Genomic DNA, 249,287 nt, shown 5'->3' with positions numbered 1-249,287 from the left:
TCTTTCAATATTAACAGTTGTGTCATTTAACTTCATTCCCTCGCAGTTGCCCTCAATTCCTGTGTCGATCGACTCCATCATTCCCCAGGAGCTCATTTGTAGCTTTTATCACTGGAAATGGCTCTGCTTCCATTATTCAGGGCTGCCGTATTTGAGCACAGCCACCTCTCTCTCACCTCTCCCACGTCCTCACCTTTCTAGCCTCAAGTCCCTGGACCCCTTTTGGTCTTATCTGACTCCTTCCCCAGCCTAGACTACTCAATTCTGTCCCCTTGCCTGCCTACCTGCTGCTCAGTTTCCAAACCAGAGTCGTTGATCCCTGCCCACCTCCCCACCCCACCCCCACCTTCTTTTTTTCACGCCTGGGCCCAGGAGTATTACTGAAAAAAAAAAAAAAAAATTCACCGGAACCTGCTGACTGAACCCCAGATTCCCTGACTGACCTCATTGCCGGGCAATCAGTGCAGCCCAGTGATGCTTTGTCTTTTATTGGCTCCCTGTGACATCCCTCAAGGTAACTCTTCAAACTTTTCCACACTCATCATGCCATTCCACCTGTTCCCATCTCCTCCATCTCTGCAGAATGCCCTTCCCTTCTATTTTTATGAGATTGAGGCCATGCATGTGAACCTCTTAATCTTTCCTCTCTGTCATCACACTGGATTCATCTCTCAAAAATTTCTCTCACTTTTACTCCTTCCTTTTGGACTCAAAGGAATAAGTATCACTCTTCCTTTACAAGGTCAACCCTTTGGCAGCTGATTGCCTCGCCTTTCCAGTTTCCTCCAGGACTTCTCTGTGTATCATATTCCCTCTTTCCCTTTCCCCTGGCTCCTCTCGTCTACAAACATGCTGACGTCATCCCTACTTGAAAATATGTAGTTTCCTTGACTCTACCACCCTCTCAATTTCCTGTCTGATCTCTAACATCTCCCCCACCAAAGTCCATCCTTTACTGTGTACAGTTCCTGGTCCACAGAAGTGCCCAACAAATATTTGTTGAATGAATGAATGAATGAACCATTCAATAGATTATGTTCTCTTGGGACTTCCCTGGTGGTCCAGTGGTTGGGACTTCGCCTTCCAGTGCAGGGGGTGCGGGTTCGATCCCTGGTTGGGGAGCTAAGATCTGACATGCCTCGTGGCCAAAAAACGAAAACATAAAACAGAAGCAGTATTGTGACAAATTCAATAAACTTTAAAAATGGTACACATCAAAAAAAAAAAAAATGTTCTCTCAAAGCGTACCATCTCCTTTGCTTCCATGGCACTGCTTTATCCTTGTTCTGCTATCTCTTTGATCTTTCCCTTTGTCTTCTTTTGTCCTCATTGTTTACATGTGGGTGTTTCCTAAAGGACCTTAGCCTTCTTCAGTACACTTTTTCTCCGGGAACTCTCATCCCTTTCATGGCTTCACATGGCATTTCTGTGCAGGGGACTCCTAACCCTATATTTCTAGCTCCAACCCTTTTCTACCACTAGCAGCAGCACCACCACTCCCATTTCTAACTCTCTACGGTACATAACAGCTTGTTCCATTGTTATTCATATTATACACCATTTTCTTCAGGCCAGCTTCTCCTTCTAATGGCACCCAGGTTCAAAGCCAGAGTCAGCTCTAACCGCTCCTCTACTTCACCTTCATATCCAAATCCTTCCCCTATTTTTAATAACCTTTCCTAATTTTTATTTTTTTAATTGCTTTTTTTTTCTGCTCACTTCTTTTTTGTTTAATTAATTTATTTATATTTTATTTTTGGCTGCGTTGGGTCTTTGTTGCCACGCATGGGCTTTCTCTAGTTGTGGCGACTGGGGGCTACTCTTTGTTGCGGTGCACGGGCTTCTCATTGAGGTGGCTTCTCTTGTTGCGGAGCACGGCCTCTAGGCACGTGGGCTTCAGTAGTTGTAGCACGCGGGCTCTAGAGCGCAGGCTCAGTAGTTGTGGCGCACGGGCTTAGCTGCTCCACGGCATGTGGGATCTTCCCCGACCGGGGCTCGAACCCGTGTCCCCCACATTGGCAGGAGTATTCTTAACCACTGCGCCACCAGGGAAGTTCCCTACTTTTTAATTATTTTCCATTTCCCCATTCACCACTCCTTTGGTCTATGCCCTTGTTCTCTCAAACCTGGATTATTGCAATAATTTTCTAATTCACCTCCCTTTCGATTCTCTCCCATAGGGGAATGTGCTCCATCTAAGGCCTAGTCAGGTGCCAACTCCACAGTCACCCTCCAGTGATCTCACCTCCTGTGATTGCACCTTAGCTCAATGGGCCCCTCCTTCCTTTGCACTCAGAAAACATTTGGCTTGCATCCCTTGCATGACTCTCATCACACACTCCACTGTTTTTGTTTATTTGTGTACATGTCGGCTCCCCTACTAGATGAAAGCCATTGAAAGCAGAAACCAAGCCTTATCTAACTTATCTTCCCAACACAACATGCAATATACAGTGTCTTACACCAACATGCCTTTGATGTATATTAGTAAAACGCATGAAGGCAAATATGGGTCCAAAAGAGCATAGATATATCCTTGGAGAAGACAGATGCATTCATGGAAATAGAGCAAAGATTTCTCTCTGGTGAAAACTCTAAATGTCCTAGGGAATAGGTATGTCTCTAGAGAGACAGATGTGTCCTGAGAGGAGAAGTGTGTCTCAGAGAATAAACAGATATGTTCTAGAAGCATATAGGTATATATCTGTGGAATAGACAGGCATGTCCCAGGAAGTAGATATGCATGTACTCAGGGAGGCTTACATTTCAACAAGGAGAGTTCCTAACGAGGTGCCAGGTGCCACAAGGAATAAACAGGTGTCTTTTTGAAGAACCAAGTTATTCTCTAGACGTTTCTGATGACGTGGCAGGTTTGTCCCAGGGAGAACTGGAGGTGGAGTTTCCATGGGGAGAACTGGGCCTCACCATCCAGGGAACATATAGGAGTGTCCATATACAGAAATGGTGGGTCGCTTAGGTATGTCCCTAAGAAGTGGGAAAGGGAGCATAAGTATGGCTCAAGAAGCTAACAGAAGCATCCAGTGAAGAACTAGTGGTTGCTATGGGAATGACAGGTCTCTGACCACAGGGTTCAGTTTTGAGCTTCTTCCAGGCCACGTCCATCTTCTGGTTGTTAGCTTTAGTGGACACCAGGGGGCAGTGTGTGGCCAGGCTGTAGGCCACACCCACCCAGGGTCCAGGACAATGTAGGATGAGGGCCAAGGACCTGGAGGGGAAGTCCTGTGGCGAGTCTAGTAGAGGAAGCCCCCACTGCCTTTGCCCTCAATCCTCAGGTCCTTAAGGATGGACTCCTGTTGGTCAGATCAGAGCTCCTATTCCCAGGCCCTGGGAGGAAACTGAGGCATGAGGAAAGGGAAAATTAAGGGCTCCTGGGTGGCACCCCCTTCCTTCTTGCAGGAGCCACAGCAAAGAGTCCTCCCTCATCCCACCCCCCTCACCTCCCCAGCTGCTCTCCAGACCGGAAGGGAGTCTCTTCCTGCACGTTTCCTGGAGCTGGGTTTGGATAGACGCAGGAAAGGCCTGGCCTTGGGAGGAGGAAGTATAGGGGTGTGGCCTTCGGGTGGGGGAAGGGGTGGTGGGGGGCAGGTAAGTGAACAAAACAGTGGGCCTATCCAGATTCTTCCAGCTCTGCTGCTCAGAACGGAGGGCCTGTGGGAATAGCAGAGACTCTGGGAAGGACACAGACCCCACTGGGATGGGGAGGGGAACAGTGTACAAAAAAACAGTTTTATTTTGAAGATTACAGAACTTGAGCCTTGACCCCACCCAGCTTCCATTTCCACCGATCTAAGGATCTGCAGTTGGGGTAGGAGTGAGAGAAGGAAGTAGGGAGGGGAGAGACCTGCAGAAGAAAGGAGTAAGATGGCGGCTGAAGAGCTCACACCACCCTAGGTCTGGGCTTCACTGTCTTTACTCCTCCACACCACAAGGGTGACGAGGAAGGGGATGAGGCAGATGGGGGCTATGATCATGGCCAAGAGCACATCCTCTGGGGGGTCTGAGAAGGGGGGCTGCCCCAGGGAGCAGTTGGCAAAGTGGATCTGGTGAGTCTCAAAGATGATCTGTTCCGCCCAGGGATTGGGGAAGCCCAGGCCAAACTCTTCTGCATTCCTTTCCAAGCAGTCTCGAAGGATGCTGTAAGGCCTGCGGACAGGAGAGGACTAGAGTGAGGGAAGGGTTGGGCCCAAAAAGAGGACTGTCCCACACTCACTCAAGGCCCACAAGGAGCAAGCCCCAGCCCTGGCCCAAGCCGCCCTCCAGCACTGCCCCTACCTGCTAATGAGGGCCCAGTCACACCAATCCTTTTCGATAGAGTCCATTTGAACTTTATAATCATCCCAGCAACGTAGGACATTTGTCTCATACTTCTCCTCCACTGTTTTTCCTGTGGGCAGAGATGCTGCACATTGACCACACCCCTACGCCACCTTCCAAGCCCTCTGGTCCAGGTACTTCCATTGAGGAACCATTGTTCCTGTCTTCAAATATGGGAACTACCCGGACAGCCTCAGAAACCTTCCCAAGAAAGAGAGTCCTGGCTGAGGAGAGAGTCTCAGCTCAGGAAAAATTTAATGTCTTCCATGTGCCCAGCACTACCCAGCCTGGCAAGAACTTCCACATACACTTTTTCTGGGATCTTCTAATCCACCTGTGAGGTGGCCCAGCTCAGAGTTGGCTGGAGGCTTTATGGGATGAGAGGTAGATCACAAGGAACCTCAAGAGAGAACAGAGCAGAACTTAGGGGCACCATTTGGGTTTGGGGTCTGGCTTGTGAGAAAGGGACACTCCCCACTGACCTCTCTTCTCCTTGCCCTGGGCCACCCTCCCACAGCTGCTGGGTACTCACCTTCTGACTTGAAGCCGTCTGGGGTGGGAAGAAGTTGAGCCAGGGACTCCTGGGGCTTCAGGACAGCTGTGGGCAGAAAAGGGGCAGGGAGATGGGATGATGGGGATCTGGAGCCTGGAGGAAGGGGTGTGTGGGTTGGGGGCTGAGACCCTTGGAAGTCAGGGCTACTCTCAGAAGAAAAAGAGAAGCAATCCAGGCCCCCACGGGATGCCTCAGCGCCCGGAAGAGAGGGGCTGCACCAATTCATTCCCACTCACATCCAAACCCCTCCCTCCTCGCCAGCTCCAGACCTCCCAAGACCTCTCTGTGGGACCCGGGAACGCCAGCTTTTCCCCAGTGGGAAGCAGCTCGCGCTGCGCCCTCACCGTGGTGGGGCCAGGGACCGTCCAAAGAGCAGCGCTGTCCGCACCCGCACCCCGGGGCCCGTTCCGGTCTTGGCCGTCCAGCCCCTCTCCCCTCCAGGGCCTCCCGCGCCTCCCGCCCGGGCCTCGGAGCGCTGCGCTTACCGCCCAGCAGCAGGAGGAGGCGGAGCGCTGCCGGTCGCCCGGCGCCGGTCGCGGGGAGCCGCGGGCCGCCGGCAGCGCGCTCCGCCCGGAGCGAGGCCATCGCGCGGCGAACAGGCGAGGAGGAGCGGCGGCGCTGAGCCGGGCCCGGGCGGGGGCGCCTATATCCCCGTCCCAAGCCGCAGGAAGCCGCGCCGCTTCCTCGCAGGGGCTGGGACGGCTGCGGCCACGTGGGGGGCGGGGGCGACGCCCGGGGCCGGCGGGCTGAAGGGGGAGTCGCTGCCCCACCCGGCCCTGGCGCCCGCCGCTCCCTCCGCCTGGCCGACGTTGGCTCACCCTTTCTGCTAGCTCACCCTGCGGGGCTGGACAGCTCCCCTCGTAACCCCAGAACCGGGATCCATTTCCTGGGCTCGGCTGCGTGGCGCCCAGGACTCGTCGGGATCTCTGAGCCTCCGCTCCCCGGACTCTAGCAGCCCCTTCTCTTCCTTCGCGAGGGGGCGGGGGCGTGGGGGGGCGGGTAGCGAAAAGGGGGAGGGGTTTGGGAGCTCAGAGGGCCTCTGAACGCTGCCGTATCTAAGGCTGGGGGTTGGGGCTGTCCGGGGCCGTGGGGGAAGGGGCCCGTGGAGCTGGGCTCAGAGTTCCCTTTCCTTGGGAACACCCACTGATGTCAGCCCGCCTGCCAAAATCGAGGAGGAGGAGGAGAAGAGGGAGCCAGACCTTCGGAGTCTGGAGAAGGCCTGAGGATAGAGGTAGAGGGGAAAGCAAAGTCCGAATACCCTGCCTTCGGGGCACCCTCTGGGGCCTAGACCCACAAACCAGATTGAGTGCAGAGGCAAAAGTAAGACTGCTCCGTTCCCAAGAAGAAGGTGGCCACAACTCCTCAGGGCCAAGATTGTGAAAAGGGAAGGTTTAGAACCTACAATGTGTGACTTCATTCATGAGGTGGGTACATTATTTACAGAGAAAGAAGCTAAAGCTCAGGGGAAAAAGCCCAGGACTTGAGCTCAGAAGCTCTGAGTCCTAATTCTGCCTTACCATTTTCCAGCTATATAGCCTGGAATGACCTCAGTTACCTTCATGAATTCTCAGATTCCTCCCATGTGAAAGAGGGACGTTACTCTCCTCACTAATCTGTAGTGAGAGTGACACTTGTGAAAGGGCACTGCACTCACTAGGCAGATGCTGGTTTCCTTTCCTCCTTTCCTAAGGACTTGCCTAAAGCCACACAGCTGAGAAACAGCAAGGCTGAGCCTGGGGCCCCAGCGGCCCTGACTTCTGCCACACCACAGCTGTCTCTGTGTCCTGAGCCAAAGCTTCGTAGGCCTGAAGCAGCCGAGGATCCCAGGAGCTGATTTGGCCATGACGTTCAACTCCAGACACAGCTGTCAGCACCGAACTTTCCTAAATTACTCCCAGACACTGACCCTTGGACTCAGCTGCTGCTGTTGTCCCAGTTTACTGATTCCTTCCCACCACAAATTATCTTGTACCATCTCTCTTCAAATCTTCATCTCGAGGTCTTAGGCTCTTAAATCATGGCCACTGATAACCTGTTGTTCCTCCATAGCTAGGATCAAGAGGTTGCTTTAGCAAGGCATCCAGAGGGAGAAGGGAATTGGCCCACTTGGCATGAACCCCAAAGCCCTCCTGGTGAGGGTCATCTTCTGCAATGGGCAGAAAAGAGCCAGGCTGCCTTGGAGTCACTTCAGGCCAGGGACAAACTCCGTTCCTTCCCTCCCACCTGTGATCGCCCTTTTCAAGAAGGAAACATGGTCAAGAGGGAGATTTCTAGGTGATAAGATGGGAGGAGGAAGCAAGGAGGGGCAGAAAGCAAAATAGCCATTTCCACTGGCCAGAGGCACCTGAGCCCACTGTGGGTAAAGACTAGGGTTGGGGGTTTCCCTGGTGGCGCAGTGGTTGAGAATCTGCCTGCCAATGCAGGGGACACGGGTTCGAGCCCTGGTCTGGGAAGATCCCACATGCTGCGGAGCAACTAGGCCCGTGAGCCACAACTACTGAGCTTGTGCGTCTGGAGCCTGTGCTCTGCAACAAAAGAGGCCACGATAGTGAGAGGCCGGCGCACCACGATGAAGAGTGGCCCCCGCTTGCCGCAACTGGAGAAAGCCCTCGCACAGAAACGAAGACCCAACACGGCCAAAAATAATAAAAAATAAATTAATTAATAAACGCTTGACATATTAAAAAAAAAAAAAAGACTAGGGTTGGGATCAAGATTAAAGTTGACAAAAACAAATGTTGGGTTTTAAATAAGGCAGGATTCTGAAGGCAGGTTTTTTTTTTTTTAATTAATTAATTAATTTATTTTTGGCTGTGTTGGGTCTTCGTTTCTGCGCGAGGGCTTTCTCCAGTTGCGGCGAGTGGGGGCCACTCTTCATCGTGGTGCGTGGGCCTCTCACTATCGCAGCCTCTCTTGTTGCGGAGCACAGGCTCCAGACGCACAGGCTCAGTAGTTGTGGCTCACGGGCCTAGTTGCTCCGCGGCATGTGGGATCTTCCCAGACCAGGGCTCGAACCCGTGTCCCCTGCATTGGCAGGCAGATTCTCAACCACTGCGCCACCAGGGAAGCCCCCTGAAGGCAGGTTTTGCCTCTGTCTTGCTGTGTAACCTTAGGTAGGCCATTTCACATCTTTGGAGCTCAACATTTTCATATATAAAATGACCTTAGTAGCAAAAGGGAACATACGAGTGACTTGGTAGAAAGTGGTATTTTAGCCTAGAGTTGGAGTTAAGCTTGCATCATGATGTGGAGACCTCCAAAGGAGAACTTGTTGTAGTCCTCCCTGAACTTGGGAGTTCAAACCTGTTGGAGAATCTGGAAATTTCCTCTCCTCCTGATTTTCCTCTTCTCATTTTTCCTACCCAGTTGGATGTTTGGCTGTCTTCATTTGACCCCTGGGGGCATCCTGGTAACTGGGGGTCTGCTGCTATGGGGGTCCTTTGGGACTGAATGGGGACTAGAGACCTCACCTTTTCTAAGTTGTCATAGGAAATAGTCCCATGATCTGCAGCAAGGGGCCAGAGAAGGGCTTCATTAGGGACAGAGGCTGGCTTTTCCATGGGAAGTCGTATTTTCCACCCCTGGGGGCCCTTACCTTTCCTTTCTAAGCCCATTTCTGCTTTAAAATATATACTTTTTGCTATAAAGACATACTTTTTAATTGCAAGTAATACATAAGTATATACTCATTGCAGAATACTTAAACACAGAAAACGTTATAACCCCATTCCTTTCTCACCTCCCCCAGGTATTTTGGACCTAAAAAAAGCATAAATGGGAATTAACATCCTTGTTGTTCAGCGACTTTTTAAAAATTAGTAATATGTCTTGGGTCATCTTTCCATGATACCATATACAGATGTGCCTCTTTCCTTTTAACTGCAGTGTATTATTGTCTTCAGTCTTTTTTCCTTATATCTAATAGAGTCTAGGCTTTGAGTTCCCTACACAATCCCTTATTCCTCTGTCCCTACCGCACTCCCACCCCCAGTGCTTGGGAAGAGAGGGATCTGGTTCTGATCCAGCTGGACATTGACCTGAGATTTCTGGCCTCAACCTATATTGACTTCTCCTGGGCAGGGATCTTACTGCCATGTAAGTTTCCCTTCTTATTAGGGGCCAAGGGTCATCCTGCCTGGAGCAGGGGGAGAGGTAACTTGATCCTAAGAAGGAGTGCCATTTCTAAACCTCAGCCTTACCCCTACGCACACAGACAAGTCCAGAACAACATAGGGGGAGTCAAAAGCACTGGGGGCCTCCTACACAATGAAATTACATGCAGAACATCCAGGAATTAGCTTTTCTACTGCATAGAGACAATCATACATGCTGGCCTCTTCCCCAGCTGTCTGCAAAATAAAGAGCAGAGCACAGGAGAAGGTGTGGGGGAGAGCCAGGGTCAGGGAAGCCCGAAGTTCTGGCTGGGGGGAGCTAATCTTTCCAAGCTGGAGAGAGGAGACAGGCTTCTTCAGAGGGCAGGGAGGCAGCAGGGAGAACCAGAAGAGCTACAGCCAGGGAGCCAGCTGGCTAAGGGAGGGAAGACAAAGGGGTAGGGACACAACTACTCCGTCTCTCCCCCGCCTCCTCATCTCCGGGGTGCTGGCGTGAGGAGCATGACCACCTCTCACAGGGAAGAATGGTTATTGGAGAAAACGCTGGCTCTCTTATAATATCTATAAGTTATACGTAAAAAGCAGAGAAAATTGTCAAGCCACATTCCTCATCAACTGCTGGGGACTTAATAGTAGCTACATTTATTGAACAATTACTATGTGCTGCAGAGTGTGTCCCTGACACATATGCTGAGTGATTTCCAAGCATTTCTTAAAACTTCACCACCATAACATCAGAATTATCTTGTCCGTGGGTGAAATGGGGAAAACAGGAGTGATTTGCTCAGGGTCCCAGAGGAAGTAATTGGCAAAGCCAGGATATGCACCCAGGACCGTTTGATGCTAAGCTTCATGTCTTAACCATTAGATTTATCATCTCCCTCTCACTCCAGATCAGAATATTGATTCTTTACTGAGTCTTGAGGGGAGGGGAGAAGGGTAGAGAGTTTCTTCCAGGACCAGATGGTCCCCTCCAGAAATAAGAAGATCCTGTTTCACCCAACTGTGCACGCACAACCTCCTCCCTGCTTCCTTCCCTGACCAAGGCTGGACCATGACATCACATGGTGGAGGCTGTTTTTCTGAAAAAAACCCAGGCCAGATTTATAAGAACGACGTTCAGACAGTGTGACTGAAGAGGACCATGGCCAAGAGACCACGGCACACACCCAGCAGTGCTGAGAACACTGCTGGTCCCTCGGCACCTGGGGCTGACTCATGGTTGCTGTCAGGACCCAATGCCAGATGCCAGGATTGCTTTCACCCTTCTTCCATTCCTTAGGACTGTCCTCTGAAACCATCCCCAGGAATCCTTCTACCCCTTCCCAGCACCCCAGAAGTCTAGGTGTTGTATAACATGGGGATGCCCTGAGGGAGCCAAGCAGTGTGCTCAGTGCTTCATACAAATTGTTTCACTTAAAAATCACAACTCAGGGAATTCCCTGGTGGTCCAGTGGTTAAGGCTACGCGTTTCCACCGCAGGGGGCACGGGTTCGATCCCTGGTTGGGGAGCTAAGATCTCCCATGCCTCGTGGCGTGGCCAAAACAAACAAACAAATAACAACAAAAACCACCACCACCACCATCAAAAAAACCCCTCACAACTCCATTATAGTAGGTACCCTAGCAACCCACTTTACAAAGGAGGAAACTGAGGCTAAGAAAGGTTAACACCTGATGGAAGTCAACCTGTTATCCAAACTGTAGACAGAAGGTCACTTATGTGACCTTGTGCAAGTTACTTAACTCCTTTGAGCTTGCTTGTTTTCTTATCTGCAGAAATGGGGTTACTAGCATGTATCTCACTGAGCAGTAGCAATGAAGCGTGTTAAAGCATTTGGCCCAATGCCCGGCACTAGTAAGCATGCAATAAATGGTAGTTACTATCATAATGTGTACCACATATAGTTATGAAACTCTATTTCCAAGATATTCTGGGATCCTTCCCATTTCATAATTTTGGTTGTTTTCATGACACAACACTCTTTATTGAAAAGAATACAGGCTTTGGAGTCAGATAGTCCTAGCCTGGGTTTGAATTCCAGCCCTCCTACTTACCAGTCATGTGGCCATGGCCAATGTTGTCAGTCTCCCTGAGCCTCAATATTCTTCTCTGTAAAACAGGGATAAAAGTACCTACCCCCAGGCATCTTGCAAGGATTGTACGAGATGATGTAAGTTCACATACAATCCAATAGCTAGTGAATATGTGAATGCTAAAAGCAATTTGTTAAATGTATAAAGAAATGTGATTTATTTTTGGTTCTTTCCATACAGTGTCATGCATGGAATCTGTAGATTATGTATTATACTTTTCTTTCTTCAAAAGAGTTTCCATAGCCTTGTATCTCATACTAGCTGCAGTGGGGTGCAAAGGGCCGTAGTATCAGCAGCATAGGACCCTGCGGATAAGCCAGGGAAGAAAGAAGGGGGAGTCACAGAACAAAGGGGAACTCCCCTTTCCTGTCTGGCTAGGATTTGTTTGTCTTTCACACAGGCTGTGCCCTGCTGATATGGGGGTCTGTCCAGTGTCCAGCTTTGATTGGCATCTCTAGTACAGAGGAAGTAAGGAGCCCCTTGTCTATTAGGAACTGTTTTCCTCTGAACTTGCAGAGGAGAGTCCCAAACACATTTCTCTTCCTGGCGCCACCAGTGAAAGGAAAAAGCCATGGAGAAAATCCAGACTGGTGATTCAGAGCTAGAAGACCTCAGAGAAAAGAGGAGGTAGAGTGGAATGGTTTAGAGGGTAGGTTTGGAGTCAGAATGATGAGGCCCAAATCCTGGCCCCGCCATTTACCAGCTGGCTGACCCTGGCCAAGTTCCAGAATCTCTTTAAGCCCTGGTTTCCTCAGTTGTAAAATGAGTGTAAGAATATTGCTGACTTCATATGGAACAAGATGACCTACTGTAAAGCACTTAGCACAATGCCAGGCACATACTGAGTGGTCAGTATTTGAAGGCTATTATTGTCTTTCTACTTCTGCAGTTTTATAGCTGAGGACCCTGATGGCCAGGAAGGAAGCACAGCTCATTAGCTGTCCACTTGATCAGAGCTACTTTCCAGGCAGCGCCGTGCCAAAAGCGTGTCCCGTGGGATCAAGGCCCTGCATTAACTGTGCCAAGAGAGTGAGAATGGGTAGCACCACCCTAGCTGTGGGGTTGGAGCTTTCTCCGAGTATGTGCAAAGCAAGGCCTGAATCCCCCCAAATAATCCCCCAAAGTAATTCTCCTTCCTGCTGGAATTATTTATTTTGTAATTAACAAAAGCTAAGGAGGCCCTTTCTAATATTTTGGCTTGGAGGTTCAGAGTTTAAACTTCTAAGAGCCATGGACAAGGGTTTATTGTGGGCCTGTTCTTACTTGCTGAATTGAATGCATTATTATGATCCCTAAGCAACTAGGGGTCAGGAGATAAGTACCTGAGGTGGAAAGCTGGGTTTTTGAGATTAGAGGACAAAATGTCCAGGAGTAGAGAGGTTTCAAAAATCGAGCCATGTTTCCAGGCTCAGTAATGTCCAGACCTCAACTTGCTTTGGAGCTGCCTTTGCTCTAAGTGTTCAGGGAGGGGTCTGGCACTTCAGCTGGCCCCATCAAGGCCTGGGCAGCAGCTTGTTTCTGGTGACCTTCATGCAGGCTTTTAGGCTGTGCTTTGTTTTGTTTGCTTGTTTGTTTCTCCACAGCAGGGTGGCCTTTCCCTGCTTCTGGGTGGGAAATGGGAGAGGAGGGAGGATGGGTTGCTCCCATCTCCACAGCTGTGTTTACATTTCCCTGTCAGGGACTGTCTGGGGCCCAACCGTTCCTCAATCCTCTGTGTCCCCTCAGAGAAACGCTATTTGATATCCCTGTGGGCTTTACAAGGGAGGGGCAGAATGAGCAGAGGGGTTACCGTGGAAGGGAGGAAAGTTGGAAGGGAGGAAGGAATAGTGCAGAAAGTCCTGTTTGAATTCTGGGAAGCATCAGCTCCCTCCCTTTCTACTAGTGGCCTGAAGACCAGCAGGGGACAAAAGTACACTTAGAACTTGCGTGCCCCAGAAGAAACAGAACACGTGACATGTCATTTCTAATCACTGGGTGGAACAAAATCTTGCTTGTGATGGGGTTGTGAGTGCACAGAGCAGAACAGTCTTCCCTGAGGCTTCTTTGGGGCTAGTGGTCAGAGATACAGCATGTTAAAGCCAATAAGATCATGCTAAAGTACATGCAAATTAAAAAGGATTTAAGAAAATGGTCAAGTAAATAATGCTCTTCTTCTCCAGGGAGCAAGTTGAGCTGGTATTAATCAGTATATTAGTGTTGCTGGACTCTCGGCCAAGCCCAGGAGAATGGCTGCCAAGGCAAATCAGGCATCAGGTTTCAGAAATTAAACACATTATTTTATTTTTCCACAATAGGGAACTTTCAGGGAAAAAAAAGCCCTATTAGGCTACTCAGCACACTTTGTCCAGTTTCTTTCAGCCCCAGAGGCCTCCGATTTAAGAGCAAGATGAGCAACTGGAAGCCAGGAGTGACACAGTTATTCCTTTCTCCTATTAACTGCCTGGGGGTGGGGCTGGGAGGAGTGGGGCAGGGGTGATGGTACTGTTTTTCAAAGGTCCAGTAGCTGACCACTTGCCAACAGTTTTTCTACGAATTTATAGGGCAAAGACCTAAAGCATTGGAAAAGAAAAAGAGGAAGAGCTGGCCAAAGATTGGCTGATAGCGTCTCATGGACCATGGTCAGCTAAGAAGGAGCCTGGTCTCAGGAAAATCTCTCTCCCTTCAGAGAGGGAGAGAAGAACCAGTTGGCAGACAAATTTTCCCCAAGAACCCCACACTTACTGGTGATGTGGAAAGTTGTTTTTATAATCCTCTAGTGAACCAGGATTACTAAACCCTGGGTTTAGTCCTATGCCAAACGTTGTGATGGATATGAGAGAGGTAGACAGCCTGGTAGCGAGTGTAAAGTGGTAATGGAGTTGAAGCTGGGGGAGATCCTGGGGGGCTGGCAGGTTTAATGAGGAGGTGGAGCTTGAGCTGCGTTACTCTGATATGTACAGATATATCCCCTCTCCTTCCTTCCTTTCCACCTCAAAATATTTTTGTAACCATATTTTCTCTGTTATCACAAAATGTCTTTGTATCTCTCCACTTGTCATTTGGCATACTTCCTGAAAACCAAGTGGTCCACTTCCATGGTGTTAGTTAACAACAATAAGCTGATGGTTCTCAAACTGCTCTCCAGTCTCAGTCCTGACATTCAGATCTTCTGAACATCTCTCCCTAGATAGCCCAGATTCTTTTTTTTTTAACCTGCTGCCTGTCCCCTTCCCCCCCTTTTAAACCCATATTCTTTATTTCAACAATTATTTATGTAGTGTAATGGTTCTCAAACTTGGTTACATAGTGGAGTCACCTGGGATGCTCTGAGAATTCTTGAAATCCAAGCCAAACCCCAGACCAATGTATCAGGCTCTCTGAAGGTGGGAGGAAGAAATCAGTAGTTATTAAAACTCCCCAGGTGATTTCAATGTGAACCAAATTTGAGAACCACTGGTCTAGAAAGCATTTGGAATGGAAAGGAACATCATTGCAAATTGCCAAGTATTAAGGAATATTTGCCTTGATTTGCTTGTGAATTGGATATAAGCAAGAGGAAAACAGCGAAGTCAAAGCTTCTGATATAAGGAAAAGAACACTAAATCTGCAATCCAGAGACCCGAGTTTAAGATCTGACAAAGCAGTTTTTCATCTGTGTGAGGCAAGTCTTTTAACTCCTTTACACCAGAAGAGCCTCGTGTGTAAAACTGAAATCCTTCCTACCTACTTCATAGAGTTGTTATGAAGATTATTTGAAAAAAAAAAAAGATTATAGGCTTTTAAATTATGTCTGTGGAGACAAATTTAAGGTAATGTTATTTTGTATTTTAAGTTTTAATTTGTAACTTTATATTTTGAAATAATTTCAGTTTTACAAAAGAGTTACAAGTGGTAGAGAGTTCCTCTATGCCCTGGAGCCAACTTCCTCAAAAGCTGAAAAAGTGTGATTGCCGAAACCAATAATTAAGATGGACAAAATACTATTAACTAATCTACAGACCTTATTCTAATGTCATCAGTTATCCCACTGGTGTGCTTTTTCTGGACGAGGATCCAAGCCAGGATCACACATTACATTTAGTTGTCATGTCTGCTCAGTCTCCTCTAATCTGGACAGTTCCTCACCCTTTGTCTTTTTTAACCTTGGCATTTTTGAAGATACTGGCTAGTTATTGTGTAAACTGCCCCTTATTTTGGATTTGTCTGATGCTTCCTCATGATTAATTCAGCTTATGCATTTTTTTCAAGACAACTATGTAAGTGATTTTGTGCCCTTCTCATTGCATCATATTGAGAGGTACCTAGTAAGAATATCTCTCAGCACTAGTGACGTTAACTTTGATCACTTGGTTAAGGTGACGTCTGCCAGATTTCTCTCCTGTGAAGTTACTCTTTTTCCCTTGGTAACTTATAGGTATCTTGTGAGAAGATACTTTGACTCAAGGCAACTGATTTGAATCTAAGTGACTGAGAAAACTATTGACGGAAATAGGGAAGTCCGGTGTAAATAAAGCAAGAATGATAACTTAGAGCCCACAGACGGGTGTTTGGGGGTATTTGTAGATGTGAAGGATCCGTATGAAGGGGTTCCAGGTTGGTTTCAAATTATGAAGTGAGACATGGCACTAGCGTGTGGGGATGATGCAACTACTGGATAAAGTCTTAAAGAAGATATTAGTGGCTCCGGGAGGTTTCCCAAGAGCCCTTCCTGTCCCCTGACAGCGCCGCCTTGGAAACCGTCGGGCTCGGGTTGCACCACCTCGGACTCCCGAGTTTCGGATACTGGCGCCAAACCGCAGAAGTGCGAAGAAGGAAGCCCAGGCAGCCTGACCAGCGGGGCGCGGGCGACGCAGTGCGCACGCGCCGGGAGGAGGCGCGGGGCGGGGCCGCGGCGTGGGGGCGGGGCCGCAGCGCGCAGGCGCCCTAGCGGCAGGTCCCTGCGGCTCAGGATGGAGGATGAGTGAGTAAACAATCCTGGGCCCGGCGGTGGGGCCGGGCCTTCGCACCTTGCTACCCGGGGCCTGAGGGAAGGGGAGTCGAAGGGGTCAGAGAACTGGAAGGAAGCGGAGGAGCACACTATCTGCCTGGCGGGGGGTAGCGGGGCGCCCACTCCCCGTTCCGAAGGCTGGGGGAAAGGGGGTAGCGGGGCAAGAGAGCCCCCGGCGAGGACCGCGTCTGCGGCGGGGAGGGCGGTGTGTCGGGGAGGAGGAGCGGCGGGGGCGGGCCCGGGGACGGGGAATCCCGTTGGAGGGCGGGGTGGGGTGGGCGGGAGCCCCAGCGCCGGGAGGGCGTGGGTGGGCGGTGGCACCTGCGGGGGCCCTTAGCGAGGTGGACTCCCGGGGACCCTAGGGCAGTGCACGGGGAGGACCAGACAAGGGGGCGCAGCTTGCGATGACTTTGGGGGTGTTGAGGAAGCGGTGGCAATAAAAACAGGGTGAGGCGAGTGAGGCTTCTAAGGAGCAAAATGGAAAGGGGTGCTCACTGTTGGGGTCGAGCCGGTGCCGCGTGCCTCCTTCGGGTTTGCGCGCTAGGCGCCCAGCTAGCCTCCCCCTAGTCCCAGCCCTGAGTAAGAGGCTTCTCTCCAAATTTGGTCTCGCGCCAATCCCTGCCCACCCCAGAATTCTCTTGGGGATCAAATAATGTAAGTGAAAGAGCTTTGAAGCAAAGGCAAGGTGGTGTATTTGGGACATGCCTGTTAGGAAATGTGGGACAAACTTATTTCGGTAAAAAGCGACTACTGAGAAATTGTTTCGGGGGCGGGGAGGGGAAGGGAGGTGGAAGGATGTTCGTGCCGCCGATGGAAATATTGAGAGTGGGCTTTTCATAGGTGAAGTATGGGATTGTTAATAGAGTCGCCTAGGTATGGAGTCTAGGGCTAGAGGGGTGAGGATGGGGGCTAAGAGCCGAGGTAGCCGGACCACTGGGTGCGTGCGAAGATGGCCTTGAAAGTGTGGGTCTTTTCTTCCGCGTTTGCTGCCATGACGCCTTTGAAGAGAAAAATCCCCCACCCGGTGCTTTTAAGTTTAGGCAACTTGAAAGACGTTTCCAGCCGGAGAAGGTGCTAACTCCATCAGAGGTTTCTGTGAGAGCTTGTCTATTTTAAGCCTTGGAAACCCCAGGGCTGGGATGTGTGGCATTGATAAAGGAGATTACTTAATTGCGTAGAAGAAATTATTAGGAGATAAAGTACTTAAAAACACACACACACATTTATAATAGAGGAAAGGATCATCTGTAAAGATGTAATAATACTGTTATTGTCAGGGTGTATGCTGAGTGTGTACAGACAGCGTGAATTAATTCTCCCAGGGCAGAGATGTTGGTTTGTTTTATTCACTGATGCACTTTAAGCACTAAAACACTGCGAGGCACACAGTAGGTGCTCAGTACATGTTTGTGGAATAAATAAGTAGTGGGACGATCTCTGGGACTGGGAGTTGGGAGATCTGGATCCTAGTTCTTCCACTAACTGGCAGAGTACTTATAGGCCAATCACGGAGCTCGATGCCAAGGCACAGCTTTAAAACTTACTGAGGTGGAAATGACTTTTTCATTATGTTGTTACTTTATTTATTATTATTTTTTAAATAAATTTATTTATTTATTATTTATTTTTGGCTGCGTTGGGTCTTCGTTTCTGTGTGCCGGCTTTCTCTAGTTGCGGCGAGCGGGGGCTACTCTTTGTTGCGGTGCTCGGGCTTCTCATTGCAGTGGCTTCTCTTGTTGCAGAACACCAGCTCTAGGCACGCAGGCTTCAGTAGTTGTGGCACGTGGGCTCAGTAGTTGTGGCTCGCGGGCTCTAGAGCGCAGGCTCAGTAGTTGTGACACCTGGGCTTAGTTGCTCCGTGGCATGTGGGATCTTCCCGGACCAGGGCTCGAACCCGTGTCCCATGCTTTAGCAGGAGGATTCTTTTTTCTTTAATTTTTAAAAAATTAATTTATTTTATTTTTGGCTGCCTTGGGTCTTCATTGCTGCGCGCAGGCTTTCTCTAGTTGTGGTGAGCGGGGGCTACTCTTCATTGTGGTGCGCAGGCTTCTCATTGCGGTGGCTTCTCTTGTTGCGAATCACAGGCTCTAGGTGCACAGGCTTCAGTAGTTGTGGCTCACGGGTTCTAGAGAGCAGGCTCAGAAGTTGTGGTGCACGGGCTTAGTTGCTCCGCGGCATGTGAGATCTTCCCGGACCAGGGCTCAAACCCGTGTCCCCTGCATTGGCAGGTGGATTCTTAACCACTGCACCACCAGAGAAGTCCGGTGTTACTTTAATTCTCTTTGAAACAGCACTAGAATAAGGAGCCTAGGATTAAAAATGAAATTTTATTCCCAAGAAGACTTTCGTGAGAAGGGAGAAGGGGAGAAAATGTAGTTGGACTTGTTTCTCTTATACTTGCCTTTGAATTAGCATGCCTTTTAAAACTATTTAAAATATTATTTATGTCTCTTTAATTCTTGAGATCTGAAACCTGGCTTCCTTAGTTCTCTAGGTAACAATTCCTGCCCTTGATTTGTGCCTAATGTGAAAATTGTAACAATTTATTTTGCTAAGTATATCTTTTTCCTGTCTTGTAGTAAGTTTAAAAGTTTCTACTTTGTTGACTAGCTACTTCCCAAAGAAGGTTTGAGGCAGCAATACTAAAAACACATTATATTTCTACAAAGGATAGTTAACTACAGAGAAAAGAGAAAAAAACAGGACAGAGGAGCTGAATAGGCATTTTTCCAATGGAGACATACTGATGGCCAACAGGCACGTGAAAAGATGCTCGTCATCACTAATCATCAGGGAAGTGCAAGTCAAAACCACAGTGAGATATCACCTCACACCTGTTAGAATGACTATTACCAAAAAAGACAAGAGATAACAAATGCTGGTGAGAATGTGGAGAAAAGGGAACCTTGGTGCATTGTTGGTGGGAATGTACATTGGTACAGTCACTATGGAAAACAGTATGGAGGTTCCTCAAAAAATTAAAAATAAAACTGCCATACAATCCATCAATTCCGCTTCTGGGTATTTATCCGAAGAAAATGAAAACACTAATTCAAGAAGATATTTGCCTCCAATGTTCAAAGCAGCATTATTTACAATAGCCAAGATATAGGAACAACCTAAGTGTCCATCAACAGATGAATGGATAACATATGAGATATACACACACTCACACACACATACACAGAAGAATATTACTCAGCCATAAAATTTTTGCCATTTGGGGACTTCCCTGGTGGTCCAGTGGTTAAGAATTCACCTTCCAGGGGCTTCCCTGGTGGTGCAGTGCTTAAGAATCCGCCTGCCAGTGCAGGGGACACGGGTTCGAGCCCTGGCCCGGGAAGATCCCACATGCCGTGGAGCAACTAAACCTGTGCGCCACAACTACTGAGCCTGCGCCTAGAGCCCCTGCTCTGCAACAAGACAAGAAACCACAGTGAGAAGCCCGCGCACCACAACGAAGAGTAGCTCCCGCTTGCCGCAACTAGAGAAAGCCCGCTCACAGCAACGAAGACCCAACACAGGCAAAAATAAAAACAAATAAGTAACTTAAAAAAAAAAAAAGAATCCTCATTCCAATGCAGGGGACGTAGGTTCGATCCCTGGTCAGGGAACTAAGATCCCACATGCTGAGGAGCAGCTAAGTACACACGCCGCAGCTACTGAGCCCTCATGCCACAACTAGAGAGAAGCCCATGCACTGCAATAAAAGATCCCACGTTCTGCAACTAAGACCTGACACAGCCATAAATAAATAAATAAATAAATATTTAAAAAAAAATTTTTTTTTTTGCCATTTGCAACAACATGGATGGACCTGGAGGACATTATGCTTCTTGAAGTCAGACAGAAAAAGACAAATACTATATGTTTTCTTTTATATGTGAAATCTAAAAGATAAAAGAACAAAATTTTTAAAAATAAAAATATGTTGAGAAAAGTGAAGAGAATTATATCAGATTAAGATTGAGGGAGAGGGTTTTAGAGGAAAAACTGCTTTTAGAGAACACCTCCATTCCAGAAAGTCCCTAGTTTTGTTTGTTTGTTTTTAATTTGTCCAAACTGTGTATTGGGCTCTTTCCTGGCCTCTTTAGTCTAACAGACTATCAGTGGGGACTTCAGTGCTCCACAACTTAAAGCCATGAGTTCCTTAATGGGTAGAGTTTAGTGCCTTTGATGTGTTGTGTTCTCTGACACACTTGCCCTAATATTTTGATTCAAAATGGAATAACTAAAAAGTCTTGTTTTACTGAATGATAATGAGCAGTCTCTCTCTCCCTCTCTCTCTCCCTCTCTCTCTCTCTCTCTCTCTCTCTCTCTCTCTCTCTCTCTCTATATATATATATATAAATATATATATATACACATATGTATATGTATATATATATATATTTTGTTGTTGCTGTTTTGGCCAAGCCATGCGGCTTACGGGATTTTAGTTCCCCAACCAGGGATCGAACCCGGGCCCTCGGCAGTGAGAGCATGGAGTCCTAACCACTGGAATTCCCAGCAGTCAGTAAATATTAAGCTTTATGCTAGTGTAATGCAGAACCAGCCAAGGTAGGACTCTAGCCTATTAGGAAGTTCCTTTAACTCTTCTGAATCAGTGTTGTACATCCTAAGAGCCAACATTTGGGTCTCATAAAAACTAATCCTGCTTTGATTTTTATCACCATTGTCTCGAGTGCACGTGACCTGATTCTTTTAATAAAGCAACACTGGAAAATATTAATGCTATAATTTTATTTTAAATAAGAATTCAGTGTCACAACTTCTTGTTAGTAAGGTTCTTTCTACGTGTATAGTGCCCAGAAACTCAGTGAGTTTTCATAAAAGTACATAATCATACAACCTTCACCACAACCAAGGTATAGAACATTTTCATCATCTCAAAAATCTCCTTTATGCTTCTTTCCATTTAATCCCTTTCTAGAAACATTCTAGTAGAATGTCATATAAGTGGAATCATGAAGTATGAAGTTTTTTGTGTCTGAATTCTTTCACTTAGCATAATGCTTTTGCGATATGTTTTGCGTATACAGGAACTATTTGCTCCTTTTTATTGCTGAGTAGTATTCCATTGTATGTATACACTGCACTTTGTATACATTCACCAATCCATAGATATTTGTGTTATTTCCACTTTTTGGCTATTATGAATAAAGAAGCTCTGAACATTTGTGTACAGGTCTTTATGTACATATGTTTTCATTTCCCTTGGATAAATAATTAGAAATTGTGTGCCAGGTTTTACGGTAAGTATATATTTAACTTTATTAAAAAAAAAACAACTGGCGGGACTTCCCTGGTGGTCCAGTGGTTAAGAATCCACCTTCCGGGGCTTCCCTGGTGGCGCAGTGGTTGAGAATCTGCCTGCCAATGCAGGGGACACGGGTTCGAGCCCTGGTCTGGGAAGATCCCACATGCCGCGGAGCAACTGGGCCCGTGAGCCACAATTACTGAGCCTGCGCGTCTGGAGCCTGTGCTCCGCAACAAGAGAGGCCGCGATAGTGAGAGGCCTGCGCACCGCGATGAAGAGTGGCCCCCACTTGCCGCAACTAGAGAAAGCCCTCGAACAGAAACGAAGACCCAACACAGCCATAAATAAATAAATAAAATTAAAAGTATGTGTCACATTAAAAAAAAAAAAAAATCCACCTTCCAACGCAGGGGATGCGGGTTCAATCCCTGGTCAGGGAACTAAGATCCCACATGCCACAGGGCAACTAAGCCCACATGCTGCAACTACTGAGCCCGCGCAACAATAATACTAGAGAGGCCATGCACTCTGGAGCCTGCGCACCACAACTAGAGAGAAACTGGAGAGAAGCCCGCATGCTGCAACAAAAGATCCCGCATGCCGCAACTAAGACCCGACGCAGCCAAAAAAATTAAAAATAATAATAATAAAAAAAAAAACTGGCAAACTTTTCCAAAGAGGCTGTGCCAGGGAATTCCCCAGTACAGCCAAGTCCAGTCGTTAAGACTCTTGTGCTTTCATTGCTGAGGATGCGGGTTTGATCCGTGGTCTGGGAACTAAGATCCCACAAGCCACGCAGTACGGCCAAAAAAATCATAATAATAAAAATAAAGTAAAAAAAATAATGTTGCAAAGTGGCTGTACCACTTTGCATTCCCACCAGCAATGTATGAGGATTCCAGTTGTTCCACATCCTTACCAGCAATTGGTATTATAACTCTTTTTAATATTAGCCATTCTTGTTGTTGTATAATAGTTATGTCAGTGTGGTTTTAATTTGCATTTCCCTAATGACTAATGATATTGAGCATCTTTTTGTGTGCTTATCTGCCATTTCTGTATCTTTTTTGGTGAAGTATCTGTTCAAATTTTAATTTTTTATTATTTTTTAAATTTATGGCTGTGTTGGGTCTTCGTTGCTGTGCGCAAGCTTTCTCTAGTTGGCGCGAGTGGGGGCTACTCTTCATTGCGGCGCACGGGCTTCTCATTGTGGTGGCTTCTCTTGTTGCGGAGCACCGGCTCTAGGCGCATGGGCTTCAGTAGTTGTGGCTCGTGGGCTTTAGAGCGCAGGCTCAGTAGTTGTGGCACACGGGCTTAGTTGCTCCACGGCATGTGGGATCTTCCCAGACCAGGGCTCGAACCTGTGTCCCCTGCATTGGCAGGCAGATTCTTAACCACTGCGCCACCAGGGAAGCCCTCTGTTCAAATTTTTTGCCCACTTTTTATTGGGTTCTTTATTTTATTGAGTTGCAGAAGTTATTTAGATAAAGACTTATTTTTAAACTTCTTGACCATAATAGCATATTTTGGAGTTTATTCTCAATGTATAAGTGAATGTAATGAAAAGCTCTTAGCTTAGTACTTAACTGGACTATAAATAGTGTTTTGTGTATATAAGTAACTAAATAACAGATCTAGTAAAATTTAAAGTATTTTTTGTGTGCCACTTCCTTTGCCTGAGATGAATGGACCCACTTCTCCAAATCTGTTCTAGTGAATGCTGAGTTTTTTGTTTGTTTGCTTTTTTTTTAATATGTAATCTTTTTTTAAAAAATTTATTTATTTTATTTATGGCTGTGTTGGGTCTTCATTTCTGTGCGAGGGCCTTCTCTAGTTGTGGTGAGCGGGGGCCACTCTTCATCGCGGTGCGCGGGCCTCTCACTATCCCGGCCTCTCTTGTTGCGGAGCACAGGCTCCAGACATGCAGGCTCAGTAATTGTGGCTCACGGGCCCAGCTGCTCCGCAGCATGTGGGATCCTCCCAGACCAGGGCTCGAACCCGTGTCCCCTGCATTGGCAGGCAGATTCTCAACCACTGCGCCACCAGGGAAGCCCGTATATGTAATCTTTGAAGTGATAGTTGTTGTTAATGTCCAGATGCTATGAAAACCCATCTTATGGCTGTGTTTCAGGTGTTTATTTTAATCAAACCTATGTGTTCCAAACAGTATGTTTCATCTTCCTCATTCACTTTGTGGGGATTGGCCAACTGCCAAATAAACTTTTTGAGACACGTAAAACCCATTAAAAAGCCAAGCAAAATAAATATTGGCTCATGGTCACATGAGATTCAAATATCACTTTAATTGTAAAAGGAGGAAGCATGGCTTATTATACATTATGATTGGTTAAAACTCAGTGACATTTTCATGTACATGTGTGTACTGCTCTGGCCAAGTAAAGCACTTGAGTAAAATTAGAAATAGTGGGGCTTCCCTGGTGGCGCAGTGGTTAAGAATCCACCTGCTAATGCAGGGACACGAGTTCAAGTCCTGGTCCGGGAAGATCCCACATGCCACGGAGCAACTAAGCCCGTGTGCCACAACTACTGAGCCTGCGCTCTGGAGCCCGCAAGCCACAACTACTGAGCCCACGTGCCACAACTACTGAAGCCCACGTGCCTAGAGCCCGTGCTCCGCACCAAGAAGCCACCGCAATGAGAAGCCCGCGCACCGCAACGAAGAGTAGCCCCCGCTCGACGCAACTAAAGAAAGCCTGCGTGCAGCAACGAAGACCCAGTGCAGCCAAATAAATAAATAAATAAACAAAGAAATAAATAAATAGAAATAGTGCCATTAATTATTAGACTGTTGTGGTGTGCTTACAGTCATCTCTTTTGGCAGACTGTAGGAGATCACATTTCAGCTCTAACTCCTTTTTTAATAAAAATAGTGATGTTTTTCTGTGGCCATCTCCTCTAAGAAATCTACACACACACACACACACCCACACCCACCCACCCACCCACCCTAGCAGCTGTGGATTCTTTTCTTTTCCATTACTTGGCCTCCATTTTTACCTCTTTTCTTTCTTTTTCTTTTTTTTTGTTTCTGAAAAGTTTTATTTAAATAAGGGTTTAAATACATTACATAACATTAAAACTGAAGAAAAAAAAAACAGTTTGTTACTTCACATGGCATTGGGCAGCTGTTTCTAGTAAGTTGCGAGCTCTGCAGCTACATGACTGATATATCGGTTTGAAATTTGTTCCCTTGTCAAAAGTTTAACTCTGATAGAAGGTTGGCCTCACATTCTAGTTTGGACATCGATCAGCTAGGATATGTCTGGGCAAAAAGACGTTGGTGGCAAGCCAGCTGTCCTGTCACCTCAGTAGAAGGAAGGTGGCTGCTCTAAGCTCTGCCCACCTGGTCATGTTGGAGATACCAGGGGATCTTTCCCCTGATGATCAAAGACTCCCTCTAGCAGTACAGCTGCCGTTGCTGCCTCACCCCATCCTCCACTCTCAGCTTCACCGAGGGCTGTTCAGGTGGCGACATTCTCTTAGGGCAGGGAACTCTGTAGAGGGATTGCTGAGGAGCTTTGGGCCAGACATAGCCGTCTGTGATCTTGGGCTCTGGACTTGGCTGAAACATCACTGTTACTGCTTTGTTTTGGGCCGGACACTGCCAGGTGCCTACTGCTTGACCTCTGTTTAAATGAAGGACTTCAAGACTAGACAGCATGGCTCTTTTCAGTTATTACATGAAGGAGTTACACTAGTCCAAGTTAAAAGCAGACCCCAAATGGTTACATTACACAAGCTGTGACATTTTTAAACTTGTGACAAGGGACAGAAGGAAAATTCTACTCATTGCAAGGAAATCCTCACTTAAGCTTCAGTGAGCCAGGAGCACTAAAACCCATGAACCTTCAGCTGATCGTCCTTAGCCAGTCTAATCTCTACGAGGAACTGGCATATGTTCTTGCGCTCGTCACCCTGTAGCTGAATTACTTCTCCATATTCTGGACGCTCAATTACAGTTCCATTGCAGGCAAATTTCTTCAGAAATGCCTTCACTAGTTTCTTTTTATCGTAATCATCAGCCATCCCTGGACAGTAGTAAGGGTCTTCCTGCCGTTTCTCTGTTGAATTCTTAGATGGCTGTAATCCTCAGCGACAGCAGGAAGCAGATCATCACCCGTACTGGCATCAGCAAAGGGATCGAAAGAGTGGAGGTTCTGGATAGTGGACGTACCATACGATTCCTTTTCCTTGGTGGAAACGGCCTGCGCCTGCGGAAGACGGAAGACGGCGGGTGGGGGGGACCGGAAGATGGCGGGTTGGGGGGACAGAGCGTCAGGAAGCGAGGGTTCGAGGGGGAGGCTGCTGAGTCCTCGGCTGCGGCTCAGTGACTGGGGCCCTTCCTTCCTTCCTTCCTTTCTTTCTTTTTCTCTCTTTCTCTCTCTCTCCCTCTCTCTCTCTCTCTTTCCTTTTCTTTTCTTTTTTTTGGCTGTGCTGCATGGCTTGCGGGATCTTAGTTCCCCGACCAGGGATTGAACCCCAGGCCCTTGGCAGTGAAAATGCAGAGTCCTAACCACTGACCACCTGGGAATTCCTGGTCTCCAGTTTTAAATGGATGGAGCAACCTACCTTAAGCTTACTGTTTCAAAAAGGGAAATGAGTGGGACTTCCCTGGTGGTCCAGCGGTTAAGACTCCACGCACCCAGTGCAGGGGACCTGGGTTTGATCTCTGGTTAGGGAACTAGATCCCGCATGCCTCAGCTAAGGCCCGGCACAGCCAAACAAACAAATAAATAAATATTTTTTTTTTAAAAAAGGGGAAAATGAGTTCCAAAAGGAATGGGAGAGGGATTGCAGTTCAAAACCAATTTTTTGGGTCATTTGGGTCTCGATAAGGGTAACCTAAGGTTTCTTAGGGAGGCAGTTTTGTCCTAGATTTGAATCATTTTTTCATTTCCTAAAGCAGATTATTATTAAGCTTGTTCTGGGCAGAAATTATGTGAGCAACTACTTAATATTACATGTGAGCAGGGTGTTCTTAAATGGTTTTTTCATTCTAAAAAAGAGCCCCTCTTTTGGCCTCCATTCCATAGAGGAGTGAGAAGTACTTAAAAGATGTAGGAAAAAAAAGAAAAAAAAAAAGATGTAGGAAGAAGAGAGATGCTGTAATTTATAGGACAGAAATTCAGAGCTGCTTAATTTTTGTTATAACCCAGCACCGTAGTACCTTAGCTTCTGGGATTCAAATTCTTAGGTTATGGTATTGTCGTTTCATTCCCTTCCCCCAGAGAGATAATATTTAACTCACAGAGAATTCTGTTTTTAAGAGCTTGAATCACTTGATTGCTTTAGCAGTAAACACAGTGAGTCTGTCTGCTTCTTTGCTATTCTGTCCTTACTTTATTTATCCTTTAAGCTTAACATAGCATTACACCAATCTGTTTGGTTCTTCAAATGAAACATTCAGATATAGTCCTCTTAAAGCCCAGTAGCATGAGATATTATAACTATGATCTGATCGTGGCATATGTGTGACAGTGGGTTAAATTTTGCTGTTTTCTTGTCTGTGCTGTCATTTCTTATGGGTGAAAACAGGTAATTTAAAAATGCTTCTAGGGGACTTCCCTGGCGGTCCAGTGGTTAAACCTCTGCACTTCCACTGCAAGGGACACAAGTTCGATCCCTGGTCGGGGAACTAACATCCCACATGCAGCACGATGCGGCCAAATAAATAAATAAATAAAATGCTTCTAAACTTTAATTTCTCTTTCAAATTTTGGCTCTTCATAGCTCCTTGTAATGTTTTTAGAAATGTAGAAGGTTAGGTGAAATAAATAGACTTAGTTCTCCAGGAAACCTAAGTAGTTGATATAGAATAAAAAGATAACCTTGCAGATTTTATTGAATTTTTATATGCACTTAATATTTGTTCTTTCTCTAAAATATTAATTGATGGGCCTGCTGGCTGAGCCTAGAAACTGGTGCAGAAAAGCAGAAAGTGCACTTGGTAATTGTGAGAATATATTTGTATGTATGACTGGAAGGACAGAATTCAATAAAATAAAGCACGCTTCTCAAATGGCATCAAGTATTATTAGGACCTGACTTATATGCAGATATAGTGGTAGCAGAGACCTCAAAGTCTTCGTAGTTCTTAGGGAGCATCCTACTGAGGGAATCAGGGTCTAAATATGCTCCACTGACTTGAAACCACTGTCTATTCTCTTTTGAAAAGCTGAACATTTGTTTGGCCTTTGTGTCTTGCCATTCCTCTGAAGAACAGAAGACACCTGTAAAACTATACCCTTTGCCTTGCATTCTACGAGGTAGGTAGAGTGTGGTACAATAAGTACTTCTTTAAAACTGTGAACCTTAATTCAGACACCACCCCCCCCAAAAAAAAAGTGATTTGCAATGTTATATAGTTCCATGTGTCTTGATTTGGAGATAAGATTATGCTGTTGTCCTATCCGACCTCTATTGCTAGGCATGTGGTAGATTTAGGCAGTTTGGCAGGTGTAGTTTTATCCTGTGGGTGGATCTTTCCACGAAGCTCTTTGATATTAACTTAGTTCTTGCTAAACATTTCTCTTAATAAGGTAGTGGGTAGGCTTCCAAATTTCCAAGTAATCCAATTTCCTAAATATCTGTGAAAGAACTTCTTGAGAGCTAAATTAAAAACCAGGTACCACAGGAGGACAGAGGCTAAGCTTGTGGATAATCAGACCAGAAATTGCTGGTATGAAATCTTTTCTTAATTGGAACTTTCTGTTGAACTCATAGATTTGGGTTCTTTAAGCTTATGTTTTCATGAACAAATGTAATGGGAATGAAAGCATAACTGACCATGTTTATTTGAATTTGAGGAATGCTTCATTTCCAGGCAGTTGAATGCTATTTGTCGTCTCTGCCTCTCTTTGATTACAGCAAAATGGATATACCAAACCCCCCAACTTCCAAATGTATCACTTACTGGAAGAGGAAAGTTAAATCTGAATACATGCGACTTCGGCAACTTAAACGGCTTCAGGCGAATATGGGTGCAAAGGTAAAAAATACTTCCCAAGTGAAAGGTTATGTATTTTAACATATTGATCCAATATGGAGGGGTTGGATTTCTTTTTTCTTACTCTTCTCTTGAAATCCTAACGGTTTTTTATTCGGCTCTGCTAGGCTCTGTATGTAGCAAATTTTGCAAAAGTTCAAGAAAAAACCCAGATCCTCAATGAAGAATGGAAGAAGCTTCGTGTCCAGCCTGTTCAGCTGATGAAGCCTGTGAGTGGGCATCCTTTTCTCAAAAAGGTACTTCCAGTGTCTAAGCTCAGCCTTCCTCTCTTCCTTGAACTTAAGGGTTTTTTTCTGTATTTGTGATATTAGAAAATAAGGATAATGGATACAGCTACTGTAGTCATCTTTGAATAACTAGGATGGTAATTGTTCTCCTCAGTTAATGAGTATAATCATGAGTTTTTCATAGAAAAATAAGACATTTACTGTCTACCTTCCTGGGCTCTGTATACAAGCTTCAAAGCAACCTTTTTTGTGCCTTGTTTGGCACCTCCGCTACTTTGAAATTGGGAAAGGAATGCCATGGATAATGGATAGGAGTATATTGATCAAAGGGACATCCCTTTCTGTAAACTAAAAAATCATCCTAGTTTCTTATAGAGATAATATTTTTAAAATATAAAAAGCAGATAGTTTATTGAGAGTAACTTTCTTTCCCAAAGCAGAATGTGACTGTAATCTCTATACTACTTTGCTTCCCCCTGTACTGTCCCCATCAGCTATGCAGCTAAGTTGATGTCCACTGTCTTAAAGATTAGGTCTTCAGGAAAACTTCCTTGTCTTCCTCCTTATCTCCTAGAACTCTCAGAGGCCCTTTGCTGTTGGGTTCAGCCTAAGGAGACCAGCAGTTTTAGATTGAGATAAACATCAGTTGAGTGTGGGAGGCACTGTGCTGGACTCTGTAGAGGATGCACAGGTGAATAAGAGACAGTTCCTGCTTTCCACAGGTTTACACTTGAGTGGTTCCTTTTAGGAGCTGATTGTTACAAAACCCTCAGCTTATTAATTTGTAAGAATTAGAAGGCTACTGGGATCATTTTGGAAGGAAACTCCAATTCTCTCTTGGGTTGTGTGCTTGCCCTTCCCTTTCCATGTCGTTGCTTATATTTCAGTGTACCATAGAGAGCATTTTCCCGGGATTTGCAAGCCAGCATATGTTAATGAGGTCTCTGAACACGGTTGCGTTGGTTCCCATCATGTATTCCTGGTCCCCTCTCCAGCAGAACTTTATGGTACGTATTGAAAGCACCGTGGTGATTGTTTAAACTTAATGATTTTTTTTTTTTTTAAATGTTGATATGCTGGCACTTCTCTCAGGGTAAAGATTGTCAGAATATACTTAACAAGGCTTGGCCCTGCAGAGCAGAACGTTTTTGTAATTTATTGACTCCGAAAAACACATATTGCAAGTTGTTCTAACTTGTTAGATTTTGTGCTCTCTGAAGTGTACCTCAGAATTGATGCTCGTTCTTTTTTGAATGAAAGAGACTGGGCAAGAGTCCAATTTTCCTTTACTACCTTGGCCCAATTTTATAACATTATGTGCAGTTAAATGCAGTATAAATCAGACACTTCATTCAGCAGGTTGACAACTCCCTGCTGATGGAGCAAATCCTTTCTTTTTTTTTTTTTTTTTTTTTTTTAAATTATTTTTGGCTGTGTTGGATCTTCGTTTCTGTGCGAGGGCTTTCTCTAGTTGCGGCAAGCGGGGGCCACTCTTCATCGTGGTGCGCGGGCCTTTCACTATCGCCGCCTCTCTTGTTGCGGGGCACAGGCTCCAGACGCGCAGTCTCAGTAGTTGTGGCTCACGGACCTAGTTGCTCCGCGGCATGTGGGATCTTCCCAGACCAGGGCTCGAACCCGTGTCCCCTGCATTAGCAGGCAGATTCTTAACCACTGCGCCACCAGGGAAGCCCCGGAGCAATCCTTTCTTAATCCCCTAAAGGCAAGATGCTATGAAAGCAACTAAGATAACAGAGGTTCACATGGATCTACAATCCTTTAATCTGGGTCTTTATGCTGACTCCTACTAGGATTATTTGTGGTTCTGATAATCAGTCCTCTCTAAATATGATGGCAATCGCTTATCATGCCTGGTGACAGATAGCAGTTCTGCTGACTGGAATAGTGTATAGGTTTACAGAAGGAAATAATCTCTTAGAAGAAAACTTCAGAGTAATTTTACTTGATAGTTGGAGAACTAAGAATGACCGTTCTCTGCTGAACCAAAAAATAAAATAAGATGAAATAAAATAAAGTAGAATAAAATAAAAATGATCCATTAGTATTCTTTATTGCCAGAAAATATACATAGCTTGTACTGCAATTGACTTTAGATTCCCACTGAGTGTGAGTAATATGAATTGTAATCATAATTTTTTACTATGTTTATCCGAGGTTGGTCTTAGTCTATATAATAGAATATACAAATACTTTATGGTTGCCAGTTTCTGTTATAAACATTCCAGTTATACTGCAGATTATACTCTTGGAAGCCTTCCTTTCATCTGCTTCTCTACTTATGAGAAGAATTAGAATTGAAGACCTTTTAGACTTTTGTTTATGTGATATTTGTACCTATTTCACAGTGATGTTTAGTGGATAAAATGAAGTAATAGATGGAATCACTGTGAAAAAGAAATGTGCTGTCAAATTCTAGGTGTTGGTGGAAATATCATTGTTAATATCCAGCTTAACATTTGGTAGTTAATATTCTCAAAGAGTAAAACTGACTTCTTTTTTTCTTCCAAGAGTAGCATTACCCCCTTCCATTTGAGGTTTTGTTGGCAAAACAAAATGGCCAGTCTTTAAAATGTAGTTAACTTTGTAACCAAAGGCATTTTCAGGGGCTTTAAAGCAGCAAAAAACGTTTGGCAAAGGTTCCTTTAAACAGGAAAGAGGAGCTTCACAGTGGATTCATGGAATGAATCACATCTGGTTTGATTTCAGGTAGAAGATGAGACGGTTTTGTGCAATATTCCCTACATGGGAGATGAGGTGAAAGAAGAAGATGAGACTTTCATTGAGGAGCTGATCAATAACTACGATGGCAAAGTCCACGGTGAAGAAGGTAGTGGTACTGGGCTCCTGGACTTTGTTAGGATGGTGCCTCTTATTTGGTGCATCATTGTCTTGCTTTTATCTGCTGCCTCATGGTGTATACACTGAAGATATTTCAATGTCACCACATGGCTGGGAGTAAACATTTTATACTACAAACACCCCTGTTAAATTTTAAAAGGAGTTGGGGGAATTCCCTGATGGTCCAGTGGTTAGGACTCCGAGCTCTCACTGCCAGGGGCCCGGGTTCAATCCCTGGTTGGAGAACTAAGATCCCGCAAGACACGTGGCACGGCCAAAAAAAAAAAAAAAAAAAGGAGTTGGGACATAAAAGGATTATATAGTAATCAGTGGCTAGAGAGAAAGTTTAGCGAACAAATAAGTTTGATCTTAGGAGTTTTCCATAAATCCATCCAAGGCTATGTTGTTCTTTGTTTCCCTTTCTGTGAGACTGGCAATGAGTATAACCTCTCTTCTTAGATCCAGATACCCCCTGGATCTCCCAGAAGTTGGTTATAGTATTCTGACTTTCCTAAAAGTGTTACCAAACCAAACTTGGGCCTGCTCGCCCACGTGTAGTAAAGCCAATCTTCTGACACCAGGTTGGGGTGAAGGAAAGTACAGCATTTATTGTAGGGTGCCAAGCAAGGAGAAAAGACAGGTCATGCTCAAAGGACTGGAACTCCCTGATGGCTTTCACGGAAGGGGTTTTAAAGGCAGTGTGAGGAAGGGGGCCATGGGGTGCGTGATCAGCTTGTGCCCAATTCTTGGATTGGTTGGCATCAGGGTGAAATTTCAGGCATCATCAACTTTCTGGTTTCAACCAGTCTAGGGTCCGCATACTTGTGGTCAGCAGTTTTCCTCTGGTGGGGGTCTGCTTCTTGTAAGACAACTTAGGAACATGTGTCAGGCCTGTATCTGTATCTTTCAGGGAACTGGGAGTATGGTGATTCTCCTACGTTGTAGGTTTATAGTCTAAACTGTTACCAGTTTCCCGGCCCAACAGCTATTCTTTGTTTCTACATCTTCACATTTCCTAATCGTTACCTCTTGAGCCAGCAGCCTTTTGGTGACTCAGGGAAGACCTGGGAGACTAAAGCAAAAGCCTTTTACTTCAAAGGACAGGGACACAGTGGCTTGTATACGATTTCAAAAGCAAGTCATTTGTATTTAGTTGTAGTTCTAGAAAAGGCTGTTAGTGTGTAAGAAGGGGAGATAGGGAGAGACTCTCCATGGATTTGCAAACCAATAGCCTCACCTGCTCTTTTGACAGTTGTGGGTGCTGCTGTGATGCTGTTGAAATGCATTATTTATACACAGTGCCCCCTAGTGTTCAGAGGCTTTATCCTAAGTTGTAGTATAACGCCGTATATTGATAGTATGATTTTAAAAAAAAATATGCTGTCTTCTGATTCAAAGAAGTCGCTACTGACCCATCAGCAGCAAAACCAAGTACCTTTTCATTTTATCATTCTTTCTCTGTCCCATTTGTATTGTTGGAACACTTTTGTGATATTTTGGACCATAAATACAGGTTGATATTACTGAGGAAGTGAAGACCCCAGTAAGAAGAAAGCCCATAACTGGAGTTCCCACTCTAGCTAGCTGAACTGTTGCAGTTGTATGAGCTAATCCAATTATTGTAATTCCCTGGTCGTCCACATAAAAATGTACATATATTATCCATCTGGGCCTCAGGAGTGAACACAGGAAAATCTTCCTAGGAGGACTAATGGAGTATAAAATGACCACTGCTCATCCATCTAAATCTTATATTTCAGAGATGATTCCCGGGTCTGTCCTGATTAGTGATGCTGTTTTCTTGGAGTTGGTAGATGCTCTGAATCAATACTCAGATGAGGAGGAAGAAGGGCACAATGACACCTCAGATGGAAAGCAAGATGACAGCAAAGAGGATCTGCCAGTAACAAGAAAGAGAAAACGACATGCTATTGAAGGTGAATAGCACGACTTCCTGATTCCACTGTGAAAGTGACAGTGAGAGGGAGGAAGGCAAAAACAGAAGTTTATTGCTTATTAAAGGCTGTTGGTGCTTCTCATTGGTCCACTTAAAAGGAAAATGTGTTCACTGACTAATGGTTTAAGATAGCTGTGATCTAGCTGAAGAAGAAAGTAGGAGAACTTAGACAGTAATCATTGTTCATTTTTAATTACAAAAATAGTGTGTTTGGAAAATACGGAAAATTATAAAGAAGAAAATAAAATTACCCTGTTATACTGCTACCTAGAAATAACCAGTATTAATATTTCCTTCTAGACTTAAAAAATGTATTTATATAAATATACATATGTACACCTAAAATGGGTACTGTATTATATCAATTATACCTCAATTTTTTTAAAGTACATATGTAAATTAACATACATATATGGTATGTGAAATTGGTGTCACGCCACATGTGTGTATACACATACATAATTTTATACCCCTTATTTAATCTTGTACATCATGAGCATTTCCCCATGTTATTCAATATTTAATTATTTAATTAATTTCACATTTAATTATACTTTATGTTATCTAATTATACTGTATGTCTAGACACGTAGTGTCTCTCTCTTGTTATAACGAAGTTATAGTATCCATCTTGTTCTTCAGCATCAATATTATGGTAGGGTCCTTCTGTACTCAGGTCTCTCCACAAACACTTCTATTTTCACCTCCAGATTCTGTCTGGGACTGTGGATTTTTATTTTTTTTTGGCCACACCACACAGCTTGTGGGTTATTAGTTCCCCGACCAGGCCCTCGGCAGTGAAAGCTCAGAGTCCTAACCACTAGAGCGCCAGGGAATTCCCCTGGACTGTGGATTTTGTTGTTAACATGTAGGTGAATCTGATTTCCTTATTTACTGGTGGCCTATTAGATAGGTCCAGGTAACATTTACCTTCTTTATGTATTCCTAAACCATCAATGGTTAGGTTAACAGAGCAGCTCTAATCAAAATGCTGTGACAAAAGGAAAAACGATTGAATAGCTTTGTTTGCATATTCTGATTATGGCACTCAGGAACTTTTTGTCATTTCTAATTCAGGCAACAAAAAGAGTTCCAAGAAACAGTTCCCAAATGACATGATCTTCAGTGCGATTGCCTCAATGTTCCCTGAGAATGGTGTCCCAGATGACATGAAGGAGAGGTAGGGAAAGCTGCCCCTTGCAGGCCATGTAGAGCACTCGGGAAAAACTTTCATACAGGCTTGTTTTTGGTTAATAAAAAGCCCCATTTCTGGTAAGTGCATTATGATTTGCCTACACTTCTGAGTACCTCTGAATGCCCATTCCCATATTAAGGGACATCGTTTGCTGGCTTTTAAGTAAGTCTGGGCAGAGAAGTTTAAAGATCTTGCCACTTTTCTGGAGAGTTACTCCAGCACCATATTTATCAAATCTTTCCCTCCCCTTACTTTCAGACACACGCCGAGCCCAGCATAATTACAGTGGTGAACCCACTTGGTTATACATCAAGACCTATAAAAAAACGCCCGTTCTCCCTTGGCAGACCATTCGCGGATGACTGTCAGTACTCAGTCTGCATTTTCTCAGTGCAAACATTCCCTTGGAAGGAACTCTCACCTCTCTTTTCTTAACTAGGTATCGCGAGCTCACAGAGATGTCAGACCCCAATGCGCTCCCCCCTCAGTGCACACCCAACATCGATGGCCCCAATGCTAAGTCTGTGCAGCGGGAGCAGTCCCTGCACTCCTTCCACACGCTCTTCTGCCGGCGCTGCTTTAAATACGACTGCTTCCTTCACCGTGAGTGGGGTGACCCTGAAATGCTCTCCTGTTTTCCATCCCCAGCCCCCATTTATTTCAGTTTATCCGATAGAGTTCCTGGCTTCTGATCTGATGATGGTTTTACAAAGGGCCAATTCTCTTTTCTCTTCTTCAGTTATAGTGCAGTGCGCTTTGCATGGTCAGGACAGAACAACCAGCAACACAGTTGTCCCCAAGTAGCCCCTAGCTTTGGAAGAAGTGTGTTGATGTCAGAAATGATTTGGTTTTGTGCACCTTGCTGATAGCTGTTTATATCTAAATTCTCCTGCAGTAGCTCCCTAATTCAATTTTGTTCCTCCCCCTCCTGTCAAGTGGACGAACCATTGGCAACAGGACAGTTTTGTGTTTTCCAGCTTTTCATGCCACCCCTAATGTATATAAACGCAAGAACAAAGAAATCAAGATTGAGCCAGAACCATGTGGCACAGACTGCTTCCTTTTGCTGGTACGTTTTAAAGCTGTTCTGCCATTGTTAAACTTTGTTGAAAACTGAGCAGGAAATGGTCCTTGGGCTTTCCATCCCAGGAAACACAAACCAAGTGAGCTGGTACATAGCACCCTGGGGGTCACACAGTACAGATGAAACATGGCTTCTGCTCTTAAGGAGCTCCCAGTTACTGCAGCAGTAGGACTGTGAAGTTAGTCTTATGGAGTGAGGTTTGAAGAACATTGAAGGCTTTCTTGCTCTAAATATCAGCTACTCAGATTTCAGAGTCTGAAACTGTGTTGTTTGAATTGGAGCTGTATGTGTGTGTGAGACACCATTTTCTTTGCTGTCTCCCTTTAAATGCATATAAATGTAGGAGGAATAAGACGTGAAGGTGCTGATGTCTTATGTGAGTTAATCAACCAGATGGACCCTTCCCCGATGGACAGACCTCATGCAGCGGCATAAAGTCTCCTGCATTCATGTGGGGAGGCAGTACACTGAGAGCTCGAAGGGAATAGGTTCAGTTGGACTTGCCAAAGACACAGTTCTGCTTTCTACACAACAGGGTGAGCTTAGGTAAAGAATAAAATACCTTGATAAAATTTCTGCTACCAATTAAAATGAGGTTATACAGCCAAGTGCCTCTGGGACCATCTTTAGTGGGATAATAGAAGGAAAGATGGTAGAGAGTGCCACTGGATAAAAATCTGGAAAATGTGCCATATGGTAATAGCAAAAGAATAAATAGACTTTATCTGATTTATTTTTTCCATAATATGTATTAATGCTTTCCTATGTGTCAAGCAGTATGCTGGCCCTTAACATATATTATCTTATTGTCATGCTTATAACAACATCTTGAGGTGGAGAAACTATAGGTTATAAAAGTTACATATTTTGCCTAAAGAGTGTTACTATGTCAGGGGTGTGGCAGTGAGGAAATTCAAGCTCTGGTCTAACTCCACAGTCCATGCTTTTTTTTTTAACACCATGTCAACATACCAGCATTTATATAACTCAGAAGGACATTGCCCTCTCCACAGTAGTTTTCCTGGAATCCTGTGTATGTCACATTGTAGCATAGGCCCATAATATCAGATTCAATTAAATTCAAAACTTCTCTCTTGGAATTTCTTTTAGGGCCTTCTGAATATCCTTAGTAATGGTAAACCTGTATCCTTTACTTGTAGATTTAGTTTTCAGAAACAGCTAGAAATCTTTGGAAACCAAGTCTGGTGAGAAGATAGATGATCAAACTGAATGATGTTATTTGGTCTTTAAATAAAACAAAAAAACCAAAATAAACGTAGCTATAAAGTAATGAAACAGTATTCTTCCAAAAGTTTAAAATACTGACTTGGAGGGAAGTTCCAAAATTAAGTAGTAATATTATACAAATTCAGGGATTATACATTTTCTTATTAAAACAGAGACAGTGTGGTAAAATGTAAAGAACAGTGAGGCCTGGAGACCAAGAGCCCTGATTCTTGTACCTACTCTGGGATAATTAACTACATGCTCTCAGCAGGTCCCTTCCCCTCTCTGAACCTCATTTTCTTTCTTTCTTTCTTTTTTTTTGGTTGCTTTGGGTCTTTGTTGCTGCACGCGGGCTTTTCTCTAGTTGTGGCGAGCGGGGGCTACTCTTCTTTGTTGCAGTGCCCGGGCTTCTCATTGCGGTGGCTTCCCTTGTTGCAGAGCATGGGCTCTAGGCACGTGCTTCAGTAGTTGCAGCATGGGGGCTCAGTAGTTGTGGCATGCGGGCCCTAAAGAGCGCGGGTTTCAGTATCTGCGGCGCGTGGGCTCAGCAGTTGTGGTGCACGGGCTTAGTTGCTCCGTGGCATGTGAGATCTTCCCGGACCAGGGATCGAACCCATATCCCCTGCATTGGCAGGCGGATTCTCAACCACTGCGCCACCAGGGAAGTCCCTGAACCTCATTTTCTCATCTACAGGAGAATGTGTTCTCAAATTCCAGACAGCTAGCATGCAAATGAACGTAAGATACAACTCACTGGACAGTTGAAGATGCATAGATGCATCGATTATATCTTTATAAAGATTATTTTATAGGGCAGCTCTTTTGTGAAGAGGTATAAGTTTGTAAGCTTTGGAATGTTTGTTAAGAACCTATCATGTGTTCATACTTATATGGTACAGAGAAAAGAAGGAAAAAGAAAAAGCATTGTTGCAAGTAAGCCCAGATATTGAAGATGGTTTGTGATGACGGGACCAATGTGGTGGCTCTGGGCCTGGTCCTGTTTCCTAACTGTGACATGGCCATTTCAGGAAGGAGCAAAGGAGTATGCCATGCTCCACAACCCTCGCTCCAAGTGCTCCGGGCGTCGCCGGCGAAGGCACCACGTGGTCAGTGCTTCCTGTTCCAACACTTCAGCCTCTGCTGTGGCTGAGACCAAAGAAGGGGACAGTGACAGGGACACTGGCAATGACTGGGCCTCCAGTTCTTCAGGTACAGTGAACAGAAAATGATCTCTTCTCTCCACACAAGGTAAACCCAGGATCATTGCCTAACACCTAACATCACTACCTTTCTAAATTGTTCATTCTTTCCACACGTTCACCTGGAAGCAGTAAGGACAGGCAACATTTTTGTTCGTAACAATTCTGCCTTTAGAATGAAGTACTGAGTTTGTGGCACACCACCGATGACAGCTGCACTCCACCTTCTTCTGTTTCTCTTATTTCTTCCTTTCTTAGAGGCTAACTCTCGCTGTCAGACCCCCACGAAACAGAAGGCTAGTCCGGCCCCACCTCAGCTCTGTGTAGTGGAAGCACCCTCGGAGCCTGTGGAGTGGACCGGGGCTGAAGAATCTCTTTTTCGAGTCTTTCATGGCACCTACTTCAACAACTTCTGTTCAATAGCCAGGCTTCTGGGGACTAAGACGTGCAAGCAGGTACTGTCTGAAAGGAACAAGAACAAGCCACTACTCTGGTGGCCCTTTTGCCTTTTTTTTTTTTTTTTTTTGGCTGCCTTGGGTCTTCGTTGCTGTGTGCGGGCTTTCTCTGGTTGTGGTGCGCGGGCTTCTCATTGCGGTAGCTTCTCTTGTTGCGGAGCGTGGGCTCTAGGCGTGCGGGCTTCAGTAGCTGTGGCGTGTGGGCTCAGTAGTTTGTGGCTCGTGGGCTCTAGAGCGCAGGCTCAGTAGTTGTGGTGCACGGTGTTAGTTGCTCTGCGGCATGTGGGATCTTCCTGGACCAGGGATCGAACCTGTGTCCCCTGCATTGGCAAGTGGATTCTTAACCACTGCGACACCAGGGAAGTCCCCTTTTTGCCATTTTGTAAGACTGCCTGTCTGGACAAAAGCTGTCTAAGGCTCAGTCCTTCATGAGCCTGTGCTTCTGGGCCATGAGGTGGGTTTCCCAAACATGGGGCCTCCTGCAAATGCCAGGCCTAGCAAGGTTTGGGGACTGCTCTCCTTGCTGAATTCTTATTTCTGTCTCTAGCCACTCTCTACCTCTTCTGGATGTTTCTACCCTCTTCAGCTTTTTTTTTTTGGTTCTTGCCTTTCTTTCTAAATGTGGACCCATTTCCTAGAAGGGACTCCTGGGTCTTTCTGGGGATCTTATCTTGCACTTCCGCTCCTGCTCCTGCTTCTGTAGCTGCAGCTGCCATTGCCCCCACCCCACCCCCCATCAGTCTTCTCAGTTGCTTTATTCTTCAAATCTTGAATCATCAGATTTTCTAATTATGACCCCTAATAGCTGGGCCTGGAACTTGTCCATCTCACTCACATCATCACTAGAATCACAGTTTGATAGCAGCTACTGATACTCTGGAGGCAGGAAAAGCCTGCAGTGAGAAGACAGACTGAAGCACCGGGATAGGGAGTCAGGTGTTAGGGCCGAACTATCCAAAAAGAGAGGAACACCAGAGCTTGAGCCCTGCTCGCTTAGCTAGCTCCCTACCATCTGAAAGTGTCTCTGTGACGTGTTCTTCATGCTCCCTCTACTTAGAACAAATAGAATCATGAGCTGAAGTGCCGTTTGCTTTCATTTTGGAGCTCATATCTATTTCCCCAAGGCACAGGTTTTCTTGACCTAAAAATCTGCAGAAATGTGTGCAACACAATTTTAATGTGTATTTTCCGGAGAAGAAGATTCATAGTTTTCATGGAATCTCAAGAGGGCCTATAACCAAAAAGGAGAAGAAAAAGCTGAAAACAGAATGCTCTAAGGGAAGCAGCACATTGAAAGGGAACCAGCCTTCCTGAAATGCTGTCCTACTGAAATAGTCAAGGCTCTGACATCTTTACGCCAACAGAGGGAGCTAGTGCTTAGCCGGGTGGTACCTCTGGTCACGTCAGACTCAGTCACACAAGGTACACAGTGCTGCCCTTCCTAAGAAGAGGCAGATACTGTTGGTAAGCATCGGCCCACTCAGGGCTTGGTAGGCAGAGCAGTAGATGAAAGCTACTGACCAGGAAAGCTGTACCTGTACTCAGTATTTCTCCTTCTCGAATCAGGATAAACACTTAAGAATTAACTTCAGAGCCAGTAACCCAATGTCCCAGGGCCACTCTATCTCTCCCTACTGAAGACGCTCAGTCATCTGCCTGTGAGCTCTCCAGAACTCTGCCAAGCCCAGCACCTGGCTGGATCACTTATCTGACCACTCAGGTCAAGGAGAAGTGACAGGTCCTGTTGGATTTCTCTTCCAGGTCTTCCAGTTCGCCGTCAAAGAATCACTTATCCTGAAGCTGCCAACAGATGAGCTCATGAACCCGTCACAGAAGAAGAAGAGAAAGCACAGGCAAGGGTCGGACCGGGGGCTTTCTGTGGCCGGGCTGTCCCTGTGCTCTGACCTCCCCTGGGACTTCCCTGCTGCCTCCCTCTTCAGCCACTGCCCATCAGTTCAGCGTCACCCAGCGGGGGGCCAGCCTTCTCAGTGCTCCCTGTGGGTCTGTGCCTTGGACCAGCCCTTTCCTTGTCCCTCGATGCTGTGGACCATGAAATAACTGGTTTTCCATCTAAGCTCCCGGCCAGTAGGACGTGAGCTGGGCTCGTGGCTGAGGCCATTTCTTCTCACCGGGCTGTTAGTTACCACTGTGCCCACTTCTCAGCTCTGACCAGTTTTTTTTGGTTTTTTTGTTTTTGGCATTTGTGTTGTTTTTCTAAGTTGCATAACAGCACTGTCTTCTAGCTAGTCTTTGCTTGGGGTTGGAAGGTTTTTTTTGTCTTTTGTTTTTTTGTGTGTGTGTCCGGCACTCTGCCTGGCTTTATTCCCCGAGGAACTGACACCAGTTCTAGATGTAGAAGGAAATCCCTGTGGCTTCTCCCTTTCAACCTCCCCATCCAGAAATGCCCCCACATCTCCACCTCCCCAAAGAGAGGGAGGGCAGGGGAGAGGAGACAGGGAGAAACAATAGCATTTTAATAGACATAGAGGGTTGGGTTTTGTTTTGCATCTGGTTTTTGTTCTTTTACGTATGTTTGTTTATTGAGAGGGGTGTTGTTCGTGTCTAAATCTTGAGACATAGGCCAGCTGCAGGTAGGATGCACCCCAGCTTCCATGGACCAACGTCCAGGCCTCTTGTGAAGGGATTTGGGGAGGATCCCCAGTCATCAGACCGCAGTCCCTCAGAGCAGGTCATGTTATCACTTACCCGAATCTGCAGAGTTCCCCAGGGCCATGACCCTGAGCCATACCATCTCTTGCAGGCTGTGGGCTGCGCACTGCAGGAAAATTCAGCTGAAGAAAGGTAAGTTCCACCAGGGCGATCCGCTCAGGTCGCAGCCTGTGGCCGCCCCTCCCGCTGCCCCACCCATGGCTGCACTTGTTTACCCGGCACGGCCTCCGCGCACATTGCAGGTCCCCCTGCAGCAGCTGAGAGCAGCTCAGCTCCTCACTGCAGCCGAGAAGACCGCTTAGGAGGTAGAGTCACAGGCCTGTGGTCTCTGACTTTCATCGTGGGCCATTTGCCAGGTTCTAGGCTTCGTTTAGTGTTTCAAATAGCTGCCCTGTGATTGGACCATTTCCACACTCCCCACAAGGCAGATCACCCCATTGTAGCTTATGAACCATCACCTGTGATTGCTTCTCACTTCAGGTGCTAAATGTGTGTCCAAGGTTATGGTCAGAACAAGCCTCCTTTGAATGGGGGCAACTGGACCCTTGGGAGGGAGGGCAGCTCGGGAGTACAGGCACAGCAGTGTGCTGTCTGTTCTTTTCTCTCCTAGATAACTCCTCCACCCAAGTGTACAACTACCAGCCCTGTGACCACCCAGACCGCCCCTGTGACAGCACCTGCCCCTGCATCATGACTCAGAATTTCTGTGAGAAGTTCTGCCAGTGCAACCCTGACTGTAAGAGTTCTCTGTTTGCTGCAATAGTCGGCCTCAGCATCCGAGGTTTCCCTCCCCTCTGGCCCCCACCCCCCAGGCCCTTTGCTGCTTACGGGCCTTCTTATATTCTCCTTGCTGTGTTTGAAGCATTCTCCAGGGGAAACAAGATACTTAAGATCTGGAAAAAACATTTTTTAAAAACCCTGATGTGTATGATTTTAAAAGCAACAATTACACAGAAATCAGCTGCTTTTCCAACTTCACCTTTCAGGGCAGCATTAAGAAACATGGGAATCTTTTCCCTTAAAGTGCAAAAACACAGCCTCCCTTTCCAAGATCTTGTTTTACAGCGTATACAGGTTACAATTCCATGTGTGTCTGTTTTAGTCTCATATCTGGAGTTTTAGCATCAGGTCAGTCTGGATGTCAGCAGAGCGTGGAACAGAGGCTCAGAGTGCTTCTCTCTCACGTCTTATCCCCGCGTGCCCTCCTCCACTCAAGGCTGAGCAGTATGACGGCAGCCCGCAGAGCTTGCAGACCTTGGTGCCCAGGCAGTTGTGCTGGAAGCACCTCCTAACCCAGAGCAGATATCAGTCTTAACCACAGTGGAGGGGTGGGTGTTCATGCTGGGAGGGCAGTGGGTGGAGGAGGATGATATAGAACGGATGCATTCTGAAATGATTCTTGTTTTGTTAGTGAGGATTTACCAGTGAAAAGCACTGATTTCTTCTTCTCTGGGGCACTCTCCACCTCCCTTCCAAATTCTACTAACAAAGCAGGGGAGAGCATTGTTAGGGAATCTCTAGGAAACACGTCTCCAGAGTCAAAGCTGCTTTTCTGACTTTCAGGCATGAATGTTGGTAGGCACTCAATTTTCTCTGAAAAACACTTGAGTATGTGATTATTGGGAAGGCAGCTTCTCTCCTCTGTTGCCACATACCCTTGAACCCATAACATGGACTTCCCCGCTGTCCCTTGAGTCAAACCCGAGCCCCAGCGCTAGCCTGCTTCTCTCTCTACCCTTCCCTGCACCCCGCACAGGTCAGAATCGCTTTCCCGGCTGTCGCTGTAAGACCCAGTGCAACACCAAGCAGTGCCCGTGCTACCTGGCGGTGCGAGAGTGCGACCCTGACCTGTGTCTCACCTGTGGGGCCTCGGAGCACTGGGACTGCAAGGTGGTCTCCTGTAAGAACTGCAGCATCCAGCGTGGCCTCAAGAAGGTGAGAGCTTTTCCCAGGACTCGGGGCCAGATGGAGTGGGAAGGACTGACGATCTGAGTGACCCCTTTCTACTGGTTCCTTAGGCAGTTTTTATACCAGTGTCGGTAAATCCTAACAGACACACACTTTCTGAGTTAACCAAGCGTTTGGTCCCCTTGAAGGATTAGAAAAATGATCCCCTGACCTGGCCAGGCTGAGAGGAGCAGAGAGGAGGGCCATGTCGTTGACATTGTCTGTTTTTACTGGACACCCACCGTGGGTTCCACAGGCTCAGGCCCAGGAGGTCCCCAGGGCTAGAGGAAGGGGTGTCACATCTCCTTTCACCACCTCCCACCAGAACACAATGGCTTAGACCCTTTTCTGTTTTCAGATCCTCTTACAGTTACTAGCTCTTTCCACCCTGCTCCCCGCAGCACACGTGCACGTCCAGCACACATCCCCCACTGGCTCGCACACGCCCCGTAGTCTGAGGTTTGACTCCCTCTTCCCCAGCACCTGCTGCTGGCCCCCTCAGATGTGGCCGGATGGGGTACCTTCATTAAGGAGTCTGTGCAGAAGAACGAATTCATTTCTGAATACTGTGGTGAGGTGAGTGCTATCGGTTTGGCCCACATTCTTATCTGGGGAGATACTGATGAGAAACCCTGATTTTCTGTGGGCCAGACTTCTGTGAATTAATCTCTAAATAACTCAGCTGAGTTCTCATGTGGCCTCTCGGGGGATGCCACAGAACGGTTTGCAGTCCTGAAACAAACCACTGTTTCTTGGACTTTTTGGCAAGTCAGGCTACACAAGGGGTACGGGCAGGAGACGCTGGTCAGCCTTAGTGCTGGTCAGCCTGGGCGGGTGGGGATTGGGAGGAAAGAAGCCGAGCTGTCCGTCCGACGATTCTCATCGTGGTCCTCAGTAAGCCCCCTCCCAGCCCTTTCTAGAGGCGGGGTGCGGTGCCCTGAGCAGACAGCCACTTCCCCTGTTTGTTCCTTGTCTGTCTCTGCAGCTCATCTCTCAGGATGAGGCTGATCGACGAGGGAAGGTCTATGACAAGTACATGTCCAGCTTCCTCTTCAACCTCAACAACGGTAGGGAGGCTCTCTCTCGTCCCCAGGTGGTCTCGGGCAGGTCTTCCTACCAGATTCCCCTGGTCGTAGTACAGGTTCAGGTCAGCTCTGAGTCTTCCAGCAGATGCTCAGAGCACAGTGGTGAGACTGAACTCAGAGACTCCATGAGCCACAGTTCACTTGCTTTGGGAGAACCTCCGTTTTCCGGGTTGTGTTTGTATTCAGAGCACCGACACTTACACCTCAGAAATCTCCCTCCCCGGTAGATGGGAGGGGAGGTATGTGCTTCCAGCAAGAAGAGGGGCACCCATGGGGAGTGCTTCCACACGAGGCTGGTTTCTAGCTCCTGTGGGTGTGCTGGCTTCAGAGGCCCCCCTGCATTGTATTGTTTCTGTTACAGTTTGGTTGATTTCAGATTCAGGCTCAGGAAGCTGTAGAGTTGCCTGGTGAGCTCATGGTCTTCCTTGGTTTTACTTTATACAGATTTTGTAGTTGATGCTACCCGGAAAGGAAACAAAATTCGATTTGCAAACCATTCAGTGAACCCCAACTGTTACGCCAAAGGTGAGTTCCCAGTAACCTGGGAGGTGGGGTGGGAGTTGGATGCTTCATTTACTATGATTTCTATCCATTATTCAGTTTTTTTGATAGCTGAGTTATTTCTTTGTCCAAAGATAATCATGATTAATGTCTGGTATCATTTTGAGCCTCTCTCTCTCAGTTTTTTAATATTTTTTCACTGAATACATTATAAACATTTTCCCCAAAACATGAGTCTTTTAAAGATAATTCTTTCCCCCTGTCACTAGCCAGAATAACAGATCTAAAAGCATGGAGACAGCTACCTTCATTGAGTACTTTCTAATTCCACTTCATTTATGTTTTCACTGGGAATTTGGAGAAAATCAGCCCAGACTCACTACTGAGTGTTGACTTGGAGTTAAGTAGGAATCTAGCCTTGGGTTTATCCTGTTTCAGTGGTCATGGTGAATGGGGATCATCGGATTGGGATCTTCGCCAAGAGGGCAATTCAAGCTGGCGAAGAGCTCTTCTTTGATTACAGGTGAGGCAGCCAGGAATAGTCCTAGGGAAGTGACCCTAGAGGTATAAGGGGTGGCTGTTGAAATTGATTTGGGGGCTTAAGGTGAGTGATATGGATGAAGGAGATCTCATGGTGGGCAAGGCTTTTTCTTTGTTCTGATCTCTGATGCCTTGCCTCAGAAGTGGGAGCCTTGTAAACTGCTGGTAGGGAGTGGGAGGGGAAGTGAAACGGGAGGGGACTCCATATTTTCAATCACAAGAGCCTTGGTAGTAACCTGGTTCCTCCTCCTGCTTTGGGACAGGTACAGCCAAGCTGATGCCCTCAAGTACGTGGGGATCGAGAGGGAGACCGATGTCCTTTAGGCCTCCTGGGCCCCTCGCCAGCACTTATGGTAGCGGCACTGTCCTGCTTTCATGCACACACCACTGCTGCCCCAGTTTCCTGCACTATGTGTCTCCCACACCGAGAAACCCCTACCCGCTCCCTCTGTAGTGAGGCCTCAGCTGTGTCCAGCGGGCACAAAACTGTCTCAGTGAGAGGGGAGACAGAGGCAGCTAGGGCTTGAGCTCCCAGGAGAGAGTTGCACAAGTGGGAGACTGATCTCAGGCCTCGGAGGAAGAGAGCACAGGCTGGGGGCGGGTGACTTACGCTTGAGTTCTTATCAGCTACCCAGGCTGTGGGCCTCGGGAGTCAACTTGGATGGTTCCTAACAAGCATTAGCCTAACTTTCCAAATCAAGGGTCCTTCTGTAGTTGGGTTGCCAGCATATCTCTCTGTGGTCCTAAGACCTGGAGAGGACAGGCTAAGTGAAGTTTGGTACCTGGAGTTTATGAGTGGTCAGGGTTAAAGGTGAGCCTGGCGGGCAGCACAGACCGAACTCAGAGGGGAGATGGGTCACCTTACTACCTCTTTCCTCCTGACAGGCTTCAAACTGAAAGAGTGTGGGTTCTAAGTAAAGATATTCAATGCTGGGAGAAGGAAAGCTGAGTGCCATCCTTCCACAGGCAGAGAGTGAGAACCAGCCTGACGACAGTAATTAAACTGCTAAGCTTGGGGCCGAGCAGGCTTTGAGAAACCTTCTGTGTATACTCTGGAGATGGATAGACACGTTTTCAGATTCCCGGGAGCAGGTACCAGTGCCCTGTCAGCCTCTTCCAAAGTTCTGGCTTAGCGACTGCAGGCAGGCATTACGCCACCACTGAAGAACTGGAGGGGGTCATGCAGCCTGGGTGTGATGCTCTGGTTCCCTGCAGATGTAGTTGTTTTCAGGCCTTTCATTCCCCTTAGAGGCTGGGCCCACAGGCCCACTCTTGCTCCTCTCTTCCGGGTACAGGGGTGCAGGCCTGGACTAGAGAGGGGGGAGGTTACTGGTTGATTACTTTCCTGTCTGTAGCCCCTGCTGTTGGAAAGGATGAGTCGACAGTATGTGTTTGGAGGTGGGCAAGGAGCTCCCAAATTGCACGTGTTTGGGATGGCATCACGCATGCGGTGCAGACTGGCAGAGGGTATTTGAAGTGTCGAGAAGCAGGCCGGCCACCTGTGCCAGTTCGTGGTGCCATTCTTTCTGGGATTCATGCAAAGCACTTTATTTCCTTTAGATGGTCTATAGATTGAGGTGGAGTTTGAGCTAAGGTCTCTGGGGTCCCTGCCCAAATCTCGTTCCTGAGGGAGGAGGGGGAAGGAGACAGTGGAAGACTCTCCTTCAGTTCCATCTCATGTCGTGGTGGAGGCAGGAGGAGCTGCCTTGAAACAGAAGAACTGAGTGAGAATGGCACCAGCTCTAAGAGCCGCCCCTGTGTCTACAGCTGGTGCTGAGCTGCAGGGAATAAGGAGCATTGTGCTGGGGAAAAAAGACATGGGCAGGTACAGACTGGCCTAGGGAGTGTTAGGTAAGGGAGCGGGCTTCTCCCTTCTCTCTGGGGAATTAGAGCCTCTCTTCCCCAGTCTGTGCTGACCACCCCCTTCCTCTAACCCCACTGGCTGTCCCGTGAAGCAAGGAGTAGGGTTCCCTCTGGCCAAACTGTCACCTAGGGATTTTTGTGGGACGTGCATGCGCGCACGCGCGTGCACACACACACACACACACTCACATCCTCTCACTCACCACACTTGTGGGCACACATGCACTCAGCACTGAGCACACACCTAGCTAGTTCCTGACAGAAGCCTCTTCCCACCAGACTGGGCCAGCCCCCACTATGATTCTGAAATCTACATCTGCTGTGGTTTGTATGCATTGTGTATAGGGGACACCCTGTAGCTGGACTGTGGGCTCCAAATTACTCATAAATTATAGGGAAAAACCAGAGACAGATGAAGGAGGAAGAGTTAGGGCTGTCTGAAATGCCAGGGGCTGGCTATAAGGAGCAGATGGGGGAAAAATTACATCCAGCCTTTGAGAGGCTAGGTTGACCCCACCCTTCCCTCGGTGTACAGAATCACTGTGGTTGATCCCCTCCTTCCCCAGTGTCAGACCACTACTACTGCTGTTCCTCCAGCATTCCCATCCTTATCCCCTGCTATCCCCCACCTTTGAATGACGGGTCTTAACCCCTCCCCCTCAGACATGTAATGATGGATGGAGCAAGGTGGTGGGGACCGGCAGGGGAGGCTGGTATATGTGCGGCTCTATTGCCAGTGAATTTCACGCACTTTAAAGTCCTGTGGCTTGTGACCTCTTATCTGAATAAAGTGGTAGAATCCATTTTGGCAAGTTGTGTACTGTGTGCTTCGGGGTCCAGGGATGGACCCTGGAGGGATCCAGCGATGGTGGTACAGGGGCAGCTCGGGCTGAAGCTGTAGCATTCTGACCTCCACTTGTCCACGGAGATCTGGGGTTGGGGGAGATCTGGGGTAGGGGGTTGGCAAGAGCCAAGCAGGCTTCCAGTAGGTGATGCAAGGATTTTGAGTGCTCCCCATAGAGTTTCTGGAGCCGTCAGATTAGCTCCCTTAACATCATCCCACTGTGCCCTAACCACGACGCCAGCTACCACACACAGACTTAGGCTCTGTCACTCTGCTTTATTAGAACAGCTCCGAGTCTGAGAGCACAGCTTCAGAGTGGAGGCCGGATCAGGCTTGGGTGAATGACCAGCAGACCTCATGAGACTTCCAGCACAGGAGAAGCACACTACAGACCGTGGGCACAGCACAGGACAGGACAGTCGATTGATTTTTTCTTTTATATATAAACTGATAATTTAAAAAATTAGAGTAATATATAGAGTTTCTCTAGAGAGAGACTTTGCAACAAAAAATATATATAAAGAACATGACCTCCTGGGCAAACGAAGCAGCATCTCTGAGCGGAGGAAAGAGGGCTCCTCATGCATTGGAGAGGGGGGGCCAAGCCTTTGGACAGGCACCAAGGCTACTGCATATCTTGGAAGAGGGAGGAAGAAGAGTAGAGGGCTGGCTAGTCAGTGTGTCTGCGTTATTCTCTCTACATTGCAAGTTTCTTATGGCTTTGGCTAAAGCATGTAAAGCAGTGGAGGTACTAAGGTGCTAAACTGAGGCCTCTCGGTCTCTGTAGAAAACAAAAAACGGGGGGTGGGAGACATCAGTGAAGCCCTCCCTAATCCCCAGTTGAGTGGAAGCAGATGGAAGATGTTCTGCAGGGGAGGGGGGAGGCTGGGGGGTATGATTTAGCAGCCTCCTCCCCCCATACCCCGTGCATCCCTGCAATCCCACACATCTGTCCCTGCTGAGATTGAATATTTGAAGGGAGGCAGTTAATCTCCCCTGCACTCTGTTGTTAATCCCTGGCAGCAGCTGGGACAGGGATGGCAGGAAGGGCCTGTCTCAACCCCATGAGGCTTCTTTGGGGCAGGCAAACAACCAGGAGCCTGGGGAGATGGGGATGGGCAGGGCATTGGTTTAGGCAGTGAGGCTCAGCCACTCCCTTTGGTCCCATCTGTAGCTCTGCCCACCAAACTTGGCAGGAGGGAAATCCTCTGGATGAGCAGAGCCAGCTAAGAGGAGCCAAATGTCCCTGACAGGGTGGGGTAGAGGCAGGAATTGGGGAATTTGGAGGAGATGGACTTGGTCCCTGAAGCCCTTCTCCTGATTCATTCAGACCTGGACTCCTCCAGGATCTGGGGTAGGTTTTGGTCCCGGGGGCCAGGGGCTGGGGCTGGAACTTGGGTAGAAGCTGGTGTTGGGGCCGGGGCTGGGGCTTGGGTTGGGCCTGAAGTAGGTAGGGGAGGTTTGCTGCCAGGGTGGTAATCGTGAGTGGCCTTGGGCTCATTGGTGTGGTAGGAGCCCTTGTAGCGATGATTTTGCAGATAGAAGAGCACCAACATTCCCACCAACCCCAGCAGCAAGAAGGCCACCAAAACTGAAAGAGAAAAAAAGGAACAATTCAGGGCAGATCTTTGGGGTTTCACCTATATACATACACATGTGTATGCTTTTGGCCTAAAGCATACGTGGACAAGAGCATCAGCTGTATGGCCACATCAAGCCATTCTTAAGTATCTGGTAGGTCTAAATTCCTGGCTTATCCCCTGCCATCTTCTGTTTCTAACATTCTCTTTCCACATCCCTGGTACTTACCCCAATTTCTCATCTCTCTCGATGTTACTGCACCCCCATTTCCTCATCCCTTAGCTTTAGCCTCATTTTATTTTTTCATTTTCTTATAACAGTTTTATTGAGATACAGTTTACGTACCATAAAATTTACCTTTTTATAGTGCAGTAAAGCTCCTTTTAATAAACAGTTCCTGCCTAATTCTGGGACCTTTTAGATATTGAACACCTGACTTTGGTGGAACATAATGACCATGATCCAACAGATAAGCATGTGACTTAAGCTGCTCATCAGGAAGTGGAAATTATCTGACCCACAAAGTCATAAAGTCAAATGTGACCAGCAATGGACTACCACTGAGAAGTATATGGGATCAGGCATTGATGGGCACATCACTGTAAAAGCTTGAGCCCCATTTTGATATTTCATTTCAATTAAAAGTCTATAGCATCCTCAAACATTTAAAAATCTCCAACCTGATTATCAGCTACCTTCAGCATAGCCTGTCTCATCCTTCTGGGCACCACCATGCACCTAGTGCCTTCACCACCCCTCAGCCCTGAGGATACGGGGCAGGGAGGCAACGCTGACAGCCAGAGGGTAGAATGAGGAGGTCAGGGTAGTGACTGTGCTACTCACAGCCCAAAAGTATGGCAACCCATCCGTCATCGTGGTAGTATGGGAAGTCTGAAAAAGAGAAAGCACCAGTTAAGAGAAGCCACCTCCAGGTTAAGAGTCATTTCCTTTCCCTGTTGTCCCTCTCTTCCCTTCCTTTACTGTGTCCCAGGGATGTACCTGGGGGCAGATACCAGGGGTCCAGCTCAGGTGGCACCTCTGAGACGAGACGTGGCATGGCTCCGCAGTTAGACTCAGACAGTTCTCCCTGAACGCGAAGGGCCTCAGCCAGCTCCGAGGTCATGGGTCGAGGTGTTCGGAAGTGGCTCTTGAGGGGAGCCACATTGTTGAATCGGACACCAGACAGGCAGCCTGAGAAACCTGGTGTGTTGTAGCGCTGGATCTCCGGGTCAATCACTCCCGTCTCTGAGGGAGAGGCAGCCCAGAAAGAAATGGGCTTGGACCACCAATAGCCCTGCCCCCTCTCACCATCGCTAGGTTCCCACTCCTCTTTATCAGCACCTTCAGTGCCACTCCCCATCCTTCACTCCCCTCTGGGCTCCAGGGACTTCACCCACAGCTCCTTACCCCAAACGCCCTCTGAGCCCCAGCTTACCCATAACGCGCCCCAGATACAAGGCCTTGGGTGAGTCCAGCTGGCTGTCCACCAGCAGTGAGAACTTCTGTTCTGTCAGGGGGAAGTAGTCCACCTGAGTGGGGAGGGGAAAGGAGATGAGGGAGGGCGAACCGGGGGCAGACGTAGCCCAGACCAGGCTGGAACTCTCCTCTCCCAGTTGGTGGTGAGTCCTAGCTCAGTCCCGGGTGGGCAACCGCTGGACCCAGACATAGGATTTGGTATTAAAAACCCAACAACCTGGTTTTGAGCCCTGTCTTCGCAGCTTAACGGTGGTTTGACTTTGGGAACACCACTTTACTGTCTGAGCCCCTTTAGTGATTTGTCAAACAAAGATAAGAAGAAGAGCTGCCTACCTGAACTCCCTCACAGAGCGGTTGTGAGGTCCCATGAGATAACACACATGAACATCCTCTGTAAGTTGGAACGTGCTCTACAAATGCTAAACGTTTGGCATTTCCCACTGCCGCAACCTAGATGGCGAGGTTACGGTCTGAACCGGCCCGCCTCCCTTGTCCCCCTCCCCCTGCACGCACCTGGATGAAGAGGTTGCGGTAGACCCGGGTGAGGTTGACGCTGTGGGGCTGGCCGTCAGTTACGGGGCGCGTGGTTAGTTGGTAGACGTAGGGGCTGGTGCCCAGCTGATAGCGCAGCTGCAGGGTCCCTGTAGGGTGGGGAGGAGGAAGAGGGGGTCTCCTCTCAGCTCCCGAAGCCCCCATCTTGAGAGAGCGCTTGAGCCCTTGTATTGGTCAATCGATGGTTACGAGAATGGAGGGCACCCAGAGGCAGCTGGAATTGAGCGCGAGAGCCTCGGGGGGCTTACCATCTTCCTTGATGAGCACAGCCATGTAGTCACGCACAAAGGAGCTGACGTAGAGCAGGACGGCGGGGGCGGAGTGGGTGCTGAAGCTGAAGGACACCTCCTCTCCAGTGACATTATAGACTGGTCCACGGTAGCCCGGCACCGGCCGGCCAGGCCGCGGGTAGTCCGGCAGGCGGTAGCCAGGGCCGTGGTAGCCGGGCGCGTAGCCGGGAGTGTCGTAGCCGGGGATGTAGCCGGGCTCGTAGCCCGGCACTGGCCGGCTCAGCATGTGGGAGAACTCGCGGGCTGCGGAGCGCAGCGCTGACTGGAGGTTATAGCGCATCCAGGTGCCCGGCTCAAAGAAACCGCCAATGTCTGAAGGCAGAGGTAGTGAGGTCAGGGCCCCCGTTCCCACAGTCAGACACTGTATATGTCATCCACACACACCCTCTGGCGCGTGTTTCCAGTTTCAGCCACCACCACAACCCATCTCCATTCACTTTTAGGTCCTCTGGCACCCCTGTGTCACGGAATGGAATCTTAAAATCATGGGAAATGTAAAAGGTCATCTAATCCAACCCCTGCGTTTTACAGCTGGGGAAAGTGAGGCTCAGAAGTGGGTAGCTACTTGCCTAGGGATACACAGTAAGTGGACAGTCAAGATTAGAATCGAGACAACATACGCCCATCAGGCCACTACTCACACTTCCGAACCAAAACCAAAGGTCTTCTGTCAGTCCCTTAGTCCCTGTATCTCCCTACCTTACCAGACTTCTCCCACCCAGTGACCTCCCTGCTCACGCATCCTCCTAGACCAGCCTTAGGGAGGCTGCAGTCTGGGTGTATGTGCAGAATCTTGCTATGGTGAATGTCAAGGCTTGCCTTAACCAAGAACCAGGTTGTAGACATGTTTTAGGAGTGCAGCGATTGTCAAATAGGAAATGGCATAGGAGGGCATCGTGCAGCCTGAGGGGGATATTCTTGCAAGGGGGGTGACCTGTGTTCCCTTGGTGACAGTGGGAAGATGGGGAAGTTATTTGCTTGTTGCTTTTGATCTTTTTAGTGCCAGCTAGCTGTACCATCCCTTCCTTGCCCCACTTTATGCCTTTGGAGTCACCCAACATCTTCAACTGCCTGACTGCCCCAGCTCAGAGCTCAGGAGCCCAGGACGACCACAGTTTTCCCTGATGCTGTCTTTGTGTCCTCCTTCCTTTCCTGCCCTCTCTACATCCCATTATGCCCCATGGCTCCCTGTCCTCCCATAACCAGCAGCACTAACCGTGGTTGCAGTATGGCCCATCAAAAGCCGTGAGGTCACAGTCACAGGTGTAGTAGCTGTAGCGCTCCACGCAGCGGCCTCCATGGAAACAGGGGAACCGGGGGTGGGCGCAGTGGCCCGTGCAGTTGGGTGAGGTACCCTCAGAGGCATTGGCACGGCCCTCCAGGTTCAGAGTCACTCCATTCAGACGCATAGCCCTCAAGCAACCCACGAAGGGCCGCCTCTTAAGCTCTGCAGATCCTGGGGAAGGTGGGCAGGTCAAGAAATGGGTGTAGAGCCAGAGACAGGGATAAGCATTGGGGTTCAGAAGGGAGCCAAGGGGGCTAGAAGAACGGAATAGATGCCAGGGACTGGAGAGGAAAGGTGAGCCTTTGGCTCAGTCTGAGGTCGAGGCGATCGGGACCTAAGACACAGGGTTCCTGGAAACAAGGAGAGTGGCCTTGAGAGGAGGGGAAGGTGTCAGAGGCTTCAGCCCTGCCTCTGGGCTGCTGCTCACCAACATAGAGGGGCTGGTCGTACTCCAGCCAGAGGTAGGTCTGCAGGGGCATCGGCCGCAGCACCCAAGGCCGGTGATCCACGCGGAGCCGGGCCTGCTTTACATTGATTTCAGCCCGGACCAGGTGCCACTCGTCATCGTTGAACTCGAAGTCATCTGAGTGCACTGTCAGGTTCTCATCCCCATTCCCCACGTCGAAGGCGAAGACCACATCCCGGGATGCTGGACAACGTTGGGGGTGAGGGGGAGAGGACTCAGACCTCCAAGATCCCTCACAGGTTCACCTGATACAACCCCTCTTCTTCACCCTTTGGAGCTCCTTGAATGTCCCTCCAATCTGTCTACAGCCTGGGACAAGACCCATAAACTGCTTAAAACCTCATACCCCGGACTTCCTTGGTGATGCAGTGGTTAAGAATCTGCCTGCCAACGCAGGGCAGACGGGTTCAAGCCCTGGTCCGGGAAGATCCCACATGCCGCGGAGCAACTAAGCCCGTGCGCCACAACTACTGAGCCTGCGCTCTAGAGCCCGTGAGCCACAACTACTGAGCCCACGTGCCACAACTACTGAAGCCCGTGTGCCTAGAGCCCGTGCTCCACAACAAAGAGAAGCCCCCGCAATGAGAAGCCCGCGCACCGCAACGATGAACAGCCCCCGCTCACCGCAACTAGAGAAAGCCCGCGCGAAGCAACGAAGACCCAACACAGCCAAAAATAAATAAATGTATAAAAAAAGAAAAAATCCTCATATCCCTGGTCTCTCCCAAATCTCAGATCCCTGGAGCCAGCTTCCCAGCCCCACTTCTCAGGTTAGAAGCATAGCTCATCAGGTAGAAGGCCCCACCCGCCGAGGAGTCCAGCTTCCCTACAAGTCAGGGACCTAAGGCCCAGAGAGGCTAAGTGGGCGCTCAGGGTCACGAAGCCAGCTATCAACACAGAGCTGGGTGTAGAAGCCAGCGCCCTCTGAAGCCCTTTCCATGCTGCCTCGCAGAGGGGCGTCTTACCCCTTATCGCTTGCCCCAGCCTCCACCCACCCCACACCTCCCCAGGGATCGTCATCCCCCGGCAACGTCTGCCTGCTCACTGTTGAGTTCCACCCGCACGTAAGGTCGGCGCCACTGGCAGTAAGGGCCCCCTGTATTCTCTAGGAAGACTCCCGAGGGAGCCGAGGTCCTGAAGTAGAAGGAGACATCAAGGCTGTGGTTGGCCTGGATTGGGGGAAAGCGCAGTGCAGCCCCAGTGTGGAAGGCGATGGTGTTCCAGGAATTTCCTACAAAACCAGATGGAGGACGGCCTTGTCAGCGAGGTAGGAGGGGAGAGGAGTAAGGCAGCCTCAGGTCGGGGGGAGACAGGGCAAAAGGGGACAGCTAGGGGTCCCCAGGGAAACTTAAGGCGCGTAATGAAAGAGAGGAAGGTGCCGGGGAAGGTGCCAAGGAACAACACAGGTGTGGGCATATCACACCAGGAGCTGGGGTGTCTGGCAGTGTGTCCTAGAGACTCCCAGTGGATCAGGTAGCCTAGATTTTGGAAACTGGAGAGCTGACCCTGGGAGGGTACACAAAAAGGGTCTGTCACTCACGATCACCATAGCAGCGCAGAGGCCTCAGGAAGAACTGGGCCTCAGAACTGGAACGGTTCGTGTCCCCCACCACCACCTGAGTGACAGGCAAATGGTCCACAAAAGTCAGCAGGCCCTTGTCGGTTCTCCTGTGGGGACAGGATGCGGTGGCTCAGCCTCTGCCGCTCAGCTGTCCCTGGCGTCCTGAAAGCCCTGTCCCTCTGCCCCCCTTACCACTGGGGCTGGTCGGCATCACAGTTACAGTGTAGAGCAGGGTCCACACAGCTCCGGTCCAGACCACAGGCACAGCGCTGGATGCCGGGCTGCGAGCCACCCCAGTAGAAGTGCTGCTCCTCGTTTCGGCCAATCCAGAAGCTATAGGGGTAGCCTCCTGGGGAAGAGGTGCAGGCAGTTTCCAGGCCCTGCCCTCCATTAGCCTCCGGGCTCCTCTCTCACCCTTCCAACCAGCCCAGACCCTTTCTTGAATCCTGTAGCCCAGGGCTCCCTTCAACCCTCTAATCCTCTTCTCCCAGACCCCACTGGTCTCTCCTCCAGCTCTCCCCCTTGCCCTCCCCACCCCCGCCCTAACCTGCAGTGTTGAGCAGCCGGGAATTGTAGCAGGAGAACTCAATCCACTGTTCACAGTGCTGGGAAGCATTGGCCAGGGCACTGACTTCCTCCCAGGATGCATTCCAATACTGGACGGCCCCGAGGAATGGCCGCTCCATGCTAGAACCTGTCACCCGAGTTGTCCACAGCCTGTCATGCCTCACAACTGTCCAGGCCCGGTTCTCTGGGGGAGGGGATGAGGCAGAGCTGTGGCTGGAGACGGGCATTCCCTACCCATCTCCCTACCCATCTCCCTGCCCCCCCGCAGCACCACTACTGCAATCCAGAGCCAATAAACGTGGCCAGCAGCTCCATTCCAGCCCAGCTCTAGGCCCCCAACGTCACAGGCCGGAGATGAGACAGCTGGAATGGATCAGGAAGCTGGAATCTACCTGCAAGGCTAGATTACAAATCCCTGAGTGTCCCCTACCCCCTTCTGTCCTCCTTTACCCCCACCACCGTTTAATCTTACTGGCCCCTGTCCTCCCTTCCATCCTTCCATTTCCCCCACACTCCCACATTGCCTTGTCAGCTGCCCCTCCGCCACCCATCAGAGCCACTTACCTCGGATATCACAGTACACTACAAATGGCTTCAGGGGGCCACTCCCATCAGGATCAATGGTGAAGTTGCCAGAAGTTTTCCCACTGAGCCGATAAGCCTCACAGGATTCCTTATACAAAGCTGGTCGGTGGTGAGGTGGGGAAAAGGCAATTATAGGGTCAGGAGGCTAGGAGGGCCAGCCCCACCATCTCTGGCAGCCTCATGATTGCCAGAAACCTCCTGACCTCCCCTGTCTCTGACTCTCCCCCACACCCCAGCTGGCTTACGTTGGTGGCAGGTCTCCCCCTTGTAGCCTGTCAGTTCACAATAGCAGATGAAGTCATCCCAAGACTGGTAGCAGCGTCCGTCATGCTCACACATATTAGGGCTGCACCTAGGTGAGGGGGTCAGCACCGAGGGAAGGAGCCTTATGGGGAGCTTGAGAGTAGGGTCTGATCCTTACAAGCTTCACTCCCAGCTCCTGGGAGCACCAAAACCCAGTGAGACATACTCCATCTAACAAGCTTAAATGCTGGGGCATTAGGCAGGCCTCAGGGCTCAAGTACGACTGTTTCCCCTTCCGCAAAGGAATAAATAATGCCTTACTTCCCCCACCCCCCAAATAAAACCCTCTAGGACCAAAAACAGATGCTTCATTTCCATTCTGAGCATGTGTCACTTTAAGGGAAGAAATAGGAGGTGAGAGGTCAAGGAGGAATCATCCCCAGGTGGGACTTAGCAGCTGGGACCAGGAGAAGGGAGATCATTGAGAAAGGCCATTCTCATCACTGGGAAACCATGGAAGAGGGCTTTGGAGGGGTCACCTCTTGTAGGGAGAGGGGCTTCTGGATACCTATCAGTGATGCCACATGTGTCAAAGAGGACCTCAGCATAGTATCCAAGCCGCCGGCCCTCCACCAGAGTCAGGTTGACCAGTTGACCATCCACCTTGAGCAGCTCCATGCAGCCATGGAACGCCGTCTGGTTGGAGTGGCAGCCCGATCGACTGGCTGGCTTGGGACAACCTGGAGCAACCACCCCTGTGAGGCCCTCCCCAGGGGAGACTCCAGCAACCCTCCCCCAGGGAGATGCCAAGGGAGAGCCAGACATGAAGGAAGGAAGGGGGCTAGTAGACAATGACAGTGACCTTCCAGTCCCCAAGGCCCCAGAGGGACAAGAGGGATTTACTGCTACAAAAAACTCTCCATGTAGCCCTGTCTGGGTGGACTTAGATGGGGCCTTCCCACCCAGAGACAGGGGTCTAGCCAGGTCGGCCTCCACTTACCTCCAAAGAAGTATGAGGTTCCTGTCCGGATCAGCAGTGGGTATGAGACCCTGACCTCTGCCCCCTCCACATCATCAATGCTGATGACTGCATGGTTTTCCTGTGCCACAAAATTCACCTCGTGCCAAAAGCCATCATTCAGGCGGAACCCTGGACAGGACAGGAGGATGGTGTGGTGGGGGGGGGGGGAGGGGGGCACCACGTTCTAGAAGAGAACCTAGAGCGGGGAGGCAGCGACCCCACTCTGTGTCCTAACAGTAGCCTATGTGCCTCCCATTTTTACACTCATCAACCTGAGTGGTGACATCTCTGAATGTCTCTCTTCACTGTGTGGAACCCCAGTGGCTGACACAAAAGTCATAACTGAATGACACCTCCAGAGACCCTCCGGAACTGGAGAGTACCAGGATTCTCAGCCTTCCTGCTTCTCCTGGCACCCTTAGCTCCTCAGATCTGCCCCGCCCTCCCAACTCCCAGCAGCCTCCATCCGCTCCCACCTTTTCCCAGGGCCCTGGGACCTCCTGCCCTGCTCCCTCCCTTCACTCCCTCACCCCTCTCCAGTGTGCAAAGGCCTCAGTCCAGGCCTACAGACTCCTCTGCTCTTTGCCCTTCTCTGGCCTCCCTGTGCCTCCCCCTTCCCTCCACCCCTCACCAGCAGCAAACTGAAGTTTCTTTCGGCCAGTCTGCACGATGGACACATTGACCTGCCCTTCACTGAGCATCAGCTCCACATGGCCCAGCCCATCCCCCAGGCGGGAGAAAAGTAGCAGCCCGGTGAGATCCCAGGTACGGAAGCGAAAAGAGACTGCGAGGCGGCCTCGGCGAGGGAAGCCAGGCACTTGCACGAAGTTGTGAGGACCTCCAAAGTTGATGGGGTGAGGAACCGGGTCCAGGCAACGGAATGCCACCTTACCCTAGGGAGGAAAGTGAGGATCCCTCAGCACCCGAGCCGATGCCCCGCCCCACCTCTGTGAGGAGTGAGGTTCCCTGGGTGCACCTCCCCAACTCCCCCAGAAATATGTCCAGCTGTGGAGGAGGTCTCCAGCCACCAAGTCGGCCTTCAGGATTCTATCCTGATCTACATCGTCTCCAGGGGCGACCGCTCCTTCCCTTCCTTCCAGCGTGGAGAGGCAATTTCCCGCCCGCTTCCTGGCAGCAGTGCCTGATTACGCTCCTGAGTTGGGGTGGGGGGAGCACCCACACCCACACACCGAAACAGCCCTGGGTTCAAGTCCCTCCTCAGCCCCTGCGCAGCTGCGTGACCCCTGGCGGAGCCACTCAGGGTCGCTACACCTTATTTTCCTCAGTTATAATTGAGGAGATGCTTAGACCGGACCACAGCTTTTAACTGGGGGGTTGGGAGCTGGCCTTTTGCACCTCCTGTGAGTCAGTGATGACACCATCACCCCCACTTGAGCATCTGGCTGGGGAGACGGGTCCTCGGCTTTTACATGATTCGCAATATCTCTTCCCACTCCACCTCTTGGCTCCAAGCGGCTTTGACGCCCCGTCCTCCCAGATCCCCCTGCCCACTGGCCTCGAAGGTGATCCGCGAATGGCGCCGCACGGCCAGGTCCGCGATGTTGACTCGGTTGAAGATTACGTTTTCCATGCAGCCGCGGAAATTATGCCGATAGGCAAGGTTCTTCTGCGCAGCGCCCACCAGACCCCCGATGAACATCTGCGGGCGGAGTGAGGAGTGAGTACGCTACAAATGGCTTCAGGGGGCCACTCCCATCAGGATCAATAGTGAAGTTTCCAGAAGTTTTTCCACTGAGTCGATAAGCATGGCAGCGCGCGCGCCTTTCTCGCGCTCCCCCGCCGTACACTTTCCCACGCTCCAGGCAGATTGAGTTTTATAAGACTTGAGACACACATTGCCCCAGTATCGGTATTGAAGCTGGAAGCTCGCTGGGCCTCCCCAGGCTTGGGTTCTAGCCCTGACTCCACCACAAATTGGCTGCATGCCCTTAGGTAAGTCAATGAACCTGTCTGAGATTCTTTATCTGTAGATCAGGGCCTGAAGGGGCCAATTTTCTCATCTTGCCCGATCCCCCAAATCCAGATTTCCAGACTCCATCTCAGTAGTTCTGGGGTGGAGCCCGGGAATCTGCGTGCTAATAGCAGCAGCAACAACAAAAACCCAGGCCTTTCTGGGAGTTTCCCAAGAGCTGCTAGCATATTCAGAAACCCGAAAGCAGAGTCTTACCTCTGGTAGAGAAAAGTGCTGTCCCCCACCGGCCCACCCAGCACCCCACTTAACCAAATGGCTCCTCCCCTCTCCGCTCACCTCGGTGTCCAGGTTCAGTCTCTCAAAGTCGCCATTGAGCACGAAGCGCTGCTCGTAGCCGTCCAGGGTGAGATTTGCTTCGCGGCCAAATCGGTCCACACGTACGTAATGCCAGTGCTGGTCATTGAGGACGCCACCAGCGCTCACGGTTGTGTGACCGGGCCTTGGCTGGATGGGGCTGCTGCCTGAGGGTGGGGAGGGGCGGGGTCAGACCTGGAACCTGGAGAACCCACGCGAGCCCTACTGCCCAGCTAGCCCCCAGGCAGAGCAGCAGCCGGCAGCACAGAGGAGGGACTGCCCAGGGCCCAGGGCAGCCAGGGAAGGTGGGCATATAGAGACTGGACCACCCTCAGCCTGGGATGGAGCAGTGGCCATTGGCAAGTATGGACTTAGAGTAAGCCATTTAACCTGTCTGAGCCTCTGTTTTCCTATCAGTAAAACTTGAGACACGATAGTTGCTTCTACCTCACCATGTGGATATTATGAAAAGCGATTGAGATACAAAACAATAACGCTTTAGGCGTGTGTGTATACGTATATACAATGTTTTTACAATGAGGAAACAGACTGGGGAAGTGCTTGTCCCGCTGGTAGGTGGTAGAGCTGAGACTGGAATTCGCTTCTCCTGATCCCGAGTCCAGTGTTTTGCTAGCACCAAATTTTACACGAAAAAGGCGGGTTGGTCCAAACACTAAGGAAGGGAAGGATAAGGAGTGGTGTGCGGCTTCGCGGAGGAGGTGCAACAAGAGACGTGGGAGGAGAGCCTCAGGCTTTACTCCGGGATCTCTGAGCTCACCCAGGCTCATGTGCAGCAGCAAGTGCGCCCCCTGCAGCTCGAGTGTCACGTAGTCGCCCTGGGCGCCCTCGGCGTGCAACAGGAGCCCGTCCTTCTCTTCGGTCTTGAAGCTGAAGGCGAACACGTCCCACAGACTCCGGCTGACCCCTCGCGGGAAGCGGTACGAGATGGCATCATCGCCATCGAAATAGAGCACGTCGGACTCTGCGCGAGGGGCAGTAGGTGGGTTGGGGACCGGAAAGACTCTTTGTCTCCCGGGCACCACCCCACCCCCCCGCCCGCCCGCCCCTTACTGTAAGGGCAGCCGTAGAGGCCGAGCCTCAGGCCGATCTTGCCGCGCGGGTTCCAAGCCAAGGGCACGATGCGGATGTAGCGCGCCGTGAAGTGGTAGTGCAGGTCGTGGCGAACCACCGCCGACTCGTTCACGTTACCGAAGAAGGTCTGAGGGGCAAGGGAAGAGGAGTGACCACGTCCCCACTCTCTACTTGTTTCTCCACAGCCTCCCAGCCCACAGTTGTCGCATCTAGCCAATCTCGACTTCTGGAAGGCAAACACTCCTTATCTCCCCTGCCTTCATGGCTTTACACAGTTTCCCTAGCCTAGAGCGTCCCATTATATCCTCAAAGGTCAACTCAGATGTCACCACCTTCATGAAGCTCTCCCAGATTTTACCTTGAAGTATGTTAAACCCTGTCACTGGGAATATCTTGCACACATGGCGAGCCGACAGTCCCTCTGGACTGAGTCCTTGGGGAGGAAGTCACTGCTCCTCGTCTGTGCCCTCACCACCGCCTCCTGCCCTTCCCCCAAGATTGTGCCCAGCCCAGCCCAGGTCACAGAGCTGAAAAGGTTCCCCAGGTGTGTGCACAGGGAGCCTGGAGTACCGCGTTGTGCCCTCGCTGATAGAACGGTGTCCAGCTGTCCACTCGGTCGCCATAGAGCAGCATGTAATGTGTGACCCAGTCCCAAGAGTTAAAGGAGCCCTGCGTGGCCACAGCCCGGATCCGGTGCTTCTTCATTAGGTCGATCTGGAGCCAGGGATTTGGGTCCCCAATCCGGGGAGACCATCCGCTTATGCCTATAGAAGGGGCAAGGGCTTTCACCACTGGCTCCCCATTTACCTCCAGCCCTCCAGAGTCCCCCACCCCACCATGGGGCACCACCATGCTCACCGTGCAGCCGGGCAAAACGGGGCGCAGTGAAGAGCCCATAGTAGGAGGAGGCGCCCAGGGAGCGTGCATACAGGGGCCCAACCAGCTCCTCGTCACAGCCGTCTGGGTTGGGGGAACAGACATGTTGATCAGGGTGGCCCCTCCCAGTCTTCCCAAAGGCCCAGCACGCTGAGCAACCGGAGCTCTTTCTTCTCTCTCCCCCATTGCAGACCCAGCCCTAACTTAAACCATCTCCTCAACCTGGGCTGCAGCAACAGCTGCACACTTCGGGGAGGCTGCCTTCTTCTTCTGGAAGAACCCGTAGGCCAGACCCTGCCTAGTACCAGTTGCGGTTCAGTACACCCGCAAACACAATCCGAAACCTCAGCATCTTTTAGAACCTGAGTCACCCCAAGACACCAATCCAGCCCCAGCCTTAGCCTCAATCCCAGTCAGCAGCACCCACAGACCTGCACCAACTCCAAATCCAGGCCTTGGTCCCAACCCCCGCCAGTCCAAGCACCATCACCAGTTCCACGTCCAACCTTAGCATCATAAAGGGTCACCAAATACTGCATGGATCCCAACCCCAAAATCCGGCCCCAGCCTCAGCCCCAAACCCTGGTCCCTGGGCCAGCTCCAAGCCCAGCCCCAGCCCCTGGCAAAACCTTAACCCTAGCGCGGTCACTGGCACCACCCTTATTCCCAACCCTCAAACCCAGGCACTAGCTCCCGCTTGGATCCCAGTCCCAAATCCCCGCCCGGGCCGACTCTATCTTCAGCTCTGAGCCCAGCCCCAGCGCCGGGCGCGCGCGCCAGCCTCGGAGCTGCATTGCGGAGCGCGGGGGAGAGGCAGGAAAGGATGAAAGCGCACGAGCGCGCGCCAGCCGGGAAGGGAGCCGCGACCACCCAGCCGCAATGCGGTGAGGGACCCGCCCTGCAGACCTTAGACTCCCAGGCCCAACCCCGCCTGCCTGCGAGCCCCGCACTCACAGTAGCCCCAGCCCCGGGCTCCCGAGACCGCGGCGAGCAGGATGCAGAAGAGCCGGAGACGCATCATGCAGGGCTGACGGATCCCGGCGGCCGCCTCCCAGTGCCCGTCTCCGGCTAGGGCTCCAGTTCCAGCTCGGGCTTTCCTCCTGGGGTTCGCAGCGGATGGCTCTCTCCCCCTTACCCACCCCTCCCTCTTCCCTCTCTCCCCCTAACCCTTCTCCCTTGTCTCTCTCTGTGCTGTTCCTGGTTCTCCGCTGTTCTCGCCTCTCCTTCAACCCTCTCTCTTCTCACCTCTCCCCTCCCCCAGCCTCCCTCTCCTGGCACGCGCCGCTTTCCCGGACCCCGCGCAAGCGCGCGCCTGAGCCCTGCTGCGAATGGGCGGGGGTAGAGAGCCTCCCGTCGCCGGGAAATACCCTGAATAACCCGAGGCCGACAGGGACTGTGGCCTCAGGGATAGGGGAAGAGAGGCTAGGGCCGGTTAGGGGGTCCTGAAAAATCCAAGAAAAGGGAGATGGAAGGGGAGGGTGCTTGGAGATGGAGAGAAGAGTAAGTAAAAGAATCTAACATTTTCTGACAGCAAATTATGCTCCAGGCACCCGTGCTAGGCACCCTCAGCACCCTGTGAATTCTGCATTTTTACCTCACTCCACTTTGCAGATGAAAAACCTGAGGCTCAGAGAGGTCAGAAAACCTACTTAAGATCACACAGGTGGCTAGCAAACGATGATATTCCAAAACCCATTCTTTTTCTACTGGCACGGTAAAGAGAAATTATTTTTTAGGACGTAGAATAGGAAAGTTAGGTAAAGAGGGCCCACGGACCCTAATCCCCACCGCCCTCTTGGCCCTTCTCCCCGCCCCTTCCTTCCTGTCCCACTAGTTTAACTTCTGTCCCCAGTGGCTTTACCTCAGAAACCCGAGTAGCCAGAGATGGGGACTGAGCCCGCAGAGCAGGTGGGAGTGGGGGAAGGGGGGGAACGGTTACAGAGAGGGAGGGTAAGGTGAAGGTATGGGATTCCCTACCTGGCACCAGGCCTCTGCCATGCTATGACCTACCTAGGATGCCTGGAGCCCTCTGGGACCAGGGGCCCTCCAGATAGACAGGGCTGGTAATGAGACGCTGCGGTTGGGGGACGGGACTGGGGTTGAGAGGGAGGATGAGCTGAACCTAGAGATCTAAGGTCCCAACTGAGCCCAGAAAACCTGAGCTCCAACCCTTACGACCCCCTTGTCATGAGTAGTTCAGTGCACCTGTACTGGAGGCTTAGAGGTGGGGGTGAGAAGGGGAGAAGGGAAAGGAGACACAGAAAACCTCTCCAGACCAAGCACGGAGTCCAGGGACCAGGTCTCAGGCAAAGTCTGCATGTGGGTGTTCTTCCAGGAGAGGGCGCTGCAGAGGAACTGAAGCGCTAAGATTTACTAATAATACAGACACCTGGCCTATGGAGAGCACAGATGCTTCACATTCATTATCTTCCTTATTTCAAACAACCCTGCCGGGTGGGCTGGTCAGGATTTCTAATCTCGACATTATGTATTAGGCAACTGGAGAACCAGAAAGAGCAAGTGATTCACTCAAGGCCACCGAGGAAGCTGGATGTAGAGGCAGCAGGGGTGCAAGGGAAGCCAAGGCCTGTCTGAGGGTGTGCTAAGAAGAGTGTGGAGAAGAGTTTATGTCTTCTCCCCGGGTACTGTACTATTGTACCTGGTCACACAGGAGCCCCCAGCTTGGAATGCATGTGTGGGAGGGGGAGGTGTGTGGTGGAGGCATGTCTCATAAGATCTCTCTTCTCATTTTGGCCTCCCCAGGTCTCCTGGGGCCCCTACTCCGGGGACGATGAGGAGGCATACTCGGCTGAGCCGCTGCCAGAACTCTGCTACAAGGCCGATGTCCAGGCCTTCAGTCGGGCCTTCCAACCCAGTGTCTCCCTGACTGTGGCTGCGCTGGGTCTGGCCGGCAATGGCCTGGTCCTGGCCACGCACCTGGCGGCCCGACGCGCTGCCCGCTCGCCCACCTCCGCGCACCTGCTCCAGCTGGCCCTGGCCGACCTTCTGCTGGCTCTGACCCTGCCCTTTGCCGCAGCCGGGGCTCTGCAGGGCTGGAGTCTGGGAAGTGTCACCTGCCGCGCCATCTCGGGCCTCTATTCGGCCTCCTTCCACGCCGGCTTCCTCTTCCTGGCCTGTATCAGCGCCGACCGCTACGTAGCCATCGCGCGGGCCCTCCCAACTGGACCGAGGCCCCCGGTGCCGGGCCGCGCACACTTGGTCTCAGTCATCGTGTGGTTGTTGTCGCTGCTCCTGGCGCTGCCTGCTCTCCTTTTCAGCCAGGACGGGCAGCGAGAAGGCCAGCGGCGCTGCCGTCTCATCTTCCCCGAGGGCCTCACGCAGACGGTGAAGGGGGTGAGCGCCGTGGCGCAGGTGGTCCTGGGCTTCGCGCTGCCGCTGGGCGTCATGGCGGCCTGCTACGCGCTCCTGGGCCGCACGCTGCTGGCCACCAGGGGGCCCGAGCGCCGGCGCGCGCTGCGCGTCGTGGTGGCCCTGGTGGCGGCCTTCGTGGTGCTGCAGCTGCCCTACAGTCTCGCCCTGCTATTGGATACTGCCGACCTCCTGGCGGCCCGCGAGCGGAGCTGCCCCGCCAGCAAGCGCAAGGATCTGGCACTGCTGGTGACCGGGGGCTTGGCCCTCGCCCGCTGCGGCCTCAACCCCGTGCTCTACGCCTTTCTGGGCCTGCGCTTCCGCCAGGACCTGCGGAGGCTGCTACGGGGTCAGGGCTGCAGTCCAGGGCCTCACCACCGCGGCCGCTGCCCCCGCCGGCCCCGCCTTTCTTCCTGCTCGGCTCCCACGGAGACCAACAGTATCTCCTTCTGGGACTACTAGGGCTGCGAATCAAGAGGAGGGGGGCGGACTAAGGAAATGATTCCAGGGAGGGTAGTGGGAAGGGGGAGTAGGTGGGGGACACTGAGAAAGAGGTAGGGACCTCAGGAATTGCTTCTGTACTTTGGCACATTAAACTGACAACATGGAAATGAGGGGCAACCCAACAACTGTTACTATTTTTGAGTCACCGGCTTGGAAGTGATTTGTAGCAGGGCAGAGCTGGTGGGTCCCCCCCCGGCCCCGCCCCTTCGCACTCCGCCGCGCTTGGCTCTAAGTGGAAGGCGCTGAGAGCCTGGGTGGGGGTGAGGGGCTGCTAAGCCTGCTAAAGCTCTAGGCACTGACACCCCCTCCACCTTCACCCGGTCTCTGCCAACAGAGGTGAGGTGGGGAAGCTGCCAGGCGCCGAGGGGCGAGCGTTCCTCCTGAAATAGTGTAAGAAAGAGCTTTCTAACAACCAGAGTGCAATCCAGTAATGGCTGCCTTAGCAAGTACCGAGTTCCCGGCCTCTGGAATGTTCCGGCTGAGGCTGTCGGGGACTGTGTGTGTGCCTATGCCTGGTGTGGGGGTAGGAACGGGGCCAGGAGATTCCCGTTTTGGGTTGGATTCGATTACCACTCTACAGTCCCGTCTAAGGTTCGCTGGTGGAGAGAAAAAAGTTATTTGAAAAGTTGAGTCGCAGTTTTTCACCTTGGAGAAAATCCAAGGAGAGAATTCCAATTTGCAAATTTCCAAAGAGTGGTTATCACGGGCGGGGTGGGGGTGAGGTGACAGCCATTCTCCATCTTCCTTGGGGACGGGGTCAGAGGGAATGTACTGAGCCTGCCGGAGAGAGAGAGGTTAGACAACGGAAAGAACTTCCCTGCAGGCAAGGGCCTGGGATCCAGAGAGGGAAGAGAGTATATGGTGTGGTGTTTCCATCCCTAGGAAGTCTCAGCGCAGGCCACTCTCATCTGGGGCGAGGGCAAGGCTGGGATGGCCTCTAAAGACATTGATTCCTGGTCTTTGTTTTACACAGTCCCGACAGGCAGGATGGTGTCCACGTGCGACAACTCTCGCAGTTTAATATCCGGTCAGCCAAGCTGCCCCGACCACTCCAGCCTGGAGTCTGGGGACCCAGGGCAAGAGGGGCGGAGCGTGGCGGGGATGTCTCCAGGGAGGCGCTGGCCTGCCGTCCCCGCCCTGTCCCGCCGCGCCCAGCTCGGGCTAGCCTTCCTTCTCGGAGTCTCCGGCGGCTGAGACCAAGAACCACGGGCTCCAGGGGTCAGGATCCAGGGAAGTCCCGGACATAGCGCCGATCTTCAAAGGGTCCCACACGCCAGTCACTGGGGGCCAACCTGGAACCCTCCACCAGTGATCTCAGGAATCGCCGCTGAGTCAGCAACGCACGCGCGCGCCCGCGGTCGCCCTGGCCCCGCCCCTCCTCTGGCCCCGCCCCGTCCTCTTAGAGCCTTGGTTAACCTCTTCCTACACAGAACCGCAGGATAGTCACCCTGAGAAGCCTCCACTCCATTCGAAGACCACGGAATTCCCTAGAATCCGAAGTCACTCTCCCAACTGGAGTTCAGTGAGCTGTGCGCTCTACATTAGATTTTATTTCCGGCCTTGGTCTGCACTCTCCCAGAGTCTCTGCCTCAGCTTCTTCACCTCAAAAGGAGGTGACTCAGATCGCGGAACTGGACTCCTTCATCCAGGGGCGGAGGGCTACCTCTAGGGCTGTGCTTGGCGCAGGTAGCTAAGGCTCTTTCCTTTCTCTGGAACCCTGAGACGAGACAGGGGTGCAGAGGGCAGCAGTCGGAGCCTTCCTCTATGCGCTATGGGCACTTTGTTCTCCAAAGCTCCTGCTCGAGTGCTTTTAATTTGTTGGTTGGTGAGCCAAGAGTTAAAACAAGAGCCTGAAGGCGGGCTTCCGTGACGTCCCTAGCAGTCCGTGTCCGACCTCCGAAGCGGGGGCGTGGCTAACATCGCATTGCCCCCTCCCTCCTTATTCCCCTGCCCCTCCCCGCTGTCACCAAGCCAGGGACACATGATGCAACCCGCCGCGGTTTCAGTAGCTTGATTGGTGGCCGCGCCCGGCGCCAGGCACAGGGATTGGACAAAGGAGGCTGTGACGAAAACTGGACACAGCCCTGTAAAGAAGGGAGGAGAGAAAGAAGGGGGGGGCCGAAGGGGAGGGGGTTGGGGAGGCGGGGTCCCGGCACTGTGCTCGCGCCCCTAGCGCGCCAGTCCCGGGGCTGCAGGGAGCGCAGCGCGCTCGGCCCGGGCCCCGGCCACCGGACGCCCTACCGGACACGACCCTCCCTGGAGCTTGGACAACTGCCCACCTCGGACACTGCACCGGACACTGCCCCCCACAGGGCTGGACACTACAACGGACACTACTTCCCAGCTCCGGACATTGCTCCCTCCTCCCCCACCCCCGCTTCCCCCCTCCCCCTCCGGGGGCCCAGACTCTGAGCCCCCCGCAGGCTCTAGCTAGCGACCCCTTGCACCCCAGAGCCAGACACCGCCTCCTCCCAGTCCCCCTCTGCCTTTCCCTCCTCCCTCCTCATCTTTCCCCCCGCCCGGGTCGGAACTCCGCCAGTTTCTCCGACCCCCTGCAGCTCGGCCCCGGCTGCCCGCACCCCCATCCCCCGGCTGCTCGCCCGGATGCCTCTCCCCGGGGGATTGTGGTGGCTCCTCTGCTGCCGTCGAGGCTTTACTCTTCTGCACCGGGACTACGGGGACGGCGAGCTTAGCGGGGACGGGGACGAAGACGAGGACGAGGAGACCTTTGAGCTACGGACCCCGAGTCCAGCGGGCGGCGGGAGGGTAAGTCCCGGGGGGTTTGAAGCCTTGTCTCAATCCCTCTCACTACAACCGGCCGTCACGCCTGATCCTGCTCCAGACTCCAGCCAAACGCCGTGCTCTTGTGGACTGGGGGCACGGGAGACGTTTTTGCCTGGGGGCCAGAAGCCCCCGAGAGCTCAAGCAGCAGCCCGCCTCGGGATGTGCCTGTGGGCCTCGCGCAGCACGCTGGGCGCTGTCCACCTGCTGGGGGCCCTGAGGCAGGGGAGGCGTCACGCCTGGCCCGACCTGGCCCAGCCTCTCCCTTCCCCGCTGGGCCCGCGTCCCATCCCGTCTCCTTCCGCCTCCGCCAGCGCCGAGGAATGTGGCGAGGCCGGCTGGGCGGCTCGGACACCTGGGTCCGCTCCGCTTCCAATTCTGGAGCGCTGAGCGCTGGGGCCAGATGCGGGAGTTCCCGCCGCAGGGACCTGGGCAAGGGGAAGCAGGCATCCTCAGACTGGGGTCCGTGGCGGGGACCCCATGGAGAGGGAGCTGGGGGCCACAACTCTCCGAGGGCCCCTCATCATTACCCTGACACTCAGGGCCTCCCTGGTGAGGCTCCTGGGGAATCCCTGAGGGAATGGTGAGGGACACTCGGCTCCCGGGTTTTGTCGAACCTCCCCGTGGCGAAACTGAGGCTCTATTGGTGTGGGAGACCATCATCCCCTGACGTCCCCTCTCTGATGCCCCTGCACGCCAGCAAGCAAACTCCGGGCAACCAGACTCGCGTGTGCTGTGGCCTGGGTCAGGCTCCCTTCCCCCGCTCAGGGGTCCCCAGCAGGCCCGGTGGCTCAGTGCCCGGGTGGGGCGGGCTGCGCCGCTGGGGCCGGCGCCAGCACCTGGCGGAGGCGGAGGGCGGATAAATATAGAGGGGGGGCGGGGAGGGAGGGAATCAGGGGACTGCGATTAGGGGAGTTGGTCTAAGAGAGGGGTCAGCACCTGCCCTTATGGTGGTGTGGCCGAGAGCCCCTCTCAGACCCTCCAGAAGATAAGAGGATCTGCGCCTCCCGAAGGCACAGGACCCAGGCGTCCCCAAGGTTCCAGCCTGAGCAGGGTCAGCTTTGTGAACCACTGCCATTGCCTCCCTCAAGCTCCACCTCCACCACCACCCCCCTCCTCGGAGCTTGGGGACAGGTGTCCCTGGCCCCCTTCCCCCACCTCCCCCTCCTGACTTTAGCTGCCTGGATGCAATGGGACTATGGCACAGTTCCCGCCTGACCTGGCTCCCGGTTGGGTTTTAGGCCTTTCTTAGACCCCAGTCTACAGTAGAAGTTCCAGGGCACAGGGGGTGGTAGAGGGAGGGCAAAATCCTGGACTGTACCTCCCATGGAGAGTATTCTTCAGCCTGGCCTGAGCCCCAGCAAAAGGACAGGGTCTTTACTTCCTACTGAGTTTCAGAGGTCCCTGTGGGAGGGTATAAGAAGCTCTTGGAGAAAGCCCTATACCGAAAGGGTCCCTCTTCCCTTCGTTCACCTCCGTGCCTACCGCCTGCCTGCCAGCCTGCCAGCCTGAACGCCCGCCAGCCAATGAAGGGAAAATGAGGAGGAGGGGGTGACTTCGACTGCCAGAGCAAGAAAGGACTTCATCCACCTCTCCCTCTTCACAGATTGGAAACCTAAGGCCCAAAGACTCGAAGGGGCTTGCCAGGGTTCCTCAGCAAGTTTGTAGATCCGAGTTAGCGGTTGAGCTGGTATTAGAACCCAGGTCTCCTGACTCTCTGCCCAGTGCTTTTTCTACTCTACCCCAACACTTGATTGCCTCTTTAAAGAATCACAGAGACCAGGCGAGAGTCTTGGTTTCTTAGCTTGGGCTGTTCTGTAGAGACTGGTGGAAGGGGCGAGCCCAGTGGCTTCAGCTCGCTCGGTCGCAGTCACAGTCACCATCCCACTCCTTGATTCCCCAATCCCCTGAGCAGCGCTGTCCTGGGCCAGAAGCCACTGGCATCCTGGGAGGAGGGTTCTTAGCCTGAGGGCCACCCTGCCTGTTTCCCCAGGGCCCCCTGGATGTGACGCTGACTCAGCCTGTGAGGAGCGGGCCAGTCTCAGACAGGTGAACTCAGCCCCTACGTCGCATGGTCTGGGACCCCCATCTTCACCGTCTTCCCTCCCGCGGTTGTGCAATAAGGGAAAGGCCTTAACGCCGGACGCTGTGGTTTGGCCGGGGTCCCGGGGGGCGGTCCGGCTGGGGGCGCGGGGAGGAAGGGGGGGGGTCCGGGCTATTTCTGGTGCGAGGTCAGAACGGCCCAGCGGTTCCCACAGCCTGGGGGAGGGGTGCCCAGCCCGGGGAGTAGGCACCCCTCGCGGTCTGGGGAGCCCTTAGAGAGGAGCCTCCTGGAGGCGGGGTGCAGGACCGGCAGGCTTGCCCAACCCTCGCTCCCCTCTTGCCCAGGCTGCAAAGCTGGGAGGAGACACGGAGCCTCATCCCGGAGAAGGGGCTGTCAGAAGACGACCCAGACGTCGTCGTGAAAGGTGGGGATCCACCTCATGCGCTCTAGAGGCCCCAATCCCAACCCTCCACGGGATAATGTCTTCTCCTGCTGATCCCCTTTCCCTCCTTCTCCCCGCAGGTTGGCTGTACCGCGAGCCCCGCGGAGGAGGGGCGCGGCCCTGGTTGCCCCCGCGCCGAGCCTGGTTCGTGCTCACCCGGGACTCCTTGGACCAGTTCAGCAGCAGCGGGAAGGGGGCGCGGCGCCTGGGGAGCCTCGTGCTCACCAGCCTGTGCTCGGTGACCGGCCCTGAGCGCAGGCCCAAGGAGACCGGTGAGACCTCATGGGGATTCTCCTACCTCCCTAGGTAGCTGCCCCAGCCAGCCCTGATTGATTGACCTCCGCGGCCTCTCTTTCCCCCAGGTCTGTGGTCAGTGACCGTGTCTGGCCGGAAGCATAGCGTCCGGCTCTGCTCGCCCCGCCAGGCTGAGGCAGAGCGCTGGGGGGTGGCGCTGCGCGAAGTGATAGCCTCCAAGGCGCCGCTGGAGACCCCCACCCAGCTGCTGCTCAGGGACATTCAGGTGCGAGGGAGGGAACTCCATGGAGAAAGAGGAGGGTGGTGGCCCCATAAACTTTCTGGGTTCATGGTGAGCCCCCTTCTCCATCACTTTGATCATTTCCATGGCCTCTAGGAGAGTTGTGGGGACCCGGAAGCTGTGGCCCTTATTTACAGACGGAACCCAATTCTGAGGCACACTAGTGGGGCCCTGTATGCCCCACTTCTGCCCCTGCCCTACGGAGTCAGTGCCCCAGGTGAGTGGTGCCATGGCCCAAGACCCTTGGATGGGGAATCTGAATGCCTCACCTGATAGGGATCTAGGAGTCCTCAGGGGGCCTACCCAGCCCCTCATTTTTCAAAGGATGAAGATGAAACCAGAAGCTGAGCAGACTGATACCCAAGGTAGAGGGGGAGGAAAGCCAGCACAGAAAGTAAAGGCTCCCTTTGACCACCTTCTCTGGATCTCATTCTGACTACTGATGTTCCTTCATGAGTTTTTACACCTTCTATTTTGTTCTTTCATTATACTCTCAACACCATGGCATACTGCCTTTACAAGTGGTGGGAAAGCCACCACCTTGGGAGAATGTGCTGACCTCATCTAGTTATACTTCTCCCCAAAAGGGAATAGTGACAGGCCCAGGTCCTCAAGCTAGAGGATAAAGGGGAGCTGGGAGAAGAACCCTGGTTTTCTGACTCGCGGTCCAACCTGTTTTCTGGCCCATGGTGATAGCTGTCAGTACCCAATTACAGAATCTGAAGGTTGACCCTGTGTCCTTATAGTCCATCCCTCCAAGTTACTAACTCAAAGTGCAGCCTTAGGGGATCTGGAGGGGGAGATTCCCGGGTGGCAGGGGTTGAATTTGGCTCTGTGGGGACGATTGCTTTCCCTTCACTCTTCCTGTCCTTCGCACTCTCCCCTCCTTGCCACCCCTGTCCCCTTACACTCCCTCTGACCTTCCCCTGGTTCACGCCTGCCTCCCAGGGCCCAGCTCTGTGTCCCCTCTCCAAACCGTCCCTCCGCCCCCGCCGTCCCGCAGGTCCGGGCTACGCTCCCTTGCGCGAGGAGGCGGTGCGGCTGTTCCTGGCACTGCAGGCCCTGGAGGGGGCGCGGCGCCCCGGGCCCCTGATGCAGGGTGTGCTCCAGACCTGCCGGGACCTGCCTGCGCTCCGAGACGAGCTCTTCCTGCAGCTGGCTAAGCAGACCTCGGGCCCCGCAGGCCCCCCCGGGCCTCCAGCTACCCAAGACCCTGCGGCCCTGCGGTACTGGCAGCTCCTCACTTGCATGAGCTGTACCTTCCGGCCTGGCGGACCTGTACGGGGGCACCTCCTGGGGCATCTGGAGAGGTGAGAGGGGAGGCGTGGGGGTAAGGCCAAGGCAAGGGAGCTAAGGGGCTGGGAAAGAATGGCAGGTCTTTCCAAAGGGTTTGGCAGATGGAGAACTTGGATCCAGACAAGGGAAGGGACTTGCTCCAAGGTCAGGGCTCTGCTAATATGCATAGTGCCTTTGTGGGAATTACAAGATCATACACCACTTGCGAGCGGAGGAATTACAAAAAGGCTCCCCACTTTGGGCAGCGGAATTATTAAAAGGCTGTTTTTCTCGGAGCTGATGCAGTCCAGCGCCAGGGCTTTTAGGTTGGAAAGAGGAATGCGGCTGGAGTTTGGATTTCAACCCGAAGGAGGATCATGGAAACTCTGGGAAGTGGGAGGGGGCAGTAAAGAGAAAGCTGCCAGGGGCCTTAGAAAGTAATTCTGCTCCATACAGAGCATCGGGGTAGATTCAGAAGATCTGGCCGCGCTGCCTTCAAGGAACTTAGAGTTGGAGGGGAGGGAATCGGCGAGGCAAAATAAACTATAAAGTAAGAAGGCAATAGGGAGGAGGTGAAGGAAAGCCCTCGGAGCACTGACTCTCCAGTTCTCCCTAACCCAGGACTGAGCAGGCGCTCCCGGACTCGGAACTGGCGGAATACGCGCGCTTCATACGAAAAGCGCTGGGCCGGACGCGCGGCCGGGAGCTGGTGCCCTCGCTGGCAGAGATTTCCGCGCTGAGCCGACGGCAGGAGTTGTTGTGCACCGTGCACTGTCCGGGGGCTGGTGCCTGCCCTGTGGCCATAGACTCCCACACCACGGCGGGAGACGTAAGACCACAGAGAAAACCCCTGAAACCTCAACCTTCCTCCCAGCTTCCCATGCCTGGCTCTCCTGGTGCCTGGGCCCTAGGTTTGCCCGAGTCTGAGAGTCATCAGTTGGGTAAAGGCTGTATGTGGCGGGACTAAGAGACCTGAAAGACCCCTCCAGTTAGACCCCTCCAGAAGTACTGGCAAGACCCCTGCGCGGTCTGGGTCTGACTTTCCTCTTATGTTCTCACCCCTCCAGGTTGCTCGAGAGCTGGTGGGGCGGCTGGGCTTGACCCGGAGCCGCAATGCATTCGCGCTGTACGAGCAGCGAGGGGCCCAGGAGCGAGCCCTGGCCGGGGGGACTCTCGTGGCCGACGTGCTCACCAGGTTTGAGAAGTAAATGTCCAGCCCCAGCCCTGCTCTCCGTTAGCCCATTCGCCTCTCGGCTTCGGTCAATCCCTAAGCAAACGTTTACCGAGCGCCTGCCACTTGCCCGGAACAGTAAATTTCACTGGTTCACAGACGGATTCTTGTCCGCCGGCGGTTTGCAGTCAGGCTTCAAGGCTCGCCTGCTCTGTTCATTCCGCCCGGGCCCCGCCCCAAACATCTGGCCCCGCCTCTTTCCCCTGGGCCCGCGCCTTGGGGGCCCCTGCTTCCCGGAAGCATCGCGGCCTTCTTTATTCTGCAGCTTGGCGGCGGAGGAAGCCGGGCTGGAGGATCCGCCGGACTCCAGCTGGAGACTGTGTCTGCGTCTTCACGGACCACTGCACCCTGAGGGGCTGTCCCCAGACGGTCACGAACTGCCCTTCCTCTTTGAGCAGGTGAGGATCTCCGGTATTCACGCCCAGCGAAGACCCGCGAGCCTGAACCCCTCCCTTTCTGGGCCATCGCATTTCGCCGTTATGGCAACCCCTGGGGAGGCGGTGCTCGAACCCAGACCTCAGGTTCCACACCCCGAGGTGTCTTCGCGACGGTACCCCGCCGCTCCCGCGCTGACGCCCCCTGCCTCCCCGTAGGCTCACGCTCTGCTGCTGCGCGGCCGGCCGGCCCTGCCCGACGACACGCTGCGCGCCCAGGCGGCGCTGCGCCTGCGGAGTCTGCACCGAGACTTCTCCCCGCGGGCGCCCCTGCCGCGCCTGGACCGCTTGCTGCCCACCCCGGCCCCGCCGCGTGAAGACCCTCCCCGCCCGGTGCCCAGGCCTCCCCGCTCCGCCGCCCTGCTGGCCGGGGCAATCTGGAGCCCGGGCCTGGCCAAGAGGCGGGCGGAGCGGGCCCGGCGCGGCGGGGCCGGCCGCCCGGCGGGAAGCGTGGCCCGCGAGGGAGGAGGTGGCGCCGGCACGGCGGCTGCTGTGCTGGGAGGCTGGAAGCGGCTACGGGGCATGGGCCGAGCTGAGGCCATGGCTGCCTACCTGGCTCTGGCGGCGCAGTGTCCAGGGTTCGGCGCTGCTCGGTATGACGTTCTGGAGCTGAGCACGGTGAGGGGGAGAAGGGAGAGGGGGACTCTGGCGGCCCGAGCCCCACACCTTTGCCCCAGAGCCACAGGCCCCCATCGTGGGTCACTTCACTCCCTACACCCAGCACAGCTGCCCATCTCAAACCCCAGGAGTCACTGGCCCTGGGGCCCTCACCTCTGTGGAGCTGTGGATTATAGGGGCGGACCAGGAAACTTCTTGCTCACAGCCATCTCCCCACACCAAAAATAATGTTGCAGGGTTCCCTCCTTCCACCCTGACTCTGCCTGTCTGTCCGCAGGAGCCTGGTGGGGGCGCTCCACAGAAGCTATGCCTGGGCCTGGGAGCCAAGGCCATGTCCCTCTCCCGACCGGGTGAGACACAGCCCGTTCACAGTGTCAGCTATGGCCGTGTGGCCGCCTGCCAACTAATGGGCCCCCACACCCTGGCGTTGAGGGTGGGAGAGAGCCAGCTCCTCCTGCAGAGTCCCCAGGTGAGTGGGAAGAGGGTGTAGAAGTAGGAAGGAAGGGAAAGGATGTCAAGAAACATTTATTAAGCATTGAGCATGGGCCAGGTACAGCTCTAGACCCTGGAGATCCAACAGCGATCAAAGACAAACAAGGAGCTTACATCAGAGCCAGCAATCAGACACTAAACAAGGAATCAAACACTTTTTTTTTTTTTCTAATTTTTTTGGCCACACCAGGCGGCATGCGGGATCTTAGTTCCCTGACCAGGGATGGAACCCATGCCCCCTGCAGTGGAAGTGTGGAGTCTCAGCCACTGGACAGCCAGGGAAGTCCCCTCAAAGACTATTTAAAACAGTGACAAATGCTATGAAGGAAAGGGTAGTGAGACAGGAAGTGATTGGAGGGGGCCATAGCATTAGGTAGGACGGTCAGGAAAAGATACGCCACAACAGTGACACTTAAGCTAGCCAAAGGAAGATCTGGGGGCACAGCATTCCAGGTGGAGGAACTTGCAAGTGCAAAGGCCCTGAGTTGAGAATAACCTTAGGATATTAGAGGAGCAGAAAGAAGCAAGTGTGATTGGCACATTGTGAGTGAGGGAGAGCGATGAGGAGGAAGGAAAGATTGTAGGGGGCAGCTCATGTAAGGCCTTGGGAAGGAGCCTGGGTGGAGGATGAGAAAAAGGAGAACCCAGTGGCCCCTTGTGTACTCTGACCTCTGCCCTCCCTTAGGTGGAAGAGATCATGCAGCTGGTGAATGCCTACTTGGCCAACCCCTCCCCTGAGAGGCCCAGCAGTAGTCCTCCTCCATGCCAAGACCTGCCAGACACCTCCCCTCCCAGCCAGCACCCGGGCCTGGACGAGCCCCAGGGACAGTCTGGCTGTTTGGGGCAGCTGCAGGACTGAGCTTGCCAAGAGGTCACGACCTCCCTCTTGCCTCCATCCTGGACTTGGACTGCTCTGCGATTTCAGGGAACCATGGACCCTTTTGGCCCTGCAGGGACAGGGCACACCCCACACCCAAGGGCTGCAATGGGTGCAGACAATTTTCTAGTTTGTTTCTTAATTTATTTGTAGAAGAGAAGACACACAAAAAAATTCCTTATTTACACAAACCCTTCCTGTGGGAGTGTTGTCAGTGGGATAAGTTGGAGCCCCAGAGCTCAGAGCTCCACCTCCGGGGACGCCCACACTCTGGGCTTTTACCAGCACTGAGGGGAGCCTGAACACCACAGGGCTCCACCCTCCGTGATCTTCTGGATTTAACCTCCTCCTGGCCGGTATGCTGCCCTAGGGTGGTGGGTGGGGCAGGCAAGAGGACAGTTTTGGAAGCTGGCAATTACTCATCCTTCTTCCACTGAGTGGCATAGGGGTGGCCTCTTGGCATCCCTGAGGCCCGAGGACAGTGAGTCATCAGGACTGGCACTACCCAGTCCTACCCTGGTGTCCAGCTTCTGGGTCTTGGTTGGGTCCATCTTTAGTGTGCCTACTGCTTTGGGACTGGAACAGAAGAAGCTTGGGGCAGGATCAGACCCAAGAACTTCTCTGGCACAGATAAAGAATTTATCAGGATGGGCTCAGCCCTACTTTCATCAGATTGGGCTGAATTGGATTGATTCTTGAGGATCTAATCGCCTTGTGCCTGGGAATATAGTCTTGGCTTTCTTGACCTACTCAGGATGCTGCAGGCCGTCCTTCAGTAGCCTCTACAGCCTCTGCCCTGAGTGGAGGAGGCTGGGGCAATATGGGCAATACTGACCCACCCTGGGGCAGGAGCTTAGGCACTGAGGAGACGGCAGACATCAGTAATCCTCTGTAGTCTTGAGAGTAGGACTGGCTCCAGTAGAACAGCTTGGTTCTAGGCAAGGGATGCTCATGGAAACAGTGGACATACAAAGACCGGGACTAAGCTAGAGCAGGTAAAGGCCACCCTACCAACACATGCCTGGGAACTGTGAGGCACCATGGAGATCCTTTTATCGTCCCCCATATTCATAGACCAAGGCCTGACTATATTCACAATGAAGCTTTATTACTTTATTAGAGCTAAATAAGCATACCAAGGGTCAGGCATGGAAGGGAGGAAGCAGGGCCAACTCCTGGGCTGGAGAAGAACCTAGAAAGGTTGTTGGTGAGGGGAATTTGGACCAGAGGCACCAGGCATGATGGGGGCTGTGCTTACTGTCCAGGGGGTGCAGTGGGGAGGAAGTCACTGCTCCTGGGTGCCCCAGGAGATGTAGTCTGGCCGCGTGGCTGCATGGTACTCGTCAATAAGCTCCTGCACGACCTCCCTGGACCTGTCCAGCTCGTCAAAGTTCTCCTTGAAGATGTCCTCCTTGCGGAACTGCTCCAGGAAGGCCTCCCGCTTCCGCAGCTTGTCGTACTGCTGGCAGGAACTTTCAAAGAGCTGCAAGAGATAGAAATCTCCAGGAGCCAGTGCAAGACAAGGGGTTGGAATGGATCTGGGGGAGAATGAGGAAGGTGGCTAGTGGAAGAGAGTGGCCAAAGAAGACCAGGAGGCTAGGCTCACCGAGGAGATGCTGGTGTGGTTGGCCATCATGAGCCCGCTGACCCTGTGGGCAGAAGGCAGGTAGGGCGACTTCCTGGACAGGGCCACCTGGATGCTGGCTGGGCCCCAGGGGATGAAGTTGGCCAACTTCCGTTCCCGGATCCTCTGCAGGCTCTTGTGGACCTGAGGTGGGCACAGGAGTGGTGGTGGTAGCCTCTCCTCTACCCCTGTGGGCTCTGGGGGTAGAACGAAGGGGCCTCACCTACCTGGGTAGGGTCCACCTCCCCCTGGATGATGTTGAGGATGGCGATGTAGCAGTGGTTGGTCTGGCGATCCCGGCCCGTGGACACCATCACGTTCTTGGGCTGCAGCAGCCTCCTCATGACGTCCAGGACCGTGGTCTTCCTCACGCTGGCCACCTGAGGGGAGAGTGGCCACAGGGCAGGCCAGCACTCAGGGCACAGTCGAGACACGCACGGACAGAGAGCAGTAGGCAACACACGTCCCCATCAGACTCGGGGTAGTTTGGCCTCTCTGGGGAGTGTCCTTAGATTCAGGTCCACCCTGAGCCTCTGCTGTGGGATCGGGGATCTCAGTCCTCCCGAGCTCAGCAAGCTCACGCCCTTGTGCAGGAGCACCAGCAGACCCCGTACAGCGCGGGCCCTGCGGGGAGCCACAGGCAGAGGGAAGAGGAGAGCAAGTCAGCCAGGAAGTCGCCCAGCCTGTGCCAGTCCCTGAGCGCAGGGCCTCTGGGGGCTGCACGGGGCAGCTCCGGGTGCAGCAGGGAAAAGAGAAAGGCTAGGCAGGGCCTGCTGGGCCTGAGGGCTGCTCTTACCGACTGGTCCGTGGTGAGGGGTGTGTAGCCAGTCATGAGGAAGTGGAGCCGTGGTGTGGGAATGAGCGAGGCGATGAGGCCGATGAGGTCGTTGTTCATGTAGCCGGGGTAGCGCAGGGTGGTGGTGCTGGCCGACATGATGGTGGACACCTGGGGACAGGGGTGCTGTGTCAAGGGCCTTATCCTGGGAGGCCTCCCTTCCCCAGATGGCACTCCGGCAAGGCGGGGTTCCAATCCAAAAGAGTCTAGGAGTGAGGGCTCACCAGCTGGTTGATCTGAGAGAAGGATGGGTTCTGGATGTGCAGGCGGTCTGTGGCGATCCGGTTCAGGGCTGTGTTGTCCAGCACCACCTGGGGAGACAGAAGAGGGTCACGGCACCTTTTTGAGGAGAAAGGGGGCAGAGAAATAAGTAATTTGCTTAGTCCCCCTCTAAACTCCAAAACTAGGAAGAACTCCAAAACTAGGAAGTAGGTGTGCTAATTTAAAGGGCAAGTACTGTCTCTGGGGCATCAGGAGACACGTTTCTACCACCCAGTGCATTAAACAAATATTTGATTGTCCAACATGTGCCAGGCATGGTGCCTAGAGAAACTATGGAGAGTAAAACAGGCATGGTCTTCCCCCTCACCACATCTATAGTCTAGAGGAGGGAGACCGACATTAAATATAAAACAACAGCAAAGTACAGTTATAGCCTGAAATATGCACAAAGGAATTTGACCTTGTCTCGGGGGTCAGGGAAGGTTTTGCTAAGAAAGTGACCCTTGGGCTGAGAATGTAAGCATGAGTAGGCATTAAACAGGCTAAGTGGCGTGGCTTCCCTGGTGGCACAGTGGTTAAGAATCTGCCTGCCAATGCAGGGAACACGGGTTCGAGCCCTGGTCCAGGAAGATCCCACATGCCGTAGAGCAACTAAGCCCGTAAGCCACAGCTACTGAGCCCGCGTGCCACAACTACTGAAGCTCGCACGCCTAGAGCCTGTGCTCTGCAACAAGAGAAGCCACCACAATAAGAAGCCCACACACCTCAACGAAGAGTAGCCCCGCTTGATGCAACTAGAGAAAGCCCGTGCGCAGCAATGAAGACTCAATGCAGCCCAAAATAAAATTAATTAATTAAAAAAAAAAAAAGAGGCTAAGTGGAGACACGTGGGGTGGGGGGGTGTTATTCACTTTGCTGAGAGTCTTGCTGCCTAAAGGGACTATAAGAAACTTGGTCAGGTCCTTATTTCATAATTAGGTCCACCAGGTACGGCTTCGTTGGTCCTCTGTTCTCTGGGCAAGGGCTTGGGAAGGGCAGGGTGTAGGTGTCTCTCTGGTTTGGGGAGGTCGACCAAAGCCCCCACTCCCTCCTCGCATGCTCACCACACAGTCTGCATTCTGGGTCAGCCTCTTGAGCGTGAGCAGTGAGTTGTAGGGCTGGACCACCACATCGCTCATTTCATCCTGGTTGGGAAACACTGAGTATGTCTGCACCAGCTTCTTGGGGTACCTGGGGGTGAGGAAGAGGGAAAGGGGAAGGTGACATAGTAAATTGGAAGGACTCCCATCACTGCCCATCTCTATCTTCTCTAGGGATAACAGGGGCCATTCCTTTCCAAGTGCCACCAACATCTTATACAAAAGGGGTGAGGGCAGAACTGAGTCTTCAGAGCCCAGAAGCCAAAAAGGATAAGCCTAAAGCATCAAACCTCGTAGGTCCCCTTCTCCCCCTAGGCACACCCGCCTCCTGGGAGTTACTGCTTCCAAGATGTTCCCTGGGTGGCCAGGCTCTGTTCCTACCTATGACTCAAAGGTGGTAGTGGTAGGCCTTCCAGCCCGAAAGAAAAAAGCGATAAAAAGGAAAGACATTACCCAGGGAAACAGGGCTAATGCCCTCTCCCCAAACACAGGCTTACCTGTCATTCAGTCGCTCTAAGAGGTAGGAACCCAGGCCAGAACCGGTGCCCCCAGCGATGGAATGACACAGCACGAAGCCCTGCAAGGGAGGGATGGAGAGGCAGTCTCCAGGGATCTGGCGGAGAGGCTTCAGGCTTGTGTCATTCCCCACTCCCAACACGCTCATGTGTCAAGGCTTCCTCTATGTCCATCCAGACTGAGGCTCCTTGAGATGGAAGGAACTGATGCCATCCAGATTAGGATCTCCTTGAGGACAAGGACTGTACCTTATTTACCTATCTCACATCTGATACTCAGTGGAAGAGTTCTGAATTGAATTGCCCCCATCACACATCTGATCAGGCTATCTCCTGACCTTTCCCCAGCACTTTTCAGCTTCCTCCCCACCCCCACCCCCCAGGGGGGCAGCCTCACCTCTAGGCTGTCACTTCCATCTGCTTCTCGGTCTATGATGTCAAAGATGTCTTCATGGATTTTCTCACCCTGTATAGAGACATGAGGAGGGAGGATGAGGATGAAGTTTCTGGAGAGCATCTCTTTTCAGCACCAATAATTCTACTCTCGGACACTGCTGCCACCTCAAACAGAGGGCTATGGCCCTCCCCCCAGAAATGCTACTTTGCAAATGGTTTGCACAAAGTTTGCATAAACCTCTCTCTGGCTGTCCCTCTTATCAGGGTAATCCCCTTGTCTCTTATTTATTGTCAGTGTGGGCAAATCCCCAGACTGCTTGTTCCTGCGTTGCCCCAGAAAGGGAACATCAAGAATCTCTGGGATGGCCACCTGGATACCTGGGAGAATCCGCTGGCCCAGTTGTTGCCAGCTCCTCCTCCATGCTCTGACAGGTAGATGTTCTCTGGGTTGTAGAGCTTGGCATAGGGGGAATTGAGGATGGAATGGATCACCCGCGGCTCCAGGTCCAGCAGCACCGCCCTGGGGATGTAGTGCTCATCGTCTGCCTGTCAAGGGGAGTCCAGGATCGGGCCCAGTAAGCTCGGGCCCACCCAGTCCTCCAGTCCTCCCAACTCTGGCTCCTGCCTGCCCTCCCTCTTCAAGCCAGCCGCCCTGGCTCCTTTGCCCAGCAGGTTTCCCAGTACCAAGCCCTTCGTTTCAGGCCCCATGGGCCATTGCCAACCCTGGCTAAGTCGCTGGGGGCACCTGGTAGAAAAAGACGTCCTTGCGGTCAGTGCCTTCGGTGGCGAACTCCTCCACGATGCCCTCGGGGCTGATACCATGCTCGGCGCACAGCTGTTTCCAGAACTCGAACCCAACTAGGGGGGGAGAGGAGAGACGCCTGGATCTGCTAGAGCCGTAAGGCCTCAGGAGCCCAGGGTGAGGCTCAGAGGCTGTCACACTCAGAGGGTGGGCCCAAGAGTCTGGGAGCCGTGACAGCCGGGGGCTGGAGGCAGGGCTCTCGGTCTGGGGTCCGGGACTTGGTTCATCATGCGCAGTAGGGCAGGGGGTTCATGGAAGGGAAAGGGGGGGCTGGAGGATGCGAAGCACTCGGGTGGGACCCGAAGGGGCAGAACCGGAGACTGGCTGGGCCCGGCGATCGTTCGCTCACTCTGGTTGCCGCACTGGCCCAGTTGCAGGGTGATGATCTCCCGGGGCATCGCTTTTCAGACGAGGGCGCGCCAGCCCGTCCGGGCCAAGCGGGAGTCACGGCAGGGACTAATGCCTGGCAGCCGGACGCGCAGGACGTGGGGAGCGCGCGCTCTCTTCGGCTTTTGACGCGGATGCTCAGTCTGCGCGTGTGCAGTGCGGGCCTCCCCTCGGCCGGCGGCCGCGGAGCCCAACCTGGGCATCTTCTCCCCCACAGCAGTTGCAGCTGGAATTCCGCACAGGCGCAGAGTGAGGCCACGCCCCCTCCTGCCCACCAACCCCAGCTCCGCGTCTGCGTAGTGAGACTTGCCAGGCCGCGGGGTAGCGACTCGGTGTGGGGGAGGGGAGGGGAGGGGAGGGGAGGGGAGGGGCGGGCGATCCAGGTGTCTGGAGTCAGCCGCGCTTTACAGGTAGGTGAGCGGCTATGCCCGCTCGGCTAGATAGAGGAGCTGGATTCAAGCCAATTTTCTTCTTTTAAGTTTCTATTTTTAAATTAAATGTACCTAACAAAATTTACCATTTTAACCATTTTTAACTACAATTCTGTGGGATTAAGTACATACACATTCTGCAACTGTCACCACCATTCATCTCGAGAACTGTCACCTTCCCAAGCTGAAACTGTACCCCTTGAACAGTAACCCCGCCCCCATCGCCATTCTACTTTCTGTCTCTATGAATTTGACTAAGTAACTCATATAAGTTGAATCACACCGTTTTGTGCTTTTGTGTCTGTCTAATTTCATTTAGCATAATGTCATCAAGGTTAGTCCATGTTACAGAATTTTATTCCTTGTTAAGGCTGTATAATATTCTGTTGTATGCATATACCACATTTTTAAAAAACATCTTTATTGGAGTATAATTGCTTTACAATGGTGTGTTAGTTTCTGCTTTATAACAAAGTGAATCAGTTATACATATACATATGTTCCCATATCTCTTCCCTCTTGCATCTCCCTCCCTCCCACCCTCCCTATCCCACCCCTCTAGGTGGTCACAAAGCACAGAGCTGATCTCCCTGTGCTATGCAGTTGCTTCCCACTAGCTATCTATTTTACATTTGGTAGTGTATATATGTCCATGCCACTCTCTCACTTTGTCACATCTTACCCTTCCCCCTCCCCATATCCTCAAGTCCATTCTCTAGTAGGTCTGTGTCTTTATTCCCGTCTTGCCACTAGGTTCTTCATGACCTTTTTTTTTTTTTTTCCCTTAGATTCCATATATATGTGTTAGCATACTGTATTTGTTTTTGTCTTTCTGACTTACTTCACTCTGTATGACAGACTCTAGGTCCATCCACCTCACTACAAATAACTCAAATTCGTTTCTTTTTATGGCTGAGTAATATTCCATTGTATATATGTGCCACATCTTCTTTATCCATTCATTCGATGATGGACACTTAGGTTGCTTCCATGTCCTGGCTACTGTAAATAGAGCTGCAATGAACATTTTGGTACATGACTTTTTGAATTATGGTTTTCTCAGGGTATATGCCCAGTAGTGGGATTGCTGGGTCGTATGGTAGTTCTATTTTTAGTTTTTTAAGGAACCTACATACTGTTCTCCATAGTGGCTGTATCAATTTCCATTCCCACCAACAGTGCAAGAGTGTTCCCTTTTCTCCACACCCTCTCCAGCATTTATTGTTTCTAGATTTTTTGATGATGGCCATTCTGACCGGTGTGAGATGATATCTCATTGTAGTTTTGATTTGCATTTCTCTAATGATTAAAGATGTTGAGCATTCTTTCATGTGCTTGTTGGCAATCTGTATATCTTCTTTGGAGAAATGTCTGTTTAGGTCTTCTACCCATTTTTGGATTGGGTTGTTTGTTTTTTTGTTATTGAGCTGCATGAGCTGCTTGTAAATTTTGGAGATTAATCCTTTGTCAGTTGCTTTGTTTGCAAATATTTTCTCCCATTCTGAGGGTTGTCTTTTGGTCTTGTTTATGGTTTCCTTTGCTGTGCAAAAGCTTTTAAGTTTCATTAGGTCCCATTTGTTTATTTTTGTTTTTATTTCCATTTCTCTAGGAGCTGGATCAAAAAGGATCTTGCTGTGATTTATGTCATAGAGTGTTCTGCCTATGTTTTCCTCTAAGAGTTTGATAGTGTCTGGCCTTACATTTAGGTCTTTAGTCCATTTTGAGTTTATTTTTGTGTATGGTGTTAGGGAGTGTTCTAATTTCATACTTTTACATGTAACTGTCCAGTTTTCCCAGCACCACTTATTGAAGAGACTGTCTTTTCTACACTGTATATGCTTGCCTCCTTTATCAAAGATAAGGTGACCATATGTGCGTGGGTTTATCTCTGGGCTTTCTATCCTGTTCCATTGATCTATGTTTCTGTTTTTGTGCCAGTACCATACTGTCTTGATTACTGTTGCTTTGTAGTATAGTCTGAAGTCAGGGAGCCTGATTCCTCCAGCTCCATATCCATCCATCCATGGACATTGGAGTTGCTTCCACCTATTGGCTATTGTGAATAATGCTGCTACGAACATGGGTGTACAAATATCTGTTTGACTGCCTACTTTCAATTCTTCTGGGTATATGCCCAGAAGCGGAATTGCTGGATCATAGGATAACTCTGTGTTTACTTTTTTTGAGGAATTGCCATACCATTTTCCACAGTGGCTGCACCATTTTACATTCCCACCAGCAATGCACAAGAGTTCCAAATTCTCCACATCCTTGCCAACATGTGTTACTTTAAAAAGTAGACATCTTAATGAATGTGAAGTGGTATCTCATTGTGGTTTCTATTTTATTTTAAATTAAAAAAATTTTTAAATATACAAGCATGATTTTGTATTTTTACTATATATTTTTTTGCTTTGAAATTTTACATAAATGGTATCAGAGTGTGATATCCTTTTGTAACCTGGTTTTTTTCACCCTACATTAGATTTTGTGATTTAGCCATGTTGACACATGTAGATTTATTTCATTCCTTTTAACTGCTTCAAAGTATTTCATTGGATGAATAAAACCAGTCTATTCTATTTCCACACAGGGCCAGTTAGACTGTTTCCACTATTCTCTCTTACATCAAGTGAGCACAGGACTCATCCACTTGTGAATGTGAAGGAAAATATCTCTACCAAGAGCCTGTGCAGCTTCAACTTTACAAGGTTTGGCATATTTTTTCCTAGATGTTTGTACCAATTTACACTTTTACTAGCAACATAATTCTCATTTCTCTATACTCAGTTCCACACGGGTTATCAGATCTTAATTTTTGTCAATCCCACAGATGCTCAATGGGATCTCATGGTTGTAACTTCCAGTTATGATCACAAGCAAAGTTGATTCAATTTTCTTTTGTAACTGACCTTCTGGAATTGCCTGTTCATTTCCTTTGCCCATAATTTTTTCTTTCTATTGAGCTGTTTCTCTTAGACGTTTTAAGATATTCTACGAATTTTTTCTTGGTTGTATGGGTTGCAAATATTATGGGGTCTATGGCTTGTCTTTACATTTTGCGTGTGATGTCTTTTGCCTTAGAGACGATTTTCATTTTAATGTAGACAAAGTTATCCATCTCTTCATTTATATTTTACACGTTTTAGACCTTGTTAAAGGAGCTGTCCCTTCTCCCACTATTATAAAGCTGTCCTTCTGTGTTTTCTTCCCAAAACCCCATAGTAGTTTTGTTTGTTCCCTGTAGGCCTTTAGTGCATCTGGAACTTATTTGGAGGCCTGCTGTAAGATAGGGATCTACTTTATCTTTTCCATATGGATGGCCAATTGTCTCTGAACGAATTATGGCAGCGTCGGTGCAGTCCGCCCTCACCCCCACCCCAAACTTCCAAGCACCCGCTCCGACCTGGGCCGGTTTCTGGCCGCTCTTCCGCTCAGTTGGGCTGTCGGTCTGTCCCCGTCTGGCGAGCTTTCTCTGGGAGCCGTTGCAGAGGCGCTGGTGAGAGCACCACGGCCAAGAGTCATGCTCACACGAGGTGTTTTTTTGGTTTTTTTGTTGTTGTTGTTGTTTTCTCTGTCTCTCTTTTTTCAAAAGAGAACTCGGCCGCCTTCCAGCTCCGGCCGCCAAGAATCTTCAGGGCTTCTTTAGAAGGCTCTGGCTCGCCCCACGCCTGCCCCCTCCTGGGCTCAGTTTCCCTCCCCTCACCCCACCGGGCCTCCCCGCCCGCTCCCTCCAGCTCCCGCCGGGCTGTCAGAAGAGCTCGAGCGACCTCCTGGAGTATCGGCAGCCCAGCCTTTTCAGGGAGGATCTGGCTGCTCCCTTTGAAGTTTGAGGGTGGGGTCGGAGCTCCTCCTTCAGCCCCGAAGCTCCCCTCCCCCGACAGATCCGCTCCTTGGGGCTGCCTGTCTTCAGAGGCTTAGCCAGGCCCCTCTCCGAGTCCGCCCAGGTGAAGTGGAAGCCTTCGGAGTTGGGAGTGAACTTGCCAGCCCTCCCCTCCTTGTTACTCTGGAACAGCTGTTTGCTTCCTTTAAAATAATAAGCTGAAAGCAGTTTATGAACACTTGTGAAACGCGAGACTTTAATTTCAGCCTTTTCTTGATTAATAACCGTGCCTTGCTCCTCCTTCTACTCTCCCAGAAGTGGGAAAGCTTCCTTCAAATCTTAGTTATAGGCAAACAGGTTAGAACGTGTGAATTTCTCTGAGTTGGAGAAGTTGCAGTGTAAGTTTTCTCTAAGAAGCCATCTCTGACAAGCTAGAGGCTCCTCCAAGTCTGTAGAAATGGGTTGGAAACTGAGATGCTTGTGTACATTAGCAGAGCTGAACATAAATCCTCCCAGTTATTAGCAGGCTGTGCTTTCCATTTCTGCTGAGAACTGACCTGTCTATCTGGGTTAAATGAGATGATGCATGAGCACTTATCACAGTGCCTGACATAGTCAACGCTCAACAAATATCAGCCGCTGTTATTATCACGAGATGCAATTGGAACTCAGGTATAGCTTGGCGGCTGCTGCTACAGATGAAGATCTTATTCAGAGTAAAAACAAAATGAGTGATTGCTTTAAATACATTTGAAAAAAATTAAAACCTAATTACTTTGTGATGATCCTACAGATTCAGTTTCAGATCTGACTTCTGTTGAGGTTGAACAGAAGGCCCAAGTTCATGGTCCTTCTCATAGGGTCTCAAGTTCATTACCCATGGCTTGATTATTGAGTGTTGAGTTTAATTTGCTTGGCTCCATATTCTCTGATCCAGGTTATGATAATGTAATGGGATGTGGCATTCCTTTGTCTGAGGCCTTGGTTTGTGTCTGATAATAAATGTAGCATTTGTCAACTAACAAGTTTGTATATGTCCTAAGCATTTATTGAACATTCCAGGTTGAATAAGACATAATTTTGACTTTTTTTTTTTTTTTTTGCCTCACCTTGCGGCATGAGGGATCTTAGTTCTACAACCAGGGATTGAACCTGGGCCCTCGACAGTGAAAGCACAGGGTCCTAACCACTGGACCGCCAGGGAATTCCCAATAAGACTTTATTTTGGATGCACCTTCGTCTCTGGCCTTTCCTGGATGCCTGGCCCACAGTATGCCAGGAGCATGGGTATCTTGGGAAGTAAGGAGGCAGAGGTGTGAGGTTTGGAAATGAGGGTGTGTCTCAGGGACTGGGAGATTTCGGGTCTTGAGACTGGGATCCTAGGACCCCAGGGACTTTAACTTTCAAAACGAAGCCAAGGAAAAAAATTAAACAATGAAGGCAGAGAGCTGAAGCTCTTTATGTGAAAGGAGTTATGCTAAGTTCATATTTGGTTATGAAATAGAACAAAACTGGCTATTTTGTTCTGTCTTGTTTTCTCAAGGAATAGGAAAAAGAAAATAAGACTGAAGGTAATCCTATTTGCCAATTATTTGCTCATTCTTTTATTATGCACCTATACTACGCAGGGCACACTAATACGAGCTGGGGAAATAGAGGTAACAGACCCAAGCGCTCATGAACTTGTGGAGGAGATAAACTCACAGCAAGGTTGGTATGTAGATAGTGCAGAGTTGGGGGCTTAACTTGGGGGTTGAGGCAGGGAGAGGCCAGAGAACTGGCGAAGACTTTTTGGAAGAGGTGGTACCTGGCCTATCTTGAATGTCTGGTAGGAATTAGGCAGGTGGAGAAAGTGGGGGTGGGGGAGTGGGGGGACGGATACAAATCAATAAGAAGAAAACAAACACTCAGAAAAAAATTGATAAAAGGAATAAATGGTTCATGATAAGTAAAAAATATACAAAAAGATGCTCAGTCTCACTACTAATCAGAAAAACACACATTTAGGGACTTCCCTGGTGGTGCAGTGGTTAAGAATCCCCCCTGGTCTGGGGAGGGTCCGGGAAGATCCCACATGCCGCAGAGCAACTAAGCCCATGTGCCACAACTACTGAGCCTGTGCTCTAGAGCCCGCAAGCTACAACTACTGAGCCCACGCACCGCAACTACTGAAGCCCACGCGCCTAGAGCCTGTGCTCTGCAACAAGAGAAGCCACCGTAATGAGAAGCCCGTGCACCGCAACGAAGAGTAGCCCCTGCTCGCTGCAACTAGAGAAAGCCTGTGTGCAGCAACGAAGACCCAACACAGCCAAAAAATAAATAAATAAATTTATTTTTAAAAAAAAGAAAAAGAAAAACACATTTAAGGCAAAAAATTATATGAGCAAAAGTTTTAAAAATTGACAATATCTAGTGTTGATGAAGATTCTGAGAAATGGGTGCTTTTTTTTTTTTTAAAGGTTTTTTTGGGGTTTTTTTTGTAAACATTTTTTAAAAATTTATTTATTTTTGGGTGTGTTGGGTCTTCGTTTCTGTGCGAGGGCTTTCTCTAGTTGCAGCGAGTGGGGGCCACTCTTCATCGCGGTGCGCGGGCCTCGCACTGTCGCGGCCTCTCTTGTTGCGGAGCACAGGCTCCAGACGCGCAGGCTCAGTAGTTGTGGCTCACGGGCCTAGTTGCTCCGTGGCATGTGGGATCTTCCCAGACCAGGGCACGAACCCGTGTCCCCTGCATTGGCAGGCAGATTCTCAACCACTGCGCCACCAGGGAAGCCCGAAATGGGTGCTTTTATACACGATTTCTATACACTATTAGTGGTAGTATAAATGGATACATTCTGGAGGTAAACTGGCAGAATTATCGATATGTCCATCAATAGAGGTATAGTTAAATAAACTACTCTTATAAGGAATATAAAGGAGCCATTTGTAAGAAAGATAAGGTAGGGACTTCCCTGGTGGTCCAGTGGGTAAGACTCCACACTTCCAATGCAGGGGGCCTGGGTTCGATCCCTAGTCGGGGAACTAGATCACACATGCATACCACAACTAAGAAGCCCACGTGCCACAACTAAGAAGCCCGCATGCCGCAACTAAAGATCCCACACACCCACCGCAACCAAGATCCCTCGTGTGCAACTAAGACCCGGGGCAGCCAAAATAAACAAATATTTAAAAAAGAAAGAAAGAAAGATAAAGTAGAGCTATCATTGGTGTGGAAAAGTGGCCAACCATGGTAGCTGACAAAAACAAGTTACAGAACAATATGCACGGTCTCATTCCTTATGACAAATCAGAAACAAAAGTATTTTTTGAGTGCATGTGGAAGGAAAAAAAAGGTGTGTGTGTGTGTGCGTGTGTTGAGGGAGTTTATGGTGTGGAAGAAACAGCATGTGTACAGTCCAGATGTGGGAGATGGCATGTTGAGTTTAGAGGGAACGAGGGAAATTTCATGTAGTGAACTGGAGAAGTCAGCAGGCACCAGACCTGGATGTGCCTTGAGGACTAGGAAGCCACTGAAGGATCCTGAACAGGGCTGGGACAGACTCAGATTTGCCTTTTAGAAAGATGCTTCCGGTGTCAGCGAGACAGGCATGGAGTGGAGCAAGAGGCAAGGTTACCAGCCAGGCCTGAAATGAGGAGGGCCCTGCCCAAGGGACGGAGTTTAGAGATACTGAGTGGAGAGAATCTACAGCAGTTCAAGATGACTGAACGTGTCATGGGGGTAAGGGAGAGGGAAGAGTCTGAGTGGACAGACTTCAATCTTGGGATGTTGGGTGAAGGTAGGGCCATGTACTGAGACACAGGGAATTCAGGAGTGTGTTTGCACAGGTTGAGTTCGAGAGGCCTGAAGAATATCCAGATGGAAGTCAGGGGCCAGTACGCAACAGGGAATACACAGGCCTAGAGCTAATGAGCAATGTCTAGGTGGAGAGTCGGCTGTACCCAAGTGGCAGTTAAAGCCATAGGCCTGAATAGGGTCACTCAGGGAGACTGCATGGTGTGGGATGGTCCTAGCTTGGAAGAGGACTGGAATAGAACCTGATAGAATACAACACCTAAGGGGTAGGAAGACTGTATTGCAAAGAAAAATGAAGGAGCAAGCAAAAAAGGCAGAAGAAAAACTAGCGCATATCAGTGAGGTTTGATTGCCTACCCTCTTCATTCCTGACAGAGCCCTGATTTTGTTCTGCATTCCACCTTTCCTCCAAGCAGCAGTAAATCCTGATTAATCCAAGCCAACTATGGTTATCACAATTTCCTTGCCAGCAACTGATTTAGGAAGGGACATGTGATGCAATTCAGGTCAGTGAGATGTAAGGAAAGACTTCTGGGGTCTTCTGGGGAATGTCTCCTCACTGGATAAAAATAGATAGGGAGAGGGAATTCCCTGGCTGTCCAGTGGTTAGCTTTCAGCGCTTTCACTGCTGAGGCCCAAGTTGAATCCCTGGTCGGGGAACTAAGATCCTTCAAGGTGTGAGGCGTGACTAAAAAGAAAAGAAAGGAAGAGACACACTCTCTTCTTCCATTGCATGTTGGGGGGCTTCCCTGGTGGTGCAGTGGTTAAGAATCCATCTGCCAATGCAGGGGACACAGGTTCGAGCCCTGGTCCGGGAAGATCCCACATGCCACGGAGCAACTAAGCCCGTGCTCCACAACTACTGAGCCTGCGCTCTAGAGCCCGCGAGCCACACCTACTGAAGCCCACGCACCTAGAGCCCGTGCTGCCAACAAGAGAAGCCACTGCAATGAGAAGCCCGTGCACTGCGACGAAGAGTAGCCCCCGCTCAACTAGAGAAAGCCCGCGTGTGCAGCAATGAAGACCTGATGCAGCCAAAAATAAGCAAATAAAATAAATAAATTTATTTTAAAAATTGCATGTTGGCACCTGGAACTGCAACAGTCATCTTTTAACTGTGCAGAGAGCATCTTGAGGATAAGCCATCGTGCTGAGGGTGGTAGAGCAGAAAGATGGAAGGCACCTGGGTCCCTGATGATGCTGTTGAGCCATCAAATTAATCAGCCCTGGAGCTGCCTCATATCTGGACCTCTTAAAATGTGGGATATTTCCTTATAGTTTAAATCTTTTTTTTTAATTATTTTTTTTACTTGCAGCTGGAGGCATGGCCATAGAGAAGGATACTGCAGAAGCCTAGGAAGGAGAAATTTCCAAGGAGGAAATGATTTGACATCTGAGGCTGCAGGGAGATGGAGTAATATGGAGATAGAAAAGAGTCCTTCTAGTGTGGGGGAACACTGGTGACTTTGGTGAGGATAGTGACCCTGGGTTACAAGAATAAAAGCTAGATTGCAAAAGGTTACTTACCCTTATACATAGTTGGCACTAATGAATCCTAAAATTAAGACATGAATGAAAGATAAGGAGGTGGGCAGGGAGTATAGACTTTAAAACAGGGGCTTTAATCTGGGGCTCACAGATCCCCTCCAAGGGGTCTATGAATAGAATTCAGGGGAATCCATGAACTTGGATGAGAAGAAAATTACATTTTTATTTTTCACTCACTTCTAATTAAAATTTAGCCTTCCCTTCCATTATAACTGTAGGCATCACACTTCACTAGTACTAGCAGTGACTGTGACTTTGTCACCTGTAAAAATCACAGCTATTTTTAGATCACATGACAGTTGAGGCAGATGTTGCAAAATATTGTTTATAATCATCACTGCTTGCGAACATGGGAGTTATTTAGACTCACTTCAAGATCTTATGTATTTATTTTCTTTTTAAAAAATATTTATTTATTTATTTGGCTGCGTTGAGTCTCAGTTGCAGCATGCGGGATCTTCGTTGCCGTGTGCCGGATCTTTTAGTTGTGGCATGCAGGATCTTTAGTTGCGGCATGCTAACTCTTAGTTGCGGCATGTGGGATCTAGTTCCCTGACCAGGGATCGAACCTGGGCCCCCTGCATTGGGAGCTCGGAGTCTTAGCCACTGGACCACCAGGTAAGTCCCAGTATCTCATTATTTAATGCATTCATGGATGACACAAAGATAAAATGAAAGAAGCACATGTATTACTGTGTCACAAATTTTAATCTATTGTAACAACTGTATTTCAATATAATTGGTTTCCATGGTAATTCTATGTATATTGTTGTATGCATTCAGAAACATCATCTACCAGACTGCCAGAAGCATCCGTGGTGTGAAAAAGTTTAAGAATTCCAGCTTTAAAGGGGAAAAGAGAGAAAGGGAGACTTTTACAGAGGAGGTGGGAATGTAGCGTCTGGGGAACACTGCTTTTTAGAACATGGGAGAAGCTTGCAAAAGCCTCCGTGTTTCAACATCATGTTGAAATACTGAAGGGACAGAGACGATTTTAAGAAACAAGTCCCTGAGGAGACTGGAGCTATTGGGATGCAGGGCTCAGGTGGAGGGATTAACTACAGGAAGGAAACTTTTCCCACAATGAAAGGGAGGAAAGGATGAGTGTGGATAAAAATAAGTGTTTTAGTGGGGTGGGAGTGGGGGGCAGGAAGTTGAGGGGGATTCTGCCTGATGGCTTCTATTTTCACTGTCAAGTAGGAGTGAAGTTATCTGCTTCGAGTGAGAGTGAGAGGGGAGGTGACAAAGGTAGGGAGCAGAAGAGAGGGCTGACAAGGACAAGTAGAAGGACCCCCAGCCCAGTGGCTGGAGAAGGCTGGGGCAGTTAGGGACCATCAGGATGTCAAGGCAATAGTCCGCAGGGGGGCGGTACGCTGCCTCGGGCAGTGTTCAGCTGCCCAAATGTGGGTGTCAGAGGTAGATCAGTGAGAGCCAGGGCTGGGTTTTACCAGGAGGATGAGGTAAAGATCTGGGGAATAAAGGAGGGATGGATCAGATTATCCAGACTGCCTGGACAAGAATGTAAAGCTAGGAAGGGGCTGATTGCTTGGGAGAGTGAAATCAACATTAGAAAGAAGAATGGGACAAAGGGAATGAGAAGGTGGAGGTGCAGGAAGCGGTGGTGCAAGAGTGAGCCAGTCAAGTTTGAAGTTAAGGAATAGTTTGTGGGATGGCAAGTGCTGAGGTCTGTCCATAGTGTGGGTGACAAGTAGAGAAGTGGTAAAGGGCATTGGAGGTGAGGAGGTCAGGGAACAGCCAGTACAGTCAGGACCATCCATATGATGGTGAGGCTTGGAGTGGAGAGGAAAGTCTGGAGAATGTAGAAGAATGATTTGGAAGTAGGTAGGTCTTTGGAACAAGCAGTAGAAGAGGGTGGTGGTGGATAACAGGTGCCTCAAAGGAGGAAGAGGGGTGCTTCCCTGGTAGCACAGTGGTTAAGAATCCGCCTGCCAATGCAGGGGACACGGGTTCAAGCCCTGGTCTGCAAAGATCCCACATGCCACGGAGCAACTAAGTCCACGTGCCACAACTACTGAGACTGTGCTCTAGAGCCCGTGAGCCAAAACTACTGAGCCCACGCACTGCTGTGTTCATAGCAGCACTATTTACAATAGCCAAGACATGGAAGCAACCTAAATGTCCGACAGATGAATGGATAAAGAAGATGTGGTATACATACACAATGGATTATTACTCAGCCATAAAAAAGAATGAAATAATGCCATTTGCAGCAACATGGATGGACCTAGAGACTAGCATACTAAGTGAAGTAAGTCAGAAAGAGAAAGACAATTACCATATGATTTCACTTATATGTGGAATCTAAAATATGGCACAAATGAACCTATCTACAAAGTAGAAACAGACTCACAGACACAGAGATCAGACTTGCGGTTGCCAAGGGGGAAGAGGGGAGAGGGATGGACTGGAAGTTTGGGGTTGGTAGATGCAAACTATTATGTATAGAATGGATAAACAACAAGGTCCTACTGTATAGCACAGGGAACTATATTCAATATCTTACAATAAACTATGATAGAAAAGAATCTGAAAAACAATATACCTGTATATCTATATATATCTGAATCACTTTGCTATACACCAGAAACTAACACAATATTGTAAATAAACTATACTTCAAAAAAAAAAAAAAGTGATGTCTAAAATAGCAATAAGGAGATGAAAAATGCCTACCTACCATGAGGTGGAAAGTGAGGACCCATGCTCCTGCTGTGTAGCCAGGGCTTCAAACAAATAAAGAAACGAACAAACAAAACAAAAAACCAAAAAAACACTAGCCTTTATCGAAGAGGCCAGGAAGAATCACATGACTTTGGACCAGACACCGTATAGTACAATGGTTTCCAACCCCAGAAGATAGTCCCCTACCATGCTCCACCCCAACTGGAGGCATCAGCAGCAAAACAGCAGAGGCCTATTTGGTTTTATCACAAAGGTGGGGGTGGGCAATACTGAGTACCTAGAGTATAGTACCTAGAGATCAGAGATACTAAATGTCCTGCAGTGTACAGGACAGAACCACACTGCGGGTGAATTGTCCTGCCAAAATGCCAGTAGTGTATCTCATACACTTTACAAATGAGGAGACTGGGGATCAGAGAGCTGAGATGTGTACTTAGGTTTTGGAGCTTCTGTTTGTCTTGATGTTATATTAAGATCTGTGTCTGTGTCTTAGATCACTGTGGTAGACATTGTTGGTTGGCGAGTCCAATCCCCTCTGTCTAGTCACCTTCCAATGAGTGGTCTGTGGTTGCCTCAGTTCTGGCCAGGGAGATGTAAGCGGAAGCCATGGAGCGAGACTCCTGGGAAAACATTTTCAGAGGGGCAAGTGCAGCCGGATGCCCCTTCCACCTTTGCTCTATTCCCTTCCTTCTGCTTGGAACTTGGTTCAGCAGCTGTCTTGTGTCCATGAGCACAAAAAGCCACACATTAGTGATGGAAGAACACAAAGGTAGAAAGGCCATGTGTCCTTGATGGCTTCCTAATAGGTACCTCAACCCTGGACTCCCCACCTCTGGATTTACCAAGTGGGAAAAACAAACTACTATTTATTTAAGTTACTCTTAATTGAATGCTCTTTTAATTGCAGCTGACTGCATTTCTACCTGATAGAGTCAGAGGGCCAGTTAGTAACAGAGCGGAGGTTAGACCCAGGTGTTCTCTCTCCCAATCTAACATTCTTTCCTTGAGAGCAGTGATTCTCAAAGTGTGGATCCCAGACAAGCAACATCAGCATTGCCTGGGAACTTGTTGGAAATGCAGGGAATTCCCTGGCAGTCCAGTGGTTAGGACTCGGTGCTTTCACTGCCCGGGTTCAATCCGTGGTCGGCGAACTAAGATCTCATAAGCCTTGCAATGCGGCCAAAAAAAAAAACCGAATTTCATACCCCACCTCAGATCTGGGGGTGGGGCCCAACAATCTGGTTTAAGGAGCCCTCCCCATGATTCTCACGCACCTCAGTTTGAAAGCCATTGCTCTCTAGCTATGCTCCTCAGATATGGTTCTGGCCCAGCAGCATCAGCATCACTTAGAGACTTGTTAAAAAATAACAAGGTCGGGCTTCCCTGGTGGCGCAGTGGTTGAGAATCTGCCTGCCAATGCAGGAGACACGGGTTCAAGCCCTGGTCTGGGAAGATCCCACATGCCGCGGAGCAACTAGGCCCATGAGCCACAACTACTGAGCCTGCGCGTCTGGAGCCTGTGCTCCGCAACAAGAGAGGCCATGATAGTGAGAGGCCCGCGCACCGTGATGAAGAGTGGCCCCCGCTTGCCGCAACTAGAGAAAGCCCTCGCACAGAAACGAAGACCCAACACAGCCAAAAATAAAATAAATAAATTAAAAAAAAAAATAACAAGGTCCCACCCAAGATCTACTGGATCAGAATCTGCATTTTCAGGAGATCCCTGGGTTATTTGTATGTACATTGAACTTTAAGGAGCATTGCTCAACAGTATGCTCAACTGAGTCTTTTTATTTCTCTTATTGAAGCAAGAGTGCTGAAAACATGGATCACTGACCAGGCTGAAATAACACACTCAGGATTCAGCTATGCACATCACATAACAAAATCTAAACATTTTAAAATTAAAAAGATATAATCTATAATTAAACTTTCAGACTTTTGATTTTGGACATTTAAAAACATAAAAAGTAGCAAGGATCATATAATTGCACCCTATGTACTTCATACTTGATTTCAAGTGAAGAACTTATCCTAGGTATAAATTTGAGAAATTTCTTTTAGGAATCTCTTGAATGCTAAGGTAAATTTGTGTATGCCATCAGTGCCTCTGTAAAAGAAATCATGCACTATTTGAAGAATAAATGATTGGGGCTTCCCTGGTGACTCAGTGGTTAAGAATCCGCCTGCCAACGCAGGGGACACGGGTTTGAGCCCTGGTCCGGGAAGATCCCACATGCCACGGAGCAACTAAGCCTGTGCGCTGCAAGTACTGAGCCTGCGCTCTAGAGCCCTTGAGCCACAACTACTGAGCCCATGTGCCACAACTACTGAAGCACGTGCACCTACACCACACGCACCTACAGCCCATGCTCCACAACAAGAGAAGCCACCGCAATGAGAAGCCTGCGCACTGCAACGAAGAGTAGCCCCCGCTCGCCGCAACTAAAGAGAAAGCCCGCTCGCAGCAACAAAGACCCAATGCAGCCAAAAATAAACAAACAAATAAATAAATTTATAAAAAAGAATAAATGATTGTGTTTTAATATCTTTATACCCACTAGAGAAAGGATAGGGGCAAATTTCATTTTTTTGATTTTATTATGTATTTTTTGCATCCTTTTTCTATACTCCTTATTGGAAATTATGTATTTCATGATGACAGTTTCAGGATTCTGTGTTTGTCCTTAGTTCATGTCCATGTTACCCCTGTAACTGTGGCTGGGGAGAATGTAACGGCTACATTCTCTTAGTTGGTAATAGCTACCGTTACAGCCATCAAATGGATGACCTTAGGCCCTCATTTCAGTCTGCCCTAAAACACATTTTGCTAGGAATGCCTGCTTTAAAATGTATTTAATTTTTTTAATCTTGATATTCTTCAAATGTACTTTCCAGAAAAGTAGCTTTTAGAGAGATAGAAATGTTTCTGTCATTTTCATTATCTGTTATAACTTCTTTGTGTAGAACGGGGGTTCTGTCTATTCAAATTGTTGTCACTGTGCATTACGATGTTCATTTATTGGAGGCATAGTGACAGCATGCTAGAGCTGGATGGGACATAAAGATCATTTATTAATTAAGCCTTCCCAACCTTTCCCCCACAGTGTTCACAGAGAAAATGACGACCACACCCTAAGGAAAGGGAAGGGTAGAGGCAGTTCTCCTCGGGAGGGGTTGCCTGGGGGCTCCTGTCACCCCTATAGCTCATTTACCATTATAACCATTTTTAAATGTACAATTCAGTGGCATTAAGTACATTCACACTGATGTGCAACCATCGAGATAGCTTCTTTTTTTCTTTTTTATTGAAGTATAGTTGATTTATAATGTGTTAATTTCTGCTGTATAGCAAAGCGATTCAGTTATACATATATATACATTTTTTAATATTCTTTCCATTATGGTTTATCACAGGAATTTGAATATAGTTCCCTGTGCTATACAGTAGGACCTTGTTGTTTATCCATTCTATATACAATAGTTTGCATCTGCTAACGCCAAACTCCCAATCCATCTTTCCCTATCCCCCGAGATGGCTTGTTTTTTGTTTTTTTGTTGTATAAATTTATTTATTTATTTATTTTTGGCTGCGCTGGGTCTTCATTGCTGCGCGCGGGCTTTCTCTAGTGGCGGCGAGTGGGGGCTACTCTTCGTTGTGGCCCGCGGGCTTCTCATTGCGGTGGCTTCTCTTTTTTGCGGAGCACGGGCTCTACGCGCGCGGGCTTCAGTAGTTGTGGCGTACGGGCTTAGTTGCTCCGCGGCATGTGGGATCTTCTCGGATCAGGGTTCGAACCCACGTCCTCTGCATTGGCAGGCGGATTCTTAACGACTGCGCCACCAGGGAAGTCCGAGATAGCTTGTTAACGCATAAAAATTTTGATCACTAAATACTCAGTCTATTTCAACTTTTCATTTCATGAATGAGGAAACTGAGGCTTGTTTCTTTTTCAAAAAATATCTTTGCATGATCTACTAGTAATAATATTGTGCATGGTCTGTATTTTCTGTCTTGTGAAAGTTGTATTTTTTTCTCCTTCTTACAGTAAAGATGATTTCTGTTTAAGTCATGATATATTTGTGTTGGTGCTCTTGTCAGAGTTCCTTTTTAAGATCCTATTTTCCCAGCCATGAAAAAATTTAATCAGATTTTTTTTCTGATGAAATTAAAAAAAATATTTCCACTGTGGTAAGATGTAATATCTTCTGTTACTGCTTTAATATGTTATATTTAATAATTTGATCTCCTCAAGTAACTGGGACTAAGTTATTATTTCTAGGGCTTCCACTGTTTTTATATGTATGTTGAAATTTGTAGTCCATTTTGACTCTACTGATGTAATGCTATCAATATGTCTCTCCAGCTATGCCGGGCTAGTATATTTGGCTAATTAAAACTATTGGGGAGATTATTAAAGATTAACTTTTGACATGGTTTTAGTTTCCTGCTCTCTATCATTTGGTTTGTTAAATCAGCCCAACAAATTTCTAAGAATAGTTATTTAACAGTCTCACTGAGAATTGGAAAATCCAGCCCTAGCACTTTTTATTAATGGTTTTTGTTTGTGTGTTTTGGAGCTCTTGTTTTCTTAGTTCTGGCCTGCCTGCCCCTCAGCCTCCTTACCTCTCCAGTTTAAGACTTTGGCGGTTGAACCCCAGGGTCTGCTGGTCTCCGACAGTCCCTTTGTGCAGGCTCTCAGGGGGGATCTGCGTCTATTCTGAGGATTCCGAGTGAGAACTCTCAAAGTCCCTTCCCTTACTTACTTCAACCCCATCTGTAAATTTGTGATAGAAGCAAGTCATTGAGTGTGTCTTCTGGATGGATCAAGACCAAGCAGTGCTCCCTGTTTGAATCACTCCGTGATCAAATAAGATGATAGTCCAAGGAACCCTGGAAAGCCTGTGTCCGCTTCCCTCTGCCATAGTTCCTCTGTGGCTCAGGAATGATACATGACTTAACGGTGTTTTTCTGTTAATCACATGTTGAAGCAAAGTCATTCTCAAATTGTTCTCACGTGTTGAATCAAAGTAGTTTTAATCTTATCTTCCCTAATCTGAGTTGACATCTGTTGTGTCATGGTTCTTCCTCTTTGGCATATCTTAAAAGTGTTTTAGTGTACAGAAAAAAAGATTTTATATTTTGGTAGTCTTTGCTTTGTTAATGTAGAGATACCTTTTTTTTTTTTAAGAAAGGAATAAAACTGTATTTACAGAAGACATAAGACATGATTGTACATAGAAGATCCTAAGGACTATTCCTTCAAAAGCTAGTGGAACTAATAAGGGAGTTTAGAAAGATTACAATACAAGGTCCATATACACAAGTCAATTGCATTTTTTAAAATAAAACATTTTAAATTATTTTTTTAATGTGGTAAAAGATACATCACATAAAATTTACTCTTTTAACCGTTTTTAAGTGTACGGTTCAGTGTAATTTTTTTTTTTTTGGCTGCGTTGGGTCTTCATTGCTGCGCGCGGGCTTTCTCTAGTTGCGGCAAGCGGGGGCTACTCTTCGTTGTGGTGTGTGGGCTTCTCACTGCAGTGGCTTCTCTTGTTGCGGAGCACGGGCTCTAGCCACACGGGTTCAGTAGTTGTGGCACACGGGCTCTAGAGCGCAGGCTCAGTAGTTGTGGTGCACGGGCTTAGTTGCCCCACGGCATGTGGGATCTTTCCGGACCAGGGCTCGAACCCATGTCTCCTGCATTGGCAGGCGGATTCTTTTTTTTTTTTTTTTTTTTAGAAATTTCATGTAATGTCTGAAACATTTATATTAACATATTTCCATACATATTTCCATACAAATACAAATATGATTTTTAGAAATTTCATGTAATGTCTGAAACATTTATATTAACATATTTCCATACATATTTCCATACAAATACAAATATGATTTTTAGAAATTTCATGTAATGTCTGAAACATTTATATTAACATATTTCCATACATATTTCCATACAAATACAAATATGATTTTTAGAAATTTCATGTAATGTCTGAAACATTTATATTAACATATTTCCATACATATTTCCATACAAATACAAATATAAGATTTTTAGAAATTTCATGTAATGTCTGAAACATTTATATTAACATGTTTCCATACAAATAACCCAATGAAAGTTTAGTATTAGTTGTTTGTTTTTTTATACTGCAGGTTCTTATTAGGCATCAGTTTTATACACATCAGTGTACACATGTCAATCCCAATCGCCCAATTCAGCACACCACCATCCCCACCTCACCGCAGTTTTCCCCCCTTGGTGTCCATATGTCCATTCTCTACATCTGTGTCTCAACTTCTGCCCTGCAAACTGGCTCATCTGTACCATTTTTCTAGGTTCCGCATACATGCATTAATAGACGATATTTGTTTTTCTCTTTCTGACTTACTTCACTCTGTATGACAGTCTCTAGATCCATCCACGTCTCAACAAATGACTCAATTTCGTTCCTTTTTATGGCTGAGTAATATTCCATTGTATATATGTACCACATCTTCTTTATCCATTCATCTGTTGATGGGCATTTAGGTTGCTTCCATGACCTGGCTATTGTAAATAGTGCTGCAATGAACATTCAGGTGCATGTGTCTTTTTGAATTACGGTTTTCTCTGGGTATATGCCCAGTAGTGGGATTGCTGGGTCATATGGTAATTCTATTTTTAGTTTTTTAAGGAACCTCCATATTGTTCTCCATAGTGGCTGTATCAATTTACATTCCCACCAACAGTGCAAGAGGGTTCCCTTTTCACCACACCCTCTCCAGCATTTGTTGTTTGTAGATTTTCTGATGATGCCCATTCTAACAGGAGTGAGGTGATACCTCATTGTAGTTTTGATTTGCATTTCTCTAATAATTAGTGATGTTGAGCATCTTTTCATGTGCTTCGTGGCCGTCTGTATGTCTTCTTTGGAGAAATGTCTATTTAGGTCTTCTGCCCATTTTTGGATTGGGGTGTTTGTTTCTTTGATATTGAGCTGAATGAGCTGTTTATATATTTTGGAGATTAATCCTTTGTCCGTTGATTCATTTGCAAATATTTTCTCCCATTCTGAGGGTTGTCTTTTCGTCTTGTTTATGGTTTCCTTTGCTGTGCAAAAGCTTTGAAGTTTCATTAGGTCCCATTTGTTTATTTTTGTTTTTATTTCCATTACTCTAGGAGGTGGATCAAAAAAGATCTTGCTGTGATTTATGTCAAAGAGTGTTCTTCCTATGTTTTCCTCTAAGAGTTTTATAGTGTCCAGTCTTATATTTAGGTCTCTAATCCATTTTGAGTTTATTTTTGTGTATGGTGTTAGGGAGTATTCTAATTTCATTCTTTTACATGTAGCTGTCCAGTTTTCCCAGCACCACTTATTGAAGAGACTGTCTTTTCTCCATTGTATATCTTTGCCTCCTTTGTCATAGATTAGTTGACCATAGGTGCGTGGGTTAATCTCTGGGCTTTCTATCTTGTTCCATTGATCTATGTTTCTGTTTTTGTGCCAGTACCATATTGTCTTGATTACTGTAGCTTTGTAGTATAGTCTGAAGTCAGGGAGTCTGATTCCTCCAGCTCCATTTTTTTGCCTCAAGACTGCTTTGGCTATTCGGGGTCTTTTGTGTCTCCATACAAATTTTAAGATGATTTGTTCTAGCTCCGTAAAAAATGCCATTGGTAATTTGATAGGGATTGCATTGAATCTGTAGATTGCTTTGGGTAGTATACTCATTTTCACAATGTTGATTCTTCCAATCCAAGAACATGGTATATCTCTCCATCTGTTGGTATCATCTTTAATTTCTTTCATCAGTGTCTTATAGTTTTCTGCATACAGGTCTTTTGTCTCCCTAGGTAGGTTTATTCCTAGGTATTTTATTCTTTTTGTTGCAATGGTAAATGGGAGTGTTTCCATAATTTCTCTTTCAGATTTTTCATCATTAGTGTATAGGAATGCAAGAGATTTCTGTGCATTAATTTTGTATCCTGCAACTTTACCATATTCATTAATTAGCTCTAGCAGTTTTCTGGTGGCAGTTTTAGGATTCTCTATGTATAGTATCATGTCATCCGCAAACAGTGACAGTTTTACTTCTTCTTTTCCAATTTGTATTCCTTTTATTTCTTTTTCTTCTCTGATTGCCGTGGCTAGGACTTCCAAAACTATGTTGAATAATAGTGGTGAGAGTGGACATCCTTGTCTCGTTCCTGATCTTAGAGGAAATGCTTTCAGTTTTTCACCATTGAGAATGATGTTTGCTGTGGGTTTGTCATATATGGCCTTTATTATGTTGAGGTAGGTTCCCTCTATGCCCACTTTCTGGAGAGTTTTTATCAGAAATGGGTGTTGAATTTTGTCAAAAGCTTTTTCTGCATCTATTGAGATGATCATATGGTTTTTATTCTTCAATTTGTTAATATGGTGTATCACATTGATTGATTTGCGTATATTGAAGAATCCTTGCATCCCTGGGATAAATCCCACTTGATCGTGGTGTATGATCCTTTTAATGTGTTGTTGGATTCTGTTTGCTAGTATTTTGTTGAGGATTTTTGCATCTATATTCATCAGTGATATTGGTCTGTAATTTTCTTTTTTTGTAGTGTCTTTGTCTGGTTTTGGTATCAGGGTGATGGTGGCCTCATAGAATGAGTTTGGGAGTGTTCCTTCCTCTGCAATTTTTTGGAAGAGTTTGAGAAGGATGGGTGTTAGCTCTTCTCTAAATGTTTGATAGAATTCACCTGTGAAGCCATCTGGTCCTGGACTTTTGTTTGTTGGAAGATTTTTAATCACAGTTTCAATTTCATTACTTGTGATTGGTCTGTTCATATTTTCTATTTCTTCCTGGTTCAGTCTTGGAAGGTTATACCTTTCTAAGAATTTGTCCATTTCTTCCAGGTTGTCCATTTTATTGGCATAAAGTTGCTTGTAGTAGTCTCTTAGGATGCTTTGTATTTCTGCAGTGTCTGTTGTAACTTCTCCTTTTTCATTTCTGATTTTATTGATTTGAGTCCTCTCCCTCTTTTTCTTGATGAGTCTGGCTAATGGCTTATCAATTTTGTTTATCTTCTCAAAGAACCAACTTTTAGTTTTATTGATCTTTGCTATTGTTTTCTTTGTTTCTATTTCATTTATTTCTGCTCTGATCTTTATGATTTCTTTCCTTCTGCTAACTTTGGGTTTTGTTTGTTCTTCTTTCTCTAGTTTCTTTAAGTGTAAGGTTAGATTGTTTACTTGAGCTTTTTCTTGTTTCTTTAGGTAGGCTTGTATAGCTATAAACTTCCCTCTTAGAACTGCTTTTGCTGCATCCCATAGGTTTTGGGTCGTCGTGTTTTCATTGTCATTTGTCTCTAGGTATTTTTTGATTTCCTCTTTGATTTCTTCAGTGATCTCTTGGTTATTTAGTAACGTATTGTTTAGCCTCCATGTGTTTGTCCTTTTTACGTTTTTTTCCCTGTAATTCATTTCTAATCTCATAGCGTTGTGGTCAGAAAAGATGCTTGATATGATTTCAATTTTCTTAAATTTACTGAGGCTTGATTTGTGACCCAAGATGTGATCTATCTTGGAGAATGTTCCGTGCGCACTTGAGAAGAACGTGTAATCTGCTGTTTTTGGATGGAATGTCCGATATATATCAATTAAATCTATCTGGTCTATTGTGTCATTTAAAGCTTCTGTTTCCTTATTTATTTTCATTTTGGATGATCTGTCCATTGGTGTAAGTGAGGTGTTAAAGTCCCCCACTATGATTGTGTTACTGTCGATTTCCTCTTTTATAGCTGTTAGCAGTTGCCTTATGTATTGAGGTGCTCCTATGTTGGGTGCATATATATTTATAATTGTTATATCTTCTTCTTGGATTGATCCCTGGATCATTATGTAGTGTCCTTCCTTGTCTCTTGTAACATTCTTTAATTTAAAGTCTATTTTATCTGATATGAGTATAGCTACTCCAGCTTTCTTTTGATTTCCATTTGCATGGAATATCTTTTTCCATCCCATCACTTTCAGTCTGTATGTGTCCCTAGGTCTAAAGTGGGTCTCTTGTAGACAGCATATATATGGGTCTTGTTTTTGTATCCATTCAGCCAGTCTATGTCTTTTGGTTGGGGCATTTAATCCATTCACGTTTAAGGTAATTATCGATATGTATGTTCCTATGACCATTTTCTTAATTGTTTTGGGTTTGTTTTTGTAGGTCCTTTTCTTCTCTTGTGTTTCCCACTTAGAGAAGTTCCTTTAGCATTTGTTGTAGAGCTGGTTTGGTGGTGCTGAATTCTCTTAGCTTTTGCTTGTCTGTAAAGCTTTTGATTTCTCCATCAAATCTAAATGAGATCCTTGCCGGGTAGAGTAATCTTGGTTGTAGGTTCTTCCCTTTCATCACTTTAAGTATATCATGCCACTCCCTTCTGGCTTGCAGAGTTTCTGCTGAGAAATCAGCTGTTAACCTTATGGGAGTTCCCTTGTATGTTATTTGTCGTTTTTCCCTTGCTGCTTTCAATAATTTTTCTTTGTCTTTAATTTTTGCCACTTTGATTACTATGTGTCTCGGCGTGTTTCTCCTTGGGTTTATCCTGTATGGGACTCTCTGCGCTTCCTGGACTTGGGTGGCTATTTCCTTTCCCATGTTAGGGAAGTTTTCGACTATAATCTCTTCAAATATTTTCTCTGGTCCTTTCTCTCTCTCTTCTCCTTCTGGGACCCCTATAATGCGAATGTTGTTGCGTTTAATGTTGTCCCAGAGGTCTCTTAGGCTGTCTTCATTTCTTTTCATTCTTTTTTCTTTAGTCTGTTCCGCAGCAGTGAATTCCATCATTCTGTCTTCCAGGTCACTTATCCGTTCTTCTGCCTCAGTTATTCTGCTATTGATTCCTTCTAGTGTAGTTTTCATTTCAGTTATTGTATTGGTCATCTCTGTTTGTTTGTTCTTTAATTCTTCTAGGTCTTTGTTAATCATTTCTTGCATCTTCTCAATCTTTGCCTCCATTCTTATTCCAAGGTCCTGGATCATCTTCACTATCATTATTCTGAATTCTTTTTCTGGAAGGTTGCCTATCTCCACTTCATTTAGTTGTTTTTCTGGGGTTTTTTCTTGTTCCTTCATCTGGTACATAGCCCTCTGCCTTTTCATCTTCTCTATCTTTCTGTAACTGTCGGCAGGCGGATTCTTAACCACTGCGCCACCAGGGAAGCCCTCAGTGTAATTTTTAGTAAGTACAGGGAAGCAGTGTAATATTCAGTAAGTACATTCACATCGGTGTGCAACCATCAAGGTGGCTTCTTAACACATAAAATTTTTGATAAATATATATCAAATATACATAGATATACTTTTATCAAAAAAAATATATAACTGATGAAGAATTGAAAATGGGATGGGGAAGCCTTGTATTTTACTTGTATTCCTACTTCAAGATAGAACAAAATCTAAGCACTGAATTGTAGATATAACTGACTTACCAGTCATTTTGCATGTGGCAGTATCAGATTCCACACACTACCTTGGGAAGACAGGAAAAACTAATAAATATTTTAATGGGAGAGGACACACTTTATTCTATGTAAAATAATGACCTTACCAGGTTTAAATATTACAACATCAAAACATATTTATTGGGCTTCCCTGGTGGCGCAGTGGTTAAGAATCTGCCTGCCAATGCAGGGCACACGGGTTTGAGCCCTGGTCTGGGAAGATCCCACATGCCACGGAGCAACTAAGCCCATGCGCCACAACTACTGAAGCCCGTGCGCCACAATTACTGAAACCCGCATGCCCTAGAGCCCGTGCTCTGCAACAAGAGAAGCCACCGCAATGAGAAGGCCGCACACCACAACGAAGAGTAGTCCCCGCCTGCTGCAACTAGAGAAAGCCAGCGCACAGCAACAAAGACCCAATGCAGCCAGAAATAAATAAATAAATTAATTAATTTTAAAAAATATTTATTGTAGAAAATATAGAAAAAACAGGTAAGTAGAAAAAGAAAATAAATTGGAAGGATTGATATTGACCTTTTAGGCATTCATAACTCTGTTCCTCTCAGTATTTGAGGATTTAAATTGTATTAACTAGTGCTTGTGAGTTAATTGTAAGCCACAATTAGCAGACTTTAGTTCAGTAGCATCTCAGGGTGAATGAGTTCCCAGCAATCACAGATCAATAGGTTTTATGTCTGGTTTTTATTTGAAAGAAAACCTTATGATAGATTCATTTTATGTGTGTCTGGGTTTGGTTTTTTCCCTCTCCTAAATGATGTGTTTGTTTCATCAACTGGTTAAGTATATGTATGGCACAAGTATACATAATGTGTTTTCTGACCTTTGAGTTGGAAGAGACTTGATTTTACCAAGTGTCATTTACACTCGTAGGTAATCATTAGAACTGGATAATGCAAAGGTCTGATAATGAGAATCTGGCTTCTATTCAATTTGAAAGAGGTATTGGTGCCAAATGGTAAACTGCCAATGGTAAATGCCTTATCTGCACTAGTGGAGAGTGGTTTGCACACATTTCCCTGAAGTGAAATATCCAAATGGCTGCTGGGCCCTTTTGGAGTGCATCATGATCTTAGAATAACAGACTCTTTCATCTGGAAGTCCAACCCCCTTATTTTTACAGACCCCTCTGCCCCAGTCAGACACAGGTGCTCCCCTCCCAGTTTTCCTCTAGTACCTTGTCTGGCTTCCATTATTGCCCTAGTGTGTTATTGCCCTAATTATGTGTTAATGTAAATAACTCATGCAGCCATGTGATGAGTTATTTACATTAACACATAAACAATAGAGTGGGAAATTCTTCAGCCAGTCTATATCTTGCTCATCTTTGTTGTCATTAGCACTTAACACAGTGCCTGGAGCTTACTAGATTCTCAATAAATGTTTGTTGAGTGAATGAATGATGAAACAGAGGCCCAGGGATAGGAAGTGCCCTGCCCAAGATCACAAATCTAGTTAGTAACAACGTTCTGAGATATAGGTTATGATAACATTTTAAGTACATTGCACTGCTTGACAGCATGTCGGGAGAGGCCAGAATTGGACTGGATCTTGGAATAAAACTCTGGTGACACGTTATTCACATGGATTTCTAATTCATGTGATGGTCCACAGCATCAAGAATTGACCCTGAGATCCATCCTGAGAGGTTTTTTTTGGTACCTTAAAGTTTTGTTTCTCTTGGCTGGACCTCAAGGATGAAATGCTCTGCCAGTAGGAAAGATGGTATATGTGGGGAGGAGGAAGATTTCCCACGATTGGGAAAGGCTAGAGTGGGAGAGGTCCCTAGTCTATGGAAGGGCAGGGAAATCTCTCCCCATCCCTGGGATCCACAGACTCTAGATTATGTTCATGGTCAGTCTTTGTTAGAAATATGTAATCAGGGACTTCCCTGGTGGCACAGTGGTTAAGAATCTGCCTGCCAATGGAGAGGACACGGGTTCGAGCCCTGGTCTGGGAAGATGCCACATTCTGCAGAGCAACTAAGCCCGTGTGCCACAGCTACTGAGCCTGCGCTCTAGAGCCCGTGAGTCACAACTACTGAGCCCGTGTGCCACAACTACTGAAGCCCGTGCACATAGAGCCCATGCTTCGCAACAAGAGAAGCCACCACAATGAGAAGCTCGTGCACAGCAACGAAGAGTAGCCTCTGCTCGCCGCAACTAGAGAAAGCCTGCGTGCAACAATGAAGACCCAACGCAGCCAAAATAAATAAATAAATTTATAATCAAAAAAATGTTATGAATGCCATGCAATACATTATTGACTATTAAAAAAAAAAGATATGTAATCATTTTGGGCATTGGTTGGGGAAGGTTGGTGGCAACCCTCTGTGTGTGTGATGACCACTTAGTTTTGTGCCAAGATCAAGGCTGTTTTGTTTTGTTTTGAGGCAGAGAGGGTTGGAGTAGGATGTCAGCATGAGAATACCAGCTCAGTGATGGCTCTGGCCTCTGAGGAGGTCACAGTGACCCAGGAAATGTAATCTGGACAGTGGCTGGGTGGCAGTCATGACTGAGCTCAGCAGAGTCATCCCTGAAGATGTGCTCCAGGAGAAGTGCTGCAGGGAGGCCTCCAGATGCTGACACTGGCTGTTCTCCTGAGCGACAGCTGGAATGTGTGTGTGTGTGTGTGTGTGTGTGAGAGAGAGAGAGAGATGAAGGTAGAAGAAGGAAATATAGAAAAGGTGTGGCCTGGCAGACCTAGAGGAAGTCCTTTTCATCTGCTATTTCAAGGTGACAAGGTAGCACCAGAGTCACCTGGCTTGCTTGGATGGCCATAGGGGAAAGGTGTATAAGGTCTGGGCTAGCCCCATAGGTGGGAGTGTGTTGGTGTGGGCAAGGGCAGGGGCCTGTGTCTGCCAGCCTCAACGAGGAGGTGCTGCCTCGGTTGGTCATTATGAGCCTGCTGCCTGAGCTCGGTAGACAGCTGAGCACAGCACCTGGCTGGACCTCAAGGATGAAATCGACAAACTTTTGTCCCCAAATCCTCTGCAGGCTTTTATGCATATGGAGAGCAAGTAGGTTAAGCTGTTGCTCTTTTTTATTTTTTTTTGTCCGCGCTGCGTGGCTTGTGAGATCTTAGTTCCCTGACCAGGGATTGAACCCAGGCCCAGCAGTGAGAGCGCGGAGTCCCAACCACTGGACTGCCAGGGAATTCCCCAGCACTCTCGCTCTTCTGACTGCCTGTCTCTTTAGAAGGGTCATCATTTCTTGCCATCAGGAATTGTTAGCATTGGGTTGGAGTCCAAAGGATGGGCTTTAGGAGTCAAGAACCCCCCCCTTAACATTATTTTCAAATTCATATGTTTACTTTTTTCTGGGGAAAGGTTCATAACAGATTCTCAAACTGATCCATGCACCAGCAAAGGTTAAGAACTCTTGGTGTAGGGGAAGCAGAAGGAATGCTTGCATTTATAGGGGGCCTTGCTGTTCACATGGCAAGGATATAAGTGAATGGAGTATGGCAGGGTAGGAGAATCAGTTTAGTGGCTCAGGGCCTACGGATTAACAGCTGCTGCATCTCCTGATAACAGAACTTACCTGAAGGCATGCACTCACATGTGGGTTAGGGGCAGTGGTCAGAAACTTACTGAATGAGCAAGGGACAACTGCAGTGTATACAGAGAAATAAATAGTGTGAGGCCCAGGGACCATAGCTGGTTGGAAGAGAAGAGTCACTATGGGGAGATCCCTGAACACAACTGGACACCAGAGCAGAGTATCACAGTGCTCTCAGGAATCCATTTACAATCCACGAGAGAGTGAGGTCACAAGGATTTACAGGGGCCACACTAGACTTCAGTTAAGGTTGTCCCCGGGCTTTGGGTGGGGGACCCTCTTAAGCTGTATCGTCTATAGTTACGTCCTAGAAGCAGAAGTAGTAGTCTGGCCTTCATTAGCTCCTTGACATAAACCCTAGTATGCTCATCGCTACTTGATCCTTTTCATGAACCTCAGGTGACTTGGTGTGTTTTTCACACCATCTCTGTGGCCAGTGCCCTGTGTGATTCCTTTCTGCCCTTGGGGTCCTCCCCGCTGATAGGATACTCAGAATAGTACCATTTCCAGAACTGGAATCTAAGTGGGCAAGAGAAAAGTTTTGGGGAGCGGTTCTCTCTAGGTTCTGGAATCCTAAGGAAGAATGGGACATGGTGGGAGTAGGGCCTCTCAGGGAGGACTGTAGGTTGGGGAAAGGAAAATGGATCATTTTCAAGTCTCTGGGCAAGGTTTGGGGCTGTTTGGCCCAGTGTTTTTCTCATTGGCCCAACCAGCTGTAGTTGGGTGTCGATGAGGCTTGCTCTCACCCCTCACCTCCTCCTTTCTGTCATCTCTTGGCTGCGGCTGTGCTCCTTGAGAAAGGCAAGCCACTGCAAAGTTGTTTCAAAGGAACACATCCAGTTGGCAACTTTGTTTTACCCTGTGGGTGACCTTCCCGCTGTGCCAGTTCTGACGCCCCCTTTCCCAACTGACTTTGCAGGGAGGGCCTTGGAACTGCCATACCGTCCACTGATTTTCTGTTTTGGTGCAGCCGTCTACAGATCTAGTTCATGATTCATGACTATTATTTGATCTTGTAGGAAGTAAAATACTCCTAGTCACTAGTTTGTTTCCATTCAGGCGCTAATGGCACATTGTATAATGTATCCATTGGGAAGATTTCCAAAGGATCAAATATCAGAAATTCAGCTACAACAAGCCACTTGGTTCCTGATACCATAAAGCTATTCAGTGTAAGAATCTGGGGATATCTTTTCTTATGTCATGCATAAAAGGAATTGAAAAAAATTTGTCTCTGTAAGTTGCAGAAATGACGTCTCTTGCCCCCTTTTCCCTCCTTTTTGAAAATGGTCTGGGATTAAAGTCACAGTGTTCTTGATCTGAAGGCCAACGTGGTGAACACACGAATTTATCCTGGGGTACACTATTATGTGATTGTGTGACAAGTCTTTTAATGTCTCCTTGTTAAAGGAAAGACAGTAGAAGCTATGGCCTTGACACTGTTCTTTCACTTATTTAACAGATGTTTGTTGAACGGTTACAATGTGGTAGGCCTGCGGTAGATATCAGGGCTACAGAGATAAAAGACCCTCTCCCAGCCCACAAGAAATGCATAGGCCAGCGGGGGAGACAGAGAAGTGAATCATTAGTTGAAATGTAGTGGAGTAATTGCCAGGAGAGCAGTGAACAGGGGGCTGGTATCCCAGAGGAAAGATACTACCTCTTTCAGTGGAAAATCAGTAGTCCCTCACTGTTTAACAGGAAAAAAAAAAAAAAAAAAAAGATTTTTCCATGTAGATAAGTGGATTTGCCAGATAACCAGGCTTATCTCTTTAGGTCCCAGAACTTAAAACATTAAAAAAAAAATATTTTTTTTGATGGGAGTATATGTAAAATGTACTCTTCTCTTTCTTCTTAAATGGAATATACTGAATGAAATTCAGTCTTTTCTCATTGACTCGAGGCACTGCATGAATGCTAGGCTTTAAGTTTGGCTGTGCTGCCCAAAGACTCTTAGGTTCTCCCCTAAGCCAAATGGCCCTTCCTTATGGCTTTTGGTAATGTTTCTGTTTCTTCTCTCCTTATCAGGATGATTGTGCTGGTCCTGACTGCTTTTTACTTTACAGTCCCTAGTAGCTCTCTCCTTTCTCCTTTCAAATTTGTGTTGGTCTAGGAATTCATGCATCTAAACAGGTCAGACTTTTTTTTTTTTTAAGGATTTAAAAATTTTTTTAATTTATTTCTGGCTGCATTGGGTCTTTGTGGCTGTGCGTGGGCTTTCTCTAGTTGCAGAGAGCAGGGGCTTCTCACTGCGGTGGCTTCTCTTGTTGCGGAGCCCGGGCTCTAGGCGTGCGGGCTTCAATAGTTGAAGCACACGGGCTCTGCAGTTGTGGCTCGTGGGCTCTAGAGTGCAGGCTCAGTAGTCGTGACACATGGACTTAGTTGCTCCAAGGCATGTGGGATTTTCCCGGAGCAGGGTTTGAACCTGTGTCCCCTGCATTGGCAGGCAGATTCTTAACCACTGCACCACCAGGGAAGCCCTAAACAGGTCAGACTTCTGTTTAAAGTAAGAGTAAGTAGACTATGGGTCAACACTTGACAGTACAGGGACTTCCCTGCTGGCCCAGTGGTTAAGAATCTGCCTTCCAATGTAGGGGATGTGGGTTTGATCCCTGGTTGGGAAACTAAGATCCCACATGCCTCGGGGCAACTAAGCCCACCCCCGTGAACTTAGCTATCCAGAGCGCCTTTCTTTAGTTTTCTTTCTGCCTCGTATTTACATTCACTTGAGGGACATTTCTTTTCTTCTTTTTTTTTTTTTTTTGCTGCACTGCGCAGCATGTGGGATCCTAGTTCCCCAACCAGGGCTCGAACCCGTGTCCCCTGCATTGGCAGGCAGATTCTTAACCACTGCGCCACCAAAGAAGTCCCAACATATCCATTTTTATATTTCCTGTATTTGTAGAAATTAGTTCTGAGGCAAAGGTTGATTTAATGTATAACTCTTAGGAATTAGAGTTTTCACAAATACTTGTTTTTAAACAATAAATCTTTTTTTTAAATTTATTTTTATTTTTTTGGCCGCTCTGCAAGGCTTGTAGGATTTTAGATCCCCTACCAGGGATTGAACCCGGGTCCTCGGCAGTGAGAGCACAGAGTCCTAACCACTGGACTGCCAGGGAATTCCAACAAATCTTTTTTAAAATAAAGAGCTAAATTATGGGGACTTCCCCGGCGGTCGGGTGGTTAAGACTCCACGCTTCTACTGCAGGGGCTCGGGTGACCGATCCCTGGTTTGGGAACTAAGATCCCACGTGCCTTGGCATGGCCAAAAAAAACAAAAAACAAAAAAACCCCTAAATTATGTTTGGTGAATATTAAGAAAAGAGAATTTCTTATCTATATTACTTTCTACTATGGAAATAGATATAGGAATGTAACATCTAGTTGATTATGTAACTGTATTATTCAACTCACTTAATAAGGCACTAGTTCTTAAGTTAGCCATGGGGAAATTGGCCTTTTCTATTATCTTGATTGAATCATGGTTATATGACGATTAGAAATTGCCTTATAATTGCCTTCTTCAACCTTAACCCTGGACCCAAAGCAATATTTTATTTTGCCCATATTTACATTCTTATAAAGGGGCAAGCCTTCATATCTGTGGTAGATTGTTGCATTTGGTGGCGCCTAATGAACCTGACTCCCAGTATTCCTGCCCTTTGTGTAGCTCCCTCCCTAATCAACTTCGGGCTTGACCAAGAGACTCATGAATCACACAAGCACGGGAGGGTAAGCGCTTGTGCACTGGGGCTTGCCCTCTTGGAACACTGTCCTGGACCAGTGTCTAGTCTACTGGAGGTTGGGAGGTCACAAGAAGAACTGAGACTCCCTGCCCAGCACCAACTGCCAGACTTGTGAATGAGGCCAACTTGGAATAAATTTCCAGCTGTTCCAACCATCTGTAGTAGCCCAAGTGAGCCAGAAAAAGAACTTTGCAATCAACTAACAGAATCAAGAGAAACAATAAATCAATATTTTTTGCCTCTACGTTTTGCGATGAATTTTTATGCAATCAGTAAATAACTGAAACAATGTCCTTTTACTGTGTTCAAGTTTAACCTTATAAAGGCGGGCTAAGATAGAATTATGAACAACGCTTAGATGTTTTACTTTGTAAATTGCTCTGTGGGAGATGGAAAAAATTTTACACCTGGAAAGGAAGGGCTTATTTTGATCTATTGGTAAAGTAAACTTCAATACAAGTTAAAATCTACCAGAATTTTTTCCAATTTGAAAATTGTTGGATCATGCTATTATAAATACTATGGTATATGTTATAAATTTCTTCAAGATATTATCCTCATAAAAGTAATGGATTCTCACTGAAGAAAAATGGAAAAGACTGGAAATTGTAAAAATAAAAAGTAAAATAAAAAATAAATCAAGCATTATCCCACAATCCAGACATCTATTGACAATCGTTTTGCTGTATTTTCTCTCAGCAATTTTTTTTTAAAAGATTTATTGATTGATTGATTGATTGATTGATTGCTATGTTGAGTCTTCGTTTCTGTGCGAGGGCTTTCTCTAGTTGCGGCAAGCGGGGGCCACTCTTCATCGCGGTGCGCGGGCCTCTCACTAGCGTGGCCTCTCTTGTTGCGGAGCACAGGCTCCAGACGCGCAGGCTCAGCAGTTGTGGCTCACGGGCTTAGTTGCTCCGCGGCATGTGGGATCTTCCCAGACCAGGGCTCGAACCCTTGTCCCCTGCATTAGCAGGCAGATTCTCAACCACTGCGCCACCAGGGAAGCCCATCTCTCAGCAATTTTTCTGTGCTCCATTTAACATTTTTTCATATTTAAATCAGGCTGAGGGAAGGGGTGAGTGTGGATACAAAAGGGTGGCATGAAAGAGTCGTGGGATGTTGTCACAATGAAGTATCATGTTTATTGTGGTGGTTACATGAAAGTACACATGTGATAAAATTGCATAGGGCTGCACACACAAATGAACGAACTATATGTAACAGGTGAAGTCTGCTTATGCTCTGTGGATTGTGCCAATGTCAGTTTCCTAGTTTTGCTATTGTACTGTAGCTATGCAAGATGTTAACATCGGGGGAGGCTGGGTGAAGGGTGTCAAAGACCTCCCTGTATATTTCATTGCACTTTCCTGTGAATCTATCATTTCAAACTAAAAAAAACAAAACAAAAATCAGTCTGTAGCTAGAGTTTTGTACCCTGCCTTTCCCTTTATATTTTCATTTTTAATGAAAAAAGAGAATGTCCATGTTTCATATCCACATCTTGATTACTTTAAAAAATGAACTTGAAGAAACTGTCTTAATTATAGAGTTAACTGCTAAGGAAGGGGGTACATTTCAAAAACAACTTTATTTGTTGGAACTTAATTATTGCAAGAATGCCAAAGCATTTTATGGACTACATGGGGTTGTGTTTGAGAGTTTAGAAAAGGAAATTACATGACGAAAATATAATTATAACACTAACAAAATATTGTGAAATTATGCATCTGGTGGACTGCAAACAGAAAGGGGAATGTTGTGGTTGAGCTCCGGGGAGGAGGCCCGGCTGAGCCTGTCAGGAATGATTTGAGGGCTTTGGGGGAGGGAAGAAAGCAGGGCACGACTGCTGAGCAGAACTGGTCTGGGGCAGCTCAGGGCCGGGCAGGCCATGGCTCCTCAGAAAAAAATGATAAAGAGCAGGCCGTCAGCGTGCTGGCAACAGTATCTAAGAATCCACCTTCAGAAAGGAGTGGCAGGGCATAGACAAGAGTTTTGATATCAGATTTGCCAAATATTGGTTGCAGAAAAAGTTAGGGAACAGGAGGCCAAAATGTTAGGCCTCGAATTAGGTCACAGGAGGGAATAGAAAGCAGGGGATGAGCAAGGCAATAGAAATAAAAGCAAAAATAAACAAATGGGACCTAATCAAACTTTGCACAGCAAAGGAAACCATAAACAAAACCAAAAGACAACCTACAGGACTGGGAGAAAATATTTGCAAATGATATGACCGACAAGGGCTTAATTTCCAAAATATACAAACAGCTCATATATAGCTCAATAACAAAAAAAACAAACAACCCAATCAAACAGTGGGCAGAAGACCTAAATAGACGTTTCTCCAAAGAAGACATCCAGATAGCCAATAGGCACGTGAAAAGATGCTCAACATCTCTAATTATTAGAGAAATGTAAATCAAAACTACAATGAAGTACCACCTCACACTGGTCAGAATGGCCATCATTAAAAAGTCTACAGTGGGGCTTCCCTGGTGGCGCAGCGGTTAAGAATCCGCCTGCCAATGCAGGGGACATGGGTTCAAGCCCTGGTCCGGGAAGATCCCACATGCTGCGGAGCAGCGAAGCCAGTGTGCCACACTACTGAGCCTCTGCTCTAGAGGCCTCGAGCCACAACTACTGAGCCTGCGTGCCACAACTACTGAAGCCTGCGTGCCTAGAACCCGTGCTCCACAGCAAGAGAGGCCACCACAATGAGAAGCCCACGCACTGCAACGAGGAGTAGCCCCTGCTCGCCACAACTAGAGAAAGCCCACGTGCAGCAACTAAGACCCAATGCAGCCAAATAAATAAATAAATAAATAAATAAATAAATAAATAAACTTAAAAAAAAAAGTCTGCAAATAACAAATGCTGGGGAGGATGTGGAGAAAAACGAACCCTCCTACACTGTTGGTGGGAATGTAAATTGGTGCAGCCACTATGGAAAACAGTATGGAGGTTCCTTAAAAAACTAAAAATAGAATTGCCATATGACCCAGAAATCCCACTCCTGGGCATATATCTGGGGAAAACTCTAATTCGAAAAAATACATGCACCCCAGTGTTCATAGCAGCACTATTTACAATAGCCAAGACATGGAAGCAACCTAACTGTCCATCGATAGATGAATGAATAAAGAAGATATGGTATATATACACAATGGAATACTACTCAGCCATAAAAAAGAATGAAATAATGCAACTTGCAGCAACATGGATGGACCTAGAGATTATCATACTAAGTGAAGTAAGTCAGAAAAAGACAAATACCATATGATATCACTTATATGTGGAATCTAAAATATGACACAGATGAACTTATTTATGAAACAGAAACAGACTCACAGACATAGAAAACAAACTTATGGTTACCCAAGAGGACAGGGGGTGGGGGAGGAATAAATTAGGAGTTCAGTATTAGCAGATACAAACTACTATATATAAAATAGATAAACAACAAGGTCCTACTGTATAAGACAGGGAACTATATTCAATATCCTGTAATAAACCATAATGGAAGAGTAAAAAAAAAAGAAAGAAAGAAAGCAGGAGGGGGCGTGGGGGTCATTTGGGAGGAAAAGTCCAGAAAGGGCAGGCTGGTGACTGGAGCCTCCCAGGTGGCCTTCAGGGGTTCCCCTTTGCTCCGAGAATAAAGTCCAAACTCTACATGGCATAAAAGGCCCTACATGACTTGTCTGGCCTTGGAATATGTCCCTGACCTGGTCTCCTGTTGCTCCCCCAAATGCACCTCTGAGCCTCTGCAGCTTCCAGAACCCTGTCCTGTTTTGGGGCCTCCCTCCTCTCTCAGGTGCTCTTCCCTGTGCCTACCATGCTCTTCCCTCTGGATGTCAGTGCGTTAACTGCTCCCCGGCATACAAGGCCCTGCTGGTTTCTCTCTGTGAAGCCTACTATCATACCTGGGTTGGGCCACAACCTCCTTTCTCTGCCTTTGGTCTCCCCTCAGCCCCTGGGGGCCTCATTTGCCTGGTGTGAGCTTCCCTTCGCAGCCACTGATGGGAAGGGAGTGGTTGAGCTTCAGAAGAGAGGTGAGCTGCAACTCGCACTCTCCTGCCCAGCCTGGGCCTTTGCACATGCCAGCCCTCCTACCCTCTCGTACATCTCCACTTGGAAAGCTTTCCCTCAGAATTCAAGACCCTGTCAAATGATTGTTCCTCTCTGTGACTCCCACACTGGCCTCTCACAGCCTTTCGTTCTTGCAAATATGCAACAAATTATATATATATTTTTAGCTTTTCTTAAAAAAAGTTATTTATTTATTTATTTTTGGCTGCGTTGGGTCTTCATTGCTGCGCGCGGGCTTTCTCTAGTTGTGGCGAGAGGGGGCTACTCTTCGTTGTGGTGTGTGGGCTTCTCATTGCAGTGGCTTCTCTTGCTGTGGAGCATGGGCTCTAGGCACTCGGGCTTCAGTAGCTGTGGCTCGTGGGCTCTAGAGCACAGTCTCAGTAGTTGTGGTGCACGGGCTTAGTTGCTCCACGGCATGTGAGATCTTCCTGGACCAGGGCTCGAACCCATGTCCCCTGCATTGGTAGGAGGATTCTTTTTTTTTTTTTTTTTTTAAAGAATTTCACTTTTATTTATTTATTTATTTATTTTTGGCTGTGTTGGGTCTTCGTTTCTGTGCGAGGGCTTTCTCTAGTTGCGGCAAGCAGGAGCCACTCTTCATCACAGTGTGCAGGCCTCTCACTATCGTGGCCTCTCTTGTGGCGGAGCACAGGCTCCAGACGCGCAGGCTCAGTAGTCGTGGCACACGGGCTTCGTTGCTCCGCGGCATGTGGGATCCTCCCAGACCAGGGCTCGAACCCGTGTCCCCTGCATTGGCAGGCAGATTCTCAACCACTGCGCCACCAGGGAAGCCCTGGCAGGAGGATTCTTAACCACTGTGCCACCAGGGAAATCCTCAACAAATATTTATTGAGCACACACTGTTGTGATCCTACTGATGTTTGCTTACCACCTTGACTGTCACTTTCTGTTTAGATGTCTTGGGCTATGAATTTTTTGAGATTCAGCACCTTAGTTTATTCATTTAGGTATCCCCAATTCCCAGAAAAGTTCAGGTATGTGGTAAGCCCTTAATATATTTGTTTTGAAAATGAATAAGCTTTACTATAGAAGAAAGTGGTTTTCAAGAAATTCCTAACAGTCCTTAAGGCTGGAAGGCACATTAAAGGTCACCTCATCTGGGAATTCCCTGGTGGTCCAGCGGTTAGGACTCTGCGCTTCCGCTGCAGGGAGCACGGGTTCGATCCCTGGTTGGGGAGCAAAGATCCCGCATGCTGTGAAAAAAAAAAAGGTCACCTCATCCGTCTCCTGGGATCCGTCCATTCCAGGCAAGTCATCATGCAGAGTCTGCTTGACCGAGTTCAGTGGAGGGGGACTCACGGTCCATGTGGCCACTCATTGCACCTGGTAGACAGTATTGATCATGGCGAAGTTCTTCCTGCTGCAGAGCTGGACCCTGCCCCCGCCCCCATAGTTCCCTCCACTGGTCCTCATCCTGCTCCCTGGAGTGTCACAGAATGAGTCCCCTCCCTCTTGCAGCTGACAGCCCATCATATATTTGGCAGTTACCACATCTCCTCCTAAGTCTTTTCTTTCCAGGTGGGGAAAGACTACTTACTAGCCGTGTGACCCTGAGCTTCACTTTCCTTGTTTGTAAAAACTGGGCTAAAACAGTACCTATCTATATGGTTGTTGTCAAAATTAAATGAGCTCATATATGTAAAGTGCTTAGAACAGTGCTTAGTGTATATGAAATGCTCAATAATGATTCCAAAATTATTTTGTATTATATTTTACATATAGCACTTAAAATTGGACAACATAGTTTGAGACATTTAATTGAGAAAAACAATATATGATCACAGGCAAAAATATTATTAATATTTTATAAATACATAATATAAATTACATTATATGTTATATTACCCACTCCCAATAAAATTGGAAACCCCCTTAGGTAGGGTCCATTGTGAAGCTTAATGGGCAACTTGGTCTCTATTTTTAATAAATGCTTGCTTAATTAGTGAACAAATGAACTGATGTCTACTTGGCCTTAATTCAGCCCTGAACACTCACTTGTACTGCCTTGAGATTTTCCAATCATTCTCTATGGTGTTCTTTAATTTAGGGTGACCAACTGTCCTGGTTTTCCCAGGAATGAGGGAGTATGGGAATTTTAGTTTTAAAACCGAATCTGAGGGGGTTCTTGGGACTCAAGACATTCAGTACTAAAACCAGGATGAGTTGGTCACCCAGGTGATAATTCAGTACCACTGGATTTGAGGGTTGAGGGTTATCTAGAAGAACTGCCTACCTCTGGATTCCATGGCCAAGGTTACCACTATAGCAATGCCACAGATAAGCAGATGGTGTTTCCAACTGGATCTCATGGGGGTGTTAGACCCTGATTGATGGGGCCTGCAGCTTTGCAAGGAACTCAGTTTTACCAATTCACACTTAGTGATCAGGCCCTAGGGAATTTAATTTAAACTTATACATGATGGATTAGTAAATCAGAATGTCAAGTTAAATGTTCCTGTGACTTTTCTAGGGCAGCCCCTTACCTGCTTCAGATCCTCAAGTGGGACTGGAAAGGGAGCAAGTGGTAGAGGGGTGGGCATTACTGGAGGGGGGACTGTATGCTGGATTTTAACATACAGTCTGGGCACTCTGACTGTCCACTGCAGAGTGCCCATTTCCAGGGATTTCTAGAATACTTGTGTCCGGTGGAGACCATGGATAAGGCTTGCTAGACGATTCACCAACTCGGTGCAGCGGCTGTGCTCACCCTGAGCCCCTACCCTTGTGCTCATTACCTCTTGCCTTCATCTCCACACACTTTCCAAGATTACAATCCTGAAATTTCAGATTGGTTTATACCACTCTATTTTTAAAGTGCTTCCTGCTGCTAGATCTCTGTCTCATGCACATTTGAGTGTCCCTGGGGTCACATCACACTGGAGTGTTCTAGGAACATTACCTTTAAATGGCTCATTTTCTCTGATTTGTTTAGTCAAGAGAGGTTCCTGTTCTGGGCTTGGGCATTCTGCTCTCTCCAGCTCTTCTGCAGCAGCCCTTGTCTCACTGTTACTTCTGTGGCTGGCAGGCTCTCAGACTGCAGGGGTTTTTCACCACCAGCACCACCTGCTGCCCTGATTCCCAGAGGCCTCCCTCCCTTTCCACCTGGCCTCCTCGCTGCCCTCTGGTTGACATACTTTGGGGTGTGTTGCTGGCCAAGAACAGGGAGGGGCTGCGCTGGTGTGGGGTGATGCGTGATCTGGAAATAGCCTTGGGGGAGGGGCCTGGCTCTGAAGCTGGCATTGAGGTGTTTGCCTGCGCTTAGACGCTCAGCGGTCCGAAAAAGGAGGCATCTTTGTTAAGTCCAGTTCTCCCTCCCAGGGATGGTATTCACCCCTCTGGGTTGGTGACTGTAGTAATATCCACACACAACTTTACTCCGGACTACCTAGGTGTTCCCTCCTGCTGGGCTCCACACTCTTTAACTAGGTCTTGCAAAGGAGGGCCCTGGGATGGCTTGTGGCCTGGAGGGGGACCAGCTGCTATTCACATATAGCAGCCTCACCCCATCTGCCAGCTCATGATCCCCTACTCAGCACCAGCCACTCGTACAGATGCCCCAAGTGATGAAAGGCTGGTCATCAGGGGCAGGAACAGGAGCCAGGCAAGGTACCCAGTGGTGCAGGGGTCAGAGGTAGAGCTGAGAAGGGACCCGGTGCCCATAGGTTTTCCCTGAAGTCCTCTTCCTCCCTACTGGATGAAGGGAGGAAGCTGGCTGACACCAACCAGCCTGGCTCTCTCGAGTCAGCCGCCTACAGACCCTGGCAACCAAATGTGACAGGCTCGTGCTTTGACGGTGGTGGTGACAGGCTTGTGGCCTCCCTGCCACCCCTCAGGCAGCCCAGGGCCTGGCTTGTGACTGTGCATTCTCTGCGCATCAGTCCTGTGTCCCCTTTGTTCATGAAGGTCTGGCCTGTATGTTGCTCACTTTGTTCACGTCCAGAGCTTTATAAAAGATAAATTGGTTCGTGGAAGGAAAAGTGTGTCCCCAGGCTCACAGGGAGCAAGAAGGAAAAAAGTCTTAGTTCACCCAAAGCTCCTGTGTACTCTTCAGCCTCCATAGAGAGTTGCAGGAACTTTCCTGGGCTGGTGCTTCATCTGCTTGCTGAGCCCGGCCAGCCCCAATCCTTTGCCCTTTTGATCCTGAAGATTTAGGCCACTGTGTATTGACTACTTCCCTGCAATCTTGCACCAGAAGTGGAAGGCTCTGGCCTTTGAAATAACTGGAGACCACCTGAGAACACAATTATGGTGCCCCAGATATGGGCCCATTTTGGCCCTGCTTACAGTCTAGGCTTTGGATTTGGTCTCCTGATTTGATTGTCCTAGACTCCAGCTGCCTGACCAGGGCTCTCCCGGACTGGCTTTCTGTCACCGCTCTGCCTGCAGAAAGATTAAAGGCACTTGGGCTGACTCCATTGCTTGTCCAGGGCTTGGTGGTGAGGGTGGTGGCCACAGGCCTGCTGCTGTGATGACCAACAGAACACTCTGATGTGGGAACGTGAACCTGACGGAATGGTCACCATACAGGGAGAGGTGGGAGGGAACTGGGACGTGGAGTGTCAGACAGAGAGCAAGGCAGTATTTGTGGACCTTTTTGCCCTGGAAAGGAACGTCTCAGGTGGGTCAACCTCACCCATGTTCTCCAATACTGGGCGGGAGGAGGAAAAGCTAGGGGAGGCCGTTTGCTTAGAGTTGAAGGTGTAGGAAGTAGAGGAAGACGCTGTCACAATGATGCAGAAAGAATAGGCATCCCCCTCCCCCAGTTCTCCAAGGCTTCAAAGAGACCAGTGACTTGATTTATAGCCAGTGCTTTATTAAACATAAATAGTCTCAAAAGAGAAGTACATGTGTCTCCTGACCAACAGAGAGTACACGTGTGTGTGTTTATAAGAAAGAGGTGCGAGGTCCCTGATCTGTGCTCTGAGGGGGTGGTCAGGCAGGTGGGGCCTGGGCCAACCAGTAAGGCAGATGAGGGTCCCCATCCTGAGGACTCACTGCTCCTGGGTGCCCCAGGAGATGTAGTCTGGCCGCGTGGCTGCATGATACTCGTCGATGAGCTGCTGCACAATCTCCCTCGACGTGTCCAGCTCGTCAAAGTTCTCCTTGAAGATGTCCTCCTTGCGGAACTGCTCCAGGAAGGCCTCCCGCTTCCGCAGCTTGTCATACTGGCGACAGGTCCGCTCGAAGAGCTTGGGGTGTGCAGAAAGCAGGGGTCACAAAGAACTTCAAGGAACAACATGGCCCAGAGAGCCAGGGAACCAAGGCTGGGCTATCTCCACAGTAAAAAAGCCAGAAGCAGGGGCAGCAGGGGTGCAGAGAGATGAGGCACAACCAGGACAATAATTATGTGCCAACTGTGAGACTCACCGAGGAGATGCTGGTGTGGTTGGCCATCATGAGCCCGCTGACCCTGTGGGCAGAAGGCAGGTAGGGCGACTTCCTGGACAGGGCCACCTGGATGCTGGCTGGGCCCCAGGGGATGAAGTTGGCCAACTTCCGTTCCCGGATCCTCTGCAGGCTCTTGTGGACCTGGGGTGGGCACAGGAGTGGTGGTGGTAGCCTCTCCTCTACCTCTGTGGGCTCTGGGGGTAGAACGAAGGGGCCTCACCTACCTGGGTGGGGTCCACCTCCCCCTGGATGATGTTGAGGATGGCGATGTAGCAGTGGTTGGTCTGGCGATCCCGGCCCGTGGACACCATCACGTTCTTGGGCTGCAGCAGCCTCCTCATGACGTCCAGGACCGTGGTCTTCCTCACACTGGCCACCTGAGGGGAGAGTGGCCACAGGGCAGGCCAGCACTCAGGGCACAGTCGAGACACGCACGGACAGAGAGCAGTAGGCAACACACGTCCCCATCAGACTCGGGGTAGTTTGGCCTCTCTGGGGAGTGTCCTTAGATTCAGGTCCACCCTGAGCCTCTGCTGTGGGATCGGGGATCTCAGTCCTCCCGAGCTCAGCAAGCTCACGCCCTTGTGCAGGAGCACCAGCAGACCCCGTACAGCGCGGGCCCTGCGGGGAGCCACAGGCAGAGGGAAGAGGAGAGCAAGTCAGCCAGGAAGTCGCCCAGCCTGTGCCAGTCCCTGAGCGCAGGGCCTCTGGGGGCTGCACGGGGCAGCTCCGGGTGCAGCAGGGAAAAGAGAAAGGCTAGGCAGGGCCTGCTGGGCCTGAGGGCTGCTCTTACCGACTGGTCCGTGGTGAGGGGTGTGTAGCCAGTCATGAGGAAGTGGAGCCGTGGTGTGGGAATGAGCGAGGCGATGAGGCCGATGAGGTCGTTGTTCATGTAGCCGGGGTAGCGCAGGGTGGTGGTGCTGGCCGACATGATGGTGGACACCTGGGGACAGGGGTGCTGTGTCAAGGGCCTTGTCCTGGGAGGCCTCCCTTCCCCAGATGGCACTCCGGCAAGGCGGGGTTCCAGTCCCAAGGAGTCTAGGAGTGAGGGCTCACCAGCTGGTTGATCTGAGAGAAGGATGGGTTCTGGATGTGCAGGCGGTCTGTGGCGATCCGGTTCAGGGCTGTGTTGTCCAGCACCACCTGGGAGGACAGAAGAGGGTGACCGATTTATGGGGACAGAAAGGACAGGAGCTCTGCCTGATTCTGGCTCTGAAGCTTAATTTCCTTGGCGCCAGAAAGACCCATCCAAAAGGGACTTGAACAGGACTGGGGCACAGGAAGGTTCCAAATGGACTTTTAAAAATGCATGAAAATGATAAAATAGGAAGGTTGGGAATGGAGAAGGGAGAATCCAGGCCTCACCACACAGTCTGCGTTCTGGGTCAGCCTCTTGAGTGTGAGCAGTGAGTTGTAGGGCTGGACCACCACATCGCTCATCTCGTCCTGGTTGGGAAACACCGAGTATGTCTGCACCAACTTTTTGGGGTACCTAGCAGTTTGAGAGAGGATGGTCAAGGGCAACAGACGGGAGGCTTGGTAAACCTGGGGCTTCCAATGACTGTCAGGGTGGGGAAATTGGGGTGGGGTCACAGGTCAGCAGAGAAGGGAGACTTGACTTTTGGAAGTCTGTAACCCAAAAGTGGGGAAGGGTAGAGAGACATCTTAGGACCTAGGGTTCTAACTCCAAATCGGCCATACTCCTTGAATTTTAATCTAAGGCTGAGATGCTAGACTCCACTTCCAACCACTGGGAGTGTGATTGGGTTCTTGGTCATTGTGCGTTGTCTTTCCTCAATACAGGAGAGAATAGAAGGGCCCTTTCCTGCTCCAGCAAATAGGAAGGTTTATCTGGATGGCCTCCCAGTCACCTGGGAAACCAAATCCTCCCAGCCCCTCAAAACACAGACTTACCTGTCGTTGAGCCGTTCTAACAGGTAGGAGCCCAGGCCAGAGCCTGTTCCCCCAGCGATGGAGTGACATAGCACGAAGCCCTGCGTGGGGAAGGGGCCAACAGTGTCTACGTATCTAGTGGCAAGATTTCAAACTCGACCCATCTCATTTCTTGGACTCCTATCTTCCCAGGCCCTCTCCTCCACTTCCCTCCCCCCGACACATATGCAGCTTAGGAGATTCTGCCTTGTTTCCAGCAAGGCCCTGTGGCTTCTGACCAATGCAAAGGGTACATGGGAGGGTCTCGTACCTAACAGGTGGCTTCTAAAGGGTGTTGCTGAGCCTTCCCCATGTTGGCTCCCACCAGCATTCCTGAGACACTCACCTCTAGACTGTCACTGCCATCTGCCTCCCGGTCTATGATGTCAAAAATGTCCTCGTGGATCTTCTCTCCCTGTACAGACATGGGGGGTGTCAGAGTGGGACAGGACTAAGGGACAAGGACTCTGACCTCAGAATAGCCACCCTCGATTCTCCTTATAGCACCTAAAAATCCTTTTTTGGAGCACAGTGGTCCTGCTTTTTATTTGCACTGAGAGGTAGTACAGCCTAGTGGTTACGAGCAGGCCCTTTACATCCGGACTGCCTGGGTTCCTATATTAGCTCTAGTTCTAGTTGGCTGGGTGACTCTGGGCAGGTTACTTCATCTCTCTATACCTCAGTCTCCTCATCTGTATAATGAAGGTACTAATACAGGTCCACAGTTCCTTATCTAAAATTCTTGGGGCCAGTTATGTTTTGGAATTCAAGTATTTCAGATCTAGGAAGGCATTATAGAATGTACAATACATGCCAAGTAAAATGCCAGTGGGGGTCTGAGGGGTGCTAATCAAATACATTAATATTTCTGCAATGAAAATTATGAGTAGTGACAATAAGTTGCAAAGAAACTATAAAATAACTTGTCTCCATTGAGATTTGGTTTTGCTGCTAAATGAGTAGTTATAAATCGTCTTTTGGTTTCAGAGTTTTTTTTTTAATTCTGGAAACCCACAGAGCCTGTGGACCTGTAGTACCTACCTATAGGGTTGTTGGGAGGTTTAAATAAGTTAATATATGTAAAGCACTTAGTATGGCCTGACACACAGCACTAGCTAGTACAGTCTCTTAACAATATTACATAGTTGGCTTAGAACTCCCCTCAGTCATGTCTCTCTCTCTCTACAGTCACACATCCTCCATCTGGTTCATCTCTCTCTAGGAAGTCATAGGGCCTGTCCCCACACGGGAATGGAGTTGTTCTGCCCGGGAACAGCAAATGACCTGGGAGAATCCGCTGGCCCAGTTGTTGCCAGCTCCTCCTCCATGCTCTGACAGGTAGATGTTCTCTGGGTTGTAGAGCTTGGCATAGGGGGAATTGAGGATGGAATGGATCACCCGCGGCTCCAGGTCCAGCAGCACCGCCCTGGGGATGTAGTGCTCATCGTCTGCCTGTCAAGGGGAGTCCAGGATTGGGCCCAATAAGCTCGGGCCCACCCAGTCCTCCAGTCCTCCCAACTCTGGCTCCTGCCTGCCCACCCTCTTCAAGCAAGCCGCCCTGGCTCCTCTGCCCAGCGGGTTCCCAGTACCAAGCCACTGCCCTGCCCTTCAGGCCCCCTGGGCCACTACCGGCCCTGGCCAAGTCGCTGGGGGCACCTGGTAGAAAAAGACGTCCTTGCGGTCAGTGCCCTCGGTGGCGAACTCCTCCACGATGCCCTCGGGGCTGATACCATGCTCGGCGCACAGCTGCTTCCAGAACTCGAACCCAACTGGGGGGAGGGGCGGGAGGGAGAGAAAGAGGATATCTAGGTCTGGGCAGGTTCCAGCTAGGAGCGGGGACTGAGCGCCTGGGTCCAGGGATAGGAAGTCAAGCTTCGGGAGTCTCCCGTGTCAGAGGAAAGGGCTGTATGTCAGCGACTGGGCAGGGGACGGCCCCTCGGGGTTGGGCAACTGGACACTGGGTCAGGCATGTCCTGCCTTTCGGAGAACTACGATTCTGGGAAGGGCCGATGGAGTCCAGGATCCCACAGCGAGATCCCATAGAACCTAAGGAACCTGGCTAGTGGAGGGGCCGGAGGTTCGCTCACTCTGATTGCCGCACTGGCCCAATTGTAGGGTGATGATCTCCCTCGGCATCGCTCCTCAGGCACCTGCGTTGCAGCCGCTCCCGCCAGCCAAGAAGCCGCGGCTCGCTAGCCCGCTAGCCGGACGACGCAGGCGCCAAACAACTCGCTCCGCCCACGAACATTCTTCGCTCCAATGAGAACTGAGTTCTGCCGACAGCACTTCCTTAATCACTTGGTTTCAGTCTTGCAGACTGCGCGTGCGCGTCTCTTGATAGGGGCGCCGGGGGACGTACTTTGACGCAGCGTTCTTCTCTCTGGGTGGACGGGAGTTAGAGCCTATGCGCAGGCGCGCTGTGGAGGGAAGGGGCCTTCCCGCCGAATCTTGCAGCTGCGCAGTTGGTGTTATTGTGACTGTCGGGCCGGGGCCCCGGATGTTGTGGCTGCCGGGGGGAGATGGCGGAGGCTGAGGGGGTGGCCGTGGCCCCAGGCCCAGCTTCGGGGCAGACTTTCAGGGGCCGCCGCAGTATGTCAGGCTCCTGGGAGCGTGACCAGCAGGTTGAGGCGGCGCAGCGGGCCCTGGTGGAGGTGCTGGGGCCTTACGAGCCTCTGCTGAGCCGTGTGCAGGCAGCCCTGGTGTGGGAGCGGCCAGCCAGGAGCGCCCTGTGGTGCCTGGGGCTGAACGCGGCTTTCTGGTGAGAGAACTGGATCCTCGGAAACCCTCCGAGGCGCGAATTCGTCAGGTTTCTCTAAGGCTCTATCTCTCGCCCCCCTTATTTTCTTCGCTGCACTGGCTCCTTCCTGTACCTGCCTAATTTTGCCTCACCTCCTTCCACTCCTTCCCGCCTGCGGCTTTGGCACCGCAGTTCTCCCCAGGGCCTTCCAGTTGTTTCCCGTGCTTTACCTGCTCCCGCACCCTCGTCCCGCACATCTGGCAGGAGCTTCTAGTAACATCTTGAGCCGCTCGCAGTGAGCGAGGGCGCCTCATTTTAGCCAGGGGAAGCTGTGTCCCGTTAAAGCCATCACCTCCCTTCTCTTGTCTGCTCAACAGTGGTTTGAAGACTGTCTCCAGAGATTTTAGTAATTATTATTGGGGTAGATGTGTGCGGCGTGAGATCTTCAAAAGGTATACATAGGTGTGATAAGAAAACAAACTTGAACGATCTGAATTATCATGTTAGATAGATATCCTTTCGCCCACTCGGGAAGTTTGCGAAGTCTCAGCGTCCGAGAGCCTCCATAGCTGCAACTTGAAAGAAAATTGTAAGCTTTTAAAGAACAGTTATGAAATAGTGATTGTGAGATTTCACCCGTTTCAAAGTCACGTATGACGGCAAGTCCTCCCTGTTCCAGGGAATTAGAGAGGCATCCTTAGCCACGGTTTATAGCCAGGGAAATTGAGGGTGTCTAATAGTGTGTGTTTTCCTGAGCTGGAAAAGTGGGGCTACAAGTATGCTTTAAGAATCTGTCTGTGTCATGCTCTGTGAAAATGGAACTGCTGCTTCTCTGAGTTGTCATTACCTAAAGTGGACTTAGGTCTTCATAAGATCTGCCAAGCAGAGTTTGGATTTATTAATAACTAGGGAAGTATTATTGATCAAATTCCAAGGAAACTGAAGTGTAGGGTGGCGTCTACAGCTGAGTTGAAATAAAGCTGTTCTGAATAAGTCTGAAACAGAACAAAGTGTGTGTTTCCAAAACAAAATTGTTTTTGCTAAAAACAGATTTCCTCTTGAAATTCTTGGTTTTAAAACCAAAACGTTTATTATCCTTTGTATGAAAGAAGACTTTCAGTGAGCTGGAGCAAAACGAATAATTCCAAGTTCATTGACAGGAAGACACACTGGTGCTTATTACGTTAATCCTCTCACAGTTTGAAGGAGACTCAGGTTAGAGGTGTCACAGCAGTTGTTGCTTCTAGAGTCTTGAGCAAACTTGAGAAACTTCTACAGCATTCTTCATTCATTCATTCATTCATTTATTTATTTTAAAATTATTTTGTGTCCCTCATGACTTTTTTAAAGAGGGTTCTTTTTTTAAAAAAATTTATTTAATTAATTTATTTTTGGCTGCTTTGGGTCTTCGTTGCTGGGCGTGGGCGTTTTCTAGTTGTGGCGAGTGGGGGCTACTCTTCGTTGTGGTGTGCGGGCTTCTCATTGCGGTGGCTTCTCTTGTTGTGGAGCACGGGCTCTTGGCACGTGGGCTCAGTAGTTGTGGCTCGCGGGCTCTAGAGCACAGGCTCAGTAGTTGTGGCGCACAGGCTTAGTTGCTCCGCGGCATGTGGGATCTTCCCGGACCAGGGCTCGAACCCGTGTCCCCTGCATTGGCAGGCAGATTCTTAACCACTGCGCCACCAGGGAAGCCCCATTTATTTATTTATTTTGTTATTTTAAAAAATAAATTTGTTTATTTATTTATTTATGGCTGCGTTGGGTCTTTGTTGCTGCGTGCAGGCCTTCTCTAGTTGCGGCGAGCGGGGGCTACTCTTCATTGCGGTGTGCGGGCTTCTCATTGCGGTGGCTTCTCTTGTTGCAGAGCATGGGCTGTAGGCGCACAGGCTTCAGTAGTTGTGGCTCGTGGGCTCTAGAGTGCAGGCTCAGTAGTTGTGGCGCACGGGCTTAGTTGCTCCGTGGCATGTGGGATCTTCCCGGACCAGGGCTCGAACCCGTGTCCCCTGCCCCTCTTCATTTATTTATTTATTTATTAAAATATTTATTTATTTATTTATTTTTGGCTGCGTTGGGTCTTCATTGCTGCCCGCGGGCTTTCTCTAGTTGCGGCAAGCAGGGGCTACTCTTTGTTGTGGTGTGCAGGCTTGTCATTGTGGTAGCTTCTCTTGTTGCAGAGCACGGGCTCTAGGCGCGCAGGCTTCAGTAGTTGTGGCACTCGGGCTCAGTAGTTGTGGCTCGCGGGCTCTAGAGTGCAGGCTCAGTAGTTGTGGCACACGGGCTTAGTTGCTCCGCAGCATGTGGGATCTTCCCGGACCAGGGCTCAAACCCATGTCCCCTGCATTGGCAAGCGGATTCTTAACCACTGCGCCACAAGGGAAGTCCCTCATTTATTTTTGATAGTGCTTCTTCCTTGATCCCCACGTACCTACTTCTCTCCTTGGCTGTCTGTCAAAAACCTTAACTGTAGCACCTCATTCTGGAGCATTTTCCAAAATGCCCTTTTCTTCTTTTCCTCTCACCTCCCTGTCCCAACCTCTAACCCCAGACCATTTACTCAGAACTTCATTTCCTACATTGGGTTTGTACTCCTAGGAAAAAAGTTGATCATAAACCAGTTTGTATCAGAGTGTGACTGATATATAAAAACTTTATCAGGGTTTATTAATGCAAATAGATCAGTAGCATGTATGTTGTTATTTTTGAGGAGAGGGCTTTCCACATCCCCCTTGCCTGAGAGAGTTTTCAAAGTAGAATGTGGGGTTGAGGTCTGCACATAAGGAGCCGCTCTGACAGAGACACATCTTTAAATGTTAGTTGTCTTTAATTTACTGGCTCCCAATAGTATTTACTTAAGTTTACTAGTATGCTGTGTTTAGAATCTCACTCAGATCCCCTTTTCCTACTCTGAGTCTCTTAAAGCATCAGTGTGATTGGTCTTTATCTCTGGCATTTCCTGGTAGCTTGCCTTTTGTGTATCCAGAATGCAGTTACTCCTGTTACATTCCCATCAGGCTCTAAGTAGCTGAGGGAGAGGTGTAGCAAAATGAGGGTGTGACTCTTGAGAATGAAAGAGCAATTGGGTATGCCATTTTTGAAGAGGACTCATACCTGTGAAGGGTACAAAATGACTGACCCCAGAGGCTAGGGTAGTTTTAGCATTGGAGTTCACAGGATTGTTTGTTTTAGGAAATGAACTTCCTTGGAAGGTAGTGTGAGGTTCAAAATAAAAGTTAGACTTCACATTCCAGTAGCATCAAATTGAATATGGGTGTTGACGTTTTGCTTAGGAATGTCGAAGAGTAACTGCTTTGTTCTCACTTTATTTAAAAAAGCAATTTAGAAAACACAGGTGGATCCGTTAGCTCAGGTCAGAGAAAAATCAAATCTGAAACATTTTACTTTTCTTTCATTATTTGTTTTGAATAATGATACGTCATTAACTGAGGTGTTTTATACATTTTGAGGTATTAAAAGACTGGATAGGAATACAAACAAATCATCAGAATTCAAGTAGGTAGCTCTTAACTTTCAGTGTTCTGTCTTCTCATTTGAGGTTTTTCCGTACCTGTGAATGTGCCCTCTTACATATTAATAAAAAAACAACATAAAAGATAGGGATAGATGTGGATGCCTTGCTCCTATAGTATTTCAAGGCTTTCACTCTTATTTTCAGGTTCCAGAAAAATTATAGTGATCACATTAGAAATCTTCCAGCCTCTATTGCTTCTGGTCACTTATATGTTATTTTCCCTAGTGTAATAACAGAAATGTCAGGCCTTCCTTATCAGTAGCCTATATTTTCATTAGCCTCAGCACCACCTGTAAATGAATGATTTGGGGGAAGAATATGAGTCAGCAAGAGTCTATCGTGACAGGATCAGAAAAGAAGAGTTTCAGTAACTTTTTAGTTTGACTCATAAGATGAGGCTAGGACAAAGGAGCCCTGGAAACGTGTGTGAACTCTAAGCCCTCGCACCGCCTCCTGTGAAGTACATATGGTTCAAGGAGGGCTAGATGACTGCTGAGCTCCTTTTCAGTTTTTAGCATTCTGTGATTCTAGATGGTCTTTAAATTAGGAATATTGATTTAGAGCAATCCACAAGCTGGTTTTTTGTGAAGATCTCTGTTGGGATCTGCTTTTACAGTCACTAGTCTGAGTTAACCAATCCCCCCCATCCCTCCAAATAAAAAAAAAATGACCGGAGAAGTGATTAAAGGTATACCGCAATGCTGATCTAAAAGGTTAGAATTTGAGGGACTTCCCTGGTGGTCCAGTGGTTAAGACTCAGTGCTCCCAATGCAGGGGGCCAGGGTTTGATCCCTGGTCAGCGAACTACATCCCGCATGCCGCAACTAAGAGCCTACATGCTGCAACTAAAAGATCCCGCATGCAGCAACTAAAGATCCTGTGTGCCGCAACTAAGACCGGACGCAGCCAAATAAATAAATAAGTAAATATATTTTTTAAAAAGGTTAGAATTTGAGTAAAAAGTAATAGTGAGAGATAGGAGATGGAAGGGAGGGCCTATTTAAGTGGAAACATTTGTTCTGTGAAAAAAAAAATCTACACGTCAAATTTCAGATGAAATCTATTGAGCAAATGTTTCTGATGATAGTTTTTGGAGGGTTCTTGTTGCTTTTGATAGCAGGGAAGACTCCCAGAGATGCCTTGGCTTACTTTTTTTTTTTTTGCCTCTCTTTTGCCTTCAGTTTTTATCTGTTCTGATTATAAGGTTGGGTGCATTCTTTTTTTTTTTTTTTTTTTTGAATTTTATTTTATTTATTTTTTTATAGGTTGGGTGCTTTCTGTCCATTAACATAAGGTAGGTCATTTGCAGCTAGCTGGTTTCATTTCTGGTTTTGTGCAAGCAACAACTATCACTACATGATATTGGTTGGGTTAATTTTTTTTCGTTCTAATTTACCAGTGACTGGCTCATTAACCAGACAGCCACAAGTGCTGTACAATAATGGGCTTTCTGTCCCTATAGGATGGGATGCTTTGTTCTGAAGTGCCACTGAGAGAAGCTTACTCCATAATAACAAAGGAACCCAGAAATATTATCTTCTTTGATTGAAAATAGACTTGGGATCTTTCTTTTGTTTATCATTATAGCAAACTTTAATTTACCTGTACTAATGTTGAGGATCCATGGTATATTTGACCTCAAAAAAATTGTTTATTTTTGAAATTTCTCATGATTTTTCTGGACACCAGATTGTTTTTCCAAGGAGTATTCTATTTAGACTGATAATTAATTGGATTTTAGCCCATAATAAAGGGGATGGACAGTTTATAAAAAGATTAAAAAAACCAAATAATAATAAATCAATGGATATATAAATTTTTATGTATTAGTAATAAAAAATTCTAATATAAGTGGCAGTGAGTTACTAATTTCTGCCTATTAGGTTTTTAAAAATGATAGTATTTAATTCTGGGCACAATATGGAAAAACTGGTTTATGGTTGATAGGAACATAAATTCAACAGCCTTTCTGGAAAGTAATTTAGCAACATGTATTAAGATACTTAAAAAGTTATTACCTTTTCAGGGGCTGGGAGAAATGGGGAGTGATTGCTAATGGGCATGGGTTTCTTTTTGGGGTGATGAAAATGTTCTAAATTAGGTAATGGTGATAGTCACACAACTCTGAATATACTAAAAAACATTGAATTAGTTTAAAAGGATATATTTTATGGTATGCAAACTGTATCTCAGTAATACTGTTACAAAAAAAAAAGTTAATGCTTTTTGACCTAGTACTTCCATTTAAAGTGGTTAATCATAAATAAGGTCAAAGATTTATGCTCAGTGATATGTAGTTCAGCTTTACTTTATTACATCAAAAATTGGAAACATCTCAGTTCAATTAGGGAAAGGTTTAAAAAACTAATTGTAGGGGCTTCCCTGGTGGCGCAGTGGTTAAGAATCCTCCTGCCAATGCAGGAGACAGAGGTTTGAGCCCTGGTCTGGGAAGATCCAACATGCCGCGGAGCAACTAAGCCTGTGTGCCACAACTACTGAGCCTGCGCTCTAGAGCTCACGAGCCACAACTACTGAGCCCGCGTGCCACAACTACTGAAGCCTGCGCACCTATAGCCTGTGCTCCACCACAAGAGAAGCCACTGCAATGAGAAGCCCACGTACCGCAACAAAGAGTAGCCCCTGCTCACTGCAACTAGAGAAAGCCTGCATGCAGCAAGGAAGACCCAGTGCAGCCAAAACAAAAAACAAAAAAAAACCCACCTAATTGTATCTGTGTATGATGTAATCATTTTCAAGTTGTGGATGCTTTTTCTGGTGATGAAGGAAAACATGTCTATGTATTTTTAAATGAAGGAGGAGGTTTTTAAACCAGATATTCTATATACTTCCATGGAGTTTTTATATTTGAATATTTTTTTAAATGAAGAACCTCTGTTGCCATTTTAGGGTATGTGTGTAGATAATAGGTTATTTTTTAAACTTTTTACTATGGAAAATTAAAAACATATATATAAGCAGACAGAATAATAGTATGTATTACAATTGTACCCAGCTTTAAAATTTTTCAATTCATGGCCAATTTTGTGTCTTCTACACCCGAGTTCTTTTCCGCCGCCTCCTTTCTTGTTTTGAGGGAAATCCTAGACGTCATGTCATTTAATCTCTTAAGTATTTCAGTATGTGACCCTGAAAAATAAAGATTTTAAAAAAAATCACTACCATTATCACATGTAAAAAATTAATGGTTCCAGTCAGTGTTCAAATTTTCTCATAAATGTCACTTTGTTTTTTAAACAGTTCTTTGGGGTTTGCATCCAAATGAAGTTCACATATTGTGACCGATTGTTCTGTTTTTAACACCTCTTTTACTCTGTTGGTTCCCTTTCAGTCTTTTTTCCTCTTTGCAATTTATTTGTTGAAGAAACCAGTTTGTCCTGTAAAGTGTCCTACAGATTGAATTTTGCTGATTGCATCCCTGTGGCATAACACGTTCCCCTGTGCTCCTCTGTGTATTTCCTGTAAATTGGTAGCTAAATCTAGAGTCTTGATCAGATTTAGTTTCAAAAAAAATTTTTTTTGGCAAGACTGTTTCATACTGGTGATAGTGTACTAATTTTATTTTTATTTTCTTCCTTAATTAGTAATTATATTTTCTAAAATTTCTCCTGTAAACATGCTTGCCTTTAGAAATATGAAAAAAATAAATATCATTAAGGAAAAATCTATTGTGAGCCTACAATGGGTAGAAGGAGTAATGGGCTATGGGCAGTAACCAAATTAAATAATTCACATGTGAATATCCAGAGTTGACTGCATTTGTAGTTATTTTTGCTAAATTGGAAAGTTCTCATGCTGATTATAGTTGCTGAAAAATGTTTTGCATGTTGTCTTATCAAACTTGTACACTGTTATATCTGCATGTGAATTTTTTGGCCTGTATGAATAGACATTGCAGGACTAAACTAATCCAGAGGAATCCTCCCTTATTTTTCCTCATTCCTTACCTATACCAATCTCACAAGTTCTTTATCTTCAATGTTGTCTTGTCCTTGTACATAGTTGCAGAGTTTTTTTTACAGGTAGGCTTCCAAGTTACCTCCATAAAATAAAAGTGTAATGTGACTTCAGTATATCCCAAACACATGAATCTGAGATTGATATTTCCTTTTTGTTTAAGAATTTAGTATTGAGGGCTGAAGGAAAGGAGCACACACTTATCCATATTCTTTTATATTTGATAGACCCCCTAAGGGAATTAATAATATTTGATATTAATTGTCTAGTTACCTTGGAGAGGTAACTCTAGTGGTTTGAGGTGGTCTTTCCATTAATTAAGATTTTATCTATATGGAAGAAGCTATTTTTCCAAGAATTGTTATTTTACACCACACAGAAAAACTCTTCTTCCTCTTAAGTTTCTGCATTGGCTTGTTCAAGGAAAGGTTATCTTATATCTGGCTCTAAAATTGAATTATGGACCAGGATTAATCTGGTTCAAGAAGATGCTCACAGTTTCAGCCTTCATGATCCAGAAAATACACCCTTTGTAAAACTCTTTGCTGATTCACCTTTATCTGCAGGATAAAATCCAGTACCCTTTGTCATGAAAGGCCCTTCATGATCTGACTTCTGCCTCTCTCCCCATACTCATCCCCTCCCTCTGTTCTTTAAGTTTCAGTTCTATCATACTACTTGTAGTTCCCTAAATACGTCATTCCAGCTGGCTCTTCTTCCTATCTGAATGTCCTCTCTTTCCCTGCACCCTTTTGCCCTGCTGTCTTACCATTAATCTTTCAAATCCCAGCTTAGATGTCCTCTTTGTTATTGTTAACTTGTCATGCTATATTACAAACACGTACTGACATAAATACATTTGAGAGTATGGTCCATGTTTTACTCTTTTCTGTAATTGGCCTACTTACCACAAGGCCTCAGCATATAATAGGCAATTAATGAATGTTTGAACTGAGTTGAAGCATAGGTGGGGGCTCTAACTGGTTACTAAGATAGTCCAGCTCTTGGAGAAACAGTATTTTTATTGCCATCATCTTTGGAAAACTGACCTTTCTTAGGAGAGCTTAGTATCCTTTCCCTACTCCAATTTATATTTGTGTTAGTAATCATGATTTGGGAAGTAGAGGTTGCAGACAGTCTGGTTTGCCTCCGCAGAGAGCCCTTTCAAGTACTCCAGAGAAAACAGTCGTGCCACATCCTGCTGCTGGGACATGGAAGCAGCAGCACTGGGGAGCAAGATGCTCTCGAGCCCTTCTCCTTGGCCTTGTTAAATTTCCTTGTTTGTTGGGATGATGAACTGGCGTTGGAGAGAAGATTAATGGCCTGGGGCAGCTCTAGAGGCTTAAATCTATTAAACTGCTTTCATTCTGTAATCTCATATAATTACAATATCCTTTAAGTGATGGAGTGGAAATATTGGAATAGGGTTGTCATTGATGACTGGATTTCTAAGTTCTTGGTTTCTTCCATCCCTCATTCTTTGTATAGTTTAAAAAATTATGTGACATAGATTCATGTTTATTGAAAACAGTGCAGAAACGTCTACAGACCAAAATTAAAGTTCCTCTGACAATTCCTGCTTGCATGTACGTATTCACAGATACAGATAAAGCTTTTTTTTTTTAATGTAAGGATTATACTCTTAGTATGGTGTTCTGTGAATATGTCATTAGGTCATGTGTTGAGAGAAGAAGTCATTTATAACCAACTCTTGGTCATCCTTACTCTTGTTTGATCAGTTGCTGTGATGATAACTAACAACACTTCTACATTGTAAAACTGAATAGGACATACATTAGGCATATATTAGGTGCCTTGTATTTTCTTGTCCTTTTAGCAAGATCAACTATGATATTTTTTTCTTTTTTTTTTTTAAATTTTGTTAGTTGTTTTCTTGCTGCTTTTCTAGTTCTCTGTTCCTTTTTTTTAAATAAATAAATTAATTTGTTTATTTATTTATTTATTTATGGCTGTGTTGGGTCTTTGTTGCTGTGCCTGGGCTCTCTTTAGTTGCGGTGAGCGGGGGCTACTCTTCGTTGTGGTGCGCGGGCTTCTCGGTGTCGTGGCTTCTAGGCGCGCAGGCTTCAGTAGTTGTGGCACGTGGGCTCAGTAGTGGTGGCGCACACTTAGTTCCTCCGCAGCATGTGGGATCTTCCCAGGCCAGGGCTCGAACCTGTGTCCCCTGCATTGGCAGGCAGATTCTTAACCACTGTGCCACCAGGGAAGCCCAACTATGCTATTTTTATAAGTGATTAAGTATGTTGTTTCTAATACCTACAAATAATCTTTCATGATTTGTTATTTTTTTAAAAATATTTATTTATTTATTTGTCTGCATTGGGTCTTAGTTGCGGCATGTGGGATCTTCATTGAGGCATGCGGGGTCTTTCATTGCAGCGTGTGGGTTTCTCTCTAGTTGTGGCATGTGGGTTTTTCTCTCTCTAGTTGAGGCGCGCAAGGTTAGCAGTTGTGGCACGCAGGCTTAGTTGCCCCCGCGGCAAGGGGGATCTTAGTTCCTCCCGCGGCAAGGGGGATATTAGTTCCCCGACCAGGGATCGAACCTGCGTCCCCTGCATTGGAAGGCAGATTCTTTACCACTGGACCACCAGGAAAGTCTCCTGATTTGTTATTGTTAACATCACATATAGATGAGGAAACTGAGGCTTAAAGAGGTCAAGCTAATTTATTCAAGGTCATCAACTCAGAGTGGCTGTTCAGAGAAATAAACTCAAGTCAGTCTAAAAGCCATGCCTCACTGCCCTGCTGAACCGCCTCTTGTGATGCATTTGGCTTCCCTCAAGATCTTAGAACAGTGTTTCTCAAACCATCTGCAGTGAAGGACTAGTGTTGTCATTTTCCCCAGTCTATTTCTGAGCAATACTTTTGTAAAATACAATATAAATGAGTTACTAGATAAGTTTAAAATGCATACAAAATACAAGCCCAAATATACCCTTAGATTAAAAATTACTTGGTCAAATTGCTATAAAAATTTCTAAATTCTTACTTTCAATTTCTATACTTATTTCCTCACAGTCTGGTAACGTCACTGGACTACAGAGACTCTACAGGGCGTTGCCCTAGAGGCTTTAGAGTTGGATCATAGAAAGACTCATAAAAACTAGCTTTTTTTGAAAAAATTTTTTTATTGTGAAAGATTTTAAATATATAGAGGTAGAGAGAATAGCATAAATAATCTCAAGTGCTCATCATCCAGCTTCAGCAATTATCAACTCATAGTCAATCTTGTTTCCTCTTCTTTCACACCCTTTCCCTTGCCAAACTATTGTTTTGACACAAATCCCAGATACCATTTCATTCATCAATATTTTAGTATGTATTTCTAAAAGATAGGGACTCTTTAAAAGCATAACTTCCATAACATCATAGCCCCAAAATTACAATAATTCCTTAATATCTTCAGATGTACTGTCAGTGTTCAGATTTCCCAGATTTTTTGTAAATATCTCTTTATGGTTGATGCCTTCTAGTAAGAACTAGCTCTTCCTTTATTCTCTTAATGTGATACATTACAACTGTTGAGTTTTTGTATGTTGAACCACCCTTGCATTCCTGGAGTAAATCCCAGGAATTGGTCATGGTGTGTAGTCCTTTTAATATGCTGTTGAATTCATTTTGATAACATTTTATTGAGGATTTTTGCATCTATATTCACAGGTATCAATATACTTTAGTTTTCTTGTAGTGTTTTTGTCTGGCTTTGGTATCACAGTAATGTTGCCCTCATTAAATAAATCAAGAAGTGTTCTCTCTTTTTCAATTTTTTGGGAAGAGTTTGAGAAGGGTTGGTGTTAATTCTGGAGAACTGGCTTTTAGATGTAGCTTCAGTGCTCACTTTCTGTGTGACCTTGACCAACTCATTTTACTTTTTTGAGCCTTAGTTTCTTCTTCTGTAAAAGGATATCTAATTGAATTAGGTGCTCTTTAGTGCATGTCTGTCAGTTTGTTGCCCTGAACCAGGGTCTAATTTGGTAGAAAGATGTTTGCTTTCATCAAAACAGCTTGGTCAGTACAAGAATGAATTTTGGGAATTCCCTGGCAGTCCAGTGGTTAGGATTCTGCGTTTTTCCCTGATGAGGGCCCAGGTTCAATCCCTGGTCGGGGAACTAAGATCCCACAAGCCGTGCGGTGTGGCAAAAACAAAAAAAATGAATTTCTCCTTGAAATTAATAGAATCACAGGCTTGAAAGTTGAAATGGGCTTTAAGAGGTTATTTGGTTTAGTCCTCTGCCTTTACAGAAGCAAATTATTATCTCTGCACCATAGGTAAAATAGCTGAAGTCCAGAAAGTTTAAGTGATTTTTCTCAAGGTGTATAACTGACACTTAAGTCTGTTTACCACAGGACCAGTGGTGCACATATGGTCTTTTCTGAAATTAGCTTAATTGGATAATGATCTTCTGTTCTTCCTTCTCTTTAGGTTCTTTGCCCTGACATCCCTTCGTCTTGTGTTTTTACTTGCATTCAGCTCAATGATCATTGTGTGTATAGATCAATGGAAGAGCAAAATCTGGCCTGAAATAAAAGGTAAGTCTGGTAGCATTTAGAACAGTCTGAACCGGAAATGGCTTTTCTGTCATTTTTACCTTTAGTTTTAGGGGGTTTTGGGAGAGTATGTGGAGCTGGGAATATCTTTTGAAGTCTGAATTATTTGCTTTAGAAGACGTTTGAAGGGCTAGTGCCCCATCTGTAGTTCCTTAGAGCTGAGTTCCATCCTTCTCATTGTTTATTAAGCTTAGGAAATCTTTATCCGCCACGTGAGATATTCTTGCCCTCATAATTGGCCTGAGGAATAAATAGTCCTCAAGTTGTTAAAAAATAATTCTCCTCACTGGGTACTACATCATTACCAAGACAGTATCAATTTGCCTCTGAGGAATTTCTTTTAAATTGTTTATTTGCAAAGCACTAAGTTAGGTATTATGACTTAGATAAAGTCCTCTAAGATATGGTTCCTTTTATCCAAGATGATACATACGTAAACATAAGAAAAGTTACAGAACAGCACCAGAGATGTCACAGTGCAGCATGTGATCAGTATGTTTGTCATGTATTTTGGCCCTAGCTCAAGCCTTGAATGAAACAAAAGATTTGGACAGGTAGAGAGATAAGTGTGTTTCTGTTGGGGTCAGAGGCTTGATTAGTCTGAGGAACCAGAAGCTGCAAAGCATCTCCTGAGGGCAGGGAACTGATCATTTTCACGGGAGTGGAGAGGTCATTACAGGGAGTGCTAGGAAATAAAGTATGTTGGGATTAGATTTTATAAGGGCCTTTAAGTTAGGCTTAGAAGTTTAGACTTTATCCTATAGATAATGGGTGGTCCCTGATGATTCTTTTATTAGAGCTATATGCTGAGATGATATTAAAGATTAATTTGAAAGCATTTTACCCGACCACATGGAAAGAGAAAAGGGCGAAGAAGTTAGACTCTGGCTGTATCTGTGTGAGAAGTAGTCAGAGAGGTGTCAGTGGAAACAAACGATGGATGGCTTGGAGAGCTGTGAAGAAGGAAGACCTGTCAAACTGATAAATAGAGGTTAGGAGAGTAAGGGATAACAGCAGCTTTGGGATTTCAAAGCTAGGAGAGTAGCAGTGGCATTACAGTTAGATGTAGGCAACGTCAGGCAGGGCAGTTGGTTTGGGTGGGGAGTGAGAGAGAGGAAAATTGATGTAGGTCAGACATGGTAATTTGGAAGGTTTGGCAGAATATTCAAACCAGAGTCTACAGCTTTTAAATACATTCCCATCCTATTTTGCAGAGAATTCAAGGAATCAGGTAGTTCACCCACCTGTCTTATGGCTAGTGAATGTCAAAAGACTTTACATCATTGATTGTAGTTAATGGGTCTCTTTTTAAAGAGAATAGGCAGATTTCTAGAGTTGAAGTAGTCATATAATGCCTTCGTAACCTGGCACACATTGATACACGCAACCCAGACACACTTGAGGGGTGGGATGGACCTTTTTTTGTGTGCACCTTGGCTCTCAACTGTAGTAATTAGAAGGGGCCCTAATGCTCCATTTGGATCCCCACCCCATCCCACCAGAGAAAAGAGCAGGCATCAGCCATCATTCCCTTGTCTGCAGCTCCCTAACTCTGGCAGTATAACATGGTGTCTCCTTTTTATTGTCTGTTACTGTTTTCTTTTCCCCAAACCTGTTAAAACTTGAGCTATCAGACCAACAGCCTAACATTTTCATGTTTAAGTTTTCCTTACGAACTAATGCTGGTGTTTGTTTTAATATTGTAGTGCCAAGACCCGACGCATTAGACAATGAGAGGTATGGAACACTAATTAAATCCCTTTTTGTTGCTCTGATTGATTCTCTTGTTGTAATATTCTGGTTATAGGTTGTTAACTCCATGTTCTAGATACAAAGTATAAGCTGAGAACCTAGTCTGTTGCAAATAATCATTTTAACAAATCCTCAAGTTCAGGAAGGAATATGTTAAGATGGCTAGTGTCCTCTGATATTTACAAAAGATGTTTCTGAGAAAGAAGCATTACAGTGCCCCATAACCTGACATAACCAAGTAATTGGCTGCATTATTCAGCTCTAGTGTGAAAACTTAGAGGCAACTTACTTCATTTGTCTCCTGGCTTTTATACCAGGTCATTTAGTGTTTTCTGTAACGTCTGGCTGTTTAAAGTTCCTGGTCAGAAAACACATTGGTTCCTGGCATCAGCAAGCCAAAGATTCCCCTTGTGGCTTACAGCTCCTGCTTTCATTTCTCAATTCATTCATCTCATATATTTGACCCAAAGAATTTTCTTTGCCGTGGTTTATTTTGGTTTTGCTTTGTTTTCTCTCTGAGGGGCACATCCTTTGCCTCTCCCCTCTGCAGCAGTGGTATAAGACTGTGCTTTACTTTTTTCCCAGGATTGCAATCACAGTGAATTGCAATGGTCTGAGCCCAGGAAAGATGTTTTTAAGCACAAAGGGCCTTGGAGCTGGTGGCAGGTTTACACACGTGGATTGGGCTGCTTGCTCATAGGGTGGAGTTGTCAGAGCAAGTTTGCCCTCCTAGTCCTTAAATTCCAGTTTCAACCTGGTGAACCAAGAAGAAAGTCATGCTTCACCTCCAGAGCAACTAGGACTAGACACTTCCCAGCCCCTGTTTAAACCCGGAAGGATTGGCTGCCTTCACAGTGAGATGTGGGGGGAACCTTCAACACCCTCCTTTCACAGCTCCCCCTTCTCTCTCCCATAGCTGGGGCTTTGTGCACCCTCGGTTGCTCAGCGTGCCCGAGCTCTGCTACCACGTAGCTGAAGTCTGGGTTAGTGGGACCATTTTCATAAGGAACCTTTTGCTTTTCAAAAAGCAAAACCCAGGCAAGGTAAGACTCTTCCCTTTTTCACTCTCATTTCTGGCTCTCAGTTCAGTTCATGCTAAACTGAAACAGCCCTTTTACTACCTACCCTCCTTCAAGAAAGAAAAGACCATGGTGTTTGTATAGACAAGGGAAGTTGTAGGAAGGGGCTTCTGACTAAGACTAAGGCAAGAGCTTGATGATTCCTTCTTTGGGTGCTTGCCACTTAGATTAGGCCATCTTCCTGCCCCAAGATGGGAAAGAAAGCTTGCTTGTGTGCATTCTGTGTCATTAAACATGTGGTAGGTGGTTGACTTTTTATTTTATTTTACTTTGACTTAAAAAGCCCACCACCAACACTTGTTTTCAGAGAGAACTTTTGGCTGAGTCCTATTCAAACCAGTTTGCCAGCATGAAAGGTGCAGCCCTGTGGGGTTAGCCATGTGAGAAGAGTTTGAATAGAAGTGGACATCCTCCCTTTCCTCCCAAACAGAATCACCACTGGATGCAACAGTAGCTAGGTACATGTCATTCTGACATGTCCATGCTTTACTCAGAGGTCATAAAGAATCATTTCTATCACATCTCCATCTTACCCGCCCCCCATGCCCAACCCAGTCCCCTGCCATATAGCAGAAGCTTAATACTGTTTCCTGACACCCCCAGTTCTGCTTGCTGAGCTGTGGGATACTGACCTTTTTGGCTGTCTTGGGCCGCTACATCCCTGGGCTCCTGCTCTCCTACTTAATTCGTAAGTATGGTATATACCTCCCCCACAAGCTTACCCTACTCATAGCTTTTCCAGCCATAGCTAACTATGGGTTTAGGGAGAGGACTTTTATATTTTGGTTCTCCAGGAACTGACCTTTATATATTTTCATGTTCTGTTTAGTGTCATGAAAATATCTTTCTTCTTACCTGTATCAGGCTCCCCACATATAAAGTCCTTTTCTTACCAAGTCAGCTTTAAAAACTGATGAGGGTCCACTAACATATATTGTATTACCAGCTATAAAGGACTGTCTGTCCCTATTTCAGGAGGGAATTTTTAGAGTCAGTGTATTGTATAACAGTAGAACATAACACTTAGGGGATCCTCTACTAGGTTCTGTTTACCCTGGAGCACTTTTTTTCCCCCTGGAGCACAGTTCTGTACATTTCGTTGCTTCATATTGGCATGAACTCTGTCTGCTTGAGACTGGAAGAACTGAGTAGTGATGGCCCTGGCCATTATATATCAGAAGCTCACATGATCTGTTGTGCATTTGCTGAGGCATTGTTACCATTTGGCCTTATTTATGGCTCAGCAACACCCATATGCAAGTGACGGCTCTGCCCTCGACGTGTCGGCAGCGCACTCTGCTATGCGCAGCCCTGTAGGTGACTGCAGAAGTCTCTGCCCTCCGGAACCTTCACATCCCTGAAGATGACCAGCAGAATTAGAATTTATTGTGTTCAAGCCCTAAGGACACGATAGCAGAGGGACAGTCAGGACTGTGTCATGCAGCCCTTTCTCCATTCTGCCACTCTTTCCCACTCCGCTCAGTTGTCACCGTCATGATGTGGCCCCTTGCTGTGTACCACCGACTGTGGGATCGAGTGTATGTACGGCTGAAGCCAGCTCTGCAGCGGCTGGACTTCAGTGTCCGTGGCTACATGATGTCCAGGCAGAGAGAGAGACAATGTAAGTGTCAAGGGGAAGCTTCCTTCCACTTGGGCAATTTGGGGAGGAGAAGGAGAAGCCCGTAGGTCTGACATAATAGGTCCTTGAACATGGAGAAGTGGGATGTGGTTGGTGTGTAGGGGGTTGGTGGTAAAAGTGACATTCTATTCCAGGGAAATCTATGCAGGCTTACTAGTTTTTCCCGTTTGGAATTCTAGACGCTCCCATTTTAAACAAATACGAGAAAAGTTCTCCCAAGTCAACTAAAAGACAGACAGTGAAGATATTCCCAGTGTTAGCTTCTTTTTATGAAGCACGTCCCATGTGCTGGCTGCTCTGCATACGTTGTCTTATTTAACGTTTATAACAACCTTGAGAAGAGGGTGGTGTTATCTTTTTCTGGTTGAGGAAACTGAAGCTCACAGTTAGTAAATGGCAGAGCAGGTCTTTCAAACTCCTAAGCTCGGCCTCCATTCAGTACTGAAAGCTGCCTTCCCAAAGTGATTTAAAACTGGCTTCAGAAGTCAGAAGTGTACTAGCTCAGGATCCTCCAACACACGAGTGACAGTCGTGCGAACTTTTCCCTCTCTTCTGTGGTATGGTCAGGTTGGGTTTTCATTAAGCCCTGGCCTTCTAAGAGCCCTGCACGTGGGCACCAAGGCCCAGCTCCCCCTGACGCAGCCAGTTGAATAGTACCAGTCCTCAAAAGGCTGATTCAGCCCAGGTGGGGCATCTCCCTTTGCCCTCTCTGTGACAGTGTCCGCTTTACACGCTGACATCTGGTCTGTCCCTAGCTGATCCTGAGAGTTGTTGACAAGCCTGGTAGTTGATCATCTGACCAGAACAGGAAGGGAGGGATGTTGGAAGAGAGATCTTTCTCCTGTGTTATCAGCTTACCTTGCCACTTAGGCTCAGCAGCTCCTCCCTCAGGCATTGTTATGTAGGCTTAGGGGGTTCATTCTCGTGTTCTGATTTTATGCCTTTGAAATCCAAAGGGGGCAGGGGTTTCCCCTCAAGGGAAGGTGTCAAGGCGTTTTTGCTCTTTCCACATAGTGCGCCGCAGAGGTCTACACCCAGAATGTGCTGGGGACAACCACAGTGACAGTGAAGAGGAGCTTGCTGCCTTCTGTCCTCAGGTATCTTGGGTGTGGGAGCTGCATCACTGGCCAGTTTTTTTTAGCTCCTTTTTAACCATCTGGCACTCATGTTTAGACAGTAACCAGGTTTTCAAGCTCCCTGTGGGCTCTCCAGGGACCAGCTTCTTGCCCTTTTCCAAGGACCTCACTGCCCAAAGAGCAGTGAGGAGAGAAGCTAGTTTTATATTGGGACTTTGTATGTAGAATCTCAGTTTGAGCCTGGTGACCAGCACACCCTCTTCCATGCCTCCTTTTAACCCCTGCCATCATAGCAGAACTTCTGCAACTGGTGTGATCATTTTTTAAACAGCCCAGCTCGCCTTAGGTCAGGCAATGTGTGTATCCTCCTGGCCACCTGTGAAAAGTATTCTCTGGATCAATTATTTGCTTAAGAGTAAGTGGCTGGTTGACACCCAAGACTGCTTTCCTTCCTGTGCTCAAGACTGATGAAAAAGGGTGTTTTCTCTAGGGGAGCAGCCTAAAAGGGGGTCAAGATTTTGACTCAAGTCCCCATGCATGCCTGGCTACACTGTTGGCCTTAGGGTAGCCTTTAGGGCCAGCTCACTGGTGAAGCTGTAACTGGGGAACTGCACTTGTTTCTAATGGCACCATCTCTTCAGGCGTGTTGGTCTTTTCTTTTCCTAAGCTGGATGATTCTACTGTTGCCAGGGAATTGGCCATCACAGACTCTGAGCACTCGGATGCTGAGGTCTCCTGTACAGACAACGGCACATTCAATCTTTCACGGGGCCAGACACCTCTAACAGAAGGCTCTGAAGGTAGAGGAACCTTGGACCCAAGTTGATACTGGCCCTGACTGTTGCCTCTCAGCTTCCCGTGCAGCGGGGATACTGCCCCCGCTTTTCCTGTTTTCTGAGCTGTGGATCAGGTGGCAGAGCAGCTTTAGGGGTATGACTCCAGCCAGATGGCACTGCTGCTGTCCTAGAAATCCTCAGTCCCTTAGTAGCCTCAGATTCTAGGCTTATGGGGGACATAGCAGAGGAAGAAAGGGGGAGCTCTCTGGCCAGTAGAGGTCACAGCAGTCTATAAGTGGAGGGGGAAAGCTGACCAGTGCCAGAAATCCAGGGTGGAAACATCTGGTTACTTGGAGATGACTTGGTGGGGCTGGGGCACAGGAAGGCCAGGCAGGTGCCATGTCTCAGACACTCCTCTGTTCTCCCAGACCTAGATGGTCACAGTGATCCAGAGGAATCCTTTGCCAGAGACCTTCCAGACTTTCCTTCCATTAATGTGGATCCTGCTGGCCTGGATGATGAGGATGATGCCAGCATCGGGATGCCCAGCTTGATGTACCGTTCCCCACCAGGGGCCGAGGAGCCTCAGGGCCCCCCGGCCAGCCGGGATGAGGCTGCACTGCCGGAGCTTTTGCTTGGCGCCCTGCCTGCAGGATCCAACCTCACCAGCAACCTTGCTAGCCTGGTCTCACAGGGCATGATCCAGCTGGCCCTGTCAGGGGCCTCCCAGCCAGGCCCTGCTGGCCTACCTCCCCGGAGAGCCACAAGAGGTGTCCTCCGGGCCCCCAGTTCAGACCTGGACACTGATGCTGAGGGGGATGACTTTGAACTTCTGGACCAGTCGGAGCTGAATCAGCTGGACCCTGCCAGTTCCAGGAGCCACTGAGGCAGAGACTCCCCTTGGGGGTCGTTGTGGTTTAGGTTTTTTTTTCTCCCCATTCCACTTAAGGTGAAGGGGCAAGGGAAGAACCCAGGTCCCAGCCCCTGAATTATATATGTATGCTCAGTGGCCTGGCAGATGCTCAGAGGCCTGATGAGAGAGGATACTCACTCCTCTGCTACCAGCTGGACACTGATTTCTGAGCTCAAGTCACTGAAGTGAGAGTGTGCTCCCCTGAGGGACACTTCTCTCCGTCAGGATGGTGGTATTTTTGGGGAACAAAGTAGTCAGGGGTATTGGTTCCCTTTTGAGGGGATGCTGCTGTGTGCTTCTAAGTATGGGTGCTCAGAAGCCCTCAGTGATAGATCCGTTCCTTCCTTCCTCCCTTTATCATCTCCTGAGAGCTCCAAGTCAGGCAGCTGGGAGAGTTACACTGTCATCTTCCTCTTTTGCTAAGCCATGCTTTGATTTGCCTTTTTCTAAGCAAGCTTGTCCTTCGGTTCTGCAGAGCAGGCCTGTTCCCTCTGCCCCAGCCCATCCTTATTTCTTGAGGCCTAACCTGCAGTGCTCCAAAATATTGCTTGTGAAATTTAAGAATGTGAACATGAGGTGGGGGTGGGCCTCTTCTACATTACTTTGGGCCATGGGGTCAGCTGGCTGGGAGGGTGGGTGCCTCTATATCTCATGGTCTCAATGAATCTTTTGGAGCTGCCTGGTTATTTTTGGTGCTGCTAACCCCTGGCTCCATTTGCCCATCAGCCTGAGCAGTGAGCAAAGCAATCAATACCATACCATACCCGTTTCCATGTTCCTGTTCCTTCCCCTGCTCCTCCTTTGGAGAAGCAATAATCCCACATGGGCGATGTCAGAGTAGCACTTTACAAATGGCTCAGTGGCATTCATCCCAGGAGCCACCAGCTCTTCTTGCACCAGCTATTCTTACTCCTTGTTCAGCTCCTTTAATAATTTTGTTTTCAACTTCCTTCCCAGTTTGGCAGGGCTTCTTTTAAGGATGAACCCAGTTAGCAAGAATGTGTCTATAATCAGCAGAGACCCCTATAAGGGGTATCTGTTCTACTGCCCCTAATAAAATCACGTGAGACAAAAATTAAAAAAGGTCATTAGTTCTCAACCTGTGCCTCCCCAATCAGAGCTCAAGCTGAACTCTTCTGTCCTCTTTCCCTCTGCATTAACCCTTTGCTGATCCTCAGGGACCACTCCCCCAACACCCCTATACCTGGGTGCGGGATGTTGGACAGAGCCTATTTTCACGTGCTGCAGGTGGGAGTGTGCTAACGTGTTTGCTCTTGGTTGATGGACAGGATAGAGGTCAGGGAGTGAAAATAGTCAACGGTGAGAAGGGAGAAGAGCTAGGTGTCTGATTCATAGTCACTTCCCTTTGTGGAAGGTTAGGGTAATGGCCTCTCCCCACTTTAGTGTTCTCAAACAGACTTTGGAGACCTTCTCTCTTCCCAGAGCCCAGATGTCTTACAAGTGAGCTCTGATGTGGAAAAAAGCAGGAGGTGTGGGAAAGGAGTGGGACTTTGTGTGTTTGCATGAGCGTGTTTAGCTTCGGGCCTTGGGAATTGGCAAGAGGGAGGGAAGGAAGGAGAGCAAAATCTTTGGAAGGTGTTTCTTGTACCTGCGGATCCTGCTCTGAATCTCCTTAGTCCTCCACTGTGAATTGGGATGGGGATGAGGGAGGGAGGGGTGCTGGGGAATAAATCTTGTATGAGAACCATCTTTAAGAGACTGATGTTGAATGGTGCCTTATCCTTGATAGGTCTTCTTAATCTGAGATGATATTAATTTGAGGAGGTGATAGCCTCAGAAGAGGAAGCCCATGTGCGAGGGACCCACCTGCCCATCCCTGTTTTTCCTTCTGTGATGGCCAGAACAATCACCATGGTGGGAGGCTACTTCCCCTCTCCAGGAGACCCCAGATGTGAGCATAACTGGCACTCTTGGCTGGCATCTAGCCTGCAGTTCCGTCATTTCTAATTCTGAATATTGTCCCCTAAACGTGTGAAGACAAGCACAGGTTTCAAAGGCTAATGAGATTTTAGGTAATAGAAGCTTTAAAAAGTAGCACCATGCCCCTCTGGATTGTTTGAGCCTGCAACTCAACAGCTGCTCTTTGGCCTTCAGCTGACCTCAGAAACTAGAAATACTTATTTCAGGCTTTGTCCCATTGGCCGATGTGGGCAGGAGTGGAAAGCACCTGCCAGGTGTTGCCATAAGATTATCTCGGCCAAGAGGAAACTTCTACAAGCATTGTGGCTTAAGAGCAGCCCCCTCCCAACCCTACCTTCAACCACAGCATGTGCTGAGCGCCCCCTGTGTGCGAAGCTCGGTAACGGGCAAATAAAGGCAGCGTTATTCTTTCCAGGGCGCTTACCCGTTCTATTATCTTCATAACCCCCCCTCCTGGAAACACCTCTTGTTGCCGTTTTACAAAAAATGAGAAAAACCGACTGAAAGGTTTGGGCCGTGGGAGGGGACACGTCCGTAGGTAACTGGCCCTGTGACCTTGAGCAAGTCGCTTGCCCAGCGGGAGTTGATGCTGAGGTTTTTTTCCGTTCGAATACTCAGCCCAGTTCAAGGTCACGAGTGCTCAGCGGCCGCTAGAACTGGGTCCCGAAACTTCAGCGCGTGATTCCCTACAGCCCTGGTTCCAAGGGGAGTAAGGGAGAGGTTCGAAGCGCGCGCCCCGCCTCCCCAGCAGAGACCGGGACCCGGCAAGCGAGACCTGAGCGCCCGAGTTCCCGGCCGAGCTGAACTACGGTGTCCGGGAAGGGCTGCTTCGCTTCTCGCGAAAGCTTCCCTGCGCCAATCACCACTTGAGGCCAGCCCTGCCCATCGCCGGAAGGAGTCGTTGCCCCGAGCAACTGCAACTTCCGGCTTTCGGAGTTTGGTGGCGGTAAAGGACATGAGTAAAGGCCGGGCGGAAGCCGTGGCGGGAGGTAACGGCCGTGGGCGCCGGGAGACCTCGGAGGAGGGCGGGCAGGGGTCGGTTGAGGGAGCCTCTCCCCGCCTCGTCTCTCTCCGTAGCCTCCGGGATCCTGCTGAGGTACCTACAGGAGCAGAACCGGCCCTACAGCGCCCAGGACGTGTTCGGGAACCTGCAGCGGGAACACGGACTGGGCAAGGCGGTGAGGACCCTCTCCTGGGATTCCTCCCCTGGGACCCCTCGAATCAGCCTGGGTTCCTCCCCTCCCGAGGCTGCCATTCTAGGCTTGGGCTTCCTAAGGCTCTTCGGGCGCTTCCCGCATCATTGGTGACATTCCCCAGCCCGGGCCTGTAGTCACTCCCCCGACTTCTCCGCCCCCTCCCCTCTGCCAGGCGGTGGTGAAGGCGCTGGACCAGCTGGCCCAACAAGGCAAGATCAAAGAGAAGATGTACGGCAAGCAGAAGATATACTTTGCTGACCAGGTGAGGGAAACGTGCAGATTAGCACGTGTGTGAGAGTCCGTCATTAGGTGAATCAGTCCCTGGTATGAACTCTCTTTGGGAGAATTGAAGCATCCTGTTAAATTCACCAGTCTTAGGCCATTAAAAGGGTCCCAGCCAGCCTTTAAGTCAAAGTGTGGACTCCCTTTGCTGTCATCCAAACTTCACGAGATTTCCAGACTTGAAATATGATAGAGGACAGAAGATCCTGAGTTGTTGCTATCGAGGTCCATTTATCCTTGGAAGTTCTTATTCCCAATCATCTAGATGAGAACCACCGTCTGCCAAATTATTTTCCTTCTGTCTCCACCCCCTTCCGTAAACACATGTGACATTAACTTTGTATCTCCAGCCCAGACCCCCCCAAACTGGATGCCTTTCAAGCCGTTCAGAATCAATATTGCCAAAGTAGAATGCTTCATCTCTCCCCTAAACTGGCTCCTCTTGTATTCTTCTCCCTTAATGGAATCGCTCTTCACCCAGGCCAGAGACTGGGGAGTCATTCTTTTTTTTTTTTAATTTGTTTATTTTGGCTGCATTGGGTCTTAGTTGCGGTGGGGGGCTTAATTGCCCCCCGCCCCCCCGCACGTGGGATCTTAGTTCCCCGACCAGGGATTGAACCCCCATCCCCTGCATTGGAAGGCAGATTCTTAACCACTGGACCACCAGGGAAGTCCCTGGAGTCATTCATTCATTCATTCGTTTATTTATTTCTGCATTGGGTCTTCGTTGCTAAGTGCTGCTTGCGGGCTTTCTCTAGTTGCGGCGAGTGGGGGCTACTCGTCGTTGCGGTGTGTGGGCTTCTCATTGCGGTGGCTTCTCTTGTTGTGGAGCACAGGCTCTAGGTGCGTGGACTTAAGTAGTTGCAGCACATAGGCTCAGTAGTTGTGGCTCGCGGGCTCTAGAGCGCAGGCTCAGTAGTTGTGGCGCACGGGCTTAGTTGCTTTGTGGCATGTGGGATCTTCCTGGACCAGGGATCAAACCTGTATCCCTTGCATTGTTAGGCAGATTCTTAACCGCTGCGCCACCAGGGAAGTCCCAGGGAGTCATTCTTAACTTCCCTTATTTCACATGCCTAGTCAGCCATCAAGTCCAGTTGTTTTCCTCTTCTTGAACCCATCCTCTCCTTCTCCAGCTGCCACCACTGCTCTAGTTCAGGTGCTCCTCACCTATTGCAATATCCTCCTAACTCCTGGCCTCCTTAAACATATCTTAAACATTGCAGCCAGAATAATCTACGTACATACAAATCTAGTCATGCCGTTTCTCTACTGAAAACTCTAGTGCTCCCTAGAACAGATAAAAGGTACTTGGAGACCTGGCCCCAGCCTGCCTCTAGCCTCTCCTGTCCCTGTTATTTCTCCATCCATCAATACTAGACCATTTAGATGGTCTGGTTTTACTCCCGTGGCCTTTGCTCATTTTCCTTCCTCTGCTCAAGGTTTTTGAGTCCCTTCTTTCTCTTCGCCCGGCTAACTCTTACTCATCCCTTAGGATTTCACTCAGGCATCACCTCCAGAAACCTTCCCTGAATGCTAAGAGCTAACTGCCTTCTTCGGGCACTTACCTCTTTTGAGGCATACTCTATTGTAATTGACTTATCACTTGTCTCCCTCACAAAACTGAAGCTGTTCTGGGGCAGACCCCATTTCTCATCTTCCTTTACTCAGTAACCCCACAAGATTTAACATCCACCGTCAAGGCTAATTATCCTAAAATAGGTTTCATTATATTACTGCTCTATTGAAGATCCCTTAAAGAAGTTGGCAGATTTTTTTTTTTTCTGCAAAGGGCCAGACAGTTAATATTTTTATGCTTTTCAGGTCAGATGGTCTCTTGTCCCAGTTACACAACTGTCACTAGTACTCAAGTCTGCCACTGTAGAGCAAAACCAGCCATGGACAATATGTAAGCAAGTGGATGTGGCTACGTTTCCAAAATTTTTTTTCAAAAACATGCATCTGGCAGGATTTGGCCTGCAGGCTGTAGTTTGCTGCCTCCTACCCTAATGGTTTACCTCACCTGAATGTAGAGTCCAAACTGCCCGGGCTGGTATTCCCATCCTTTCCATTCTGCTTCCCATCACCACTGACAAGACCCCACTGAGCCCCAGCACAGGCCTTTTCTAGCTGTGGTCCCATGGGAGGGGTTCCTCAGACTTCACTGGTATCCTTTATCTAAATACCTCCCACCATGCCTCGTCACCTGTCCACATCCTTCCTATTGTGGAAGCCCATAATTAGGTATCATCACCTTGAGAAGAACGTTCCTTTACTCCTTCAGCCCAGTGAGTGGTTTTGCCAGTAACCTGATATTCCTGTCCTATTATTCAGTATCCTGCACCTCGAAACCCCTCGAGGACAAGTATCAGGTTTCAACTTGTTCTTTTACAGCTTTTTGAGTGGACTGGTACTAAAGTGAATGCTCAAAAGTACCCTCTATCTTCCCAGGCCCTCTGGAGAGCTGGGGAGTCCCAGATTCTCGAGTGTGTATGAATGTTGCCTTCCCAAATGTGGGTTCCCTTCTTGTTTCTCCCATCAGCCTGCTTCTATTCTTCCTTTCGTCTCTGGCAGGAACAATTTGACATGGTTAGTGATGCCGACCTCCAAGCCCTGGATGCCAAAATCGTGGCCCTCGCTGCTAAGGTGCAGAGCTTGCAGCAGAGCTGCCGCCACACGGAGGCTGGTAGGACTGGGCAACCCCCAGAAGGTACCCCTAGTGTCAGGGTCAGTCTGAGGTCAGGAATTACCAAGTGAAGGGTTTGTTGACCGCAGTGTTGTCTTCTTGCAGCAAAGATCCCTTTGCTGGGCTGCCATAGGCATTACCTTAAAATCAGTGTCTAACAACTAATGGCTCTTGAAGACAAATGGGCAAGACAGGCATTTGCCTTCCCTACTGTATCAGTATACAGTTCCCACACTTCCCTTTACTCTGCTTCTTTAACTGACTACAGCTAACAGTCTACTCAAACTCATTCCCCTCAACTATGTGTAGATGGGGAAGGAAAGAAAACTAGAATAAACTGACAATTCTGTAAGCCTTAATCTCTTGAGGATTTCCAGAATACGGGACCCATTCTGGACCCTGTGTGTAGAGCCCAGAGCAAGGTGGAGGCCTGATCTCCTACCTCAGGGTAGCCAGTGACCTCTCCGGGGGATGTGGTTTTAGAGCTGAAGGAGTTAACTAGTGCCCTGACCACACCGGAGATGCAGAAAGAGATCCAGGAGTTAAAGAAGGAATGTGCTGGCTACACAGAGAGACTGAAGACCATCAAAGCGGCCACCAACCACGTGACTCCAGAAGAGAAAGAGCAGGTGGGTGGGGAGGGAGTGGGGAGCAGGGAGGGCTGCCTGTGCAGGTTCAAAGTGAGGAGGGTTGACCCCAGCGGCTGCTGTGGGGCTGAGGGGGTCAGAGGAACCTGTTTCCCTGTCTAGGTGTACAGAGAGAGGCAGAGGTACTGCAAGGAGTGGAGGAAGCGCAAGAGGATGGTAAGTGCGGGGGAACTCTAGGCAGGCCCTGGACGACGGCAGCCACCGGGGAAACAGCTGCCCCGTATCATGGACCCGTCACGCATGCCGAGTACTGCCCATCTGAAAGGGGGCGGTTTTGTTTCTTGTCAGGCAACAGAGCTGTCTGATGCAATCCTTGAAGGATACCCCAAGAGCAAGAAGCAGTTTTTTGTAAGTGGTGTTCTCCCTTCCTTGCTCCTCTGGGGCTTGAGTCCAGGGAGGTCTCATTCATTTGTCTCGCTGCTCCCCCAGGAGGAAGTTGGGATAGAGACAGATGAAGATTACAACCTCAAGCTCCCAGATCCCTGAGGCCCTCTGGCAGGCCTGGGAACGGAGATGTCCTGGCCTGGCTGCCTTGTTTACGTCAGCTTTGTTGTTGTTCCTGCTGCTGGCCACTTTTGAGCACACACCAAAGTGCTGGGTGGAGCACTGGTGGCCCGGGGAGGATGGTTTCACTCATTTCATCACCCACATTTTGACTGCCTGAACTTAACAGTTAGATGGGGAACAATGCAAAAGGAAAGCATTTGGCAATATTTATTGTAATATAATTTGATATAAAAATATTTAATTTCCTCTGGATAATCAAACCTCCCAGATATCAAACCTGAGAAAGGCAAAAGAGAGCTTGGGGGACAAGGGCAGAGAGAGGCTACTATACACAGCATTCAAGGAGCCCAGGGCCTCACCCAGGACTCTCCTGGGCTCTACACTCCAGGAGACCTTTAGAAAATCTTCTCTACCCACCTTCACCCCACCCCAAGTCCTGGGAGAAATGCAGGCAGCCCTGAGATGGTAGAGACCCAGATACACTTGACAGAAAGCCTGGGAGTGGTCTTGAGGCCAATTTTCCAAAATTGTAACTTTAGCAAAATTGCATTGTTGGTGTTTAGAAAAATTAAAAAATTTAATACCTAGTGTTGTGTCACATTTGACTTTGCTGTGCAGTGCTACTGCCTGTGGGGACACAAGAGGCCAGGAGTGGGTGAGGAGGTTGCTTCCCTCTACCACCCAGAGTAGAGGGCAAGGGCAGGAACCTGGCAGCCCTGCCCTGAGCTGGCCAGAGAAAGCTCTGGCCTCACCTCGGGCTGACCAGGCAGCCCTAGCCTAGGCATGAGGCCACCTTTCACCCTTCATGGCTGTGAGAGTATTTTCTCTTACTCCTTTCTTCCCATCCAACTACTGCCAAAATGGCCAAACTTGGGCTAAATGTTGCCAGAGAGACCAAAACAGGCAAACAGTAGTTACCAAATATGAGCAGAAATCTGAGGCTTAGAAAAAGGGAGAGGCCAGGAGCTTTTTAGGGTTCCCAGAGCAGACCCCATCCCGAGGACTTCTATGGGGAGGGGGAAAGACTAGGTAGGTTTGAGATCTATGGTCAGTATAATAAATTAATCAAAGCTTTCATAATAACCCTCCCCCCTCCCCAGCCCCATTGAAGATGGGGCCGAGGGGGAGGGGGGAGCTGGGGAGCCAAACACTGAGGAGAAAGCAGCTGACTGGTGTGCAGTGTCACAGTCCAATCTCATAAGCCCAGTGGCTCCACGGCCAGGTAGGAGACTCAAGGCCTCTTGCTGGCTGTTCTGCAGGTTCCAAGAGCTGGTCAGTAAAGCTGGTTCTTCAATTGATGTAGAACACCAATCACAATCTCCCGTAGGGTCTGGTAGGGGCAGCAGAGAAAGAGAGAGATCACGCTCATGGAGGGCACAGAGCCGCTCAGCGAGGGCAGAGAGCCGCTCAGTGACGCCTGCCTGAGCCAGGTGTGCTCTTTAGAGTACAGTTAAGACAAAAAACCTGGGAAGCACTGATGTCTACAGTTTGCAAATGCCCCCAAAACAGGATGGAGTCAGTCAGGGATGGAGAGATGCATTACTATGTGATAAAGCAAATACAAAAAAGGTTAATGGTAAACTTTAGGTGGGGGATATATGAGTGTTCATTATAAAATTCTCTCAGTGCTGCATTATGTTTACAGTGTTTCACAATAAAAATGTTGTTGGGACATGCTTTCAGCTGAAAGCATTTCCTCTAAGATCAGAAACAAGACAAGGATGCCCACTTTCACCACTTTTATTCAACATAGTTTTGGAAGCCCTAGCCATGGCAATCAGAGAAGAAGAAATAAAAGGAATCCAGAAAAAGAAAAAGAAAAAAAAAAAAAAGGAATCCAAATTGGAAAGGAAGAAATAAAATATCACTGTTTGCAGATGACACAATACTAAACATGGAAAGTCCTAAAGACGCCAGCAGAAAACTAAAGCTCAGCAACGAATTTGGTAAAGTTGCAGGGTATAAAATTAATGTACAGAAATCTCTTGCATTTAAGTATCAAAGAAAAATTAAGAAAAAATCCCATTTACCATCACATTAAAAAGAATAAAATACCTAGGAATAAACCTACCTAAGGAGGTAAAAGACCTGTACTCTGATAGAAATTGAAGATGACACAAACAGATAGAAAGATATACCATGTTCTTTGATTGGAAGAATCGATATTGTTACAACGACCATACTACCCAAGGCAATCTACAGATTCATTGCAATCCCTGTCAAAATACCAATGGCATTTTTCACAGAACTAGAACAAATAATTTTAAAATTTGTATGGAAAGACAAAAGAACCCAAATAGGCAATATAATCTTGAGAAAGAAGAACAGAGCTGGAGGTATCATGCTCCCTGGCTTCAGACTATACTACAAAGCTACAGTAATCAAAACAGTATGGTGGGCTTCCCTGGTGGCACAGTGGTTAAGAATCCGCCTGCCAGTGCAGGGGACACAGGTTCGATCCCTGGTCCAGGAAGATCCCACATGCCGCAGAGCAACTAAGCTTGTGTGCCACAACTAGTGAGCCTGCGCTCTAGAGCCCGTGAGCCACAACTACTGAGCCTGTGTGCCACAACTCCTGAAGCCTGCGCGCCTAGAGCCCACGCTCCGCAACAAGAGAAGCCACCGCAATGAGAAGCCCGCACACCGCAATGAAGAGTAGCCCCCGCTCGCCGCAACTAGAGAAAGCCCACGCGCAGCAACAAAGACCCAAAGCAGCCAAAAATAAATAAAATTTAAAAAACCAAAAAAAACAGTATGGTACTGGCACAAAAACACAGAGATCAATGGAACAGAATACAGAGCTCAGAAATAAACCCACACACTCATGGTCAATTCATCTACAACAAAGGAGGCAAGAAAATGCAATGGAGAAAAAGCCTGTTCAATAAGTGGTGCTGGGAAAACTGGACAGCTACATGTAAAAGAATGAAATTAGACCATTTTCTCACACCATATACAAAAGTAAAATAGATTAAAGATCTAAATGTAAGACTGGATACTATAAAACTCCTAAAGGGAAACATATGCAGAACACTCAGGACATAAACTGCAGCAATATTTTTTGGATCCATCTCCTAAAGGAAATAAAAGTGAAAATAAACAAATGGGACCTAATTAAACTTAAAAGCTTTTGCACTGCAAAGGAAACCATTGACAAAACGAAAGGACAATCTACTGAATGGGAGAAAATACTGGCAAATGATATGACTGATAAGGGGTTAATATCCAACGTATATAAACAGCTCATACAACTCAACAACAAGAAAATAACCAAGGAATTCCCTGGCAGTCCAGTGGTTAGGACTCGGCACTTTCACTGCCGTGGCCCGGGTTCTATCCCTGGTTGGGGAACTTAAGATCCCGCGAGCCACATGGTGTGGCCAAAAAACAAAAAACAACCCGATTAAAATGGGCAGAACTGAATAGACATTTTTCCAAAGAGGAAATGCAGATGGCCAACAGGCACAAGAAAAGATGCTCAACATCGCTAATCATCAGAGAAATGCAAATCAAAACCACAATGAGGGACTTCCCTGATGGTCCAGTGGTTAAGAATCCGCCTTCCAGCTGTTACAGTGGAGGATTACTGGACTGAATGTCAATATTATGACATAGTATGAGTGTGTTTCATGTTTGGTAATTGCAATCATTGTTGCTTTTGTTGTGGTCATCCATGTACAATGCTTGGTGTCAGTCTATTTCTCTCTTGTAAAAATAAAATACAGTGTGTGTGTGTGTGTGTGAAAAAAAAAAAAAAAAAAAGAATCCGCCTTCCAATGCAGAGGACGCGGGTAAGATCTGGTCGGGGAACTAAGATCCCACATGCCACAGGGCAACTAAGCCCAAGCGCCACAACTACTGAGCCCGTGAGCTTGAGCCCATGCGCTGCAATGAAGAAGAACCCGCGTGCTGCAATGGACCCAGCGCAGCTAGAAAAAAAAAAACCTCAATGAGATATCACCTCACGTCTGTGAGAATGGCGATCATCAAAAAGAACACAAATAACAAATGTTGGTGGGGATATGGAGGAAAGGGGACCCTTGCACCCTGTTGGTGGGAATGTAAACTGGTGCAGCCACTGTGGAAAACAGTATGGAGGTTTCTCAAAAAACTAAAAATAGAGCTACCATATGATCCAGCAATTCCACTCCCAGGTATATATCCAAAAAAACCAGAAACACTAATTTGAAAAGATATACGCAACCCAATGTTCCAGCAGCATTATTTACAACTGCCAAGATACGGAAGCAACCTAAGCATCCAGCAACAGGTGAATGGATAAAGAAAATGTGGTGTATATATATACAATGTAATATTACTCAGCCATAAAAAAAAGAATGAAATAATGCCATTTGAAGCAACATGGATGGACCTAGAGATTATCATACTAAGCAAAGTAGGTCAGAAAGAGAAAAACAAATACCATATGATATCACTTATATGTGGAATCTAAGTATGACACAAATCAACATCTCTACGAAACAGAAACAGACTCTCAGACACAGAGAACAGCCTTGAGGCTGTGGGGGTTGGGGAGGTAGGGAAGGGAAGGGGTGGGAGTTTGGGATTAGCAGAGGCAAACTTCTGTATATAGGATGGATGCATAAACAACAAGGTCCCACTGTAGAGCACAGGGAACTATATTGAATATCTTGTGACAAACCATAATGGAAAAGAATATGAAAAAGAATATATAAAACTGAGTCACTTTCCTGTACGGCAGAAATTAACACAACACTGTAAATCAACTGTACTTCAATAAAATTTTTAAAAGTACCAAAAAAACCCTGCAAAAAACTGAGATGAATGGATAAAGAAGATGTAGTATACACACACACACACACACACACACACACAATGGAATACTCCTCAGCCAAAAAGAAAAATGAAATTTTGCCATCTGCAGCAACATGGATGGACTATACTAAGTGAAATAAGTCAGAGAAAGATTCCACATATAAGTGTATGACATTACTTATATGTGGAAACTAAAAAAATACAACAAACTAGTGAATGTAACAAAAAAGCAGCAGACTCACAGATACAGAGAACAAACTAGTGGTTACCAGTGGGGGGTGGGGCTGAGGGGCAATATTGGGGTGGGGGAGTGGGAGGTACAAACTACTGGGTGTAAGTCTGCAAGGAAATATTGTACAACACGGGGAATGTAGCCAATGTTTTTTGTAATAACTGTAAATGCAGTGTAACTTTTAAAAACTACATTTAAAAAAATGTTGGGAAACAAAAAAGTGAGAATCTCAGATACAAGTCAAGCCTCAGAAAAAGCAACCAGGCCTCAAAAATGGAAGACTCAGTGCAACCATTAACACACTCTCCATTACAAATAATAATTAGAAACCCCATGGAAAGCTACTTTACTGGGCCTGGGGGTGGGGGCCAGGAATCTTTCCAAAAACCCCAAGTAAGTGTGCAGCAAGTGATTGGGGCTTACATGCTGGGGGGCCGAGGAGGAGTGCCTGAGGCTGCCATTACTTGCCACTATGTGGGCGAAACAAAGGCCAAGAGCTAGGCCTTGCATTAGTGAGTGCTCAAATCCTTCTTGCCAAATGAAACCTTAACAGGAAAAACTGGGCTAGAAAGCAAAGGGGGAAACAAGAATACTGAAAGTTGTAGAAATATCCTCAAGAAACCTAAAACCTGCTACCCTGTCTCTCTGAACAAACAATGGCTTGGGCCACTGTGCCTGAGGGAAGACCCCCAACCCCGTGTCCACTGCTGCCCCATACCTGAGGCTTACAGTGCTCCTCAATCCAGCTGAAGACACAGGCCGACAGCTCCTGGAAGCTGGCCACGGAGATAGAGGCATTGAAGGACTGGAAGAGGGAGTCCATGATGCCTTGAAACACATTGAACTTCACCTGGTCAGAGACCTGGTCCTCCCCCTCATGGGGGTTGTCCTGGTGTGCCTTCACAATCTGCTCATAGTTCCTGAAAGCGAACAGGCCAGGCCTAAGGGGCTGCAGCAGCTCTACCGGCCCAGGAAGAATAACAGCGCTACCCTACGTACTCCCCTGGGAAGGAGATTCCCAGAGAGCCTCGGGGGGAGGTATTCAACATCAGCTAGATACTGCTTCTAGGTCAGAAGTGGTGACCCACCCTCTCCAACCTTCCCTTCATTAATCCCACAGGCGTTTCCAGAGTATCTGCTACAGTTGGGATAGAGTCCTGCCTACCACATGAGACAGTGAGAATATTATCTGACGTGGCCTTTGAACAAAGGGAAGGGCGCGAACTGAAGAGGCCTCAGAGTCCCCTCAGAACCAGAAGCCCTGGTTCCCCCAGCCCAGCACCCCCCTTACACTTTCATGATCTTTAGGGCCATGACGTCCTTGCGTAGCGTGGATACCTCCTCCTCCTGCTTTTTCTTCTCCTTGTGCAAAAACTGGATGTAGTCAATGGCTGGAGTGGGGGAGGGAAGAGGGGGTGGGCACAACCAGAAGGACCAGGCTGATTGTGTTTCCCCTTCCCCCAGACCCCACCTCTCCTGTTACAACCACCCCACCAGGGCCAGGCCAAAAGCGGCTCTGAGGCGCTAGCCTTCACAGCCCCCTTGGCTCCAAGCCCTCCACTGCTCTCCTGGCCATACTCTTCTGCAGAACGATGGCCTTGCTGAGCTTTTGGGAGCCAATGGAGAAGTCCTGCTGCTGGCAGGTGGGAACGATGGTCTGTAGGTCATCATAGCCTCTCTGTGGAGAGAGCAGGGGACATGGGTTCCTTAACTGAGGGGTTAAGGCAAATGGGCACAAAGTTTTTCCTCCATGATACCAAGTTCCATGCTCACTCAAAGGGGGGTGGGAAGGAGGGAGAAGTTCATGTCCAGGGCCTAGACTAGCTGCCCCCAAGCCTGCTTGGGACTGCCTGACGGGGTCAGGGCAGAGTGGATCTGAAGTGTGCAGCGCCCTCCTGCGCTGGCTGAGGTGCAGGCCTCCCCAATCACCTTGATGGCATCCCTCCTCTTCTGCTCAGCCTGAGTGTGTGCTCGCCGCCGGCGGTCCTTGTAGGACTCCTTGTAGGATTCCTGGTGGTAATCGCTGTCCTCGTCATCTACGCTCAGAGTTGGGGGCAGGAAGAGGTCATTCTGGGGCCCAGTGGGGCCCATCTAGCCCACTTTTCCCCAGCTGGGAAGAAGAACCTGGTACCCAGAGATGGCAGACAGATACAAGAACCTAATATCCCAGATGAGGTGAGAGACGGCGATACCCTGCTTCTAGCACTAGGGTTCCAGCGCCTCCACGTGGATGGCTGGAGCTGCCCCGTCTAGGAAAGATACTAAAATGAAGGCATATCTGGTTCCCCCGAGTTGGGGGGGACGTTGCTGCCTACCTGTGTTGGGGACAGAAGAGGCACTGGTGGAACCGATGCTATTAGCTCTGGACACTACACTCCCCTTGCGGGTGCTTTCTACAAAAAGCCCTGGAAAAGAGAAGCCCCAATCACTAAGGGGTAGGATAGAGGGAGGGGCCCCGCTAGGCCCTCAGACACCTGTGGGCATAATGGCTTCCTGGGCCTTAAATACTGACCTCTCCCCATCAACCCAAAAGCCAGCCATACTGGGACACCCACTTCCTGTCGTGCCATTCCACAGTGCTCCAGTCTCTAGTGTCTACACTGCTCCACAGACCTGCAGTGATACCTCCTGGCTCACAAAGTGGCATCTGGGCGTGATGATGGTGAGTGACCAGCTGTCACTACTTCCATCACATCCCTGCTCCAGGACATAGGGAACTAGGTGTTACCCTCGGATGCTTCCTGCCCCTGTCCTTCAGCTCCTCCTCCCTCGCTGCTCAGGCCCGCTCAGCTCAAGGGCAGTGGACTGTGCTCAGGTGTGACTGGCAAGGCCACTTAAATCTATAGGGCTGAGGTGGGAGTGTCCCTCCAGAGCTGAAGACGGTGGGGGAGGCACTCACCGGGGTCCAGGCTGTTGTCGCTGTACGCATACTCGACCTGCGGCACCGAGCAAGGGAGAAGCCCGTCAGACCTCCGCCCCTGCGCGCGTGTGTACACGTACATACACACACCCACACACACACACACACACACACACACCCACACACCCCTGGGGTGCGCGAGCAGCCGCAGGATTCCCCCAGAGCCAAGAGTGGCTAGGCCGCGGGAGCGCCGCCCCTCGGCAGGACGCCGTCCGCCCACTCCACACCCCCAGCCCTCCAGCCCCGTCCCCTCACACCCACGCGCACACGCCTCAGTTGTCTTCCCACCTTGGCACACGCGGGGTGAGAGCTGTCTTCTCTGCAGCCCCGGGGCCCGGAGAGCGGGAGTAGCTCTGGGGACTTCAGGGAGTCCCCTCGTCTTCCGGACCCCCTACGTGCACGAGCCCGACCCGCCCTCCCCTCGCCGGCGTGCGCGCCCACGGGGCTTGCCTTGACCCAGGGGTCCTCCGGAGAGGCGCCCGGCTCCGTCATCTCCGACCCACCGAACCGGAAACCTGCCCGCGGGCTGGCCCCCTGCGGCGAGGAAGCGGCGAGGCGCGCCCACGTGACCCAAACCCACCAACCCGCGGCCCAGAGGCGGGGGGCGGGGCGGGGCGGCAGCGCATGCGCGACCCGGAAAACGCCCCCGGACACCCCTGCCGCGGCCGGTGGAGACCTGGAGTCCGGCTTGGTGGCGGGGTTGACACCGGCGGTCTTGGGGCCGTCCTACCCGCCCGTCCCTGCGCTTCCTCAGGGCAGGCGTCCCAGCCGCCGCGACATGAAGCACATTCGGTGAAACGGGGTCCCCTCAAAAGGCTTGTCCGCACAGTGTCGCAGAGTTGCGCGCACGCGCACTGCCGAGGCCAGCCAGCTCCGGAGGACCGGGACGAGTTTCCCGGACCTGCAGTCTTGGTCACCTCGTCCTACCCCTCCGGGGTGCAACCTCTGTGAGGCCAGAGGCCCCGCGTGGCTTGTTGCAGGATGCTCCTCCAACGCCCAGCCCAGAGTCTGGCAGGATAGTTGTGGAATTGACGCTTTCAAAGAGCCTGTTAGCCAAGTCATGCTACTTTGTAAGCTAAGCAAACTGAGGTACCTACAAAGTACAGAACGTATCCAAAAGCAAACAGCTAGTCAGTGATAGGGCCAAGACTGGTCTCAGTCCGGCTAGCTTCAAAAGCCACGCTCTTAACCAGTGCATTCCTGGCTTCCAGCTCAGGCCTGGGCCCTGCACTTGTGGCTAAAGGGTCGCAAAGATACCCAGAGGCATTGGAGCAGGAAGTAAACACCATACAGGCAGCACCTGGCAACATTCACCTTTAATTCTGTAACAAGTTTCAGTGTTTGCCCCGGCCCCAGCCCACCATGGGTGCCACAGACGTGTGGGCAAGAGCGAGGATGGAACAACGCTAGGGGGCCTGCTCCCCCATGAGCCACATTCTCAGTGTTGGCCAGACACTGGCAAGCTGGGTAGGCTTCCTGTGTCCAGCAGGCCCAGCCCTGCCCTGCCCAGCTTAGCACAGAGCCCTCTAGGCCCAAACTAGGGTGAGCTTCAAGGCCCCAATTCGCCGTCATCACTGGATCTCTTGTCAGCTCCAGGGGTCAGTTTGGCCCCACAGAGAACTCATTGTCAGTCATGGGCCTGATGGTGCCTTGGAGATGCGCTTCTGCAGGAGGGCCCAGGCTTTCTCCACCTTTGGACAGGCCAGAATGTTGGGAAGAAAAGAGGACAGGGCCATACAAGCATCCACTGGAGACTCCCTCCCCACAACTCAGCCTTTCCCTGGGCACCAACCTGGCGCTGGGTGACATGTGGCTCCCACAAGGTGCTCAGCACCACGTGGCTCTGGTCCACAAGCTGCTGCCCACTCATCTGGCTCTGCAGCCGGCTTTGAGCCGCATCCTCACTCAGGCCATCCCTCTCCACAATGCGTCGTACAGCCTGGGCAGACAAGGCATTCATCAGCCCACTGGTTCAGAGCAGGATGCGGGCTACAATGGGGATAGAGTGGGGGATGGGATCCAGATACCTCAGTCTCAGGGATGACAACAGTCCACACCTCATGGACCATGTTCTGCCAGCCTGCTTCAAGCAGCATGGCGGCATCAATCACGCACACATGCTTTCCTGTGGGGAGACCCCAGTCACTACCAGCAGCACCTTGCCACTTGCTACCAGTCAGAGAGCCAAGGAAACACAATCCCAGGGAAAGTGGATGGTCTGATTTAGGGTGGGGAAGCTCCCGGGGGAGATTCTGCTCAGCTGTTCCCTTGGGCTGCTCACTCACCCTCAGCCATAGCCTGCTCCATTTCCTCTCTGGCCAGCTTTGCGATAACTGGCCACATAATGTCCGTGAGTATCTTCAGCTGCTTCTGAGAAAGGGAATGGAAGGGGTGGGCAGAGTTTACCCTCCCCCGGAGGAGATGGAGCCAGCCCGAGGGAGGAGGTAGTTAGGAACAGTTGAGTGGAAACTGGCATTCTGGGCCAGACCAGAGAGGTCCACTGGGTCCCAACCTCTGGGTCTAGTAGCAGCTGCAGAGCCCTTGGAGAGGTGTGTGTTTACCTTGTTCCCAAACACCCGGCTCCCTAGGACCTTCCTGTTGATAATGCCATCTTTATGGAGAATATCTGGATGACAAAGACAGAGGATTGGGCAAGAAGGCCAGGCCACCTCCTCACTTCAGGCCACCTCCAGCCCTCCCCAGTTATTACCTGTTCCGAAGGCTTCCACAACCGGCTGGTAGGCAGGACCGCCCGGGGCATAGGCCCGGTGGCCCAGGTGGTCACTGTCGATAACATATGCCCCCAGGCCCTTCAGCCGCTGAGCTACTGAGCTCTTCCCAGAGCCACTGATGCCCGTCAGCCCAATCACGTAGAAACCTGGGGGGAGCTCTGGCCTCTTCTACGGGTAGATAAGAGGGAACCTCACAGTTACTAGGGTCCCCAGACTCAGGTTTGAGGCTGAACCCTTCAGTCTCTCCTCTCCAGCATTCCCAGCCCACCCATGCCGGGGGAAGGGGTGGGAGGCGGGTGAGTTAGGCTTACGTGTGGAGGCCGGAGCAGGTTTCCCAGCATTTGTTGGCGGAAGCTGGAGGAGCTGACTTTGTCCTCTTCGTTTTCCTTGTGGTTTAGGTCCTTCAGCAGCTGGATCTGGTACAAGGTGAGCTCCTCCAGGTCCTGAGGCAAAGGAAGAGTGAGGAGAGAGAAGGAGGAGTGAGATGAGGACAGATCTATCGCCTTATCCTTCCTTGCCTACCCAGAGGTAAAGCTTGCCTCGGAGGGCAAGCTGGGAAGTTCCTCCTTGCCTCTTCCCGCCACCTTGAGCCCTCTCTTCCCTCCTCTGGGGTCATGTACTTCCAACAGCCCCCAGTGGCCTTCCCCATCCCCATCCACTCCCTCTGCCAGTCTCCCTCAGGGGTTACATTCTCAAGGCGGAAGCGGTTGACGGCCATCCCCCCACGATAGGTCTCCTCGCTGACCACCAGGAACTCCAGAGAGGGGTCAGAGCCAGCGGGCCCATAGGGGTCCAGCAGGGGGATGATATCAAAAGTCAAGGAGGGCTTGATGTCCACCAGGAACTCACTCAGATGTTCCACGCGTTCTGCGTACGGTTGGAGCAGCTCAGGGAGCAACTTGCCTGGGGAAGGAGCCCAGAAGAACAGTGAGATCTTTTCACTGGGGAGGAAGAGTGTGGGCCAGTTTAGGGGAGAGTGTCCCTAAGCATCCTATCTCCAGAGGGGAGCTGGGAGCTATGAGGAGGCAGCAGGCAAGCACAATAGTGCTGCAAGGGCTGGCGCGTGTGCAGAGAACTAGCAGTGTCAGGAGGCATCAGAGTCAGATGGAGAATTCCAAGAGCCAGAGAATTCTGAGAGGCTCCTCTGACTGCCTATGGCACTGCTACCTACAACTTACTCATCCATTTATTCCCAGGGACTCAAACTTTAGGATTCATCACCTGGAGAATATGTTTAAAAGTGCAGGTTCCTTGGCTACATATTTGGGGGATCCTGATTGAATGGTGACTAGACCACACACCTAGAAAGCTGCATTTATTCATTTAACAAAATTCCCTCAGTGCCAACTGAGTGCCAGGCTCTGTGACATTTGGGAGGGGTGGGAAGTAACGGATGGCCCCACCCTTCCTCAGTCTTGGCCTGGGGGGAGGGTAAGACTGCCCTAACTCAGTCTCACTCACTCTTCAACAGGTCTTTGTCTGCTACTCCCACCACAAGCTGCTCCTGAGCCAGGAGGCATGCGACGCTGAGCAACACCTTGTGGGCATTGTGCAGGCGGTCAAAGGTGCCACCCACAGCACCGCGCTGGTGGCCACGCACTGGCTGCTTGGCAGACCTGCCCACGGGGGAGGCTGGGCTGATGGTGGAGGGTAAGGGGACGTCCAGGGACCCCACGGGCAGAACTCCAGGCCCATAATCGGGGTATAGCAGCACCGAAGACAGTTGCGGACAACAGCTGTAACAACTGGTAGCATAACGCTCTAGCTGTTGCTTGGCTGGGTTGTACTGGCTTCCATCCAGGGTCTGGAAATCGGTCAGCACCACTTCCGGCGGGTGGGCCAGGTTCTGGACTGAGCTGGTCAGGGGAGGGAGAAAGCTCTTGGTTCGGATATTGGTCAGCAGAATTCTAACGTCCAGGTGCCTGTGGACGTCGGCGCCAGCATAGAGGTGCGTGATGAAATCGATAACTTCAAACGTGGCCTGCACGGGGCTGGACTGGGGCTGAGCCGGGCCCCCCAGGCTCATGCCCGGTTGCAGGTGTACATAAAGCGTGTGATTCACCAACCGGGCCGCCGAGGTCAGGATGGGGGCCAGGCGAGGGGCCAGGGAGGTCAGCGGCGTTGTCAACACCAGGAGGCCCGACCGGAATACGGCCATGCTGCCCAGGCCTGCGGACAGTCAGGGAGACGAGGCGAGGGTGACTGAGTGGTATGTGTCTGAGGCCGAAGACTGTAGGGGGGACTCGGACCCCAGAGAGGGAGACCTGGAGCAGGGATGGCGTTCCCAGTGCGGATCGAGAGGAACCCGGGGGAGGGGACAGGACCTGGCAAACGGCGCCTCGGGCCTGTGCTCTAAATCTCGGTTTTATCATTTCTCAGAGGCAGCGGTGAATTCACTGAATTGCATCGAAATCCTGGGAGGGGAAAACTCGGCAGGAGACCCTGAGTCATAAAGCTGGGGATCCAGAAATCCTGGGCGCTCTTGCTGAGCGGCACCAGGATCTTCAAGGAATCGGAGGAGGGTACTAAAGGGGGACGCTCAGGCTCGGGTCCTACTTACTGAGACCTCCTGGCCTTGGTTCCGCTTGCACCACCGCGAAGGCTTCCCCAGCCGCGACCAGTTAACATTAGTTCCGGTGCTGCGACTCCGAGCTACGGAACCTGATAAAGGCCAAACATCTCAACTTCGGTTCGGCTAGGGATTCTCGCGAGATTTCTCATGGGGTGGGGCGCCTGCATTGCTAAGGAGCAGAGGTCGGGGGCTTAGGGAGATCCGCGGAAACTTATTTCCAAAACCGAGCGTCACGGGACCTGGGCCGAGTAGGGCAAGGCGGACTTGAAAGCCCGTTTCACGGGTGCCCTTCAGACTCTGAGAGAAGAGATTGGCTTCAGCCAGGTCCCTCAGGAGACAGCGGCAAAGGCGGAACTAACACCTGCGTAAATCGCGGGGACGGAGGTGGGGGTCGTAGGGTAGCACTTAAATTAGGGCTCGGCGTCCCCAGAGCCCTCCTGGCGCCCTCCCAGTCTGAGGAGCCTCATGTGGGAGGTCACAGGACAATTCTGTACAAGCCCCCATTTCACAGATGGAAAAATTGACGCCCTGTGTGTTCCAGGGACATCTGGGGAGGTAAGGATAGAGGCCATGTGTCGTGGCTCCTGTGCAGTGCTCTCCACCAGTGATATGACCGTTTTTTACGGAGAGAGAGGAGGAGGAGGCGAGCTCTGCGTGTGAGCTCAGTAGAGCTGCCAGAGAATGGTCCCTATGGACGGGAGAAAAGGGGGCGGCGGGGGTGGGGGGGAGAGGGGTGGGACTTAGTGCCGAGGGTTTAACGTGAAACTAATGAGTGCTGGAGAGGCTGGAATTGGTAGTCTCGGTGGGAGGACAAAGCCAGGTTGCCATCAGGAAACATTTCGGGTAAATTATCCAGGACGATCTCAAAAAGGAGGGAAACCAATGTCCAGGATTCCACTACAGTAATGTGCTGTAGTTTCTTTTCCCAAACTAAATAAATGCTCACTTTCATACTTAATTTTGTGGTTTTTGTATTCCTAAAGAGGTCTCCCAAAGCGTATAAGCCTCTGGCTCCACAGAACCTGCATTTGGTCCTGGAGTCAAGGATGGAAGAGTTTTAGTGCCACAAAGGCCTTGAGACCAGGATTCTTGCAAAGACATCTTAAGTTGGGTTTTAAAGAGAGGACCAGTTGAAGAAGCAAACGGCGAAGACGGTCAGGAAATTCCCTGAAACATCTGGACGCACAGTCTCGCATGCCTACGGAGACGTTGTTGGAGGAGGTCATCTGGAGGACGTGACTGCCAGTTGACCCTTGAGCTGGACACAGGCAGTCAGAGGCTGCTCACCCCTTCCGTGTCCTTGGAATGTAGTCTGCCCACGATTCCCACAGTGAGAGCTGTTTCAAGGACACAGACTTGAGAGGGCAATGTGTTGTTGGCGACCAACTGGATGGTTTACGTGACTGAACCCAGTTAAGGCCTCTGTAGAAACTTGAAGATTCTGGTGGGCAGGTGCAGAGATCTACTCTTCTAGCACCGCCCAGGACAAGCCTCGTACGTAAGTTCCCTTGCTTATTAAACCGGCCACCTATCAATCTGGAGTGGCTGTCTCTTTCTTCAGTCTCTCTTTGCCCTCCGTGTATGGGGCCAGTTTACAAATCAGCATTGGCAAGGCTGCCAGGAGACCGAAGAAATGGGCCTTGGGAAAGAGGCACCTGCATGGGCAATCTTGGGAAACGCAAGCTGGTCTAATGTGCTTGTTTGAGGAACTGTGCAGGGCGAACCGCGGCGAAGACGGGAGATGAATGTCTGCAGGGTGGGCTGGCCACTGCTGTGGGCAGGTCGCTGGCCACTGATGCCCAACTAGAGGCTGAAACTCAAGTTGGAAACCTGGAAGAAGAGCTGAGGTTAGAGAAGGACGTGCAGTGTCCACTGTTCTGCTCACTTCGGGGCTGGCAGGCGGGGTGGGGCAGCAGGATGATAAATTGGAGACATTACTGTGCGGTTTACAAAGCTAGCAGCTCGAGAGCTGCCTCAAATTAAGGTCCAAACGCTTTTGACAAAGCCCGACTGGATGCTAAGCGGTGGAATCCCCAGGAAAGTGAAGAGAGGGAAGGGGAGGGTGTTGTGGTGATTGACAGTAAAACACACGAAACACCCCACGCCACAGGACCCCTATGCAGAAGAAAACAAAAACCAGGCGATGACCAGCCCAGCCAGCGGGGCAGCCCCCATTCAGGAAACGTTCATGATGAGAGAATAAACGTCCACTGAGATTAGTGATACAGCTGCCAAATTCCAGCAAAAGGCCAGGGAAAGTATCCAAGCATGGTTAGTGTGGCTATGGGGTTGGGGGGCGTGGGGATGATTTCCCTGGCTGGGCAGGAGGCAGAGAAAATGAGCAACATCACCACACAGCCTGCCCTCCTGAAGCATCTGCATAGGACTTGGGGGCTCGAGGTCCTCACTTCCTTATAGATTGGATTATTCTAACCTGCAGGGAGACTTGTCCCAATATGGGGGGTCTCCCTGGGCATGTGGGACCCTGGAAGTCTATAGAGGAGGTGCAACAACTCCTTAGGGAGTTGAGAATGAGACAGGCCATCTATGCTCCTATCTTTGAAGGGCCTGATCAGGCCACATTCACTGCAGGAATGAAAGCCAAGACACTCCAGTCCGCCCCCATCACCTGGTATGGGACACTAATATCCACGCTGAGCCCAGTTGCGGGACAAGACATTCGTGATGTTGGGCAATCCATTGCTGATCTAGAGGAAACCAACAAATCCCAGGAACAGTTAAATACTGGCCTGCAGGAAAGACCCAAGACAGAGAGGGAGCTCGAAAAGCCAAAAGGCTATCCTGAAGGGCTGTAAAGGGTTTGGTTAAAGTAACCCGGAAACAAATGTGGTTTGACCTCATTGCTGCTGGGAACGCAACTGAAAAGATACATCGGCCATCCAGTGCTGTGTTGGTTGGCCTGTGGAAAGCCTTAAAACCTGCATAACATTTCAGAACTGCCCACTTGGCCCTACCATCCCTGACGCCCTGCCCGCTCCAGCAGAGGCCTCAGGGATTCTCCTGTTTGAGGTGGGTGCTTTCCACGTGCCCAGGTTATAGGATGCAGGGCAAGACTGCTTCCAGGTGAGGCCCACTGGAGGCAATCGGAGGCCTCCTGTGGAGCTCACTACTGGTTGACCTTCCAGAAATAAACAAAAGGTGACAGCTCTGGGGACTTCCCTGTGGTCCAGTGATTAAGACTCCACGCTCCAGGGCTTCCCTGGTGGCGCAGTGGTTGAGAATCTGCCTGCCAATGCAGGGGACACGGGTTCGAGCCCTGGTCTGGGAAGATCCCACATGCCGCGGAGCGACTAGGCCCGTGAGCCACAATTACTGAGCCTGCGCGTCTGGAGCCTGTGCTCTGCAACAAGAGAGGCCGCGATAGTGAGAGGCCCGCGCACCGCGATGAAGAGTGGCCCCCGCTCGCCACAACTAGAGAAAGCCCTCGCACAGAAACGAAGACCCAACACAGCCCAAAATAAATAAATAAATAAAAATTTAAAAAAATAAAAAATAAAAAAAAAGGAAAAAAAAAAAAAAAAAAAGAAATGAGTGCAAATCTCCTTTAAAAAAAAAAAAAAGACTCCACGCTCCCAATGCAGGGGGCCCAGGTTCAATCCCTGGTCAGGGAGCTAGACCCTGCATACCACAACTAAGACCCGGTGCAGCCAAATAAATAAATAATTTTTTTTTTTTTTTTTTTAAAGTACAGCTCTGGTGGATACTGGAGCCGGATGTACTCTAATTTCTTTTTTTTCTTCCTTCCTTTTTTTTTTTTGGCTGTGCCGCACAGCTTGCTGGATCTTAGTTCCACACCCTCCCCTTCCCTCTCTTCACTTTCCTGGGGATTCCACCTCTTAGCGTCCAGTCGGGCTTTGTCAAAAGCGTTTGGACCTTAATTTGAAGCAGCTCTCGAGCTGCTAGCTTTGTAAACCGCACAGTAATGTCTCCAACTTATCATTGAACCCGGGCCACAGCAGTGAAAGCACCGAGTCCTAACCACTGGACCACCAGGGAATTTCCCCAGATGTACTGTAATACACGGTCACCCTCAGAAGTTTTCTGGCCCCCTCAGCGCCACTGAATTATAGAGCGCAAATGGTTATAGTCAGGAAGGTCCTTTTCATACAGCAAATTGCGTGTTCTCCCTGCCCCTCCACACCCCGAGAATATGAGATATTTTTTTGAATTTTATTTTATTTTTTATACAGCAGGTTCTTATTAGTTATCCATTTTATACATATTAGTGTATACATGTCAATCCTAATCTCCCAATTCATCCCACCACCACCTCCCCCACCACTTTCCCCCCTTGGTGTCCATATGTTTGTGCTCTACATCTGTGTCTCTATTTCTGCCCTGCAGACCGGTTCATCTGCACTATTTTTCTAGGGAGAATATGAGAGTTTTATCACTCTAATACCAGAGAATATAGTGGGCATTGATATCCTACAAGGTCAAGCTCTGCAAACCTATGTCTGCGAATCTGCCTCTGGGTTAGAGTAATCAAACCAATGATGAGGGGAACACCAACTGGGAACGGTAAGCCTGCCCCCCCCCGGGGAAGAGTGGAAACTGTCAAACAATATAAATTGCCTGGGTGGGTGGGGCTTAAGGAAATAGAAGAAACTATTCCAGAACTGCACTGAGTGGGAATGGTACGTTCTGCCCATAGTACGTTCAACAGCCTGGTATGGCTGGTAAAAAAGCCAGATGGCTCATGGCGGATAACCGTGGACTACGGAGAGTTGAACAAGCCCCCATCCATGTGTCTGTGCCCAACAGTGCCACCGTCTTCTATACCTTGGCCACCGTCCTAGGAACGTACCATGACTTAGTGAATGCTTTTTTCAGTCTACACCTGGCCACTGAGTCACAACATCAATTTGCCTTCATGTGGGAGGAGCAACAATGGACCTTCCAAGTGCTTCCTCAAGGCCACCTGCACAGCCCCACCACATATCATGGGATGGTAGCCTAAGACCTGTCCCTATTCTCCTTCCCCACATCAGTAAAATGGGCTCATTACATTGATGAGGTGATGTTAACATGTGAAGACTTGCCTCTGCTGCAGGACCTTCTGCAGACTTTGCTGGAACATCTGTGAGGACGAGGATGGGTGGTGAGCCCTCAGAAAATTCAAGGCTCAGGCACCCCCGTAAAGTTTTGGGGAGTTGTTTGGTGGGGTAAGACACGCATTGTTCCAGAAGCTGTGATTGATAAGGTACAAGCCTATCCAACCCCCTAAGAATATGAAAGAGGTGCAAGCGGGAGTTCCCTGGCGGCGCAGTGGTTAAGAGTCCGCCTGCCAATGCAGGGGACACGGGTTCGAGCCCTGGTCCGGGAATAGCCCACATGCCGCGGAGCAACTAAGCCCGTGCACCACAACTACTGAGCCTGCGCTCTAGAGCCCGCGAGCCACAACTACTGAGCCTGCCTGCCACAACTACTGAAGCCTGCGCGCCTAGAGCTCATGCTCCACAACAAGAGAAGCCACCACAATGAGAAGCCTGCGCACTGCAACGAAGAGTAGCCCCCGCTCTCCGCAACTAGAGAAAGCCCCCATGCTGCAACGAAGACCCAACGCAGCCAAAAATAAGTAAATAAATAAATAAATTTATATTTAAAAAAAAAGAAAGAGGTGCAAGCTTTTGCAGGGATTTTGGGGTTTGGGGGGACTTTTATTCCCCCCCTGGCACAGTGCCTCCATCCCTTATGCCGCCTGATGAAGAGAAGGCGCACGTGGAACTGGGGATCAGGGCAGCAAGCTGCCTTTGAGATGGAAAAAATACTAGTGAAGCAGATGGCAGCTCTGGGCACCTCCCAAGCAGGGCAACCGTTTAAGTTAGATGTGTCTGTGACTCCGGAACACACTGTGGCAGAGACAACAGAAGGAGAGGAGAGCACCCTTAGGATTTTGGTCCCAGCTCTGGGGGGGGGGGGACAGAAACCCCAATGCACCCCTCATACTCCTAGCAACGTACACAGAACACCCCACCAGCTATAGCCTCTCACGAAAGAACAGCATATCATGGTAAGAACATCCCTTCCTATCAAGGGCGGGGTTGAGACTATGTTCTATGGACCCACCTCTGCCATGGCTCAACCCCCACGTTGACTAAGTGGCCCAATTGCAACAGAGGGGCACCCTGCCTGCCAGCCCACTGTCTCTAGAAATTCAAGTGCTACTAGGCCCTGAAGAGTATCTAGATCCTCCAAATTCCCCTGCCTCTGTACCTGGGGTGGCCCCTGCAGCCTGTAGAGAGGCGGAGTGGGGGCAGGGATCCCCACTGATGCCTGGTATACAGTTGGGTCTAGTCAGGGCAACCCACCCACATGGACTGCAGTTGCTATTCTGCCCAACACTGACACCATCTGGATGGAAACAGGAACGAACTGCAGCAGCCAATGGGCTGAACTCAGAACAGTTGGGCTGTTCTAAAGGGATTAACCCTATGGCTTGGACAAAGGGAAGCTGAGAGATGGATGATCCAGAAATCAGCCCTTGTACAAGATGTGTGAAAAGACATTTGAGTTCATCTGCAAGAGTCTGAGGCAGTCCTCACTGTCTTCCACATCCTGGCTCATAAGGCACTGACATCCCCTGGCAATCAGAAAGCCGATGCCCTAGCCAGGGTACAAGCCCTAGCAACTGACCCTTCAGTAGATACAGCAGATTGGGTGCATTGAAAAAGCAGCCACTGTAAAGCCTGGGTGGGATGGCATATTGCCAAGGATACCTGATTGCCCTTGAAATATGGTGACTTGGTTAATGCAGTAACATCATGACCTATGTGTTCTGAACAATGCCCGAAGCAACTGCCAAAGGAGTCTGGGGGTATGCATCGGAGTTCCCAACCAGTGAGGGATTGGCTGTTGAAACATGCTACACTTGGAATAGAACATGCACCATTAAAAGAGGGGAGAAGGTGGGAATTCCCTGGTGGTCCAGTGGTTAGGACTTTGAGCTTTCACTGCTGAGGGCATGGGTTCCATCCCTGGTTGAGGAATTAAGGTTCCGCAAGCCATGCGGCCAAAAAAAAAAAAAAAGAGGAGAGAAGGTGAAGGTCTGGCCTGGCATATCCCACCACGTGGCCCCCGCCCCCGCCCCCATCCTCACAACTGACAGTGTTGTCTCCCCAGCCAACATGTATGGTGTGCACAACCAGGTCAAGTGCCTAAAGCTGCCACCTCCCTCTCCTCAAGGCCGGGTGGGCACGTTCTGTTTTCCACTGTTGCAGTCATTTGGCCGCTGTCTTGTTTCCCTCCATTGGCCTGGGGGATGTTACAGCACACACAGGTGCCCTTACTAACTGACTGCATCCAGCAAGCCTTAAATGATAACCAACAAAGCCCGTCCTTAGGTCTCTAATGAGAAAGCTGTCCTCCAAAACAGGATGCCTTCGGACATTATTACTGCCACGCAAGGAGGCACCTGTGCCATTATCCAGAGTGTTGTGTACCTGATGAGTCCGCTAATGTATGTTCTTTACTAAGCCCCTCCTGCGGCACCCCTACTGCCTTCGTCAGCCTGCAGCCTCCTCACCTAGTCTCTATCTCCACCCCTCCTCCAGCACCCAACCTCAGAGCAAGTTTGAGGGAGATTGGCTCTGCAACCCTGCAGGCCCTTTAAGTGGCTGCTGCCACTCCAGCTCCTTCTGCTGGCTTCCGGAAGGAGGACGTGGACCGCAGGGCAGATCTGGAGCCTCAGCTTGACCCCCTGGTGAGAGGCAGCTTCTGGGCGAGTGGGGATCTCTCCTGCTGAGTGTTGTCTTAGGGCAGGGGGCAAGGAGGGGGGTGAGTGGGGCTGTCTCCTTTTGGCTCATTTAGCCTTGTTTCTTCCTTACACATCTGGCTTCCACATGGGAACACAATTACAATAGTAATACCACTAGTAGTAATAATAATAGTCAGGGCCTGCTATTAAGACTTCTATACCAGCACTTTTGGGCATTATCTCAATTAATTCTTATCACAATCCACGACACAGGTATTATACCCGTTTTGCAGGTAAAAAAACGGACTCGGAGAGGGTAGGACGTTGCCTAAGGTCCCATGACTCGTGGGAGCCAAGTCACAAGCCGACCCTCCCCGCACCAAGTCCACCTAACTCCTACTGCTGCAGACACCCCTCGGGAATCCAGGGACCACTCTCCCTGCCCTGAGGCGCGCTTGAGGCGTGACCTTGGGCTAGCTCCTTCCCTTTCTGGACCTCGGTTTCCGTAGGTATAACCTGGGTTAACACCTTCTTTCCTGATCATCCAGCCGCCGCGCGCGCCAGTGATCACACAAGTGCGGTGCAGTGAAAAGTCCCTTTTCATCCCCAAACCGCACACCCCGGGGCCGCAAAGGAGAGCGCGGGAGACAGCGGCGAACCAGGCCTTTATTTCGGGGCGGCAAGAGGAGCTCCGAGCTCAGGTGCCCCCAGTTCTCCGGCTCCGGCCTCCGCCCCGGCGCCGTCTGAGCCCTCGGCGGCCTGGTCGCCGAACACTGCTTGGTGCGCAGCAGCGACATAACTGCAGCCGCTGGGGTCGGAGAAGCGCAGCTGTATCAGGGGCAGGAAGCGCTCGGTGGTGAAGTAGCGCAGGGCCGGGCGCGGGGCGCGCAGCGCCTGGAGGAAGACCTGCAGCGGCGGGAGAGGCGCGCTGGCCGGGGCTGGGCTGGGGAACCGGAGCGCTGCCCCCGCTCCCGCAGTCCGGCCCGGCGCTCACCTCGGTCACGTCCTCCGGGTCCTGCCCCGCCTCAAAAAAGATCTGCTCGGAGTGGCTCAGGTAGCGGGAGAAGAGGTCGCGGGTCTCGGCGTCCGCGCGGTCCAGCACCCCGCCCAGGCCGCCCTCCAGCTTCTCGGGGAAGGCGGTGTGCACCGGGCCGCACTCGATGAGGCTCAAGCTGCCGGCGGGAGAGCGGCGAGTGGGCGGGGGCGAATGCGAGTCCGGGAGGGAGGGCCGGAGGGGGGCTGCGCCCGGCTGGCGGGCGCTTAGAGTAACCCGAGCGTTTGAAAGCGGTTTACTGCCGGAAAAGCGCCCCCACGTCCCTTGGAGGGTGTGAGAGAGGCTCTGGCGTCATTATGCCACCCTGGCTGGGTCACTTACAGCTGTGTGACCTTGGGCCAGTCACCGAACCTCTCTGGGCCTGAGCTTCCCACTAACAATACCGACACCTCACCAGCTAGGTCGGCAGGTGGAGTGAGAGGGCGGGTGCCAAACGCCCAGTACTGTGCCTGGCACACAACAAACGGGAGCCGCACTAAGGAGGGGCCAGGGAGAACGCCTGAGAGCGGTTCCAACAAAACAGGGTGCTGGGGTTCCCAAAGTCAGGGTTCAGAGGGTCCCGGGGGCGGGGCGGTGACTCACTGGACCCCGAAGGGCTGCAGCAGAATCGCCAGACTCTCGCACAAACCCTCGATTGCAAACTTGCTGGCGCAGTAAACGGCGTTGAAGGGAAGAGCTTGGAGGCGACAGGAGGCTGCTGAGGCGCGTCGGGGAGGGGAGCCGCGGGGAGCGGGAGGGGCCCGGGGCAGTTTCACCAGGTCCCACCCCTTTTATTAGACCCCCGACTCTCCCGTTGAGCCCCGCCTCCTGCGCGCCTCTGGTTCTTCCCCGGCTTCCACTCACCCATCAAGCCTCCCATGCTCCCGGTCACCAATATGCGTCCCGAGCGTCGCCGCTTCATGTCCGGCAGGAAGGCCTGCAGCATCCGCACGGTCCCGGTCAGGTTCACGTCCAGCACGGAGCCCACGGTGCCCTCCTCGTGTGCCTCCAGCGGCCCCACCAGGCCCCGGCCTGCGTTACATACTGCGGGGAGAGAGACCGGACTCCGCCCGCCTCACGCGCGGCCCTCCTCCCCGCCTGTCCCCTCGTGCTCCCTGGGCCTCGGGACGTCTTGGTTTGGACACAGGGTGAGGAAGGCTCCTGCACTAGTTTTGCAGGGAGACTCACCCAGCACGTCCACGCGGCCCTCGGTCACGCGTGCCCGGGCAGCGGCTATGGAATCTGCGTCCCTCACGTCCAGCTGCAACATCTCCAGGGAGCCGGGAGGGCACCCTCGGGACCGGGCAGCCTCCCAAAGTGGGCCCTGTGTCGTCAGGTCCCTCAGCGTGGCGTACACTGGAGGTTCAGGGAGAGGACGAGGCTCTGAATTTCGGGCTTACAATCCTACTTAGGCCCCCTTGGACCAGGAAGGAGCTGGTCTCTCCACCCCAGTCCCCTCATGTACCTTTGAAGCTCTGGGATGGGTCGGACGCCAGGCGCAGGGCCAGGTGTAGGCCAATGCCGGAGGAACAGCCAGTGATGAGCACCACGGTGCGGTCCATGGAGCTGTGCGTAGGGAGCGGCCCCGGGACAGCTGGGCGCTGGTCTCTGGGATGGATATCACCTGCTTCGCCCCGCCCCTGCCCGCCGGGGTCCCCACCCCTTGTTATGTCTGCAGCACAATCTCAAGGCTGAGACCTCCCGTGGGTCCCTGGCCTTCTCTTCCCAACCTACTCTAGGTCAAGGCAGAGATGAGGCCACTACTTAAAACACCCCTTCTTAAGTTGCTAGTCAGAGGGAGGGTGAAGCTTTGCAAACAGGAGGTGTGGGCTCCCATGTGGGCACTGAGCGCCCTGGGCAGATCTTTGCCTGGCAATCCTCTGTCCCACAGGGACAATTATAGTTGCCAAAGTTTGTTGCTGAGGGTGTGAAAGTAAATGTTTTGGAAGGGGGTTCTCAGTTCAAAGGTCAGGGGTTAGTTTAAAACTGAGGGGGGCTTCCCGGGGCTTCCCTGGTGGCACAGTGGTTAAGAATCCGCCTGCCAATGCAGGGGACATGGGTTCGAGCCCTGGTCCGGGAAGATCCCACCTGCCGCGGAGCAACTAAGCCCGTGCGCCACAAGTACTGAGCCTGCACTCTAGAGCCCATGTGCCGCAACTACTGAAACCCGCACGCCTAGAACCCGTGCTCCGCAACAAGGGAAGCCACCGCAATGAGAAGCCCGCACACCGCAACGAGGAGTATCCCCCACTTGCGGCGTGCCGCAAACAAATTAATTAATTAATTTAAAAAAAGAATATTGGATAATTGGAGCTGAGCACTCAGGAACTTGACTGCTGCCAGGCTCTTGGTTTTAATTCGTGCTACATGAAAAGTAAGACAAGCTTTTGCTAACTGGACATACATTTAGCGAATGCTAAATGTTTCCCCTGGGGAGGTGTCCTGTCTCTTCAGGGAAACATGGTCAGTATTCTGTGAAGTTACCCTGGCCTAAATGATTACTTGTTCTGACCAAGGTATTTATTAGGCTATTTCAAAGTCACAGCATCCGAAGAATGTCAAATAGTTCAGCTAGCCACAGAGTCTAAGATCCTGTATCTCCTGGCACTATGGAAACACCACACCACTGACCTAAGTGATTCACTTTTTTCAGTTTTTCAATATTTCATCAATATAAAACTACTGCCACATCCTTATACTTTCTTTTATGTCTTCTTTAACCTAGGAGAGACCTCAAATCTAAAAGTATTCTCTATTTCTCATCATTAGCAAATGTTTTAGCTTTCTAAATATTTGTATTTAACTCTTGTTTCTAGGGTTTTGTTTTTGCAGTTTAGAAACGTTTAGGAATATTAGGACTTTATCCCTTCTGCTTGATACAGCAGGGGTGAACTACTAGCCAGTCTAGCCTAAGAGTGAAAAGATTCTTCACCAAGCACAGTGATTAACCCGATACAAGTTAGATTTAGAAGGAATGTTGTTTAAATTACTTCTTCTAGCCTGAATACATGAATTCTTTCAGATCAGGAAAGATTAGGAAAAGAAGCCTAAAAACTCTTAACAATGTGACTCTCAGTGGTAAATGAAAATGAGAAGCAGCAGCAGATTATAATTTGGTTTATGGGATGTGATGGATGTGCTATGATAGGAAACCTGAAATGATGGTTGAATTGGTAAAAAAACAACTGCATAAAATTTGCTGTAAGATATATAGAGACTTATTTTCTGTACTATTCTTTTTTAAAAACTTTTTATTTTATATTGGAGCATAGCCGATTAACAATGTTGTGATAGTTTCAGATGCATAGCAAAGCTACTCAGCCATATCTATGCATGTATCCATTCTCCCTCAAACTCCCCTTCCATCCAGGCTGACACATAACATTGAGCAGAGTTCCCTGTGCTATATGGTAGGTCCTTGTTGGTTATCCATTTTAAATATAGCAATGTTGTACTAAAGTATTCTTATAAGAAAAATAAGTATTTGTAAAAGAGGTTTCCTGTGTCAAGTATTTGCGCAATCAGAGCTGAATTGTAGATATTCTTGTAATATCTAGTTATTTTGAAAGATTTATATAATGAATTTTGGATATATGACCAATAAAACTGATGAAATGAAACAAACAAACAAAACACCCGAGGAAGCTGAGGTAAGGGAGCAGGGAGACCTGACCTCACCAGTGTCCATGCTATAGCCCTGAGTCCTCCCCAGCATCATGGCATTGACATTCTGACACACAGGTCGAGGTGATTCGTCAGTTTATTAAGTTGTATTAAAACAGTACTTTGATCCCACATTTGGGATGGTGGAGGAAGGCGGCTCGGCTCCCTCCAAACCTTCCGTGCTTGATCCCATCAGCATGAATTCCTTCACCCAGGCCTGGGGAACTCCTGTGATGCTTGCCTAGCCCCAGGCCCTGGGAACCTGCCCAGGCCTGGAGTTTGGGGAAAACGTGGCCCAAGCGCGGTTAATCTGTCACAAGGCACCAGCCACCCACCGGGGGTAATATTTGAGGAAGAGCTTCTTGGCCAGGTCCACTGTGTCTCCTTGGGGCTGGCTAGGATACCTCCTTGTGCTGAGGACGAAGGTCTGTTCCAGCTGGAAGGCGTTCTTGTCAAACTGGTGCTGTTGGAAGGGGATGCCTCGGACCAGGCTCTCAACCAGTGTCTCCATGAAGAGCCGCCAGCGGGGGGCGTAGTAGTCGGCCACCAGTCCCGCTAGCTGCTTGTTGGCGTAGTCTAGGATGTTGCCCTCTGGCCCCCACAGGGTCAGCTGGTAGCGGCTGTTCTGCTCATAGAAGCGGGCCTCAGTCTCACTGACGGCAGCCACCCGGGCCCGCTCCAGCCAGCTGCCCAGCAGGAAGTGGCTGTCACTAGCCAGCACCTTGTCCAGCGCGGGCAGGAGCTCATAGGCCAGGACGCCTCCTGCCCTCATCAGGGGAACCAGCTCCGTGTTCAGATAGGCGGTCCTCGCCTCTTCGTAGTACAAGCTGACCAGCTCCTGGACTGCCTGGCGAGTGACATCCACCAGGTCGTAGCAGAAGGCCGGGCTGGTGGCCAGGGTAGGCGTGGCTGCCAGCAGCAGCCGCCACGCCTCCAGTACATCCGATCGGTTGTACCAGACAGCGGTAGCCATCTGTAGGGATGGCCGCCTGACCAGCGGGCTGCGATTGTGTCCACTGCAGCCCTCGCCAGAGCAGTTGTAGACACTCCTGAGAAGCAGCCGCCACGCTGCCTCTGCGGCCCCATGGGAGACCCCGTACCGCCGGGCTGCAAAGCCCGTCACCCAGGCCCCCAAATCTGCCACTGGGTCCTTCCGCCAGCCCAGCTCAGCCATGAGGGCGTAGACCACCTCGTTCTGGCCGATACCCTCAGGGGCCATGCCCGTGCCTACCATGGTGGAGTTGGGGAAGAGGCGGGCGGCTGTGGGGCCTCGGTTCACAGACTCCAGGGCCCCAAACAAGCCGTGGTTGCCCCCGAAGTTATGCAGCATGCACCAGATAAAGGGCTGGCCCTGGAAGGAGGCTGTGCGGACGTACACGGGCTGGCTCTCAGCAAACAGGTCCAGAACCAGGAGGCGGCCACGGGGCACGGCCCCCAGCACGGCCCCCACCTGGGCGGGCCCCCAGAACTCGGGCTGGTGCTGGAAGAGCCAGCCTTGGAGCAGCCATACGGCGTCAGGGTCCACTGTGGTGGGACAGTGGGGACAAAAAAGAGGGTGGTAAGAGAAGAGGGGGCAGGAGAGCATTCACCCCATTGTACAGATGAGGAAACAGAGGTCCAGAGAAGTTAAATGACTCTATCACAGGACACTCCTTCCCCTGAAACCCACACCCCCCCACCCCCCGCCCCCCGCGGCCAGAAGGGCATTCCACAACACACGTCCTTCCCACCTCCTCCTCCTCCCACTGGGAGTGCCAGGGTAGTGCTATAAAGCTTTACAGAGCATCAGAATTACCCAGAGGGCTGGGCCCCAGCCCCAGTCATTCTGATTCAGGAGGTAGGGGAGGTGCTGAGATTTGCACATCCAGGGCTCCAGGGTGATTCCGAAGCTGCTGGTCCCGGGTCACACCTGGAGCATTGCTGCTCAAAGCCTGAGCCTATGCTCCTTCCTGGCTGACACAGAGGCCTCCCAAGCCATTCCTGACCTGGCCCCTCTCTGCCCTTCTCCTGTAAGTGGCAGGAAGGAGAGCTGGGTTCACATTTGTGCACCTAGAAGGGCACCTACCAGCTTGGGGCACCTCCCCTAACCTCTGGCCTGTGTTACCTACTTCAGCATGGAGGTAGAGACCAAATTAAATATTTTCAATAGCTAGCACTTAATGACACTTTACTCTGGGCCAGGCATTATTCTACTTATAAGGTAGCCCATTTTGCAGATGAAGTAGCTGAGGCACTGGGAGGGAGGTGAGTCGTCGCAAGTCTCACAGGCAGGAAGTGGCAGTGCCTGCGTTGGAGCAGGGTATCTGGCTCCAGAGCTCACCTCTCAACCACTGTGTGATTAAATGAGATGATGTGTGTGTGTAGAAGTGCTTGGTAAACTGTAAAGTGCTGTGTATCACTGTGAGGTGTTATTATTCCCAGTCCCTCCTCCCACCCCCCACTGACCTCTGCCACCCCCATCTCCCTGAGGGTCTGGGGGGGCTCCCCTTTCCGACCTCCCCTGGCACCGAACCTGCAATCATGGCCTGGTAGACAGTGGCGGTGGCTGCAGCCAGGTAGGAGGGCTCCGAGGATGGTGGCTGCATCTCGTTGAAAGTATCGGCCCCATAGATGTGATCCGTGCCAAACTCTTTGGTCAGCTCCCGCAAGAAGAGGCTCCCCACGATGGGGAATAGGGGGTCTTCCGGAGCCAGGAGGAAGGAGCAGGAGTAGGAGCAGTTGAAATGTCCCCAACTGCCCATCTGGGTGATATTGATCTGAGGGAACACCCTAGTTGGGGGTGGGGGTGTGTGTGTGTGTGACAGTTCAGATATTTACTGGAGGCTGACACAGTAGTCATCTCCAGCCTCACTAACTTCTGCAGTTCCTGGGTCGTTCATGCCTCTGTGCCTTTGCACATACTGTGCCCTGTGCCTGGAGCCCTTTCCTCCTCCCTCCCTGCTTATGCATCTGGCTTCTCCTCGACATCCTTTAAGTTTCACCTGTCTGGAAAGCTTTTGCTGTCTCTCCCCCTCCCACTGGCTGAAACAAATGACATCACGTCTGCTCTGAGCCCTTGCTGCACCCTCCCTTCCCCAAGCAGAAGTGACCTTGACAGAGAATTGGGCCCACATATATTCCTGTCCTTATCACTGTATTGTATCCCCCTGGCAACGTATCTCCCGCTGGGGGCAGGGCCTCTGTGCACCTTTGTGGCTGCATCCCCAGGCCCCAGCACAGGGCCTGGTTGGGCAGCCCCGGAGAGCCTGACAAACATTGGCTGAATGTACGAATGAGGTTCCTGCTGTCCAGTTGGGGAGGCCAAGGAGTGGCCAGTGAGGCCGGCCACATGTGCTGAGCGCTGACAGTGGCAGGAACCAGGTGCTCATGTGCATGAGGGAGGTGGTAACTGATGCTGGGGGCCCCCCCGCAAGGCTTCCTGAAGGAGAGGAGGTCTCAGCTGGACCTTGAAGAATTTTGCCAGCCGCAGGAGAGGATGGGTGGGTAGCACAGAGGAACAGAGGGGCAGGAAGGACAGAGGAGACCAGTGCACCCCTACCATCACTAAGAGCTGCCATTTGCTAAGACTCCATGCCAAGCCATACATACATTTTACAAGTGAGGAAACTAAGGCACAGAGCAGTCACGTAATCTGTCCAAGGTCACATAGCTAGTCAGTAACAGAGCCAGGAATCAAGCCCAGGCCTACATCCAGAGCTTAAGTTTTTCTTTAAATCGTGTCTTGCAGGGGAACATAAATTCTCTAAGCTGAATGGAGGGTGAAGGGGGCATCACCTTGTGAGAGCCTTGGGGACATGCCCTGCGAACGCTGGCAACACGGGGATCATGCCAAACGAGCGCATCCGGTCAAGGATCCGATGCTGCGAGGAACGGGAGGGGCGGCGGTGAGCACGGCCCCCCGAGGCGGGAGGCCTTCACTCTCTCAGAGCACATGGAGTCCCCACCGTTCAGTTAAGAGCCCCGGGGTGGGCCAAACACCACCCCCGACCCCAGGCCTGTGACTGTCCAGCACCAATTCTGCTCCTTCCCTTCCCCATCCTTTTACCTGCAGGTAAAGCTGCTTGAGGTGCCAGGAGGGGGGCAGGGGGCCACTCCAGGTGTGCAGGTTGCCCATGCGCCCCCAGGCCAGGAAGGCAGGACCAGTGAAGTACTCATCGACCTCTGTCTGGGTCAGGCCCAAGGCCAGGTACACCTGAGGAGGAGGCCAAGCCCCACACATGTAAATCGTTTATCTCTATTCATTGATCCATTCACTCAACAAACACACATTCATCTCTTCTCTGGGCTGCACCCTAGAGTTACTAAGACAAAATCCGATCCCTGCCTGCGAGGAGCCCAAAGTCTGGGAGAAACAGATCCGTGACCAGGTGAGTTTGCAAATATGTCACCCTTGTTGCATGGGTGAGGTGAGGCACAAAGGGGTTCTCCCCAAAATGTGGAAGGGGCCTTAGAAGGCTTCGTGGAGCAAGGAGGGCTAGAATGATGGGTGAGGGCAGCTCTGCAGGGAGCTTAAGCAGCCCCAGGTGCAGCCAGAGCGCTCAGGGCTCAGGTATGGAAGCTCGAGGCCGGCAAAAGCCTGAAGGCGATGGGGAGCTCTTGAGTGTGTTAATAGTGGAAGGTCTCCACCAGATTTGCAATTCAGAAAGGACACTCTGGTGGAACTTGGAGAGTCAGGAGTCTTGTTTTGAAAGGAAAATATTGCTTAGAGAGGTCTTTAAGCTCTCATGGCCGGGAGGCCATTAAGGCAGTGTAACTTTGCGTGTCTCAGACTGGATGGAATCTGACCTTTTGATCTGATCAAGTTATCCAAAGAGCCTACTAGAAATTCAAGATACTTATTGGACTCTTACCCTAAAATAACTCTCAATTCCTTATGAACAAATATTTTCCAGCTAACGTCAGAGTCAGTCACAATTCTCACGAGGCAGTTAACAATCTCATGGCTTTAAAAAAAAAATTAGGGCTTCCCTGGTGGCGCAGTGGTTGAGAATCTGCCTGCTAATGCAGGGGACACGGGTTCGAGCCCTGGTCTGGGAAGATCCCACATGCCACGGAGCAGCTGGGCCCGTGAGCCACAACTACTGAGCCTGCGCGTCTGGAGCCTGTGCCCCGCGACGGGAGGGGCCGCGATAGTGAAAGGCCCGCGCACCGCGATGAAGAGCGGTCCCTGCACCGCGATGAAGAGTGGCCCCCACTTGCCTCAACTAGAGAAAGCCCTCGCATGAACCGAAGACCCAACACAGCCAAAAATAAAAAATAAAATAAATAAATAAAGTAGCTATAAAAAAAAAAAAAAAAGTGCTTTAAAAAAAAAAAAAAAAAAAAAATTAGCCCCTTTTTACTTCCTCAGAACGCTCTTTCAGGATTACCCGAGCCTGTGTTTCCCAGATTACAATTAGTAAAGACCCCAGATGAACTCTTCTTATTTGCAGCCTCCTGCATTATTTTTTGGTTGATGCTGTTCAGAGGCTCTGGCAGACTGGGGTCCAGGCAGAGGGGATGAGAGCCTGAACTGGGGCCACGGATAAGGATGGAGAGGACAAGGCAGATCAAGAGCTGCTAAGGAGACAGAATCCACAGAAGCAGCTGACTGACCCACGTGGGGGTGGGGAGAGAGGGGAGGCCGGCTTCTTAGAGTGTTTACAGTAGGGTGCTGGGGTCCAGCCCTGGGTAAGTGCTCCTGTGTGTTTGTCTCAACCATGGAAGCTGGGAGGCTGGAGCCATCACTCCTGCTACCAACGCTTCTGGAGCCCTAGTCTCTGTGTGCCAGATACTGCGTTGATGTGGGGGAGGCGGGATGCCTGGGGTATGGTGGGCACGCACCCGCTGCCAGATGGCCTCCTGGCCGCTCCAGGCCAGCGCCAGGTTGATGCCGTTCAGTGCCATCCAGTCAATCTCCTGCTCCCAACGGGCCCAGTCCCACCACACGAAGGAGTAGCTTTGTGTGCACACGTTCTGGTAATAGCGGTACCTGCAGGCAGGGACGTGAGCTGGGGCGTGGCCCTGGGGGCAAAAAGGATGTCCCTCACCCCTGAGGGTCCACAGCCTGGGGAAGAACTTGGAGGGCAGCCCGGTCCTGGAACAGTTCTCCACAGCACCCAGATCTAACCCAGAAAGGAGTGGCTCCAGACGTGGCCTCTACTGCTTCACTCCAGGATCCACTCCACGTGGAGCTTGAGCTTCTGAGGGGCCCACCCACCTGCGCCCAGCGCTCAGCTCCCTAGCCTCCCAGATATTTGGGAGAACATATTCCGTTTTCATTCCTACTCTGTGTACAGTGTTTAAGTGCCATGTGGCAAAGTTGGCCCCTGTCCTGAAGGGGGGTATTCCTCTCCCCACAGTCTAACTGGGGAGGCAGCTGTGTGAATGCATCACCTCGGTGCAGTGGGGCAAATGCTAGAACAGAGGCCTGTGACAGGGCTGGGGGTCATTCCTCAGTAAGCATCTTCAAAGAGAGGGGTGGGGTAGGAAAGGAATGGCATTTACCGATCACCGATTATGCACCACAAATTCTACACCCCGCACCGTGCAAATCCTCACCATCAAAGCGGCACCACTGCACGGTAGATGACATTATTTCCATTTTTCAGATGAGCCAGCCGAGGCTCAGAGAGGCTAAGTGACTTGCTCAAAGATACAAGGCTTTTAGAATCAGACCTGGGGTCTGAAGCCAGGTCGTGCGACCCTAAGGCCAGCGCTTGCTGGCAGCCCGGCGCTGGGGGTGGGGAGGGGCGGGGACTTCAGCTTGGGCTGGCGCCCGGGGGAGTGGAGGCGGCGGGGAGCTGCACGGGAGCCGAGGGGCGCGGTCCGGCCGCGGTACCTGTTGGGCGTGGCCTCGGTCAGTTCCTCCGGCACCGCGGGCAGCGGCTGCGGCAAGCGCAGCTGAGAGCCCGACCAGGCCACGTGGCAGCCGCAGAAGTCGCGCAGGTAGCGGTGCAGCCCCGCGGCGGCGGCCACGCCCGTGGAGCCGAGCACCCGCACCCGCGCCCCGACGCCGCCGCCGCTCAGGCGGTAGGTGTCCAGGCCGGACTCGGCCGCCAGGGCGCGCTCCACCGACACAGAGAAGGCGGCCGCCGGCCCGGGTCCCAGAAGCCGGGCCAGCAGCTCCCTCACGGCCGCCGCTTCCCGGGCCTCGTCCCCGGCCGAGCCCCCCGCCGCGGTCAGGAGCAGGAACCCCAGGGCCGCGGCCACCGCCACGGCCTCCATGGTACAGCGGTCTCAGCCCTCTGGGCACCAATGGCGACTCGGGATCAGGGGCGTGACGGCCGCGTCCAATCAGCTGCGGACCTCAGGTCACGCGGAACTGAAGGTAAAGCACCGGCCGGCGGCTGAGAGACCAGCTTCCGGGTTCCACACCAGCTCCTGAGGGTGTTTTCTGACCACGCGTGGTGCAAGAGCGCGTGACTCTGGTGACTTCAAAAGTCCGGGGCCGGATGTGACTCGTAGTCCTTCACAAATGCCTTCAGGTACAACGCGCTTTCACATGCAGATCACTTTCCTTCCGTCCATCCTACCATCCAATAAATATTTGAAGTTGATTTTGTACCAGGCACTGCCACCCCTCTTCCGGGGAGACCTACAAACCAAGTACTTATATAAACAAAGATTTACATTATGCAGTTGACCCTTAAACTTTGCATGTGTGTTAGGAGGGCCGACCCTCTGGCAGCCAAAATATAACTTTACAGTCAGCCCTCCTGTATCCAGGGTACCGCATCCGCGGACCATGTAGTACTGCAGCACGTATTTATGGAAAAAAATTCCTGTATAAGTGGACCCGGGCAGTTCAAACCCGTATTGTTCAGGGGTCCACTGTACTTGTGATGCTGTGCACGGTTCCCAGCCAAAGGCTTCCAAAAGGAAGTGACATTTAATCTGAATTAAGTTGGGATTGACTAGGAGAAGAGGGAGGGGAATACCATTCCGTGAAGAAAAAAATGCATATATGAAGACCCAGGAAGGGTAAAGAAAGAGCTGAGCAGATCTGAGGAACTAAAAGGTCGGGAAGTTGGAGGAGGGATGCGCCATGTGAGCCTGGACTGGCCATGGGGCAGGGCCTAGTGGGTGTGACAAGGGCTCTCATGGGATCTGTAAGCGGTAGCAGCAGCTGAACAGGATGGGAGTTATCTTCATTTTACATCCTGGGAAACTGAGGGCCAGAGATAGGAAGTGACTCTGCGAAGATCAGTGACCAGTAAGACAGCAGGTCTGGGACTAGAAGCAGGAACTCTTAACTCTCAGATAAGTGTTTTTGCCACTATCCCCCAAGAGATGCAACTTTTCAGGCTGCTTACCAGCAGGGAGGGTTTAAGTGGGGCTGTGTGGTGGCCAGGAGTGGTGGGCCCTTTTATAAAGACTGCACTTTCTAAAGGGATTCTGAGTCCTTTTGGAGGCAGGTGTAGATTTTTCCAGATTGTCAGGCCCGAGTGCAGCTGCTTAGAGACAGGGAAGGGGTCAGAGGAGGGTTGCCAAGCCAGGAAATCCAGAGCCTGGACTGAAAGAGAACATGGGAGTCCACTGAGCTTGCTCTGCCCCTCCGCCCCCTGCCCCCAGCTGCAGACTCAAGCTGCAGTGCCCCCTGCCTTGTTCCCAGCTCAGCGAGCAGCTAGTTCAGGAGGTGCAACCCTGTTCCACCCAGTTCCTGATATCAGAAGGTTCTCAGCTTTTCCCAGAGAGCAGCTCCTAGACCTGCCCAGAGAGATGGGCCCTCATGGAGCTATAGCTTGTGGCCCCCCAGGCCTCTCTACACTCCCTCCAACACCCCCTTCCAAACACCTCCGGCTTCAGGTGAGATTTGTCGGACTCTCCTCCTCCCAGGACCTGTTTTACCAGCAATTTGGATCTTAGGGAACACATTGCTTGGGGGAATTGGGCTGCAGGTCCACCGTCAGGCTCAGGGTGCCTCTCTGTGGGGTCTGGATTCATCCAGAATGGCAGACGGCTGCTGGCAGGGGCAGCAGGTTGGGGACACCATCCCGGGGGGTTGGTAGCACATTCACAGCCTGAGCTCATGGATGCTTGGCAAGAGTGTCACCGATTACTCCGAGTGTGTCACACTGTCTTTCTCATCTTCCCCACCAAGCTGGGAACTCTTTGAGGACAATAGGGGGCTGGTTGAAGAAATTAAGTTGCATCAATAGGATGAAATACCAAGCATTTGCTAAAAAAAAAAAAGAAAAGTGAGGAAGATGTGTTGGTGCTGATTCGGAATGTTCTGCAAAGTATATTTTTTAAAAAGAGGGCAAGGAATTCCCTGGTGGTCGAGTGGTTAAGACTCAGCACTTTCACTGCCGAGGGCCCGGGGTTCAATCCCTGGTCGGGGAACTAAGATCTCACAAGCCGCACGGCCAAAAAAAAAAAAAAAAAAAAAAAAAAAAATTAAAAAGATGTCAAATCAGGACTTCCCTGGTGGTCTAGTGGGTGAGACTCCGCACTCCCAATGCAGGGTAGTTCGACCAGGTTCGATCCCTGGTCGGGGAGCTAGACCCTGCACGCATGCTGCAACTAAGAGTTCTCATGCGGCAACTAAAAGCCTGCATGCCGCAACTAAACATGTCGCAACAAAGATACCGCGTGCCGCCACTAAGACTCGATGCAGCCTAAATAAATAAATAAAATATTTTAAAAAACCAGCTAAATATTGAGTTTATAAAAAAAAAGATGTCAAATCACTGGGTATAGTACATCCCATTTGTTGTTGTTGTTTTTTAAGGCTATATAAATAGTGTTCGCTTCGGATGAGGTACTGGGACGCTGGAGCACAAGACTTACTTTTATAATAGGGCCTTTTGTACTGTTTGATCCTTTTACCACGTGATATATTTTATTACTTTTTCTCTCCGCTCCTATCTCATCTTTTTCGTTCCTGCCAGCCTCCCCTCTGTCTAGGCACCCCAGAATCCCTCCAGATCCCTTGTCCCTCTGCCCTGCCAATCCAGTTGCCTGCCTGTCACAGCCCTGCTAGGGTCCCACCCATCTTACCTGTGGGGAGGAACGAGTCCTTCCCTGTCTGGCCACCAGGGGGCAGCCTACGCCTTGCCTTGGGTAGGCTGGAGAGGGAAGGGCAGGCAAACAGGCTCAGATCTGAGGGGAGCTCCAATGCCCTTTCCACCCAGGGCTCCTGGGTAGAAAGAGGCACAGTACTACCCAGGTCCCCAGTGAGGGACAGGAAAGGGGGGAGGGGTTCGGAAGGTGGTGATGGAATTGTCCCCTATCTTTATAATACTGAGCAGGCCCAAAGTCACCCTCTCCACATTGGTTCTAGGATGGGAAGAATTCGCTGGTTGGGGGCACAGACTCACTAAGCAGATGCCTGGGGTCCAGGAATTCCACAGGAGGGGATCAGGGTAAAGGCCAAGACTCTTAAAAATAGGAGCAATGGAGCCATCCTGTTCCCCACCCCCACCCCAGGGCTCCTGGGAATTCCCACACCCTCCAGGGCTCAGTTCCCAGTTGGTCCCATCTTTAGCTGGCTGGGCTGGAAGCAGCCCAAGGCCCTAGATCCTGGAAGCTCAGCTTAGCCAATGACCCACTGGCCCAGGTCTTCTCATCCAGGCTAGGGAGGAATTTCTTCCCGGGGAGGTCCTAGTCCTCCCTCCCCAGCCCCATTTTATTGATCTATACCAGAAAGTTTACCAGTTTAAAGTGTACAACTCAATAGTTTTTTAGTATGGCCACAGAGTTGTGCAACTGCCACCATAATCTAATTTTACATTTCATCATCCCCCAAAAGAAACCCTGCCCCCAACCCCATCCAGCAGCTGGTCCTAGGCAACCACCCATCTACTTTCTGTCTCTACACATATGCCCATTCTAGACATTTCACATAAATGGAATTATACATTATGTGGCCTTGTGTCTGAGGTCCATTCTTGTTGCAGCATGTATCAGTACGTCATTCCTTTTTATTGTAGAATAATACCCATTGTATGGATATACTGCCTTTTGTTTACCCATTCATCAGCTGATAAACATTTGGGTTGTTTCCATTTAGGGCTATTATGAATAATGCCCCTATGAACACTTGTGCACAAGTTTGTGTGCACATTTTTTCATTTTTCTTGAGTAGAAATCTAGAAGTCAAGTTGCTGGGTCCTAAGTTAATCCTACGTTTAACATTTTGAGAAACTGCCAGGCTGCTTTCCAAAGCTGCTGCACCATTTTACAGTCCCACCAGCAGTGGATGGGGGTTCCAGTTTCTCCACATTCTTGTCAACACTTGTAATTTTTTTTTTTTTTTTTAATCTTTGGCTGCGTTGGGTCTTTGTTGCTGTGCACGGGCTTTCTCTAGTTGTGGTGCATGGGCTTCTCATTGTGGTGGCTTCTCTTGTTGCGGAGCACAGGCTCTAGGCATACTGGCTTCAGTAGTTGTGGCACACGGGCTCAGTAGTTGTGCCTCGTGGGCTCTAGAGTGCAGGCTCAGTAGTTGTGGTTCATGGGCTTAGTTGCTCTGCGGCATGTGGGATCTTCCCGGACCAGGGCTTGAACCCATGTCCCCTGCATTGGCAGGTGGATTCTTAACCACTGCGCCACCAGGGAAGTCCCTAAACTTAATTGTCTTTTTAAAATTATTGCCTTTTTAGTGGGTGTGATGTGGTGTCTCCTCGTGGTTTTGATTTGCGTTTTCCTAATGACTAATGATACTGAGTACCTTTTCATGGGCTTATTGGCTATTCGTGTTTTCTTTGGAGAAATGCCTGTTTAGATCCTTTGTCCTTTTAAAAACTGAGGTATTTGTCTTTATTACTGAGTTGTAAAAGTTCTGTATATATTCCAGATACAAGTTCCTTATGAGATACATGCTTTGCAAATATTTTCTTCCAGTGTGAGGGTTGTCTTGATCCTGTCCTTCGAAGCACAAGTTTTTAATTTTGCTAACCGAACTTATCTTTTATCTTCTTTTTTATCACTCGTGCTTCTGACGTACTATCTAAAAACCACTGCCTAACCCAGGGTCAGGAAGATGTACTCCTATGATTTCCTCTAAGACTTCTCTTATGTTTAGGTCAGTGATCCATTTTGAGTTAATTTTTGTATACAGTGGATAGCAGTCCAAATTTGTTCGTTTCCATGTGGGTACCCAGTTGTACTAACACCATCTGTTGAAAAGACTGTTTCTTCCCCAGTGAATTATCTTGGCCCCTGTGTGGAAAACCAGTGGACTATACACGTTAGGGTTTGTTTCTGAACTCTCAATTCTAGTCCATTGATTCCTAGTTGTCTATCTGAGTCAGTAACAGAGAAGAGGTTAAAAGGGCTCATTTTCCTGAATGTCCACCCGCAACTTTTTGAGGAGTGGATGCTGGGTGTTGTACCCAGGGCTGCTCCAGGGCAGGTGGCCCGTCAGGGAGGAGAGGGTTTGCGGAGCATGGAATGAACGGGGTGTTCCCGCCCCTCCTGGAGCAGCAGTTGGTGGCCTGCTGCTCACATTCCTGGGCAGCCCCTGCCCTGGAGGCCCCAAGAGGGAGGAATGGAGAGGGAGGGCTGAGAAAGAATGCGGTCACCTTACATGGCAGTGAGGAGGGAGAAGGCGCCCGCCCTGCCCAGCCCGCCTGCCAGGACATCCCGTTGGGCTCTTGGGCTGCCTGCCTCAGCACCTCGAATTTTCCAGCTGCCCTGAGGAACCAACCTTACACTGAGCCTCCGCCTACACCAAGGCCAAAGGCAATCAGGGCTCAAAATAGCCAGGCTGCTGAGCCTTGGAGAGCACGCTCGCAGAAGAGGGAGAGGAGGGTGGGCAGATGTCCAGGTCCCTGCTTCCCCCGGCTGTTTGGGTGTGTGGTGCAGAAAGCGGGACGGAGATGGGTCCCCAAGTCCCCTCCCCCACATGGGTAGTGTCTGAAAAGCTGCCTTGGCTCAGGGAGTGGGAAGGCCCCTGGGAAACTTGAGATAAGGTGAGAATTTCACTAACTGCCTGGCCAGGGCCACTGCAACTGCGGTCTTTGATCAGAGGAAAAAGCAGAAATGCTGACAGAGGGAAGTGGCAGGTGTAAGGATACTAGGTGGGCTCAGGAGGGCTGAGCCTTGAGTGACGCAGGGGCTAGGGGCTGTGGGCACGCAGACAAGCAGCCTCCCTGATAGAGTCAAACACACTTTATTCCGCATGGGAATGTCTGAACAGAAGGGCCTTGGGCAGGATTCCTGATAAAGAACTCTGCTTCAAACTCCTGCCGCTGTAAACAGAGCAAAGATCATCATGTAAACCACGGGGAGGGAGGGACCGGACGGGAGGGGGCTCTGCACAAGGGCTGGGTCGGGTCACACTGGCTACTGCGCGGTGAAGCTGGGGCGGTGGCCCAGCCTGGGAGAGTCCAGTGAGCAGTGCTAAGCAGCTCCCAGACAAGCAGGGGGTAGGGGTGGGGTGGGGTGGGAAGGGGCCGACCAATTGAGGGGGTCCTCTCGCCCACTGAAGGCACAGGGATCAATTTAGCTGAAGCAGCCAGGGCTGCTGTGCCAACGCATGATTAAAAGGCCCCAAGATCCACATCCTGGTGTGGGGGTGACGGGGCGGCGGCCCTTTGGGGGCGCTCCCCACCAGCCCACAGGCCAGGGCCACGCAGCTCTCACAACTGCACGCACTGGTGGCCCTGCCAGCCGCCTCCAATCAGCAAATGGTAAATGACGTTGACTTTCCCTGCCCAGGACCCACTTGCTCCACTTGGGATCGGTGTGGAAGTGGGGAGGGGCACCGGTGGGCAGAGCAAGGCTGGTCTGCAGGCAGAACCACCCCTAATGACTACAGTTCTGTACTCAAGACTCGTGATTGGGGGTGGGGAAAGGTCTCCGGGTCTGCACCAGGAAAGAGCATGGACTTGGACCCTCTGCCCCGAGGGCGTGCTTGCGGCCCATGCACGGCCTGAGGAGCAGTCACCAGAGCCAGCCAGGACCTCTGCTTTGGGTCCTCCCCGCTGCGCATGTTATGCTGGGTGCTAAAAGGGCATTCTGGGAAGGAGGAGGAGAGGGTGTGAGTTTAGGGTGGGGGTCAGGAAGGTGGTGCAGGGTATCCGGGGACCCTTGGGGCTGCCAGGGAGAAGCCACGCACGCTGGCACAGTTGGGTCCAGCTGAATTCCTGATTAACAAGCGCACTGAAGACCAGAGGGGGTGGGCAGAGGACAGAAACACCATCTTCCTGGACCCACCCCTGCTAATCCAAGAGTGGGGAGTGTTAAAGAGCACCCCATCCCCCACCGGGAAGGAGAGTGGCAGGAGCAGGGAGCTCAGAGTCTGGGTGTGGACGGTGAAGGCGCTCCCTCCAAGCGCTCTGGGCTCCTGTGTAAATGCACAAACTGCTTCACCACCAGGGGGCACAGGAAGGGCTGGACAGAGGCTGGGAGGGCAAGAAGGGTGCCCAGCGGGAGTGGGTTAGTGTGACCGCTCGGGCCCGCTTCTCTCCAGAAAATCACTGCACTACAACACACAAAGCTGGAGGTGGCGGGGGACCCAGGAAGGGCTGGGTCTGTCTAAATGACTCACAGGTGGCTGGGGGAAGGGTGGCAGGGATGACTCAGATGCCCTGATACCCAGGGCTCACAACCAACAGGAAAGCGGAGCACAGCTAATCACCGTGGAGGGAGCGGGGAGGGCAGAGGGCGCACAGCGCCCCTGAGGGAGGGGCTCATTCGTCAAACTTCCCTTCTCGGATGTGCTCGAAGGAGAAGGGTAGGAACTTGAAACCCGTCCCGCTGTAGAATTTATTCTGGAATTCCACCCTGGAGAAAGAGAAGAGGAGAGTCATCATTCCACAGAAACCTTCTGGGACTCCACAGTTGGGCCAGAATGATGACCCAACCCCAAGCTCCCCGAGCCTCCTGCCGCCCACAAAGCCCAGACCTCGTCCTGCTCATGGCGCACACGACCCTAATCCTAACACAACCTCCCACTCGTGACGCCCAGGGCCTGCCCGCGGCAAGAGTGCACACCAGTGCAACGGTTTGGCCTCAGTTCCTGCTCCGTCCTGCTCAGCAGAGAGTGTGTTTATGCAAAACTCTCTGCAGAGGGCCACGTGCAAAAAACGTTCAGTTGGCCTGAGTCTCTAACGATGAAGAAGAGTCCCCCCAACACCCGCTTCCTGGCAGGGCCTGCAGCGGACCTCCAAGGGAAGCCTGAGTAGCCACCAGCTCAGCGCAAGGAACCCTGGCAGGCGCCACTGTTTTCTTGTTTATTTCTCTTCTCGGGGGAGGAAGGAGAAGGGAGGGTTGCTAGTGAACGGTGGAGGCTTTCGACTTAGGGAGGAAATTCCCAGGAAAGGGGGAAGTTAGGAGGGGAAGTCTTCTCAAAGCAATGGCAAAAATATTCTCCAACTACAAAAACATCTAAGAAAGAATTCTTCTCTTGGGGACTGAAAGGAGAAACAGCGTTAGCTCCCTTCCCCGGCAGCCCAGCACCCATCCCTGACGGTCTCTCTGGGCCCTTCGGACTCTGGGGGGCAGGAAGGCGTCCACGCCTGTATGCAGAGCCAGGCTGCGAGCTCGCCCGGATGTCTGCCCAGCAACCAAATCCCCACCAAATATGGGCAGAAAAATGCATGATTCAGAGGGTAAAAAAGCCAAGGAGAGCTGCCCTGAGGAATAGTTTCCACTCAGTGCTGTGTGACCCTGGGGGCCCGAGATCCCTGCGACAGCAGGCTGCGCTGGGTCCGGGGCAGGCTGCAGGCAGCGGTTTGACTGCACAGCAGGGCGCCAAGACGCTCTCCACCTTCATGCCCCTCACTCAGCCTTCAGCCTTCAGCCTTCAGCCAGGGCGGCCTCCCTCCAAGATAAGGGAGGAATCAGTGAAAAGGGAGTGGGAAGAGGACTGTCTGCTGGTGGCCCCGAGAGGTCCTCAGAGGCCCCTTCAGCCCTGGGGCGCTGGCTGAGGACCCTGACTGCAGAGCCGCCAGCTCCACCCGCTGGGGAGAAGAGGGGAACAGAATTTTCTGTGCGGCCGTAAGAACAGGCAGCCTTCTCCCCGACCCCGCATTCCGGGGGCCGCACCAAGGCCCCCAAAGCCTCCCGGCCCCTGGAGGATTCCCATCAGTGTCTCGGCCAAGCCTCCCTCAGAGAAAATGGGATCCAGGAGGGGGTATTTCAAACTGCAGTCGGTCACAGAACTCAGCCCTGTGTCCCAACACCTGGAGAAGAGGGCCCAGCTCCTGAGGCCTCCTCTGGGGGAATGCGGTGGGGATGGGGGCAGGTTCCTGCTTCCTGCCCCCTGCGGTGACGACTGAATCCTCCACGCTGGGTAGGCTGTGCCTGCACGCGCGGCAATGGTATTTCACTTTGTTCAATAGTGTACGGCCAGCCGGTGGGCAGCTCACCTTGGGGTCTGTGAGGTATCCGGAACTTTGACCTCTGGCTGGCTCATCACACAAACAATGCTAACTCCAGACTGGGTGAATGGAGAAGCTGCAGACGTTCTCAGACGCCTGAGGGATCACCACCCTTCTCTTGGCATCACCCTGCCTGCCTCATCTACATCAGGGGACACGCGCCTGGGATGGGGGCACATAAATTCTGCTGTGTGAGCAGATGGGCGGTCCCTCTGACACACCACCTGACACCACCTCGCCCACCAGCTGCTGCTCGAGGTTAGGGACTTAGGGTGGCCCCCACCAGGGACATCTTGGGTATCTCAGCATCAGCCTGACTTCGCCTCCCTTCTCATCCGTGCTCATCCTAACCTCCCAGCACAAAGCTGGAAAGCAGTTTCCCTGTTGGTCTCCCCGCCCTCTCCTCCCTCCCAGCCAGGGAACTGTGTGCTTCCTGAGAAAGTATAAACATGAAGTTCTCTGTGCCGGGGCACAGAGGGGCCCCGCTGGCTGCCCTGCAAGTTCTTCCTTCTTGAGGGGCTCTGCTCGGGGCGCCTCCATGGACCTTGCCACGCCCCAGGCCACTAAAACGCATCTCAGGATTCAGCAGATGTGAGGAGAGCCTCAGGCAGTCAGATGGGGTTCTCTGTCACCCCTGCCAGCTCCCGCACCTGGAAAAGGCAACCCAGTGGCCCAGAAGGACTAACTGGAAGTCCAGAGAGAGAGTTCTCCTACTACGTGACAGAAGCCATGTCTTCTCAAGTGAATGAAGGGGGAAAGCCTGGGCCTCTTCCCTTGCCTGTGGCGATGTGACCGAGGGGAGGCAGTTTTAGAAAGATGGCTCTGTCCCTCTCTGCGCAGTGCCGGGGCCATGAGGTCACATTTCAGGTGTTCTCATGCTCCTGAGCGGTCACTCCTTCAGCCACCCCGTGGGGTCCTGCTGTGGTGCCACTGAGTTCCTTACACCACACTGGTCCCCAAATCTGTCCCGTTAGCCCCCAGTCTGTGAGTGTTCACGTGGAATCTGAAGCTTCCTGTGAAGGCAGGCCATGGGGCAGCAGTCTTTCTGCTAATAGCACTCCGGTGTCCACAGTGAAAACCACAACTCACACCCCTGCCTTTGCCTTTTCTGAGGAAGAAAAGACATCTCATTATGGTAGCCAAGAAGACCAAGCACAGTACACACAGTTGGTAGGAGGAAAAGAGACGGACGTGACTCAGGAGGAGACAGAATTAGCAGGCGCATGAACCCGCTCACTGCTGTTTCCAGATGTCACTTGCCTCCTCATGACCCTACATGAACCTCAGACCTGTGGTTTATCCTTGCTTTCAAATCACATGTTTTTCTTCTTGTCCCCACCAAAAAGACCCAGAACTTGTGTAATGGGGCAGCCCTTGCATCAGAATCAAGAAACCCCAGCTGAGCACCAGGGGTAAAGTGACAGGTATGAAGATGCCCAGGCTGGACGCCAGGAAAAATCGCAGCAGTGTCCCTGCAGCCATTTTCAGTGGGCCCAGCTATTCCCACCCCCAAGAGGATGGCCTCAACACAGAATTCCTGCAGTCCTGCTGGACTAAGACCCAGGAATCCTTGAGGCATATCCACACTCGGCCAGGAGGGGGTGCATGAGCACCAATTTCATTCACTCCTTTCTGGTGGTGGGGGAGATGCTCCAAACAGGCTCCCAGTGACGGGATTCTGAAAGCTGCACAAAGGAGTTTCCACTGTTTTTTCTCTTCTACCCAATATTTCCACTATCAAACAACAGCATCCACCCACCACCCTGCAAGTACTCCTTGCAAACTGCATCTGCGAGGCATTCAAGTGGTATCACGTGCATCCCCCTGGGGTCTCCCTTCTCTCTAACAGACCGGAAGCAGATCTCTACAGGGGCCACAGCCCTCTCCGCAGGGCAGCCGCGTCTGCAACTGAACACAGGTTTACGGTGTGCCAGGGCACCGCGGCAGTCACTTGGTCTGTGCATTATTTCCTACTTAATCACAGCAACCTTGTCACGTGTACATTATCCTCTCTTTTCACACGAGAGCAAGCGAGGTTCAGAGAGGTTAAGTGCTTTCCTCAGGGTCACCCAGCCAGCACGGGCAGAGCTGGAATTTAAACTCGGGTCACCCGATTCTGAAGCCTGCTCTCTCGCCACCTGCCACTTCCCTGGGCTCATTCACGAGGACGTGGGAAGACACCTTCACTCGAAGGCCGCAGGTGAGCCCGAGGAAGAAGTAATCCTGCAGGTAGCAAAGCATGACCTCCCAATCGCCTCAGCTCATTCTGGACAACAGGCCTGAGCGCAGGCGGCCCTCCGTGCTCCGCGGTGTGCCTGGCTCACTGCTCTGACAGGTCTGTTCCAGCTCCTTGGCTGCTCCCACCACCCAGGGAGGATGCGACAGGCTCCCCACTTGGGCTGCAGTCAAGGTGGTGTGGTAACTGCTCCCTCAAGCCCAGGGCTCAGGAGACGGGAAGGGAACAGGAAAGGAAGCCGAGAGGGCAAGAAAAAGTGAGTCACCCCAGGGTGGCAGCGCAGACGTCCCCTCGCACTGAGTGGTAGGAAGTGTGCCCGGGTGAGCGTGCGCTGATAAGCTGAGAGCCGGTGGCGTGGCCAGCCTCCCGGCTCCCAGTAAACAGCAGCTGGGCGGGGAGGGGACGGGAGGCGGGAGGAGAGGGCTAGGCCTGAGAAAGCACCGTGTACTGACGCAGCAGGACAGAGTCTTCTAGAGGAGCTTTTGAGAGAAGGGTAAGTCCCGGCCACGGCTCACCCTTACATGCCTCACGTCCCACCTCTGTAATTCAGAACAACAAACGGTGGAATCTTTGAGCAGGCTCAGCTGTAACCAAGCCAGGAGAAAAATCAAAGATAAAGGGAGTGGGGAAGAGGTTTCTCAGCTTCAGATTTTGGTTTTCTTCAGGTTTCGAGAAGTGATGGAAAGAGACAGTCACGGCCCTCTTCTGACCTTGAGGTCATTAACACCACAGATCATCTTGTCTAGGGAGTCCTAAGGTAGGGTCAGTGAGTTTGTGAGCCCCTAAACTGGTAAAACTGTGTGTGCACACATTGAGGGGGTGTTTCTCTGAGGAGAGGGTCTGGAGCTTCCAGAGCCACTGGACCCCAAAAGAGAGGGAGAATCATAATGTGAAGGCGGAAGTGGAGACTCGAAGATGTAGGGTTTGAGGTAGGGTAGCCAGATAAAGTATGGGATGCCCAGTTTTTAGTGTAAGTATGTCCCACGGACATTCGGGAAATACAGTAAAAAAATATTCATCGTTTACCTGAAATCCAAACGTAACTGAGTGCTCTGTAATTTTACTTGCTAAACCTGGCAACCTTACTTTGAGGTCATGGAGTCACGGTCCAGACCAGACCCCAGATCTCCCACTGCCTGGGGCTGAGCTATCTCCATGCAGAGCCATTAAGAGCCAAAAACGACATTAAAGAAAACTAACAAATCCAAAACCTGCCCTTCCGAAGAAGCTGCTTCAGTGTACTGAGCTAGCGTGCTACGGGGTCAAGAATCCCCCTGCTCACATAGAGCTGCCAGGGGTCCTACCCAAAGACACTGGCACGATGACAGAATAAGGGGGACGAAATGAGGGCACAGTGTGCTCTAGCACTTTCCTGGACGTAGAATCTATTCCAGAGCTGCTTTCATTGCTCTGAAGACAGGAGAGAGTTATATGCCAGTGCGAAAAACCCCCAAACAAACAAAAAACCCCAGCAGATCTTTTAAGCCATCATCAAGAGCACTGAAGAAGGCTGGAGACAGGGAGAGCAACTGTGACAGCACTCACCAGAGAGTCCTCCCTGGCGGCTGTGAGAGCGAGCTGTGCTTTTCTGTGGACATTTCCTGAGGCTCACTACCAAGTATGTCCTGGGGTATGAGGATGTGAAAGCAGATACTTCCTAGTGTCTCTGGATTCTGGACAGGAGTAAGACTGCCCTCAGTGCCGCTAAGGACACGTCCCCACCCTCGGCCCCGCGCTGCCCCTCACCAGTGTAACCGCAGCGCGTGGAGGAAGGCTGAGAGGCCCTCCATTATCAGGAGGATGGCCACAGTCAGGGTGGCGAAGGCGGCGAAGATGAAGAACAGCGCCAAACCTCCCGCCAAGCTCTTCACGCTTAGGCCGATGTGGATCACCATGGTCCAAAGCACCTCCGACAGCTCTGCGGAACGGGGAGAGACATGACATCCGGTTCAGTTGGGCCAGGGGTGCTGCAGGCCTTGCGTTTTGCTCTGCCATCCCTCAACCGCAGTCTTCCCTGCCCCCTGGCTTTCTGCGACCTCCCCAGCTAACCTGGCAGAAGCACTGATCCTCCCATCTGGACATCATTCTCTCTGGATTCAGGAGTCAGTAATTCCAGAGGCTTTACATAATGTCCACTCTCTTTAAGCCCCCACCTGAGGGAGTGCCCGGAGAAGGGGAGAAACGTAGTTTTTGACCTGAGAGAAATACACTCACGTGCATGAGCGAGGCTGAGGGCCCAGAGCCGCAGGTAGGAGGCGGTGTTGGAGATGCAGCCCAGGCAGTACTCAATGGTGTGGATGGCCTGGTGGACCATGGTGTCCCCAAAATCAAACTGTCATGGGAGGAAACCAGAGAGAAGATATAAGGCTGGGAGGGGAGTGTGCAGGGCTCTGAGCGCTGGCACGAACGGCTACATGGGCCTGGAGCCCCCGCTGCTGAACTCCTGGTGGGGATTTCAGCTGTGCCGTCCCCAGAAATCCTGCCTGGCTGAGCCCCCGACTGGGACACCCCATGCCCCTCAATACATCACATTTTAATGAACTACGTCTTCATGAGACTCTTCTCAACACATCTGCTCTCTCTCCCCACTAGGCTGTCAGCTCCGGAGTGGGCTGCACGTTGAGCTAAGAGCTGTCTGGGAGCACCCGCTCTGGCTGACTTCCACCTCACGGAGCCTGAGAGCCGAGCGCCCTCCTCCGAACGAGCCAGGAGGGCAGGAAGGGCTCTGCCTCGGGTCGTACGTCAGGGGACAGGCCACCAGGCTGGAAACCGCCTGGAGAAGACTAAACCTCTGCAGCCACTTCTTATTTTCACAACACGTTGGCGGCAAGATAACCTCCTTTTACTTTTGAGACTTCTGAAAAGATCACACAGGGACGTTTTGGCAAAAGTTTTACAAATTCCTACTTGGACACATGATGAAGACTGAACAGAACGTGTATTGTCGTTTCTGTTTTCCTCACACTCCCTTTCTTCCAGTTTTTGTCTCAACATCAAAAATTATCTGCAGCATAAAGCGGAGGGGCTGGAGCGAGCTTCCGGGAGCTCCCCGTTAGGGCTGCTCCAAGCCAGGCTGCTTGAGAAGCTGCAGGCACGCTTCCGGGCCTCACTCTCCTGGGTGGGGCCACAGCCACTGAAGGCCAGGAGGTGGGCCATTCCCCTCCCGGGGGCCTCCCCGCCCCTCCCCACGTGGTCCAGACCAGACTCCAGGAGCGCAGGGCCACTGCCCAGTGGGCCTCCCCAGCTTGCCTGCACACAGGTCAGAGTCTATTTTTCACCAGTTTCTTTGCAGACTCACATGACTTCACCCCCAAAAGATACCAGAACTGTCTTGAGAAATCACATGGGGCCAGGAGAGGAGAGCTGGCTGGTAAGGCGCTAACGGCCCAGGCCTCACAGGCATGGCCAGTGGGGAGAGGGGCCAGCTCCAACTCGCCATCATCTCATTTTCTCTCACCTCTGACTATCTACACCCAGAGTACTTCTGGGCTTTTCTTCTGAAACAGGCTCTTCCAAGTCTCCTAGTTACCCTGAAAACTAGGGTAATCACAGTCACCGGAACCCCAACGTGCTGTTAAGAGCTCTCTGCCACCACTGCTGGCCGTCGCACCAAAGCCCACGTTCTGAGGAAGGACGGGCCCCCAGCTCCAAGGAGCGCAGGGCTTTAACTAAGAGCTCTGAGAAAGAAGCGGGTGCGGGGCTCCCTCAGAACCAGCCCCGTGCAGCATTTTTATTCCACCTTGAGTTTCTCCCATGAACAGCTTCCCTGCCAGGCATTGCTCTCGCTTTTTCCTCTCCTCCATTCCCAACTTCCTGCTTTGCAACCTTGGGTAACTTTTCTTATCTACGTATTGGAGGGAGATATTAAGTGGGACGAGAAGTAAGTGAGAAACCCAGGCAAGCGCTTAGAAGTCTGTCACTGCCCCGTGTGAGTCAGCTACGACTGACCAGGAACTGCCGCCGCCGCCCTAACTCTCTACCTACCTCCCCGCCGCCGCACCACGCCTGCTCCGCCGCACCACACCTGCTCCTCACCTCCGGCGCCCTCGGCTCCACACACCTCCTTCGCACGCTCCCCTTACCGCCCAGCCAGGAGGTCTAACAGACATCCTGTGACCTGAGCCTCTGCAGTGTCCGTCACTACTGCCTTGTCCGCCTCCCTCTTGAGGACGCTCACCTCCTCTTGGTTCTCCTCCTACCTCTGGATGTGCCTTCTCGGCCTCCTTCCTGGTTCCTCCTTAAGTGCTGGAGTTCCTGCCTCAGCCCTTACGTCTCTCCTGTAGCACTGCCACTCGGGCCTTCAGCGGCCACCCCGGGAGGGGCTTACAAATGAACACCTCTATTTCCCTGTTGCCTGTTTCCAACCAGCTGTGCCACATCTCCTCTTGCTGCAGCACAGGTGCTTCAAACTCGACACCACCCAAACTAAACTCATTGATTGCTCTCCTCTGACCCACCAAGACCTACTTCTACTCCTCGTCCCATGTCTAACAGGGGGTCACTACTAGTGCCCCAGGCACCCAAGCCTGGAAGTCGAGCTTGACTTTTCACTCACTCTCACTGCCTATATTCATGAAGGCACTGGGGCCCGCAGCTTTTACTGCCTTCATCTCATATTGGTCCCTTCCTTTCCAACTCCCACTGCAAATGCCTTCAGGCCTCCCAGTTCTTTCCTGACTCCTCTCAGGCTGTGCCCCTCCCCCATCCAATACACCCCCTACCCTCCAGTAGGGTATTTCAGCAATGGCATGCGCTGTGTCACTTCCAGCTTCACTGCCCTCTGACGCTCCTTCTTACCTAAACACTCTACTATGGCTGGTGTCTGCCAACCTCTAGCCTCACTTCTCACCAGTCCCTCAACTCCTGACTTCAAGCTCCAGCCAGTCTGAATACTTGTTTATCCCCAAAATGTGTCTTTATGACGCAGGCCTCTGTATCTTTATGATAACTATACATACTGATGCATCCACATTCCCTCCCTCTCTCCCTCCACAGAGACGCCGGCTTGACCAAACTAACCTCAGCAATAATTTCCTTAGGGAATCCTTTCCGGGTCTCCTCTTCCCTACCCCACCCCAGTGTTTGTCAGGTGCCCCCTTCCTGTGCTCCCACAGCATCCTGGGCACACCTTGATCACAGCATCGGTCACCCAGACCGTGTCCTAAATTTGGGAGTTCCTTGAAGGCAAGGACTTGTTTTTCTTCTCTCAGTTCCTGCAGCTTTAAACAGAGTGCTTGGCACATGGAGGGTGAATGAATGGATGGGTTGGATGAATGTACCTGGCGAGATGACACAGTGGGGAGAGGTCCCACTGACCCTTGCTGAGTGGTTACAGCCTTCAAAGATTTCCCAGACAATTGACGAGCCTGGCTCTGGTTTGCAGCTGGACTGTTCATCCCCCAGGGAGCGGGACTGCTGCTTCCACCTGTGACGTATTTAGGTAACTGAGACAGTTATCTAAATCTGGCTGTAGAGAACTAGACTGTGTATGTACCTGACGATGGTAAAATGTCCTCACTACTTAGGACGCTGTGGGAAACTGAACCTCTGAGGGAGCTGGGGGGCCAGAGACTGGGGAGGCGGAATTCCAGTCCATCTTGTTTGGATGTCAACTCCCCTGGGACGTGGCTGCAAGTGAGGTCTACGCTGACAGGGACCTTCCAGGCAGCTCAGCCTGTGGCTCTGCACAGATGAGTGGTCCAGAGGAACACGGAAGCTCCTAGATGCCAGCAAAGGAGCCTCTCCGGCCTTCTGGAAGACCGACAACTGTCTGCTTTCACACAGAACAGCAAAGGTTTTTCCCATTCCCATCCCACTGCCCCCTTTGAGAGGACCAGGAAAGCCAGGAAAGGGAAAGGTTCACAGGTCTGGGTATTTTAGAGAGAAATTTGGGGGGAAGATGCAAACAGTGCAGCAAGGCCTATTAAAAACCCAATTCAAAACTTGTATATTGCTAAATGAACTGCTGCTGAGCTAGAAGGCCTTCTACTCTGGCTGTGGCCAGAATATTTAGCCAACTTTCTTTCTACTCTCTGTTGTCCTCTATGTGTGACTAGTATAATATGAACTCCTTTCACACAGATGGATTGTTTTTTCTGGGATGCATCTGAGAGGCAAAGCCTCCTTTTGAAAACTGTCTACCTCCCAACTGGGTCACGTGGAGGTAAAGCTGACCCCAAGCGAACGTCCAGCATTCTCACTCCAAGCATCATCAAGCCGATGAGGGCAGCAGGAAGAGGTTGGCTGCATCTCAGACAGGGAGGAAGGGCGAGCTTTCCCATAAGCACTCAGAGGAGCAGGGAGGAAACAGTTATTCCCAGGGGGCAGAGCGACCATACATAACAACACAGGAGAGGAAGGCAGGGGCCAATGGGATTTAACTCCCAAGGGGAGTCACTTCAAGAATGCCAATGCAGACATTACTTGTAGCTCCTTTAAAGCCATTCTCAAGGCATTAGATCAGCAAAGTCAATGAAACAAAGACAGAGGTGACTGACATGAGATGCAGTTAATGGAGATGAGCTTTCTCAGAACACGGGTTCACAAACTGGTTAGAAATGGCCAGTGAGATGCAGAATACATGGGTGTCATGTGTGGCCCCAGGATGCAGCAGGGACAGCAGAGTGATCACAAGGACGGGAAGAGAAGCCCCAGATAAACATGAAGCTAAAGCCAGCTTGTTTCTTACCACTTCATCCTCGGTAGGCTTGAAAACACAAATTTACACTTAGTGGGAAGCCATGCCACACACAAGGTCACAAGTCATGAGCACAAAGCTACTGGTTGCTTCTTGGGGGCGGGGGCGTGGGGACTGTGAATGTTAAATGGTCTGACATTGGAGGCAAGCCTCCTCAGCATAAACGGAGAGCAAAGTCAGCAGGGCCAAGAGTGTTGATACTTAATCTTTAAAAGGCATCCCAGGCCTTGCAATTTTTTTTTTAAAGTCATACACATAGCAGACGCGGTCAGTCAGAATGCAAAGTCCAGTCCCCTGGGTCCTCAACTCCTTTTCTGTTTGTTTTAAAAAGAATATACTGAATAGATGAGGTTCAAAAGTTCAGCTCAGAGGCTTTGTGGTACGAACGGTCAGGCAAGGAGATTGGATTTTAAAAAATCCAATGGTGGTTTAAGGAAAAGTCTAGCTTGGCTAAACTAGACTAAACTTGGCTAAAAAGTAGGCAAGTCACATTTTTTAAAGGCTCAATAAAATGTCTGCAACAAGAGCACATTAGTGGAACAGGACTTCAAAAGTCCCAGTGATTAAAGTTCCAACGGGAACCATTCTGGGGAGGGGCAAGGGAAGAAGGAGCCGCCGTAAGAGGCCTGGGTTTCTGGTAGTAAGAGCTGGGGCGCTGAGGCCAGCTCTGCCTCGGCCCCGAGGAGAGCAGTCAATAACTGAGATCTGCGTGCAGGGTACTGTGGGCCGCTTGGAACTCAGGAAGCCGGACAACAGAACAAAACTGCTGCGGGCTCTGCAGGCAACACCTGGAGTTTAGAGCAGGGACCACTGGAAAAAGCTGTAGTGCCCTAAGAGGTCCAGAAAGCAAGCTGATCCTCAGTATTAGTCTTTTCATTTTTTCGAGGAGCGGACAGGAGTGAGGCCACTTAGGGACACAAGACTAGGGCTGACCCGAGGTGGGAGGAGAGGAAGCCCGCACCACTGATCTTACCTCCTCTGCGTCCTCTGAATGGGTGGAGAGCTGGTCATGCTGAATAATCTCAGCATCCTCCTCTGTCGGTCCGTTGCCCACCCTGATCCCACCAAAGTTGAGAGTTCCCTACACAGATGAACAGAAAGAGTAGAATTTGCCTGGGCTTTAATGTGACATTCTGTGACGTGGGGAAGGGCGATGGTTAGTACATACAAACCTCAGAAAAGCATATATTCTAACAACAAAAACAAAACCCACTGATCGAACAGCTAAGTAAAACCAAGCCACTGTTCCCAGCCCAACTACCACCGCCCAGGCCCAGCCCGAACTACATTTACCACCTCATCCTGATCAGAGGCAACAGGCAGTTCCTGCTGCACCAAGAGACACCAACCTTGCCTTGGCCAACGCCGACAGAGTCCTGCTTGAGTGAAAAGCTTAATACGGACAAAGTCTCCTAACAAGCGCAGCTCTACCTGTAAAGAGTTCAATGGCCTAAGTTTTTCTGGAACTAAAGATTAGACTTTCTAAGAGGGAGGAGAGCCAAATGACATGGTGATTGCAACCCAGTCTGTTAAGATTTCAACAGGAGCCCGAGACTTCCAGCAACCTCTCCCCGAAACGTACCGGGTCCCTGCCCAGGAACAAAGGACTTCCCAGGTCACAGAAGAAAAAAAAACTTAATGTACATTAGCTTGTAGCTAGAGAATACTGACTTAAAATAAAACAAAAACAAAAAAAACCCTGATCCTATCCTTCCGTGAAGGGTTCTGGAGTGTTAGCACAACTCTTCCACAGGCAGGTGGGCAGGTGCTGACTGCGTGCTTGCTGTCTCTCACTCCCCAAGCAGTTTTCAGCAGGGTCCCCAGGACCAGGATTTCTAAGTCAACCTGATGTGGAAAAGTTTGGGTTTACTGAGGCAAAAGGACTTTTTGGGTACGAAAACCAGGCAGAACTGGGGTTAAGTCTGACGGATACCACTTAGTGCTAACCTGCCACAGAGTGAAAAGGAGCTGAAGAAACAGCTCCAAGACCCACTTCGTGTGGTTTCTGTCAGGGGAGTCAAACAAGGCAAGAGTTCAAAGACCGCTCTCCTGCAAAATGGCCCCTGAGCAGCAGCACACAGAACGTGCACGCAGCTTCGGTCAATTGCCCCAAGGTCCCTACTCGCAGCTTCACCTCTGGTGTGCACCTATGGCCGCAGCCTGCGACCATCAACCCTCAGGGTTTGGGCAGATTCTCTCTCTTCTTCTAGCAGTGGTCAGAGAATCAGCTGCATCAGAATCACGTTGAAAGTTGCATTTCATTAAGCAGAGATTCTCAAATACCACCCCCAGAAGTTGTAAATTTAGTAGGTCTGGGGTGGGGCCTAGAAAATCTGTATTTTAAAAAATATTTCCCCAAGTACAAACTGTATGATCATTTCGAGGGTCTATCAAAATGGAAAAGGCATGCACAGCTCTTTGGTCTCGGCCGCCGACATGCCACCCAGACTAAGGAAGACCCGGAAACTTAGGGGCCACGTGAGCCACGGCCACGGCCGCATCGGCAAACACCGGAAGCACCCGGGAGGCCGTGGTAATGCTGGTGGCATGCATCACCACAGGATCAACTTCGACAAATATCACCCAGGATACTTTGGGAAAGTTGGTATGAGGCATTACCACTTCAAGAGGGACCAGAGCTTCTGCCCAGCTGTCAACCTGGATAAATTGTGGACCTTGGTCAGTGAGCAGACACGGGTAAATGCCGCCAAGAACAAGACTGGAGCTGCTCCTATCACTGATGTGGTTCCATCGGGCTACTACAAAGTTCTGAGGAAGGGAAAGCTCCCACGGCAGGCTGTCATCGTGAAGGCCAAATTCTTCAGCAGAAGAGCTGAGGAGAAGATTAAGGGTGTCGGTGGGGCTTGTGTCCTGGTAGCTTGAAGCCACATGGTGGGAGATTCATTAAATGATAACAAGTAGAAAAAAAAAAAAAGGCACGCACAAAAAAATGCATGCACCCTTTGAGACAGCAAGTCCACTGCTGGGAACATCTTTGCCTGTGAAGTTTTATCAAGATACAAGGACAAGGACGTGCCCTGTGTTATTTGGAATAGCAAAGAACTGGGAACAACCAACAGAGCCATCAACAAGAGAACAATTACATGATTTAAGCACATCCAACAGAATGTTCTATGGAATGCTAGGCAACTATAAGAGTATCACTACGAAACAATCTCTAAGGACACTAAATTTTAAAAAACCTAATCAAGGGACAGCAGAGTGCTACAATTTAATATACAATTGCTAATGTGTTTTAAATATATATGTACATACACATATACATATTTTTATCAATAGATGATAGATATATGCTGATATCTGCAGAAAAAATTTTTAAGGCAAACTTCCCCACCTGTTAACAATACCCTGGAGGAGAAGGTGGGGGAGAAGGGCTGGGGATGGGGAAGCTTTCACTGTCAGTACTATTTGCATCTCTAACCAAGTGCACCTATTGCTTTGATTTTAGTTTTTAATGTCAGTAGGGGGTTGTCTGGATCATGGCATTACAGGCAATCTTTATGTCTTCCTCCACTTGTCTGTTCTGTCTTAATGCCCTAAGAAACAGATTTAAAGTTCACCAGGTGATTCTGATGTATAGTCAGATCTGGGAACCACTGAAGCGCCTGGCACCTCCAGGTCATGCAAATATTACACCTGACAACCCACAAAAGGTGGACTAAAGGTGCAACACAGGTGCACTTTTCTGCAGCACTTTCTGCACCACACTGGTGACAGGAGAGGACTCCAGAGTATCTTGGGATGGATACCAGGGTCGAGGAGGCAGGCTTTAGGCTTTAAGGCCTAAAGCAGAAAGCCATTTCTGAAGCTTTCCCCAATCAGCAGATGAAGTGAGGGGCAGACAGGTTAAACCTCCCAGCCAGACACGAATAAGTGTCCCTTCAGAACAGAGGGGATGTGAGTTACAGGAAGGGGGATGAGACACACATCAGCAGGAAGAAGAAAAGAAAATATTCAATTGTGATACACTGCTTACAGACAACCAAGAGGACAGAAAACAGAACAAAAACAGATCAGTGTTCATGTCCTCAGCCCTTGGGGTCAGGAATCTAGGACCCCCGTGGTAGAATGATCATCCTGATGCCTTCGGGCTGCCCTCCAGAAACAGATGTTTGGCTAAAGAACCAGGGCGCTAAGAAGTCCCTCTAAATGTGCAGGTTTCCAGACCAGGGACTTTTAACTTGGATAGTATCATAAAAGAGGATGCCAGACTTAAAAGCATCAAGACTGATGCAGCAGAAGCACATCTTAAATAAACTAAGACTAGCAGAAAGAAGAGCACATGGAAAGAACGCCAATATGTGGACAGTATATGCTTTAAGGGTTTTTTTTTTTTTTTCTCTCATTAGAAAGAAGAGAGTAAGTCCCCATTTGAAAATAATTTTAAGTAGCAACATTTAAGTATCTTCTGATCCAAAATATCAGCCTTTTTAGACTAGTCCTAGAAGGATAATTATAGCAATTTTCTGAGTTAAAATGATCAGGAACACCTAATGAAGGAAACAGTCATCATCTAAACATTTCATTTATCTAAAGGAGTATGATGCTACCAGAACACAATAGTATATGAGTAATCACTACTGGTGAGATTTAAAAAATTTCATAGATTCATTACCTAGAATAGATTGGGCTAATCTGATATTAGTGCATTATAAGATTTTGGTTAAGAGATGTTTTAAGGACAAATATTGAAATGCTTAACATTCAAAGTGCTGTTACCGAATCATGAGCTAGTACTGGAAGAAGGAAAGATCAAAACAGAAGATGACTTTGGTTATTACACCAGATGCAGAGTACACACGAGACACATGGCAGGGTGGAGGTCTCAATGAACAGCTGAGGACATGAGGGCTTCTGAGTCTCTCACAAAAAAGTAGACACATATAAGCTTCCACTGGAAAGAGAGTAAATTACAGCTAAAATGGACCAAATGTCCAAGCATCACTCTGAAGCAGAACTTTAAAGTGCAGGGAAATCAATTCAAGAATCACAGAGATGTTCTCACTCCATGCTAAAAAAAACCCATCCAATACATGGTCACAAAATACAGACATGAAAGTGGATGCGTCCAAGAGCTGCCTTCTTGGATTAAGATGATGGGACTTGGAGAGGGTACAACAACCGCCCTGCTTCCATAGACAGGCCTGTACTTACATAGTGAATGGAAACTTAGTGGACCAATGGTAAAGATGATATCAGAATCTATTCCTAAGAGGTGGAAATCCTTTCTGTCATCCTCTCAATGAGTAACAAGGACATACTTCCCAAGAGCACACATGTCCCATGCTCTCGATACAGTTAAAAAGAATTCTGCTGCACTGTTTGCCACCTCTTTAAACAAAACGTGATGGTTTGCTGGTTTTAATTCACTCACTGTTGCAGCCGCTGCTGCCACTAGTCCCCATTGGCTTGGGGTTGGGCTGACTGGGGCCTCCACAGGTTGCCCTTCCTGATAGTGAATGGAAGAAAAGAGGAAGGGAGAAGGAAACAAAGGAGGGAGGGAGTGAAAGGGGAGACTGAATGAGGGCACATGGAAGGATGAAGATGGTCAGAAAAGGGAGAAGGCAGGTCTTGTAACGCAGCTGCTCTCCAACAGGAGTAACAATCTAACAGCCGCATGAGTCATGCAACAAGATCTTTTGGTCTTTACCAGGCAATGTAATAAGTAAGCATTATTGCATAGCCAGAAATGGACATCTGGCATCTTAAGTGTGTGTGTGTATATGTGTGTGTGTAATTCAGATGCACACATACATACATTAAGTAAACACAAGTATGTATGCTGTTTCTTAAAAAGAAAAAAAGTTAATGTGCTTTAAACCAAATCTTTCCCCGCCCCGGATGTTTTGGTTGGTGAAAGTATCACGGTCTCCTTTTAAAAGAAAATGTCTCAGCGTCAGCCCTGTGGTTGCCTAGGCAAACCACATGAGTGGGTTCACCTGTCTGCAGCTCTTGCAGCCTTGCTTTGGCTGATGCTGCATCGAGACAGGCCCAGACCTGGATTTTGCTGAGCACAACATGAGCAAAGCGTGATCAGGAAAGGTAAAAACTTATGACTTGTTCTCGCTACCTGGGCTACTCAAAACTGAATCTGGATGTCTGAGCAGCAATTACATGTTTGTTTTTCATTTTTTTCATTTCAGCAGGTCTAGTGTTCATGCTGGGATACAACACAAATGCATTTTAAGAGAATACAGGTTATGCACAACTCATTATATCCCATGAGGAATTGCCTTGATCTTAAAAAAAAATCTAGTAACTTTCAGCAACAGAAATACACCCACCAAATGCTTCCTCCTCAAATATTGATGGCGAAGGACCAGTGGTTTAAACAGCAGCATCCAAGGGACACACAGCAGTGCAACCACTACCAGGAAACACTGAATTCCTTTCTGCAAAGTAAGAAGGACAAGGCACATCACATTAATCAAATGTGCAGTTTCCAACTCCGGCACAAATTCCCTCTAAAATAGTACTTTCCTGCCAATTTATGAATAAATAACACAATCCAGTTCCTCAAAATAATTAGCAGATGTTGTGGCAAAGCCCAGGACCATCCATAGGATGAGAGTTATAAATTCTACCCTTTCTACATACACAAGTTACAGTTCACCCTCCCAAAGGAGGAGGATGGGCTGAATTTAGATTTGGATGTGTGGGCTGATGGGGATTTTTTTTTAAGGCTTTTTTTTTTTTTTTTAAAGGTTTTTTTTTTTTTTTTTGATGTGGACAATTTTTTCTTTTTTTAATACATTTTTTTGGCTGATTGTCATCTGAGGTGCAATTTTTTAATTATTTATTTATTATTTATTTTTGGCCGTGTTGGGTCTTCGTTTCTGTGCGAGGGCTTTCTCTAGTTGGGGCAAGCGGGGGCCACTCTTCATCGCGATGCGCGGGCCTCTCACTATCACGGCCTCTCCCGTTGCGGAGCACAGGCTCCAGACACGCAGGCTCAGTAGTTGTGGCTCACGGGCCTAGCTGCTCTGCGGCATGTGGGATCTTCCCAGACCAGGGCTCGAACCCGTGTCCCCTGCATCGGCAGGCAGATTCTCAACCGCTGCGCCACCAGGGAAGCCCTGATGTGGACAATTTTTAAAGTCTTTATTGAATTTGTTACAATATTGCTTCTGTTTTATGTTTTGGTTTTTTGGCCGTGAGGCACGTGGGATCTCAGCTCCCCGACCAGGAGTCGAACCCACAACCCCCCTGCACTGGAAGGCAAAGTCTTAACCACTGGACCGCCAGGGAAGTCCCTAAGGCTTTTTCAGGGTCACAGAAACATCTGGCTTCCTGACCTAGGAAAACCACCTAAGACAGTCTACCTCTGGGTTGACGCACCTGTCCAGAATACAGCATCGAATTACCAGAGTCCCCGTAGGAAAAGAGGAACATGTTTATAAAATGGATCAGAAGGCTTGGCGCTTTCTCAGATGTGTGAGCATCATAGGCCGTCCACTTGTAAAAAATAAGGATGACCAAGTAGCCAAACAAAGAGGTCATGAAGATTATTTCCGGAATAAACCCAAAGTAGATATTCAGGGGCTTCTTGAAATAGCTAAAAAGTAAGAGAGAAAAAAATGTTAAAGGTGAACAGACCCAGGGTCACCCCTATACCAAGTATACTAGATTTTCTACCTAATGCGCCCTCAACTCTACGTTTATCATGTGAAGAAGCAAAAGCCAGAAGAACTGGAGGCAACAGAAACAAGCAGGATTAACTATGACTACCAAACTTTTGGACCGTGAACAGCTCCCCTATCAATCTCTCATGAGGAAGAGATGGGAAAATCTAATACATTCTGAGACCACAGTTCATAAGTTTATGTGAGTTACACGTCAAGCGAAAAGAACATAACTCTCATTTTGATGAAAATTACACAAGGTTTTTTTAAAGATCTTGAGTATGACTGTACGTTGTTAAGGGACTAATATTAAGCAAGCTTCATTCAAACACATGAGATTTTTATAAAAGCATTTCTTTAACACAGAACAGTGTTCTGAGTTATTAATCCCTCCTTAGAGGTGTTATGATTTCTTTAGGCAAAACACTGTCTGAACTAAGTGCATTCTTATGATGAAACAGAGTGACTCACGTATGGTTGAAAAGGCTCAGGCTGACTCCAAACATCATGTGGATGATACCAAGGATAACAGACATCTTCATCTTAAAGGAGTTGAGGAAGGTCAGTTTATTGGTAGCAATGTTCCAAATCTGTCACAACCCAAGAAAACAAAAAGGCATTACAAAGAGTTCTCAAATGGAAAAATATTCACCTATTCTAAAAAATAGTTGTGTTTTTTTTAATTACGGAAAATTCTAAACATATACGTAAGCAGAGAGAATAACACAACAAACTCCCGTGTGCCTATGGCCCAGCTTCAACGATTATTTGTTGACTCCTCGTCAATCATGTTCATCATATCCCCAACCCACTCCCCACCTCCATATTATTTTGAGGCAAAGTCCAGATACTATGTCATTTTACCTGTAAATATTTCAGTATGGATCTCTAAAAGGTAAGAACTCATTTTTAAAACATGACCACAATACTGTTATCATACCCCAAAGCATTAACAATGTTTCTGTAATACCACGGAATCGTTAGTATTCAAATTTCCCCAGTTGTATCCATACTTTTTAAAATAATTCATTTATTCAAAGTGGGGTCCAGACAAGGTCTATACACCATGACTGCTTGATACAGCTTTTAAGTCTCTATAGGTTCTCCCTCCAGCTCTCCTTTTTTATTCATTACAAAAGATTTGTTGAAGAAATTGGGACGTTTATCTTGTAGATGCTCCCACAATCTGTATTTTGCTGACTGAAATCCAGTGGTGCTGTCCTTCCATCTATTTTTAAACATTAATTGCCTTATGCTTTGTCACCTAAGGCTTGGATGCCTGTAAAATTTTCCTGACAGTTCTGCCTCCACTTGGCCATCAGATTATGTTTCCTAAATCGTGACTCCGAGGCAGTCATCCCCTGTGCTAAAACCTCCCAGAACCCCTACTGTCATCTCTACGATAAAGTGCAAACTCTGTACCCTGATAAGCCAGATCTTCCACCATCTAGCCCGGCATCTTTTTTTCTGAACTGGCCTCCTCATGAAGAGCTCATCCTCGGTGACCTCTAACCTGACAACTTGTGGCTGGTTCTCTCTGCAGCCCCCAGTCTTGCCTGACGTTCTGCAACTCCAACTGCCTGATGGACATTTATACCCGGGTGTCCCACAGGCACTTTAAACTCAGTATCTACCCTGTAAGCACCAAATGAGATGTCTGCAAAAAAAACTCTGTAACTACAGAACACTGCATGTGAGATAATATTATTATTAGATTCCAAGTTACTTGAGGGCAGGGGCTGTGTGTTAGAATTATGTGTTTCCCCCAGCAGGCGCTACGCCTTGCAGACAATAGGGATTCAGTAAACATCTGTTAAATGCACATATGAAATCTTATTAAGTATCTCCAAGCCTTAGTTTCCTTATCTGTATAATACAGATAGCAGTACCTACCTGATAGAATTGTTTGGGTATAAATCAGACATGCTGAGGGCTCAGTACAGTCTCTGAGCCACAGTAAGCATTTCAGTAACATTAATTTCTATAATAATAAAAATAATTAACTTTGTATCTCCCTATGTCTATGCTTTTGCACACACTTCTCTTCACCTGTAACAATCTGAAATATTTTTCAAAGGCTAGATTAATTCCCATTTTTTTACAAGAAACTTTAATCTTTCTGGTCCATAATGATCTGCTTTTCCTCTGGAATTTTGTAATCCTTACAATCTAACGTTTAGGCTTAAATTCCACACACACCCCCGCCCCCTCCTCCCCTGTTTAAGCACATAACACAAAAGACTTGATCACACTTTACTTGCCTAAGTATTTGAAAAACAATAAAATTCTGGGATAAGTTTTTGTCTAAGTATGTAAAGATAAGAATGGAAATCTAAAATCCATAGAAAAGAGATATTTTTCTGTTAAAACATCTGCTAAAAATAAAAACCAAACTAAGTTAAACAAAAATAAACTGGGAAGGAGTCTTGAAAATCAATCTTCCCAGAGTCAGTATTATTAGCCACTTCTAAAATAAGTAGTGCAGGAAAAATTACTTGGCTCCCCAAGGCATCTGGATCTCTTGCGGCTTGAAAGTGCTCTGGACAGATACACTGAGGCTTTCTAAAAATATGTTAACTAAAACCCAAATAACTATTTATCTTCATTTTCATTCTCTCACTTTTGGGTTTCAGTTAAAACATTTGGTGTCAGACATACAGAAAAGAAGTGCTCTTACTGGATCAATGCCAAAAGGATATGGTCCACCGAAAACTCCACGGACAGCTGGGTTCAGCTGGAGGACAGGGTTCCCCCGAACCGTCTCTTCCCTACCACGTTAGGAGAAAAGCTGCATTTAGTTTTTATTCAAGAGAGGGAAATTACTGGGGTCCAGAAACTGATTCCCAAAGAAACCACTGATACTATAGCTATTTTGTCTCTTCAATAAAAGAGGAGGGATTAGCATCACAGAGTGAGAAGGGATCAGAGATAACAAAAAGAAAAATTAAACACACGTACAGGGCTTCCCTGGTGGCGCAGTGGTTGAGAATCTGCCTGCCAATGCAGGGGACACGGGTTCGAGCCCTGGTCTGGGAAGATCCCACATGCCACGGAGCAACTAGGCCGGTGAGCCACAATTACTGAGCGCGTCCGGAGCCTGTGCTCCGCAACAAGAGAGGCCGCGATAGTGAGAGGCCCGCGCACCGCGATGAAGAGTGGCCCCCACTTGCCGCAACTAGAGAAAGCCCTCTCACAGAAACGAAGACCCAACCCGGCCATAAATAAATAAATAAAATTAAAAAAAAAAAAAAACATGGGCTTCCCTGGTGGCGCAGTGGTTGAGAATCTGCCTGCTAATGCAGGGGACACGGGTTCGAGCCCTGGTCTGGGAAGATCCCACATGCCGCAGAGCAACTGGGCCCGTGAGCCACAACTACTGAGCCTGCGCATCTGGAGCCTGTGCCCCGCAACGGGAGGGGCCGCAATAGTGAAAGGCCCGCGCACCGCAATGAAGAGTGGCCCCCACTTGCCGCAACTAGAGAAAGCCCTCACACGAAAAATAAGAGACCCAACACAGCCATAAATAAATAAATAAATAAATAAATAAAGTATTAAAAAAAAAAACAACAACTAATCTTTAAAAAAAAAAAACAAAAAAAAACACACATACAAGACCAGATAGGGAAATCGGGGAACCCGCTTTTAACTTACAAAAAGAATCAATGTGCCTAATTTACAGTTTCAGTTCCTTAACACTGCTGAACAAATCACAAAGCACTTCCCAGGCTGCAGCATAAATAAGAGGAGACACTACATTCTTTTGGAATAGAGACAGTGTCAACAGCTTCCTAAAGAAGTGTTAGTTTACCACTTGTCTGGAAAACCAGAGCTGAACACAAAAGGAATAAGCTTAGACTTTCAGCTTCTTTGCAACTTACGTCCAATTGTATAAAGTAAACATTGGCCGCACACTCCAGGATGACCCGAAGATATTAAGAGACTTGGAAAAGCAATCATTGTAGATGAGGCCAGTGTAGATGGAGAACACTCCCATCAGCAGAATAATGTACCGTCCGCTGAACACAGTGCTAAACATCTGGGAGCCAGGAGAAAGAGGTCAATGAAATGTACTCATTAGCTGCAGCTAATGTCATGACAGTGTTATTTAGAACATACTAGACCCTTCCTCTCACACCGCTCTTACCCCATTCTGGGTCAGAGAGCTTGAAGTAAAGACCAAAATACAACGCTAACAAAAAATTTACTTTCACAGCACGTGACCTCTTTAGTGTTAAAATGAAAATAACTTCTCTATTCTCTAAATAGTCTCTATAACTTCTCTATAAATTCATGGATCAAAGATTTCCAGATCATAATTTTCATAATGAATGCTTGAGAAATTATAAAGTTTCAGACCAACACAGATGTAACTTAAACATTACCTCGTTCTTGAATTAAACTAGTGGTCACCAGTGGGGAGAGGCAAGGGGGGAGGGACACGATAGGGGTAAGGGATTAAGAGGTACAAACTATTATGTATAAAATAAATAAGCTACAAGGATATATTGTACAGCACAGGGAACAGAGCCAATATTTTATAATAATTATAAGTGGAGTATAATCTATAAAATTTTTGAATCACTATGTTGTACACCTGAAACTAATATAATATTGCAAATCAACTATATCTCAATAAATAAAAAATAAAAATATAATAAATACACTTCCATCAATCATGCTAGAGGAAAGACTGAATTATCCTTCTGTCTGTACAAAATTATTATAAATGTGTTGCCCTAGGAAGAGATGATGATAGTAAGCAGCCAAAGATTATAGGAGAAAAATATTAGAAATATGTCAAGAAAATAATAAAATTATCTTACGTTTCTGAGTTTCTATCAAAAATAAACAAAACATTACCTCATTCTCATTCTTCTGGGAGAGGATCCGGCTCTCCCTTAACACCATCCATACAGCAAAAAGGGTCATCAAAATGCCGTGGCCAAAGTCCCCAAACATCACAGCAAATAGGAAAGGGAAAGTGATGATGGTATATGGAGCTATAAAGAAACCGAAGAAGGAAAAAGACCAAGTACAGAAAACCGCAGCAATTCCGAACATATCACATCCCTCTCCATCATCTAAGATCAATATAAGGTGACTTATTCCCAAGCTGCTGGTCAGAGGGACTCGCAGGGGATAACTTTCACAGCAGGATCTGCACAGCCTCACAAAGCAGCTCTGGTGGCATCCCAGCTACTGCCAGCATTTTCAACAAAGAACCACACAGGAAATGAAAGTTCTGTCTCTAGCCTTGGCACCAGTGTGGTTTGTTCTTTGATTCCTTTCTCTCACCCCTGGGACACTGCTCCTGGGGCAGGCCAGCTTTCCTCCCTTGTATAGTAACCAGCTGAAAAAAGCCACTGGGTGAGTGGGAGAAAGCCCAGAACCTGGAGCAAAGCAGGTCCTGCAGAAGGCTCCCACTGAAAATGAATTCTCAGACTCTGGATTTAATCATTAGCTCTCTGAACGGAGGAGAAATCTGCCTTGTGCCTAAAATGGTCAACAACTGCTATATTTTCTCTGTCTAACCCGGAACAGGGAAGCTATTTTAAAATATCAATTACCTTGGAAAAAACTTTTTGCTTAAAGCAGTTCCAGCAAATGGTGTGCAAGAGAAAGCCAGGTGCTGTACAGCCGCGAGGGCAAAGAGAGGAACCCAATCCATGGAGCTCATTCCTATAAAACTCCTATAAAACCACCTCCTAAAGGGGTGCCACCCAGCGATAAACCTCACTCCCTGCGTCCAAACAGGCACCTCCTCACAGGAAATACACAACAGCTGAGGCCTTGACGACATCTTTAGTTTTAAGCCAATTGTGTTCAATTGCATTCAGAGTGAGGCACTGAAAGAAATAACAAAGGATAAAACCTCTAAGAGGGAAAAGATTCAAGCTTTTCTACCTGGATTTATCTCTCGGTAAGTTCCAATTCCATAAGCATCCACTATGTTCTGAAAGCCACATGTGAACTTGTTGGTTTTGTTGTAGGTTGGGGGAGTCTGGTTTGTCTGCATCCTGTTCAGGATGGAGGGCACGGTGGAGCCACTGTGTTCCTGGGAAACATAAAGCACATATTTCAGAATCAGGTCACCCTCCTAATTGTGATGGTGGTTACACAGGCATATGTATTTACCAAAACTCATCGAACAGTACACATAAAATATGTGTATTTTCTTTTATGTAAATTACATCTCAAGCTTTCCGGTCTTTGGGGAAACTGGAACTAGCTATAAAATTTACAATGAAGGATTTAAATGAAGTCTCGGGAAAACTATCCTCACCATGAAAAAAAAATTAATTCTAAAATATGTAACCAAAGAAAATGTGGTACCTCCTCTGGAGACATCCTTATCTGCCTGTCTACAAGTGTCATTGTTCTCTTCTCCTTTTATGGAGGAAGCAAAGTTATTCTCTGACTTTCTTCCTTCGCCACCTACTCTTAACTCCCTAATCCTTGTAGTATAGCAGAGCACGCTTAGCCAAAGTGGCTGGCTCATCACCGGATCCAAAGGTCTTTTCTCTTATATGCAAGCCCCTGACACTGGAGAGCTACCTCTTCTGCTTACCAACCATGCCTTTCCTGTCTCTTTGCTGGCTCTTCCTCCCCTGCCTGTAACACTGCAGGGCCCCCAACCTTCTATTATTAGCTCCTTATTTTCTCTCTTGGAGGTCTCATGCCCTTCCAACCTCATGCATCCCATTTCTTTCATGTTGCCTTTTCTTTTGAGAACCTATCCCATTTTCTGCTTGAGATTTCCATGTGGATTTCTGTCCAGCCCCTCAATGTGACTGAAACTGAACTTATCATCTTTCTCCTATCAATAAGTTTCTCTTGCTGAACTTTTACTTCCATCAATGAAACTATTATTCTACCAGCCACCCAGCTTTGATGCCTCAGAAACATTTTTAATTTTTTCTCCTTGTATTTCTCCCGCATATTGCTAAATACCAAATATACCAATTGATACCTCCTTCAGAGTATCTCGCAAATTCATCATTATTTGCTTTGCCCATTGCCAAGTCTTACGGCAGGGGTCATTATCACTTACTGCTCTGTGTTTACAATAACCTCCTAACTGAACCCCCACTTGTAGACTCCCTCTACTCCCCAATCCAACCCAGATGCTATCAATGGATTACTCATTTTATTTTATTTATTTATTTGGCCATGCCTCGAGGCATGTGGGATATGGTAACTTAGTTCCCTGACCAGGAATCAAACCTGGGCCCCCTGCAGTGGAAGCATAGAGTCCTAACCACTGGACTGCCAGGGAAGTCCCTGGATTACTCTTTTAAAACCGTTTTGATCATGTCCCTTCACTGCTAAATAACTTCCAATGTCTCTCCACTCCCTCTGGGATAAAATTTAAACCCACTAACCTGGTATTAAAAACCCTTCATGGGACTTTCCTGGTGGCGCAGTGGTTAAGAATCCGCCTGCCAATGCAGGGGACACGGATTCGAGCCCTGGTCCGGGAAGATCCCACATGCCGCGGAGCAACTAAGCCTGTGCGCCACAACTACTGAGCCTGCGCTCTAGAGCCCGCGAGCCACAACTACTGAGCCCGTGTGCCACAAGTACTGAAGCCCACGCGCCTAGAGCCCGTGCTCCGCAACAAGAGAAGCCACCGCAGTGAGAAGCCCACGCACCACACGAAGAGTAGACCCTGCTCGCCGCAACTAGAGAAAAGCCCGCACGCAGCAATGAAGACTCAACAGAGCCAAAAAATAAATGATTAAATAAATTTATTAAAAAAACAAAACAGAAAAAAACAACCCTTGACAATTAGGTTCCAGTCTCCCTGATCTAGGTTTGCCTCCTGCTCTTTCGGCTCACCCATTACGATCCCTGTTCTGGCCCAACCACACATGGTCACACTGTATTTCCTGCCTTTGTCCATACTGTTTTCTTCTCATTGTTGCCAGTCGACATCTTACCCATTCTTCAAAGCCCTGAGTGAATGCCACCTTCTTGAAGCTTTTTCTGATCATCCTAGTTGGAAAAGCTAGCGCCTTCCTTCCCTCCACACACATAAACTACTCTTAGCCCAGACTGTGTTGTATGCACATCAGCCTCTTAGAATAAGTCGTAAGATACTTGAAGGCCTATTTTTTACATCTCTGTACCTCCTGGACCCTAGATCAGTGCTTTGGATAGGGCAGTAGCTCTAATTAACTACTAAATGGAACTGCGAGGGATATATTATGGAACTAGTCTAATGGACAGAGAGAGTGGATCAGGAAATTGATGTTCTGATGTTGAGCCACCCTGAAGGATCATGGGTATGTGACCAAATCATTTAATCTCTTTTTCAACTGCAATTTCTACATTTGGAAAATAAGCATATACGAAATGTATTGTCAGGATACAAGATGAGTATATTAAAGAACTCTGAGACTAAAAATGTAATTGGTTCATGTTACTATGGACGGGAACCGCTCTTCCTGGCCGTAGGCTGCACTGCTAGCTGTGGGGGACTCACCGTGCCCCTTCTGAGCGCAAACTGGATGGAGTCAAGGTCAGTGACGGGGCACCAGACCTCCGCAATCAGGCACTTCTGGGTCACATCTATGTTGCACAGGTTCAAAGTGTGGTAGATGGCCTTCATCTTCCGCACTTTGATGAACCAGACGCGGATGTTCTTAGCAGCTGCCTGCAGAACCCTCTGGCGGTGATCCTCCGTTTGATTCAGAACCTTTTGGGAGAGAAAGGAGCAGACAGGGACCCTTCTAACACCAGTCTTAGATTTCAGGATATGAAGGCAAAGAGGCACAGCTTTCTGAGAAGGGCAGGTGGGGATCTGGGTTTTTTCTTCCTCTGGCTAGAATTTTCTTTTTTTTTTTTTTTTTTGGCCAAATTATAAGAAATTAGAGTTCCAATGACTAACATTCATATTCATTTAGCTTCAAGCTGAAGCGAAACCTGAGAAAATGGTTTTTAGCTTTTCTCTCTAAATTTAATCTTACCACGAAATCCACAGCAGAACAATGTAGGTCACCGGCTTTTATCTGGCTCACGAAAGAGCAATGACCTTCCATGTGGAGCCTGTCAAAGAAGTCAGCATCACAGGCCCAGGAGCTGACCAAGCTGTCAAATCCCTACTTAAGAACAGCAAGCTGCAGAACGCCCTGAACATGAGCCAGCCTCAGGGACTGGGGGGACAGAGGCACTGCTGAACACCAGCATTTGCCTCTGCCGAGAGAGGCTGCCTGCCGGGGGGAGGAGACACCACGGCCTTTAGAGGGGATTTACACCGCCACATACCACGGTCGGCACGGAGCAGATAAGGCTTGATTCTTCTGTCAGGCTTCTTTTCCCCCCAAGAAGCCTGATCCTTTGGAAACCAGTACAGAGTTCCCTCGGAGGAATCACATTGCCAAGAATAGAGTGGGAGGAAGGGCCAGGAACAAACACTTTACATTCCACTGCCTTGTTTATCACCAAATATTTAAGATTTCTATAGCAGAAGAGGGGCTAAGCCAAAATTGGGCAAGCACCCCACCATTCACACTTGCGCATGAGAATCTACCTTAAATCTCCACATTTGTTTGAAGAGGAAAAAACTATACGTTAATCATTTTAGCTCAAGTCTCCATCATAGCTGGCTTTTCAAGTCAGTATGGGAAAGAAGTCGCCACTGCTCCCTGAGAAACTGTCTTGGGCCGTAGAAAGTAACTTCTAGGAGAGGTTTTTTTAAAAAAAAAAAAAAAAGCCATGTTATGCTAGGGAAACTCTTGTATCACTTGAGAATAAAGGAACAAAGCTACTTTCTTTCCTGGTTGTTGACAATTTCACAATTACTATTTAAACTTCTGGAAGGATGCTAAATAGACTTGCAAGCAATGTTCTATTTGCTTTTCTCTTTCCCCACCAGCCCACGCCCACACATCTCATTCCTTGGTATTCAATCCCTTTTAAAATTTTACTTCACACAGTTTGGTGTTTTAAAAATCAGATTCTAGTCATTTATAACGACTATTGCACATGCTCTTCAAAATCTACCACAAGCCTACCTCATAAGGCGGGGGTAGAACAGTCCTAGAACCCAGAATGTACTAGTATGGTTTATCACCCACCAGCAGTTCTAAAAAATCTCTTCCCTTGGTTAAACAGGTAAGTGTATCTGAAAGGAGCTGGCAACAGGTCAAGTCGGTGGGTCATGTACAAAGGGGGTCGGAGGAAAAGATGAGAAAGGATGCTGAAATGGAAGTTACAACGTATCTCTTGACAATTTGCCACTGCTGGAAAGAACTGCCTTTGGGATTAAGTATGTTTACTAATGTTTCAAGGGGGCAATCATCACATCCTTTCAATAGGGAGCAAAGCTCCAACTGGGCACCCTTTTCCTTCCATGTGTGCATAAATCACGACTCCCTACTTAGAACCCCGTGACAACCATGGTGTGTGCAAACCACACACACTGCAATTTGGTAAACGTTTCTTCTTGGGTACAAGACTTATACCAGGACTCACTGGCTAGACTCTGTGGTTCAGATTCAAGGTGACCAGAAGGATACACACCAAGCTGTTAAGAGTGGCTGCTCTGGAGACAGTGTGTGTGAGGCAGAATTGACTTGATATGTACTCCTATGTTATTTGATTTTTTTCTTAACTAAGCATACTTTACTATAGAAATATCTCAGACTCATGAGGAGGGGGACTGAATACTCTAGGCAACAACGATTTCAGATGCATAGCACCCCTGTCTTATTTGAAGATGATTCATGCCATTTTTAAGTCATTCCCCATGAGAGCTGGGGAAAAGTTTCAGGGAATGAATTAAAAATAGCAAAAAAAGAAATGTATCCTGGGCTGCTGCAGGTGCCTAAAAAACTAACTGTTCGTGTTTCAAGGAAGAAGAATGGTCTTCTACTGTAGTATTTCACAAAAACAAATTCCCTCCAGGCCTCTGTGTACCATTTGGAGATCGTCAATCCTGGTATTAACTCCAGAAGCCATCTCCTTCCTCTCCTGTGGCGTCTCAGGACAGGGATAGAGTGAGGCCCGGAACCTGGAATGTGCAGACACAGCCTGAGAAACACTGAAATTCCTTAACGTAGCCAATTTAAGTAATCTCAGAAAGTAATGTTAACTTACTAGAAGGACCCAAACCGGATTAGTTCAGACTGATGCACTAATCAATAATAATTATTTATGGGAAGGAGCCTACAGATAGAGCAGCAACATTTGAACTGTTTTGACATTCTGTGTAGCTATTAAATTCCTTTAGATTAAAAAAAAAAAAAGAAAAAGAAACGGTGATACAAATTACATTATAAATTGCTGGAGAAAAATGGCATGGAAAAAAGATCTCATGGGCAGAATTTCAGAAGAGTTTAAGGGCACAGTGCCTATGGTACACTGCTAGGTATGAAGACCCATTGTCCCAGAACAATGTAGAATTTATAAATCATGAGTCCTAATTACTTTTTCTAAGAAAAGGAAATTGTGATTTTGACAGCCTAAAAAAATAAACTTAGGCCATTTCTCATTGTTTAAAATAACCTTAACATTATTAAAAGATATATTCACCGTGTCAAGGTGGACTAACAGGGTTTGTGTTTCTCTATTCTCTAGGCTTAACAATAGTTAGGTGGCTTGGATGCACCCTCGGGGGAGGCACCTTCCTCTTACCCTTCACAGATCTTCTTGACTCTGTTTTTCAGCTGATCGCCTTGGAAGAAAATGATGAACACAGACTTGTGCACGTAGTCTCCCTAGGCCCCAAACCAAAAACCAAGAATTCAGACTTATAATCCAGAAGAAAACTTCTTAAGTAACTTACTTTCTTGGTGATATAGAAACAACTGGCATCTTTTAAGGGTATGGCAACTGTGTATTTTAACCATTATCCTCAAACCATTTCTTAAGCTCCACTATGAGAACATTTGCCCTGTAATCTCTGATTCGCAAAAATCTTTCTGTACTTGTTTTTCAACTCAACCAGGAGACTGACACGGATGCAAAGATGATTCTCCTCTTAGCAGAATTTAGCCCTACTTACCAATTCAACTTTAAACTGAATAAATCTTATATTGCCTAAATGACGTAAGTACAGAGAAGAGGAAAGAGAAGGAAGCCATTCCTGCCTATTCCCATGCTTAGAAACTCCAGATAAAGGGGACTGAATAACTACAAGGAACTGAGTAGTTGGGAAGAATGTTGATGTAGAATCTCATGATTCATGCCAATTTACACCTTAGGGGGCAGGGAGGAAGGCAATCCATTCCAAATACCAAGTTTATACCTGAAGTATGAGGCAAAGACTAGAAGGAAAGATCAGGAAAATAAGCTATAGTGGGTGTCAGCCAGGATTGTCTCTGGTTGCCTGTATTTTCTCCTATTCCTATAGAGCTTTTATTACAGGAAAACAAACAAAATTACAGAAGGATAAAGAGGGAAGAAGAGTGAAGGAGTGAAGAAAGTAAGGCTCAAGAGTCTGAAATTCCTAAGTTCTCTAGGAATAAACTGGAGCACATTCTTTGTGCAGCTGCTCTGCTGTAGATATCCAGACCCTCCCTTACTCAATTTGTTGATAAAATAATGTTTCTGTTGCCCAGGAACTTGGCTGAATATTCCTGAGAACAGCTCCACACTAGGTGTGATTGCTGACTACAATGTCTCTACAACCCAAGGACAGCCTTCAGTAAGACTATAACACTGCTCCTCAGTGTAAGAAGACACTCACCGTAACCTAAGTGTCACCACACTCCTACTCGGTACCGAGGAGAAGATCCATTTACCAGGATCATTTCTAGTTGTATGACCCACCGACTCTGAGAAGCCTCATAATTCAACCTCTCTTCTTAGGTAGAAAAAAGAATACTAATTTAAGAAACCCAAAAGACACTTGAGAACATAAAAACCAACTCCAGGTTTCTAAATAATACTAATACCAAAGTGAAATAAATTTTTTGCAGAACATTTAATCTTCTTTGCTTGTCACCCCTGAAATTAGGACTCACCATTCTAAATGTAGGTTTATGCTAAGAACTCTGTCCCATTATGTCAAATGCCAAGATGCTAAGCTATTCCTACTTTCCAAAGCATTGGGTGGGGAAGATCATCCCATCTTGTACAATATAAATCTTTAAACTAAGTTCCTAAAACTCCCAACAAACAAGTAGACAAAAAACCTTACCAATTAAAGTTTCATCAACTTATAAAGATCACAGTTTAGGAAATCTCTCCTCTTTTTACATATAGATGTTACCAGACTTGGAACTAGATGTCTTGCTTTAAGTTAATTTTCATAGAAAGTTAAATTTCTTTTGGTCCCAGATAAGTAACAGAAAACATATAAAGCTAAAGTTTAAAATAACTGGAAAAAACATACTTCTAATCAAAATAATACCTACATGGGTAAAGCTTGAAAATATATATGTACACGTCACATATACATTGTATGTACACATATGATGGAGGTAAAGAGGAAAAGAGCAGTCCTTCAAATTCATAGATCAAAGCAGAGTAAACCTAAGGGCTCCTCCATGGGAGGGTCAGATTCAGGTGGCACCTGCTGCATTACTACTCTGAGCTCCCTTTACAAGACCTACTCCATGAGATGCAATTTCCTTGTCTTACAGTCACAGGATCCTCCAGGGGGTTCTCGATTTCAGCCTGCCGCAGGAACACATTCCCCCGGCACACCCGCCAAAGCATGCGCTCAAAAGTAGGGATGCGCTCCCGGTTAATCACACCAGCCACGAAGCTGTGGGGAGAAGAGCCAGATTGGGAACTATTCCACGCCACGGTATGGGAGGAAAGTGAGAGCAGGGGGCAAAGACGCCAAACAGGAGAATATGCATGGCTATGTCAAAAGGGCTGCCAAAGTCTGATTCCTGGACTCAGCAGAGGGTTCACAGAACAACTCAGGAACCGAATTTAAAGCGACTCAGCAACATTTCGCAATGGGTTCAGAAGAGAGGGCATCCTGGAAGCAGTGAATGCCCAGCCTCACTGCTCTTTTGAAAAGCAAAAATGAACATGACCCCACTGAGTACAGAGGATTGAAGTGGTACATACCCAAGTCTTAAAGGCGTGCCTCTTCCCATCTCACTTGGCTCCAAGAGGGATGAGGATTCTTCCAACAGGTCTGGATCCGCCATCTGCTGATGATGCAATTCAGCCTGAATTCACAAATCAATTAATATCTAATGAAAATAGTTAGTGGCATGCAGGGAACGAGGAACCAGGAGATAAGTTCAGAAAATAAAGATGAAAAAAAAAAAAAAAAAACACCAAAAGAGAAGACATACCTACAAAAAGAAGACAAAAAGAACAGGGGAAGAAAACAAACGAAAGAAACAAGAGGTAAAGGAAGCAGAATTGCCCCAGTAAAGCATCTGGGGAAATGGTTTTAGAAATAAGGAATAAAGGAAAAAACATTCAATGATGGTAACACCTGTATAAATCTGTTACTTGGTGGAAACCATTTTTTCTCTTATGTTTCCCTGAATGAGCCATGAAAGTACCAAGAAATACCTTTGCATCTGGATAGGAGCTGAAGTGTTTCTTCCTTTTGAGCAAAAACAAGGCAGCTCTGCAGATACATTCAACACTAACTTTCCAGGCAGCTACAAGCTAGAATTTTCTCTGGGTAAGAATGCAAAAGATGGAGACTCTCTTTCTAAGGAAGAAAGCAAGGCGTTGTCACCGTCTTGAACAGGAGAAAGATAGAAGGGGCATCTCCAGATTTCTAAGTCTTCTATGCTCTTAAAAATTCAGAACATGAGAACTTTCAGCATGACCACTGTAAAAAATGCTCCAAACAATGGGATTTAAAGAGTATTTCTTTGTCCAAAAGGATAAGAAGCACAACAGCTGGGCAGGCATGAGCCTCCATTGCATCAATAAAGGGAAGGAAAAGTGAAAACATATCTGAATGTCCTAGTTTCTGACCAGGAATCTAGGAATATTAAAAAGTTCACGTAGGCTTTACAGTTTAAGGATTCTTGAGAACATAGCTTAAGCCAACAATCTAAATCAAGTGAAGAAAAAGTGACAGACAATAAGCCAATATAGAGCACGTGGACTAGTTTGATTGTTTAGATTTAAAATGATTTCCACCATGACAGTTTATACAATAAAATGAAGGAGGAGCAGGACCTTCTCAGATGTAGGTCTACATTTCCTAGCCTCTCTCTTCATAATACATCTTACCACCTTTCCTCTCATCAGGAAGGAGAAGCTACCCTAAAAAATGAAGGCCAACTGACTTCGCTGACTGACCTCCCCAACTTCAATATCCATGCACTACGTGTTTGACCAAAGACTAGAAGTAAGCCAGAATAATCTTCCTTTTCAAAAGCAAAACTAAACAAAAAATCAGGAGAATTTTTCTCTATCATTTTCACTCTAAATTTCAATTTGATTCTATTTCTGTCAACCCCACTATCAAAAAAAATGCCACGTGGGAACCCCTCTTGATGAAGTCATAGGACCATAAATGTAAAGTCAAAGGGTGGGGGGGTGGGGAACTGAGTATAAACCAGATGATAAGTCTGAAAGTCTAAACAAGTGAAAGCAATTGTTTGGGAAGTAAATTCTAGAAGCAGGATCTACTCTCAACAACCAAAAGGAAAAAAAAAAAAAAAAAGGAAGGATAGGCACTGGGTACACCAGAAGTGCAGAGAAATACTGTCATGAGATTTGGAAAACTTTAAGATGAGATAATGGGGGCACAGGTTACCACTTGCTCTCAAATGGAAGCTTAGGGGGCTCTTTTTGTTTCTACTTAAAATCAGATCAGCTGACTGCAAGCCACAGGCAACTTGTTTTGAGGATCCAGGTGACTACTGCATTTCAACTTGCTCTTAGGATGTCCCTTGCCAAAAACCAGTGAAACTGACTACTACCCACAAGCCTCCTGTCTACTTCCCTACATGATTCACAAGACCTGGTTTACGTAAACCATAAAGATCAGACTCGGTGCAAACATATGTGCTCTAAAGGGGAAAACTGATGGAACAGCAAGTAGTGTTTAGCAACTAGACTACTCCAAAGAGTATATCCAGAATTCTCTGGGAATTAAAAAAACAAAAAAAAAAACCCAGCAGAATTAAAATTAAATAGAAATTTGCAATAATATTCTAATTAATAATTTCACTATTTCATACTTAAGAATCCTAAGTCTTAGAGAGGAAAGTTAAAATTTTTCAAATGAAATAATTGTGCCTGATGAGAAACTAGATGTCCACAACCAATAACTGAGGGCCTTTAAAGCAATATTGAAAACCATGTTATCAAGTATCTAAATACTAATCTGGGTTCTCTAATAAAAGTACTGCCAAGGTTCTTCTAAATTACTTGCTATGCCCTCTGATTTACCCCTTCCCCCAATCAGAATACTAAAACCATGCCTTGAAAAAGGAAGTAGCAGAACTTCAGTAGTTCTATTTCTACACTTCAGTATAAGCAGCACATCCAGTTCAAGCTACATTACCAAGAGCAAACACTTCCGTTTCCATCTACATTGAGAAAGAAATTACATTTCTTCACCTAAGGTATTCACTCGAGCCCCAAAGGAGATGGCAGATGGGAAAGAAAAGTAAAGAAAGCAGATGGATGGAAAACTCAGAAGGAAAGGAAGGCAGGGATCTGCATGCCATTAACCATTACTTTTCCAGTCTTCTTTACGCTCTCATATGTTATGGTGCTTATGGTAAAAGATGCAGAGAAATCTCTCCAGCTCTTACAGTTCTTCATAAGCAAGAAGACTGAGAAAAGGATAATCATTAACAAGTCATTTTAAATGCTCTGGATAAGAAATGGCTAAATCAAATTTGTAATTATTGTAAATCATAAGAATATTCAATATATGTTTACTTCTCCCTTTCTACACACTTGGCCAATCATAACCCCTATGCCTGGAGATGCAAAGAATCATCTTCTGATTTAGCCATTTTCTGCTAACTCATTATTGTAAATTACTGATCATATTCACCAAATTACATTAAAAAGAAGGGTTTAAAATTGGTAGTGTTTCAGGCCATTTGCAAACATTATAATCTCAGGCATGGAAGAAAGTCTCATGAAATTCTACATCTCTGAGATTTGAGGGCCCCAAGTTTCCTTATCTCTTGCATTAAGTAAAGCGTGCACTCGCATGTGCAGACGTGCTTAACTCTGTGAGGCCTTGTCTCCTATCATGGCAGTGACAGCTGAGCCTGCTGTATGGCCACAGCAGGGCAGGGGCTAGTGAAAGGGACCTGGCTGAGACTAAGAGCTAATGGTAAGAGTGGGCAAGACACTGACTGGGCACTAGTAGAGAAGAGGAGGAGTGGTGCTTGCCGGAAGACTCCTCACAGGGGAGTGGCAGGGACTGATGACGAAAGCAACAGAAGAACCACTCACAGCCAAGGCCTCGTGCTCAAAAGTACTTCCAGAGATTAAAAACAAATGTTCTGCATGAGTAGGAGGGGGAAAACAATGCAAAATGGATAGGGCGTGAAGGTCATGTCTGCCTTCTCAGGATGGCTATTTCATGTTTAGACCTATTAATCACAAAGAAAATTCCTAAACCCATAGCTACAATTTAAAAATCTTAAAAAAAAAAAAAAAAATCTTATATCATCTTTCCAAGTGGTTCCTCTTATTTTTTAAAAAAATTTTTATTGGAGTATAGTTGATTTACAATGTTGTGTTAGTTTCTGCTGTACAGCAAAGTGTATCAGTTATACACATACATGTATCCACTCTTTTTAAGATTCTTTTCCCATACAGGTCATTACAGAGTACTGAGAAGAGTTCCCTGTGCAATACAGTAGGTCCTTATTAGTTATCTATTTTATATATCCTCTTATTTTGTCTTTACTATTTTTTTAATTATAAAATTAACAGTTTAAAAAACTATTTCCATTAAGGGAGTCCATTTGTCAGTCTTTATTCAGAATTTCTACCAGAATGAACTAGACTAGGAAGCCTATCCCAATCCTTAAACTCAGGAGGTTATGAAAAACATTTTCATACATCTCAGCAAAAACCCGGCAGTAAACTAAAGGCTATATCAAAAGGGAAAGAAAGAGGGGAGAGGGTAAAAGAATTAAGTCCCAAATAATGATAAAAGTAACTGAGCTTTGACCTTGAGGCCAGATTTACTTTGGATCTGTGGGCAGCAGCTCGGACATGTATAGAAAAGCACACATCTGTGTGCATAGGGAGGCACTGTGTTCAGGGATGTTTCCTGATACGAGTAAGTGACATATTCCTTGAACACAGGGACCATGTCTTACCCATCTTATGCTTTACAAACAGTAGGTGCTCCTCAAATGCTCTGTGAATTAATGAGTATAAACACAATAATGTTTTCACAGTGAGTACACTGGAATTCCAGATTATTTGTTCATCAAAACCATTGGGCATAAGTGGCCATGCCTGTTGCAAAAGACCTGAAACACCTGGAAAGAGTTAATCACACCGTCCCACACCCTTTAATGTGATATCGGGGACTGGTGAAAGAAGTTACCATCAGTCTCAAAATTCTCAACTCAGTGAGCAAACTGAATATTCACACCAACCCTCTCCTGGTATGTAGCCAGATCCTGATTCTCAGGAAGACTGGGCAATTAAATTCCTATGAGCTTTTCTCCTTCCCCTGGCTCCAACAGAGCCTTTTAATTAGCATGGCTTCTCTGAGTCAAATCCTTAGTTACTAAGGAATGTATCACATTTCAGCTGACTTTCTCTAGCCCCGTGGTTCTCACACTAGCATGCTTCAGAATCACCTTGTGAAAACAGACTGTTGGGCTGGGTACCACCCTCAGAGTTTCTGATTGAAAAAGTCTCGCGTGAGGACTGAAAATTTGTATTCTGACAAGTTCCCAGGTGAGGCTGACGTTGCTAGTTGGCAACCCCCTGCTCCAGGCTAGAGAACTAGTGAGAGTTATTCTTTCCTCAAAAGACAGAAATTAAAAGTAAAACTGAGGACATATAAGATGCTAACTAAAATGGGCCTTCTATTTTTCAAAAGCTTTGCTAATTTTTGTTGTTGTTGAGCAAAGGAAATAAAGAACTTAGGGGAAGGTACACTGAAGAGTGACTGCGACAATCTCTGAAATGTCTGATGTTGTTAATCTGGTGGCAAAGACGCCTACTGAAAAGAGAGTTACCCTTATTTTAGGCCATCAGAAAAAGCATGTCCAGGCTGAAAGCTAAGACTCCTCCCCAGGTTTAATTAGGAGAAGGAAGCCTTCTGAAAGCCTTATTCCAATCCTTTCCATGGGATCACCTCAGCAAGCTGTCACCTGGCAACTTAGTCACCTACATTTTTAATCCAGGAACTTATTAACATTTTTTCCCTACAAGGTAATAAAGTTGAGTTTATATGAAAATCCAGGAATTTCAAACAGGCATCCTACCAATTTTCCAAACAACATAAAGAAAAGCTCTTGAAAAATTAAGTGTGATGTGCAATCTGGAGTACTTAAAAATGTGCTCAAAGGTTGACAAGCAAACATAGAGGATAAAAATTAAAATTTAACGATAAAAGGTTTGGAGATTAAACCTTTGTTATAATTTCATGTTTAACTGTTTCCTGTTGCTTCAACTTTAAGCATATACTTACCTTAAAATGTAAAAATTTCATCTAACTATGTTTATACAACTACTTTAGGGTTCCTTTCCCCATCTTGAGATGAAAAATTGCTGAAAATGCGAAAATATACAAAACCATGGCTGGCTGTGTACTGCATGAAAAATGGAACATAATCTGACATTTCTTCAACTAAAACAGGGTGTAGAAATGGTATTGCTTTCAAACTAGCAAATTAAAATAATTATTGGAATAAAAATATGGCCCACTTGTGCTGGTGTAATATCAGCTGCTCAAATATTAAAAGAAACAATAGTCTGACCTCATCGAAAAACTGTTGAGTTTTGCGAAGTATAAATTTTAATTCAGTCAGTTCCAGGAAATTTCTCTTCAGAGCTTCCTGGTTTGTGTTGATTTCCTTCAGTTCATTTTCAATCTTCTCAAAATTGGCCTACAGAAACAACAACAACAACAAAAAAACCAATTTACTCAAAGGAAGCTCAAAATGCTTGCTCTGAAAGCCAGATGAATTCATCCATCCCAGGGAACGCTCGCCACCCAAACGGTTCAAAGGTATCTTTGAACAACACAGCAAGTACAGTCAGCCCTCCGTATCCTTGGGTTCCATACCTGCGGATTCAACTAACCATGGTTCGAAAATATTTGGGGAAAAAAATTTTCCAGAAAGTTCCAAAGAGCAAAACTTGAATCTGCTGCCCACCAGCAACTATTTACCCAGCATCTACATTGTATTTACAACTACTTACATAGCATTTACATTGTATTAGGTATTATAAGTAATCCAGAGATGATTTAAAGTATACGAGAGGATGTGCATAGGTTATATGCAAATACTACAGCTATTTTATATAAGGGACTTGAGCATCGGCAGATTTTGGTATCCGAGGGAAGGCCTGGAACCAATCCCCCTCAGATACTGAGGGACAACTGTATTGTGTTTTTACCAGGGCAATTTTCTTTATGAAAACTTTTTTGCTTAAAACCGTCTTTGTCTATAGATTCTGTTGTACACTTGGTTAAATTCCTCAGGGGACTTCGGATAGATAAAATAATTATTGAAAAGTTAATGAAAGGCTATTCATTTAGCCTATGAGATTAATAAATTACTGGATAAATTAACATTGATCCAATAAAGTTTCAATAAGCCAATAAACATTTATTTAGTCACATGCGATAGTATTTGAGATACCACAGTGTTTTTTATACCATATAAAAGCAAATTCATTTTAATCCCATTCACAAGAAACTTGCAATCAATAGACAATGCTGTTGCAATCAACAGACAAGGACAGCAAGAATTATTCTACTCTCCAACTACTCAGGAAATTACTTTATGCATTTAAATAGAAAGAAACTTATCTGCTTCCTCAGAAGAATTGTTTACCTCTAAGTCAATCATGTCCCGGGGGAAGGGCACCTCTGGGTTTTCGCCAGTGTCCATAATTGGGATATTGGCTTTCCTTATCTCTTTCTCAACAAATCCTAGAACGACAGAATCAAAACATTCATGTCTAGCTGCACATGTCTGGAATTGCCAATACTTGAGGAAAGGGCTTCCCTGGTGGCGCAGTGGTTGAGAATCTGCCTGCTAATGCAGGGGACACGGGTTTGAGCCCTGGTCTGGGAGGATCCCACATGCCGCGGAGCAACTAGGCCCGTGAGCCACAACTACTGAGCCTGCGCGTCTGGAGCCTGTGCTCGGCAACAAGAGAGGCCGCGATAGTGAGAGGCCTGCGCACCGCGATGAAAAGTGGCCCCCGCTTGCCGCAACTAGAGGAAGCCCTCGCACAGAAACGAAGACCCAACACAGCCAAAAAAAAAAAATACTTGAGGAAAAAAATAATAAGACCCCAAACCTGGCTAAAAAGAGCTTTGTTCTAAGAAAGCCACTTTTACATAAAAAAGGCAGATCGTGTAAATCCTTTTTTCTCCACATTCCTCTTCCTCCTACCCTAGTTCTCTAAAGCATAGCTACCCCAAACTGGCTTATCATCCCACTACTGTCTTCTTTCCCTCTTCTGATATTAAAACTGGTCCTCATCTGTGTCAGCTCTCTACCCTTTGTGACTTCTACTGTATGACGGTTCTGGTCACAGATACTGTTGGCAGAGAAGAGCTACAGAAGAGTGCGATTCAGTAGAATATTTGAAACTTAGCACACTAGTGAGACAACTCCAGCCTACATGGGTTTCATTAAATGTGAAAACAGGTCAGTTTTGACTTAAAAAATACAAAAAACAACGCACAGAATAAGGCCCCAAAACACCAGAAGAGAAAAGTGTTTCAGGTGATAACTACTGACTTAGTTTTTAGCACGGGGACTAAATTCACCTAACAGCTAACTGAAAGCTGGCATAGTATAGTAGCAAGATCTTGGATTTTGAAGACAGACAACCTGGATTCAAACACTGATCCCATCATGACAGCTTACGTTCTTGGGCAAGTCACTTAACCTCTCTGATCTTTGGTTTCTTCGTTTACTAAATATGGGTACTAAATCACCCATCTTGAAGGAATGTTGTGGGGAATGAACAAAATAAAGTATATGAACACCCTAACGCTCAACAGGACCTTAATAAATGTTAGATTCTTCCCTCATAAATAGCTCAAATTAAAAGGTGGCTATGCTGAGATCTAAAATTGATGGTGCTCTGGGTCCTACCTCTCAGAATTCTACAGTGTAGTACTGCCATAAAACCCTTCCCATAAAAAAACAACCAGTATTTTTCAGCTTGCAGCCTTGTCATCTCAAACAAAGTTTCTATTAAGCACCACCTAGCCCAAACACCACACGTCTACTCATGCACAAGAAATTCATCTTTACATCAGATTGCAAGATTTTTCCTCTCTTCTTTTCCTCCTGTAGTATTTTCTTCCTTTATTAAGAGGACTCTAATTTAAGACAAATGGCTCACTAGAGGAACATCAGACAAGGCCAAAATGCACATACGAAGCTTTCGATCCATTTCTTCACATCTTCTAACTTCATTCACAAATTTCCGCTGGAAAACGTTCACATCTGGATTTAACTGCAAAATAAGAACAGAATACCAAATATTCAAATACTACATTTCCCCTCTTTCATAAGCAACACATCCTGCAAAGTGAAAACCTAATTTACTGTCAATGTATGATGCGACACTAATAAAAACTTTCTACTGATCCACACAACCTGCTTTGGGACCAGTCACACCAACGAAAAGTAAAATCCCCTCCCTCACTGCTGCAACATATTCCTGGAATGGAGGCAAATTAGACAAAGCACAGTGGCACAAAATGTTCTTCCCGGGTCAAAAGTCTCAGTGAGCACAACCACCTCCCACATTTGGGCAATGGATATAATAGAAGCTCTGCCTGGTTTTCCTTCTCTCCTTCTTCCCAATCAGAAGAGACAGAAGGCAAACTTCTCTTGTTCTTTTGCCCCAGGGTCTTCACCTTCTAGGTGATAGGCTGGTTTATTCAATCATACATCACAAGTAATTTTCAAAGCAATGTGACAGATATTCCGGGAAATGCAAATAAGAATAAAACAAGTTCCTACTCATTAAGACGCCTGCAAACTAATAGAGAAGAAAGATGAATACAACCAATAAGAGAGCATGTGATAAATTCCATAAAAGCAATACAAAGAAAGAATTATAGTTACTCAACATTTGTGGAGCACCAAATATGTCCCAGACACTGTATTAGGCACTGGCATAAATATAAAGAATACGAGATATCCTAGCTTTGAAGAGCTATCAGCCCCACAGAAGAGAGACACAAACCAATCAATACAACTTTTGTGATAAACGTTATTAAAGAGTAAGCAAGGGCTTCCCTGGTGGCGCAGTGGTTGAGAATCTGCCTGCCAATGCAGGGGACACGGGTTCGAGCCCTGGTCTGGGAAGATCCCACATGCCGCGGAGCAACTGGGCCCGTGAGCCACAACTACTGAGCCTGCGCGTCTGGAGCCTGTGCTCCGCAACAAGAGAGGCCGCGATAGTGAGAGGCCCGCGCACCGCGATGAAGAGTGGCCCCCGCTTGCCACAACTAGAAAAAGCCCTCGCACAGAAACGAAGACCCGACACAGCCATAAATAAATAAAAATAAATAAATAAAAATTAAAAAAAAAAAAAAAAAGAGTAAGCAAAATATTGTTGGCAGTTTCCTATACAGTTAAACATATATCTACCTACCTCATGACTGAGCATTCTACTGCTAGGCACCTGCTTAAGAGGAATGAAAACATGTCCACAGAAATTTGTAAAAGAATGTTTACAGCAGCTTTATTCATAATCGACCCCAAATGGCAATGATCCAAATGCCATCAACAGGAGACTGGATAAAGACACTGTGATATGTTCGTACCATAGAATGCTATTCAGTAATAAAAAAGAATCAACTACAGATATGCACAAAATGAGATTAAATCTCAAAAATACGAGGTTGAGTGAAAGAAGTCAGACATAAGAATCTGTAATGTATCATTCATTTACCTAAAGTTCAAAAACAGGCAAAACTAATCTATGATGGTAGAAATCAAAACAGTGGTTACCTATGATGGGTAGGGACTGACCAGATGTGTGTTCGAGATAACTTTCTGGGCTGCTGGAAATATTCTGTATCTTGACTGGGGTGGTGGTTATAAGGGTATATAAATTTACCAAAATCATCAACCTGTACTCCTAAGATCTATGTATTTCACTGAAGATAAAGTTTACCTCCATAAAAAAGAAGACGGGGGCTTCCCTGGTGGCGCAGTGGTTAAGAACCTGCCTGCCAATGCAAGAGACATGGGTTCAAGCCCTGGTCCGGGAAGATACCACATGCTGTGGAGCAACTAAGCCTATGAGCCACAACTACTGAGCCTGCGCTCTTGAGCCTGTGCTCTGCAGCAAGAGAAGCCACCACAATGAGAAGCCCACACACAGCAACAAAGAGTAGCCCCCGCTCACTGCAACTAGAGAAAGCTGAGCGCAGCAATGAAGAATTAGAATTAGAATTACCATATGACCCAGCAATCCCACTACTGGGCATATACCCAGAGAAAACCATAATTCAAAAAGACACATGCACCCCAATGTTCATTGCAGCACTATTTACAATAGCCAGGTCATGGAGCAACCTAAATGCCCATCGACACACAAATGGATAAAGAAGATGTGGTATATATACACAATGGAATATTACCCAGCCATAAAAAGGAACGAAATTGGGTCATTTGTAGAGACGTGGATGAGTCTAGAGACTGTCATATAGAATGAAGTAAGTCAGAAAGAGAAAAACAAATATCGCATATTAATGCATATATGTGGAACCTAAAAAAATGGTACAGATGAACCGGTTTGCAGGGCAGAAATTGAGACACAGAAGTAGAGAACAAACATATGGACACCAAGGGGGAAAAGCAGCAGTGGGTGATGGTGGTGGTGGGATGAATTGGGAGACTGGGATTGACATGTATACACTGATGTGTATAAAATGGATGACTAATAAGAACCTGCTGTATAAAAAAATAAATAGGGCTTCCCCGGTGGCGCAGTGGTGGAGAGTCCACCTGCCAATGCAGGGGACACGGGTTCAAGCCCTGGTCCAGGAGGATCCCACATGCCACAGAGCGGCTGAGCCCGTGCGCCACAACTACTGAGCCTGTGCTCTAGAGCCCGTGAGCCACAACTGCTGAGCCCATGTGCCACAACTACTGAGCACACACGCCTAGAGCCCGTGCTCTGCAACGGGAGAGGCCACTGCAGTGGGAGGCCCGCGCACCGCAGTGAGGAGTGGCCCCCGCTCGCTGCAGCTGGGGAGAACCCATGAGCAGCAACGAGGACCCAACACAGCCAAAAATAAATAAATAAAATAAATAAATTTATAAAAAAATAGATTAAATAAAGTTTAAAAATTCAAAAAAATCACAATGCAGCCATAAATAAATAAATAAATAAATAAATTTTTTAAAAAAGAATGAACTGTAAGAGAGAGAGAGAGAGACTGGTAACAGAGAACCTAGTAAGGAAATTATTGGCATTATGTATTACATTAATATTAGACAGATGGAATCTATAGTAAAAACCATGATTAGAGATTAAGAGAATCACTACATAATGATAATAAGAACAATTCCCAGGAAAATGAAACAATTCCAAACTTGTGTGTCCCTAATAAAATGCTTATTTGTTTTTCTTTTGTTTTGTTTTTTTTCACTGAGCAGGCAGTACTCAGCCTCTCATTCAGAAATTTCCACTTCAATAAACAAGACATTCTGAAGTGAAAGTAGCCACAAGACTCATGGTAACTTTACTGGTTTCATAATCAGGAGTCAAGGTTCAACTGCAGCCACACCATGGCCTGCTTTGGGTAAGGAGTCCTGAAATATGTGGGCAAGGCATTCTCAAAATATTTCAAACAAACATTAACAGAACTACAAGAAAAAACTGACAAATCTGTCTACGTAGTGGGAAATTTTAATATAATTTTAGAACTATTGATACATCAAGTCCACCAAATATTATAAAGGACAGAGAACATCTGAACAACATAATCAGCTTAATCTAACACTCACACACATTTTCTAACACTGCATCCAATAGTTCTCTCTTCAAGAGTTCATTTATAAAAACTGACCACAAAATAGGTCACACAGCAAGTCTCAGTACAGAATTGGTACCATAAAATGTTCTCTATCATGCAATTAAGTTAGAAATCCATATCAAAAATACAACTTAACATATTTGGAAATTCTAAAATAGCCCTAAGTAATTCACAGCACAAAGAAAAAGTCATAATGAAAATCTCTCTCTCTCTTTTTTTTTTTTCCTGTGGCCATGCCACGTGGCTTGCGGGATCTCAGTTCCCCAGCCGGGGATCAAACCCAGGCCCTCGGCAGTGAGAGCACACAGTCCTAATCACTGGACTGCCAGGGAATTCCCTGAAATATCTTAAAATATTTAGAATGGAATGATAATGAAAATGCTAAAGATCAAACTTTGTAGGATGCTGTTAAAGTGGTATTTAAAGGGAACTTTATAGACTTAAATGCAAATAGAAAAGACTAAAAAATTAATGTGTCAAGTGTTCAAGAAGTTAAAAAAGAGATAACAGGAAGTAGAAAACAACAAAGAGCAGAAATTGGGACTTCCCTGGTGGTCCAGTGGTTAAGACTCCGCCTTCCAATGCAGGGGGTGCAGATTTGATCCCTGGTTGGGGAGCTAAGATCCCACATGCCTTGGGCCAAAAAACCAAAAAACATAAAACAGAAGCAATATTGTAACAAATTCAATAAAAAGACTTAAAGAAAAAAAAAAAAGAGCAGAAATGAATAAAAGTTCCTGAACAAAACAAAGTCAAAAGCTGATTTTTTTCTTTTATTCTTCTTTATCATTTTATTTGTTATCATTTTTTCCTAAAAGCTGGTTATTTGAAAAGACAAAATGGACCAAATTTTTGTAAGACTGAGAGAAGGCATAAATAAACATAAGAATAAAAAAAGTTCACTACAGATAGAAATTTCAACAGTTAAAATATACCCATCTAGAAACACCAGGCCTAGAAGGTTTAAAGATAGGTTCTTTCAAAGACTAGATAAGCCCAAAGCTTAGAAAAACTATTCCAATGAGGAGACAAATGAAAGGAACATTCCTCAACCAGTAAGTGAGATTGGCCAGTATAATCTTTATACCAAAATAAGATAAGAATAGTTTGAGAAAGGATAATTACAGACCAATATCATTTATAAATATAAATGAAAAAGTCCTAATAAAATTATTAGGAAATTGAACCCTAAAATTCTTCTGAATACACCTCATGACCGAGTTTCCCAGGCTTACAAGGATGATTTTACGTTTAAAAAAATCTATACAAATGGTCTGTAAGGATATGAAAAAGACTCCACATCATTAGCCATGAGGGAAATGCAAATAAAAACCACTGTGAGATACCACTTCACACCCATTAGGATGGCTGTAATAAAAAAAAAAAGGAAAATAACAAGTGTTGGTGAGGATGTGAAGGAACTGGAACCCTCATACATTGCTGGTAGGAATGTAAAGTGGTGTGGCTGCTGTGGAAAGCAGTGTGGAGGTTTTTCAAAGTGTTAGCATTACCAGATGACCCAGCAATTCCGGGTACATACTCTTGGGTACCGGAGTATATATACTCCAGTATACTCCAGTATATACTTCTTCGGGTATATACCCAAAAGAAGTGAAAATAGGCACTCAAACAAATACCTGTACATGAATGTTTATATAGCAACATTATTCACAATAGCCAAAATGTGAAAACAACTCAAATATGTTCAGCAACTAATGAATGAATAAACAAAAGTTGGTATATACATACAATGGAAAATATTCAGCCACAAAATGGAGTGAGCACTGATACATGCTACGACAGGATGAATCCTGAAAACAACATGTTAAGCAAAAGAAGCAAGATACAAAAGGCAATGTATCATATGATTCCATTCATATATAATGTCCATCCAGAATAGGGAAATCCAGAAAGACAGCGGTAGATTAAGTGATTGCCAAGAGCTGGGGCGAGGGAGAGATGGGGAGTGACTGCTATGGGTACAGGGTTTCTTTGCAGGGGCGATTAAATGTTCCAGAATTAGATGGTGGTGATGGTTACACAACCATGTGAATGCACTAAATACCACTGAACTGTACACTGTAAAAGGGTGACTTTTTTGGTATATCTCAATTGAAAAAAACATAGGCAGTGGAATCAGACAATCCTGGATTCAAATCTGTGTATCCCTGGGGTATTTTCATCTGTGCTGCAGGTTCCTAAACTGTAAAATGACAGTGGTAGGTTCCACTATTCAAAAGGAGGTTCTACTTCTCAGGTTGCTGTAGGAATGCCTGCAGTAATAATGTAAAATGTTCAACATGACATCTATTCAAAAAATGTAAATTGTCCTTATGATCCTACATGTTAGACAGTAAGGGACTGAAGAATAGACAAGAAGTATGTCAAAGAGAAGAATGAATGAGGGGACAGATAAGCCACAGAAGATTTTGAACAAGTCGAGCAACGAAACATGTCTTGTCTCTCTAAAACCCAGGGCAATATCTTTTGTATAGAAGATAAGTAACAACTAGCTCTATACTGAAACCACTTCTTATACTGAAACCACTCATTTTAATATGCTGCATATTTTCGTACTTAAAAAAAGATAGAAAGCAAAGTACAGATACATGCTACAATATAGATGAACCTTGAAAACATTATGTTAAATGAAAGAAGCCAGACACAAAAGACTACATATTGTATGACTCCACTCACATGAAATGTCCAAGAATAGGCAAATCCACAGAAACAACAATGAAGATTAGTGGTTACCAGGGGCTGGGGGTGGGGAGTGGGGTTGGGAGGAAATGGGGAGTGACTGTTAATGGCTACAGGGTTTCTTACTGGGGTGATGAAAATGTTCTAAAATTGACTGTGGTGATGGTTGTACAATTCTGTGAATATACTATAAGTCATTAAATTGTACACTTTAAATGGATAAATTGTACGGTATGTGAATTATATCTCAGTAAAGCTGTTAAAAAAAATTAGTAGGAAAAAATATGACTATGTAATTCACCAAATTAACGGATTAAAGGAGAAAAAAACATGGCAACCTCAATAAGGAAAGACATTCAATAGAATTCCACAACCATTTGTGACAGTAACTTCAGAAAATCAGAAATTGAAAGGAAGCTGCATAATCTAATAGAATTTTCCAAAAAATTAAGAATAAACATCTTATTTAAATTATAAAAAATTTAAAAGATTCCCCTTAAAGTTAGAAGCAAGACAGGCATACTACATGATAGATACAAAGCATTTTGCCCTATTTCCTTATTAACAATAATCCCAATTTTGTTTAGGGAAGCAACTGCTCAGCTGAAAAAAAAAGAAAACCACCACATTTCCCAGACTCCCTTGCAGCTAGAGTATGCCATAATTTTGGCCAATGATAAATTAGCAAAGTCTGCTGAGGGTTTCTGGGAAAGTTGTTTTCCTCCATATGTAAGTACTTCCCCCTCCTCCTTGCACTTCTTTCTTCCTGCCTAGAATATGGAAGAAATGCTGGGAGCTGTGGTGGTCGTCTATAAGGACAAAAGCCAAATGCTCAAGGATGGCCAAAAAGAAACACAGAATGATCTTAGGACACTGATGACAGTGTGAAGCTGGGCTTCATGTTACATGAGAAAAGTACACCCCTAACATTTGGGTTTTCGGTTACATACAGCTAAACACAATCCTAAACAGTATTAGCTTGCTCTTACTCTTCATCAACACGTTATGTTACTGGGACTTCTCTGGTGGTCTAGTGGGTAGGACTCCGAGCTCCCAATGCAGGGGGCCCAGGTTCAATCCCTGGTCGGGGAACTGGATCCCACATGCGTGCCACAACTAAGAGTCTGCATGCCGCAACTAAGAAGGCTGCATGCTGCAACTATGAGCCTACATGTCACAACTAAAAATCCCGCATGCCACAAGGAAGATCCCGCTGCATGCCACAACTGAGACCTGGCGCAGACAAAATAAACAAATAAATAAATATTAAAAAATAAATTTAAAAAAAGTTATGTTATTAAAGGTCCCAATGGATACAGTAAAATAAGAGAAAGAAAAGGAAAAGGATTTGAAAGAAACAGTTCACTCTCTGACAGTGCAGTAAAAAAGATTATATCAAATGTAGCAAAATGTTAACAACTGGTGAATCTACATTAGAGTATTCAGGCTTGAAATTTTTCAAGATAAAAATTTAGGAGGGACTTCCCTGGTGGCACAGTGGTTAAGAATCCACCTGCCAATGCAGGGGACGTGGGTTCGATCCCTCGTCCAGGAAGATCCCACATGCCGCAGAGCAACTAAGCCCATGAGCCCCAACTACTGAGCCTGCGCTCTAGAGCCCGCGAGCCACAACTACTGAGCCCACATGCCACAACTACTGAAGCCCGTGCATCTAGAGCCTGTGCTCTGCACCAAGAGAAGCCACCACAATGAGAAGCCTGCGTACTGCAACAAAGAGTAGCCCCTGCTCGCCGCAACTAGAGAAAGCCTGTGCACAGCAACAAAGACCCAACACAGCCAAAAATAAATTAAAAAAAAAAATTTAGAAAAACAGAAAATACTGATAACAAAAAAAGAAAAATAAACTTTATATATATGACAAAATATACCAAAAACAGAGGGAAAAGACAAGCCACAGCCTGGAAGAAGTTATCAGTAGAGGATTAGAAAAAAGATTAGCTTCCAGAGTACATGAAGAACTTGAAAAAAAAATCCTACAGGTCAATACAGAAGACATGCAAACCCAATAGAAAAACAGGCAGATAATATGGACAGACATTCATGGAAAATGAAACCCATTATGTCCGATAAACAAATAAGAAGATACTAAATGTACTAATCTAGAAAATGCAAATTAAAACAACAAGATACCACTTGGTAACCATCAGACTGGCCAATTTCTTTCTGTCTGAGCACAGAGGCGTTGACACAATTGTGGAACGACAGGTACTCTCAACCAGCGATGGGAGCACGAACAGGTGCGTTCACCCTGAAGTTCACTCGGATAACATCTAACAGTTAGGGATGCACACGACGCTCAGCAACGCGCCTCCTGGTTATAATCCCTGGAGCAGCAGCAGGTCCATGAGATCAACACCATTTTCTTGTAACACTAGGACATCATTTGCCTTTTTCATTCTCATTCTCTCATGAGTGTTCAGTGAAGCTTTACAGAGGCTCATGAGATACATCACAGCAGACCGACTGCAGAAGCAAATGAGAATCCAGCTTTCTGCTAATTCAGACACTAAAAGATTTTCAAAAGTGTAAAAGCAATATCCCTCTTCTCGAAACTATTTTTTTGTTTTGGAAAACATAGCTATTTTTCATAAAAATGTTATGATAACACGTAGTAGGTTTATTATTATAATTTTTAAATGATTTAATAAGTAAATACTCCAAACATTTCTCAGTTTTAATTTCCAGTACAATAATATCGCTAACTGTAACTCTTATAAAAGCCGTCTGGGGTCCTCAATGTTTCAAGAGTCTAAAGAGGTCCTTAGACCAAAAAGTTTGAGAACCACTGCCCTGGAGAAACTATCACACATGTATACCACAAGACATATATACGAATCTTCCTTGCACCACTGTAGAGCAAAGAATTGCAATCAACCAAAATGTTCATCAAAAGGAAAAAATGATAAACTGTATATTCTTACAATAACTATATAGCAATTTAAAGGAATGAACTAGCACTATCTGTATCAACATGGTTAAATCTTACAAACATTAAATTTAAAAAGTACTTGCTGAAGGATACACACAACATGAAACCATATACATAGTTTTAAAACACATAAAATTATACTATATATTATTTAGTGATACATACATACATACACAGCAAAAGTGGAAAAAAAAACCCAAGGGAATGATAAAAGCAAAGATCATTGAAGAGATTACCTTTGTGGGGGAGGAGAGAGAAATGAATGGCAGGGAAGAAGGATACACAGGAGCTTTCAATTATTTGTGGAATGTTTCTCTTAATTAGATAGTAGAAACATAGTTACAGGCATAACTCGTTTTACTGTATTTCACATTATTGCACTTTGCAGCTATCACTTTGTTTTACAAATTGAAGGTTTGTGGCAACCCTGCACTGAGGAAGGGTTGATCAGCACCATTATTCCAACAGCATTTGCTCACTTCGTGTCTCTGTGTCACATTTTGGTAATTCTGAGTATTTCAAACTTTTCCAGTATTATATCTGTTACAGTGATCAGTGATCTTTTTATTGCAAAAAGATTACAACTTGCTGAAGTCTCAGATGATGGTTAGCATTTTTTAGCAACAAACTATTTTTTAATTAATATATGCACATTTTTTTTTAGACATAATGCTACTGCACACTTAATAGACTATAGTATAGTCTATAGCCTACAGTATAAACATAACTTGTGGGAATCTTAGTTCCCCGACCAGGGATTGAACCTGTGCCCTCGGCAGTGAAAGCGTGGAGTCCTAACCACTGCACCACCAGGGAATTCCCAACATAACTTTTATATGCACTGGAAACCAAAAAATTTGTGTGACTCGCTTTATTGAGATACTCACTTTACTGTAGTGGTCTGGAACAAAAATAAATATTCATTGTATTAGTCCCTATAATGTTTTGTATGATTGAAATACAACATAAGTAAAAGTTAAGAACACTGAATAGACACAATGGGTGTTAGGTAGGGAGACACCATAGTACCAGATAAAGGATTGCAAATTAAGGATGACTTCGGTTTGATTTAGGTTTCAAGTCTAGAAAACTGGAAGAATATTGATGCATTAGCTCATCTTTAGAAAGTCAGGATGAAGAAATAGTTTGTTAAAAAGGCAAGGTGCTGGGATTTAGACATAACCAGCTTGAGAAGCAGAGATGACAAAAATCTTTTTCAGGGGGAGGTGGGATGGGGGGACAAAGGCCTTCTGAGCTATTTTATTTTATTTTTTTTTAACTGAAGTACAGTTAATTTACAATGTAGTGTTAGACAGAAATCTTAGAGAGTTGTTAATTCAGGGATGGTGTTTCGGAGGTCAGGACCAGAGACACAGATTTGGGACTCACTGAGTAACGATGGAAGATTTGAGGACAGATGAAATCACCAAAAGAAAAAAAAAAAGTGATAGGGAAGATGTGGGTACGGAGAAGCTTAGCCAGAGAGAGCAAAGAAAAGAGTTTCGGGGGCTTCCCTGGTGGTGCAGTGGTTGGGAGTCTGCCTGCCAATGCAGGGGACGCGGGTTCGGGCCCTGGTCTGGGAGGATCCCACATTCCGCGGAGCGGCTGGGCCCGTGAGCCACAACTGCTGAGTCTGCACGTCTGGAGCCTGTGCTCTGCAACGGGAGAGGCCGCGGTGGTGGGTGGCCCGCGCACCGCGATGGAGGGTGGCCCCCGCTTGCCGAAACTAGAGAAAGCCCTCGCACAGAAACGGAGACCCAACACAGCCAAAAATAAATAAAAAACAAAACGAAACAAAAAAAAAGCAGCCCCATAACTACTTACATCACGAAACTGAACCTTTCCGAGTTCTCCTAACTCACTGACACAACAATAAGCAGCTTCTGACTGTAGAAAAAGCTGGGCCAGTGTCATCTCCTCACTCCGGAAAAGCTCCCCCATGGCAGCAGAAAGGACCGGTCAACTGAGTACCTGGATTTCTCTCCAACCTAAGGCAAAAAGAGAAAATTATATGACCTTGGAATTATCAAGAGGACTGAGAGCAAACAACACCCCAGGAAGCCTCTTCCGTTTTGCATTTCATTTCTTCCACTCCATGCTGACAGGTCTTTAACAACTGTTTTGACATCCTTCTTAGAAAGACAGAAAGGAGAAATTGCAACTGCTGTTACGGAATCTTCTCCCAAAGACTGTCTGATGAACAGTCACTTCCTTTGCAGTCGACGTCAGGATTGAATGACAATAATTTGGGACATCTCAATACATAAGAACGTATTCAGATTAAAAACAGGAACTGGCAATCCGAATCAGCTCTTTAAATACCTTGGACACAATATTATGAGGCAGCTGACATTTTTTTTTTTTTTCCTGTGTCAGGAAACAAACAGAAGAGACCTCGGTTACCCTGTCATAAAGCATGTCTCTGTTGCATCTAGTTTTCTATCCTCTACTGCTAATTTCTAACAGCCAGCACTGCCCTAAAGGTACGGCTACCTTAAAGGGTTTAACTTTCCAAACTCCTCAGAAAACACCATTTTCTCCCAAAAGAATCTAAACACATAAGCATTAACTTAAAAAACAAAAACAGAAAAACACAGAAACAGCTTACACATTAAGCTCAATTTCAAGTCAAGCATGACAGGAATACGTGGTAATGACAAAGCAATTTTAAGTCACAGAGAATAAGCTTTGGACCTCCGCAGCTTTCTGTTTCTTATCCCCACCGTCAAGATTAACTACATTCTTCCATCTGTTAAAGCTTCGCGTGAATGAGCCAATAAAGATTTCCTTTTCAGTCGGTCTTACCGTTACCGGGTAGGAAAGACAATTGGCGCTATCAGTGGTCCTGAAACTGCAATTATTTATTCTCAATCAGCTATTGTAAGGCACAGGCTGTACAGAATCTAAACTCAACAAAATGTACGGTATTTTTAGTATCATGAGGGCATCCCTAATGATAGGTGAAACTGGCATCAAAGGAAGAGCTATTCTTCCGGAAGCCTGGGAGACATTTTGAGAAATGTGAATGACAAAACCTTGGTGCATTTGACGTTCAAGGCAGCAAAACCACGCATTCAGATATAAGCAAGAATTTCTCAAGAGATCATGTAGCTTGACTTTAAGACTGCCTACACCTGAATCATCCAAAACAGCTGTTATCAGATCCCACACTACCCTCAACAAGAATAGATTCCACAACCTCTAAACACATAAAATTATGCCAGATCAGCATAGTTCACAGGCTGCCGATAATGACAGCCTCCAATGAGTTGCCTCCCTGTTTCTGTTCTTTAATGATTACAAGTCTCCCTAGAACATCTCTATCCCACTGGAACCAAAGAGAAAACTAAAAAGGCCACATCAATTCGGGCGCGTGGGGGTCGCAAAAAAAATATGAAGAAACAGTAATCCTGCGCAAGAGGAGTCCAAATAAGGTGCTCCCGAGCCCTGCCTCACGACTGTCATCCAGTCCTCGCCTCCTAACGAGGTGTTCAAATTCACCTGCCTCATTTCCTGTCTACCTAGTGAGAAGGAGGAATTCTCTGAGCCCAGGCACACCTACCTCCTGGAGTGGGGAATAAAAGGGGATAATCCTCAAATGGAGAGCCCCTTTAAGAAGCCCCCCAATTCTTCAGCCTACCCAATAACCTTCAGTTCCTCCTCCTTCCACTTAAATGGGGGAAGGGATCGGGGCCTCCAAAAGGGAGTGAACCTCCTGTTTCTCTGCCCAGAGGAGGGGTGCCCGAAGAGGGGTGAACCCCCATCTCCTCTGAGACCTGAAGCCCCTGCTAATTCCTTTGACAACCGAGGGGGCCGTTAGAAGGGTTTGCTGTGCCCCTCGGAGGCCGCTCCCTGCCGCGCTGTACCTACAGCCCCAGCTCACCTCCAGCCGCGGGCGGGCCAGCCGCAGCCAATGCAGCCGCCGCAGACCAACCCCCCAGCCTCCGAAGCTCAAACCCGCAGCCTCCGCAGCTCCCGGCAGCAGCACCTCGACGTGCGTGCGTCCGCAAAGCCCCGCCCCCGCGCCGCCGCCGGCCTCCGCCCCCACGATGACCTCATTGCCGTTGGCCAATGGGGTGAGGCCTCGGCCGGAGGCCGCATTGCGGAGTCGCGGGGGCGTGGGCGAGACCCTGCGTGCTGACGCCATCTTGTTCCCGCAGCCTCCGCTGCCGGCCCCGGGAGGGCGGTTGTGTGGGGCGGGCGGCGCAGGTGCTCGAGGCCTTAAATCCTTGAGCCCTTCAGAATCCCTTCTCATTAATATGTATCCTTGAGGCCAGGCTGCCTGCTTTCCTTATTTTCATACCCAAGGAATTAATTCACAACTTCTTCCTCCTCGAGGGAAGTAGCATGAAGGAGAGATTATCATGAAATGACTGGAGAGCTCGAGCGGAGCTTTAAAGGGCTTCCAGCCCCAGTCTATTCTGCGCGCACGCACACACACATCCTTTTTCCTTATTATGCAGGGGAAAAAATTTGAGCCCTAGAGTGGGGAGCGACTTGCTAAAGGTGCTAGATCCTGTAGAGGAGTCTTGATCAGGGGGCTCATTCATTTAAGAATAGAGAACCCCTCTTTAAAAAGGTATTTGCTTCAGTCCTTCCAGCAACTGTCCAGGTTCTACTTTTCTCCAGTTAACAGTGGGAGAAACTGGTGCTTCAAAGACAAAGAACGACCCTGCCTGAAAAAGTTTCAGCGTTACACTCCCTACCGGACTCCTAATCGCCCTCCCCACCATGTTGCGA

General features: G+C 48.2%; 15 protein-coding genes and 1 pseudogene across 27 annotated transcripts; 6 read left to right on the top strand and 10 right to left on the bottom strand.

The window, feature by feature from the left end:
* Positions 1 to 3,733: 3,733 nt before the first annotated feature.
* Positions 3,734 to 5,816, bottom strand: RAMP2 (receptor activity modifying protein 2). Its single transcript, XM_059907162.1, has 4 exons — positions 5,374 to 5,816; positions 4,868 to 4,933; positions 4,294 to 4,405; positions 3,734 to 4,164 (listed from the first exon to the last, which is right to left on the bottom strand). Exons 1-4 carry the CDS (start codon positions 5,471 to 5,473, stop codon positions 3,909 to 3,911), a joined length of 534 nt encoding a protein of 177 aa, XP_059763145.1. The 5' UTR covers positions 5,474 to 5,816; the 3' UTR covers positions 3,734 to 3,908.
* A 10,149-nt stretch (positions 5,817 to 15,965) lies between these two features.
* EZH1 (enhancer of zeste 1 polycomb repressive complex 2 subunit) lies at positions 15,966 to 47,959 on the top strand. Of its 3 annotated transcripts, none has more exons than XM_059909000.1 (21): positions 15,966 to 16,036; positions 27,520 to 27,610; positions 28,212 to 28,332; positions 28,458 to 28,586; positions 29,465 to 29,584; positions 31,302 to 31,422; positions 33,194 to 33,370; positions 34,468 to 34,570; positions 35,025 to 35,188; positions 35,563 to 35,654; positions 37,925 to 38,105; positions 38,354 to 38,550; positions 40,312 to 40,403; positions 41,312 to 41,352; positions 41,831 to 41,956; positions 42,977 to 43,155; positions 43,648 to 43,743; positions 44,153 to 44,234; positions 44,697 to 44,777; positions 45,192 to 45,276; positions 45,557 to 47,959. In XM_059909000.1, exons 3-21 carry the CDS (start codon positions 28,216 to 28,218, stop codon positions 45,615 to 45,617), a joined length of 2,244 nt encoding a protein of 747 aa, XP_059764983.1. In that variant the 5' UTR covers positions 15,966 to 16,036; positions 27,520 to 27,610; positions 28,212 to 28,215; the 3' UTR covers positions 45,618 to 47,959. The 3 variants fall into 3 exon arrangements, with proteins under 3 accessions (XP_059764983.1, XP_059764985.1, XP_059764984.1); XM_059909001.1 differs by lacking the exon at positions 15,966 to 16,036 and adding an exon at positions 25,503 to 25,578; XM_059909002.1 differs by lacking the exon at positions 33,194 to 33,370.
* LOC132355913 (eukaryotic translation initiation factor 1-like) lies at positions 24,642 to 27,449 on the bottom strand (annotated as a pseudogene).
* A 297-nt stretch (positions 47,960 to 48,256) lies between the features above and the next one.
* On the bottom strand, positions 48,257 to 62,973 carry CNTNAP1 (contactin associated protein 1). Its single transcript, XM_059907170.1, has 24 exons — positions 62,837 to 62,973; positions 61,865 to 61,966; positions 61,577 to 61,770; positions 60,986 to 61,133; positions 60,693 to 60,896; positions 59,897 to 60,081; positions 59,144 to 59,287; positions 58,259 to 58,520; positions 57,607 to 57,756; positions 57,175 to 57,346; positions 56,609 to 56,715; positions 56,343 to 56,462; positions 55,759 to 55,962; positions 55,404 to 55,560; positions 55,191 to 55,318; positions 54,696 to 54,881; positions 53,612 to 53,833; positions 53,116 to 53,355; positions 51,858 to 52,211; positions 51,571 to 51,698; positions 51,017 to 51,110; positions 50,581 to 50,826; positions 50,425 to 50,472; positions 48,257 to 49,591 (listed from the first exon to the last, which is right to left on the bottom strand). Exons 1-24 carry the CDS (start codon positions 62,901 to 62,903, stop codon positions 49,323 to 49,325), a joined length of 4,131 nt encoding a protein of 1,376 aa, XP_059763153.1. The 5' UTR covers positions 62,904 to 62,973; the 3' UTR covers positions 48,257 to 49,322.
* A 1,600-nt stretch (positions 62,974 to 64,573) lies between these two features.
* On the top strand, positions 64,574 to 65,755 carry CCR10 (C-C motif chemokine receptor 10). Its single transcript, XM_059907169.1, has one exon. The coding sequence runs from the start codon at positions 64,574 to 64,576 to the stop codon at positions 65,711 to 65,713; it is 1,140 nt and encodes a 379-aa protein (XP_059763152.1). The 3' UTR covers positions 65,714 to 65,755.
* A 2,146-nt stretch (positions 65,756 to 67,901) lies between these two features.
* On the top strand, positions 67,902 to 76,675 carry PLEKHH3 (pleckstrin homology, MyTH4 and FERM domain containing H3). 4 transcript variants are annotated; one of them, XR_009499651.1, is made up of 13 exons: positions 67,902 to 68,521; positions 70,530 to 70,585; positions 70,925 to 71,004; positions 71,103 to 71,294; positions 71,385 to 71,542; positions 71,654 to 71,774; positions 72,561 to 72,867; positions 73,454 to 73,661; positions 73,900 to 74,027; positions 74,329 to 74,461; positions 74,657 to 75,090; positions 75,393 to 75,584; positions 76,293 to 76,380. XR_009499651.1 is itself a non-coding variant. In XM_059907977.1 (13 exons), the coding sequence occupies exons 1-13, from the start codon at positions 68,360 to 68,362 to the stop codon at positions 76,464 to 76,466; spliced, it is 2,370 nt and encodes a 789-aa protein (XP_059763960.1). In that variant the 5' UTR covers positions 67,902 to 68,359; the 3' UTR covers positions 76,467 to 76,675. The 4 variants fall into 4 exon arrangements, 2 of the variants coding, with proteins under 2 accessions (XP_059763960.1, XP_059763959.1); XR_009499650.1 differs by having other exon boundaries at positions 73,900 to 74,036; XM_059907977.1 differs by having other exon boundaries at positions 74,657 to 75,115; positions 76,293 to 76,675.
* An 896-nt stretch (positions 76,676 to 77,571) lies between these two features.
* On the bottom strand, positions 77,572 to 82,636 carry LOC132355495 (tubulin gamma-2 chain). The gene is made up of 11 exons (XM_059907887.1): positions 82,367 to 82,636; positions 81,961 to 82,073; positions 81,594 to 81,761; positions 81,217 to 81,285; positions 80,802 to 80,881; positions 80,269 to 80,395; positions 79,168 to 79,254; positions 78,905 to 79,054; positions 78,336 to 78,488; positions 78,091 to 78,252; positions 77,572 to 77,967 (listed from the first exon to the last, which is right to left on the bottom strand). Exons 1-11 carry the CDS (start codon positions 82,413 to 82,415, stop codon positions 77,770 to 77,772), a joined length of 1,356 nt encoding a protein of 451 aa, XP_059763870.1. The 5' UTR covers positions 82,416 to 82,636; the 3' UTR covers positions 77,572 to 77,769.
* A 39,761-nt stretch (positions 82,637 to 122,397) lies between these two features.
* On the bottom strand, positions 122,398 to 127,142 carry TUBG1 (tubulin gamma 1). Its single transcript, XM_059907988.1, has 11 exons — positions 127,013 to 127,142; positions 126,582 to 126,694; positions 126,210 to 126,377; positions 125,272 to 125,340; positions 124,908 to 124,987; positions 124,359 to 124,485; positions 124,050 to 124,136; positions 123,787 to 123,936; positions 123,218 to 123,370; positions 122,973 to 123,134; positions 122,398 to 122,794 (listed from the first exon to the last, which is right to left on the bottom strand). Exons 1-11 carry the CDS (start codon positions 127,059 to 127,061, stop codon positions 122,597 to 122,599), a joined length of 1,356 nt encoding a protein of 451 aa, XP_059763971.1. The 5' UTR covers positions 127,062 to 127,142; the 3' UTR covers positions 122,398 to 122,596.
* A 232-nt stretch (positions 127,143 to 127,374) lies between these two features.
* On the top strand, positions 127,375 to 148,633 carry RETREG3 (reticulophagy regulator family member 3). Its single transcript, XM_059908435.1, has 9 exons — positions 127,375 to 127,683; positions 139,605 to 139,711; positions 141,436 to 141,466; positions 142,398 to 142,524; positions 143,164 to 143,248; positions 144,044 to 144,181; positions 145,214 to 145,296; positions 145,943 to 146,075; positions 146,480 to 148,633. Exons 1-9 carry the CDS (start codon positions 127,445 to 127,447, stop codon positions 146,935 to 146,937), a joined length of 1,401 nt encoding a protein of 466 aa, XP_059764418.1. The 5' UTR covers positions 127,375 to 127,444; the 3' UTR covers positions 146,938 to 148,633.
* A 1,160-nt stretch (positions 148,634 to 149,793) lies between these two features.
* On the top strand, positions 149,794 to 154,807 carry PSMC3IP (PSMC3 interacting protein). 2 transcript variants are annotated; one of them, XM_059908439.1, is made up of 8 exons: positions 149,794 to 149,894; positions 149,983 to 150,083; positions 150,274 to 150,363; positions 152,955 to 153,066; positions 153,550 to 153,695; positions 153,816 to 153,869; positions 154,002 to 154,061; positions 154,143 to 154,807. In XM_059908439.1, exons 1-8 carry the CDS (start codon positions 149,861 to 149,863, stop codon positions 154,197 to 154,199), a joined length of 654 nt encoding a protein of 217 aa, XP_059764422.1. In that variant the 5' UTR covers positions 149,794 to 149,860; the 3' UTR covers positions 154,200 to 154,807. The 2 variants fall into 2 exon arrangements, with proteins under 2 accessions (XP_059764422.1, XP_059764423.1); XM_059908440.1 differs by lacking the exon at positions 154,002 to 154,061.
* MLX (MAX dimerization protein MLX) lies at positions 154,410 to 162,737 on the bottom strand. Of its 3 annotated transcripts, none has more exons than XM_059908436.1 (8): positions 162,458 to 162,737; positions 162,149 to 162,185; positions 161,565 to 161,654; positions 161,179 to 161,285; positions 160,828 to 160,927; positions 160,541 to 160,640; positions 159,968 to 160,169; positions 154,410 to 155,550 (listed from the first exon to the last, which is right to left on the bottom strand). In XM_059908436.1, exons 1-8 carry the CDS (start codon positions 162,659 to 162,661, stop codon positions 155,494 to 155,496), a joined length of 897 nt encoding a protein of 298 aa, XP_059764419.1. In that variant the 5' UTR covers positions 162,662 to 162,737; the 3' UTR covers positions 154,410 to 155,493. The 3 variants fall into 3 exon arrangements, with proteins under 3 accessions (XP_059764419.1, XP_059764420.1, XP_059764421.1); XM_059908437.1 differs by having other exon boundaries at positions 162,620 to 162,734; XM_059908438.1 differs by lacking the exon at positions 161,565 to 161,654 and having other exon boundaries at positions 162,620 to 162,736.
* Positions 162,738 to 163,470: 733 nt separating this feature from the next.
* On the bottom strand, positions 163,471 to 167,548 carry COASY (Coenzyme A synthase). Of its 3 annotated transcripts, none has more exons than XM_059908432.1 (10): positions 167,462 to 167,548; positions 166,363 to 167,070; positions 165,590 to 165,804; positions 165,213 to 165,344; positions 164,880 to 165,069; positions 164,731 to 164,795; positions 164,455 to 164,539; positions 164,197 to 164,294; positions 163,962 to 164,108; positions 163,471 to 163,860 (listed from the first exon to the last, which is right to left on the bottom strand). In XM_059908432.1, exons 2-10 carry the CDS (start codon positions 167,057 to 167,059, stop codon positions 163,801 to 163,803), a joined length of 1,689 nt encoding a protein of 562 aa, XP_059764415.1. In that variant the 5' UTR covers positions 167,060 to 167,070; positions 167,462 to 167,548; the 3' UTR covers positions 163,471 to 163,800. The 3 variants fall into 3 exon arrangements, with proteins under 3 accessions (XP_059764415.1, XP_059764417.1, XP_059764416.1); XM_059908434.1 differs by lacking the exon at positions 167,462 to 167,548 and adding an exon at positions 167,207 to 167,288; XM_059908433.1 differs by lacking the exons at positions 163,471 to 163,860; positions 164,197 to 164,294 and having other exon boundaries at positions 164,074 to 164,158.
* An 8,291-nt stretch (positions 167,549 to 175,839) lies between these two features.
* On the bottom strand, positions 175,840 to 177,785 carry HSD17B1 (hydroxysteroid 17-beta dehydrogenase 1). The gene is made up of 6 exons (XM_059907516.1): positions 177,689 to 177,785; positions 177,412 to 177,579; positions 177,088 to 177,267; positions 176,827 to 176,920; positions 176,185 to 176,362; positions 175,840 to 176,096 (listed from the first exon to the last, which is right to left on the bottom strand). The coding sequence occupies exons 1-6, from the start codon at positions 177,783 to 177,785 to the stop codon at positions 175,857 to 175,859; spliced, it is 957 nt and encodes a 318-aa protein (XP_059763499.1). The 3' UTR covers positions 175,840 to 175,856.
* A 2,180-nt stretch (positions 177,786 to 179,965) lies between these two features.
* On the bottom strand, positions 179,966 to 187,138 carry NAGLU (N-acetyl-alpha-glucosaminidase). The gene is made up of 6 exons (XM_059907769.1): positions 186,707 to 187,138; positions 185,710 to 185,857; positions 183,932 to 184,078; positions 183,661 to 183,746; positions 182,399 to 182,655; positions 179,966 to 181,410 (listed from the first exon to the last, which is right to left on the bottom strand). Exons 1-6 carry the CDS (start codon positions 187,090 to 187,092, stop codon positions 180,200 to 180,202), a joined length of 2,235 nt encoding a protein of 744 aa, XP_059763752.1. The 5' UTR covers positions 187,093 to 187,138; the 3' UTR covers positions 179,966 to 180,199.
* Positions 187,139 to 192,963: 5,825 nt separating this feature from the next.
* On the bottom strand, positions 192,964 to 248,542 carry ATP6V0A1 (ATPase H+ transporting V0 subunit a1). 3 transcript variants are annotated; one of them, XM_059908248.1, is made up of 21 exons: positions 248,431 to 248,542; positions 246,372 to 246,535; positions 235,275 to 235,353; positions 233,709 to 233,806; positions 232,626 to 232,754; positions 226,798 to 226,901; positions 226,357 to 226,483; positions 224,407 to 224,489; positions 223,690 to 223,783; positions 221,255 to 221,467; positions 218,674 to 218,824; positions 217,630 to 217,769; positions 216,648 to 216,805; positions 215,447 to 215,537; positions 213,241 to 213,359; positions 212,486 to 212,702; positions 211,432 to 211,539; positions 206,100 to 206,207; positions 200,644 to 200,761; positions 200,176 to 200,347; positions 192,964 to 194,595 (listed from the first exon to the last, which is right to left on the bottom strand). In XM_059908248.1, exons 2-21 carry the CDS (start codon positions 246,486 to 246,488, stop codon positions 194,502 to 194,504), a joined length of 2,520 nt encoding a protein of 839 aa, XP_059764231.1. In that variant the 5' UTR covers positions 246,489 to 246,535; positions 248,431 to 248,542; the 3' UTR covers positions 192,964 to 194,501. The 3 variants fall into 3 exon arrangements, with proteins under 3 accessions (XP_059764231.1, XP_059764232.1, XP_059764233.1); XM_059908249.1 differs by having other exon boundaries at positions 226,798 to 226,880; XM_059908250.1 differs by lacking the exons at positions 235,275 to 235,353; positions 246,372 to 246,535; positions 248,431 to 248,542 and adding an exon at positions 235,149 to 235,229.
* Positions 207,504 to 208,035, top strand: LOC132355743 (large ribosomal subunit protein uL15-like). Its single transcript, XM_059908251.1, has one exon. The coding sequence runs from the start codon at positions 207,533 to 207,535 to the stop codon at positions 208,007 to 208,009; it is 477 nt and encodes a 158-aa protein (XP_059764234.1). The 5' UTR covers positions 207,504 to 207,532; the 3' UTR covers positions 208,010 to 208,035.
* Positions 248,543 to 249,287: the final 745 nt, after the last annotated feature.

Source organism: Balaenoptera ricei, chromosome 20 (genome assembly GCF_028023285.1).
Source record: "Balaenoptera ricei isolate mBalRic1 chromosome 20, mBalRic1.hap2, whole genome shotgun sequence".
In the NCBI taxonomy this organism is placed as follows: Eukaryota; Metazoa; Chordata; class Mammalia; order Artiodactyla; family Balaenopteridae; genus Balaenoptera; species Balaenoptera ricei.
Note: the sequence above shows the minus strand (reverse complement) of the source record. Positions and strands in the feature narration are given on the sequence as shown.

Bases quoted from the DNA above. Each gene is read 5' to 3' on its own strand.
- RAMP2 (XM_059907162.1), bottom strand. From the start codon at position 5,473: ATGGCCTCGCTCCGGGCGGAGCGCGCTGCCGGCGGCCCGCGGCTCCCC. The intron at 4,406-4,867 runs GTGAGTACCCAG...CTCTGCCCACAG, and splicing joins AGACGGCTTCAAGTCAGAAG to GAAAAACAGTGGAGGAGAAG. The intron at 4,165-4,293 runs GTAGGGGCAGTG...TCCTGTCCGCAG, and splicing joins GACTGGGCCCTCATTAGCAG to GCCTTACAGCATCCTTCGAG.
- EZH1 (XM_059909000.1), top strand. From the start codon at position 28,216: ATGGATATACCAAACCCCCCAACTTCCAAATGTATCACTTACTGGAAG. The intron at 40,404-41,311 runs GCAAGGGTCGGA...CATCTCTTGCAG, and splicing joins AAGAAGAAGAGAAAGCACAG to GCTGTGGGCTGCGCACTGCA. The intron at 43,744-44,152 runs GTGAGTGCTATC...CTGTCTCTGCAG, and splicing joins TTTCTGAATACTGTGGTGAG to CTCATCTCTCAGGATGAGGC.
- CNTNAP1 (XM_059907170.1), bottom strand. From the start codon at position 62,903: ATGATGCGTCTCCGGCTCTTCTGCATCCTGCTCGCCGCGGTCTCGGGA. The intron at 50,827-51,016 runs GTAAGCTGGGGC...CCTCTCCCTCAG, and splicing joins GTATCTGGGGCGCGTTATGG to AGACGGGAGTGATTGACCCG. The intron at 49,592-50,424 runs GTGAGTAGCACA...TTTCTCTTTCAG, and splicing joins GGTTGCCATACTTTTGGGCT to TTTTGGTGGCCTTCTTGCTG.
- CCR10 (XM_059907169.1), top strand. From the start codon at position 64,574: ATGTGTGGGAGGGGGAGGTGTGTGGTGGAGGCATGTCTCATAAGATCT.
- PLEKHH3 (XM_059907976.1), top strand. From the start codon at position 68,360: ATGCCTCTCCCCGGGGGATTGTGGTGGCTCCTCTGCTGCCGTCGAGGC. The intron at 71,005-71,102 runs GTGGGGATCCAC...TTCTCCCCGCAG, and splicing joins CCCAGACGTCGTCGTGAAAG to GTTGGCTGTACCGCGAGCCC. The intron at 71,775-72,560 runs GTGAGTGGTGCC...GCCGTCCCGCAG, and splicing joins CTACGGAGTCAGTGCCCCAG to GTCCGGGCTACGCTCCCTTG.
- LOC132355495 (XM_059907887.1), bottom strand. From the start codon at position 82,415: ATGCCCCGGGAGATCATCACCCTGCAACTGGGCCAGTGCGGCAACCAG. The intron at 79,255-80,268 runs GTGAGCATGCGA...CTGTCTCCCCAG, and splicing joins CCCAGAATGCAGACTGTGTG to GTGGTGCTGGACAACACAGC. The intron at 78,253-78,335 runs GTAGGTGAGGCC...TGCCCACCTCAG, and splicing joins GGGAGGTGGACCCTACCCAG to GTCCACAAGAGCCTGCAGAG.
- TUBG1 (XM_059907988.1), bottom strand. From the start codon at position 127,061: ATGCCGAGGGAGATCATCACCCTACAATTGGGCCAGTGCGGCAATCAG. The intron at 126,695-127,012 runs GTGAGCGAACCT...CCCTCCCCCCAG, and splicing joins GGGCCAGTGCGGCAATCAGA to TTGGGTTCGAGTTCTGGAAG. The intron at 126,378-126,581 runs GTGCCCCCAGCG...TCCCCTTGACAG, and splicing joins AGGACGTCTTTTTCTACCAG to GCAGACGATGAGCACTACAT.
- RETREG3 (XM_059908435.1), top strand. From the start codon at position 127,445: ATGGCGGAGGCTGAGGGGGTGGCCGTGGCCCCAGGCCCAGCTTCGGGG. The intron at 139,712-141,435 runs GTAAGTCTGGTA...TTAATATTGTAG, and splicing joins AATCTGGCCTGAAATAAAAG to TGCCAAGACCCGACGCATTA. The intron at 143,249-144,043 runs GTAAGTATGGTA...CACTCCGCTCAG, and splicing joins CCTGCTCTCCTACTTAATTC to TTGTCACCGTCATGATGTGG.
- PSMC3IP (XM_059908439.1), top strand. From the start codon at position 149,861: ATGAGTAAAGGCCGGGCGGAAGCCGTGGCGGGAG. The intron at 149,895-149,982 runs GTAACGGCCGTG...CTCTCTCCGTAG, and splicing joins GGCGGAAGCCGTGGCGGGAG to CCTCCGGGATCCTGCTGAGG. The intron at 153,696-153,815 runs GTGGGTGGGGAG...TTCCCTGTCTAG, and splicing joins CTCCAGAAGAGAAAGAGCAG to GTGTACAGAGAGAGGCAGAG.
- MLX (XM_059908436.1), bottom strand. From the start codon at position 162,661: ATGACGGAGCCGGGCGCCTCTCCGGAGGACCCCTGGGTCAAGGCAAGC. The intron at 160,641-160,827 runs GTATGGCCAGGA...CCCCCACTCCAG, and splicing joins GGCCATCGTTCTGCAGAAGA to CCATTGACTACATCCAGTTT. The intron at 155,551-159,967 runs GTATGGGGCAGC...TGCCCCTACCAG, and splicing joins AGGAGCACTGTAAGCCTCAG to ACCCTACGGGAGATTGTGAT.
- COASY (XM_059908434.1), bottom strand. From the start codon at position 167,273: ATGATAAAACCGAGATTTAGAGCACAGGCCCGAGGCGCCGTTTGCCAG. The intron at 165,805-166,362 runs GTGAGTGAGACT...CTCCTTCCCCAG, and splicing joins AGACAAAGACCTGTTGAAGA to GCAAGTTGCTCCCTGAGCTG. The intron at 164,295-164,454 runs GTGAGTGAGCAG...GTCTCCCCACAG, and splicing joins GGAGCAGGCTATGGCTGAGG to GAAAGCATGTGTGCGTGATT.
- HSD17B1 (XM_059907516.1), bottom strand. From the start codon at position 177,785: ATGGACCGCACCGTGGTGCTCATCACTGGCTGTTCCTCCGGCATTGGC. The intron at 177,580-177,688 runs GTACATGAGGGG...CTGAACCTCCAG, and splicing joins CCCATCCCAGAGCTTCAAAG to TGTACGCCACGCTGAGGGAC. The intron at 177,268-177,411 runs GTGAGTCTCCCT...CTCTCCCCGCAG, and splicing joins GGGCCGCGTGGACGTGCTGG to TATGTAACGCAGGCCGGGGC.
- NAGLU (XM_059907769.1), bottom strand. From the start codon at position 187,092: ATGGAGGCCGTGGCGGTGGCCGCGGCCCTGGGGTTCCTGCTCCTGACC. The intron at 185,858-186,706 runs GTACCGCGGCCG...CCCTGCCTGCAG, and splicing joins ACCGAGGCCACGCCCAACAG to GTACCGCTATTACCAGAACG. The intron at 184,079-185,709 runs GTGCGTGCCCAC...CCTCCTCCTCAG, and splicing joins AGGAGGCCATCTGGCAGCGG to GTGTACCTGGCCTTGGGCCT.
- LOC132355743 (XM_059908251.1), top strand. From the start codon at position 207,533: ATGCACAGCTCTTTGGTCTCGGCCGCCGACATGCCACCCAGACTAAGG.
- ATP6V0A1 (XM_059908248.1), bottom strand. From the start codon at position 246,488: ATGGGGGAGCTTTTCCGGAGTGAGGAGATGACACTGGCCCAGCTTTTT. The intron at 235,354-246,371 runs GTAAGTAGTTAT...CTTATTTTGCAG, and splicing joins GAAAGGTTCAGTTTCGTGAT to TTAAATCCAGATGTGAACGT. The intron at 200,348-200,643 runs GTGAGTGTATTT...CCCGTTCCGCAG, and splicing joins CCTCAGCCTCGCTCATGCAC to AGCTGTCGGAGGTGCTTTGG.